We start from the raw sequence: 288,358 nt of genomic DNA, 5'->3' as shown, positions 1-288,358 counted from the left end.
TAAAGAATTTATTTGCAAATAATGGTGGAAAATAAGTATTTGGTCACCTACAGACAAGCAAGAAGATTTATGGCTGTCACAGACCTGTAACTTCTTCAAGAGGCTATTCTGTCCTCCACTCATTACCTGTATTGATGGCACCTGTTTGAACTTGTTAACAGTATAAAAGACACCTGCCTCAAACACAACCTCACAACCTCAAACTGTCACACTCCAAACTCCAGTATGGTGAAGAGCTGTCGAAAAACACCAGTAACAAAATTGTAGACCTGCACCAGGCTGGGAAGACTGAATCTGCAATAGGCAAGCAGCTTGGTGTGAAGAAATCTACTGTGGGAGCAATAATTAGAAAATGGAAGACCTACAAGACCACTGCTAATCTCCCTTGATCAGGGGCTCCATGCAAGATCTCAGCCCATGGGATCAAAATGATCACAAGAACGGTGATCAAAAATCCCCGAACTACACGGGGGGACCTAGTGAATGACCTGCAGAAAGCTGGGACCAACGTTACATAGGCTACCGTCAGTAACACACTACGCTGCCAGGGACTCAGATCTTGCAGTGCCAGACGTGTTCCCCTGCCAGTACATATCCGGGCGCGTCTGAAGATTGCTAGAAAGCATTTGGATGTTCCGGAAGAGTATTGGGAGAATGTCTTATGGTCAGATGAAACCAAAGTAGAACTGTTTGGTACAAACACAACATCATGCTTTGGGGCTGTTTCTCTGCAAAGAGACTAGGTCGACTGGTCCGTGTACATGAAAGAATGAATGAGGCCATGTATTGTGAGATTTTGAGTGCAAACCTCCTTCCATCAGCAAGGGCATTGAAGATGAAACGTGGCTGGGTCTTTCAACATGACAATGATTCCAAACACACTGCCATGGCAACAAAGGAGTGGCTTCGTAAGAAGCATTTCAAGGTCCTGGAATGCCCTAGCCAGTCTCCAGATCTCAACCCCATAGAAAACCTTTGGAGGGAGTTGAAAGTCTGTGTTGACCGCCGACAGCTCCAAAACATTACTGCTCTAGAAGAGGTCTGCATGGAGGAATGGGCAAACATACCAGCAACGGTGTGTGCCAACCTTGTGAAGACTTATAGAAAACATTTGACCTCTGTCATTGCCAACAAAGGATATATAACAAAGTATTGAGATGAACTTTTGTTATTGACCGAATACTTATTTTCCACCATTATTTGCAAATAAATTCTTTAAAAATCAGACAATGTGATTTTCTGATTTTTTTTTCTCATTTTGTCTCTCATAGTTGAGGTCTACCTACGATGTCAATTACAGGCCTCTCTTTTTAAGTGGGAGAACTTGCACAATTGGAGACTGACTAAATACTTTTTCCCCACTGTATCTGCTTCTACAACGGTCATCTGTTGAGCAAAAATATATAAATACTTACTGCCATAGAAAACACATCAGGGGCTCATTGGCAGACAATGTCACACATCAGAAAGTGTGAGGCATATACACACGTGGACAAATTTGTCGGTACCCCTCAGTTACAGTGGTAACACAATGGTCACAGAAATAACTTGAATCTGACAAACGTAATAATAAAAAAAAATTCTATGAAAAGGATTAAATGAAAATCCGACATTGCTTTTGAACCATGCTTCGACAGAATTATTTTAAAAAGTAAAATCATTAAACAGACCTGGAAAAAATTATGCTACCCCTGAAAATAATGTGACCAAAGGGACATGTTAAATCAAGGTGTGTCCACTAATTAGCATCACAGGTGTCTACAATCTTGTAATCGGTCAGTGGGCCTATATATAAGGCTACAGGTAGTCACTGTGCTGTTTGGTGACATGGTGTGTACCACACTCAACATGGACCAGAGGAAGCGAAGAAAAGAGTTGTCTCCGGAGATTAGAAAGAAAATTATAGACAAGCATGTTAAAGTTAAAAGTTATAAGACCATCTCCAAGCAGCTTGATGTTCCTGTAACTACAGTTGCACATATTATTCAGAAATTTAAGATTCATGGGACTGTAGCCAATCTTCCTGGGCGTGGCCGCAATCAAAGAAATCAAAGAGACGGATAATACAAATGGTGACAAAAGTGCCCAGAAAAACTTCTAAAGAGATTAAAAGTGAACTTCAAGATCAAGGAATATCAGTGTCAGATCGCACCATCCGTTGTTGTTTGAGCCAAAGTGGACCTCATGGGAGACGACCAAGGAGGACACCATTGTTGAAAACAAATCATAAAAAAGCCAGACTGGATTTTGCCAAACTACATGTTAACAAGACCAAAAGCTAAAAACACCCAAGAATGGCTAAGAGGACAATTCTGAAGTGGCCTTCTATGAGCCCTGACCTAAATCCTATTAAGCATCTTTGGAAGGAGCTGAAACATGCTGTCTGGAAAAGGCACCCTTCAAACCTGAGACAACTGGAGTGGGCCAAAATACCTGCTGAGAGGTGCAGAAGTCTCATTGACAGTTACAGGAATTGTTTAATTGCAGTGATTGCCTCAAAAGGTTGTGCAACAAAATATTAAGTTATGGGTACAATCATTCATCTGTACCATCATTCATCTGCTCTGTTTCTGTTCAGACCTGTTTCATACGTTTATTTTTTAAAATAATTCTGTTGAAGCGTGGTTGAAAAGCAATGTCTGGCTTTCATTGGTTAATTTTCATAGCATTTTTATTTATTATTACTTTTGTCAGATTCGAGTTATTTCTGTGACCATTGTGGGTTTTTCTTTCATTAACCGAGTGGTACCAACAATTTTGTCCACTTGTGTATATTAACAACGTAACTTACCGATGTCTTTGGTAAAGTGTCGTGTTACTGACAGTATAAAAGCAATGTATTGTTTTATTGTAAACAGTTACAGGCTATTCTAACAGATATTCAGGTGTTCTGTCGGAATTTGCTTGTGTTGTTACGAAAACGACCCCACCCCTTACTCAAAATACATGCTCGCGCGCTGTGGTGCACCACATGCCTCTTTTTCGAGAGAGCTCCTTCAGCCGCGCGCCGCCTTTGCTTGAGACTGTGCGTGGCGCGCGATGTTAACGCGTTCGTTTCAGAGAGAATGAACGTGGACAGAGTCTGGATTGCTCGATTTGAAAGCATTCGTGTATGGGACCTGTTATTTGGGGGCGTCGCGCGCGGTCGTGTTGTTCATGAGATAGAGACGCCTGATATCGAGACGCTGGTACGGAGCCTGGCTATTTAATTCATTCTGTCTGCACAGGGGGAGACAGACGGGGAACGGAAGGAATAATAATGTAAACACTAAAAACGTAAGCGGTCGTGTTGCTTTGGTACGTACGGGTTAGCATTCTCATTTATCGTTTGCGCGCGTTCAACTGAATTTACAGACGCGCTGATCGCCTCATTGCGTTTTTAACAGACCAGCCTATTGTTTTCCTTTAGACCGATCATTTTCTGAGGGAGGATGCCTCATCCGCGTCTTCTGCTGAAGCTCTGCTGTTCCTTTCTGCTCTCTATCTTGTGTGTCACCATTACTCAAGGTAAGCAAGTCTCAGTGTATGTGACTGAGGTGCCCAGTCGAACCACCCTTACAAAAACTAAGTTTAAAGAACCCCAACATCGTGTAAGCTCTAGATCAATTAAAGGCTTTTTATCTAAAACCATACACCCAAAACATCAAAGCAAGCATTTATTTTGAAGCCATGTAAACGTTCATGTACACCTAGCTAGTACAAACAGTGCTAAAAGGGTTATTTAAAGAAAATTAGATGTAAATGAAAGTGTGACGTTTAAAGAACGTCCACACACTGTGAATGTTCTTAATCAATGAAGACTAAAAAGCTTTTTCTATAGAAATTGAAGTAACTAGTTACTTTTATCAAGCCCTTAATACATTTGTAATCTACCAGTTTCCTGAGGCATATGTTATTGTATCTCCATATACCAAAAGTACAAAGCATCTCATACAATATCAAACCTACTTACTTTGACTTTGATATAACAATTTGGCATGAACTTTGGTAAAAAAGAGAAAAAAGCAAGAGGCAGAAAAAGCTAAAAAAAGGGTGCCTCCAGGCTGGAATAGAGCCTAGGCATTCAGTACTTGGTGTAGTTAGTTGATAGAACAGAAAAGCTGTCATCTCTGGCTACCTTTACCCCAGGAGAATCTGTCTCAAATGTACAATGTTAGTAATAATGAGCTGAAAACTCATTTTAAGCTACATTTTAGACTCATTTGCTCACTGGGGGTCGTAGGTTTTTATGTTTTGTTGATTTCTTGTCCTATGACTGATTCCTGTAAAGCTGCTTGTGGCAACGCCAATTAGTGTTCAATTACTTCAGTCCATTGGGACAGCATTGGAATCTTTGCAGAACCTCAGCAGCTTTCAAAACAGAGTTGAAAACCTTCGTTCCTCCATCAGCATGCACTTTTAAAACTGTAAACTTCAGTAAGAACACTGAAGGGTGAGTGGTGTGCTAGCTTGCATTCTTCTCGCTTTCAATGTTTTTGCAGAAATCTACAAGGAGATCTTTCCATACTTCCAAAGTTCAGTCTTACAAGTTGGAGCATCACTATCCAAGTCATCCAAATAACTTTTCAGAAAAGCACCAGCTCTTGCTGTTCTTCTTCTTGGTCTGTTTCCTTTTCTCAGGAAAAGTGTCTTGATCGTATCCTTTCAGGCCCACAGAATTGAATGTTTTTCCCCCCGCTTCAGCTGTTCTGTAATTTAAAAAGAGGCATTAACAACATATTGTCAGCCCAGCAGTGCCGCGCCCCCCCGGGGGCGATTTCGGGCCACGGTCCACAGGCTCCTTGGGACTTTTAAGTTGATGTTTGGTTAATTTCAATGTTCATGGACTTTCTGTTCCTCCCGTTTGTTTTCTCACCAAGGACTTTTATGTTGACAGCGGTCGATGTAAGACGCCATGTTTTCTGTTCAGTTCTGATTTGTTTCACCTGAGTGCTGGAGTACAAAAGGAGCAAACTCAGATACCTCGCCGCCGAGAATAACTCTTGCGATGCCAAGCTGTAAGGTTGGCTTCACGTTCATGAGACTTCTAGGAGAGTCTACGGGTTTCGGTAGTGTATGCCCTATCGGAGCTGTTTCACATTCATGAGTTCGCTGTCTGGGTCACCGGTTGGTCGCCAGTGAGATTTGGCTTCTGATTCCTTTGCACTCTAGTCACCTAAGTTTACTAGCGCCTGACGAGCGCGTTTTTGGGGTGAGGTTTTGTTTTGCTAGTTTCTCTGGTTTATTTAAGTTCTAGCCTTCCTCCCTCTGTTCGATTTGCCCCTTCTCGCTTTGCTCCCGGGCTACGTTCCAGCCTCAGGTAGTTTTCCCAGGTTAAGCCCCATTTCTGTTGTCACCCATTCGTTTTCTGTTTCTGGTTTATTGGATCCTGTACTTTGCTGCCTCGTTTTGTTTTGTTTGTTTGGTCCTGTTATTAAAGACTAGAATCTTGCATTGCTCTGTCCCTGCAAGTGTTCCTTTGTCTCGCCTAGCCAGCATAACACATATTGACAAGTCTGTGAAATACTGGGAGAATATAGCCTGTCAGATGAGACCAAAATTTAACTCCTTGGATGCCATAATACACACGATATTTGGAGGCCAAAATGCACTGCATATCACCCCAAAAGCACCATACCAATAGTAAAGTTTGGAGGTAGGAACATCATGGTAGGTTACTGTTTTTCAGCATACAGCACTTATATGCTTCATATAATTGAAGTAAGGATGAATGGACAAATGAACAGAAACCTCCTGCTTAAAAATCTGCTTCCATCTACCAGGATCATGAAAATGAAACAAGAGTGGACGTTTCAGCAAGACAATGATCCCAAACACACATATATAGAATGTCCCAGTCCCAATCACCTAACCTAATTCTGGATCTAAAGCTCAGAGTTCATAGAAGGAGCCCACTGAACCTTCAGAATTTGAAGAGTGTTTGTGTGGAAGAATGGGCCAAAATCACGCCTGAGCAATGCATGCCACTAGTTTCTTAATACAGGAGGTATCTTAAAGCTGCCATCACCAACCAAGGCTTTTGTACAAAGTATTAAGAAAATTTCAGTAAGTGTGTTCAATACTTTTTCCCTGTGTCATTTCTCATTTTTACACATAACATATGGATCTAGGGTTTGAGTGAATCATGTGTGGATTGAATGGGATGTTATCAGCATCTAGTGAGAATTTTAGGTCAGTGGCATCTTTAGAAATATATTTACATTGGTGACATGTTCAATACTTACTTCACCCACTGTATGTATTTTATCACGTAAAAGCAAAAAAAAAAACACATTTTCCATTGTATCATTAATATTAACTTCTAATTCGTATGTGTAATTATACTGACATCTTGTCACCCTCTGACAACAGTTTCAGATTTCAGACATCAGAACAGTTTGCAAACACAAAAATCATGTTGCAGCTTTAGTACTTGGTAGAACAAGCGACATGGCCGCTTTAAACAGGTTAACTAAGCAGGCTGGTGAGCTAGTTTAGTGTTTGTTTCCAAAAATATGTCTGGGATGGACCTACATTTCTGCCAAAAAAAAAATTCCAGTACTGCCCTGATACACTCATAGTGAGAGTGCTTACAACATACAAAATGAGTTTGCGCTGAATTTGAGAAAAGTGTGTAAACATATGATCTGGATATGAAACACATTATTGCACTGCTTAATATCTTAGTGATTTGTTAGGGCATTTATTTGGAGATTATTTGTGAGTTCTGTACCCCAATGGCCAGTATCGCCATAATGATTAACATATGGTGCAGACCTAGATGAATCACTCCTTGCAGCTCAGCAGCATCTTGCATCTGTTTTTTTTGCACTTTCATCAAGAGCTCTCCATTCATCTCTTCACCAGCCTCTCCATGCAGACCATGCATCTTAAGCTTGAGATCAAGGGATAGACATTTCACCGGTTTAACAAGCACTTTCTCTAGCCAGCCAAGTCATGTGCTACACCTGACATAGTACACATGTCCTGACAGATGTCATACCATTTTCTCTTGACAGCCTTTGACATATACTCAGTTTTGCTAATTGCCCTCAAATGAGCATATACTGTATTATATAACAGATTTCATGTCATCTTCTTTTATGAAACCTTTTACAGCCTTTCATACATGCAAACTTGTCTCCTTTCTGCGAAATTAGCCATTTTAAATGATACACCGACCAGCCCTAATGTTTGAACCAGTAGCTAATATTGAGTAGGTCCCCCTTGTGTCACCACAACAGGCCTGATCATTCGAGGCATGGACTCTTCTAGACTGGTATCTGGCATGGGTTGTTTGTAGCAGATCCTTTAAGTCCAGAAAGTTGTGAGGTGGGGCCTTCATGGATTGCATCAATGAGCCTTATGTGGCGATGACCCTGTTTACCAGTTGACCTTTCTTGAACAACTTTTGATAGGTACTAACCACTGCATACAACAAAAAACACCAGTTTTGGAGATGCTCTAACCCTGTCGTCTAGCCATCACAATTTGACCCTTATCAAAGTGGCATAGAAGGCTGGATATTCCACAGGATGCCACTAGTAGCATTTATTTAGCATAACTGAAAGGGAAAATGACAATCAAGGTGTCTACTCATATGGAAAACATTAACTTCAGTGAATATCATATAGCTATGCTGTGGAGATGACCACAGGAAGAAAGCTCTGGGGTCTAACTAAAGTGTTGTTAGTAAACAATAAAAAACGCTCTAAGATGGAGAGGAGAGAGACTCCAGTAATTTCCGTATCTGTCCTCACTATCTGGAGTAGGGTCTTGTGGTTAGACAGGTGCAATTTCCGACAGTGATGCAGCTATTTAGGATGCTCTCTATTTTCATTCTGTAAATCATAGTAAGGATGGCAGTGGAAAGTTTTTCTCAGTCTCCGTAGGAAGTAGAGATGCTACAGGGCTTTTTAACACTCCTTCAACACTTTTGGAGCTAGTGTTGAAGGACCACGTGAAGTCCTCGGCAAATCAAATCAAATTACTTTTATTGTCACATCACATTTCACAGGTGTAAAGGTGAGTGAAAAACTTCGTCGTCCCTCACAGCAGAACAAAAAAGAATACAAATTTACAAATAGAAATACTGAATATTTACACATGTGAACACCAAGGAACTTTGTGCTTTTAACAATCTCCAACGCAGTGCCATTCAGCCAGGGATTAATACCCTGGTCTCTCCAGAAGTCAACAACCATCTCTTTCATGTTTTTTTTTTTTTTTTACATTTAAGAACAGGTTGTTGATTCTACAGTCTACAGTCTGTTAGTTACTGCACCTTCTTTCTGCTGACTTATTGCACCTGCTGATGGGACCTCCATATTGTTAACCTGATGACATGATTCAAGATGTTGAACTGAGCATGAAGTCAGTAAACTGTAAATTGTTTACCTAACTGAGATTTAAAACAAAATAAAAATGAGTTCATGTTAACACAAAGTTTTCTGTATTTAAATATTTTATAGTATAGAGCAGGATTATGATTTTTATCATTCAGTGCCATGCAACTGCTGCAAAGTCCATGTAAAAATATCCAGCTCTTTCTGGCTGCTGCTGGCTAAGATGCACTGTATGTCCAAATGTTTGTGGACACCTCTTCTAATAAATGCCTTCAGCTACACTATATCGTTGAAAGAATTGTTCATTCATTGTTTCTTCCCAAATCAATGGGAATTTAAATAACTAGATTCTAGATTTGGAGCATTGCTGTGAGGATTTGATTGCATTGATGTTTTGTTATCGGGGTCAAGATGTTGGCTGATCACCACTCTACCTTATTCCGAACTCTCGAACTCATTCAAAAAGCATTGGATGAAGAACCATAATTCCAGAGAACAAAGTTTTATTGCTCCACAGCTGAATGCTGGGAGGCGCTATACTTCTTTTGCCCATGCCTAGCATCAGGCATTAGGAATTAGACCGTAATTAGACTGTTAGACTGTAAATATTGTGCTACCAATCATGGATTCATCTATGTAGCTGGCTGAGGAAATGAAAATTAAGCTAACTAATGCAAGCACTTTTATCTCTCAGATAAAACTGCTGATTACATTGTTTTTAAACTAACTAAAACACCTGGATTAGCAGTTATGCAAGTTAGATGCCATAATGTTATTAACCACAGACAATAGTTTCAAGTTGTTTACCTTTTTATTTTACACACTATATTTAAAGACTAGCTGAAGCTGTAGTTAGCAGTTGTTTACTTGTGTGCAAAACAGTTTGAATGAATGAGGACATGTCAAACTGGTCCTTAGATGTTCTTACAATTAGATAAATACTACCTCAGATGAACAACACATGACAAATTCCACAATGCCATTATTTATTTAATAAACTACTAGGCAAAAAGGGAAGCAGTGTGTGAAACATTAAGCACACCCTTATTGTTTCCACCATGAAGAGGGTAAGTAGCATCCAGGTCAAATGTCTGATTGGTCATCAGTGTGATGACCGTTATAAGAGCAGATGTTTTGGCAGTTTGCTGGTCTGGAGCGTGTGTTAACACTAAGCCAAGGACAAAAGAAATCAGCTATAATCTTTGCGAAGCAATTGCTGCTGCCCATAATTCTGGGAGGGGCTAGGAGGCCATTTCCAAACAATTTAAAGTTAATTATGCTACAGTGAGAAAGATTAAGCACAGGTTGCAAAGTTGCATCTGAACGAACACAGGACTTGGAACAATGTCTTTTGGAAAGGTTAGACCAAAGTGAAAATTTACAACAGTACGGCTGAAAAAGAAAAGTGAAATCAAGATGTTGCAATGGCCCAGTCAAAGTCCAGACCTCAACCCAATTGAAATCCTGTGGCAGGACCTTGAGAGGTGTACATAAACAGATACACACAAACCCCAATTAACTGAAGCTGTAAAGAAGAGTAGACCAAAATTCCTCCAATACAATGTACAAGACTGATAAAGTTTTACAGAAAATTACTGTTAATGCTGCTAAAGGTGGTTGATTCATATTGCTTCAAGCTACTTACTTAGTACTTAGTATTCCGCACATCATGTCCTGATAAAAATGCAGAATATGTTTTTCACATGACCGTATTAATGCATATTTGGCCCAACCCACAATATGGCATTAAAAATAAGATCCCATTCTGAGGTAAATGGTGTGAAATGTAGCACCTCTTTTTGCTTCACTTTACCATACACTCCACTCTTTAACACCTCTTCTTCACCTTTTTTCAACCCTCCTCCTGTTCTCAGGGCACACCACAGGCAGGCCGGAGGCTGTATCTGCTGCTAATGGTGCTGTGGAGGGGGTGTTGTCTGGTGGAGGTCTGCAGTCAGTGCTAAAGGATTCGGTCTCACCAGCCTTCAGTGCCACTGTAATCATCATCGTCACAGTCATCGCATCTGGCAGCGCCTACCTCTGTTTTCTGAAGTATGTGTGCGCTGGGTGCTGCAAGCCTACACAAGTGGCCCCCGTCATTCATTTAAACCCCAACAAAAGTGAGGAGCAAGTATAAGGAGTAAAGGAAAGGGACTGTTTTTAGAGATGATGTACACATGTATACCAGATTATTACCCCCTGTCTTATATGGAGTGCCTCATTGATGGGGTGAAGATGTAAGGTGAGGTTTGAGTTTCAAGTTATTTTGTAATCTAGGATGACATTTCAGGTCCATGTGATATATCTTTCAGTAAATGTTCTTCTATATATACTTTTAATTCTTATCATTTAACTGCATGATTATTCAATGCAAAATTACATGAAATAACATGATTACCTCTTCAAAACAGTGGCTACTGCTGATCACTGTGCATTTCAATGTAGCAGCCACACACGACTGTAATTCACTTAAATGAAATTCTGATTCGGAAATGCAATTACCGTTATCTTTCAAATAATTAAATATTTAGTTTTTTTATTGCAACAGATGGATTTATACATTCATCATCTCTTTTTGCAAATATATGTATAACTAGATAATTGCTTACAGGGAAAGTACAGTTGCGGTTGGATGTTAACATAAACTCAACTGTTTTTGAATTGTTCCTTTTACAGGGCAGAATGAGTGTACAACATATATCTGGGATCAAAGATATACATACAGGGTCAAATGTTTACATGCAGCTAACCTAATGTGTTGTTAAAATGTCGCTTAGCAAGCTAATCAGATACTTTTGGTAGCCATCAACAAGCTTTTGGCAGGATATTTGACCACTCTTTTTCACAAAATTAGTAAAGTGATGATCCTCTCAGCTGTCCTCACAATGCGTTGGGAGGGTCTTGCGGTCAGAGGCTGTGCAGGTCCCAAACCAGGCAGTGATGCAGCTGCTTAGGATGCTCTCTATGGTCCCCCTATAGAAGAGGCTGAGGATGGGTCGAGGGAGACGGGCCTTTCTTAGCTTCCGGAGGAAGTAGAGACGCTGCTGGGCTTTCTTGGCTGTAGAGCTGGTGTTCAGGGACCAGGTGAGGTTCTAGGTGGACACCAAAGAACTTGGTGCTCTTAACAATCTCCACAGAGGAGCCGTTGATGTTGAGCGGAGAGTGGTCTTGTCTTATTTTCCTGAAGTCAACAACCATATCCTTGGTCTTCTCTACATTCCAGTGAAGGTTGTTGACTGTACACCAGTCTGTCAGCTGCTAGCTGATAGTTTGAGGCCATGATGAAATATTATTTATTTATTATTAGGTATTATTAATGCTCCCACTTTGTGCTATGTACAAAACTAATTTTAATTAGCAGGTATCAACACTGCCCTCCACAAGGCCAACAAAATTTAGGTTGAACCTTGGTTGGGTAAACATATAGTGTTACACCAATAAGAGATTTTGGTCCTAATGTTACGTTAACCTACCTCTGTAGAAAGATTTAAAAGCAAGTTGCTCTGGGTAAGAACAAAAGTCATGTGCCATATTTTTTTATTCTGTGCCAGAGATTTTTGTTTTATGTGGCTTTATTAAAATTAATAAAAATATGTTAAAAATGAAATGAAATATGAAAATGCATAAAAAGATATATCTCACAGGCTCAAAATGTAGAACACATTGACTATTGGTATGTCATATATATGGCACAGCAAATATGTCCTTCTAATTATACAGTTAAAAGAGTAATCTTGTTACATGTGCATTTGCACATGTCTTTTGTTATGTTTTCCCTTCATGTATACAACTGTTCAAAAATTTGAAATCACTTTTTATATTAATATTTATTGCTATTTTATATGACAAACACTAGGAAGGTATAAATACAATGAACCACACAGTATATTGACAACAATAAGAAGCCATTTAATAAATCTTTAGTTACATTATATAGGGTTTTTGTACAGCTTCTTACTTATTATTTGTAATAATGTGTTGGGGAGTGTAATATGAAAAAAACAGTACCTGTAATTACCTTGCATTTTATGTGACATGACCTAACAGAAAAAAAAACACCACCGATTTGCATTTTGAAGGTTTGTCTTTTTATCATTATACCACAAATCCCTCCATGACATACCTTAAATATTATATCATGTAGCACATAGTCATAAAGTAATGCTATTGCCTCTTATTGTCAGTCATTACATTAGTAATATTTTTTTTCCTTAAAAATCAGCATAATAAGCACTAAAACTGTGACAACTGTGACACTACAATTCTGAATGCTATGATCTCTGTTGTGCTGTGTGCAGCTGTTCAATAAAACATCACATTAAAGTAACTATACATTATAGGATATATTATGTCTAAAAGGTCACAAATCATAAGGTCGCTTTCCACAGACCTCTGCTAACAGTGGCCATTTTGCTAACAGAATAGAAATCTGCTAGTTGATTTATTATTATTATGTTTTTTTTACAAATATGCCATCAAATAATGAACAGAAAAATGACCAGTATGTTGTGTTGGCTCCCTCTGCTGCAAGAGATTTTTATGTTCCACTGAGATTCCAAAAATAGAGAAAATTACTTTTTATCAGAGTAAGTGTAATCTTTTTTCTTTATCAAGATTGATAGGGTTTTATGGGTCATGTATCTGAAAATTCTAAAGTTAGAAGAAAATGCCATAGTGACATTAAACATTTGGGAAGTTGCTATAGTAACATTAACATGCAGTAAGCAGTTAGATTTGTTATAACAGTTTAGGTTTCTGTTGCTATAAAAACAACAAAACTGAGGACTTGTATGGTAACCATTAAATTAAATTCAATCAGACTTTAGTCATGCTGACAGGAGGGGAATAGTCAAGATTACAGGCAGGCAGAAAAGTGTGACAACTCAACTTTATCCATAAAATTATTCTCTGCTGACTACAAACTCCATTTGCTCATCCTTAATTGAACATTTTACCTAAGTTATAATTTGTGTACATTGTACAAGTTGCTAAGTTGTGTTACTAACATGTCGCATTCTGAAATCAGCATTATGTTAGGAACTTGCTTTCGTTACAACTGCTTTTCTAAACTTGCTTTTGTCATGACAGAAAATAAAAGAGTTTTTCACAAATTCCCTCCGTGCACTATGGTAAACAAAAATGTTTGAAACTTGATCTGTTTAGTTCTGTGTACATTTTTTCTCCTGAATGTAACTGGATCCTCCTAATGTTGAGGTTGTTAATGAGTCAAAATACAAGTAGATACATCCATGCTATAAGCAGGTGAACAGTGAAATGATGTCATACAAAGTAAGTTTATAACCTTTAGCACTAATATCACAACAGGTACTTACAATGCACTTTACAACTGCCAAAGAAACTTTACTAACCTAATTTGACAAAGTGAGCAGGTTTGTTCAAGATATTTTTTTGAGGTCGTCAGTCTTATAATTAAGTTTGAAACACTTTTACATTTACCACAGTAATAGAAGCACTTTTTAAAAACACCATTCATTTTCGCCATGCAGAAATACAACTTGGACCCATAGTTCTAATTATGTGCATGACGCTATCTACAGAATGATAGATAGACAGAATGTTACTGTTTTTAGAACTAAAATGATGCTCATTTTCGGTGCTCAGAAATAAGAAACCTTTTTTTCAAATAAAAACTGAAAAAGTAATTTTTCATTTCATTTCAATTTCAGTTTTATTTCCTACTACTTGTTAAAGCACAAAAACTCTTTACTGTGTCACGCCTGCCCTTGTTTTGCACATGGCTTTGTTTTGTATCTTGTCAGTTCTGGTCCCTCCAGTGCTCCAGTGTTCACACCTGTACCCCGTTCTTTGCCATGACCTCTCATTCCCTACAGGTGTCTCTTTACTTTCTTGTGTAGACCTTCCCCTGTGTTTCACGCTTGCCTTTGTCTGTCCTTGCACATGGTGCACGTTTTCCCTATCCTCGATGTGTGCCTGTCAGTCAGCGGTTTGTCAATTCAGTGTCCAAAGGTTACCTTGCTTAATTCATATTCCAATTTGTATCTAGTCTCCTTGTTATCTTGCTCAGTTTATGTCTGTGTTTCTAGTCAGTGTCTCCTTGTTACCTTGCTCAGTTTGTTTGTGTTTCTAGTCAGTGTCTTTGTTACCTCGCTTTGCTTTCCTTAGATTTTCTTGTCTTAGTCAGGTCCGTTCCTCGTTAGATTTATGTTCTTGGGTTTGTCTGGTTAGTGTGTATAAGTCCCCTTATTCTTGTTTCTTTGTATCCTGTTTTGCCTTGGTTTCACATATCTGCCTGCATGTATGTCCGTTTCTGCTTCCTGCTTAAAAAAGTCGCATTACAACTGTGCAAGGCCTCCTGATTTTGTCATTGCTATTGCAGACGTATCACTCACTGCAATTAAAAAAAATAGTTGCAGTGAACAAAAAAAAAAAGGTACCCAGGGTGAAATGAATTCAATTTAACATGGACTTTGCTAAATTACACACTTTCCAAATGCACTTAGCATGGAATTCTGTTTAGCTCAAACTACCAGACAAAAACAAGCACAATGGCAGGGTAAACTGTGCAGCTAAGATGCACAGATGAAATGGAGCAGCATAGCAAGTTATTACAGCAATTAATAGAGATGAAAGTGGCAACGTTTTTATTATACGTGGCAGTACACATGTGTTTAGTTAGAACTTCAGGCCTGAGGGGTTATGTAAAAGAAGGAGGAGGCAGAGTTCCATTACGATTTGACTGGAATCATCAGAAAGAAATTGAAAGAATTGTCAGACACCACATAAGGGGACCAGTTTTACATTGTTTTGGGCTCTTAACTTTCGTGAATGACTCACCAGCAAGTACAAGCTACCATGCCTGAAAAATGTAATGTGTTGACTGTATTGCCCGGAGGTCTATATATTGATCAGATCAGGAAATAATTTGGAGCTCAAACTTCACCAGGTTGCTGCTACCAGAAGATGGAGTGACAGTAGATGGTAGCTTTCAGACTAAACTGCAGGAGTACCACACCTGGGATGCCATTGTTCCACTTTCTGTCACAGGCTCAGTCAACTTTGGGACATCTTTTAAATTAAAATTTTTTAACCTGCTTGTCCTAGGTATTTAAAATTTTTTTCTGTTGTATTGAAGGTCAAAGATTTTTTTCAAGTGACAGACTTTCCTGCAGTGGTATGTCCAATGAATACTAATATATATTATATATTATTATATATATGAATATTTTCTCATTAACATTTAACCAAAGTATCTGATTTTTTAAAGTGATTTAAACTTTTATTTAAAATAATATAGTGAACAAATTACAAAAAGGGTTTAGGTAGTTTTTAGGTTTAGATGCGTAATGAAATCTGCTTGTTGTGACACAGGACCAATGCTCTAATCCAAAGCTGTAAGGTAGACTACTCCTGTGTTTCTTTTATCAATCGTGGCTGCTTGTATTGTATGTGCTTTTCTTTTTGTAGTCGGGTGTGAAGTCAAATTCTCAATAGGCAGTTGACCGGCATTCTGGGACATGATTAACTCATCATTGAGAAGAGGTGATTTTGGACTGGTCCCAATGACCAGTTTACTTGTAAAGACGTAATACTGGTAAAAAACGTGATCTGACCTTGATCCGACCCAGCTACCAGGTGTACTCTGCAAGTCTGAATGACGTATTACATAGGACAGAGATATTCACTTAGACAGTCTTTACTGTATTTACTTTTTTTTTCGTCCCAGACAGGTCTGACCAAAAAGTATGTTGTCATGTAGTTTATTGTGACGCATTTGTGTGCTTGAATGTTTCTCTGTATGAAACCCATTCAAGTTTACAGGTTCTGACCAGAACAAACTAACTATGGATGAGAAATATAAACATCAGTCTCCCGCAACCTCAGTCTGGGTTTCCTCTGTCAAAATGAATGGTAAAAAATCTGGGTCAGTTGATTTCTGGAAGCAGTTTTGTTCCTTTTATTTTGTGTACTAGGAAGGCTGTAGGGATAACTGGGCACTTCTTAAAAGCTTCATGTTGAACAGGAGAGGGGACACATATTAATCTTTAAAATCAAGTGTGTAACAAAGAAGGGGAAAATTGGGACATTGCTATCAGTATTAGCCATCAATATCCTCAGCTCCTCTATAATTTACAGAAAAGCAGCTACAGTAACCAACTCTGTGTATGTGCACCCACAAATCCTTTTAGGTAGTCAAACAGTATGTATGTTGTTATTACATCATTCATGTTGTAGTATGTTGAGTGTATGTGCCTTTAAACATTCACATTTTCGTTGTATTTTCAACTGTTCCCCAAATAATACATTGCAAAGGTGATGTACTCCATGACTGCGATTAGGGTTCCTTATGCCAATGTTTTTCCAAGTGAAATTATCAGCTCTCCAGTCTTGCTCCTCATGTTGCTGTTGATAAATGTAAATGTCATTTTCATTCTTTTCCCTTTCACTTTTAAAAAGAAGATCTCCATTAAATGCGTTTTACATCAGGGAGGGCAAGAACACTTTCCTCCACTGGGGGGCACTGTTACAATTAACTAACTCCTTCCTTGTGTTCCCTTTTTTGGCTGTAATGTAATCCTTTCTTGTAATCACTCATGTATGCATTAGCATGTACCAGAAATACAAATAGTAGCATTGTGCAACAAATGAACATTTCCCACATCAAGATTCCTTATGAACACATCTTCACAGGATTTGAATTAGCTTGCATTAAGGCATGGTTAACATTAAGCGTTTCCTGGGAATAACATATTTGCCTTTATTTATAGGAAAGTACCTTTTCGGAATCCTAATCAACATTTCTATTTGTAAATAGCAATACAAGCAAAAGAGGACCTTATTTCCAAAACTCACACAATTAAAAAAAGATTCATGTCTTACAGTAAGGCACTGATTCAAAAGTTTGGTCACCCTGCATGGCAAGCACTTACTAATCTCACCATTGGCAAGTATCACAGTTTGTAAATGTTTTTTGTAGTCAGCAGAATCTTTTAATTCTTGGTTTGGGTATTCTTCCTTGCAAAAATGCAAAAGATTTTAGATCTGCATAAACTGCTAGCCTGAAGCCTATCAATAGATTTTTGATGTGGTTTAGGGGGACTGGGGACTGTTATAAACATGTCAAAACGTCCAACTTTTACCTTGAGGTAGTGAAGTGTTTAGGATCATTATCCTGCTGTAGAAGTTATCTTTTCATTTTTAGTTTTTTTTATAGATAGTCAAATGTTTGCTTCCAGGATTTGCTGGTATTTAATAGAATCCATTCCTCTCTCTGCCAATGAAACATTTCCCATTCAATTGATTAACAAGCTCAAAGCATGATCAATCCACCCCTTTCCATAAGAATGTAAAATTCTATTTAAATTTAAATTTATCAGCCCACAGGACATTTTTTTATAGATGTTGTCAGATGTCAAGTCAAGTCAAATTTATTTGTATAGCGCTTTTTACAACTGTTGTCATCACAAAGCAGCTTTACATAATTAGTAAAAACAGAGACAAAAAAAGAAATAACATAAGACATGAAGGATCAAAGACCCACAGTGAGCAAGCCAACGGCGACAGTGGCAAGGAAAAACTCCCTCAGAGCTGGAGGAAGAAACCTTGGGAGGAACCAAGACTCACAAGGGGGGCCCATCATCTTCTGGTCAGAGCTTTATATGTTAATAGAAGAATTTTGTAGTCAATACGGAATTTAACTGGGAGCCAATTAAGTGCTGATAGAACTGGACTGATATGGTCAGATTCCTGCTGGAACAACCTGGCAAAAGTGCATTACAGTAATCTAGCCTTGAGGTAATAAAAGCGTGTAATTGTAAAAGCGTGATTTTGTTTAGAGAAAGCTTTTCTTCTGATGACTCTACTGTAAAGATGAATTTGTGAAGAGTCTTCCATGAATTTTGTATGAGTGTTGCTGCACAGTAGAACAGTGCACCACTCTAGAGTCTGCTAAATCACCCAAAGGTCTTTTGCAATCACATGGGAAAATCAAATGGGCTCCGCAAAGCAGATGTATAGGATTATTTGCCCACAATGCCCACTACAAGCACTTAGGGTGCTAGAAATAACTTGAGTACATCAAAAATGTGAATCTAAGATTTTTGTTACTGTTAATTGTAACTATACTCACAAAACCCCTCTGAGGTTCTAGATCTTAGGAATGTACCAATGTTTCTGTGTTTGTGCAATCACTTTGAATTGCCACTTTTTATGAAAGGTGCTATACAAATAAACTTCCCTTGCATATTAGATTGCTAGATAAGAAAATCAGAGATATTGGAAAAAAAATATTTGAGATCCATGTTACATAGCATCACTTAATTCTTGAATTATTCTGTGAAACTCCTGTTTCATTGCATCCCAAAAGTGTTGACTTTAGATAACTGGATTTACATATCAGTCTTTGTCTGTCCAGATTTGGTGGGTTTGTGCCCACTGCAGCCTCAGTTTTATGTTCTTGACTGACAGAAGTGAAACCAAACATGGGCTGTAGTCCATAATATGTAGCTCATCCATGTTTTTTCTGCTCACCACTATTGTACTGTGGTTATCTAATTTATCATGGCCTTTCTATTAGCTTGAACCAGTCTGGCCATTGTCAGTTCACCTCTCTCAATAACAAGCATTTCTGTATACAGAACTGACCAACTCTGTTTTTAGTCTAGGGTGATTTGGAATTAATAATGTGGCATTTGTGGGTTGGGCTAGTGAAGATGGAAAAGTCACATATAACTGCTGTGTTAGCTAGTACCACATTAGGAGAATCAAACTGTCAACACCAAAGAAAAGAAAAGAAACACTTTCTCACTTTGTCAATTTTAAAGACTTTTAGAGGAATATTAGAAATGCTCTTCTCTGCAGCTGGTGCAGTTTACTGCACTACAACTCCTTGTCATTTTTGCTTTCTACTGTGGAGTGCTGCTGTATACCCCTGGTTGTGCACCATATCTGTGATGAAACCTGTCTTTGTCACTATATGTTTCATGAAGAATGGCAGGTGTAAACAAAGGAGAAAAATACACAGACAAAAGATGAGAAAGCAAAGACAGGCAAAATACTGGTGAAAATGAGTATTTAGATGACTGCTAAAAGTAAGAAACCGACTAAATACTCTAGCACTGCAACATAATTTTTTTTTTTACATTTTGTAGATTTTAATATACAGTTTAAACCATTTGCCACAAAATTAATTCCATGTAATTTCATACAATAAAAAGTAAGAAAAATGTCCTGTTTTGCAATCAAAAAAGTTACTGAAAAAGTTACTTAGTAGTAAGTAGTAATAAAAAGTAATAAAATAGTAAGGACAACATAGGTCTGTGCTTTCAACTTAATACATCTCAGACATCTTATACACATTTGTTAAATTCCTCCATCAGCACAACTGCACAACATTGTTCTGTATAGAACCATTGCCTGTATGAAAAATGAATACTGAAAAAGCCCTTATTTTAGGAGTGTACTTGAAGTATAATTTTACATGAGGTTTTTGTTGACTAAAATGTTGCTGAATCAGGTATTGGAAAGTCACTAAAGGTACTACTCATATTTATACTAATATAAAGTTTTCCAAGCAAGCTCAGAAAAGTAATTAGTAATTAGTAAATATAACTTGTCACATGTAATCTTTGTTACTAAAGGCACAGTAGCATATTTAGAAGCTGTTACAGATACAGAATCAAAACCTAGCATGTTCTGTTTTCAAGCACAATACTCTATGTACAGTGTTGCTTGGAAGTGTGTGATTTCTTTAATTTTCTTTTTTTGTTGTTGTTGCAAAAATGTGACCTAAAACCTTGCCAACTTTCACAAAAGTCCAGAATGTAGATAAGAAAAAATAAATCTAACAAATGAGGACAATATTGCTTTCAACTAATGGGATGACAAACAGGTGTGAGTGGGCACCCTGTTTTATTTAAAGAACAGAAATCTCCATAACACGTTTGTGGAAGTACATCATGGCACAAACAAAGAAGATTTCTGAGGACCTTAAAAAAAGGGTTGCTGATGCTCATCAGGCTGGAGAAGGTTACAAAAAAGTGTTTGAAATCCACCAACACACAGTTAGACAGATTGTATAAAAATGGAGGAAATGCAAGACCATTATTACCCTGTGGTCAAACAACAAATCACACCAAGAATAGGGTGTGTAATAGTCAGCGAGGTCATGAATAAACCTAAGCAACTAAAGGCCTTTCTTAAATTGGCTAATGTTAATGTTCATGAATCATGAATAGGAGTTGAACACTGAATGACAACGATGTGCACGGCAGGGGTTGCAAAGAAAAGGCCAATGCTCTCCAAAAAAAAAACATTGCTACTCGTAGGCAGTTTGCTAAAGATCACATGGAAAAGCAAAAAGGCTATTGGCTTTTGTTTCTGGTGGTAGTCCCATGGTTTGGGTCTGTTGTGCTGCGTCTGGGCCAGGACCACTTGCTACCACTGGCAAAACAATGGATTCTGAACTATACAAGCAAACTAGTTAAGACTAGTTAGGAAAATGTAAGGACATTTGTCTGTGAGCTAATTCTCAAGAGAATGTGGGTCATGCACCACAACCAAAATATGTAAAAATAATAAAATTGTAAAAAAGTATAAAGTTATTATTTTGGAATGTCCAAGATGAGGTTCTGTTAATCCAATAGAAATGTTGCAGATTTGTTCTTAATTAGTTTGAAGCAAGTTCTCCAAATCCTACTCAAATCTACTTTTATACTTTTTGAACTTTATATGTGTTTTAGGTCCAGGTTATGCAGAAATATAGAAAATTCAAAACTTTTAAGCACCACTATAATTTTTTAAATGTATGCTAAGAGTTAGTGCCAAGGTGTTTTATTTTATTTGGCAAGCCAGGTATATCCAATAAAGGTTTAGATAATATTGTTTTGTAGAATGATGGAGACTCTTCATGGTCACAAAAAAGTTTTATATGATACTAAGCTTTCTCAGTGACCCTGTCCCATGCCTGACCCCTGCCAACAGAAAGAAAACAATTATTTAGGTTTTAAATTAATAAATGTGCAAACAAAGTTATTTTGCTGTCAATGGATTTTTAAACTTGCTATTTGAAATGCAATATGCAAAATGTATAATGCCTAGAAATACTGGATGTATGTATTTCATGTTTGCAGACTGCAGGGCCCATGTGGATAAGTAAATGTCATGTTTACATTTTAGAACTTTTTGTATAAATAGCATAAATAGCATAAATTGCTATTTAAATTTAAAATTATTTTATCTTCGTGACCAGAAGACAATGTGTTGTGAAGTTGTAAATGTAGGAACTTAGTGCTACAAAAGGCAAAATAAACTTTGTTCTTACTAAAAGGAAAGTCATTAGACATTCTTCTATCTGAGGCAAGTGGTGCCTGTAAAAAAAAGAGAAGTGATTAAAACAATACTTAACATACTTCAATCTGTTTTGAATGTGACATAGCTAACATTGTTTTAACTTTAAATTCAAACTTCTATGAATCATAATTTTAGCAACATTAAACAAAGCTAATAATTGTAAGTGTTAAGTACTACATTGGCCCTAAACGTCCATCCCATGTAATAATAAGACTAAACAAAAACTATTTACAAAGGATTTTAGACTTCATATTAGCACCCAGGGACTCAAATCTCACTCAGATTTTCACAGTGATTGAACCATTGAACCACTCACCTTCTTACAGGTTTTGTCCTCCGTTATTCCTGTTGCACCCAAGGCAGCAATCCTGTTTTGAATGTCTGTGACCTGAAAATAGATATTATTCACCTTTAAAGTTTATGAGAGGCACTGTAACATAAATGAGAACATTTTAACAAGCGCAATTTAGACAAATTTCAAGCAGAAGTCTTACCCCGCTCTTAGTGCTCTGGACGCTGGCAACTGTCAGGGCTACTTTGCTCTCTAGCTGAAACAGCTCACAGGAATTCAGGTTCTTCTAAATGTTAAAGAGTTTATTGTTAACATTTAACTTTGGGATAAATAAGCATGTCAAATATTCATATAATATAGTCATACATTGTATATATGATTATAAGTAGTGCTTACTACTGATGTAATCACATATTAAACTGATCCTGATACACTTAAGAGTCTTTGACCTTGGAATTAGTAATTACTGCCCAATTGGATACATTATAAACAGTTGTAAGAACAAAACATGCTCTCTAGTGTTCAAGTGTAAGATTTTTTTAAATAAATTTAAATTAACAAGCTTTTCTTTCTGACCTAGCAATAAGTGAGACATTCCAGATCATACATAATGATGCTAAACAAAGATGCTATATACTACTCTATGTAATCACAGAATAAACTGTATTTTTTTTTTTTTGGTTTTTAAGCTACTGAAGTATTTGATTTTTAAATATTTGCTTGTATATACAGTATGAGGAAAGGTCTATTCACTGGAATTACTGGCACCCTATGATACAAATGAAGTAAAAAGTGTTAATAGTAAAAAATATGTATACATACTCAAAAGAGAATGATTTTGATTCACATATACTGTACAACCTAGTAGTCATCATTTTGAAAACAGTCCACAATCACAGTCCATACAAAAAAGCAAATTATCAGCTAGCAAAGATGCAAAAAAACAACAAGACACTGAAGCACAGGTTATAGACAGTTGCTAGTTTAATAGTGAAGTTTCCTCATTGTTTTAACAAATAATACTCAGTCCATTGCCAGACACATAGGGTAGTGAGACGGCTTGCTTACATTCAGAGAAACTAATCAGAGAAACAACTGCACCGTTGGTGTAGAAAAAGCTAAACCAGACTACTTTCTCAGCCTGATCACTAGCTCTACCATTGTATACATAGTTTGCTATTAAATAAAAATATCAACTGTACTGTTACCCAGAGCCATGATCTCTTTACACTCCAGCCCGCCTGTCAATACATAGTAGGCAATGCTTCTGCTACAATAAATGTACAATAACTAGGGCTATATTTCCTGCCCTTATTACCCACTCATTTTAGAACACATTACATTTTTTTATCATGCAGAATTCCTAGGATCTGGACATTAGTTAATGTAATATAATTTACAGTTTTACAGCAAAGTACATCTGTTTGCAGATAACGTGATTCTACAGATGACATGAACTATTCAGTTAATTCTTTTTATTCTGCAATAACAAAACCACATTGCCCATTTAATGCCATACATGTTACTTTGTTTAGGCACAAACTAGTTTTAAATGCCTGTCTTTTTAAGTGCATGCTTTTTTCCAGCATACAAATATTAATTTTAATATTTGAGGTAAATATCACTAACATGGCAGTTACCATCTCAGTAAAACTACTATGATACTTCACACAGTGTTTTATTTATGTATGTTAGTAGCCGTGCAAGTGAACAGTACAAAAAGGAACTACTGCTGGTATGTGCACAGTGACAGCGTGAGCAGTCTGTCAATTGTTTTCGTGAGGGACAAAGTGTGAGTGCGTTTGTGACCTGTTATGGTTTCCGTGTCCAATTCAGCTGCTGTGAAGCAGCCAAAAAATGTTCTTTTTCTCTGCTCATGGCGCCAAGAATATGGCCATGGGGCGGGGAAGTAGTGCGTTTTTTTTCTTTTCCTACTCTCTGCACAGTTTTTTCCCCATCTGAGTGACTTCACTAAATGTTCCTAGTTGTTACAGCTCATTTTGTGGTAATGTAACTGTGCAGACCTTTCTGTTGCTCTTTTTCTAGCTGCAAGGAACTTTGATATCTCTTTCCAACAACGTAACTGAACTCACATTTACTGCCAAATTTTTAACATGAGCTGAACTAATATTTTCAACTTTAACTCAACTCAACAACTGACACTGAAAAACGAAAAAGAAAACTAACTGTTCCAGCTTAAATAATTGCATGTTTCATGTTGTCTGTTCTGTACAACAAATAATCATATTAATACATTGCTTGATTTATCAGGACTGTTAAACAGCAAGCTAATCTACTTATTTGATGAATTTGATATTCATTAAGGTTTAAACTAAAGTGTGTTTTGGCAATTTGCATGCTTTTCATTATTTTGAATGTCCCTCACCCCCAGTCAAACAATGTTAGACTGTAACCACTCAGCGTGGTTGCTAAAATAGAACAATCAGTTTTAAGAGACATATCCTAAGGTTATGAAAACCACCCCTACCATCCCTAGGACCATGTGTCAACATTCTGACTTTCCTACAGGGACTTGAATATTAATACACAAAATATTAAATATGCCAAAACAAAAGAAATAAAGACATTGTGGTATCCTTATAAAACATAATTTGTCCTTAACGGGAAGATAAAAACAAAGAAAATCAAACATTTGGTCTTATTATAAAGGAGTATGCATTCTTTGACTACTTACTACTTTAGCTATGGAATCTGATAAAACTAAAGGAAACCTAATTCAAATATTGAAAGTCTGTCCTACATCCAAGAACCTAATATATACCTTGATTTAAGATCTAGACAAATAGCAAGAGAGACCTCTGGAGATTTTATATGGGGGAAAATATTATTGAAAGCAGAGACAAATCATATTAAGAGTTCAGATTTAACACCAGTCTTTAGCTACCAGACTTTTCAGATTCCATATGGTGTCTCATGAATGAATGTCCCCCATACATTTTTACTTTCATGCACCAAGTGCAAACAATATGATTTTCCATGGAAATGAAATACAGTTCATATATCCGTAAAGCTGGAATGTTCTTTAGTTCTCTAGATGGCTTCTAAGAATGTCTTTAAAGCATAAGGTTTAATGGAGGGTTGTCATATGCTACAAATTCATTGTCATGGGTAAAAAATTAAGTAGTAAAGTCTGTGTCCTGGTTTCTTGAGACATTTTAACAATTGTGAAAAGTAAGTAAGTAAGTATTATTTTGTGTGATGAGCTTTTCTCTATTTACTGAGAAACATGAGCTTTTACACTAACCTTCATTAGGGGTGGAGGGTGGTTGTGTGTGGTTTGTTCTGTGAGATACTGTAATATTTCCCCTTTGGGACCATGCTTCATTTTGAGTTCAAAACAATGCATACACTGGTGTTTTGTTGGCTGTTTTAAAATTTACTTTGACCAATTATTTGTTTCATATTTATTACCTTTTCTTGTTTTGTGATGGAACCAGGCATTTTCACATGGACATATGCAAAGTACAAGTGAGGCATTCAACTCCAAGAACACTGTAGCAACATGATTGCAGTGTTTCTACAGGGAAATTCTACAAACACACTGTGGCTGTGAAATAGAGAAAGCTGTGTGTTGTCAGGTTAATGCCAGAAAAACAACACATTTTATTCAACTGTACCAGTGAAGGTGCACCTTGGTAAGGGATATTTAACCAAATATTAGGTGTTCTGCATGTATAGTTTTTATGTATGAAAAATATTTCAGTACTTAAGGGCCAGCAATTCTCAAATCCATATGTTCATATATTATTTTGATATATATTCCATATATGGCCATACTGGGACACCTGCTTATTCATTGTTTATTCCAAAATCAAGGGTATTCAAATATTTTTCCAGCTTTTGTCAGAGTAACTGTCTAATTTCCAGTGAAGGCTTTCTACTAGATTTTTTGACGTACTGCTGTGAGGATTTGATTGCATTCAGCGACAAGAGCGTTAATGAGGTCAAGATGTTGGATGATGTGATGATCTGTGTCAGCAATGGGTAACTTCAAGTAGCTGAATGCATTTATTAGATGGGGTGTCTACAAACATTTGAACATATAGGGTGTATTTCATGTTACTGACTCCTCTTTTCTCATATTTGTACTGCTGTAGTATTAAATCAGGATTTTTGTGCACACTCAGAAACACCCACACCCAAATATATGTTTAAATTCTTACCAATGGTAAAAGGTATTGTGGGGGAAATTTGCAGGAATTTTAGTATTGTATATATAGACTATTTTCATTTGATTTGTTTTAGTTTTACGCCATGTGAAACTGTCTGGGGAATAGGAACAGAAAAAGGGTGACTTCGTAATCTTCAAACAATAGGGGTCTATCAACTTCACACCAACTTCACCAGGGGGCTCAGAAAACCAGTGTTATCAGCATATAGACATCAAAGGCGATGGAAACCAGCGTGCTTCGGCAAATGGACATCAAAGACCAGCTAATTCAAAGAGTGAATGTCACGTAATGCACGGTCATTGTGTGTTTGTGGGGAATAAAAAGTGTAACTGACACAGTATGGCAAGGTTTTTGTCAGATGCAGTTCTGAAGCCTTCGTTTACTGCAGGGGTAAAGTGTATTTTTCCACATTCCTAAGGCTGACTGATTGAGTTGATTCTTTAAGTGTGAAAAAGCAAAAATGACCACAGTATTTAAAAACATCTCCATGGGTAAATTAGCATTAAAAAATCTTACCTTTTGCACATCACACGAAAAGCTGTGTTTATCTACTGGTGTAGTTTCTCTTCTTGTAATTAAGGAACATTCATGACTGCTTCCTCCTAAAGGCTTTATGTCATCTTTTAACTTATTTGTTTCCTCTTCATCTGAAGAAAGGCCTTTGTCACTGATATTTTCAGTAAGCTCCTCCAGCTTTTTCTTAAGCTCCAATTCCTCTTGGTCTACCGGAGACAACTCTCCATGTACAGGTTCAGCCTAAGAAAAAAAGAGAATGTTCTATTTTATTCAAATGCAAGGCATTACCTTTTCAGCTTAAAACTTAAATGCAAACTTGAAGCAATAGTATAACAATGTAGGGGCACTAGCATTACAGGTTACAGATTCTGCAAAAAAGCATCACAAATAGTCTGCTAAACACTGACAAACCATTAAACCAAGACACAAATCTATGTTGCCAGGCAAGTCTTACCTAAGGGTTCATACTTCTCTAGAGTATGACCTGCTAAGAATCACACAGAGCATTTCTCTGTGATTTTAATAGTTTTATGGCTGTTTAAAAGTTTTCTTTAAATAGACAATTACAAACCTGTGATCAATCACCCAGTTCTATAAACATTAAGCCCCACACTACCCCATATGTAGCTTTGTAATAGTCACTGTATAATTTATGGCAGATTTAGATTCCCTCAACAATGCTTATTTACCTGCTCCGGGAGGGACAATGGTTGATTTGGTACAGTAATTTTCTCTTCTAGACGGCCAAGGAGGGTCTCAATAGCTGACATACGCTTGTTGAGCTCAGTTATCTGAAGCAGAGAAAGAGAAAACAAGACTATTAATATTATTGGGAAGACTAGTAAGGTGTTGCTTACTATCCAGTTACTAATCTTATATGTGAGGGCAGTAGTCCAACCTGATGGCATGAATTTAACTGAACTTCTGTAGGGTCTGTTTACAGATCTGTTTTATACACACACGCACACTCACACATCATGTAATATTGTTTTTTATTCAATTCTTTGAACGGTTCTTGTTTTTGGGTATAATGAGTGTAAACCATACATCTTTATTAGAAAAAAAATGGTGTACAAGTTTAAATTGTTTTTTTCCTGAAATCATCCCAGTCAAAATTTATACAAATGTATTCAGTTCTACAATATACACACAGCACACCTAATATTTATAATAATAAACTCAATAAGTTTAGAAGTATAATAGAATCATTTTTAAGTCAAGGTTAAAGCTAAACCCGCCAATTCATAAGTGAGTTGAATATAGGTTGAAATAACAATGAGGGAGGAGACATTGGAGGAAAAATAGAAACCAGTATACAAATATGTGATATACAAATGTAATGTAATTTTTAAATGTAAAAACATTTAAAAATATTTTAATTATTGATATACCTGTGGTGGAACCTCATCTGGTGAGTATTGCCAATTCAGCGGTATAGAGTGCATGAAGTTTTGAGAACTGTCCATATCATCTTCCTCAGAGTCCTCTACACTGTATGGTAACTCGCGGAATGCAACAGCACTGCCAGCTGAGGAATGGCTCATCTTGGAGAGGGAGCAAGCCCGTACCATCTTATTGTCAGTATAAGTGTAGTCATCTGTGCAATGGTGCAAAAACAATTTGCAATTCACATTCACTTTTCTGAAATAATTTAGATAACAGATCACTTATGATTCAGCATGTTATCTCTGAACGTGCTGTCACTATAATAAACTGTGTAAAATATTACTACTATTAGCACTTTGTACGTTGTATACACAAGGTAGCAAGTGCTGTCATATTAAATGCTTATAAAGAAATTGTATGCAGTGCAGTATCCCACCAAATTGAAAAGGTTTATCAAGACTTCGGCTACTGTGATGGATCCCCTTCTTTCTCTCTTCTATTACAGATCTTCTATGCTCTAGGATCTGCTTGAAGACTGTAGCCCAATCCTCCTCTGGATCAGGCCTCTCATTCTGTGTTAAAATTACAAAATGTATTTAGTCTGTTTTGTTAATGAGTACAAGATTTAGGCTACAGTTGGGTCAAATAAAAAAAAAAACACAAACAATCATGACAAAAAAAAAACTTATTTGTTGCAGTTATAAATAATATATATATATTATATTTGTAAACAATATAATATATTTGTTTTTGTTTGCATTGGAATAACACAAAACCAGAGAAAAAGGTGAACATTATTACTGGCACCTTTTCAAAATTACAAGCAATAATAACTATATTTCATGCTTTGTATTTATGACAAGTAACAAGTGCCTGGCAACCAAGCTAGGTGAAAAGAATGAAGAGGAAAGATTTGTTTGAGGATGTGACAACCAAAGGCTACAAGTCAATCTCTAGAGATCATTAGGTTACTTGCATAACCCCTGTTCTCTCAATCCTCATGCTGAGCCCTTTCCACCGGCACCCAAGTGCTATACTGGTAGATCAGGAGGATCAAACTTCAGACCTTACAGTCGGTAAAGAGGAAGCAGGGCCCCGCCTTTGCGCACCTGTGCTAGGGAAAAAGATCAGTGGCAGTTTATGCCATTGAATTCCACACATTATCATCGGAAGGTGAGTGGATGGCCAGCAACTACCACCATGGCATTAGCGGTGAGCTCAAGGACGAGCTTATTGTGACTCCATACTCTCTCTAGATAAACTAGTAGAGCTAGTGCAAAGGAGGGACAACCTTCTACAGGAGACATGCAGAGTGCAGGGTACCAGACCAGCCTGAAACTCTCATGGCCCATATTTTATTTTGGGCCCCCTTGGGTGTTAAAGCATTCTGACCCTGGTGTCCATGGAGTTGGGGCACAGCGCCTACCGCAGCAGGAACGTGAAACCCGCATGCATGAGGGTAGGTGCCTCTACTGCAGGTCTTCTGGACACTTCTGTTCTGCTTGACCCAAGCTCTTGGGAAAACATCCAATGTCTGTCAGAAGAGGAAAGGCCGCTGATGGATCCATTAGCTCTCCCTCAGGCCCAGAGGTGTGCCTTCAAACTTTCTTGGACTCTGAAGCAGCAGGGAACTTCCTGGACACCAGCTTGGCCTAGAAGCTATCCCTGCTGCTGGTCCCTTTGAGTGACCACATGCCCTTTGCAGCTATAGACGGCAGGTCACTGTCAAAGTCAAAGTCAAATTTATTTGTATAGCACTTTTTACAACTGTTGTTGTCACAAAGCAGCTGTACATAATTAGTAGAAGACAGCAAACAGCAACCTCAGTTATCCCCCACAGAACCTACGATATTGCTATTAACCTCCTCACTGGCACCAGTCCCCCACGGCCAGCCATCTTCCAGCGGTACATAAACAAGGTCCTTAGAGAGCCTTTGGACAGGCATGAGAACGTTTACTTGGACGATATACTCATCTACAGCAGATGCATAGACAAACACGTTGTCCATGTCTGGAAGGTTTTTCAGCTATTCCAGGAGAACCACCTGTTCATTGAGCTGAAGAAGCCCCTGTTCCATGTGGTGATACTCTTTTTCGGCTTTATTGTATCCATAATATGGATCCCACCAAGACTGTGGAAAGCTGGCCCCGTCCCACCTTTATATATGGTCATTATATTATATTCTACAGAAAATTAAGAAAGTTCACTGTTTCATTGCAGGTTATGAGTTGGTTTTCTGGTAAGTATCTGTAAAATTGGTCTTCGTAGAATTGTAAAACATTTTGCAAACCTTTCTGGCATGTGACCCAAAACCATATATACAACACAATTACCAGGTACAAACAGTACCTAGCATTTGCATAGTATGTATGGTGCACTGTTATGATAATAGGACCATAAAGGTTATTGTTGTACATAGCAGTTAATCAGGAGGTAAATATTCTTTTGTCTTTGCAGCATGTAACCAAACACCATACATAAAGCACAATTACTAGGTATCTACACAAGTACATATTGTGTACTACAGTAATAGTAATAGAAATAGTAAAATAAAGTGTGTATATACACTACTTACAAAAAGTTATATATACTTGGCTTATGGGTGAAATTTATGGAAAATGTAAAAAGTTTATGGTACAGTAATATATCAGTACATGCACATGAAAGTAGGGCATTTAAGTAGAAACATTTGTACAATTGTGATTTCCTTATCTCAAACAATTTATTAAAGCAAAAGCTAACAGCAGTGGTGGGTATACCCCAAAAATGTTTCAAAACTTGTCATTTGCCCTTGAGCATCAATTACATCTCGTTGTCTCATGCTGTTCAGAAGTTGACTTTGTGAACAGCATGACTCTTCTTGTAGAGTGGCCCTCAGATATTGAGGTCCTAAGGTACGGAGTTACAAACCTCTACGTGGCAACTCTGCAGATCCCAAAGGTTTTCTATGGGATTCAGGTCTGGAGAAAGTGCAGGCCACTCCATTTGAGGTAACCCAGTCTCCAGCAGCCATTGCCTAATGATGCGATCTCGATGAGCCTGAGCATTGCTGTCCATGAAGATAAAATTAGGCCTGTGTTGTTCATGCAGAGGCACAATGACTGGATTATTGATATTAAGTAGTATGGGCTTGTCACTGTACCATTCACAAAGTGTAGGGATGTTCTGTATTGACTAGACACACCTGCCCACACTGTAACACCATCATCCCAAAAGGCTCGTCTGGTGACAACAGTGGCTAATAAACAGATCGCTCATTGACACCTCCAGCATGTTGGTTGCCATCATTTCTGCTTAGCGTGAATCAACTTTTGTCTGTGAACAGCATTGAGGACCACTGGTCACTCGTCCAGTGTAAATGCTTTCTGGTCCATGCAAGACGATGATGCCTATGCCTGGTGGTGTGGTCAGGTACCCTTTCAGGTCATCTAGCACACAGACCAAACTGTTTCAAATGGTCTGAGGAGACGCTTTAGTGCCTCTCACCTCCCTTAAATGTGCCTGGACTGGTGTGGCATTCATCATCTGGTTCCACAAGGCACTGTTCACAATGAAGCATTCATCAGTACGGGATGTGGTCTCTCTGTATCTCTACTGCAACCTGCTGATGACACGGACACTCTAAACTCAGTGGCCACTCTGAGAACATGCTGTTTGAACTTGCAACTGACTTTTTGTGAGTAGTGTATATGTAGCTATCAGGGTTTAGCAGTATGAACAGAGTCACTAATGCTACACTTTGAATTCTAAATAGTTATTCTGTTTTTACAAATTGTGCTGCACAAACCAGGTGTTTAAGATACTATGTACTTGCATGTATGCACAGGCAATTATTTATTATTTAATGTGTGCACAGCCATTTGACATTGTTGCAGGTTAAAGGCAGGATTTATGTGCAAGCAGTCTGAGCAGGGGCTGGCTCAGTGGAGAAGCACACAAAAGAAAGACAGACATAGGACAGTACAGGAGACAACAGATAATGGATAACAGAACAAGAGATGAGACAGGGCAAACAGAAGATAGGAAAGGACCAAAGGAGGAAGACAAGAACACTATCTGGACAATGGGCTGGACACAGGACAGGATGAGAGAGAAAATGGGAGATAATACAAGAGGCAGGACAGAAGGCCTGACGGGAGACTGACCAGGAAACTGAACACTGACAGGGGAACAGGAATAGGGGACAGAGATGTACACAGACTTTAACCCAAAAATATTCTAATTATAATATCAGAATATTATATTACACTACTAAGCATTCAAATCTGTCAGCAACACACATCAAATAAAACAGCCAGTAAAGTCCTACAGTAACAGTGGAATTTCAATACTGTTAAATTGACTGTTATTAGTCCTGGATAGTGTTTACCTACACCTGTGCATGGAAGCAATTACTTTGTCAACCACTACTCTTCTGTCAAATACCACAGACACAGTATATGCAGATGCACTACCTGCATTAGTATAAACCTCTTAGTAATAATTACCTTTTCAACACCAAACAGTAGCCCAAAAACTGCCCTCTACAGGAGGCCTATAAAAATTCCTATTTCCTACTACCCCCCCCCCCCCCCCCGCACATTGTGTCATAATGTCTATGCAAGATTTTATGTTTTTTGCTTTCAGTCACATTTAAGCACACATAACATACAGCGTGTAACACACATTGAGACAGGCTGCATGTGTAGAGGGCTAAAGTAATACTCATCCTCAGGACTGGCAGAAGTCAGAAAACAGGCAGGCAGGTTCAACACAGAAAAATCCATAATCCAGATAATAAGAGAACAAGGCAGATGGCCATAACCAGAATAAACACACCACAAACACCACAAACACACCAGGAGTTGATAGTGAAACTTCACATCTTAACTAAGAGCACCCAAAACTGGGGTTCTTAAGACGTGTCCTAATTAGTCCAAACATGAACAGCACCTGTGTGCTGAAGATGAGCCACAGATGAAGGGCGGAGTTCAGCCCTAGCACACTGGAGAATTTGACCTATGCATAAGTTTCCCACTGAGGCCAGCAGAACGAGACATAACACAGTGTGGTGTGGCAGTGTAGGACCTAATCTGACCCAGAGCGGCAAAACTGTAAAAAAAAAGTTGGAGTCAGATTTAATACTTTAGATTATCATTATCAGCAGGTGTGGTTAGAGGCACTGAATTAACAGCCAATTAGGTTAATTTCTCTCATTCTCTTTAAGAGCAGAAAGCACAATGCAACATTCATTTTTGTTAATGGAAGATGATTGCAGACTTATAGCAAAAAATACTATTTTATGGATAGTGAAACAAAATACAAATTTCGAATTTTTTACAAATCAGTCATTTAGCTCAGTAATTCCAACTTTGGGTCGGGACACTGCTGCTTCACTATTTAACTTTGGTGGTGCAGACACAAGGCTGCTTGTGAGAACTGCAGGATGCTGCACAACCCCAGACATATTTGTGTAAAATCTATGTAAAAACTTTGTCAGGACTTTTCTCGCTTCAGATACCAGTTCTGTATCTCTCAGCTTGTGAAATGCATATGATGCAAATGCATATAAGCCAAGGACTGAAGCTTTAAGTACTGCAGTGGTGTGAAAGGGAATTACAATTCCTCTGTCAAGGGACCCCATGAGCAATATAAAAAAATCTTATGATGCTGCATTAAGAAAGTTTACTGTCTATGACAGAATCTAATGTAAGGAGCCCTAATAGAATTCAATATATCAGTTAAATGTATCAGTACCTTGAAAGAATGACGATAAAAGTGGATGGAGTAATCGGTCCCAAGTTTAAAATCCTGAGGATCAACTAGGAGCAGTCGTTTCCCTGTCTTCGTCTTAAGGCATACATGTAAAAAATATTTTGTTGGAGAAAAAAAAAAAAAAGAAAAATCAGAACAGCATCATTATAATTCATGTATCAACCCTGTTACACAAACACTATATTTCTTCTTTTCACTTTTTGACATAACTACAAGTTACATTGTGTCAAAATGTCTTGATGAATGGACCAAACATATATTCCAAAACAAAACAAAACTGTGTTTGTGTTTGTGTGTGCATGTGCGTGTACATAAAAAGTCATATCAGATTATTATGGCCACCTCAGCTTTGGCATCAGCCCCACTTGCTATATAGAAGCACTTTGTAGTTCTATAATTAATCATCTCTGCATACTTTGTTAGCCTTTTTTCACCCTGTTCTTCAATGGTCAGCACTTTGGTTTGGTTGATGGGTCATTCTCAGCACTGCAGTGACACATACATGGTGGTGGTGTTACTGTGTGTTGCCGTCATTTAAACTCTGCATATCACTAGCAATGTCCCCAACACTAGAAGAGTGAAGACTAGCACGTCTCCTCTGACACATGTGAAGCCAGCCACCACCTCTTGTCGAACTGCTGTCCAAGATCACACTTGGAATGATGTGGAGAAGTGCCGTCAACCCACCCCTGAGAGAACAAGACTGATGGCAAGCAGTATGACCCAGGATTCAAACCAGTGGTCCTTAGATCATGAGATGTTTTTTGAACACTGTGTTCACCCCTACCTAGTTAGTCCATCTTGTAGATGTAAAGTCAGGGACAGATGTTCATCTGTTGCTAGACAGTTTGTATTGGTCATCCTTAAGCCCTTTATCAGTGGTCACAAGATGCTACGCATAGGACGCTGTTGGCTGGATATTTCTGGTTGGAGGACTATTGGTTAATGGCATCAGGCAAAGACGCTAATATGTTTTAAAACTCTAGCAGCACTGCTGTGTTTGATCCACTCATTCCTGCACAACACACACGCTAGTGTCACTGCAGTTTTGAGAATGACCCACCAACCAATCTGTGGTGGTCCTGTGAGGTCCTGACCATTGACAAACAGGATGGAAAGAGGTTAACAAAGTGTGCAGAGAAACAGATGGACTACAATCTGTAATTATAGAACTACAAAGTGCTCCTGTATGGTAAGCGGATCATTCCTTGGTCATATACACTATATTGCCAAAAGTGTTCACTCACCCATCCAAATCATTGAAAGTGTTCCAATCAATTCCATGGCCACATGTGTAAAAAATGAAGCACCTAGGCATGCTGGGGAAGATGCCTAGGAAGACTGCTCCCATAAACATTTGTGGAAGAATAGGTCACTCTCAAGAGCTCAGTGAATTCCAGCATGGTATCGTGATAGGATGCTACCTGTGCAACAAGTCTAGTCCGGCTTCAGCATACCAAGAGATTTTGGTCAATTTCATGCTCCCAACTTTGCGGGAACAGTTGAGGAAGGGGATGGGCCCTTCCTGTTCCAACATGACTGCATATTAGTGAACAAAGCAAGGTCCATAAAGACATGGATAAGCGAGTTTGCTGTAAAAGAACTTGACTGGCCTGCACAGAGTCCTGACCTCAACCCGATAGAGCACCTTTGGAATGAATTAGAGCGGAGACTGCAAGCCAGGCCTTCTTATCTAACATCAGTGTCAAAAATTCCCAGAAATTGGCCCCACATCATGTTAAACCCTGGATTAAGAATGGGAAGCCACTCAATGCATATGCGTGCGAAGGCCGGGGAGCGAATACTTTTGGCAATGTAGTGTATATGTATATATGTGTATATATATATATATATATATATATATATATATATATATTCACACACACAAGCATTCATTCCCTTGGATGTTGTCCTTATTTGTAGCTTTTTTAATGGAATTAGAAATCATTGTGGTCAATATAATTTGGCTCTTTTTTCAAGATTTTTTGTGATTTTAATCAGGCTTGAATATCTGCATTCCTTGCTGCAAAACTACTCTGTCTCTGTCAGGCTGCACGGGGATCCGCTGTAAACAGTCCTTTTTAAAGTCCAGCTCCACATTCTCTATTGAGAATTTACCTAATTCTATAACCATTTTACCTAAACAAGCCTGTTGCTGAGAAACATCCCCACAGCATGATGTTGCCACCACCATGCTTCACTGAACGTCTTCCAGTTGAACTTGGAGTCTCCCACATGTCTTGGGCAAACTATGGTCAAGATTTAATTCTCTTTGCCACTCTTTCTTGACTGGTGAAGAATCCAACCAACAGTTATCTCAGCTCCTAAAAGTTTTTAACTCTTTCAGAGTAGTCATAGGTGTCTCAGTGGCCTCCCTCACAAGTCTCCTTTGTGCACATTAACACATGTCCCATATAATTTGTAGCCATTAATACTGACTAACCAGTGACTTCCAAGTGCATTTATACTATAATCACTTCATACATATTCACTGCACTCAGGTGATCTCCATTTCACAAATTGTGATACTATTAGTATCACTTATTTTACATAACATATTTTTATGTAGTTGACATTACTTTGAACACATATGTTTTTGCTTGACACAATTATTTTATTATATATTAATTATATATATTATTCTATTAACCATGACCCTTACTTATAAAAGCAATAAAAGGAAAACAGGGAGTGAATACTTTTTATAGACATTATGTAGACAGTGGAGGAAATAAGTATTTGAACCCCCACTGATTTTGAAAGTTTGTACTCTGACAAATAATTAAACAGTCTATGATTTGTATGGCAGCTTCATTTTAACAGTGAGAGATGGAATGTCAAAAATCTAGAAAATAAAATAATATTTAAATAAAAAATAATTTGCATTTCATTGAGGGAACTAAGTATTTGATCCCCTAAAAAACATGACTAATGTTGGCTCCCACAGATCACTGATATGCCCTAATCTCAGTGAAGTCATTACCTGCATGAGAGACACCTGTCCCAAATTGTCACCTGTGTAAAAGGCCACCTGCCAAGAGACTCCATCTCCACCATGGGCAAGACTAAAGAGCTGTCTAAAGATGTCAGGGACAGAATTGTTGACCTGCACAAGGCTGGAATGGACTACAAAGCCATAAGTAAGAAGCTGGATGAGAAGGTGACAACTGTTGGTGCAATTTTTCGGAAGTGGAAGAAGTACAACATTATTGTTAAACGACCTAGGCCTGAAGCTCCATACAAGATATCACCTTGTGGAGTCTCACTGATCATGAGAAAGGTTAAAAATCAGCCAAGAACTCCACGAGAGGAGCTGGTTATTGATCTCAAGGCAGCTGGGACCACAGTCTCCAAAAAAAAAACATTGGTAATACACTGAGACGTAATGGTTTAAAATCCTGCAGTGCACCCAAGGTTCCTCTGCTCAAGAAGACTCATGTCATAGCCCGCCTCAAGTTCGCCAATGAACATATTAATGACTCTGAGAGAGACTGGGAGAAGGTGCTGTGGTCAGATGAGACCAAAATTGAGCTCTTTGGCCTGTGTTTAGAGGAAGAAAAATACACCATCTAAAGCATGAAAAAAACACCATCCAAGCATGGTGGTGGAAGTTTTATGTTTTGAGTTTTAAGTTTATGTTTTTCTTTTAAGGGCACAGGCCAACTTCACCTCATTGACGGGAAGATGAACGGGGCCATGCATTGCAAAATCCTAAGGGGACAACCTCCTTGCCTCTGCCAGGGCACTGAAAATGGGTCATGGATGGGTCTTATAGCATGACAACGACCCAAAACATACAACCAAGGAAACAAAGGAGTGGCTCCATAAGAAGCATGTCAAGGTCATGGAATGGCCTAGCCAGTCTTAGGACCTGAGTCCCATAGAAAATCTATGGAGAGAGCTGAAGCTTTACGTTTCCAAATGAACGCCTAAAAACCATAAGGATTTGGAGATGATCTGCAGAGAGGAGTGGGCCAAAATGAACTCCTGAAGTGTGTGCAAACCTTATAAAAAACTACAAGAAACTTCTGACTGCTGTGCATGCTAACAAGGGTTTTGCCACCAAGTATTAAATGATGTTTTACTAGGGGGTCAAATACTTATTTCCTTCAATGAAATTCAAGTTCATTTTAATTTTTCATTTCATGTAATTTTCTCAGTTTTTCTTTTGATATTCTATGTGTCACTGTTAAAATAAAGCAGGCATAAAAGATGTTTCAAGAGATGTTTCATTTAGTTTTTTGTATTAAAACTTAAAACTAAAACTAAAAAGTCAATGGGGGGTCAAATACTTATTTCCTCCACTGTACACACACACACACACACACACACACACACACATATATATATATATATATATATATATATATATATATAGAGCTAAATAACAAAAAATTCAGGAGGATGTAAATCATTACATCAATTTATAAAACATCAAATCATTAATACTCTCCATGTAATTTCCCTGTACATTTTTTTTATTTCAGGTTGACTATATTTATAACACAAACACTGCTTAGATATAACTTATATGCCTGTCATACACAGTTTATTCATACATAAATAGTTATATAATATATAAATAGTACATAATAGTTATATAATGAAAATTATATGTATGTAATCATTTAGATATATTTGTGTCTGAATAGGTCAACATTAATATAATAACATGTCTGATCACTGGCAACATGTCTGGCATAAACACCTATAGCCACCCATACACACTACACAAATCTATCTATATATACACAAACACAAACTTGTTTTTAATACTATAATGTTGGTCAGCTAGAACTACACCAGACCAGCATAAATCAGTATTTGGTTTTGAACACTGATATGCTGGTCAAACAGAACTACACCTGCACCAAACCATCCTAAGTTAGTTTAGATCAGCATAATTCATCATGAACTAAGTTGTTTTTTAGTAAAGACTGAATAGTCAATGAGGAAAATTGATTTCAATTGTTACTGTATACCTATGTCTGTGACAATCTTTTGTACTGCCACACAAATGCATAGTCATTTTTGTACCAATATCAATACCAATTTTAAAAGTCTCACATTTAAGAAATAAGATAATAGCCCAAGCAGAGACTTCGAAATAATGCATTCCATAAATGTAAATAGATGTAAGTGTAGTACCAGTCTGTAGTGTTCCCTCCCCAAGTTTTCTGAGTGTTCATCCTCTTGACTGCAGAGCGAATTACCTGTATGAAGGAAATAATGCTAAGTCATGTATTACACTGCATATGCACAATGCTTCAGTATTCATATTGCTGTAAAAGCCGAGAGTTGCTTGCAGCTAATTATTTTCCCAATGACTGTTGGTGCTACTCAGAACTCTCAGATGGTTTCCTATTTCTAACAAAGCGCTTTTGCCAGCATCCAGGCTGCTTTGCCAGCATCTAATTTTGTCGTAGGATTTGTCCTCAGTGTTGATAAATTTGGGCTAAATTTGGGTGTGTTCAAGTCCAACCCAAATCTTATACTCTTTATTTAGCCAATAAATTATTTCTGAGGCAGTAATCAATTGGAGCATGTGGGGTGGATATGGCTTTAAGCTGCAGGAAGGTATCTTTGCAAGAGCATTTGCTTTGGTTCATGGTTAATTTTGTCTGAATCTTCATATGTCAGTCTTCCTGTTTTTTAGTTATGTAAACACCTTGAATGTTTTTTTTCTTTTATGCAAGTTAAACAGCAAGTGTTTTAACTATTTAAGCTAAATGGCTAATTATGTGTAATGGATAACAAAAGTCACAGTTTGTTTGGAGCATGGTTTGGACCTCCTGGTTCAGTATGATTTCGGCACAATGAGAAAATTATGGAATTAGAATTTAATAATCAATATGGAATATAACTGGATATCAGTGCAGTGCTGATATAACTAAGCTGATATGATAATTTTTCATGATAGCCTAGCAATGAAGTCACAAAGGCAAGTACAACTTTTTCTGCATCATGTAGGGATAAGTATTTCATAGCAATGTTACAAATATGTAGAAACGCTGCCCTGGTAATATTACCAATGTATTGATCAAATGAAAGATCTGAATCTATTATGCCAACCAGATTTTTAGCTGCTGAACATGACAACAAGATATTAGCTGCTGAACCAGGTATAACAGATGGAGGGAGAACCTCTGTTTTTTCACTGTTTAGAAAGAGGAAGTTACACAACAATCAGCATTTCACATTTTACACAGTCTTCAATTGTCTTTAGTCAAGGTTTATTATCAGGATTGGCTGATAGTGATGTTATGAAAAATAAATTTGGGTAAGTAACATGTAACATGCCCTTCCTTCCTAACTTTCTATAAATAACATCTGTACCTTGTGCATGTGTCTATGACAAAGTTTTTGCAATTGCTGGAAGACGCCTGTGAGACGTGAGCGCCTGTTCACTGTATTGCCTACCTCTGCCTGTCTTGTGTGCAAGCTTTCTTAAACTTTAGCAGGCTGCTTCTCTGAGGATTTGTTCTCCCTGGCTTCCAACCCAACATTCCAACTCTCTTTTCAGGTTCTGCCCTGCTCGTATCTGCCTTCTTGCCTGCCATCCCCTGCCTTCTCTCCACGTGGACGTTTGCTTTCCCCTAGGTTGGGCCTTCGAAAGTTTGTTTCCCCAGTCGAGGCATAAGTTATTCATGCCTGCCTGATCTTCAACTCCGCCAGCTCTAACAACTCTAAACACAAAGACAGCCAGCATTACCTGCTTAAATGACTGTCGCCGAGTTGCTCTAACCCCTATTATAAGGAAGTGCATTGAGAGGCTGGTTAGAGGCCTCATCTGTTTCTCAATACCTGCCACACTGGACACACTTTTCACTCGTGGATGTTGCATAATTTCCTTCTCCTAAACAACGACAAAACAGAGGGGTCTCCTTTTGGGTCTAAAAGACACAATAAATAAATTCTTTTTCTTTGTCATACCTGGTTCAGCCGCTAAAAATCCTCGAATCAGATCTATGATTTGAACACGTATGTAATATTTCTAAAACATTGCACACATTGCTCACATTGCCAAGCTACATTATTCCATGGTGCAGAAAAAATAGTACATGCCTTTATTACTTCCAGTTCATCTTCGTATTGATTATAAAATCCTTGTATTGGCATATAAAGCCCCACACAGATTCGCTCCTGATTACAAGATCTTGTTTCCTATTACGAAGAATCACAATTACTTAGATCACAAGGTGCTGGCTTCTGCAAAGTGGTTTTGTTCCAAAGAGCACTAATTTTTTAAAGTGCAAGTGTATCAAATCCACTTTTCATGTCAAGTGTCATAACAACAGATAACAACATAAATACACTTGTGATTGATGTAATATACTAATACTATTTATTAACATAAAATGATTATGTGCTAAATAAATAAAATAATTATATTTCAAACAATAAACCGTACAATAAATCTGCACTTCAATTTTTTTCTGCCCCAATTTAAATTGTGAGCCAGTAAGAAAGCCCTGAACTGCTTAAGGTTTATCTTGTTATTGTGACTTTAGATCTAATTTCTAAGTAACTCATCTCATTATTTCAAATTATCTTGCCATCTCACCTTAATACAGGAATTCAGGGAGATGCTCATAAATAAGACTGAATCAAGACTGAACGAAGCCTCATATAAATATAGTATAGTATAGGTGCTCAGAGCTGGTGCAACGGTGCATCAGGATTATAAGGTATAGTATGGAATAAAATATGGAATATGATATATATGAATATTTATTATATTTTATACATAATCAATGACAATATAAAAGCAAAAACAATCAGGGCAAGATTATTTTTTAATAAAGTATTTATTGTATTGTATGTGGTTTTATTGTAAAGGTATTTGTTTTAAAGGCTCTGAAAATAAAATATTTATTGGTTGTTGGTATATTCTACATTATTCTATCTATCAGCAAAGATATTTACAAAAATATTTGATTTAAATCTTTTGCAGTGTAGTGTGTTTTTCAAATATGTCCAATTTATTGACAGTTATGTTTAATTACTTTTTTTTTACATAGTATTGTCAGTATTCTGTATTATACTGAGACCAGCTGCACACCCTTCTCCCACTGATACCAGCCCAATGACCATGGTAAAATCTTACCATCATAACTGATATTATATTGTAGTATGCTGTAAGTTATTATTGTGATTATCATATTATTTTGCACACCTGAGCAGTAGAACAGTCTATGTGGTTCTGTGACTTTTATTAATAATTTATAAATTCTTCAGACCAGGAGGATGATGGGTCCCCTGTAAGTCTTGTTTCCTCCCAAGGTTTCTGCCTCCACCTCTGTGGGAGTTTTTCCTTGACACCATCACCTTTGGTTTCACCAGTTGTAAAAAGCGTTATACAAATAAATTAGATTGGATATTATGTGCATTATTTTCTACACAGTGGGTCAGTTTGGGTGTACTTTGTGGTTGGTTTTGATGGAAATTCAACCTCAGTAACTCTGACCTTACATGAATGCGCATAACATCAGTATAGGAAATTCCACTGATAATAGTCTGCTCTGATAAAAATAAATCATTATATGAATATTCTGTCAGCTGGTAATGTAAAATACAAACTATTTTAATCTAAATTAATTGTTTATCAAAATGACAATCCTGTCTGATCATTGTTCTTGATTTAATGATCATATGTCTCTGAGACTGTAAAATGTGCTAGATTGTTACTTAAAGTCTTGTTTGCAGTCACTATACTGTCCTAAGATGCAGTTCAGAAAATGTGGAATTAAAAATTAGTTTATTTACATACATTTAAACATACAGAATGTACATTATTATACAACTTACTGTGAACATCAGGCATGCAATAAGTGTCATCCTCTGGAGATATACAGACAAATAACAGTTAATAAAAAAAACAGTTACCATCATAATATATCCATATGTGTACTGGAGTTTACTTTTCGTATGTGTAATGGTTTTTAAAAATAACTGGAATCCCCTTAAGGCTGACCTCCTCTTTCAGGCCAGTTCTTCAAGCTTGAAAACTGAATAAAGAAGGTACACTTGGTTCCAAGCACACACAGACAGAGAGGCATGTGACTGCGAGAATCACATGGATAACTAGACAGAGCCAAGTTGCTGCTTTTCAGAATCTTTTACCAAATCCCTTGAAGTGAGGAGGATTTGACATACGCTATATTTGCTATATGAAACTTCCTTTAATGAATTGAAAATGGTCAATAGGTTTATGTGCAATAGATACAAATAAATATAACACAAAATAGAACACAAACAAGGCTAAAAGTACATTCAATGAGGAATGGAGAAAAATCCTCTATAATTCCTTTGCTCTGTAGTTTAATTGTTCTAAATTGGCTAGTCACATGAATTCTCTTACACACAATTAAATAGATTTCCTGGTATCAGCAGACATAGCGTGTTTTAGTTAACCTTTCCATATCATGTGAGAAATCTCAGTGTTACATCATATGCAGTACATCTTTACAAACTGTTATTATAACTGTCTTATTTTCAGATTGAGCCCTACCTGAGATGCACTTGAGACGTACCTCTCAAATCAGTTTGGAAACAGGTTTGCTCTTCGTTCAGTCTCTTGTAGAGTGACTTCAACACTTTTGCGCTGCCAAAACGTTTAAAGCGAGAACGCACATTTTCATGGAACCATTCCAATGTACCAATTTTCAAGAGTCTACAAAGGAAGAGTTAACATAAGTTCCTGGTATACATTAAGGATTCTATATGACTGCATACAACACATTTTGGGAATATAGTCATGGCCAAAATTTTGGCACCCCTTTTAAAATGTATTTTTTGTGTTGTAATTTTTGGAACAACACAAACAAAGCTTGATAAAAGCTGATATCCTTCTATAAAGAATGGAGAAGTTGACTTATTCTTTGCATCTGTGTACTGCACTTAACATGGAGAGAAGAAAGCAGAGCATGTATGGACACTCACAACTACCTCTAAGTCCATCTCAAGAGATCTTAACATTCCTGTGTCAAACGTCATTAAGAAGTTTATATTCCATGACATTGCTAGCTGACTTCTCTGGACATGGATGGAAGAGAAAAACTAATGGAGGATTGCATCAAACGATTTTTGGATACGTGTTAGCTACCTAAACCTCTATCAGCTTCCAAACAAATTCAAATCTGTTTCCTAATCTTCCCTCCATGTCCCTCTATGTTTTCCAAAAAAACTGCTAAAATCTGAGATATCAAGAGTGAAGCCTGCTTTCAAATACTGAATGATGGTCTGCACTGTATGTTAACTTAAATTGATTTAATTATCTTTTTTAAAAAGTGTTTACATAAGCAAGTCTCAATTGGCAAATGCACTCAATTGATTAACCAATATGTTTAAAAGGCTAATTAAGATCTGTTTGGAATAAGCATTAGGACAAATATCACACCAGCAATTATGATTAACTAACTTTCTGGAAAAGGATTATAAACAACATAACTTGGTTCAACCTAACAGAATAAAAAACAAATGAGAGGAGAAATATGATTCTGCTGCTCTGTTATGAGTTAAAGGAGTTAAAATGTAACCTTGATGTTTGTGTCAAGCACTGAAACTGCCTGTGAATGTTGATATAGTTTGTTTGCAAAATATTTATTCTATTGTTCGTTTGACTTACAAAACAGTACAACTGCTTCTTTATTTACAAACCATAGTTCTTATTCAGATATTTTGATGGGTTGTTAATAAGATCAATGTAAAACCCCCCTCATAACACATCTGCCTAATTTAATGAAAGGCTTGATTATGTTAAGTGATAAAAATTGCTTGCTACCCAGGTTTTGGCAAAACATTCAACACATTCGCTGAGAGTGTTTGTTCTTTGCCCCACAAAAACTAAAACAAGAGACTAAGGATGAGATTAAGAGAATATGAGATCTGGCTTTTAACTTACCTGGCCTTTTGGCATGGTTCACAGACCCAGCCATGCTCTTTTTTGTTGAATCGGCTGCAGACCTTGCACACAAAGAGTTTGCAGTCCAAGCATTGGTGTTTAGTATTGAGTAGGAACTTGAAAGGCTGCAGGCAATGTATGCAGAGTGAGTCGCTGAGGTTGGACTGGTAGCCCAGCAGCTCTCTTTTTGTGTCTTCTTTCACTATTTTTGACTTCAGGTCTCTGCAGGGAAAGAAGGAATTAAGAGACAAAGGTATATTGGGAACACTATGTGGTACCATTACAGTATATTAGTATATACCCAAAATTCTTGAAGGTTTTAAAGGAAATAATGAAGAAAATAATGATTGGACATTACTCACCTGAAGTAAAATAATTAATCCCTAAAATCCCTAAAATCACAGCTTCAAAAATTTTAATGTTCCACTGACTGGAGAACAGCATCTATATGATGGCCACTCTGGGCTTGGCATGCGCTGCATGTCATGTTTGTGTAACATTTGTTATAGTACTGTATCACCTCACATTCGCTTCTTTCACTTTCTGTGATGGTTCTGCTATAACTCTCATTTTGTCCAGAAATGCATGTGTAAAGCCTGTCCTGGTTATATTACATGATAAAAATGCTTTATTTAGTGATTTTAATGTGCTTGATGTAAAGTAAAAAACATTTTAATTATACTGTAGTAATGCAACAGAAAGATTTATTAAACACTTATTAGGTGTTCAGTATATCTCATGTAAAGTGAAAACTAAAAATGGCAATTATTAAACATTATTACAGTTTTCCTTAGTAATTGTAATACACCTGACCAAATCAATGATTGAACAGAACAATTTTGCAATTTGCTCTTAACTATAATGAACATACTTTTAGATAAAAGAAAGGTAATATAAAAAAATGTAAAAGTTTTATTTTTTATCTATATTTTGTCCAATCAGCTAATAAGCTCTTACAGAAATGACACATAAATAAATCCAACTCCTAAGTCAAGAAAGGCAGAATACAAACTTTATTTTTCTATAAAGTTCTCAAAGGATATAAAGACTAAGGCACTATGCAGTATAATGTGTTAGCCTGAGACAGCCAGCATCTCCCCAAAGCAGTCTGAATGCATCTGATTCTGTCTAATATACTAATATACCTAATATACTGTCCTTATCTCCTTCATCTTGATGCTGTAACCCCTATGCATATTTCTTTATCATAAAATTTACTTGCTCGGACCCGCTTATCTCTAAGGCAAGGGTCTTTTTCGAGAAAACCAGGTACCTTCCAGTTTCGCTTATGTCCAGATCAAATGCATGTCCCTTTTAAAAAAGAGTGCTGACACCTGCAGAACTGAAGATAGCAAATGTGCTGACACTCACAGAACTGAGGATAGCAGTATCCTGCCAAAACTCTCCTTCACCCTATATTACAACCCCTCCTCATGCAGATTTGAGTGCATGTCTCATGCTAAGGCCTATTAGTGTGATATTGACTTTTTTTATATACTTAAATGCATAATAAACCATCATTTGTAATAATCATTGTTTTTTTTTTCATCTAAATATACTATTTTCTTTTGACAATATACTTAAAAGCAAACAAAGGCAGCTAACCAACTAGTGTGCAAGAAGTATGTTTCAGCCAGATATGAACATCAATGCAGTAAGCACTGTCCTAATAGGTAATAACTCAAACAATCACCGAACATAGCTAACTAACAATACAGAATGTGGGCCAGTAGTAGTACATTATTACTCACATGAAATGAATAAATAAAAGTCTTACTAACTTACAAGCAAGTTTATGTTTATTTGTCAGCCATGTCTTTAATTTGTTCATTCAATGCTTATTATTCATGTAAGTTTTATTAAGTTTATCAATATCATTAAAGCATTATACATGCATTGTCTTTTGACACATTTTGATGTATTGTTGCCATTAGTTATGAACAACTTTCATACAAATCTGTAAATGTTTGTTTATTGTAGTATGATAGTATGTCAAACATACACACTTGGACAAAATTATTGGTACCCCTTGGTTAGTGAAAGAAAAACCCACGATGGTCACAGAAATAACTGACAAAAGTAATAATAAATAAAAATGCTATGAAAATTAACCAATGAAAGTCAGACATTGTTTTTCAACCATGCGTCAACAGAATTATTTAAAAAAATAAACCCATGAAACAGGCCTGGACAGAAATGATGGTTAGCTGTTTAGCTGGTTTAGCTGTTTTTTTATATTTTTTCTTTCATCTAATGAAATGAAAGATAAAATATACCTTAGGAGTTAACCCACATAACCCACTTGCAAAACAAACTACATATAGGCTGACAGTGCAGAAATCTAGAGCACTTCATGCTTCAATCTGCTGACAAGGTTTATGGCCATGCTGATTTCCTTTTCCAGCAGGACTTAACACTGCCCACAGTGCCAAAACTATGGTGCTGGACAATGCTGGCCAATCAAGCACAGTAATATTATGGTGCTTGATTGGTCAGCATTGTCAAGAGGAAGTTGTGAAAAACACAATCTAGCAATGAGGATGGGCTTAAGGCCACTATCAAATCAACCTGGGCTTAATCACATCTCAGCAGTGCCACAAGCTGATTGCCTCCATTTCACATTTATGTAGTAATTTGTGGTATAGGAGTCCCAACCAGGTATTGAGTGAATAAATTAACATTCCGGTCTGTTTTATCTCATTGAAATATTCAAATAATTTAATTCAAAAACCAAGGCTTGAAATATGTCACGTGTAATTAATATAAAATATGAGTTTATCTTTTTAAAGTAAATTATGAAAAAACAAACCCTTATCATTAAGTTCTAATTTTATGAGATGCACTAGTATAAGTCTATTTGTTTTTTTCCAAGCTACTGTAGAACTCTAGTTGTGGGAGCATCTGGTGTTGACTGCTAAATGAATTATGACTGAACTTCCTCCTGTACTCCTTTTACAGCAACAGAGAAAGAGCTTTATAACACTGGAATGTCTATCCAAATGGACAGCAAAGTCTGGCTAATCGCTGGCCAAATTCTGTGATCAGTTATGTAAGCACTGTGAGCACATATTTCCCCATCTTAACAGAAATGTTGGCATTTGAAGAAAAAAAAACATCTCCAAAAGTGCTCATCAATTTAAACACACGTAAAAACACATAAAAACACGTAAAATATTTGCTTTTCAAAAAGATGGAGCTTCACAGCAAATTACTTCATGTGTGCATGCTTTTGAGACATGAGAACATCAGCATTTTTCCAGCTGAGACACAGCCTCCAAAATATCCTTTGCCATCAGTGTTCTCATGTGTCTCCTCATGAGTGTTTTTATTGTAATGAAGTATTTGACTGTTAAATTGATGTTTGAGGTTTAAATGAATGCAGTATTTCAGGGAAGAAATCAACAAAACAATATTTGAACTTGTTAAAGCTAAATTATTTTTCCTTAAAATAACAATAATAGAGAGAATAGCCAGTAGTTGGTGTTGCACAACAGATAAGACCACTGTTCACCTGCCAGTGAACTGCCACACCACGTGGGAGACTGGGGTTATAAGAGTCCTTGGGCAAGAATCCTAACACTACATTGGCCCACCTCTGTAATAATGAGTACCCTTGTAAGTCGCTCTGGATAAGAACATCAGCTAAATGCTCTAATTGTAAATGTTCCCAAAATCCACTCAAAAAACAATTTGGTTAATTCAAAATATTTTAATATATTTTATTATTTTAATATAATTTATTTTGTTTATGATCTTAAAGCCTAAGTAAGTCTTTCTCAATTTAAAATCAGGAGTTGAGGATGGTTTTCAGTACTAAATAGTACTAAAATAGAAACTTGTGTGTGGAATTTAGCAAAATGCTTTCCTTTTTAACTGATAAAAGTTCATGTCATGTCAACAACCCTAAAAACAGAGAGATCTTTCCACTACAATAGATGGAGATAATTACACTTATTTAATCCTCAACACCTTGCATAGTTAATTTGGTTCACTAAAAACTAGCGGTACTAGTGGTTAATCAAAAAACTTAATCTTGATTCATGTGAGCTACCTTATAGACCTGCACATACAAATGTAAAATACTGCATGTCACAACGTCCTGTTTAGGGACCTCTACTATATGAAACTCCCTGCATGTGCCATTAGCCACATGAGCCAGAAAACCTCACCAGCCTGCTCAATTCATCTCCTTAATAACATTGATTACTGCATAGATTCTCAAGCCATTACTGCTAACATAAACTAATTGTCATAAGGTCTTCGCATATTCATGTTAAAATGTAAAGGTGCACATATTTGTCATTGTAATGTGTCCACATTTAACCCGTCTGTGGTAGTGAACACACACAAACACAGAGCAGAGAGGGTAAAGGGCGTTGCTCAAGGGCCCAACAGTGGCAGCTTGCCGAGCCCGGGAATCGAACCCACAATCCTGTTATCAACAGCCCGGCACTCCGCTGGGCCACCACTGCCCTCTTTCTCCCATTATAAGACTTATAACAAACATTGGTAAATTCTCATCACACTTCTGTGTGAGAACTTCTGTTAATTTTTCATTACTGTATATCAAATACCAATTTATTTATTTCTTCATGCTTTTGTTGTGTTGTTTATTTTGCTATCTGGTGTCAACCAGAGGAGGTGTCAACCAAAATGTCTTCCCCTCTCTTGTGTTTTTCCTTGCCACTGTCACTGCTAGCACTCCCAAGTTTTATAAATTTGGCTGTGTAGTTATAGCGAACTGTGATTCTTTGTTGGAGAAAAACTGCATTAAAATGAAGTTTCCACTGATCTATTTTTAGCTTTTCTTTGCTTTGGAATGCACTTTGAAAAAAATGAGGCTAAAACTTTGTCATGTGATGTTGCTCAGCATGTTAAGGGGCACAAATCCTATTATCTTCTCAAAAATGAGTGGAATGTAGATACACAGGCTCACTTACATAGAACTTTAAAAGCTAGGGAAGACTACATTTTTAAGACGGAGCAGTGCAGGAAAAAGAGTTTTGGCTAATTTTGTAGCCAATAATCTTTATTTCATTTATTTCCTTTTTGTGAAATAGCCATTTTTGCTGACATGGTTTATGGTAAATAATAATAGACTTGGACACTGTTGGAGGTATGCCATTCATTTAATGCTAGCAAGTAGGACACATTGAAAACCAGCAAAATTAGATTTCAGGTTGTCTGAAATCAAACATACCATTTTTTCATATGTTTTTGAGGCTACAGTTTGTAGTGTTTAAAAATTCAATTTCAGTGTCTGATTTGATTTTTGATCATTCATCCACATAACTCCTAATATAGTGTGCCTATATTTGTTTTAATTTTTCTTGACATATAATATTTTTTTCTGATACACCAGTAATCTGGAAATGGACTTGGTTGGAAATGGAAATGGTTCACATCTGACTTTACTGAGAACATACCTGGCCTCAGAAATGGCCCACTTCCAATTTAATAAAGTCACATGAACAAACCATGTGTGTCATGGACATCTAAACAAGGTGGAATCCAAAATGGCTCCCTCCTCCCCCCTGTTAGTGCACCAAAGAACAGCTTGGACAGTGGAACAAGTACATGAATTAAGATAGATTCCATTCAGATGTTCCATTCACAGGGAAACAAAAGCAATGATTTTGTGCAATAAAGTATTGAAAAAAAAATAGCCATTTTAAGCATTTGTGAACTATTGCTTGTTTGAACACTAGGACGTTTGTTGTCACCTGGTCTCCAGACATGCCTATGGTCTCAGAGTCTCCGGCCCTGGCTCCTGGATTCCTGTTCTCAAGTCAGTCCCCATTACTGTTCCAGGTCATATGCAGGATCTGTTCAATTCCTGTTCCTGCTTTTAAGGGCTCAGTTCCTTAAAAGATCCAGTTCCAGTCCCTGTTACCATAGCTCCACTCCTGGCCATTTCAGTTACTACATAGGACTTCTAGATTTGTGCCCAGAGTTCATGTGATATTTATGGTATCTTAATACTATAATGTTGATTTATTTGTTATGTTTTTTATGAAAATGCTATATGTTTTTGTTTGGATACTGACATTATAGTTATAGTTAAAATATCATAGGCCTATGTGTGTTAGCCTAGTCAGGCTAGTGTGAGTACGAACTAGTGTTTTTTTAGTTTGTACTCAGCCTAGGTCCCATGTATATGAAGATGTATTTGACCTTAGGTTGTTTGTGATTTAATTGCTTTTTTGATGCCAATAAAATGTCAGTGTTACCCTGTGTTGTTAAGCCAGTATCACTTTGATTATGTAAGCCAAGGTGACTTTTAACAATAATACCAGGAAATAAAGCCACAAGCAGCATTTCCCAGGGTCCAAGCACTTATTTGCCCAGAGAGGCCCAATTTGTCAATATGGGAGCATTCCTGAGACAGAAGCCACATTATGTGTAGTTTGTGTACATGCAGCATGTAAAACCTAGGTCCTGGTATTCCTAAGCAGTCAGTGTGAAGTTGGAAGGTGGGGGGAGGTGGCTGCTGATTAGAGCTGCAGGAATGTTGGGGGATGGGTGAAACTAAAGATGATGACCCAGAAGTCAAGGGCAGATAATCATGAACCTACTGGCACCATGCCTAATGCCAGGTGTAGGGTGTAAATCCCCCAGCACTGAGCTGTGGAGCTGTAAACCTGTGTTCTCTCATTTGAGAGAAGATGGTGTAACATCCCAACTATATCCATACAGTGTGTGTATGTGCGTGTGAGTGTACGATGAAAAGGACTAAACAGTTTGTGTGTATGTTTACGTACATGTGTGCATTCCTGCTTAATCCTGATATATGAAATGTGATGAAATATAATTATGCTTGTATGCATGTTTGTGTGTTAGATGTCAACATGGTGAGCTCGAGCACCTTAGCCTTTCTGTGTGTCTGTGCGTGTGTATATTAGACATCAACATGTTATTTAAGCACCTGGGCTTTCATGTGTTTGTGTATGTGTTTACGCTCCTGTGTGTGTAAACTCTTAAATAGAGACTAATTCTGATCCAGGACGGCATATAGTAGCATCATATGGATTTCCGTGACAATAGGACAACCTTTGGTTGTGTAACAGTTTTTTGCTTATTATAGCAGCACCTAGCATTGCAGTTCCACCTAGCAATGCAGTTCCAACAAACTGACAATCATCTATGACCCCCCTAGGTTACATGCTGTTGAAGTTGTAGAACAATCAGTCAAAGCATGTTTGAGTTGTATTCGAATGATTTTTGCAATATAAGCTCCACCCATGTTTCTGGGCGGGGCCTGGATGCTACACACTGTTGAAATTCCGTAGTTTTTTGAATAACTATTAAAGGTAAGGTGCAATTTGCACATTATGTAAATTTGCTCAAAATCTTTGTGGGTGGAGCTATATAGTTTTTGATGCTTTTTTGTAGAACATGAAAGAAAAAGGAAGAAAACCGCTAACAAAAGCACCTTCTGTGCTTGGACCCCTAATAATCATGATCAGCTTTTGTACAGCATATTTCATACATAAATGCAGGTCAAAGTAAAGATAATGTGAACACAGTCACAATTTTCACAAAATCACATTTTTCATGTCCAGCCAAGTGAAGAGCCTGTTGAACCGTGTCAGACCTTTAGAATTGGATGATGATTATTCACTAGTATGAGTTAGGACATGAGTACTTTACATGAGTGACATTATATTCACTAACATTTATTCCCTAAAGCCAAAGTGGGGAGAGGCGGGGCTGCCATCAAAGGTGAGCCAGTAGTCTTTAAAAATCTTAAGGAATTCTCAATTCAAAGTACGCCATGTTCGTACTATTGTAGTGTAGTTTGAGTACAAACTGCTGAGGACAGAAGATTGCTAGCTGAGGTTATATATAAATAGCAAAGCACTTTTGTAAGTCGCTCTGGATAAGAGCGTCTGCTAAATGCCCTAAATGTAAATGTAAAGGTAAGAATGTTGTATGATAATGTCGTACCATATTTCTTATTAGGTAAGAAAATATTACTACAGTGAGATGGGTCCTGGTCAGTGAGATTAAACCTAATTTGAGAGCAATAAACATGGAAGCAGTGTGCTGCTGCTGCTGCTGCAAAAAACAGCTAACAACCTAAGAGGAAATCAACTGAGACTTTTGGACCAATTAAAAAAAAACACATTTCCAAGGTAATGCCAATGGAACAAGTCCTGCGCTGAGCAGTGTGTTCTTAGCAGTGGAGGTTAGTCCTGAGAGTTAAAACAGAGGAGACAGACGCTTCAACATATATCTGAATAGAAAACTAGTATATAGCTTACCTGTCCACAAAATCTTATGTTGATTACTAATGTATTGACATGAACGTGGCGTGATTAAGGTGATTGTATTATGTTCTTCATCTCACAGTGCCTTTTACTGTTTCTTTTATTTAACTGAAAAACCTCTGTGCTGAAATGTGCAATTGATGTGATCAAGGAGATGGTCAAGACTGAACAGTTGTCACTGGAATGTAATATAAGATTTTCTAAAAATAGTACTTAATAATAGTTCAACAATAATTCATTAGAACAAGCCACCAAAAAGTAGTTTGGCTTCCTTTTTGTACCTAAATATGTATTGTCTCAAGAATTGCAGCTTCAAATGACCTGCCTTTGATGAAGTGTCTGGATTTGATCCCTTGCTAAGCTGCCACTGGCAATGTAGGACTTCCATGCAAAAGCTGTCTAATATATATGATCTAAGAATTGGCATGCTGCCACGGCCCCGTTTTGGCTTACCTTGAAAATGTCAGGCCTCTGAAGTATACAGGTTTTATCCCTGTCTGAGCTATCATGCCAAAGTGGGAAATATATGTAACCAATGTGCAGTGGATTACATGAACAGTCAAGTTAGGACACCCAGTAAAAAACCTTAAAAGTCTTTTTTATATATTTGAACATATAGACGTTTGATTTTCACTTGAAAAATATTAAGAGATGGAGATAGTATAATTAAACTCATACAGCTGAAGAAATGTCTTTTAAACACCTCCTTATTGTTTACTTCTTCAAATGTTGTTTGTTGTTGTGTAGCTGTTGATGATTAGAACAGTATTAGAGGCAATTTTGATGGAGCCTGTTTTATTTAACCTCAGACATTTAGTTTGAATTGCTCTTGATTGGTAAAATGAGTGTTATTATCAAGATGAGATCCAAAGAGCTAAGAGTAAGACTAAAGTTTTCCAGAGAACACTGTGCTTTGGACAAATGAATTAAAAGATTAAACATTTAGATACAGTAACAGAGGACATGTTTGGCATAAACCAGACACATAATTTGAGCACAAGACCCCTTATATCAACTATGAAGCATGGAGGTGGAAATGTCATGGTTTCAGGTTGCTCAGGCTGCTGCAGTAGGGCCTGGACAGCTCCCCAGCATAGAACCCAGTAGGAATTTGTTATTGTATAAGAGGGCACTTAAGGTAAATGTGACACCACGCTTTTTGGGTAAAACTGGTTACAGCTCTACATGTGAACAAATTGCCATATGAATTTATTTAAAAGTAAATATTAATTATAGTATTCTTTGCCAGGGTTTCCCAGTGTGATTTAAGGCACTGCTTATGGGTGGCAAAAGCACCATACGCAGGTCATGTGGTACTTTCATAACATAATCATCAGTGTGGCCTGTACAAAGACTTGCCCACCCTAAACGTTGCCAATCCTTTTACAAGGTCTCAGGCCTGAGGCATGTCACTAATTAGGAGTGTCAGCTGAATCAAATTTCCAATAGTTTTTTTTTTCATTCTCTTATAACATTGTATTGTACTAACACTCATCAAACAAGGGTTTCTCTTAAGCAAATGTCTAACATTCAAAAGAAAATCAAGCATTTCCGGCTTGCAGTTTCTACAGTACAGAATGTTATTTATAAAAGGTAGGTGGGGAACCCTTTTCATTTTTCTACTTCTAATGGTAGGAAGGCGTCAATCAGCTTTGTTTGTCACAATGTTGTATTGTTTTTACACAACGTGGTGACACACATATCCGACACGAACGAAACATTACCATTATCATCATTGTGTTTTTCCCTGAGTGAATTTCCCTGAGAATTTCCATTCATGTGAGGTCTGTTCCAAAACTAGTCTATGAAATGTTTAGCTTTGTTTGATCACATATTTACAAATCAAGTCCCACATGACTGTTACATGACATTTACAGTTATGTGCAGTTTGTATTTTGTTTATTTTGGTTACATAAGTATACCTATATTTTATATTAATGTAAGTCTTACCCCAGTCTCTCCTCTTCTTTTTTACGGAGGTTGAAATCCCTCTGGATCACCTGCCATACATGCCTGGCCTCTTCATCTGTGAGTCTGGAGAGGTCCAGTTTTGTCCCATCACTCATAGTGGGCATCATCATAATCTTCTACCAGCTATAAAGAGACCTAAAAAGACATTGACACAACTTTCCATATTGCTAATTTTTCTAGTACAGACCTAGTTACACTATGTGCAGTGCCACAGAGCTGAATGAAGTCATATTGATGTGTGTGCAAGTGACTGTTGTGTCTCATTCAAAAGGGTATTTATTTCTAAAGTCAAACTGAGTTTTTTTTTTGAAAATAAGAATGACAAAAATAATAAGAACTTTTTCATTTATTAAATAGAATTAAATAGAAAACAAAAAAAAGTTGTGCAAACTAGCTACCTATGTATTCTATTTATTTATTTTTAGCTTTACGCATGTGTAAGCAAATTAATACAATTAAAGAAACTTGCTTAACAGTTGGCGGACATTTCTATGGTACACTCTGACTCCACAAACCAGTGAATAGAGGAAACAATGGATTTAAATAAATACCAGCAAATTCTAAAAGCAAAGATCTCTTACACTGTGAAAAAAAACAGAGGAAGACCCCAAGAGACACAAGCAAAGGTTTGCCATTTACTTCACAGCCCCCCAACCTAAACATCACTGAAAATCAGACCACAAAAGAGCAGTGCATAACAGCGGCCCAAGAATCTCAAAGAACTAGAAGGAAGAGAGGGTCAAAATTCCTCAACCAGTAGCTGAAAGACTTAACTATCTACAAAATGCTGTTGAAATACATAAATAGTATAAAGGGTTTTTTAGTTTTTATTTGTAAAACACGTAATTAGCTTGAAAAACAAAACAATTTGTACTGTACAAAAACAGTCTAACAGAATAATGTAATTTCCTCATTACAAACTACAAATAGAATTCTTGCAGTGAAAGGCTGAACATGAACAGAGCGAGTAAGGATTCTTTCAGGGAAATGGTTATATATAGAACCATTTGGATATTTGAACAGTTCTTTGTTCCTGTTCTTTTAACAGTTGTTCTTTTAACAGTTCCTGGTTAAAGCATTGTTCAGATTGGTGAAACCTATTGCAGATGATTCTACATATAAGCTTTTTAAAAAGCACCAAAAAGGGAGTGACTATAGATTTTAATCAAAGAACCCAGCCCTCTAGATGTGGTAAAACTAAACTATATTTCATGTAGGTCTTCCTCAAATAAATGAAAATAAATAAATAAAACAAAAACTGCAATATGTGATGATTTTATTGTGATGCTCTACTGACTTAGTAATTGGGTGAGTGGCATCACTGTCATTGTTATTCCGGGATCAGCATGCTGGCAACTGCAGTATGTAACTTCGGAGAGGTGGATAGGATAACGCTTGCAAGAACTTTGTAACACTATGCACCCCCAGTCATATTTATGTAAAATCTGGTAATCTTACTATACCACGTCAGTCCACATGATTTTTTTACTTTCTGTGGCAGTTCTTTATCTCTGAGCTCATCCAGAAAAATGTGTCCTTTAGGGGTGTCTTAAATTGCATTACTTGAACAAGTAAGTGCATTACACGAACAAGTAATGCCATTTTTTATAGTGTTGCTTAGACTTTGTATATCAAAGCAGGTTTGTGAATGTTTAACTGTGCCTTTGATTCTGCTTTCTCTGCATGACAGAGACAATACAAAGTATAATATAGTCTTCCTAATAAATTGTTGCTGTAAAGAACAGTGTATATTTAAAAATATATTTTAAATAAGTTAACATATGAAAGACAAAGACCACAAAAAGATGTCAATTTGCACAACTTGTTCTTAAAGAATATGTGTGTTACATCTCAAAAGAAAGCACAAAATGTGATATTTACCTTGACTTGGCATGAGCTGTCTGTGAAGTAATCCCATGTGAACGGACAGCCAGACAGCACGAAAGTCAAACAGCACTGCTTCTCACATGTCTAATTAACAGTGGAAGGAGGAGCACACGTATAAACTTTGCAGCCTCAACCAATGTTTTTCTTAAATTATATCTAAACAATCTTAAAAAGTACCAGTAAAACATTACTTCGTCCACTTTATTGGAAAATTGGCAAACTGCATGGTCTGCTTGTCAAAATACTGTAAGAAACTACTGTGCTTTACTGTGAAACGTACTGAAACACACACTGGTGGACTGAGAGCTACTACAACTCATACTATGTGTTTTGCATCTATATTTCGGGTCAGTACATACATTCTTTGGATATTGCACATTAGCTTAGGGGCAGTTTAGTCCCTTAGTTTTTAATTTCAGTGATTTAATTACATATTTAATCTTATTTTACAAAATATATTGAACTAAATAAAACTTTTAAACTTTATTGTTTAACTCAAAACTGTTGCAATTAATATTAGGAACAATACAAAGTGGAGTCTAATATCCCAACATGGATAACAGCTTCTCATCGTTTACTGCCACTTTACATAATGTAAATATATGTATATAACAACATAAAAATAAAGGGATGGAGGCTCTCTGCTGAGTGCAAGACTTTCAGGGGTGGCATGTGGGGAGTTGAGGTAAACTATTTTTTGATACACATAATAACTATAGCTCTTTCAATATGCGGTTGGCTGAATTATGATTGTATTTAGTTCTTAGTTTCTATGAACAGCATTTCTGAGCCTTGTTCCTGTATGCTGTTTTATTTGTGTATGTCATGCCATCGTCTCAGAGCTTAACTTTTACTCAGGACTATTTGTTATTGTTGATACATTTAATTCATAAAAACAGTGAAACATGTTTTCATATATGCAGCAAAAAACCTTTTCAGAGATATGTTGACATGGGTTATGTTTGGTGTTTCAGTAATTAAAGGTCTAGTATTAGAAACTCGCATCGCTTTAGAATGCTCAAAAAATTGCATACTGATGACATCTGCTGGTCAAATATGTGTGGCAGAATGGTAAAATGTGTACCAGTAAAATGTCTCCATGCCACTGGCTGCACAAATCCAAACATGATCTATCCACCCCCATGCTTAACAGTTGGAGAAGTGTTCTTGTGAATTTCTGCATTTCCTGCTCCTCAAACATACCTTAGCAGGAAGAAAGCTCTCTTTTAAAACACTTACATTATTGTCTTGTTTAGATGTTGTTTAAAAAAAAATCTGATGCTGAATTTTGTAGTGAGGATGCAGGAAAAGTCTTTGGATGACATTTCCATTAAGGTCATATTTGTGTATATTTGTGCAGAATGGTGCTCTTTTGCATGCAATGTTTTTCAAAATGTAAACAATGTGATATTCAACAGTGTTCAAACTATTGTTTAGTGTTTTAAGTTTATTTACCTGGTTCTTCTGTACTTGGGGCATCAGCCGTGATGGTATCTCCTTCCTTTCACTTATTAAACCATATAGGGACGGTCTGTACCATTGTTTTTTAATGTTAATGTTAATGTGAATTAAACATTTGGAAAATAAATGTGTACTTCACAAGTCAAGTCATCAAAGTTAACATATTCATATTTTTGGTGACTTTTGTAATCAGCAAATGGAATAAAGTCTTATTTCTTCTACCAAGATGTTAGCAAAAATAAACACAAGCCAACCTTCAAAGACTTTATGGCAGCAACCCCAAAACAGTTAAATGAATCTAGAGAGCATACTCTGTGAAAGACTGTAGGACTAAAGAATGAAAGTTGTTAGAACTCAGAAAGTGATTATGGCCTAACTCTTCTGTTGGTTCTAAAACCTTTAATCAAATCTTTCTCTAAGAAGGTTCCAAAATAGAAGAAATTGGTTTACTTAGAGATGGCTAACAGCTGTGTGCAGCATGTGCAAAACACATTTTTGTTGTCCAGTCCTTTCTCTAAATCTCCCTTCTGCTTATTCAGCTGAGTTTGATTTAAGCCTTTCTTCTTTTACTTGGAATAAAACCTTGCCTTCAAAATCTCCCTTGGTAACCTTTTGAGGACATACTAGAATTTTGTTATTTTAAAGAACATATGCAATGTTAAGGGTTTTAGGATGAAACATGTATAAATTATGATGTGAAGTGTTATTATACTGATATAATCATCATTTGGTCACTTTGGTCATCACTTTTTCCTTATTGTACACAATCTAAAGAAAAATCAAAAGAGAACAAGCTTCAGGGAAGAAGTTATTTAGCAGCCCTTGGAAAATAGTCTTCCCTTGCATCATATCCCCCATTCCCAATGCCAACAGAAGCTACAGTTAATGCACAGAAAAACCCCTTAATGATTCATTCAGTGATTCACCAATGTGAATCAACAATGTATTCCATTGATGGGGTGTTTCTAACTGACAGATGATATTTTTAACATTGCATTTGGTAACCATGACTTCCATGCCATTGCAACTGAGATTTCATCATAACTATTAATGACTGGAACACTATGAAACTAAGAGAAGGAAAAAAACCCCAGCATGAAATATGTGTTGTAGTTGTAATAGTGAAATAGGAATATAAATAGCACTATTAGAAACAGCTTTTGAAAATTACTTGGTCTCTCTCGACTCTTTTTTGTATCCTGGTTATGTAAGGGTGTCACTGCTAATTTGCAAATTAATAGAAAAATAATGTTTCTGGGTATATAACCAGGACTGGCAGAGTAGTCAAGTCAAGTCAAGTCAAATTTATTTGTACAGCGCTTTTTACAACTGTTGTCGTCACAAAGCAGCTTTACATAATTAGTACTTAATAAAGGACAGAGACAGAGAAGAAAGAAGAAATAACATGAAGGACCCCCCGTGAGCAAGCCAAACGGCGACAGTGGCAAGGAAAAACTCCCTCAAAGCTGGAGGAAGAAACCTTGGGAGGAACCAAGACTCACAAGGGGGACCCAAAGTTAATAGTGGTGATAATAATAGTGGCAGACAGCCACGAGTCCATCTAGGTTTCAACACGGCCACCAAACAGGCAGCAGCGGCAGGCGGGAGAGCCGCCGGTCCACCATGGGTGGTGGCGGGTGGGGGGACCCGCTGGCCGGACTGGTAGGTGGCAGCTGGTTTGACGCAGGTAGAGGGGACCTCAGCGGGCAGTCTTCCAGCAGGTCGGGCTGGGTGGCCATTTACTCGGAGAAGGTAAAAAGAGAAAGAGAAAGTTAGTTCTGAGAGGAATTTTATGGAGGTCGGAGAATGTTGAGCATCAGCATCATAGTATGTCTGACGACTCCGGCAGGTCTGATTATAACAGCCTAATTAAAAGGAGAGAGCCAGAAGGTAACACAGACATGGGTGCACCCTGAAAACACCAGCATCTATCTGCTCCACCGTCAACAAACCTGAGTGATCGCGTGTAGGCAGCGAGACGACAGCTCCAGCATCTCAGTGTACTACAATTCCCTGGGTCCGCGAACCCCTGGACCTTCAACCTTTATCTAAGAAACATTAATTACCAAAAGCTAAACTAAGCATATGAGTTTTCAGCTTAGATTTAAAGATTGAGATGGTGTCTGAGTCCCGAACATTATCTGGAAGGTTATTCCAGAGTTGGGGGGCTTTATAAGAAAAGGCTCTTCCCCCTGCTGAGGTTTTCTGAATTTTGGGCATGAGTAAGAGGCCAGCATCCTGAGATCTAAGTAGTCTTGATGGTTCGTAGTATACAATAAGATCCCGCAGGTACTCAGGAGCGAGGCCATGAAGGGCCTTATATGTTAATAGAAGAATTTTGTATTCGATGCGGAATTTAACTGGGAGCCAATGAAGTGCTGATAGAACTGGACTGATATGGTCAAATTTTCTAGTTTTAGTAAGGACCCTGGCTGCAGCATTTTGCACCAGCTGAAGTTTATTGAGGTTCCTGCTGGAACAACCTGACAGTAGTGCATTACAGTAATCTAGCCTTGAGGTAATAAAGGCGTGTACTAGCTTTTCTGCGTCTTGTAGTGATAAGGAGTTTCTTAGTTTGGAGATGTTCCTAAGCTGCATAAAGGCTGTTCTACTAATATTAGCTATATGTTGCTCAAATGATAAATCTGAATCAAATGTGACACCAAGATTTTTAGCTGCTAAACTAGGAATGATGGAAGCATCGGCCAAGTCTAACATTAAGTCGGATAGTTTATTTCTAGTGTCTTTTGGACGTAAAAGGAAAACCTCAGTTTTGTCACTGTTAAGAAGAAGGAAGTTATGTGACATCCAGAGTTTTATATCCTTTACACAGTCCTCCAGTCCAAATTTATCATCAGGTTTGTCTGAAATATAGAGCTGTGTGTCATCTGCATAAAAATGGAAATTAACGCCATGTCTGCTTATAACTGAGCCCAGTGGTAACATGTATAATGTAAATAATAGCGGTCCTAAAATTGAGCCTTGCGGAACTTCATATCTTACTTCTGTGTAATTTGAAGATAAATCTTTTATCTTTACGAATTGATAGCGTCCCGTTAGATAAGACTGGAACCATGATAGGGCTGTCCCTGTGATTCCAACCATTTTCTCTAATCTTTCTAGTAATATAGTATGATCTATTGTATCAAAGGCTGCACTAAGGTCTAGTAGGACTAATAAAGATACATTGCCTTGATCAGAGGCAAGAAGATCATTTGTAATCTTCACTAGGGCTGTCTCTGTGCTGTGATTTGGTCTAAATCCAGATTGGAATTTCTCATACATGTAATTTTTACTCAGGTATAAGCAGCTTTTTCTAATATCTTAGATACGAATGTTAAGTTGGAGGTGGGTCTATAATTAGATAATACGCTAGGATCAAGATTTGGTTTCTTGATTAAAGGTTTTATAACTGCTATTTTAAGGGTTTGGGGTACATGCCCAAGGCAAAGGGATGAATTTACAATTGTTAAAAGAGGTCTGATTATAATTGGGAGTATTTCTTTTTGCAATTTAGAGGGAATTGGGTTGAGTGTACAGGTTGTACAATTAGCTGAGGAAATTTTTTTTTTCTAGTTCAGGCTGTGGAAGTGGGTAGAAGGCTTCCAGCCTTTGTTCTACAACTAAGTTATGTTCTAAAGCTGCTACATCAGGTGATGACCATGTTTGATTTAATAAGCAGGGTTGGATTTGTTGTCTAATATTTTCTATTTTATTATTAAAATATTCCATAAAAACATGACTGGTTAAAGATGTTGGAATTTGGGGTTGAGTATCTGCCTGGCTTTTAGTAAGTTTAGAGATCTCATTAAAAAGAACTCTGGGATTGTTTTTGTTTTTCTCGATCAGCGAGGCCAAATACACTGAGCGAGCTTTAATGAGTGCCTTTCTATATTTATTAAGGCTGTCCTTCTACGCAGAGTGGAACACCTCTAGTTTGGTCGTCCGCCATTTACGCTCTAGTTTCCGCACTGTTTGTTTTAAGGTACGAGTATGATCACTGTACCACGGTGCGAGCCTTTTTTGCCCCAACATTTTATTTTTAAACGGTGCTACTTTGTCTAAGGTTGATCGAAGGGTATTTTCTAGACCGTTTGTTAATTTAACTAGCTCTGTTTGGTCTGACGGAGTGTAAGCTAAGGTGGATAGGGGTGGGAGGTTTTTAGTAAACTGTACAGCGGTCATTGGTGTTATTGTGCGCTTTAGACAGTGTTTGGGGGACGAATTTACATTTTGCCTAAGATGTAGCTCAAAGGAGATTAGATAATGATCTGATATTACTGAGCTCTGAGATAGAATATTTAGCTGATCAATGCTAACACCCAGGGTCAGGACTAAATCTAGGGTATGATTACAGTAATGTGTGGGTCCAGTTATGTTTTGTGTAATGCCAACAGAATCTAAAATTGATACAAACGCCTTTGTTAATGGATCGTCTGCTTTTTCAAAGTGAATATTAAAGTCTCCTACTATTATAACTTTGTCGCTGCACACTGCCAAGTCTGCAGCAAAATTACTAAATTCTTTTAAAAATTCAGAATAGGGCCCTGGAGGCATATAAATATTAATCAATGTGAAAGTATTTTTATTTGTGGCTGGATTTGATATATTAATGTAGAGAATCTCAAAAGAAGTGACGGTGTTACAGTATTTTTGAATAATCTCTAGTGTATTCTGGTAGATTATGCATACTCCATCTCCTCTGCCTGATGATCTAGGACTATGTACATATTTATATCCTGTGGGGGTGGCTTCATTTAGTGCTATATATTGATCAGGTCTAATCCAGGTTTCAGTGAGGCAGAAAACGTCTAGTTTCTGATCACATATAATTTCATTTACGATCACTGCTTTCGAGGTTAGTGATCTAATGTTAAGTAGACCGAGCTTTCGGTCTGAGGTGCTGCTGTTATCGTTTGATTGCGAGGATTTAACACTGATTAAATTATTAACACGAGCTGATTTAGATGTTCTATGTTTAGGTTTAATTCGGGGCACAGACACAGTCTCAATACGGTAAAACTTGGGTGACGCCTCGAAGCAGCAGATTTTCATTTGGGCCCCCCCGTACATCCACCTCAGCACCAGATGCTAACATTCCATAGGGTAAGAGATACTGTGCAATATGTTGAAGTGCCCTGGCCTCTACCGACCACCAAAGAGGCGCATATCTGCATTTGCGCAACAGTGGCAACAGCTAACAGCAGAAATTGATTAACCTAATATAGGTTTGCCAAATATGAATAAACATTTATATAAAAATCGCCTTAACCTGTGTAATAACATTTCGTCTTATTATTAAATGTTATTTTTAAAATAAAAGATGTTATCATGATACCTTGGGGGGGTCCTCTGGTGACATTGGGGCCCTAAGTAGCCACGTAATTCGACAATGCCTTGGGCCAGCTCTGCATGTGTCCCAGATAGTTGGGTTTGCAGTTCTTTTCCCTTTTCTTACTTTTAATAAACCAAACATTACACTTTTCAAAGATGTGGTCTTTTATGAAAACTTAAATACTGTGTTTAAATATGATTACCTAATATTTTTTGTTGTTGATTGTGATAAGAAATCCCCTGGGTGTTCGAATGGCAGAGTCGTTTGCCTCAACCTCTTCAAAAGTCGGCTGATGACTCATCTTATCCAAGAGTGCTTGGGTGAAGTGTAGTGCAGAGGATTGTGGTATCCACACTCACTTTTGTACTTAGTAGCGTCTAAGCTTCTATTTGCTAAAGTGCATGGTAACACCAATGCACGTTTTACCACCGCCACCCTGCTATAGTGGATAAATCAACCACAAAGCAGTCCACAGCGTTGCCTGATGCCGGATGCCGGTGGAATTAGCATTGCAAGCAGTGCGAGAGAGGCTAGCCCTAGCCCTAGGCTTAATGCCAACATTTCAGACAGTGTCAGAGTCAACTCACAGAAAAGCTGCAGGATCAGACAACATCCAGCTGATGGATCTGAAGACAAACATCTTCGTCATCTCCCTGAGCAGCTCCACCGTCCCATGCCTTAAGACCACCACCATCATCCCGGTGCACCAAGTCCACAGTGTCTTGTATCAATTACTACCATCCCGTTGCACTCACTCCCATGATCATAAAGTGCTTTGAAATGCTAGTAATGAGGAACTTCAAGACCCAACCGCTCCATGGACGATGACATCACCACTACCCTTCATCTTCCTCTCTCTCCCACCCGAAGAAGAAGGACACTTACGCCAGAATGCTGTTTATAGACTTAATAGCTCCCCCCCCAGGGAGAGTTCTGAGTCGCCTGCTGGTTACCCATGCTGACTCATGACTGTGCTGCAAACCACAGCTCAAACCACATCATAAAGTTTGACAATGATACAACAGTATCAGCAAAGGGCTGCAGACTGGTGTCAACATGTAAAGTCAACAATCTTTGTTGGCTTACAGACTGGTGTAAACTCAACAACCTTTACTTGAATGTAGACAAGACCAAGGAAATGGTTGTTGAATTCAGGAGAGCATGACACAACCACTCTCCGCTCAACATCGATGGGTCCCCTGTGGAGATTGTTAAGTTCCTTGGTATCCACTTAAAGGAGACCTCACCTGGAACCAAGAAAGGCCCGTCCCGTCTCCCTCCACCCATCCTCACCATCTTCTATAGAGGCACCATAGAGAGCATCCTGAGCAACTGCATCACTGCCCACATCACTGCCACCGTCTCTGACAGCAAGACCCTCCAACAAATAGTGAGGACAGCTAAAAGGATCATTAGAGCCTCTCTCCCATCCATCACACACACTGTTCTCCCTCCTACCATCGGAAAGAAGGTATTACAGAATCTGGTTTAACACGACAAGACTCTGACACAGCTTTTTCCCACAAACAATTCGACTTCTCAACTCCAGTGACTGAATAAATAGACTCCTCCACACACACACACACACACACACACACATTCACCCAAGATGCGAATCCCAGACAATGTGAAAGCATTTTGCACTAAATACTACCTCACTGCATCGTTTGGCACATATTTGTACATAGTTGCACATTGCATTTTTGCACAAATACTTATTTTACATTTATAAATACATGATCCTCCACAATGACATAGAATGCACATTCTTTTGCACTACAATCTCAATCAAAGCTCAATCTGTCTGATTTTTGTATTGTATCCTGCATTGTCTTGTACTGTCTGTATGCACTTGTTCTGTGTTGCACTTGTGTTTCTGTCTGCACTATGTTGTGTTGCACCATGGTCCTGGAGGAACATTGTTTCATTTCAGGGATAATGCTTAACCAAAATACAAACGTGACAAAGCAAACTAGGCGAAACATGAAAGCCACCTGAGGCTGCTTGGTAGCCAGGGAGCCAGGCGAGAAAGGGAAGATAAACAGAGAGATAGGCTAGAACCAAAAACTACTGGCAGTGCCAGTAAAAGAAAACAAACGGAATATCACGCTCGTCAGGCGCAACTAAACTTACTTGACTTGAGCAGGAACTAAGGGATTAGTTGCCAAATCCCCAAGGCAACCAAGTAGCAACCAGAGCAGCGAAATACACCTGAACTTGAATGGACTCTCATAGACGTCCTCGTGAACAACACAACTATAGACCACGGGTCTCCTGAACGAGAAGCCAACCCTCCAGGTGGGCTTAGCAAGTGTAATTCTCGGCGATGGGGAGATCGCGTTTGCTCCCTATATACCCTCAGGTATATTCAAATATATACTATATACTATATACTCTCAGGTGAACCAAATCAAAACACACAAGGAACCAAACAGAAAACATAGCGTTGTGCATGAAGGGTTGTCAACAAAAGTCCTTGACCTTGAAGCCTGTGGTACGTGACTCGCGACAGCTACTGATATTTAGTGTTTGGACACTTCTTGGACACAAAACAGTATTTGACCGTGTCTACCTGCATGTGTTCCTGCCTCCTCTTCCTCCTCCTCCCTGCTCTGCTCTTGAGTAAACAGAGCAGGCTGCTAAAGGCAATGTATGCAGATGTTATCATTTTTCCGAGCTGGATTACTCGCCGAGAGTTGATGACAGGTTGGTGGCACACTGGCTAGATAGGTAAGTCTTACTGTTTGCTATGATATGTGTATTATGCCTGTGGGTTACTCTGACCCTGAGTTAATTAGCCTAAAATATTAGTGGTGCGAGAATCGGATTCAGTGAATGGATCGTCACGTGGATCGGCCTAATTATCCAATACCCGATCCAACTAATTTTGATAGTACCGGGACTTATATCCAATCCTAGTATCAGATAGATGCATCCCTAATAATAAATATGTGGACTGTGGTCTGTGACAGAAAACTAACAAATGTAATTATACTCTACCAATTGCCATGAAAAGTGGTCAGATATCCAACCAGAATTCTGTCAGAAGCTTGTTAATGGCTACCAAAAGTGTATGGTAAAGGTGCAACTTGCTGAGGAATATTTAACCAAATGTTAGGTGTGGTGTATTATGTGTGTTAGGTGTGCTGTATTTGTTTTTGACTCTGTATTGCCCAATACTGTCACAACAAAAATATGATACGCAGTTTAGCATGTGTGATTATGCCACTGCCTGATCAAGTTTTGAGTGTTTGTGGTTCATACAGGCTCAGACAAAAATGTACTCTGAGTATTTAAGAAAAACTTTCCCCACATAATTTTACACCACAATATCACAACAAAAGGGAAACAAGAAATCATATAGCAAAGTCAATGTTCTGTAATACTGTTTAATGTTTAACTATTATATTTTAGATAGAATAAACTTGTCATTGGTAGTAAGTTTCAATGTTCAGCGTACCTACAAATTATTGTTACATAGGGATACAGGGTGAGTATATACAATAGGTGGCCATCTATGGTTTGATTTATTCCATGTTTCCATGTGCGTTTTTTTTACTTAGAAAATTGTTGACATGTTCAGTATTTATTTTACCCGCTGTGTATATACCATACTGTCAGGACTACCACATTAGAGCTTTGGCCCTTTCTTATGCTCCAGATGGTACAAAGCTGGAAAATGTATCTCTGGATTTGAACAAGCTTACTGTGGGAAATGACCAGCTTATTCTTCCGTACCTGATTTGATTTTTAATTCAACTAAAAAATATCTGCCTTTTAAATAACTTTTTTGTTTGTCTAGCATTTTCAATGCAGTAGTGTATATTTAACCTAGCATTCATATTAGTAGTACCTTTAAACATGAAAAAATTAGAACCTAACATCAGGACCTGACCTCACTAAATAAAAATGTGGCTGAATACAATCAAACTCTTACAGCAGTATTCCAACATCTTCTGTAAACTCGTAATTTAGGTAAAACTGTATAATAAATCTTTCAGAAACACAAGAAACCAACATGAATGCAAAAATTACATTATTGTTACTATGGCACATTATTGAGACTGAGGTTGTTGTGGTAGCACCACTCTGACAGGGCTACCACAACAACCTCAGTCTCAACATCAGCAAAACTAAGGAGATGATCGTGGACTGCAGGAAGCTGCAGAGGGGTGGTCACTCTCCCTTATACATCAATGGAGCTGAAGTGGAGAGGGTCAGCAGTGTTGGATTCTCAGTCATACCCAGTAGCACTGTAAAAAACCTAGGAGTTGTTTTTGACCTTTCGTTTGATGCACACATCTGTTACATAGTTAAAACTGCCTACTTTCACCTACATAATATTGTCAAACTGAGCAATGTACTGTCCTTACATGAAGCAGAGAAACTGGTGCATGAATTCATAACTTCAAGAATGGATTACTGTAATGCCCATCTGGCTGGTTCTGCTGATACATGCCCATTTATTGGATCCTATAACACTATATTATTATTACATTGTGTTAGTTTGCAAAATATTCAGTATGGGTTCAGTTCCTACCAGACAAATACACAACATTGTTACAAAGTTGTCAAAGTTGCACTGTTTATGTTTTCACAACATTATCACAATCCCATTAAGTCATCATTAAGTAACACTGCCCCTTGGTCATAAGACATAAGTCTTTTGACAACTTTCCAAAATTCCAATGTTCCAATGTTCCATTATCCATTTTTGACAATAGAACACATCATGTAATTTAGAACATGTGTACTTCATGATTGTGATAACGTTGTGGGTACCAAAACAATAGGTTCTTACAGTGCTGTCACAATGTAACCGTGTTTGCTGGGTAGTCAATATCTGACAGGAGAAAGTTACTACTCTGTTATCTGAAATTTTATTTGCACTAATCACTGAATTAATGAGAGTATATGTTGTAAAGTTCATTACATGCCATTAACGTCACACAGCATTAGTATCACAGATTTGCTACCATATCCATCCGTGCTACCATCTTTTTCCCCCCATGTTCCCTTAGGGCCTCTGTAAATGTTCCGGGACCTAATTCTACACAAAAGTAAGCTTTTCACCCTAAAATGCATCATTAAATGTATTTGGTTACAGTTAGTGCAGCTTTTTTGAAATACATTTGGTTTCAGTGAGTGCAGTGGGGTTTTTTTTTTATGTATTTGGTGTCAGTTTCTGCATTTCTGGTTTTGGTGCATTTCTGGTGATATTTTTGCATTCTCCTTTAATGCTGTTGTGTTCTCAGCTTTTGTTTGCTTTACAAATGTTGTTGTAATATGACTTAGCAGGCCACCAGACAACTGCCTCAGCTTCTTACACTGTAAGGTTATTCAGTTTATAGCATTTAGAATACTTGAAAAGAAAAAAAATGGTTATTATTTTTCAAGTTCTACTGTAATTCTTTAAACAAATGTACTTGTTTTCATTTTCATTTTTCAGTCACCTCTAGATTCAGAGAAAATGTAAAATATTAATACAAATATTGTCATTATTAAATTATTAAACCTGATTTCCTAAAGGCACAACCTGAAATGGCTTATTGCTTTTATACAATGGTGATATAAAATAAATTAAAATAAGCAAGCCTAATTATAAATGTATTGATTCATAAATAAAGTTTTGTGTGAATTGAAGTTTGTTCAATTAGGTTTACAAAGCTTTAGACCTCAGCTTCTAAATTATTTTGCTAGCTTTTCCATTGCTTTACTGAGTATTTCCTCTTCATTCTAAAAGAGAAAATGTGGAGTCTTAAAAGAGATTCCATTGAGACAAAAAAGTCATATCATGTCTTACTTTTGTACCATGCTATTTCTTCTTATTTCCAGATTCATATTCAGTTTTCCAGTGTAAATGTATTAAGATATATAGACATTTGATGTAGGCAAACACAAACCAACAGTATTTTGCAAAGTTTTACAAAACAATATTATAGTATCATCGCATCTTATAAGTGCTGGTGGTAAGTTTATAATGGAAAATTTATTAATATCTGTGAAACTTTCCATGGTTCCAGTCAAAGAGTTTGTTCTTGTAGCTGTTGCCTCTGTCTTGCTCACTGGGGGCTCACTGGGGGCTCAAAGACAGATCTCTGCGAAGGTACTGAAAGTTTGTGCTAACATCCATTATTAAAAGTGCTACATAAATAAACTTGACTTGAACTTGATGATTAACTACCTATCTAAGGAACAGCCATTGTTTTAACATGCAGACAATTAACATATGAACCATTAGCAATGGCTTTCAATTTTAATATGATAAATGTACCATTTGCAGCCTGGTAGGTCTGTTTCTTGTTTAAAAGACTCGTCTTTTCCCCTTCTATTCCGTTTCTGCGTCTTCCCTCACAAAAAAGAGGGAGGTGCTAAAAAAGCATGTGGCAGTGCTCCAGGTTTCTGTGAATGTGTCCTGTTTCAGGCTTGGAGTCTCTGCCACTTCTCCTTTGGAGAACACATAGCTGGGTGTCCTGAGTGTCTTTGTGTGTCTCGCTGTAGTGTCCCACATAGGCTCCTCAGCAACCAGTCTTATCACTAAACTTAGACTCACTTTTACACTTCAGCTCATAATGACCTAGAATTCGAACATTTGTTATTTTGCAGAATTTTAGACCTCTAAAGATTCTGTGGAACACAGCACTTTTTTACTTAAGGTAAGTAAAAATGTACTACTTTTTTAATATGCAATGCAATTTGAAGGCAGAAGCTTGTCAGCAAAGGGCTTGCTGCAGATGTTGGCTGTAAAAAAAAGTTCGAACAGACATATGCATCTGTTAATGCGTGTGAGAGAGGGAGGGGTTGAATTCCTAAATGCAGCCGCAGTAGTTTGGACTTATTGTTCTGAGCGGTATAAAGTATTTTCAAGTGCAAATGAATTGTGCAATATTTTAGTGCATGTTGGTGCAACTAAAATGTGATTTAATAATCCCATTAATCTATATAATCTATATTAATCTATATATATATAAACATGAATTGTCAGGTCTAGTGTACTTGTTTAAATTGTTGAAGGGGAGCAAGAATTTATTTCTTATCTGCATTTTGGTTAGCCTTGTTAAGCCTTGGTGGTTAAATCACACCCTCTAACAGTAAAGAGAAGACAGTGCTAAGTGAGACATTTTTTCCACAGTCTTTGCCAGATGGTCAAAGAAGCCTGGGAGAGTTAGAGCCCTGGCATGTCAAGCAGAACCAGATGTTCATGGTTGAAATTACTCATTACTCCAAGAAAGAGCACAGTATATTGTGCAGTTAAGTTTCCAACTCAATCACTGTATAGGTGTGAGGCCCCAAGTTTATGAGTTTAAGAATAATGCTTACATGACACAATTTCTATACCTTTCACAGGATTTAATAACTTTCACATGCATGAACAAATGCAAATATATTTAATCTTATAATAAGCCTTCTTGTAGCTGGAAAAATTACCCCATTAACCCACCAGAGGGCAGTTGTGAGCCATGGTGCTCATGAGCTCAAATCTTTAAACAATGATTTGATCCAAACTGTGGGTTTTGTGATCTATTACACCCCTAACAGTAGGCATATATACATTTTGCAATTTAAGATATTAAAGAAAAACGAATTTCTTTAAATTTTCAAAAGTCTGTGGACACCTTATTCGATAAGCTTTTGGATGAGCTGACTTTCTACCCATCCCTCTCCAACTCTGTCTGTGTATCCCTGTACAACTCTCTAAGTTTTGACACCCTACATTTTGGCCAAAGGTTTGTGGACACAACTCTATTAGTCAAATGTTTTGGATGAGCTTTTGCCCCAAACATCTTTGGGGCAAAGGTTTCAGCATCCTACGTTTTGGCCAAATGTTGCTGACCTAGCAACACCTTAACAACCAACACCTAAATCAACACACTGCTGAGTTGCAACCATATTGCAACCAATACTTTTTTCTTTTTTTCTTTAACACTTTTTTATATTTTGTCAGTACTGCATATATTTTTATTCAGTACTGCATATCTGGTTAAACAAATGTTTTATATCTTTATTTTTTCAAGATGTATTCTTTTCTTCACTGACAGGGGGTGCTGTTTCACCCTCAATCCCTTTGGTTATGTAGTTATAGATGGAAGGTTACTTACTCATCTTGAAGTTTACTCATACTCATCTTGGACATGAAGGTGATTACAATATTGGGCTTTCAGTGATATACAACATACAACATAGAAACAATTAAAACCTTTACCAGAGGCATTTGGTATCCATTAACAAGCTTCAGGAAGAGTTTCGACTGGCACAGTTCAATTAAATGTGTTGGTTTCCTGGCACAGACCCAACTTAAGCCCAGTCCACATGCTTTTGATAGGGTTGGGGTCTGTTAACTTGTGTTATGAATTCCACAACTTTGGTAATGACATCTTTTGGATGATGGTTTGGCTGATAGTTAGAGGTTACTCTGAAGATTTCTGAAGTGGTCATTCCTTCTTATTATTCAATCCACTTTGTGTAATGTGCCTGTCACACTGGTTGCAAAACAGCTCCAGAGCATGCTACCACCATCTTGCTTAACAGTTGGTACAGTGTTTTTTGGGTTGAATGTCTCAACTTTAGTTCCTCAGACATACTTCTTGTCATTGTGGCAACAAGTCTTTGTCTTATCTGACCATAACATTGCCCCAGAAGGTTTTTTTTCTGTGGCCATTTGGTCAGCTGCAAAGTTTAGTTGAGATTTAAGGTGCCTTGGTGGTTCCTGGTCAGCTGAGGGTAACAGTTTAGGTCTAGACATTGGTTAAGTTGCTATATTGCCCAATAACTTGTACTTACATATAATTGTTTAAACTAATGACCATGGCATCTAGAATTGTTTGAAATTGCTCCATGAAACATTCACAATTTATGTAAATCTATGATTATCATTCTCAGAATTGCACTGAACTGTGCTGGTCTTTCTCATTGTACTGTGTGCTACTCAATCCAATGAGAGCTGTCAAGCAAATATTTTTTGTGTGAGGTGATACCAGCTGTAGACATCATTTAATAGTACCTTAAGAGGTCTTGGTCTTGGCAAGTTAAAGATTTTGAAATTTCATCACCACTGAATTGATATTCTATATTTTTAAATGTTTTGACCCTGGATGTATACTTTTTACCTTAAAAAAGACCCTACAAATGTAACTCTAAGCACCAAATTCCTGTTTTATTTTTTTAAGTTTTTATTTTATTTTATTTGTTTTTATTTCTTTCATGTCATTCTGCCCCAGAAATAACAAAACAGTTTAAAGAAATCATTTAAAGACTAATTTTACCATGACGTTCATGTCCATTGAGCATGCATAAACTTTAAATCAAACCAACGTTTATTTCTCATACATACTCATACACAGTACAACAAGCAGTGAAATGACCTTTCAAATAACCTAAAATAAGATACAATACGATAGATTTTAGATACCCCTAACTTGATTAAAAGTACATGGTGATTCTAAACAATTGCTTCTTCTTATTGTGAATATAGAATTTATTTTCTTATTTTAATGTATTATTATTTTTGTATATGTTTGTGTTTTACATTTTAACTAGTGTTCACATATACAAATGTATAGTTTATAGATCACAATGTCAGAAAGTTCAGGTTTACCAACAATAAGGTAAAATAAATCATAAGTTAGTTTTAAGTTTGTATTGTCAGCAATTTGCCATCCATACTCCCTTGAGAATTATGGAAGTATATATATATATATATATATATATATATATATATATATATATATATATATATATATATATATATATATATGCTGTTTGTATTGTATGGGTTTGTCAGTTCATGTCTTATTTAATAAAATGCTAAATGACATTTTGTCCCTTTTCAGGCGTCTTCTGGTGCCTGTAAACACAATGTCAAATATTCGGTTGCTGCCCCTGTGCATCCTCATGGGTGTGCTGTATTTTAGCCAGCTCCCAAAACTTGATGCCCAGGATGGTAAGTTTACACATTGCATTTTTATTTAACAAGATGGTCTGGTATCTTGTAAAAATACGTTTTTCATTATTAGTGTAAATCTAATTTTTTTAATTCTGTGCAAAGAGAAAAATGCAGCATTTTGGAGTGTGGTGTCTGCACATGTGATGTATAAAAGTGCCACGTAGTGGCATAAAAATTATGTGCATTTCTGACTGAAATATGATTCTGTCTTTAAAAGATTAAAGGGCCTGTAAGAAGTGAGGCTTTCCAGCAAACAGGATCACAGCTGTGATGGAAAAATATATAGAAAATGCTATTTCATGACTGAAAAACTGCAAACATGAGCGAGTGTTTCACCTTATCATTAATTAGTATTACTGGTGGTGTGCTCTAATTCAACTACATCCAGGCCTATGAACCTGCAGTGTTGGTGATAAATACTATTCATTCAAAGATGGCACAAAATAACCCTTATTAACCCTTTACTTGCACTGTTAACATCACTGTTTCCTTCAAAAATCACATTTGTTTTGCATGGGTCATTTATAACTTTTAATATGATTGCTGGTAATTGGTAATCAGTCTCACAATTGTCCCGTGTTGAATACACCTGTCTTTTTAAGTGCATTGATTCAATTTATGTCAATCAAAGTGAATCTTTCAGATTTTTTTTTTTTATTCCTTCCCATTTCCTAGGCTATCTGTATTTTACCACAGAATGTACCCTACACTTAAGAAGCTGAGAACAAGAACATATGTTCATGTTTTATATTAAAAAAAACAAAAAACAATACATACTCAGCTACAGTTCTGATAATGGCTAACCCCACCACAGCTTTTGTCTGTTGAGCTCAGTGTCTTATTCTCTGTGTGAATGATAATTAGCATCTACATAACTGTGAAAGAAATCAAACCTCTACAATTGAATACAGTGATGAACCACCTTGCTTTCATCTTTCCATTAAATAAACAGATATAATGGAGAAAATGAATATGACTAAATATATATTTTAGGACAAATAATACTGACTTAGTTCCTTATGTGTAGTGAATCCATATTCTTGAATTTCTCAGTTAATGTAAAGATGAGGCAATGGATCATGACTGGTACTTTTAGCCAAATTCTGTAACATGAGTCTGCATGGCGTGACTGAATACCAGATGAAGATGATGAAATTAGTCTTTCGGAATGCTTTTGCATTTTTACTTTTTAAGTGTGATTTTGAGTGTAAAAAATTCAGTGTCCCACTTTGTATTATGTGTCAGGAACAAGTATAGATTTATACTGTCATTATTAGGACCAGGCATTTTTAGGATCAGACATTTTTAAACTAAATGCTTTGTTAATTAAAAACTATTAGGAAATACCAACACAGTGATATTAAAATAAATAAATACTATGAACTATTTTTGTTTGGAATTGCAGCCTTTACTTCAATTACTCCAATTAGGTTGCTACCTCCCAGAAGTAGTCTATGACCAAAATAATTCATGTTCAGCTTTTAAGACATTGAGTTATATTACTCAGATGTGTAATTTAAAAGGATGAATTGGACCTCTAAATATTGTGCTTACTTACAGTATAAGTATATACTTGCTGCAGACCATGAATGGAAAGTGTGGACCGGATATCTGGTTTTGTTAAAATAAATGATAAATATATGCTTGTAATGATAAAGCCACAGCTGTTACAGCTCTGTTAGATTCATAAGAATCATGACAAGACAGAACAGTACACTTTATTACCCAGTTAGCTCCAAATGTACTGGAAAAGATTTGTAAAAATAGTCGTGAAACATATGGCCAATCTTGCCCCAAAATACCATCAAATCTAACCTTTAATTTCCATACATTTTATACAAGAACAAAATATGTTTACAACATAATATTGTAACAACATCACAAGTAACATTATTGGAATTAGACTGTTTTTTATACAAATAGTAACTGCAGCATGTTCTCATTTTTATATTACTTAAAAAATCTGTCTACAGACTAAATAAGTACTGTATTAGCCTGGGGAAGAGTACAGAACAAAAATATTTTGATCTTCATAAATCAAGGGATGGCTAAACAATAAGCAATTGCTAGACACCTGGCAATGCCCTTATACACTGTTCGTTTATTACAAATAGAACTGTTGTGTGCCAGCCTGAAAGTACAGTAAAGTTTTGGACAAGATAGGAATTTGAGATCACCAAAACTGCAATTAAACTGCACCTACATGGCAACAAAGCATTTGGAAGGTATGCCAACAGAAAGACCTTTCTTTTATTTAACCACAAATGTAAGTGTCTGAAGTTTGCTAGGTGCAACTGGACCAACTGACTGCAGTTGGTAACAACCTTTTAAGGGGTGTTTGCTGAAAAAAGAAGTATAGTTATACAGTAAATCTAATTGTAGTAAGAATGTATGGAGTACTATATATTGGTGAATGTGTGATCTTTTTCATGAGTTATGGTCTTGTAGCAGGGCAGTAGGCCAAAATATTCAAATGTGTCACACAAAATGGCAACAGAATTACACTATTGAAATTACCATCCCCATTCCCAGACCCAACCTCATTTGAAATCATGTGGAATGAGAGAAAGAAGCACTATGTGAACCTGGTGAATTACTGAATCAATTAATTATGTATACAAGATTCATTAGAAGAGTTGCTGGTTTGGACATTAGGTTTTGCACTCTCCTCTTGCTGTCTACACAGAACTGCTTCACAGATTAACTAGATTACACAATTGAATAGACTAGCTTTCCCCTTGATGTGATGAGATATTCAACTATCCAGTGTAACTTGAAAATACACTAGTTAATTTATAATATTTTGTACTTAAAGCACTTAGACAGAAACCAAGTGAACCAAGCAAAATAAATAAATATATAAATAAAAAGGAGTTACCCTCAGGAAATTACCACTCTAATCTTTAGGTGCAGAGCTTCTTGTTTTGTCTTGTAAATTCCAGCTCCTGATTGTGGCTCTAAAAACACTACTCAAAAAAGAGGACTAATTATATTTGGCCAAAAACAAAAGAGAATATTTCAATGTCTTCATTGATTCAGTCCACATGCAGTATGATGTGTTTGTTTTTTGTAATGCTTTGTGAAGATCCATGACTATGTCTTGACACATGCAGTCATGTGCGTGCACTTGTTTCCTTCTCTTTCATTTTTTAACCTTCACATTTTGCATTTGCTTTGTTTGTTTCTTTCTCTCATTCTCTCCTTCAAAGCCCAAGATTCAGCTGACCTTGTACTCTTAATTGATGGATCAGAGAACGTTGGAGCTGCCAACTTCCCTCTCATCCGTGATTTGGCTCTCCGAGTGATCGAAGGGCTTGATGTGGGCAGGGACATGATCCGGGTAGCCCTGGTGGTCTATGGTGCTGACCCAGAGATACAGTTCTATCTCAATAGCTATGACAACAAAGTGGACATCCGGAATATTGTGCAAGGGCTTAAATTCCTTGGTGGAGCTGATTCTAATCTGGGGGCAGCTTTGGAGCAGGTGACCGAGAGTCTTTTGGGCCCTGAGGCAGGGGGCAGGGCAGAGGAAGGGGTGCCCCAGGCCTTGGTGGTTATCAGTGCTGGGCAATCCACTGATGATATCAGTGAGGGAGAAAGGGCACTAAAGCAGGCCAGTGTGTACACCTTTGGTGTTGCCGTGGGCGAGTCAGCTAGTGCCCAGCTACAGGCTATTGCAACTGAGAAAAGCTTTGTTCTGTCTGCCCCTGATGTCAGAACAGTGGCAAGCATGGGTGATCAGCTACTTCCATATATTAATGGGGTGGCCCAGCGCAGCATTGTGATACAGACTGAGTTCACAGAAGGTATGTAATTATGCTAAGAGGGATTCTAAAATGAAATTTCAACTAAAAATCAGTTCATTTTTCTATTGCTTTGGGTACTTTTATTGCTTTTGTTTACAAAAAACAAATATAAGTAAAATATGCAAGCAGTATAAAATATAAATGTATAAAAATATATTTGACAATTAGCTGAAAAATATGTAAGCTGATCACAACAGACATTAGCTATTATTGCTTTATTACAGCAGTTAAATTAGTAACAATAAACAATCTAAGCACACATAAAAAATATATGCGATGTAGGTCTCTAAAGCTCTCTAAAAAAAATTCACATTTTATGTTATTGTTACAGCAAAACTTATATTATGCTAAGAGTAAAATGCTCTGTACAGAAGGAATACATGCTGTCTATCTGTATAGATCTATGTTATGTTCAAAACTGACATATTTGTCCATCAGCCATAACATTAGAACCACCTGCTTAATACTGAGTAGGTCCCCCTTGTGCCACCATAACAGATCTGACCATTTGAGGGACTGACTCTACAAGACCTCTGAAGGTATCTGGCACCAAGACATTATCAACAGATACTTTCAACAACAGATACTTTTGTAGTTCTGTAAATTGTAAAGTGGGGCCTCTACTGATTGCATCAGAAGGCTGTAGGCATCCATTGCCTATGTTGCCAGATCGTTTGTTCTTCCTTGAAGCACTGTTGGTAGGTACTGACAACTAAATACCAGGAAACACCTCATGACCTGCCTGATGTTTTGGAGATGCTCTGACCCAGTTGTCTAGCCATTACAATTGTGCCCTTGTCAGAGTGGCTCAGATCCTTTTTCTTACCCATTTGGGCTTTTAACACGTCATCTTCAAAAAGTGACTGTTTACTTGCTGCCAAATATATCCCACCCCTTGACAGATGCCACATTAGATGATGACAATCCATGTTTTTAACTTCATCTGTCGATAATGCTAATGTTATGGCTGATTTCTGGTTATGTATTCTAACTATTATTAGAATTCTAAAATCTGATTTTACCTGATTTTACCTTTGAAGCAGTGAATACTCCATATTTACATTTACAACATTTAGCTGATGCTTTTATCCAGAGCGACTTACAAGGGTACTCATATTACAGAGTTGGGCCAACGTAGTGGTATTGGTGTAGCGCAGCATAGTCACCCAGACCGGGAATTGAACCCCAGTCTCCTACATGGTGTGGTAGCTCACTGGGCAGTAGTGGTGTTATCTGTTGCGCCATATACCACACGTAGTGCCTAAAATCACTGTAATGCGCAAGCAAGTTTAAGCAACAAGTTGTTTTTTAAATCTAAAGGGGGCAGAGTTCAATAAGCAATTTGATATACCATATTATTATTAAAAAGAACAAACTATTTGGTAACACTTTATTTTGAGTGGTCCGGGTAAATAAACACTCAACACTCTTTGCGTAACATAACATGAAAATGATGTAGCAGTAGTCAAGCACCTGAATTTATTTAGCAAATTATGAAGAGACCTTTATTAAGCTAAATCAATTTTATTTATTTTATTTTCTATATTTTTGTTTTTTACTTTCCATATTTGTAAAGAAATCACTAAACATAAAACAGGTGTAATGTATATGCCTTCTCAACATCCTCAGTTAGCTATTATAGACATGCTGACAACATTCTATAACTGGATTGTAACTAGTTTTGATTTTGGGTAGGGGCAAAATCAGGGCCAGATGAGAATTATGTTTTGAGTTGAAGTGAAGGATTTGGGCCAGGGTTAGAAAGAAATTAAATGAATCTGCTTAGGTTACCAAGTTCATGCATCATATCAATGCACCTACTCTATACGCTACTCTACTACATCTATATATCCACAGTTTAACTTCAAGATATTTACTGCAGGTGCTTAATTACTGCTACTGATACGTTGTTATGATATTAATATGCTGTTTAGAGTTTAGTTATTTACCTACATAGGACCACTAAAACAAAGTGTTCCTGACTCAGACTCAATGATTCAGAATCATTGCATGTATTTGTAGCGTAAAGGGTTTGTTGGCTTTGTAGTTGCTGTGGGAGGGCTATTTGCTGGCATAATTGGTGTTCACGTTTATGTGTGGTCACTGCAAAGCAACAAATAGGTATTCTGTATTAGATATGGTGTTATCCTAGGATAAAACATATTTGTTCTGATATGAGTGATCTCTTTCAGAATGGCAATGCCTCCATTTACAAGGCATGAAGCATGAATGATTTGATGACATGACAATTCTCTAAATTAAATGCTATGGTCTGCCAAATTTTAATACAATGTGGAAGATTTTCTACACAGCTCTCCCTCACCATTATCAAAACACTAATAAGGTATTTCATATGAAGCAGAGGTGTTCCACCCATGCACTACATTTTCAGAGAATTGTAGACTGGTACACTAAAGCTTTTTCTGGTGGCCAAACAACTTACTAGGACAATTATTTTGGCAAAAAGGTACTTCATGCATGGCATTACAGTGATTTTACAAAGGAAAAGGGTGTTGCTAGTATGTGTATTGAGCACAACAGCTTCAGATTTGGCTGTAATGTGATCACAGTTCAATGACAAACTTTTTGTTGTTAGATTTGCTGGGATAAAACAATATAGAAGTATTTTTTATCTTTATAATATTTCTAAAAGTATATAGTATAGATAGTACAGAGAACAATAGTACAGAGCTTCTAAATACTAGTCTAGTTCAACCTGATATACATCTAATCAATAACACGCATTCTATTATTCTAAAGTTCCTCACTAAACATGACCAACTTTTCTGTTGAGTATTATGTAAAGCAAAGTGTCTGTTGGGTTACAAAAGAACACTCAATTAGCAGTTTAGAGAATAGCCTATTAGGAAAAATGTATTAGACTTGAGTGAGTGATCCAAATAATCTTAACTTAAATATGGAGTGTTTAAAGTGGATTAGCCATGTTTTTGAATAATTTACATTTGGTTTTTAAAATAACATGACACATTATATTAATTGCAATAAAAATGTATGGTATTAATTTCTTTTCCAACTCTGTTCATACCCCAAAATAAAGTTTTTTTTTCACCATATTTGAAATACAAAAATCTAATCTCAATCTATCAATCTAATACCAGCCCACATAGAACTCCAGGAATGGACTGAACAAAATTGCTGACATCTTTTCAAAACCATAGGAATAATTTAATTTAGTTTGTATTTGTGGTAAGTAACAGCTGCTGGCAGTACAGAAATCACAGATTCAACCAATTTACCAAGAGAAAAGTTAACTCAGTCTTTGTGTCTGTGCACCACACTGAGCACAGAGAAAATATAGAATAGTGCAGAACTGTCAGAGGATACAAGAACCAAAATTGTGGAAAAGTATGGACAAAAATACAGTTTTTGTTTTACTTGTGTCCATCTCCAGAGATTCTGTGTCTACTGTGTGCAGTGTCATTATGTTTACAGCCCATGGCTGAAAACTGATGTAAGATTGCAACAAAGGATTGTTCAAATAGTTGCTAAAGAACCTCAATGAACTTTCAAACCAATTCAAGCTAGCCTGTACAAACAACTGGCTCTATTCATCGCCATCAGAATGAAATGGGACGCTATGATAGGAGACAAAGGAGGACCCCTCTCTCAGATTTAAAGGGTGCCTTCTTCCAGCTGCTGTTTTGAGATCTCTCCATAGGTGTTTTATAGTATTTAGATGTAGTATTTGCAAAAACACCTTGTTGTGCCTAATATATATACTTTCCCTTTTAAGCACAGCCCTAAATAATTTAAATAATAAAAGTATTTAAATACATTTTATTTGATAGCAAAGAGTCAATAACAATTACCAAAACACTAAAAACCAAGCAACAGAGCCATTAAAATAGACTCATGGTAGAGTGTGATTCAGACTTATTATGTCTCAATGTAAATCTGCTTAAAGGAAGCACAATAAGCTTAACTGGAGCAGTTATATACAATGTTATATACAGTTTTAAGTATCATACATTTTGTAATATAAATATTTTAGGCCATACATCAAATTGTACATTGTTTTAAAATGAACAAATAATACTGATAGTAGTGTATTAAATTGTACTTTTTCTTTGATGCCACAGTTTTTAAGAGTACTGTACCTTAAAGCTCAACCTACAATAATATGAATTTGTTATACATTGGAGCAGAAGTCATTGAAGCTTAACTTTGGTAGTGTGCTTAATGGGTATGTGAGCTCAATAGGTATGTTTACCCTATTGACAATGTAATTGTTTACCCTATTGACAATGTAATTGCAACAATGTTACTTCTCCAAGAGCATTGTTGCAATTACAAATGCTTTGGTGTACACATGTTTAATGTGTACACCAAAGCATTTGTAATTGCAACAATGTTCTTGGAGAAGTGATACATTTCCCGTGCAAGTGCCAATGTGTGCCATGACTGCATGCATTTCTGTATTGAATTTTTGTATTTGTTCTCCCTATAGTTTAAGTTCCAACAGCAAAGAAAGCTAAAACCTTTACTATTACTCTTATATTTTGTTGCTGTCACACAAAAAACTTGAATGTCTGTTTTTGCTGTTTTCCACTTTGACAGTTGTTCTTTACACTCTATCACTTCTTGAAGAATGGACATAGGAATGCTCCAAAATGACTTGGAATAAAGTTTTTCTACATGTCCATTGACCCCTGTAAAGGTGCCATTTGGGAGAAAATATTTTTACAATTGTATTTGTTAGTCTGAGGAATTGACTATACCCTGGGGTAATTCATTATTAAATGTTCATCTCACTCAGATGAATGCTTTGATTGAGATGTACAGAGCAAAAAAAAAAAAACCTAATATAGAACAATAATAACATCTAGCATAAGTGCAAGTTCTGTTTCAAGGTTTCTGCTGTTGCATACCTGACTTATGCTGGAGCAATTTTGTAATACTTGTTACTCTGGAATAAAGTTTTTTTTATTATTTTTACATTTTTTACACCTCCTGCAAAGTTGGAGAAAATATTTTTGTGTGACAGTGACAATATCTTAAAATTAAAATACAAGCAATGGGGCACTTACAATGTATGTACGCATCAAGACATAACCATTTTGATTTGTGTAAAAGGACTGCGATTTAAACTTAAGATGACTTGAGCACTGTCATTAGAAATCAAATACTCTACATATACATATAATTTTAAATATTTGTGATAAGTAATATATTAAGCAATAAAGAATTGATTTTATTAGTTCAGTTAAGTTGAAAATGTTAAATGTAATAGTTATAAGTAATACATTTCTAGCAGTGATAAAAGAAGTTACTACTATGTAATAGCAAACCTAGCATATTTTTTATTAAGTGGGTTTTGGGGTATTTTAATGGAAACCCATCTGTCACCATAATTGCAGCATAAAGAAAATAAATAATTAATAGGGCAAATGTCTCATCATTAAAAACTTCAGAACTATCAGAATTTTAAATGAATTCACAAAATAATAAATAATTTTACAATGTTTACTTTAACTCATAAGTATGATTTCTTTAAAATGTGAATTTCCTCATTGACTAAACACCTGAACAGGTTTACATTCAATTTCATATGTTCATAATAAATAAAGGTAACATTTTGAACAGTGCCTATGTTAAACATTAGAAAACATTTAGTGACAAAGGCATGTTCATGCTCATCAAAATGTGTTAAACTATGATAAATTAAAGAAACAGATCTGTTTGCAAACAAGTATTTAATTAATTGCAAAACAAACAACTGCTAAGGAAAATTTAGGATTTTTAACCTAAACAAAAGTCTAAAACACATACCAAAACTTGACTTATACTTGGACATAAAGGGAGACTTGTTAGTCTGAAGTACTGACTACACCCTGGGGTAATTTATTATTAAATGTTAGATATTTCAATTAAAAAGTTAAACATTCATCTAATCTCACTTAGATGAATGTTTTGATTGTTGAGATGTACAAGAGAAAAAAATATATAGAACAATCATAACAACTAGCATAAGTATAAGCATAAGTTCAGTTTCACAGTTTATGCTGTAGCATACCTGACTTATGCTGAATACTTGTTACTTGTTTTTTACTTGTTACTTGTTTTTTTTTCATTCCAGCCTTGGCTGTTTCAAAGAGGGACATAATATTTCTCATTGACAGCAGCATGGGTGCGACCTTCATCAATGCAGTGCGTGAATTCGTCAAAAAATTCATTGACACGATGCCAATTGGACCTGATGAAGTGCAAATTGGAGTGGCTATGTTTTCAAACACACAAAGACTGGAGATTGATCTAAATTCATTTAACTCAAAGGAATCTCTAATCTCAGCCCTTGCCCGAATTAAACCTAAACCATCACCTGATGTCAACATTGGTGCTGCCTTGGACTTTGTTAGGATGAACATGCTCACACCTGAAAAAGGCAGTCGCATTCAAGAAGGAGTGCCCCAGCTTGTGTTGTTGATCTCCAGCAAAAAGTCTAAAGACAATGTCCAACAACCAGCGGAGGCCCTGCAGAGAATGGGTGTACTAACCTTGGCTGTTGGCTCCAGGGCAGCTGATGAAGCTGAACTCCAGCAGATTGCTTTTGATAAAAGCCTGGTCTTCATGCTGAAAGACTTTCGTATGTTACAGCGCAACCCCAAGCAGATTGTATCTCCACTGTCCACACTAGCAGGTGTTGTTGTGACAGAGGGACCAACTGAGTCAGGTAATGTTACACAATGATTACAAAATATAATTTCTGAATTTAGTTTAAAATGATTTAAAGGAAATAAAATTAAATTAACTAAATACTATATGTCCAATATGTTCTGATTAATATAAATATTTATTTATGGGGGAAAAAATCAGTAATTTTAATCTAATTTTTCTCACACAGAAATTGAAATAACTACTATTCAGACCCAGCGAGTAGTCAGGGACATTGTCTTCTTGGTCGATGGATCTAACTATGTTGGAAATGCTAACCTGCCTGCGGTACGAGACTTCATCTCCAGTATAGTCAACCAGCTAGATGTGCGTCCTGAACGAGTGCGCATCGGTCTAATGCAGTTTGCTGAGGGACAGAGAACCGAATTCTATCTGAATTCTCACAGCAACAAACAAGATGTTCTTGCTTATATAGCTCAGTTACAACTGATGGGTGGAAACATGGTGCGCACTGGAGCAGCACTTGACTATGCTCTCAAAAACCACTTCCAGGCTTCAGCTGGTTCTAGAAGAAATCAGGGGGTCCAACAAGTACTTGTACTTATTACTGGAGGTCCATCTCAAGATGAAGTCAAAATAGTTGCAGACAACCTTGCACTGAATGGAGTCCTGACCTTTGCTGTTGGAGCTGGCCAGGTAGCAGAGAGTGAACTGAAAACAGTGGCTTTTGTTCCAGATCTGGCATACTATGAACAGAACTTTGCAGCCTTACCAAGCCTTGTTGAACAAATTATGACACCCCTCATAACTGTTGTAGGCGAGCATGGTGAGTCATCTGAGTATATCTTAATAACATTTATAATATACAATATATACACACTAAATTTACCATAATTTACTAATATGCCCCCCCTTCTTCAACAGTTGCTCCTACTGGCACTTCAGACACTGATGGGAGGAGGGATGTTGCCTTTTTAATAGATGGGTCTGATGATGTTAGAAGAGACTTTGGATACATCCGCGACTTCATAATCAAGGTCATCGAGCCCCTTGATGTTAGTTTTGATAAAGTGCGGGTTGCTGTTGTCCAACACAGTGACAGACCAACTCCTAATTTCTACCTAAACACCTACAAAACCAAAGATGAAGTCTTGATGGCCATCAGAGGGCTTAATCCAGTTGGTGGCAGGAGTCTGAATACCGGGACTGCTTTAAAATACATGAAAGACACTATATTATCATCTGCCTATGGCAGTAGAGCACCCCAAAATGTCCCTCAGTTTTTAATTGTTCTAACAGGGGGAAAATCAAGGGATAGTGTTAAGGAACCTGCTCATGCCTTAAAGACTGAAGGAGTGGTGCCTTTTGGTGTTGGAGTGAAAAATGCAGATCCAAAGCAGATTGAGGCCATTTCTCACAATCCGTCATTTGCCTTCAACATAAAGGAATTCAGTCAGCTCAACACAGTCCAGCAAAAGCTCAACAGCTATGTGCGTCTACCAAAGAATGATCTGGAGACCATTCTCAAGGAAGGTAAGTAAACAATTTACAATGTTCTCATGGTCACCATTGTATGATTGTTCTTTGTCCGATTGTTCTGTGGCTGGACTATTGTGTTTTTGAAAGTCTTTATTATAATTAATTTTGCCTTAGTTCATGGCAGTAAAGTAGCAAAAGATGTGTGGTCTATGGTTTGGATGCTTGTGATTTTGTTAAAAAAAGTTTGAACAAAAACTTGCTATGTAAGAGGGTAAAGAGTTTATATGGTTCAGTACAGTGATGACTCAAATATTTTTTTAGCTCAATACCTACACAAAGAAAGAGGATATTCCTAATGTAGTTAAACATAAGGGTGGAAGAAGGGCGTAGATTGAAGCTGCCTTGCAGTTCATGAGGCACCAGCTTTTTACTTCCTAATCTGGGAGCAGACGACTTGAAGGAGTCCCTCAGATACTGATTTAATTAAATAGTAGGCAATCTAGTGGTGGAGTAACAGGCCCTGCCATGGCTCTGAACAATCTTGAAGTAGTTTCAGTAAGTATTTGTGTGAGAAATGCAGATCCAAATGAGTTGAAAACAATTGCATTCCAACCAAGCTTTACACACCAGGTCAGTTATTTTGATGACCTTTATGAAGTTAAGCCACAGCTGCTTTTATCCTTAAAGACTGTTTCCAGAGACCTGAAATATATCAAAGCCTGACATAATTGGTAAAAGCTCCACTTTTACATGCAACATTTTCAGGCCTTGTTTATCTTGATTCAATTAGATTGTGTTTTACTGTGAAAGAGGGATTAATAACATTACCTAATGTTTAATTTGACACATTTAGTCCTTTTAGAATGCCAGTTTTTGATCAGTTTTGATTTTGTCTTTTCTTCACTTGACATTTTTTCTTTTGAAAAGATGTTCTATCCAAGAGAGTGTTTTTCCTTGGCAGTTCTCTGGCTCTCTTATGAATTTTAGCACAAAGGACTTTTCAATATGTTTTTATTGCTATTTTTATTGCTTGCTTTTATTGTTTACTTTTAAACTTTCATACAGACACCCTTTGATTTGTATTTTGCCCTGTGTTAAACCCATTGCAGTTCAGTTTATAAACTGAATCAAATATTTCTTCCAATTATCCATTTGTTTGTCTGTCTTGAAACCTTGGCTGATGCAGGAAACAACCATCGAGATATTGTCTTTCTCTTTGATGGTTCGGATCACTCCAGAAATGGACTGCCCGCCATCCGTGAGTTTATTCGAAGAATGGCTATGGATCTAGACATTGACAGGGAAAATGTTCGAATTGCTGTAGTCCAATACAGCGAAGATGCTTTAGTGCATTTTGATTTTAATACTCACAAGAACCAGAGGGATATAATATATGCCATAAGAAACCTCAGACCCAAGGGTGGAAGAGTTCTAAATACTGGTGCAGCACTGCAGTATGTAAGGTCAAACATTTTCACGGCTGCTTCTGGAAGCAGACATGAGAGCGGAGTTCCTCAACTTTTGATTGTAATGACAGGAGGAGAGTCCAGTGATGATGTGGCAGCTTCTGCTGAAGATCTCAAAACTTTAGGAGTTCTATCCATTGCCATTGGGTTGAAGAACGCTGTTCAAAAGGAGCTTGAGAGCATAGCATATTCACCTAGATTTCTTTTCAATCTACCAGTCTTTGGTGAACTCTTATCTGTACAGCCAGAAATCTTCTCTTTTTTGAAATCCAAAATGGCAGTTGAACCCCCCACTATTATTGGTAAGAAATGTTCGGGGTGTTTTTTGCTTCAAAAAATTGTGCTTTGATATACCCAGACCTTTTCTGATGATCGGTTTAGTGATGTGAAGAAGAAACAATGGATCAACTTAATTTCTTTAAACAACTGCCTGGGTTCATTTAATGGATTCAACCTCACAATCTTGATGACAATATCTGCTTTGCTTCTAAATCCTTTTATATTTGGTTGTTTTCTTATCTTTTACTTCTTTTAGATGGGAACGTCCATGTTTTCCCATATTGTTCCTTTTATTAAAATAAGTACTTCGCTTCAGCATTAACTCTTCCTTGAGTCAATGATTTCCTAATCATTGTTGATATTCCATCAGCAGAAATTCCTTATCTTCAAACCTTTGCTTGCCTCAGTGACGTGTCATTTCGATCTCCCTCATAGATTTCAGTCGGAAAGAAATCTATGTACTTTAAATATAATTTATTCATGCTGACAGCATCTGTATAAAAAAATCTTTCAGTCTAACAGTATAGAACTAACAGCATGTATTATTTAAATTCAGTTGTAAAAGAGTGTATTTATAGATTGGAAAATATTTTTTCTGCTCAATAAAAAGTTAATCTATAGGTTAATTGATTATAACAATTTTTAAATAGATTACTTTTAAAATAGGATTTACATTTTGATAATGATTTTATTTGTATTCCAGTTGAATTAGATGCAGAATGGAGAGATGTTGTGTTTCTACTCGATGGGTCTGATGACACTAGGGATGGATTTCCAATCATGTGTCAGTTTGTTCAAAGAATGGTGGATAAATTTAATATTGGAGAGAACAAAGATCGAGTGTCTGTTGTCCAGTACAGCAGACAAGCACAAGTTCATTTCTTCCTAAATTCATACTTCTCAAAGCAAGATGTTCTCAATTCACTTGAAAACCTGCAGCACCATGGAGGAAGCCCTCTTAACACCGGTGCAGGACTTAATTATGTTAAAAAACATATCTTTGTTGCATCTTCTGGAAGTAGACACTTTGAGGGGGTTCCTCAGATTCTTATTCTGGTAACTGGTGGACGGTCCCATGATGATGTTCGAGGTCCAGGAGCAGCACTAAAACAGGAAAACATTGTGGCATTTAGTGTTGGCACTCAAACTGCAGACATTATTCAGCTTCAGATGATATCACATGCTCCTAGTCACACGTTTACTGTGTCCCAGTTTGATAGCCTTGAAAATATTGAGCAGGAACTTGTGTCCTATGTGAAAAGAGTGCCTCCTCAGCCAAGGAGACTGCAACCATCTTTGTTAGGTAAGGATGCATTTAAATACTAAACTATATGTTTTTATCATCACTGTATATATTTCAATGTCTGGACACACCTGGTTTAGTTCTTTAAAAAACATTTCAATCTGAGTCCTTGTTCAAAGGTTTTTTCAAGGGCAAATATTATAAATGTCTGTGTGTGTGTGTGTGTGTGTGTGTGTGTGTGTGTATAAATGTCACTCAGATCTTTGGGAGGAAATATTGCCAAAGTATAGTATATTTGTATAAATATACTGCTTACAACAGATGTTTTTTCTGCTTACAACAGATGAAGGGAAGAAAGACATTGTATTTTTAATTGATGGTTCAGACAACACAAAAGAAAATTTCTCAAGTGTGCAAAAATTTGTCCAGTTGTTGGCAGAGAGGCTGGACATGGGACACAACAGAGATCAGATGTCTGTGATCCAGTACAGTGACAATGCAACTGTTGATTTCTTTTTAAATACTCATTCTTCAAGAGAAAATGTTATTGCTGCTGTAAAACGCCTGAAGCACAAGGGTGGACAATTCCGTAATATTGGAGCAGCCTTAAAATATGCCAATGACAACGTCTTTACTGTCCTCTCAGGAAGTAGACATTTAGAGCAAGTACCACAGATTTTGATTCTGCTGAGCACTGGACAATCTAGGGATGATGTTAGAGGCCCAGTCAAAGCCCTGAAAGAAAAAGGAGTCATTCTATTAAGTATTGGTACAAAAAATGCTGATACTCTTGAACTACAAACAGTATCGCACCAACCAAATTATTTTTTCTTTGCTGACTCGGATGACTTTTTCACAATTTCAGAAAATGTTTTGTCTTTAATCAAAGGGTTGTCAATAGAAAAAGTGCCAACCATGATTCCTCCTGTTTCTGGTAAGAGATTTCTGATTTGTTATATCTGATATATTATATTACTATAGTGTTTACTGTGGTATCAGACAGTGGAATTTGTTAGGTTGTACTTTAAAAAGTGAATTTGCTTTTGTTATCTTGAAATCTATTGTTTACTACGTTTTGTTCCAGAATCTGTCAAAAGGGATGTAGCATTCCTTGTGGATGGATCTGATGATTCTAGAAATGGCTTTGAGGCAATCCGTGGCTTTGTTCAAAATGTCATTGAAAATCTCAATGTGGAGGAAAATGGTGACAGGGTCGCCTTGGTCCAGTACAGTCAGGATGCCACAGCCAACTTTTATTTCAATTCATATTACACCAAGAATAATGTCATGAATTCATTACGCTCTGTGAAGCACAAAGGAGGATATCCACTGAACAGTGGTGCTGCCCTTCAGTTTATTAGAGATTATATATTCACTCCATTATATGGAGGCAGACATCATGAGGGCGTATCTCAGATTTTGTACATGTTTTGTGGTGGCCGATCAAATGATGATATCAGAGATGTTTCACAGAAATTAAGGAAAAGAGAAATAAAAGTCTTTACCATTGGAACAAGAAACGCTGATACTTTGGAGTTACAGATAATATCCTCCACACCAGCACATGCCTTCTCTATTCCTGACTTTAACTATCTTGAGAGAATTTACCAAAACATTGCCAAAGTTGTGAGTGGAGATGAAGCAATTCCAGAACAGTTTGTAACATCTGATGGTAAGAATGATCAAACAATTCAAACTTAGTTTAATAAAGTTAGCTAAGTTAAATAATTTAATCTTCCTTTGACGCTCATGAAACTATGTACTATATTTATTCTAGTTCAAACTCCAACTGCAAAAAGAGATATTGTGTTCCTTATTGATGGATCTGATGATGTCCGAAACCAGTTCACAGCAATACGAGAATTTGTGGCCAGTTTGGTGAATTCATTTGATATTGGTCAGAATAAGGATCAAATTGCTGTTGTGCAGTTTAGCAACACTGCAGTGACAAGCTTCAACCTCAACACTTATGCTTCAAGTGATCAAGTAATAAATGCTGTGCAAAATCTGAGACCACAGGGAGGAAGACCACAATATATTGGCTTAGCTCTTCAATTTGTTAGAGACAATGTATTAATACTTAAAAAAGGAAGTCGAGCAAGTGAAGGTGCAAAGCAGATTCTTGTGCTAGTGGCAAGCGGGAGATCAAGAGACTCTCCTCGAGGGCCTGCTAGCAAATTGAAGAATGCTGGAGTAAGGATTTATGTCATTGGATCAAGACTAACAGATCAAATTGAAATGGAGGCCATATCTTCACAGACAGACTATGCATATGCAGTCCCTGACTTTTATTATCTGCAAAATATTCAACAGAGCTTACTGGCAAAACTAGCAGAGAAACATACAGCAGAAATTCAAGTTGATGGTAAGGATGCTTTCCTATTTAAGTTTCAAAAACTGGACTGCTTAAGCTCTTAACATTAGTAGTGCCGTGCTGATCTGATCTGCCTAAACTTATATACAGACAGAGCTCCGATCATCTGACCACTCTGACTACCCACTAGAAGCGCTGTGTTGATTCGACCAGTTAGACTTTACAATACTGTTTTGTAGGTAATAAGTAACTATGTATTTAAGGTCCAAACCATTGTGTTCACCCATAACCAAAGTTATCTTCATGTGTTATTATTAACTCCTGATGAAGAACACATGAACATCAACATCAATTTATAAGGTGCTGCTTATTTTGTTCTAGGCTTCCTTCAAGGATACTCTTTTTTATACAATAGAATTAACTTTAAAAATGAACAAGGTAGCACAGTTAGTGTCATTATAATAGCAGGACACCACACATATACAAAACAATTTAACTAAAAGTAAATATCTTATATGCAATAAAAAATAGAACTGTAGTGACACAATTTGACTGGAAGAATCTCTTAAGGTGCTTTGAGGGACCTTACAGAACAGGTTTTCAGGAAATAACTGTTCCTTGAAGGTTCCTCAAAGCACCTTAGACAATTCCTCCACATGTTTAAACTATAGAACCTCCAAAAGTTTTTAAGGACCTTTTACTTTAAACTCTCACTGGAGCAGACAAAGCATTAACCTCTTTAAACCTCCTTACCAGTGTGCCATTTTCCTTAATTAGTTTCCATTTGAATGGTTTAGCTGCTACTATTGCATCCCACAAGTAGCCCAACATAATCTCTCAAATATTTTGAGCCAATTAAAAAAAAAAAAGAAAACCTTGGAAATTAACTGAAAATGGACAATGGTCAAAGGACTTATACATGCATTTATGACAATTTAATGTTAGAAAAAGTCAGAATACAAAACATTCATGTCAACAGCATTTTTAAATACACCATTTAGATATATATTTCTATTTAGATATAAATCAAAACAAACAGACTAAAGTACTTTTAAACATCACTTCGCCTCCTTTAAGTAGTCTCGCTTGAAGTGCCACCCTTTACTGAAAACAATTGTGCCAGTTAATTCATAACATCAGCACCAACTTTATTGAGTAGTGTTAGACAGTTTTGTGCCGTTACCATCATGCATTGTGGTAAAATGCATATGTTTACTTGTTTATTTATTTCCAGAGGAGCAAAACAAACATGAAAGGAGGTTTTGGAGATGTGAGGGTGAACATTTTTTTTTATAACCACTGTGGTCAGATAACCAGTGCTCAGCGTTTCTAGTAATAAGTCAAAGCAGTCAAATGACCGGTGCTTGGCACTTCTATTGTAAATATTTTGTAAGGACTTATTCATTTTAATGTTTTTCTTCTGATTTGCAGCTACTCTAAGTGTAAAAAAAGGACTGAAACGAGATATTGCTTTTCTTGTGGATGGCTCAGATAATACTAGACGAGGATTTCAAGCATTACGTGATTTTCTGCACAATATTATAGCAAGTCTGGATGTTGGAGTTGATGATGATAGGATCTCAGTAATTCAGTACAGTAACATAGCTGTTGCTAATTTTTATCTAAATTCATTCTCGAGAAAAGAAGATGTGCTAAATGCAGTAAAGGGGCTTACCCACAAAGGTGGAAGGCCACTCAATACAGGCTCTGCATTAAGGTATGTAAAGAACAATGTATTTGCAACCTCTTCTGGGAGCAGACAAACTGAAGGAGTCCCTCAAATATTAATTCTGCTTACAAGTGTAAAGTCAAAAGACAGTGTGGTGGAACCAGCCAATGCACTAAAAAATGTTGGTGTGTCCATAATTGGAATAGGAGCACAAAACTCAGACAGTGAAGAACTGAAAAAAATATCCTCTGACAAAAAGTCATTCTCTGTGGAAGATTTCACGTATTTGCCAACTATCCAACAGCAAATAGAAGAACAAATGAAACCTGTTTCTTTAAAGGAGGGACAAAAAGAAGCAGAAATTCGTAAGTCACCTGTATGCTAGAATGCAATAATAATAATAATAATAATAATAAAGTACATTAGCTTACGTATGCCTTTTCTATTCATTAGGCAAAATAAATGAACACAAAGACATAGTGTTTCTTTTGGATGGTTCAGATGGCACTAGGAACTCTTTCCCAGCCATGCGTGACTTTGTTCAAAGAATGGTGGAGAGATTGAATGTGTCAGAGGGGAGAGACCGTGTGTCTGTAGCTCAGTTCAGCAGAGATCCAGAGGCCCACTTCTATCTTAACACATATGTCACCAAGGAGAGCGTTCTCAGTACTATCAGAGATCTACGGCACAAAGGAGGGAGACCCCTCAACACGGGAGCAGCTCTCCAGTATGTGAGGGACAATGTCTTCACCGCGTCTTCTGGAAGCAGGCGTCTAGAGGGTGTGCCTCAGTTACTGATTTTGTTGAGTGGTGGAAGGTCGTTTGATAACGTAGACACACCAGCCTCTTCCCTGAAAGAGCTTGGAGTCTTGACCTATGCTGTAGGATCAAGAGGCTCTGATAGTAGAGAACTACAGAGGATCTCATATGATCCTAGTTCCACACTCTCTGTGACCGACTTCTCTTACCTCCCCAATGTACAAGAGCAACTTCTCTCCAGCATTAGCACCGTACTCTCCCAGGCTACGACTGTTCCTCCAACTGTTATAGGTAAGACAAATAGAAAGCATCGACCAATTTAAAGCAGTCACTTATGGGCTAGATTTTCCTCAGAGTTGTCCCAAATTCTTCCTGTTGTACTTAGCAGTAAAGATATGAACATGTATGTTGCAAGAGCAAGTTTCAGAAATTCAGCAACAGTCAGGTTTGTTTGACCAATGCAGCTTGTTTACAATGCGTTTGCCTTTTTCAACCTCAACCTCTATAGTTGAGCCAACTGCACAAAGGAGAGATGTTGTTTTCCTGCTGGATGGGTCAGATGGCACTCGCAGTGGGTTCCCTGCAATGAAGGATTTTGTCCTAAGAGTTGTGGGCAAGATGAATGTAGCTGAGGACAAAGACCGTGTTTCTCTAGTCCAGTTCAGCAGAGATCCTGAGACTCATTTCTACCTGAACACGTACACAACAAAGGATGAGGTTCTTGACACAGTTAGACCTCTGAGGCACAAAGGAGGAAGACCACTGAACACGGGAGCGGCTCTCCAGTACGTCAGAGACAATGTCTTCACTGCCTCCTCTGGCAGCAGACGACTGGAGGGCGTGCCACAGATACTGATCCTGCTGAGTGGAGGAAGGTCGTTTGACAGCGTTGATGTCCCGGCCTCTGCTCTGAAGGATCTGGGAGTCTTGATCTTCACAGTAGGCTCAAGGGGCTCTGACAGCAGAGAACTGCAGAGGATTTCAGAGGACCCTAGTTATGCTCTGTCTGTTCCAGACTTCACTGAGCTCCCAAATGTCCAAGAGCAGCTTCTGACCTCTCTTAAGGCTGTTGCTGTTCCTGTCCCTCCAGCATCTCCAACTCCCACGGGTATGCCTGTGTAAAAGAATGATATTAACACACAACTAACATCACTATATATATAATGGGTCCTCTCTTTCTTTGGTTTAATGTTCAGACATTCTCATGCAGTAATGCATCAGTGCTATTCAGATGCTTTATGCAGTTCATACCGCATCAATTCAAACATACCTTAAAATCGGCAATGAAATCCTCTGTGTAGCGTTTAGCCTTCAGTCGGATGCATTTTAACAAATGCCATTGTTGTTTTTCTAGTTGATTTTGACGTCTCCAGAAAGGATGTTGTGTTCCTGCTGGATGGCTCAGATGGCACTAGGAATGGATTCCCAGCTATGCTTGACTTTGTACAAAAAGTAGTTGAAAAATTCACCATTGAGGACAGCAGAGACCGTGTTTCAGTGGTGCAGTACAGTAGGGAGCCTGAGGTCCATTTCTACCTGAATAGCTACTCAGCAAAGGCAGACATCCTCGACAGTGTCAGAACTCTAAGGCACAGAGGCGGGAGACCCCTCAACACCGGGTCAGCTCTCCAGTATGTGAGAGACAATGTCTTCACTGCCTCTGCTGGCAGTAGACGTCAACAAGGTGTCCCTCAGATTCTCATCCTGCTCAGTGGATCAAGGTCAAATGATAACATCGATATTCCTGCCTCTGCTCTGAAAGAAAGTGGGGTCTTGATCCTTGGTGTTGGCACCAGGAATTCGAGCAGAGAAATTCAGAGAATTGTCAGTGATCCTTCCTTTGCTCACTCTACTTCTGAGCTCTCTGACCTTGCCAGTGTCCAGCAGCAGTTTATCACCTCTCTCGGAAGTACGGTTTTATATGTAATGCCAGCGACACCTACAGTCATAGGTAAGACAGATTCTCACAAATATTTTCAAATTGCTCACTTAACCATGGTAGGGAAGCACGGAATAATGTGCACATGCTGTATTTCTTTGAAAGTCTGTCAAGTGATCTTACATATGATTGTACAGAGAAAAAGGTCATACAAGAGTAAGCGTAAGGCTTGTGTGAGGGTTTCAGACTACATCGCTCCGCCTCCAGCATTGGAAACCTTTTATTAGAATTTTTAGCTGCGCATAGCCTAGGCTTGGTATCTGTGATTGTCTCTCAGAGACTTGCCAAAACGTAAGACTACATTCGTGCTTTCATACGAGCCTTAGCCATCATGCATGCTCCCCTATCCGTGATTAGCGCATTGTCCTATAGCAAAAAATATGAACAAAAATGTATTCCACAAGACTGGTTGGGCATGGTGGAGGAGAGTAGACGCTGATCTTCTCTAGTTTATGAACTCAAAGCCAAAAATGTCTACTTTTGAAAACAGGCAGCGAAGACTGATATGACTGTTTTCTATTTTACTGCCTATAGCTGACCGAAGAATGGGCAGGAGGGATGTAGTATTCCTTTTGGATGGTTCGGATGGCACTAGGAACTCTTTTCCTGCCATGCGTGACTTTGTTCAAAGAATGGTGGAGAGATTGAATGTGTCAGAGGGGAGAGACCGTGTGTCTGTAGTTCAGTTCAGCAGAGATCCAGAGGCCCACTTCTATCTTAACACATACGTAACCAAGGAGAGCGTTCTCAGTACTATCAGAGATCTACGGCACAAAGGAGGGAGACCCCTCAACACGGGAGCAGCTCTCCAGTATGTGAGGGACAATGTCTTCACCGCGTCTTCTGGAAGCAGGCGTCTAGAGGGTGTGCCTCAGTTACTGATTTTGTTGAGTGCTGGAAGGTCGTTTGATAACGTGGACACACCAGCCTCTTCCCTGAAAGAGCTTGGAGTCTTGACCTATGCTGTAGGATCAAGAGGCTCTGATAGTAGAGAACTACAGAGGATCTCATATGATCCTAGTTCCACACTCTCTGTGACCGACTTCTCTTACCTCCCCAATGTACAAGAGCAACTTCTATCCAGCATTAGCACCGTACTCTCCCAGGCTACGACTGTTCCTCCAACTGTTATAGGTAAGACAAATAGAAAGCATCGACCAATTTCAAGCAGTCACTTATGGGCTAAATTTTCCTCAGAGTTGTCCCAAATTCTTCCTGTTGTACTTAGCAGTAAAGATATGAACATGTATGTTGCAAGAGCAAGTTTCAGAAATTCATCAACAGTCAGGTTTGTTTGACCAATGCAGCTTGTTTACAATGCGTTTGCCTTTTTCAACCTCAACCTCTATAGTTGAGCCAACTGCACAAAGGAGAGATGTTGTTTTCCTGCTGGATGGGTCAGATGGCACTCGCAGTGGGTTCCCTGCAATGAAGGATTTTGTCCTAAGAGTTGTGGGCAAGATGAATGTAGCTGAGGACAAAGACCGTGTTTCTCTAGTCCAGTTCAGCAGAGATCCTGAGACTCATTTCTACCTGAACACGTACACAACAAAGGATGAGGTTCTTGACACAGTTAGACCTCTGAGGCACAAAGGAGGAAGACCACTGAACACGGGAGCGGCTCTCCAGTACGTCAGAGACAATGTCTTCACTGCCTCCTCTGGCAGCAGACGACTGGAGGGCGTGCCACAGATACTGATCCTGCTGAGTGGAGGAAGGTCGTTTGACAGCGTTGATGTCCCAGCCTCTGCTCTGAAGGATCTGGGAGTCTTGATCTTCACAGTAGGCTCAAGGGGCTCTGACAGCAGAGAACTGCAGAGGATTTCAGAGGACCCTAGTTATGCTCTGTCTGTGCCAGACTTCACTGAGCTCCCAAATGTCCAAGAGCAGCTTCTGACCTCTCTTAAGGCTGTTGCTGTTCCTGTCCCTCCAGCATCACCAACTCCCACGGGTATGCCTGTGTGAAAGAATGATATTAACACACAACTAACATTACTATATATATAATGGGTCGTCTCTTTCTTTGGATTAATGTTTAGACATTCTCATGCAGTAATGCATCAGTGCTATTCAGATGCTTTATGCAGTTCATACCGCATCAATTCAAACATACCTTAAAATCGGCAATGAAATCCTCTGTGTAGCGTTTAGCCTTCAGTCGGATGCATTTTAACAAATGCCATTGTTGTTTTTCTAGTTGATTTTGACGTCTCCAGAAAGGATGTTGTGTTCCTGCTGGATGGCTCAGATGGCACTAGGAATGGATTCCCAGCTATGCTTGACTTTGTACAAAAAGTAGTTGAAAAATTCACCATTGAGGACAGCAGAGACCGTGTTTCAGTGGTGCAGTACAGTAGGGAGCCTGAGGTCCATTTCTACCTGAATAGCTACTCAGCAAAGGCAGACATCCTCGACAGTGTCAGAACTCTAAGGCACAGAGGCGGGAGACCCCTCAACACCGGGTCAGCTCTCCAGTATGTGAGAGACAATGTCTTCACTGCCTCTGCTGGCAGTAGACATCAACAAGGTGTCCCTCAGATTCTCATCCTGCTCAGTGGATCAAGGTCAAATGATAACATCGATATTCCTGCCTCTGCTCTGAAAGAAAGTGGGGTCTTGATCCTTGGTGTTGGCACCAGGAATTCGAGCAGAGAAATTCAGAGAATTGTCAGTGATCCTTCCTTTGCTCACTCTACTTCTGAGCTCTCTGACCTTGCCAGTGTCCAGCAGCAGTTTATCACCTCTCTCGGAAGTACGGTTTTATATGTAATGCCAGCGACACCTACAGTCATAGGTAAGACAGATTCTCACAAATATTTTCAAATTGCTCACTTAACCATGGTAGGGAAGCACGGAATAATGTGCACATGCTGTATTTCTTTGAAAGTCTGTCAAGTGATCTTACATATGATTGTACAGAGAAAAAGGTCATACAAGAGTAAGCGTAAGGCTTGTGTGAGGGTTTCAGACTACATCGCTCCGCCTCCAGCATTGGAAACCTTTTATTAGAATTTTTAGCTGCGCATAGCCTAGGCTTGGTATCTGTGATTGTCTCTCAGAGACTTGCCAAAACGTAAGACTACATTCGTGCTTTCATACGAGCCTTAGCCATCATGCATGCTCCCCTATCCGTGATTAGCGCATTGTCCTATAGCAAAAAATATGAACAAAAATGTATTCCACAAGACTGGTTGGGCATGGTGGAGGAGGGTAGACGCTGATCTTCTCTAGTTTATGAACTCAAAGCCAAAAGTGTCTACTTTTGAAAACAGGCAGCGAAGACTGATATGACTGTTTTCTATTTTACTGCCTATAGCTGACCGAAGAATGGGCAGGAGGGATGTAGTATTCCTTTTGGATGGTTCGGATGGCACTAGGAACTCTTTTCCTGCCATGCGTGACTTTGTTCAAAGAATGGTGGAGAGATTGAATGTGTCAGAGGGGAGAGACCGTGTGTCTGTAGTTCAGTTCAGCAGAGATCCAGAGGCCCACTTCTATCTTAACACATACGTAACCAAGGAGAGCGTTCTCAGTACTATCAGAGATCTACGGCACAAAGGAGGGAGACCCCTCAACACGGGAGCAGCTCTCCAGTATGTGAGGGACAATGTCTTCACCGCGTCTTCTGGAAGCAGGCGTCTAGAGGGTGTGCCTCAGTTACTGATTTTGTTGAGTGCTGGAAGGTCGTTTGATAACGTGGACACACCAGCCTCTTCCCTGAAAGAGCTTGGAGTCTTGACCTATGCTGTAGGATCAAGAGGCTCTGATAGTAGAGAACTACAGAGGATCTCATATGATCCTAGTTCCACACTCTCTGTGACCGACTTCTCTTACCTCCCCAATGTACAAGAGCAACTTCTCTCCAGCATTAGCACCGTACTCTCCCAGGCTACGACTGTTCCTCCAACTGTTATAGGTAAGACAAATAGAAAGCATCGACCAATTTCAAGCAGTCACTTATGGGCTAAATTTTCCTCAGAGTTGTCCCAAATTCTTCCTGTTGTACTTAGCAGTAAAGATATGAACATGTATGTTGCAAGAGCAAGTTTCAGAAATTCATCAACAGTCAGGTTTGTTTGACCAATGCAGCTTGTTTACAATGCGTTTGCCTTTTTCAACCTCAACCTCTATAGTTGAGCCAACTGCACAAAGGAGAGATGTTGTTTTCCTGCTGGATGGGTCAGATGGCACTCGCAGTGGGTTCCCTGCAATGAAGGATTTTGTCCTAAGAGTTGTGGGCAAGATGAATGTAGCTGAGGACAAAGACCGTGTTTCTCTAGTCCAGTTCAGCAGAGATCCTGAGACTCATTTCTACCTGAACACGTACACAACAAAGGATGAGGTTCTTGACACAGTTAGACCTCTGAGGCACAAAGGAGGAAGACCACTGAACACGGGAGCGGCTCTCCAGTACGTCAGAGACAATGTCTTCACTGCCTCCTCTGGCAGCAGACGACTGGAGGGCGTGCCACAGATACTGATCCTGCTGAGTGGAGGAAGGTCGTTTGACAGCGTTGATGTCCCAGCCTCTGCTCTGAAGGATCTGGGAGTCTTGATCTTCACAGTAGGCTCAAGGGGCTCTGACAGCAGAGAACTGCAGAGGATTTCAGAGGACCCTAGTTATGCTCTGTCTGTGCCAGACTTCACTGAGCTCCCAAATGTCCAAGAGCAGCTTCTGACCTCTCTTAAGGCTGTTGCTGTTCCTGTCCCTCCAGCATCACCAACTCCCACGGGTATGCCTGTGTGAAAGAATGATATTAACACACAACTAACATTACTATATATATAATGGGTCCTCTCTTTCTTTGGATTAATGTTTAGACATTCTCATGCAGTAATGCATCAGTGCTATTCAGATGCTTTATGCAGTTCATACCGCATCAATTCAAACATACCTTAAAATCGGCAATGAAATCCTCTGTGTAGCGTTTAGCCTTCAGTCGGATGCATTTTAACAAATGCCATTGTTGTTTTTCTAGTTGATTTTGACGTCTCCAGAAAGGATGTTGTGTTCCTGCTGGATGGCTCAGATGGCACTAGGAATGGATTCCCAGCTATGCTTGACTTTGTACAAAAAGTAGTTGAAAAATTCACCATTGAGGACAGCAGAGACCGTGTTTCAGTGGTGCAGTACAGTAGGGAGCCTGAGGTCCATTTCTACCTGAATAGCTACTCAGCAAAGGCAGACATCCTCGACAGTGTCAGAACTCTAAGGCACAGAGGCGGGAGACCCCTCAACACCGGGTCAGCTCTCCAGTATGTGAGAGACAATGTCTTCACTGCCTCTGCTGGCAGTAGACGTCAACAAGGTGTCCCTCAGATTCTCATCCTGCTCAGTGGATCAAGGTCAAATGATAACATCGATATTCCTGCCTCTGCTCTGAAAGAAAGTGGGGTCTTGATCCTTGGTGTTGGCACCAGGAATTCGAGCAGAGAAATTCAGAGAATTGTCAGTGATCCTTCCTTTGCTCACTCTACTTCTGAGCTCTCTGACCTTGCCAGTGTCCAGCAGCAGTTTATCACCTCTCTCGGAAGTACGGTTTTATATGTAATGCCAGCGACACCTACAGTCATAGGTAAGACAGATTCTCACAAATATTTTCAAATTGCTCACTTAACCATGGTAGGGAAGCACGGAATAATGTGCACATGCTGTATTTCTTTGAAAGTCTGTCAAGTGATCTTACATATGATTGTACAGAGAAAAAGGTCATACAAGAGTAAGCGTAAGGCTTGTGTGAGGGTTTCAGACTACATCGCTCCGCCTCCAGCATTGGAAACCTTTTATTAGAATTTTTAGCTGCGCATAGCCTAGGCTTGGTATCTGTGATTGTCTCTCAGAGACTTGCCAAAACGTAAGACTACATTCGTGCTTTCATACGAGCCTTAGCCATCATGCATGCTCCCCTATCCGTGATTAGCGCATTGTCCTATAGCAAAAAATATGAACAAAAATGTATTCCACAAGACTGGTTGGGCATGGTGGAGGAGGGTAGACGCTGATCTTCTCTAGTTTATGAACTCAAAGCCAAAAGTGTCTACTTTTGAAAACAGGCAGCGAAGACTGATATGACTGTTTTCTATTTTACTGCCTATAGCTGACCGAAGAATGGGCAGGAGGGATGTAGTATTCCTTTTGGATGGTTCGGATGGCACTAGGAACTCTTTTCCTGCCATGCGTGACTTTGTTCAAAGAATGGTGGAGAGATTGAATGTGTCAGAGGGGAGAGACCGTGTGTCTGTAGTTCAGTTCAGCAGAGATCCAGAGGCCCACTTCTATCTTAACACATACGTAACCAAGGAGAGCGTTCTCAGTACTATCAGAGATCTACGGCACAAAGGAGGGAGACCCCTCAACACGGGAGCAGCTCTCCAGTATGTGAGGGACAATGTCTTCACCGCGTCTTCTGGAAGCAGGCGTCTAGAGGGTGTGCCTCAGTTACTGATTTTGTTGAGTGCTGGAAGGTCGTTTGATAACGTGGACACACCAGCCTCTTCCCTGAAAGAGCTTGGAGTCTTGACCTATGCTGTAGGATCAAGAGGCTCTGATAGTAGAGAACTACAGAGGATCTCATATGATCCTAGTTCCACACTCTCTGTGACCGACTTCTCTTACCTCCCCAATGTACAAGAGCAACTTCTCTCCAGCATTAGCACCGTACTCTCCCAGGCTACGACTGTTCCTCCAACTGTTATAGGTAAGACAAATAGAAAGCATCGACCAATTTCAAGCAGTCACTTATGGGCTAAATTTTCCTCAGAGTTGTCCCAAATTCTTCCTGTTGTACTTAGCAGTAAAGATATGAACATGTATGTTGCAAGAGCAAGTTTCAGAAATTCATCAACAGTCAGGTTTGTTTGACCAATGCAGCTTGTTTACAATGCGTTTGCCTTTTTCAACCTCAACCTCTATAGTTGAGCCAACTGCACAAAGGAGAGATGTTGTTTTCCTGCTGGATGGGTCAGATGGCACTCGCAGTGGGTTCCCTGCAATGAAGGATTTTGTCCTAAGAGTTGTGGGCAAGATGAATGTAGCTGAGGACAAAGACCGTGTTTCTCTAGTCCAGTTCAGCAGAGATCCTGAGACTCATTTCTACCTGAACACGTACACAACAAAGGATGAGGTTCTTGACACAGTTAGACCTCTGAGGCACAAAGGAGGAAGACCACTGAACACGGGAGCGGCTCTCCAGTACGTCAGAGACAATGTCTTCACTGCCTCCTCTGGCAGCAGACGACTGGAGGGCGTGCCACAGATACTGATCCTGCTGAGTGGAGGAAGGTCGTTTGACAGCGTTGATGTCCCAGCCTCTGCTCTGAAGGATCTGGGAGTCTTGATCTTCACAGTAGGCTCAAGGGGCTCTGACAGCAGAGAACTGCAGAGGATTTCAGAGGACCCTAGTTATGCTCTGTCTGTGCCAGACTTCACTGAGCTCCCAAATGTCCAAGAGCAGCTTCTGACCTCTCTTAAGGCTGTTGCTGTTCCTGTCCCTCCAGCATCACCAACTCCCACGGGTATGCCTGTGTGAAAGAATGATATTAACACACAACTAACATTACTATATATATAATGGGTCCTCTCTTTCTTTGGATTAATGTTTAGACATTCTCATGCAGTAATGCATCAGTGCTATTCAGATGCTTTATGCAGTTCATACCGCATCAATTCAAACATACCTTAAAATCGGCAATGAAATCCTCTGTGTAGCGTTTAGCCTTCAGTCGGATGCATTTTAACAAATGCCATTGTTGTTTTTCTAGTTGATTTTGACGTCTCCAGAAAGGATGTTGTGTTCCTGCTGGATGGCTCAGATGGCACTAGGAATGGATTCCCAGCTATGCTTGACTTTGTACAAAAAGTAGTTGAAAAATTCACCATTGAGGACAGCAGAGACCGTGTTTCAGTGGTGCAGTACAGTAGGGAGCCTGAGGTCCATTTCTACCTGAATAGCTACTCAGCAAAGGCAGACATCCTCGACAGTGTCAGAACTCTAAGGCACAGAGGCGGGAGACCCCTCAACACCGGGTCAGCTCTCCAGTATGTGAGAGACAATGTCTTCACTGCCTCTGCTGGCAGTAGACGTCAACAAGGTGTCCCTCAGATTCTCATCCTGCTCAGTGGATCAAGGTCAAATGATAACATCGATATTCCTGCCTCTGCTCTGAAAGAAAGTGGGGTCTTGATCCTTGGTGTTGGCACCAGGAATTCGAGCAGAGAAATTCAGAGAATTGTCAGTGATCCTTCCTTTGCTCACTCTACTTCTGAGCTCTCTGACCTTGCCAGTGTCCAGCAGCAGTTTATCACCTCTCTCGGAAGTACGGTTTTATATGTAATGCCAGCGACACCTACAGTCATAGGTAAGACAGATTCTCACAAATATTTTCAAATTGCTCACTTAACCATGGTAGGGAAGCACGGAATAATGTGCACATGCTGTATTTCTTTGAAAGTCTGTCAAGTGATCTTACATATGATTGTACAGAGAAAAAGGTCATACAAGAGTAAGCGTAAGGCTTGTGTGAGGGTTTCAGACTACATCGCTCCGCCTCCAGCATTGGAAACCTTTTATTAGAATTTTTAGCTGCGCATAGCCTAGGCTTGGTATCTGTGATTGTCTCTCAGAGACTTGCCAAAACGTAAGACTACATTCGTGCTTTCATACGAGCCTTAGCCATCATGCATGCTCCCCTATCCGTGATTAGCGCATTGTCCTATAGCAAAAAATATGAACAAAAATGTATTCCACAAGACTGGTTGGGCATGGTGGAGGAGGGTAGACGCTGATCTTCTCTAGTTTATGAACTCAAAGCCAAAAGTGTCTACTTTTGAAAACAGGCAGCGAAGACTGATATGACTGTTTTCTATTTTACTGCCTATAGCTGACCGAAGAATGGGCAGGAGGGATGTAGTATTCCTTTTGGATGGTTCGGATGGCACTAGGAACTCTTTTCCTGCCATGCGTGACTTTGTTCAAAGAATGGTGGAGAGATTGAATGTGTCAGAGGGGAGAGACCGTGTGTCTGTAGTTCAGTTCAGCAGAGATCCAGAGGCCCACTTCTATCTTAACACATACGTAACCAAGGAGAGCATTCTCAGTACTATCAGAGATCTACGGCACAAAGGAGGGAGACCCCTCAACACGGGAGCAGCTCTCCAGTATGTGAGGGACAATGTCTTCACCGCGTCTTCTGGAAGCAGGCGTCTAGAGGGTGTGCCTCAGTTACTGATTTTGTTGAGTGCTGGAAGGTCGTTTGATAACGTGGACACACCAGCCTCTTCCCTGAAAGAGCTTGGAGTCTTGACCTATGCTGTAGGATCAAGAGGCTCTGATAGTAGAGAACTACAGAGGATCTCATATGATCCTAGTTCCACACTCTCTGTGACCGACTTCTCTTACCTCCCCAATGTACAAGAGCAACTTCTCTCCAGCATTAGCACCGTACTCTCCCAGGCTACGACTGTTCCTCCAACTGTTATAGGTAAGACAAATAGAAAGCATCGACCAATTTCAAGCAGTCACTTATGGGCTAAATTTTCCTCAGAGTTGTCCCAAATTCTTCCTGTTGTACTTAGCAGTAAAGATATGAACATGTATGTTGCAAGAGCAAGTTTCAGAAATTCATCAACAGTCAGGTTTGTTTGACCAATGCAGCTTGTTTACAATGCGTTTGCCTTTTTCAACCTCAACCTCTATAGTTGAGCCAACTGCACAAAGGAGAGATGTTGTTTTCCTGCTGGATGGGTCAGATGGCACTCGCAGTGGGTTCCCTGCAATGAAGGATTTTGTCCTAAGAGTTGTGGGCAAGATGAATGTAGCTGAGGACAAAGACCGTGTTTCTCTAGTCCAGTTCAGCAGAGATCCTGAGACTCATTTCTACCTGAACACGTACACAACAAAGGATGAGGTTCTTGACACAGTTAGACCTCTGAGGCACAAAGGAGGAAGACCACTGAACACGGGAGCGGCTCTCCAGTACGTCAGAGACAATGTCTTCACTGCCTCCTCTGGCAGCAGACGACTGGAGGGCGTACCACAGATACTGATCCTGCTGAGTGGAGGAAGGTCGTTTGACAGCGTTGATGTCCCAGCCTCTGCTCTGAAGGATCTGGGAGTCTTGATCTTCACAGTAGGCTCAAGGGGCTCTGACAGCAGAGAACTGCAGAGGATTTCAGAGGACCCTAGTTATGCTCTGTCTGTGCCAGACTTCACTGAGCTCCCAAATGTCCAAGAGCAGCTTCTGACCTCTCTTAAGGCTGTTGCTGTTCCTGTCCCTCCAGCATCACCAACTCCCACGGGTATGCCTGTGTGAAAGAATGATATTAACACACAACTAACATTACTATATATATAATGGGTCCTCTCTTTCTTTGGATTAATGTTTAGACATTCTCATGCAGTAATGCATCAGTGCTATTCAGATGCTTTATGCAGTTCATACCGCATCAATTCAAACATACCTTAAAATCGGCAATGAAATCCTCTGTGTAGCGTTTAGCCTTCAGTCGGATGCATTTTAACAAATGCCATTGTTGTTTTTCTAGTTGATTTTGACGTCTCCAGAAAGGATGTTGTGTTCCTGCTGGATGGCTCAGATGGCACTAGGAATGGATTCCCAGCTATGCTTGACTTTGTACAAAAAGTAGTTGAAAAATTCACCATTGAGGACAGCAGAGACCGTGTTTCAGTGGTGCAGTACAGTAGGGAGCCTGAGGTCCATTTCTACCTGAATAGCTACTCAGCAAAGGCAGACATCCTCGACAGTGTCAGAACTCTAAGGCACAGAGGCGGGAGACCCCTCAACACCGGGTCAGCTCTCCAGTATGTGAGAGACAATGTCTTCACTGCCTCTGCTGGCAGTAGACGTCAACAAGGTGTCCCTCAGATTCTCATCCTGCTCAGTGGATCAAGGTCAAATGATAACATCGATATTCCTGCCTCTGCTCTGAAAGAAAGTGGGGTCTTGATCCTTGGTGTTGGCACCAGGAATTCGAGCAGAGAAATTCAGAGAATTGTCAGTGATCCTTCCTTTGCTCACTCTACTTCTGAGCTCTCTGACCTTGCCAGTGTCCAGCAGCAGTTTATCACCTCTCTCGGAAGTACGGTTTTATATGTAATGCCAGCGACACCTACAGTCATAGGTAAGACAGATTCTCACAAATATTTTCAAATTGCTCACTTAACCATGGTAGGGAAGCACGGAATAATGTGCACATGCTGTATTTCTTTGAAAGTCTGTCAAGTGATCTTACATATGATTGTACAGAGAAAAAGGTCATACAAGAGTAAGCGTAAGGCTTGTGTGAGGGTTTCAGACTACATCGCTCCGCCTCCAGCATTGGAAACCTTTTATTAGAATTTTTAGCTGCGCATAGCCTAGGCTTGGTATCTGTGATTGTCTCCCAGAGACTTGCCAAAACGTAAGACTACATTCGTGCTTTCATACGAGCCTTAGCCATCATGCATGCTCCCCTATCCGTGATTAGCGCATTGTCCTATAGCAAAAAATATGAACAAAAATGTATTCCACAAGACTGGTTGGGCATGGTGGAGGAGAGTAGACGCTGATCTTCTCTAGTTTATGAACTCAAAGCCAAAAATGTCTACTTTTGAAAACAGGCAGCGAAGACTGATATGACTGTTTTCTATTTTACTGCCTATAGCTGACCGAAGAATGGGCAGGAGGGATGTAGTATTCCTTTTGGATGGTTCGGATGGCACTAGGAACTCTTTTCCTGCCATGCGTGACTTTGTTCAAAGAATGGTGGAGAGATTGAATGTGTCAGAGGGGAGAGACCGTGTGTCTGTAGTTCAGTTCAGCAGAGATCCAGAGGCCCACTTCTATCTTAACACATACGTAACCAAGGAGAGCATTCTCAGTACTATCAGAGATCTACGGCACAAAGGAGGGAGACCCCTCAACACGGGAGCAGCTCTCCAGTATGTGAGGGACAATGTCTTCACCGCGTCTTCTGGAAGCAGGCGTCTAGAGGGTGTGCCTCAGTTACTGATTTTGTTGAGTGCTGGAAGGTCGTTTGATAACGTGGACACACCAGCCTCTTCCCTGAAAGAGCTTGGAGTCTTGACCTATGCTGTAGGATCAAGAGGCTCTGATAGTAGAGAACTACAGAGGATCTCATATGATCCTAGTTCCACACTCTCTGTGACCGACTTCTCTTACCTCCCCAATGTACAAGAGCAACTTCTATCCAGCATTAGCACCGTACTCTCCCAGGCTACGACTGTTCCTCCAACTGTTATAGGTAAGACAAATAGAAAGCATCGACCAATTTAAAGCAGTCACTTATGGGCTAGATTTTCCTCAGAGTTGTCCCAAATTCTTCCTGTTGTACTTAGCAGTAAAGATATGAACATGTATGTTGCAAGAGCAAGTTTCAGAAATTCAGCAACAGTCAGGTTTGTTTGACCAATGCAGCTTGTTTACAATGCGTTTGCCTTTTTCAACCTCAACCTCTATAGTTGAGCCAACTGCACAAAGGAGAGATGTTGTTTTCCTGCTGGATGGGTCAGATGGCACTCGCAGTGGGTTCCCTGCAATGAAGGATTTTGTCCTAAGAGTTGTGGGCAAGATGAATGTAGCTGAGGACAAAGACCGTGTTTCTCTAGTCCAGTTCAGCAGAGATCCTGAGACTCATTTCTACCTGAACACGTACACAACAAAGGATGAGGTTCTTGACACAGTTAGACCTCTGAGGCACAAAGGAGGAAGACCACTGAACACGGGAGCGGCTCTCCAGTACGTCAGAGACAATGTCTTCACTGCCTCCTCTGGCAGCAGACGACTGGAGGGCGTGCCACAGATACTGATCCTGCTGAGTGGAGGAAGGTCGTTTGACAGCGTTGATGTCCCAGCCTCTGCTCTGAAGGATCTGGGAGTCTTGATCTTCACAGTAGGCTCAAGGGGCTCTGACAGCAGAGAACTGCAGAGGATTTCAGAGGACCCTAGTTATGCTCTGTCTGTGCCAGACTTCACTGAGCTCCCAAATGTCCAAGAGCAGCTTCTGACCTCTCTTAAGGCTGTTGCTGTTCCTGTCCCTCCAGCATCACCAACTCCCACGGGTATGCCTGTGTGAAAGAATGATATTAACACACAACTAACATTACTATATATATAATGGGTCCTCTCTTTCTTTGGATTAATGTTTAGACATTCTCATGCAGTAATGCATCAGTGCTATTCAGATGCTTTATGCAGTTCATACCGCATCAATTCAAACATACCTTAAAATCGGCAATGAAATCCTCTGTGTAGCGTTTAGCCTTCAGTCGGATGCATTTTAACAAATGCCATTGTTGTTTTTCTAGTTGATTTTGACGTCTCCAGAAAGGATGTTGTGTTCCTGCTGGATGGCTCAGATGGCACTAGGAATGGATTCCCAGCTATGCTTGACTTTGTACAAAAAGTAGTTGAAAAATTCACCATTGAGGACAGCAGAGACCGTGTTTCAGTGGTGCAGTACAGTAGGGAGCCTGAGGTCCATTTCTACCTGAATAGCTACTCAGCAAAGGCAGACATCCTCGACGGTGTCAGAACTCTAAGGCACAGAGGCGGGAGACCCCTCAACACCGGGTCAGCTCTCCAGTATGTGAGAGACAATGTCTTCACTGCCTCTGCTGGCAGTAGACGTCAACAAGGTGTCCCTCAGATTCTCATCCTGCTCAGTGGATCAAGGTCAAATGATAACATCGATATTCCTGCCTCTGCTCTGAAAGAAAGTGGGGTCTTGATCCTTGGTGTTGGCACCAGGAATTCGAGCAGAGAAATTCAGAGAATTGTCAGTGATCCTTCCTTTGCTCACTCTACTTCTGAGCTCTCTGACCTTGCCAGTGTCCAGCAGCAGTTTATCACCTCTCTCGGAAGTACGGTTTTATATGTAATGCCAGCGACACCTACAGTCATAGGTAAGACAGATTCTCACAAATATTTTCAAATTGCTCACTTAACCATGGTAGGGAAGCACGGAATAATGTGCACATGCTGTATTTCTTTGAAAGTCTGTCAAGTGATCTTACATATGATTGTACAGAGAAAAAGGTCATACAAGAGTAAGCGTAAGGCTTGTGTGAGGGTTTCAGACTACATCGCTCCGCCTCCAGCATTGGAAACCTTTTATTAGAATTTTTAGCTGCGCATAGCCTAGGCTTGGTATCTGTGATTGTCTCTCAGAGACTTGCCAAAACGTAAGACTACATTCGTGCTTTCATACGAGCCTTAGCCATCATGCATGCTCCCCTATCCGTGATTAGCGCATTGTCCTATAGCAAAAAATATGAACAAAAATGTATTCCACAAGACTGGTTGGGCATGGTGGAGGAGAGTAGACGCTGATCTTCTCTAGTTTATGAACTCAAAGCCAAAAATGTCTACTTTTGAAAACAGGCAGCGAAGACTGATATGACTGTTTTCTATTTTACTGCCTATAGCTGACCGAAGAATGGGCAGGAGGGATGTAGTATTCCTTTTGGATGGTTCGGATGGCACTAGGAACTCTTTTCCTGCCATGCGTGACTTTGTTCAAAGAATGGTGGAGAGATTGAATGTGTCAGAGGGGAGAGACCGTGTGTCTGTAGTTCAGTTCAGCAGAGATCCAGAGGCCCACTTCTATCTTAACACATACGTAACCAAGGAGAGCGTTCTCAGTACTATCAGAGATCTACGGCACAAAGGAGGGAGACCCCTCAACACGGGAGCAGCTCTCCAGTATGTGAGGGACAATGTCTTCACCGCGTCTTCTGGAAGCAGGCGTCTAGAGGGTGTGCCTCAGTTACTGATTTTGTTGAGTGCTGGAAGGTCGTTTGATAACGTGGACACACCAGCCTCTTCCCTGAAAGAGCTTGGAGTCTTGACCTATGCTGTAGGATCAAGAGGCTCTGATAGTAGAGAACTACAGAGGATCTCATATGATCCTAGTTCCACACTCTCTGTGACCGACTTCTCTTACCTCCCCAATGTACAAGAGCAACTTCTATCCAGCATTAGCACCGTACTCTCCCAGGCTACGACTGTTCCTCCAACTGTTATAGGTAAGACAAATAGAAAGCATCGACCAATTTAAAGCAGTCACTTATGGGCTAGATTTTCCTCAGAGTTGTCCCAAATTCTTCCTGTTGTACTTAGCAGTAAAGATATGAACATGTATGTTGCAAGAGCAAGTTTCAGAAATTCAGCAACAGTCAGGTTTGTTTGACCAATGCAGCTTGTTTACAATGCGTTTGCCTTTTTCAACCTCAACCTCTATAGTTGAGCCAACTGCACAAAGGAGAGATGTTGTTTTCCTGCTGGATGGGTCAGATGGCACTCGCAGTGGGTTCCCTGCAATGAAGGATTTTGTCCTAAGAGTTGTGGGCAAGATGAATGTAGCTGAGGACAAAGACCGTGTTTCTCTAGTCCAGTTCAGCAGAGATCCTGAGACTCATTTCTACCTGAACACGTACACAACAAAGGATGAGGTTCTTGACACAGTTAGACCTCTGAGGCACAAAGGAGGAAGACCACTGAACACGGGAGCGGCTCTCCAGTACGTCAGAGACAATGTCTTCACTGCCTCCTCTGGCAGCAGACGACTGGAGGGCGTGCCACAGATACTGATCCTGCTGAGTGGAGGAAGGTCGTTTGACAGCGTTGATGTCCCAGCCTCTGCTCTGAAGGATCTGGGAGTCTTGATCTTCACAGTAGGCTCAAGGGGCTCTGACAGCAGAGAACTGCAGAGGATTTCAGAGGACCCTAGTTATGCTCTGTCTGTGCCAGACTTCACTGAGCTCCCAAATGTCCAAGAGCAGCTTCTGACCTCTCTTAAGGCTGTTGCTGTTCCTGTCCCTCCAGCATCACCAACTCCCACGGGTATGCCTGTGTGAAAGAATGATATTAACACACAACTAACATTACTATATATATAATGGGTCGTCTCTTTCTTTGGATTAATGTTTAGACATTCTCATGCAGTAATGCATCAGTGCTATTCAGATGCTTTATGCAGTTCATACCGCATCAATTCAAACATACCTTAAAATCGGCAATGAAATCCTCTGTGTAGCGTTTAGCCTTCAGTCGGATGCATTTTAACAAATGCCATTGTTGTTTTTCTAGTTGATTTTGACGTCTCCAGAAAGGATGTTGTGTTCCTGCTGGATGGCTCAGATGGCACTAGGAATGGATTCCCAGCTATGCTTGACTTTGTACAAAAAGTAGTTGAAAAATTCACCATTGAGGACAGCAGAGACCGTGTTTCAGTGGTGCAGTACAGTAGGGAGCCTGAGGTCCATTTCTACCTGAATAGCTACTCAGCAAAGGCAGACATCCTCGACAGTGTCAGAACTCTAAGGCACAGAGGCGGGAGACCCCTCAACACCGGGTCAGCTCTCCAGTATGTGAGAGACAATGTCTTCACTGCCTCTGCTGGCAGTAGACGTCAACAAGGTGTCCCTCAGATTCTCATCCTGCTCAGTGGATCAAGGTCAAATGATAACATCGATATTCCTGCCTCTGCTCTGAAAGAAAGTGGGGTCTTGATCCTTGGTGTTGGCACCAGGAATTCGAGCAGAGAAATTCAGAGAATTGTCAGTGATCCTTCCTTTGCTCACTCTACTTCTGAGCTCTCTGACCTTGCCAGTGTCCAGCAGCAGTTTATCACCTCTCTCGGAAGTACGGTTTTATATGTAATGCCAGCGACACCTACAGTCATAGGTAAGACAGATTCTCACAAATATTTTCAAATTGCTCACTTAACCATGGTAGGGAAGCACGGAATAATGTGCACATGCTGTATTTCTTTGAAAGTCTGTCAAGTGATCTTACATATGATTGTACAGAGAAAAAGGTCATACAAGAGTAAGCGTAAGGCTTGTGTGAGGGTTTCAGACTACATCGCTCCGCCTCCAGCATTGGAAACCTTTTATTAGAATTTTTAGCTGCGCATAGCCTAGGCTTGGTATCTGTGATTGTCTCTCAGAGACTTGCCAAAATGTAAGACTACATTCGTGCTTTCATACGAGCCTTAGCCATCATGCATGCTCCCCTATCCGTGATTAGCGCATTGTCCTATAGCAAAAAATATGAACAAAAATGTATTCCACAAGACTGGTTGGGCATGGTGGAGGAGAGTAGACGCTGATCTTCTCTAGTTTATGAACTCAAAGCCAAAAGTGTCTACTTTTGAAAACAGGCAGCGAAGACTGATATGACTGTTTTCTATTTTACTGCCTATAGCTGACCGAAGAATGGGCAGGAGGGATGTAGTATTCCTTTTGGATGGTTCGGATGGCACTAGGAACTCTTTTCCTGCCATGCGTGACTTTGTTCAAAGAATGGTGGAGAGATTGAATGTGTCAGAGGGGAGAGACCGTGTGTCTGTAGTTCAGTTCAGCAGAGATCCAGAGGCCCACTTCTATCTTAACACATACGTAACCAAGGAGAGCGTTCTCAGTACTATCAGAGATCTACGGCACAAAGGAGGGAGACCCCTCAACACGGGAGCAGCTCTTCAGTATGTGAGGGACAATGTCTTCACCGCGTCTTCTGGAAGCAGGCGTCTAGAGGGTGTGCCTCAGTTACTGATTTTGTTGAGTGCTGGAAGGTCGTTTGATAACGTGGACACACCAGCCTCTTCCCTGAAAGAGCTTGGAGTCTTGACCTATGCTGTAGGATCAAGAGGCTCTGATAGTAGAGAACTACAGAGGATCTCATATGATCCTAGTTCCACACTCTCTGTGACCGACTTCTCTTACCTCCCCAATGTACAAGAGCAACTTCTCTCCAGCATTAGCACCGTACTCTCCCAGGCTACGACTGTTCCTCCAACTGTTATAGGTAAGACAAATAGAAAGCATCGACCAATTTCAAGCAGTCACTTATGGGCTAAATTTTCCTCAGAGTTGTCCCAAATTCTTCCTGTTGTACTTAGCAGTAAAGATATGAACATGTATGTTGCAAGAGCAAGTTTCAGAAATTCATCAACAGTCAGGTTTGTTTGACCAATGCAGCTTGTTTACAATGCGTTTGCCTTTTTCAACCTCAACCTCTATAGTTGAGCCAACTGCACAAAGGAGAGATGTTGTTTTCCTGCTGGATGGGTCAGATGGCACTCGCAGTGGGTTCCCTGCAATGAAGGATTTTGTCCTAAGAGTTGTGGGCAAGATGAATGTAGCTGAGGACAAAGACCGTGTTTCTCTAGTCCAGTTCAGCAGAGATCCTGAGACTCATTTCTACCTGAACACGTACACAACAAAGGATGAGGTTCTTGACACAGTTAGACCTCTGAGGCACAAAGGAGGAAGACCACTGAACACGGGAGCGGCTCTCCAGTACGTCAGAGACAATGTCTTCACTGCCTCCTCTGGCAGCAGACGACTGGAGGGCGTACCACAGATACTGATCCTGCTGAGTGGAGGAAGGTCGTTTGACAGCGTTGATGTCCCAGCCTCTGCTCTGAAGGATCTGGGAGTCTTGATCTTCACAGTAGGCTCAAGGGGCTCTGACAGCAGAGAACTGCAGAGGATTTCAGAGGACCCTAGTTATGCTCTGTCTGTGCCAGACTTCACTGAGCTCCCAAATGTCCAAGAGCAGCTTCTGACCTCTCTTAAGGCTGTTGCTGTTCCTGTCCCTCCAGCATCACCAACTCCCACGGGTATGCCTGTGTGAAAGAATGATATTAACACACAACTAACATTACTATATATATAATGGGTCCTCTCTTTCTTTGGATTAATGTTTAGACATTCTCATGCAGTAATGCATCAGTGCTATTCAGATGCTTTATGCAGTTCATACCGCATCAATTCAAACATACCTTAAAATCGGCAATGAAATCCTCTGTGTAGCGTTTAGCCTTCAGTCGGATGCATTTTAACAAATGCCATTGTTGTTTTTCTAGTTGATTTTGACGTCTCCAGAAAGGATGTTGTGTTCCTGCTGGATGGCTCAGATGGCACTAGGAATGGATTCCCAGCTATGCTTGACTTTGTACAAAAAGTAGTTGAAAAATTCACCATTGAGGACAGCAGAGACCGTGTTTCAGTGGTGCAGTACAGTAGGGAGCCTGAGGTCCATTTCTACCTGAATAGCTACTCAGCAAAGGCAGACATCCTCGACAGTGTCAGAACTCTAAGGCACAGAGGCGGGAGACCCCTCAACACCGGGTCAGCTCTCCAGTATGTGAGAGACAATGTCTTCACTGCCTCTGCTGGCAGTAGACGTCAACAAGGTGTCCCTCAGATTCTCATCCTGCTCAGTGGATCAAGGTCAAATGATAACATCGATATTCCTGCCTCTGCTCTGAAAGAAAGTGGGGTCTTGATCCTTGGTGTTGGCACCAGGAATTCGAGCAGAGAAATTCAGAGAATTGTCAGTGATCCTTCCTTTGCTCACTCTACTTCTGAGCTCTCTGACCTTGCCAGTGTCCAGCAGCAGTTTATCACCTCTCTCGGAAGTACGGTTTTATATGTAATGCCAGCGACACCTACAGTCATAGGTAAGACAGATTCTCACAAATATTTTCAAATTGCTCACTTAACCATGGTAGGGAAGCACGGAATAATGTGCACATGCTGTATTTCTTTGAAAGTCTGTCAAGTGATCTTACATATGATTGTACAGAGAAAAAGGTCATACAAGAGTAAGCGTAAGGCTTGTGTGAGGGTTTCAGACTACATCGCTCCGCCTCCAGCATTGGAAACCTTTTATTCGAGTTTTTAGCTGCACATAGCCTAGGCTTGGTATCTGTGATTGTCTCTCAGAGACTTGCCAAAACGTAAGACTACATTCGTGCTTTCATACGAGCCTTAGCCATCATGCATGCTCCCCTATCCTTGATTAGCCCGTTGTCCTATAGCAAAAAATTTGAACAAAAATGTATTCCACAAGACTGGTTGGGCATGGTGGAGGAGAGTAGACGCTGATCTTCTCTAGTTTATGAACTCAAAGCCAAAAGTGTCTACTTTTGAAAACAGGCAGCGAAGACTGATATGACTGTTTTCTATTTTACTGCCTATAGCTGACCGAAGAATGGGCAGGAGGGATGTAGTATTCCTTTTGGATGGTTCGGATGGCACTAGGAACTCTTTTCCTGCCATGCGTGACTTTGTTCAAAGAATGGTGGAGAGATTGAATGTGTCAGAGGGGAGAGACCGTGTGTCTGTAGTTCAGTTCAGCAGAGATCCAGAGGCCCACTTCTATCTTAACACATACGTAACCAAGGAGAGCGTTCTCAGTACTATCAGAGATCTACGGCACAAAGGAGGGAGACCCCTCAACACGGGAGCAGCTCTCCAGTATGTGAGGGACAATGTCTTCACCGCGTCTTCTGGAAGCAGGCGTCTAGAGGGTGTGCCTCAGTTACTGATTTTGTTGAGTGCTGGAAGGTCGTTTGATAACGTGGACACACCAGCCTCTTCCCTGAAAGAGCTTGGAGTCTTGACCTATGCTGTAGGATCAAGAGGCTCTGATAGTAGAGAACTACAGAGGATCTCATATGATCCTAGTTCCACACTCTCTGTGACCGACTTCTCTTACCTCCCCAATGTACAAGAGCAACTTCTCTCCAGCATTAGCACCGTACTCTCCCAGGCTACGACTGTTCCTCCAACTGTTATAGGTAAGACAAATAGAAAGCATCGACCAATTTCAAGCAGTCACTTATGGGCTAAATTTTCCTCAGAGTTGTCCCAAATTCTTCCTGTTGTACTTAGCAGTAAAGATATGAACATGTATGTTGCAAGAGCAAGTTTCAGAAATTCATCAACAGTCAGGTTTGTTTGACCAATGCAGCTTGTTTACAATGCGTTTGCCTTTTTCAACCTCAACCTCTATAGTTGAGCCAACTGCACAAAGGAGAGATGTTGTTTTCCTGCTGGATGGGTCAGATGGCACTCGCAGTGGGTTCCCTGCAATGAAGGATTTTGTCCTAAGAGTTGTGGACAAGATGAATGTAGCTGAGGACAAAGACCGTGTTTCTCTAGTCCAGTTCAGCAGAGATCCTGAGACTCATTTCTACCTGAACACGTACACAACAAAGGATGAGGTTCTTGACACAGTTAGACCTCTGAGGCACAAAGGAGGAAGACCACTGAACACGGGAGCGGCTCTCCAGTACGTCAGAGACAATGTCTTCACTGCCTCCTCTGGCAGCAGACGACTGGAGGGCGTGCCACAGATACTGATCCTGCTGAGTGGAGGAAGGTCGTTTGACAGCGTTGATGTCCCAGCCTCTGCTCTGAAGGATCTGGGAGTCTTGATCTTCACAGTAGGCTCAAGGGGCTCTGACAGCAGAGAACTGCAGAGGATTTCAGAGGACCCTAGTTATGCTCTGTCTGTGCCAGACTTCACTGAGCTCCCAAATGTCCAAGAGCAGCTTCTGACCTCTCTTAAGGCTGTTGCTGTTCCTGTCCCTCCAGCATCACCAACTCCCACGGGTATGCCTGTGTGAAAGAATGATATTAACACACAACTAACATTACTATATATATAATGGGTCGTCTCTTTCTTTGGATTAATGTTTAGACATTCTCATGCAGTAATGCATCAGTGCTATTCAGATGCTTTATGCAGTTCATACCGCATCAATTCAAACATACCTTAAAATCGGCAATGAAATCCTCTGTGTAGCGTTTAGCCTTCAGTCGGATGCATTTTAACAAATGCCATTGTTGTTTTTCTAGTTGATTTTGACGTCTCCAGAAAGGATGTTGTGTTCCTGCTGGATGGCTCAGATGGCACTAGGAATGGATTCCCAGCTATGCTTGACTTTGTACAAAAAGTAGTTGAAAAATTCACCATTGAGGACAGCAGAGACCGTGTTTCAGTGGTGCAGTACAGTAGGGAGCCTGAGGTCCATTTCTACCTGAATAGCTACTCAGCAAAGGCAGACATCCTCGACAGTGTCAGAACTCTAAGGCACAGAGGCGGGAGACCCCTCAACACCGGGTCAGCTCTCCAGTATGTGAGAGACAATGTCTTCACTGCCTCTGCTGGCAGTAGACGTCAACAAGGTGTCCCTCAGATTCTCATCCTGCTCAGTGGATCAAGGTCAAATGATAACATCGATATTCCTGCCTCTGCTCTGAAAGAAAGTGGGGTCTTGATCCTTGGTGTTGGCACCAGGAATTCGAGCAGAGAAATTCAGAGAATTGTCAGTGATCCTTCCTTTGCTCACTCTACTTCTGAGCTGTCTGACCTTGCCAGTGTCCAGCAGCAGTTTATCACCTCTCTCGGAAGTACGGTTTTATATGTAATGCCAGCGACACCTACAGTCATAGGTAAGACAGATTCTCACAAATATTTTCAAATTGCTCACTTAACCATGGTAGGGAAGCACGGAATAATGTGCACATGCTGTATTTCTTTGAAAGTCTGTCAAGTGATCTTACATATGATTGTACAGAGAAAAAGGTCATACAAGAGTAAGCGTAAGGCTTGTGTGAGGGTTTCAGACTACATCGCTCCGCCTCCAGCATTGGAAACCTTTTATTCGAGTTTTTAGCTGCACATAGCCTAGGCTTGGTATCTGTGATTGTCTCTCAGAGACTTGCCAAAACGTAAGACTACATTCGTGCTTTCATACGAGCCTTAGCCATCATGCATGCTCCCCTATCCTTGATTAGCCCGTTGTCCTATAGCAAAAAATTTGAACAAAAATGTATTCCACAAGACTGGTTGGGCATGGTGGAGGAGAGTAGACGCTGATCTTCTCTAGTTTATGAACTCAAAGCCAAAAGTGTCTACTTTTGAAAACAGGCAGCGAAGACTGATATGACTGTTTTCTATTTTACTGCCTATAGCTGACCGAAGAATGGGCAGGAGGGATGTAGTATTCCTTTTGGATGGTTCGGATGGCACTAGGAACTCTTTTCCTGCCATGCGTGACTTTGTTCAAAGAATGGTGGAGAGATTGAATGTGTCAGAGGGGAGAGACCGTGTGTCTGTAGTTCAGTTCAGCAGAGATCCAGAGGCCCACTTCTATCTTAACACATACGTAACCAAGGAGAGCGTTCTCAGTACTATCAGAGATCTACGGCACAAAGGAGGGAGACCCCTCAACACGGGAGCAGCTCTCCAGTATGTGAGGGACAATGTCTTCACCGCGTCTTCTGGAAGCAGGCGTCTAGAGGGTGTGCCTCAGTTACTGATTTTGTTGAGTGCTGGAAGGTCGTTTGATAACGTGGACACACCAGCCTCTTCCCTGAAAGAGCTTGGAGTCTTGACCTATGCTGTAGGATCAAGAGGCTCTGATAGTAGAGAACTACAGAGGATCTCATATGATCCTAGTTCCACACTCTCTGTGACCGACTTCTCTTACCTCCCCAATGTACAAGAGCAACTTCTCTCCAGCATTAGCACCGTACTCTCCCAGGCTACGACTGTTCCTCCAACTGTTATAGGTAAGACAAATAGAAAGCATCGACCAATTTCAAGCAGTCACTTATGGGCTAAATTTTCCTCAGAGTTGTCCCAAATTCTTCCTGTTGTACTTAGCAGTAAAGATATGAACATGTATGTTGCAAGAGCAAGTTTCAGAAATTCATCAACAGTCAGGTTTGTTTGACCAATGCAGCTTGTTTACAATGCGTTTGCCTTTTTCAACCTCAACCTCTATAGTTGAGCCAACTGCACAAAGGAGAGATGTTGTTTTCCTGCTGGATGGGTCAGATGGCACTCGCAGTGGGTTCCCTGCAATGAAGGATTTTGTCCTAAGAGTTGTGGGCAAGATGAATGTAGCTGAGGACAAAGACCGTGTTTCTCTAGTCCAGTTCAGCAGAGATCCTGAGACTCATTTCTACCTGAACACGTACACAACAAAGGATGAGGTTCTTGACACAGTTAGACCTCTGAGGCACAAAGGAGGAAGACCACTGAACACGGGAGCGGCTCTCCAGTACGTCAGAGACAATGTCTTCACTGCCTCCTCTGGCAGCAGACGACTGGAGGGCGTGCCACAGATACTGATCCTGCTGAGTGGAGGAAGGTCGTTTGACAGCGTTGATGTCCCAGCCTCTGCTCTGAAGGATCTGGGAGTCTTGATCTTCACAGTAGGCTCAAGGGGCTCTGACAGCAGAGAACTGCAGAGGATTTCAGAGGACCCTAGTTATGCTCTGTCTGTGCCAGACTTCACTGAGCTCCCAAATGTCCAAGAGCAGCTTCTGACCTCTCTTAAGGCTGTTGCTGTTCCTGTCCCTCCAGCATCACCAACTCCCACGGGTATGCCTGTGTGAAAGAATGATATTAACACACAACTAACATTACTATATATATAATGGGTCCTCTCTTTCTTTGGATTAATGTTTAGACATTCTCATGCAGTAATGCATCAGTGCTATTCAGATGCTTTATGCAGTTCATACCGCATCAATTCAAACATACCTTAAAATCGGCAATGAAATCCTCTGTGTAGCGTTTAGCCTTCAGTCGGATGCATTTTAACAAATGCCATTGTTGTTTTTCTAGTTGATTTTGACGTCTCCAGAAAGGATGTTGTGTTCCTGCTGGATGGCTCAGATGGCACTAGGAATGGATTCCCAGCTATGCTTGACTTTGTACAAAAAGTAGTTGAAAAATTCACCATTGAGGACAGCAGAGACCGTGTTTCAGTGGTGCAGTACAGTAGGGAGCCTGAGGTCCATTTCTACCTGAATAGCTACTCAGCAAAGGCAGACATCCTCGACAGTGTCAGAACTCTAAGGCACAGAGGCGGGAGACCCCTCAACACCGGGTCAGCTCTCCAGTATGTGAGAGACAATGTCTTCACTGCCTCTGCTGGCAGTAGACGTCAACAAGGTGTCCCTCAGATTCTCATCCTGCTCAGTGGATCAAGGTCAAATGATAACATCGATATTCCTGCCTCTGCTCTGAAAGAAAGTGGGGTCTTGATCCTTGGTGTTGGCACCAGGAATTCGAGCAGAGAAATTCAGAGAATTGTCAGTGATCCTTCCTTTGCTCACTCTACTTCTGAGCTCTCTGACCTTGCCAGTGTCCAGCAGCAGTTTATCACCTCTCTCGGAAGTACGGTTTTATATGTAATGCCAGCGACACCTACAGTCATAGGTAAGACAGATTCTCACAAATATTTTCAAATTGCTCACTTAACCATGGTAGGGAAGCACGGAATAATGTGCACATGCTGTATTTCTTTGAAAGTCTGTCAAGTGATCTTACATATGATTGTACAGAGAAAAAGGTCATACAAGAGTAAGCGTAAGGCTTGTGTGAGGGTTTCAGACTACATCGCTCCGCCTCCAGCATTGGAAACCTTTTATTCGAGTTTTTAGCTGCACATAGCCTAGGCTTGGTATCTGTGATTGTCTCTCAGAGACTTGCCAAAACGTAAGACTACATTCGTGCTTTCATACGAGCCTTAGCCATCATGCATGCTCCCCTATCCTTGATTAGCCCGTTGTCCTATAGCAAAAAATTTGAACAAAAATGTATTCCACAAGACTGGTTGGGCATGGTGGAGGAGAGTACACGCTGATCTTCTCTAGTTTATGAACTCAAAGCCAAAAGTGTCTACTTTTGAAAACAGGCAGCGAAGACTGATATGACTGTTTTCTATTTTACTGCCTATAGCTGACCGAAGAATGGGCAGGAGGGATGTAGTATTCCTTTTGGATGGTTCGGATGGCACTAGGAACTCTTTTCCTGCCATGCGTGACTTTGTTCAAAGAATGGTGGAGAGATTGAATGTGTCAGAGGGGAGAGACCGTGTGTCTGTAGTTCAGTTCAGCAGAGATCCAGAGGCCCACTTCTATCTTAACACATACGTAACCAAGGAGAGCGTTCTCAGTACTATCAGAGATCTACGGCACAAAGGAGGGAGACCCCTCAACACGGGAGCAGCTCTCCAGTATGTGAGGGACAATGTCTTCACCGCGTCTTCTGGAAGCAGGCGTCTAGAGGGTGTGCCTCAGTTACTGATTTTGTTGAGTGCTGGAAGGTCGTTTGATAACGTGGACACACCAGCCTCTTCCCTGAAAGAGCTTGGAGTCTTGACCTATGCTGTAGGATCAAGAGGCTCTGATAGTAGAGAACTACAGAGGATCTCATATGATCCTAGTTCCACACTCTCTGTGACCGACTTCTCTTACCTCCCCAATGTACAAGAGCAACTTCTCTCCAGCATTAGCACCGTACTCTCCCAGGCTACGACTGTTCCTCCAACTGTTATAGGTAAGACAAATAGAAAGCATCGACCAATTTCAAGCAGTCACTTATGGGCTAAATTTTCCTCAGAGTTGTCCCAAATTCTTCCTGTTGTACTTAGCAGTAAAGATATGAACATGTATGTTGCAAGAGCAAGTTTCAGAAATTCATCAACAGTCAGGTTTGTTTGACCAATGCAGCTTGTTTACAATGCGTTTGCCTTTTTCAACCTCAACCTCTATAGTTGAGCCAACTGCACAAAGGAGAGATGTTGTTTTCCTGCTGGATGGGTCAGATGGCACTCGCAGTGGGTTCCCTGCAATGAAGGATTTTGTCCTAAGAGTTGTGGGCAAGATGAATGTAGCTGAGGACAAAGACCGTGTTTCTCTAGTCCAGTTCAGCAGAGATCCTGAGACTCATTTCTACCTGAACACGTACACAACAAAGGATGAGGTTCTTGACACAGTTAGACCTCTGAGGCACAAAGGAGGAAGACCACTGAACACGGGAGCGGCTCTCCAGTACGTCAGAGACAATGTCTTCACTGCCTCCTCTGGCAGCAGACGACTGGAGGGCGTGCCACAGATACTGATCCTGCTGAGTGGAGGAAGGTCGTTTGACAGCGTTGATGTCCCAGCCTCTGCTCTGAAGGATCTGGGAGTCTTGATCTTCACAGTAGGCTCAAGGGGCTCTGACAGCAGAGAACTGCAGAGGATTTCAGAGGACCCTAGTTATGCTCTGTCTGTGCCAGACTTCACTGAGCTCCCAAATGTCCAAGAGCAGCTTCTGACCTCTCTTAAGGCTGTTGCTGTTCCTGTCCCTCCAGCATCACCAACTCCCACGGGTATGCCTGTGTGAAAGAATGATATTAACACACAACTAACATTACTATATATATAATGGGTCCTCTCTTTCTTTGGATTAATGTTTAGACATTCTCATGCAGTAATGCATCAGTGCTATTCAGATGCTTTATGCAGTTCATACCGCATCAATTCAAACATACCTTAAAATCGGCAATGAAATCCTCTGTGTAGCGTTTAGCCTTCAGTCGGATGCATTTTAACAAATGCCATTGTTGTTTTTCTAGTTGATTTTGACGTCTCCAGAAAGGATGTTGTGTTCCTGCTGGATGGCTCAGATGGCACTAGGAATGGATTCCCAGCTATGCTTGACTTTGTACAAAAAGTAGTTGAAAAATTCACCATTGAGGACAGCAGAGACCGTGTTTCAGTGGTGCAGTACAGTAGGGAGCCTGAGGTCCATTTCTACCTGAATAGCTACTCAGCAAAGGCAGACATCCTCGACAGTGTCAGAACTCTAAGGCACAGAGGCGGGAGACCCCTCAACACCGGGTCAGCTCTCCAGTATGTGAGAGACAATGTCTTCACTGCCTCTGCTGGCAGTAGACGTCAACAAGGTGTCCCTCAGATTCTCATCCTGCTCAGTGGATCAAGGTCAAATGATAACATCGATATTCCTGCCTCTGCTCTGAAAGAAAGTGGGGTCTTGATCCTTGGTGTTGGCACCAGGAATTCGAGCAGAGAAATTCAGAGAATTGTCAGTGATCCTTCCTTTGCTCACTCTACTTCTGAGCTCTCTGACCTTGCCAGTGTCCAGCAGCAGTTTATCACCTCTCTCGGAAGTACGGTTTTATATGTAATGCCAGCGACACCTACAGTCATAGGTAAGACAGATTCTCACAAATATTTTCAAATTGCTCACTTAACCATGGTAGGGAAGCACGGAATAATGTGCACATGCTGTATTTCTTTGAAAGTCTGTCAAGTGATCTTACATATGATTGTACAGAGAAAAAGGTCATACAAGAGTAAGCGTAAGGCTTGTGTGAGGGTTTCAGACTACATCGCTCCGCCTCCAGCATTGGAAACCTTTTATTCGAGTTTTTAGCTGCACATAGCCTAGGCTTGGTATCTGTGATTGTCTCTCAGAGACTTGCCAAAACGTAAGACTACATTCGTGCTTTCATACGAGCCTTAGCCATCATGCATGCTCCCCTATCCTTGATTAGCCCGTTGTCCTATAGCAAAAAATTTGAACAAAAATGTATTCCACAAGACTGGTTGGGCATGGTGGAGGAGAGTAGACGCTGATCTTCTCTAGTTTATGAACTCAAAGCCAAAAGTGTCTACTTTTGAAAACAGGCAGCGAAGACTGATATGACTGTTTTCTATTTTACTGCCTATAGCTGACCGAAGAATGGGCAGGAGGGATGTAGTATTCCTTTTGGATGGTTCGGATGGCACTAGGAACTCTTTCCCAGCCATGCGTGACTTTGTTCAAAGAATGGTGGAGAGATTGAATGTGTCAGAGGGGAGAGACCGTGTGTCTGTAGTTCAGTTCAGCAGAGATCCAGAGGCCCACTTCTATCTTAACACATACGTAACCAAGGAGAGCGTTCTCAGTACTATCAGAGATCTACGGCACAAAGGAGGGAGACCCCTCAACACGGGAGCAGCTCTCCAGTATGTGAGGGACAATGTCTTCACCGCGTCTTCTGGAAGCAGGCGTCTAGAGGGTGTGCCTCAGTTACTGATTTTGTTGAGTGCTGGAAGGTCGTTTGATAACGTGGACACACCAGCCTCTTCCCTGAAAGAGCTTGGAGTCTTGACCTATGCTGTAGGATCAAGAGGCTCTGATAGTAGAGAACTACAGAGGATCTCATATGATCCTAGTTCCACACTCTCTGTGACCGACTTCTCTTACCTCCCCAATGTACAAGAGCAACTTCTCTCCAGCATTAGCACCGTACTCTCCCAGGCTACGACTGTTCCTCCAACTGTTATAGGTAAGACAAATAGAAAGCATCGACCAATTTCAAGCAGTCACTTATGGGCTAAATTTTCCTCAGAGTTGTCCCAAATTCTTCCTGTTGTACTTAGCAGTAAAGATATGAACATGTATGTTGCAAGAGCAAGTTTCAGAAATTCATCAACAGTCAGGTTTGTTTGACCAATGCAGCTTGTTTACAATGCGTTTGCCTTTTTCAACCTCAACCTCTATAGTTGAGCCAACTGCACAAAGGAGAGATGTTGTTTTCCTGCTGGATGGGTCAGATGGCACTCGCAGTGGGTTCCCTGCAATGAAGGATTTTGTCCTAAGAGTTGTGGACAAGATGAATGTAGCTGAGGACAAAGACCGTGTTTCTCTAGTCCAGTTCAGCAGAGATCCTGAGACTCATTTCTACCTGAACACGTACACAACAAAGGATGAGGTTCTTGACACAGTTAGACCTCTGAGGCACAAAGGAGGAAGACCACTGAACACGGGAGCGGCTCTCCAGTACGTCAGAGACAATGTCTTCACTGCCTCCTCTGGCAGCAGACGACTGGAGGGCGTGCCACAGATACTGATCCTGCTGAGTGGAGGAAGGTCGTTTGACAGCGTTGATGTCCCAGCCTCTGCTCTGAAGGATCTGGGAGTCTTGATCTTCACAGTAGGCTCAAGGGGCTCTGACAGCAGAGAACTGCAGAGGGTTTCAGAGGGCCCTAGTTATGCTCTGTCTGTGCCAGACTTCACTGAGCTCCCAAATGTCCAAGAGCAGCTTCTGACCTCTCTTAAGGCTGTTGCTGTTCCTGTCCCTCCAGCATCACCAACTCCCACGGGTATGCCTGTGTGAAAGAATGATATTAACACACAACTAACATCACTATATATATAATGGGTCCTCTCTTTCTTTGGTTTAATGTTTAGACATTCTCATGCAGTAATGCATCAGTGCTATTCAGATGCTTTATGCAGTTCATACCGCATCAATTCAAGCATACCTTAAAATCGGCAATGAAATCCTCTGTGTAGCGTTTAGCCTTCAGTCGGATGCATTTTAACAAATGCCATTGTTGTTTTTCTAGTTGATTTTGACGTCTCCAGAAAGGATGTTGTGTTCCTGCTGGATGGCTCAGATGGCACTAGGAATGGATTCCCAGCTATGCTTGACTTTGTACAAAAAGTAGTTGAAAAATTCACCATAGAGGACAGCAGAGACCGTGTTTCAGTGGTGCAGTACAGTAGGGAGCCTGAGGTCCATTTCTACCTGAATAGCTACTCAGCAAAGGCAGACGTCCTCGACGGTGTCAGAACTCTAAGACACAGAGGCGGGAGACCCCTCAACACCGGGTCAGCTCTCCAGTATGTGAGAGACAATGTCTTCACTGCCTCTGCTGGCAGTAGACGTCAACAAGGTGTCCCTCAGATTCTCATCCTGCTCAGTGGATCAAGGTCAAATGATAACATCGATATTCCTGCCTCTGCTCTGAAAGAAAGTGGGGTCTTGATCCTTGGTGTTGGCACCAGGAATTCGAGCAGAGAAATTCAGAGAATTGTCAGTGATCCTTCCTTTGCTCACTCTACTTCTGAGCTGTCTGACCTTGCCAGTGTCCAGCAGCAGTTTATCACCTCTCTCGGAAGTACGGTTTTATATGTAATGCCAGCGACACCTACAGTCATAGGTAAGACAGATTCTCACAAATATTTTCAAATTGCTCACTTAACCATGGTAGGGAAGCACGGAATAATGTGCACATGCTGTATTTCTTTGAAAGTCTGTCAGGTGATCTTACATATGATTGTACAGAGAAAAAGGTCATACCAGATTAAGCGTAAGGCTTGTGTGAGGGTTTCATACTACATCGCTCCGCCTCCAGCATTGGAAACCTTTTATTCAAATTTTTAGCTGCGCCTAGCCTAGGCTTGGTATCTGTGATTGTCTCTCAGAGACTTGCCAAAACGTAAGACTACATTCGTGCTTTCATACGAGCCTTAGCCATCATGCATGCTCCCCTATCCGTGATTAGCCCGTTGTCCTATAGCAAAAAATTTGAACAAAAATGTATTCCACAAGACTGGTTGGGCATGGTGGAGGAGAGTAGACGCTGATCTTCTCTAGTTTATGAACTCAAAGCCAAAAGTGTCTACTTCTGAAAACAGGCAGCGAAGACTGATATGACTGTTTTCTATTTTACTGCCTATAGCTGACCGAAGAATGGGCAGGAGGGATGTAGTATTCCTTTTGGATGGTTCGGATGGCACTAGGAACTCTTTCCCAGCCATGCGTGACTTTGTTCAAAGAATGGTGGAGAGATTGAATGTGTCAGAGGGGAGAGACCGTGTGTCTGTAGTTCAGTTCAGCAGAGATCCAGAGGCCCACTTCTATCTTAACACATACGTAACCAAGGAGAGCGTTCTCAGTACTATCAGAGATCTACGGCACAAAGGAGGGAGACCCCTCAACACGGGAGCAGCTCTCCAGTATGTGAGGGACAATGTCTTCACCGCGTCTTCTGGAAGCAGGCGTCTAGAGGGTGTGCCTCAGTTACTGATTTTATTGAGTGCTGGAAGGTCGTTTGATAACGTGGACACACCAGCCTCTTCCCTGAAAGAGCTTGGAGTCTTGACCTATGCTGTAGGATCAAGAGGCTCTGATAGTAGAGAACTACAGAGGATCTCATATGATCCTAGTTCCACACTCTCTGTGACCGACTTCTCTTACCTCCCCAATGTACAAGAGCAACTTCTCTCCAGCATTAGCACCGTACTCTCCCAGGCTACGACTGTTCCTCCAACTGTTATAGGTAAGACAAATAGAAAGCATCGACCAATATCAGGCAGTCACTTATGGGCTAAATTTTCCTCAGAGTTGTCCCGAATTCTTCCTGTTGTACTTAGCAGTAAAGATATGAACATGTATGTTGCAAGAGCAAGTTTCAGAAATTCAGCAACAGTCAGGTTTGTTTGACCAATGCAGCTTGTTTACAATGCGTTTGCCTTTTTCAACCTCAACCTCTATAGTTGAGCCAACTGCACAAAGGAGAGATGTTGTTTTCCTGCTGGATGGGTCAGATGGCACTCGTAGTGGGTTCCCTGCAATGAAGGATTTTGTCCTAAGAGTTGTGGGCAAGATGAATGTAGCTGAGGACAAAGACCGTGTTTCTCTAGTCCAGTTCAGCAGAGATCCTGAGACTCATTTCTACCTGAACACATACACAACAAAGGATGAGGTTCTTGACACAGTTAGACCTCTGAGGCACAAAGGAGGAAGTCCACTGAACACGGGAGCGGCTCTCCAGTACGTCAGAGACAATGTCTTCACTGCCTCCTCTGGCAGCAGACGACTGGAGGGCGTGCCACAGATACTGATCCTGCTGAGTGGAGGAAGGTCGTTTGACAGTGTTGATGTCCCAGCCTCTGCTCTGAAGGATCTGGGAGTCTTGATCTTCACAGTAGGCTCAAGGGGCTCTGACAGCAGAGAACTGCAGAGGGTTTCAGAGGGCCCTAGTTATGCTCTGTCTGTGCCAGACTTCACTGAGCTCCCAAATGTCCAAGAGCAGCTTTTGACCTCTCTTAAGGCTGTTGCTGTTCCTGTCCCTCCAGCATCACCAACTCCCACGGGTATGCCTCTGTGAAAGAATGATATTAACACACAACTAACATCACTATATATATAATGGGTCCTCTCTTTCTTTGGTTTAATGTTTAGACATTCTCATGCAATAATGCATCAGTGCTATTCAGATGCTTTATGCAGTTCATACCGCATCAATTCAAGCATACCTTAAAATCGGCAATGAAATCCTCTGTGTAGCGTTTAGCCTTCAGTCGGATGCATTTTAACAAATGCCATTGTTGTTTTTCTAGTTGATTTTGACGTCTCCAGAAAGGATGTTGTGTTCCTGCTGGATGGCTCAGATGGCACTAGGAATGGATTCCCAGCTATGCTTGACTTTGTACAAAAAGTAGTTGAAAAATTCACCATAGAGGACAGCAGAGACCGTGTTTCAGTGGTGCAGTACAGTAGGGAGCCTGAGGTCCATTTCTACCTGAATAGCTACTCAGCAAAGGCAGACGTCCTCGACGGTGTCAGAACTCTAAGACACAGAGGCGGGAGACCCCTCAACACTGGGTCAGCTCTCCAGTATGTGAGAGACAATGTCTTCACTGCCTCTGCTGGCAGTAGACGTCAACAAGGTGTCCCTCAGATTCTCATCCTGCTCAGTGGATCAAGGTCAAATGATAACATCGATATTCCTGCCTCTGCTCTGAAAGAAAGTGGGGTCTTGATCCTTGGTGTTGGCACCAGGAATTCGAGCAGAGAAATTCAGAGAATTGTCAGTGATCCTTCCTTTGCTCACTCTACTTCTGAGCTGTCTGACCTTGCCAGTGTCCAGCAGCAGTTTATCACCTCTCTCGGAAGTACGGTTTTATATGTAATGCCAGCGACACCTACAGTCATAGGTAAGACAGATTCTCACAAATATTTTCAAATTGCTCACTTAACCATGGTAGGGAAGCACGGAATAATGTGCACATGCTGTATTTCTTTGAAAGTCTGTCAAGTGATCTTACATATGATTGTACAGAGAAAAAGGTCATACAAGAGTAAGCGTAAGGCTTGTGTGAGGGTTTCATAATACATCGCTCCGCCTCCAGCATTGGAAACCTTTTATTCAAATTTTTAGCTGCGCCTACCCTAGGCTTGGTATCTGTGATTGTCTCTCAGAGACTTGCCAAAACGTAAGACTACATTCGTGCTTTCATACGAGCCTTAGCCATCATGCATGCTCCCCTATCCGTGATTAGCCCGTTGTCCTATAGCAAAAAATTTGAACAAAAATGTATTCCACAAGACTGGTTGGGCATGGTGGAGGAGAGTAGACGCTGATCTTCTCTAGTTTATGAACTCAAAGCCAAAAGTGTCTACTTCTGAAAACAGGCAGCGAAGACTGATATGACTGTTTTCTATTTTACTGCCTATAGCTGACCGAAGAATGGGCAGGAGGGATGTAGTATTCCTTTTGGATGGTTCGGATGGCACTAGGAACTCTTTCCCAGCCATGCGTGACTTTGTTCAAAGAATGGTGGAGAGATTGAATGTGTCAGAGGGGAGAGACCGTGTGTCTGTAGTTCAGTTCAGCAGAGATCCAGAGGCCCACTTCTATCTTAACACATACGTAACCAAGGAGAGCGTTCTCAGTACTATCAGAGATCTACGGCACAAAGGAGGGAGACCCCTCAACACGGGAGCAGCTCTCCAGTATGTGAGGGACAATGTCTTCACCGCGTCTTCTGGAAGCAGGCGTCTAGAGGGTGTGCCTCAGTTACTGATTTTGTTGAGTGCTGGAAGGTCGTTTGATAACGTGGACACACCAGCCTCTTCCCTGAAAGAGCTTGGAGTCTTGACCTATGCTGTAGGATCAAGAGGCTCTGATAGTAGAGAACTACAGAGGATCTCATATGATCCTAGTTCCACACTCTCTGTGACCGACTTCTCTTACCTCCCCAATGTACAAGAGCAACTTCTCTCCAGCATTAGCACCGTACTCTCCCAGGCTACGACTGTTCCTCCAACTGTTATAGGTAAGACAAATAGAAAGCATCGACCAATATCAGGCAGTCACTTATGGGCTAAATTTTCCTCAGAGTTGTCCCAAATTCTTCCTGTTGTACTTAGCAGTAAAGATATGAACATGTATGTTGCAAGAGCAAGTTTCAGAAATTCAGCAACAGTCAGGTTTGTTTGACCAATGCAGCTTGTTTACAATGCGTTTGCCTTTTTCAACCTCAACCTCTATAGTTGAGCCAACTGCACAAAGGAGAGATGTTGTTTTCCTGCTGGATGGGTCAGATGGCACTCGCAGTGGGTTCCCTGCAATGAAGGATTTTGTCCTAAGAGTTGTGGGCAAGATGAATGTAGCTGAGGACAAAGACCGTGTTTCTCTAGTCCAGTTCAGCAGAGATCCTGAGACTCATTTCTACCTGAACACGTACACAACAAAGGATGAGGTTCTTGACACAGTTAGACCTCTGAGGCACAAAGGAGGAAGTCCACTGAACACGGGAGCGGCTCTCCAGTACGTCAGAGACAATGTCTTCACTGCCTCCTCTGGCAGCAGACGACTGGAGGGCGTGCCACAGATACTGATCCTGCTGAGTGGAGGAAGGTCGTTTGACAGTGTTGATGTCCCAGCCTCTGCTCTGAAGGATCTGGGAGTCTTGATCTTCACAGTAGGCTCAAGGGGCTCTGACAGCAGAGAACTGCAGAGGGTTTCAGAGGGCCCTAGTTATGCTCTGTCTGTGCCAGACTTCACTGAGCTCCCAAATGTCCAAGAGCAGCTTTTGACCTCTCTTAAGGCTGTTGCTGTTCCTGTCCCTCCAGCATCACCAACTCCCACGGGTATGCCTCTGTGAAAGAATGATATTAACACACAACTAACATCACTATATATATAATGGGTCCTCTCTTTCTTTGGTTTAATGTTTAGACATTCTCATGCAGTAATGCATCAGTGCTATTCAGATGCTTTATGCAGTTCATACCGCATCAATTCAAGCATACCTTAAAATCGGCAATGAAATCCTCTGTGTAGCGTTTAGCCTTCAGTCGGATGCATTTTAACAAATGCCATTGTTGTTTTTCTAGTTGATTTTGACGTCTCCAGAAAGGATGTTGTGTTCCTGCTGGATGGCTCAGATGGCACTAGGAATGGATTCCCAGCTATGCTTGACTTTGTACAAAAAGTAGTTGAAAAATTCACCATAGAGGACAGCAGAGACCGTGTTTCAGTGGTGCAGTACAGTAGGGAGCCTGAGGTCCATTTCTACCTGAATAGCTACTCAGCAAAGGCAGACGTCCTCGACGGTGTCAGAACTCTAAGACACAGAGGCGGGAGACCCCTCAACACTGGGTCAGCTCTCCAGTATGTGAGAGACAATGTCTTCACTGCCTCTGCTGGCAGTAGACGTCAACAAGGTGTCCCTCAGATTCTCATCCTGCTCAGTGGATCAAGGTCAAATGATAACATCGATATTCCTGCCTCTGCTCTGAAAGAAAGTGGGGTCTTGATCCTTGGTGTTGGCACCAGGAATTCGAGCAGAGAAATTCAGAGAATTGTCAGTGATCCTTCCTTTGCTCACTCTACTTCTGAGCTGTCTGACCTTGCCAGTGTCCAGCAGCAGTTTATCACCTCTCTCGGAAGTACGGTTTTATATGTAATGCCAGCGACACCTACAGTCATAGGTAAGACAGATTCTCACAAATATTTTCAAATTGCTCACTTAACCATGGTAGGGAAGCACGGAATAATGTGCACATGCTGTATTTCTTTGAAAGTCTGTCAAGTGATCTTACATATGATTGTACAGAGAAAAAGGTCATACAAGAGTAAGCGTAAGGCTTGTGTGAGGGTTTCATAATACATCGCTCCGCCTCCAGCATTGGAAACCTTTTATTCAAATTTTTAGCTGCGCCTACCCTAGGCTTGGTATCTGTGATTGTCTCTCAGAGACTTGCCAAAACGTAAGACTACATTCGTGCTTTCATACGAGCCTTAGCCATCATGCATGCTCCCCTATCCGTGATTAGCCCGTTGTCCTATAGCAAAAAATTTGAACAAAAATGTATTCCACAAGACTGGTTGGGCATGGTGGAGGAGAGTAGACGCTGATCTTCTCTAGTTTATGAACTCAAAGCCAAAAGTGTCTACTTCTGAAAACAGGCAGCGAAGACTGATATGACTGTTTTCTATTTTACTGCCTATAGCTGACCGAAGAATGGGCAGGAGGGATGTAGTATTCCTTTTGGATGGTTCGGATGGCACTAGGAACTCTTTCCCAGCCATGCGTGACTTTGTTCAAAGAATGGTGGAGAGATTGAATGTGTCAGAGGGGAGAGACCGTGTGTCTGTAGTTCAGTTCAGCAGAGATCCAGAGGCCCACTTCTATCTTAACACATACGTAACCAAGGAGAGCGTTCTCAGTACTATCAGAGATCTACGGCACAAAGGAGGGAGACCCCTCAACACGGGAGCAGCTCTCCAGTATGTGAGGGACAATGTCTTCACCGCGTCTTCTGGAAGCAGGCGTCTAGAGGGTGTGCCTCAGTTACTGATTTTGTTGAGTGCTGGAAGGTCGTTTGATAACGTGGACACACCAGCCTCTTCCCTGAAAGAGCTTGGAGTCTTGACCTATGCTGTAGGATCAAGAGGCTCTGATAGTAGAGAACTACAGAGGATCTCATATGATCCTAGTTCCACACTCTCTGTGACCGACTTCTCTTACCTCCCCAATGTACAAGAGCAACTTCTCTCCAGCATTAGCACCGTACTCTCCCAGGCTACGACTGTTCCTCCAACTGTTATAGGTAAGACAAATAGAAAGCATCGACCAATATCAGGCAGTCACTTATGGGCTAAATTTTCCTCAGAGTTGTCCCAAATTCTTCCTGTTGTACTTAGCAGTAAAGATATGAACATGTATGTTGCAAGAGCAAGTTTCAGAAATTCAGCAACAGTCAGGTTTGTTTGACCAATGCAGCTTGTTTACAATGCGTTTGCCTTTTTCAACCTCAACCTCTATAGTTGAGCCAACTGCACAAAGGAGAGATGTTGTTTTCCTGCTGGATGGGTCAGATGGCACTCGCAGTGGGTTCCCTGCAATGAAGGATTTTGTCCTAAGAGTTGTGGGCAAGATGAATGTAGCTGAGGACAAAGACCGTGTTTCTCTAGTCCAGTTCAGCAGAGATCCTGAGACTCATTTCTACCTGAACACGTACACAACAAAGGATGAGGTTCTTGACACAGTTAGACCTCTGAGGCACAAAGGAGGAAGACCACTGAACACGGGAGCGGCTCTCCAGTACGTCAGAGACAATGTCTTCACTGCCTCCTCTGGCAGCAGACGACTGGAGGGCGTGCCACAGATACTGATCCTGCTGAGTGGAGGAAGGTCGTTTGACAGCGTTGATGTCCCAGCCTCTGCTCTGAAGGATCTGGGAGTCTTGATCTTCACAGTAGGCTCAAGGGGCTCTGACAGCAGAGAACTGCAGAGGATTTCAGAGGACCCTAGTTATGCTCTGTCTGTGCCAGACTTCACTGAGCTCCCAAATGTCCAAGAGCAGCTTCTGACCTCTCTTAAGGCTGTTGCTGTTCCTGTCCCTCCAGCATCACCAACTCCCACGGGTATGCCTGTGTGAAAGAATGATATTAACACACAACTAACATTACTATATATATAATGGGTCCTCTCTTTCTTTGGATTAATGTTTAGACATTCTCATGCAGTAATGCATCAGTGCTATTCAGATGCTTTATGCAGTTCATACCGCATCAATTCAAACATACCTTAAAATCGGCAATGAAATCCTCTGTGTAGCGTTTAGCCTTCAGTCGGATGCATTTTAACAAATGCCATTGTTGTTTTTCTAGTTGATTTTGACGTCTCCAGAAAGGATGTTGTGTTCCTGCTGGATGGCTCAGATGGCACTAGGAATGGATTCCCAGCTATGCTTGACTTTGTACAAAAAGTAGTTGAAAAATTCACCATTGAGGACAGCAGAGACCGTGTTTCAGTGGTGCAGTACAGTAGGGAGCCTGAGGTCCATTTCTACCTGAATAGCTACTCAGCAAAGGCAGACATCCTCGACAGTGTCAGAACTCTAAGGCACAGAGGCGGGAGACCCCTCAACACCGGGTCAGCTCTCCAGTATGTGAGAGACAATGTCTTCACTGCCTCTGCTGGCAGTAGACGTCAACAAGGTGTCCCTCAGATTCTCATCCTGCTCAGTGGATCAAGGTCAAATGATAACATCGATATTCCTGCCTCTGCTCTGAAAGAAAGTGGGGTCTTGATCCTTGGTGTTGGCACCAGGAATTCGAGCAGAGAAATTCAGAGAATTGTCAGTGATCCTTCCTTTGCTCACTCTACTTCTGAGCTCTCTGACCTTGCCAGTGTCCAGCAGCAGTTTATCACCTCTCTCGGAAGTACGGTTTTATATGTAATGCCAGCGACACCTACAGTCATAGGTAAGACAGATTCTCACAAATATTTTCAAATTGCTCACTTAACCATGGTAGGGAAGCACGGAATAATGTGCACATGCTGTATTTCTTTGAAAGTCTGTCAAGTGATCTTACATATGATTGTACAGAGAAAAAGGTCATACAAGAGTAAGCGTAAGGCTTGTGTGAGGGTTTCAGACTACATCGCTCCGCCTCCAGCATTGGAAACCTTTTATTCGAGTTTTTAGCTGCACATAGCCTAGGCTTGGTATCTGTGATTGTCTCTCAGAGACTTGCCAAAACGTAAGACTACATTCGTGCTTTCATACGAGCCTTAGCCATCATGCATGCTCCCCTATCCTTGATTAGCCCGTTGTCCTATAGCAAAAAATTTGAACAAAAATGTATTCCACAAGACTGGTTGGGCATGGTGGAGGAGAGTAGACGCTGATCTTCTCTAGTTTATGAACTCAAAGCCAAAAGTGTCTACTTTTGAAAACAGGCAGCGAAGACTGATATGACTGTTTTCTATTTTACTGCCTATAGCTGACCGAAGAATGGGCAGGAGGGATGTAGTATTCCTTTTGGATGGTTCGGATGGCACTAGGAACTCTTTCCCAGCCATGCGTGACTTTGTTCAAAGAATGGTGGAGAGATTGAATGTGTCAGAGGGGAGAGACCGTGTGTCTGTAGTTCAGTTCAGCAGAGATCCAGAGGCCCACTTCTATCTTAACACATACGTAACCAAGGAGAGCGTTCTCAGTACTATCAGAGATCTACGGCACAAAGGAGGGAGACCCCTCAACACGGGAGCAGCTCTCCAGTATGTGAGGGACAATGTCTTCACCGCGTCTTCTGGAAGCAGGCGTCTAGAGGGTGTGCCTCAGTTACTGATTTTGTTGAGTGCTGGAAGGTCGTTTGATAACGTGGACACACCAGCCTCTTCCCTGAAAGAGCTTGGAGTCTTGACCTATGCTGTAGGATCAAGAGGCTCTGATAGTAGAGAACTACAGAGGATCTCATATGATCCTAGTTCCACACTCTCTGTGACCGACTTCTCTTACCTCCCCAATGTACAAGAGCAACTTCTCTCCAGCATTAGCACCGTACTCTCCCAGGCTACGACTGTTCCTCCAACTGTTATAGGTAAGACAAATAGAAAGCATCGACCAATTTCAAGCAGTCACTTATGGGCTAAATTTTCCTCAGAGTTGTCCCAAATTCTTCCTGTTGTACTTAGCAGTAAAGATATGAACATGTATGTTGCAAGAGCAAGTTTCAGAAATTCATCAACAGTCAGGTTTGTTTGACCAATGCAGCTTGTTTACAATGCGTTTGCCTTTTTCAACCTCAACCTCTATAGTTGAGCCAACTGCACAAAGGAGAGATGTTGTTTTCCTGCTGGATGGGTCAGATGGCACTCGCAGTGGGTTCCCTGCAATGAAGGATTTTGTCCTAAGAGTTGTGGACAAGATGAATGTAGCTGAGGACAAAGACCGTGTTTCTCTAGTCCAGTTCAGCAGAGATCCTGAGACTCATTTCTACCTGAACACGTACACAACAAAGGATGAGGTTCTTGACACAGTTAGACCTCTGAGGCACAAAGGAGGAAGACCACTGAACACGGGAGCGGCTCTCCAGTACGTCAGAGACAATGTCTTCACTGCCTCCTCTGGCAGCAGACGACTGGAGGGCGTGCCACAGATACTGATCCTGCTGAGTGGAGGAAGGTCGTTTGACAGCGTTGATGTCCCAGCCTCTGCTCTGAAGGATCTGGGAGTCTTGATCTTCACAGTAGGCTCAAGGGGCTCTGACAGCAGAGAACTGCAGAGGGTTTCAGAGGGCCCTAGTTATGCTCTGTCTGTGCCAGACTTCACTGAGCTCCCAAATGTCCAAGAGCAGCTTCTGACCTCTCTTAAGGCTGTTGCTGTTCCTGTCCCTCCAGCATCACCAACTCCCACGGGTATGCCTGTGTGAAAGAATGATATTAACACACAACTAACATCACTATATATATAATGGGTCCTCTCTTTCTTTGGTTTAATGTTTAGACATTCTCATGCAGTAATGCATCAGTGCTATTCAGATGCTTTATGCAGTTCATACCGCATCAATTCAAGCATACCTTAAAATCGGCAATGAAATCCTCTGTGTAGCGTTTAGCCTTCAGTCGGATGCATTTTAACAAATGCCATTGTTGTTTTTCTAGTTGATTTTGACGTCTCCAGAAAGGATGTTGTGTTCCTGCTGGATGGCTCAGATGGCACTAGGAATGGATTCCCAGCTATGCTTGACTTTGTACAAAAAGTAGTTGAAAAATTCACCATAGAGGACAGCAGAGACCGTGTTTCAGTGGTGCAGTACAGTAGGGAGCCTGAGGTCCATTTCTACCTGAATAGCTACTCAGCAAAGGCAGACGTCCTCGACGGTGTCAGAACTCTAAGACACAGAGGCGGGAGACCCCTCAACACCGGGTCAGCTCTCCAGTATGTGAGAGACAATGTCTTCACTGCCTCTGCTGGCAGTAGACGTCAACAAGGTGTCCCTCAGATTCTCATCCTGCTCAGTGGATCAAGGTCAAATGATAACATCGATATTCCTGCCTCTGCTCTGAAAGAAAGTGGGGTCTTGATCCTTGGTGTTGGCACCAGGAATTCGAGCAGAGAAATTCAGAGAATTGTCAGTGATCCTTCCTTTGCTCACTCTACTTCTGAGCTGTCTGACCTTGCCAGTGTCCAGCAGCAGTTTATCACCTCTCTCGGAAGTACGGTTTTATATGTAATGCCAGCGACACCTACAGTCATAGGTAAGACAGATTCTCACAAATATTTTCAAATTGCTCACTTAACCATGGTAGGGAAGCACGGAATAATGTGCACATGCTGTATTTCTTTGAAAGTCTGTCAGGTGATCTTACATATGATTGTACAGAGAAAAAGGTCATACCAGATTAAGCGTAAGGCTTGTGTGAGGGTTTCATACTACATCGCTCCGCCTCCAGCATTGGAAACCTTTTATTCAAATTTTTAGCTGCGCCTAGCCTAGGCTTGGTATCTGTGATTGTCTCTCAGAGACTTGCCAAAACGTAAGACTACATTCGTGCTTTCATACGAGCCTTAGCCATCATGCATGCTCCCCTATCCGTGATTAGCCCGTTGTCCTATAGCAAAAAATTTGAACAAAAATGTATTCCACAAGACTGGTTGGGCATGGTGGAGGAGAGTAGACGCTGATCTTCTCTAGTTTATGAACTCAAAGCCAAAAGTGTCTACTTCTGAAAACAGGCAGCGAAGACTGATATGACTGTTTTCTATTTTACTGCCTATAGCTGACCGAAGAATGGGCAGGAGGGATGTAGTATTCCTTTTGGATGGTTCGGATGGCACTAGGAACTCTTTCCCAGCCATGCGTGACTTTGTTCAAAGAATGGTGGAGAGATTGAATGTGTCAGAGGGGAGAGACCGTGTGTCTGTAGTTCAGTTCAGCAGAGATCCAGAGGCCCACTTCTATCTTAACACATACGTAACCAAGGAGAGCGTTCTCAGTACTATCAGAGATCTACGGCACAAAGGAGGGAGACCCCTCAACACGGGAGCAGCTCTCCAGTATGTGAGGGACAATGTCTTCACCGCGTCTTCTGGAAGCAGGCGTCTAGAGGGTGTGCCTCAGTTACTGATTTTATTGAGTGCTGGAAGGTCGTTTGATAACGTGGACACACCAGCCTCTTCCCTGAAAGAGCTTGGAGTCTTGACCTATGCTGTAGGATCAAGAGGCTCTGATAGTAGAGAACTACAGAGGATCTCATATGATCCTAGTTCCACACTCTCTGTGACCGACTTCTCTTACCTCCCCAATGTACAAGAGCAACTTCTCTCCAGCATTAGCACCGTACTCTCCCAGGCTACGACTGTTCCTCCAACTGTTATAGGTAAGACAAATAGAAAGCATCGACCAATATCAGGCAGTCACTTATGGGCTAAATTTTCCTCAGAGTTGTCCCGAATTCTTCCTGTTGTACTTAGCAGTAAAGATATGAACATGTATGTTGCAAGAGCAAGTTTCAGAAATTCAGCAACAGTCAGGTTTGTTTGACCAATGCAGCTTGTTTACAATGCGTTTGCCTTTTTCAACCTCAACCTCTATAGTTGAGCCAACTGCACAAAGGAGAGATGTTGTTTTCCTGCTGGATGGGTCAGATGGCACTCGTAGTGGGTTCCCTGCAATGAAGGATTTTGTCCTAAGAGTTGTGGGCAAGATGAATGTAGCTGAGGACAAAGACCGTGTTTCTCTAGTCCAGTTCAGCAGAGATCCTGAGACTCATTTCTACCTGAACACATACACAACAAAGGATGAGGTTCTTGACACAGTTAGACCTCTGAGGCACAAAGGAGGAAGTCCACTGAACACGGGAGCGGCTCTCCAGTACGTCAGAGACAATGTCTTCACTGCCTCCTCTGGCAGCAGACGACTGGAGGGCGTGCCACAGATACTGATCCTGCTGAGTGGAGGAAGGTCGTTTGACAGTGTTGATGTCCCAGCCTCTGCTCTGAAGGATCTGGGAGTCTTGATCTTCACAGTAGGCTCAAGGGGCTCTGACAGCAGAGAACTGCAGAGGGTTTCAGAGGGCCCTAGTTATGCTCTGTCTGTGCCAGACTTCACTGAGCTCCCAAATGTCCAAGAGCAGCTTTTGACCTCTCTTAAGGCTGTTGCTGTTCCTGTCCCTCCAGCATCACCAACTCCCACGGGTATGCCTCTGTGAAAGAATGATATTAACACACAACTAACATCACTATATATATAATGGGTCCTCTCTTTCTTTGGTTTAATGTTTAGACATTCTCATGCAATAATGCATCAGTGCTATTCAGATGCTTTATGCAGTTCATACCGCATCAATTCAAGCATACCTTAAAATCGGCAATGAAATCCTCTGTGTAGCGTTTAGCCTTCAGTCGGATGCATTTTAACAAATGCCATTGTTGTTTTTCTAGTTGATTTTGACGTCTCCAGAAAGGATGTTGTGTTCCTGCTGGATGGCTCAGATGGCACTAGGAATGGATTCCCAGCTATGCTTGACTTTGTACAAAAAGTAGTTGAAAAATTCACCATAGAGGACAGCAGAGACCGTGTTTCAGTGGTGCAGTACAGTAGGGAGCCTGAGGTCCATTTCTACCTGAATAGCTACTCAGCAAAGGCAGACGTCCTCGACGGTGTCAGAACTCTAAGACACAGAGGCGGGAGACCCCTCAACACTGGGTCAGCTCTCCAGTATGTGAGAGACAATGTCTTCACTGCCTCTGCTGGCAGTAGACGTCAACAAGGTGTCCCTCAGATTCTCATCCTGCTCAGTGGATCAAGGTCAAATGATAACATCGATATTCCTGCCTCTGCTCTGAAAGAAAGTGGGGTCTTGATCCTTGGTGTTGGCACCAGGAATTCGAGCAGAGAAATTCAGAGAATTGTCAGTGATCCTTCCTTTGCTCACTCTACTTCTGAGCTGTCTGACCTTGCCAGTGTCCAGCAGCAGTTTATCACCTCTCTCGGAAGTACGGTTTTATATGTAATGCCAGCGACACCTACAGTCATAGGTAAGACAGATTCTCACAAATATTTTCAAATTGCTCACTTAACCATGGTAGGGAAGCACGGAATAATGTGCACATGCTGTATTTCTTTGAAAGTCTGTCAAGTGATCTTACATATGATTGTACAGAGAAAAAGGTCATACAAGAGTAAGCGTAAGGCTTGTGTGAGGGTTTCATAATACATCGCTCCGCCTCCAGCATTGGAAACCTTTTATTCAAATTTTTAGCTGCGCCTACCCTAGGCTTGGTATCTGTGATTGTCTCTCAGAGACTTGCCAAAACGTAAGACTACATTCGTGCTTTCATACGAGCCTTAGCCATCATGCATGCTCCCCTATCCGTGATTAGCCCGTTGTCCTATAGCAAAAAATTTGAACAAAAATGTATTCCACAAGACTGGTTGGGCATGGTGGAGGAGAGTAGACGCTGATCTTCTCTAGTTTATGAACTCAAAGCCAAAAGTGTCTACTTCTGAAAACAGGCAGCGAAGACTGATATGACTGTTTTCTATTTTACTGCCTATAGCTGACCGAAGAATGGGCAGGAGGGATGTAGTATTCCTTTTGGATGGTTCGGATGGCACTAGGAACTCTTTCCCAGCCATGCGTGACTTTGTTCAAAGAATGGTGGAGAGATTGAATGTGTCAGAGGGGAGAGACCGTGTGTCTGTAGTTCAGTTCAGCAGAGATCCAGAGGCCCACTTCTATCTTAACACATACGTAACCAAGGAGAGCGTTCTCAGTACTATCAGAGATCTACGGCACAAAGGAGGGAGACCCCTCAACACGGGAGCAGCTCTCCAGTATGTGAGGGACAATGTCTTCACCGCGTCTTCTGGAAGCAGGCGTCTAGAGGGTGTGCCTCAGTTACTGATTTTGTTGAGTGCTGGAAGGTCGTTTGATAACGTGGACACACCAGCCTCTTCCCTGAAAGAGCTTGGAGTCTTGACCTATGCTGTAGGATCAAGAGGCTCTGATAGTAGAGAACTACAGAGGATCTCATATGATCCTAGTTCCACACTCTCTGTGACCGACTTCTCTTACCTCCCCAATGTACAAGAGCAACTTCTCTCCAGCATTAGCACCGTACTCTCCCAGGCTACGACTGTTCCTCCAACTGTTATAGGTAAGACAAATAGAAAGCATCGACCAATATCAGGCAGTCACTTATGGGCTAAATTTTCCTCAGAGTTGTCCCAAATTCTTCCTGTTGTACTTAGCAGTAAAGATATGAACATGTATGTTGCAAGAGCAAGTTTCAGAAATTCAGCAACAGTCAGGTTTGTTTGACCAATGCAGCTTGTTTACAATGCGTTTGCCTTTTTCAACCTCAACCTCTATAGTTGAGCCAACTGCACAAAGGAGAGATGTTGTTTTCCTGCTGGATGGGTCAGATGGCACTCGCAGTGGGTTCCCTGCAATGAAGGATTTTGTCCTAAGAGTTGTGGGCAAGATGAATGTAGCTGAGGACAAAGACCGTGTTTCTCTAGTCCAGTTCAGCAGAGATCCTGAGACTCATTTCTACCTGAACACGTACACAACAAAGGATGAGGTTCTTGACACAGTTAGACCTCTGAGGCACAAAGGAGGAAGTCCACTGAACACGGGAGCGGCTCTCCAGTACGTCAGAGACAATGTCTTCACTGCCTCCTCTGGCAGCAGACGACTGGAGGGCGTGCCACAGATACTGATCCTGCTGAGTGGAGGAAGGTCGTTTGACAGTGTTGATGTCCCAGCCTCTGCTCTGAAGGATCTGGGAGTCTTGATCTTCACAGTAGGCTCAAGGGGCTCTGACAGCAGAGAACTGCAGAGGGTTTCAGAGGGCCCTAGTTATGCTCTGTCTGTGCCAGACTTCACTGAGCTCCCAAATGTCCAAGAGCAGCTTTTGACCTCTCTTAAGGCTGTTGCTGTTCCTGTCCCTCCAGCATCACCAACTCCCACGGGTATGCCTCTGTGAAAGAATGATATTAACACACAACTAACATCACTATATATATAATGGGTCCTCTCTTTCTTTGGTTTAATGTTTAGACATTCTCATGCAGTAATGCATCAGTGCTATTCAGATGCTTTATGCAGTTCATACCGCATCAATTCAAGCATACCTTAAAATCGGCAATGAAATCCTCTGTGTAGCGTTTAGCCTTCAGTCGGATGCATTTTAACAAATGCCATTGTTGTTTTTCTAGTTGATTTTGACGTCTCCAGAAAGGATGTTGTGTTCCTGCTGGATGGCTCAGATGGCACTAGGAATGGATTCCCAGCTATGCTTGACTTTGTACAAAAAGTAGTTGAAAAATTCACCATAGAGGACAGCAGAGACCGTGTTTCAGTGGTGCAGTACAGTAGGGAGCCTGAGGTCCATTTCTACCTGAATAGCTACTCAGCAAAGGCAGACGTCCTCGACGGTGTCAGAACTCTAAGACACAGAGGCGGGAGACCCCTCAACACTGGGTCAGCTCTCCAGTATGTGAGAGACAATGTCTTCACTGCCTCTGCTGGCAGTAGACGTCAACAAGGTGTCCCTCAGATTCTCATCCTGCTCAGTGGATCAAGGTCAAATGATAACATCGATATTCCTGCCTCTGCTCTGAAAGAAAGTGGGGTCTTGATCCTTGGTGTTGGCACCAGGAATTCGAGCAGAGAAATTCAGAGAATTGTCAGTGATCCTTCCTTTGCTCACTCTACTTCTGAGCTGTCTGACCTTGCCAGTGTCCAGCAGCAGTTTATCACCTCTCTCGGAAGTACGGTTTTATATGTAATGCCAGCGACACCTACAGTCATAGGTAAGACAGATTCTCACAAATATTTTCAAATTGCTCACTTAACCATGGTAGGGAAGCACGGAATAATGTGCACATGCTGTATTTCTTTGAAAGTCTGTCAAGTGATCTTACATATGATTGTACAGAGAAAAAGGTCATACAAGAGTAAGCGTAAGGCTTGTGTGAGGGTTTCATAATACATCGCTCCGCCTCCAGCATTGGAAACCTTTTATTCAAATTTTTAGCTGCGCCTACCCTAGGCTTGGTATCTGTGATTGTCTCTCAGAGACTTGCCAAAACGTAAGACTACATTCGTGCTTTCATACGAGCCTTAGCCATCATGCATGCTCCCCTATCCGTGATTAGCCCGTTGTCCTATAGCAAAAAATTTGAACAAAAATGTATTCCACAAGACTGGTTGGGCATGGTGGAGGAGAGTAGACGCTGATCTTCTCTAGTTTATGAACTCAAAGCCAAAAGTGTCTACTTCTGAAAACAGGCAGCGAAGACTGATATGACTGTTTTCTATTTTACTGCCTATAGCTGACCGAAGAATGGGCAGGAGGGATGTAGTATTCCTTTTGGATGGTTCGGATGGCACTAGGAACTCTTTCCCAGCCATGCGTGACTTTGTTCAAAGAATGGTGGAGAGATTGAATGTGTCAGAGGGGAGAGACCGTGTGTCTGTAGTTCAGTTCAGCAGAGATCCAGAGGCCCACTTCTATCTTAACACATACGTAACCAAGGAGAGCGTTCTCAGTACTATCAGAGATCTACGGCACAAAGGAGGGAGACCCCTCAACACGGGAGCAGCTCTCCAGTATGTGAGGGACAATGTCTTCACCGCGTCTTCTGGAAGCAGGCGTCTAGAGGGTGTGCCTCAGTTACTGATTTTGTTGAGTGCTGGAAGGTCGTTTGATAACGTGGACACACCAGCCTCTTCCCTGAAAGAGCTTGGAGTCTTGACCTATGCTGTAGGATCAAGAGGCTCTGATAGTAGAGAACTACAGAGGATCTCATATGATCCTAGTTCCACACTCTCTGTGACCGACTTCTCTTACCTCCCCAATGTACAAGAGCAACTTCTCTCCAGCATTAGCACCGTACTCTCCCAGGCTACGACTGTTCCTCCAACTGTTATAGGTAAGACAAATAGAAAGCATCGACCAATATCAGGCAGTCACTTATGGGCTAAATTTTCCTCAGAGTTGTCCCAAATTCTTCCTGTTGTACTTAGCAGTAAAGATATGAACATGTATGTTGCAAGAGCAAGTTTCAGAAATTCAGCAACAGTCAGGTTTGTTTGACCAATGCAGCTTGTTTACAATGCGTTTGCCTTTTTCAACCTCAACCTCTATAGTTGAGCCAACTGCACAAAGGAGAGATGTTGTTTTCCTGCTGGATGGGTCAGATGGCACTCGCAGTGGGTTCCCTGCAATGAAGGATTTTGTCCTAAGAGTTGTGGGCAAGATGAATGTAGCTGAGGACAAAGACCGTGTTTCTCTAGTCCAGTTCAGCAGAGATCCTGAGACTCATTTCTACCTGAACACGTACACAACAAAGGATGAGGTTCTTGACACAGTTAGACCTCTGAGGCACAAAGGAGGAAGACCACTGAACACGGGAGCGGCTCTCCAGTACGTCAGAGACAATGTCTTCACTGCCTCCTCTGGCAGCAGACGACTGGAGGGCGTGCCACAGATACTGATCCTGCTGAGTGGAGGAAGGTCGTTTGACAGTGTTGATGTCCCAGCCTCTGCTCTGAAGGATCTGGGAGTCTTGATCTTCACAGTAGGCTCAAGGGGCTCTGACAGCAGAGAACTGCAGAGGGTTTCAGAGGGCCCTAGTTATGCTCTGTCTGTGCCAGACTTCACTGAGCTCCCAAATGTCCAAGAGCAGCTTCTGACCTCTCTTAAGGCTGTTGCTGTTCCTGTCCCTCCAGCATCACCAACTCCCACGGGTATGCCTCTGTGAAAGAATGATATTAACACACAACTAACATCACTATATATATAATGGGTCCTCTCTTTCTTTGGTTTAATGTTTAGACATTCTCATGCAGTAATGCATCAGTGCTATTCAGATGCTTTATGCAGTTCATACCGCATCAATTCAAGCATACCTTAAAATCGGCAATGAAATCCTCTGTGTAGCGTTTAGCCTTCAGTCGGATGCATTTTAACAAATGCCATTGTTGTTTTTCTAGTTGATTTTGACGTCTCCAGAAAGGATGTTGTGTTCCTGCTGGATGGCTCGGATGGCACTAGGAATGGATTCCCAGCTATGCTTGACTTTGTACAAAAAGTAGTTGAAAAATTCACCATTGAGGACAGCAGAGACCGTGTTTCAGTGGTGCAGTACAGTAGGGAGCCTGAGGTCCATTTCTACCTGAATAGCTACTCAGCAAAGGCAGACGTCCTCGACGGTGTCAGAACTCTAAGGCACAGAGGCGGGAGACCCCTCAACACCGGGTCAGCTCTCCAGTATGTGAGAGACAATGTCTTCACTGCCTCTGCTGGCAGTAGACGTCAACAAGGTGTCCCTCAGATTCTCATCCTGCTCAGTGGATCAAGGTCAAATGATAACATCGATATTCCTGCCTCTGCTCTGAAAGAAAGTGGGGTCTTGATCCTTGGTGTTGGCACCAGGAATTCGAGCAGAGAAATTCAGAGAATTGTCAGTGATCCTTCCTTTGCTCACTCTACTTCTGAGCTGTCTGACCTTGCCAGTGTCCAGCAGCAGTTTATCACCTCTCTCGGAAGTACGGTTTTATATGTAATGCCAGCGACACCTACAGTCATAGGTAAGACAGATTCTCACAAATATTTTCAAATTGCTCACTTAACCATGGTAGGGAAGCACGGAATAATGTGCACATGCTGTATTTCTTTGAAAGTCTGTCAGGTGATCTTACATATGATTGTACAGAGAAAAAGGTCATACAAGATTAAGCGTAAGGCTTGTGTGAGGGTTTCATACTACATCGCTCCGCCTCCAGCATTGGAAACCTTTTATTCAAATTTTTAGCTGCGCCTAGCCTAGGCTTGGTATCTGTGATTGTCTCTCAGAGACTTGCCAAAACGTAAGACTACATTCGTGCTTTCATACGAGCCTTAGCCATCATGCATGCTCCCCTATCCGTGATTAGCCCGTTGTCCTATAGCAAAAAATTTGAACAAAAATGTATTCCACAAGACTGGTTGGGCATGGTGGAGGAGAGTAGACGCTGATCTTCTTTAGTTTATGAACTCAAAGCCAAAAGTGTCTACTTCTGAAAACAGGCAGCGAAGACTGATATGACTGTTTTCTATTTTACTGCCTATAGCTGACCGAAGATTGGGCAGGAGGGATGTAGTATTCCTTTTGGATGGTTCGGATGGCACTAGGAACTCTTTCCCAGCCATGCGTGACTTTGTTCAAAGAATGGTGGAGAGATTGAATGTGTCAGAGGGGAGAGACCGTGTGTCTGTAGTTCAGTTCAGCAGAGATCCAGAGGCCCACTTCTATCTTAACACATACGTAACCAAGGAGAGCATTCTCAGTACTATCAGAGATCTACGGCACAAAGGAGGGAGACCCCTCAACACGGGAGCAGCTCTCCAGTATGTGAGGGACAATGTCTTCACCGCGTCTTCTGGAAGCAGGCGTCTAGAGGGTGTGCCTCAGTTACTGATTTTGTTGAGTGCTGGAAGGTCGTTTGATAACGTGGACACACCAGCCTCTTCCCTGAAAGAGCTTGGAGTCTTGACCTATGCTGTAGGATCAAGAGGCTCTGATAGTAGAGAACTACAGAGGATCTCATATGATCCTAGTTCCACACTCTCTGTGACCGACTTCTCTTACCTCCCCAATGTACAAGAGCAACTTCTCTCCAGCATTAGCACCGTACTCTCCCAGGCTACGACTGTTCCTCCAACTGTTATAGGTAAGACAAATAGAAAGCATCGACCAATTTCAGGCAGTCACTTATGGGCTAAATTTTCCTCAGAGTTGTCCCAAATTCTTCCTGTTGTACTTAGCAGTAAAGATATGAACATGTATGTTGCAAGAGCAAGTTTCAGAAATTCAGCAACAGTCAGGTTTGTTTGACCAATGCAGCTTGTTTACAATGCGTTTGCCTTTTTCAACCTCAACCTCTATAGTTGAGCCAACTGCACAAAGAAGAGATGTTGTTTTCCTGCTGGATGGGTCAGATGGCACTCGTAGTGGGTTCCCTGCAATGAAGGATTTTGTCCTAAGAGTTGTGGGCAAGATGAATGTAGCTGAGGACAAAGACCGTGTTTCTCTAGTCCAGTTCAGCAGAGATCCTGAGACACATTTCTACCTGAACACGTACACAACAAAGGATGAGGTTCTTGACACAGTTAGACCTCTGAGGCACAAAGGAGGAAGTCCACTGAACACGGGAGCGGCTCTCCAGTACGTCAGAGACAATGTCTTCACTGCCTCCTCTGGCAGCAGACGACTGGAGGGCGTGCCACAGATACTGATCCTGCTGAGTGGAGGAAGGTCGTTTGACAGTGTTGATGTCCCAGCCTCTGCTCTGAAGGATCTTGGAGTCTTGATCTTCACAGTAGGCTCAAGGGGCTCTGACAGCAGAGAACTGCAGAGGATTTCAGAGGACCCTAGTTATGCTCTGTCTGTGCCAGACTTCACTGAGCTCCCAAATGTCCAAGAGCAGCTTCTGACCTCTCTTAAGGCTGTTGCTGTTCCTGTCCCTCCAGCATCACCAACTCCCACGGGTATGCCTGTGTGAAAGAATGATATTAACACACAACTAACATCACTATATATATATAATGGGTCCTCTCTTTCTTTGGTTTAATGTTTAGACATTCTCATGCAGTAATGCATCAGTGCTATTCAGATGCTTTATGCAGTTCATACCGCATCAATTCAAACATACCTTAAAATCGGCAATGAAATTCTCTGTGTAGCGGTTAGCCTTCAGTCGGATGCATTTTAACAAATGCCATTGTTGTTTTTCTAGTTGATTTTGACGTCTCCAGAAAGGATGTTGTGTTCCTGCTGGATGGCTCAGATGGCACTAGGAATGGATTCCCAGCTATGCTTGACTTTGTACAAAAAGTAGTTGAAAAATTCACCATAGAGGACAGCAGAGACCGTGTTTCAGTGGTGCAGTACAGTAGGGAGCCTGAGGTCCATTTCTACCTGAATAGCTACTCAGCAAAGGCAGACGTCCTCGACGGTGTCAGAACTCTAAGACACAGAGGCGGGAGACCCCTCAACACTGGTTCAGCTCTCCAGTATGTGAGAGACAATGTCTTCACTGCCTCTGCTGGCAGTAGACGTCAACAAGGTGTCCCTCAGATTCTCATCCTGCTCAGTGGATCAAGGTCAAATGATAACATCGATATTCCTGCCTCTGCTCTGAAAGAAAGTGGGGTCTTGATCCTTGGTGTTGGCACCAGGAATTCGAGCAGAGAAATTCAGAGAATTGTCAGTGATCCTTCCTTTGCTCACTCTACTTCTGAGCTGTCTGACCTTGCCAGTGTCCAGCAGCAGTTTATCACCTCTCTCGGAAGTACGGTTTTATATGTAATGCCAGCGACACCTACAGTCATAGGTAAGACAGATTCTCACAAATATTTTCAAATTGCTCACTTAACCATGGTAGGGAAGCACGGAATAATGTGCACATGCTGTATTTCTTTGAAAGTCTGTCAGGTGATCTTACATATGATTGTACAGAGAAAAAGGTCATACAAGATTAAGCATAAGGCTTGTGTGAGGGTTTCATACTACATCGCTCCGCCTCCAGCATTGGAAACCTTTTATTCAAATTTTTAGCTGCGCCTAGCCTAGGCTTAGTATCTGTGATTGTCTCTCAGAGACTTGCCAAAACGTAAGACTACATTCGTGCTTTCATACGAGCCTTAGCCATCATGCATGCTCCCCTATCCGTGATTAGCCCGTTGTCCTATAGCAAAAAATTTGAACAAAAATGTATTCCACAAGACTGGTTGGGCATGGTGGAGGAGAGTAGACGCTGATCTTCTCTAGTTTATGAACTCAAAGCCAAAAGTGTCTACTTCTGAAAACAGGCAGCGAAGACTGATATGACTGTTTTCTATTTTACTGCCTATAGCTGACCGAAGAATGCGCAGGAGGGATGTAGTATTCCTTTTGGATGGTTCGGATGGCACTAGGAACTCTTTCCCAGCCATGCGTGACTTTGTTCAAAGAATGGTGGAGAGATTGAATGTGTCAGAGGGGAGAGACCGTGTGTCTGTAGTTCAGTTCAGCAGAGATCCAGAGGCCCACTTCTATCTTAACACATACGTAACCAAGGAGAGCATTCTCAGTACTATCAGAGATCTACGGCACAAAGGAGGGAGACCCCTCAACACGGGAGCAGCTCTCCAGTATGTGAGGGACAATGTCTTCACCGCGTCTTCTGGAAGCAGGCGTCTAGAGGGTGTGCCTCAGTTACTGATTTTGTTGAGTGCTGGAAGGTCGTTTGATAACGTGGACACACCAGCCTCTTCCCTGAAAGAGCTTGGAGTCTTGACCTATGCTGTAGGATCAAGAGGCTCTGATAGTAGAGAACTACAGAGGATCTCATATGATCCTAGTTCCACACTCTCTGTGACCGACTTCTCTTACCTCCCCAATGTACAAGAGCAACTTCTCTCCAGCATTAGCACCGTACTCTCCCAGGCTACGACTGTTCCTCCAACTGTTATAGGTAAGACAAATAGAAAGCATCGACCAATTTCAGGCAGTCACTTATGGGCTAAATTTTCCTCAGAGTTGTCCCAAATTCTTCCTGTTGTACTTAGCAGTAAAGATATGAACATGTATGTTGCAAGAGCAAGTTTCAGAAATTCAGCAACAGTCAGGTTTGTTTGACCAATGCAGCTTGTTTACAATGCGTTTGCCTTTTTCAACCTCAACCTCTATAGTTGAGCCAACTGCACAAAGGAGAGATGTTGTTTTCCTGCTGGATGGGTCAGATGGCACTCGTAGTGGGTTCCCTGCAATGAAGGATTTTGTCCTAAGAGTTGTGGGCAAGATGAATGTAGCTGAGGACAAAGACCGTGTTTCTCTAGTCCAGTTCAGCAGAGATCCTGAGACACATTTCTACCTGAACACGTACACAACAAAGGATGAGGTTCTTGACACAGTTAGACCTCTGAGGCACAAAGGAGGAAGTCCACTGAACACGGGAGCGGCTCTCCAGTACGTCAGAGACAATGTCTTCACTGCCTCCTCTGGCAGCAGACGACTGGAGGGCGTGCCACAGATACTGATCCTGCTGAGTGGAGGAAGGTCGTTTGACAGTGTTGATGTCCCAGCCTCTGCTCTGAAGGATCTTGGAGTCTTGATCTTCACAGTAGGCTCAAGGGGCTCTGACAGCAGAGAACTGCAGAGGATTTCAGAGGACCCTAGTTATGCTCTGTCTGTGCCAGACTTCACTGAGCTCCCAAATGTCCAAGAGCAGCTTCTGACCTCTCTTAAGGCTGTTGCTGTTCCTGTCCTTCCAGCATCACCAACTCCCACGGGTATGCCTGTGTGAAAGAATGATATTAACACACAACTAACATCACTATATATATATAATGGGTCCTCTCTTTCTTTGGTTTAATGTTTAGACATTCTCATGCAGTAATGCATCAGTGCTATTCAGATGCTTTATGCAGTTCATACCGCATCAATTCAAACATACCTTAAAATCGGCAATGAAATTCTCTGTGTAGCGATTAGCCTTCAGTCGGATGCATTTTAACAAATGCCATTGTTGTTTTTCTAGTTGATTTTGACGTCTCCAGAAAGGATGTTGTGTTCCTGCTGGATGGCTCAGATGGCACTAGGAATGGATTCCCAGCTATGCTTGACTTTGTACAAAAAGTAGTTGAAAAATTCACCATAGAGGACAGCAGAGACCGTGTTTCAGTGGTGCAGTACAGTAGGGAGCCTGAGGTCCATTTTTACCTGAATAGCTACTCAGCAAAGGCAGACGTCCTCGACGGTGTCAGAACTCTAAGGCACAGAGGCGGGAGACCCCTCAACACCGGGTCAGCTCTCCAGTATGTGAGAGACAATGTCTTCACTGCCTCTGCTGGCAGTAGACGTCAACAAGGTGTCCCTCAGATTCTCATCCTGCTCAGTGGATCAAGGTCAAATGATAACATCGATATTCCTGCCTCTGCTCTGAAAGAAAGTGGGGTCTTGATCCTTGGTGTTGGCACCAGGAATTCGAGCAGAGAAATTCAGAGAATTGTCAGTGATCCTTCCTTTGCTCACTCTACTTCTGAGCTGTCTGACCTTGCCAGTGTCCAGCAGCAGTTTATCACCTCTCTCGGAAGTACGGTTTTATATGTAATGCCAGCGACACCTACAGTCATAGGTAAGACAGATTCTCACAAATATTTTCAAATTGCTCACTTAACCATGGTAGGGAAGCACGGAATAATGTGCACATGCTGTATTTCTTTGAAAGTCTGTCAGGTGATCTTACATATGATTGTACAGAGAAAAAGGTCATACAAGATTAAGCATAAGGCTTGTGTGAGGGTTTCATACTACATCGCTCCGCCTCCAGCATTGGAAACCTTTTATTCAAATTTTTAGCTGCGCCTAGCCTAGGCTTAGTATCTGTGATTGTCTCTCAGAGACTTGCCAAAACGTAAGACTACATTCGTGCTTTCATACGAGCCTTAGCCATCATGCATGCTCCCCTATCCGTGATTAGCCCGTTGTCCTATAGCAAAAAATTTGAACAAAAATGTATTCCACAAGACTGGTTGGGCATGGTGGAGGAGAGTAGACGCTGATCTTCTCTAGTTTATGAACTCAAAGCCAAAAGTGTCTACTTCTGAAAACAGGCAGCGAAGACTGATATGACTGTTTTCTATTTTACTGCCTATAGCTGACCGAAGAATGGGCAGGAGGGATCTAGTATTCCTTTTGGATGGTTCGGATGGCACTAGGAACTCTTTCCCAGCCATGCGTGACTTTGTTCAAAGAATGGTGGAGAGATTGAATGTGTCAGAGGGGAGAGACCGTGTGTCTGTAGTTCAGTTCAGCAGAGATCCAGAGGCCCACTTCTATCTTAACACATACGTAACCAAGGAGAGCATTCTCAGTACTATCAGAGATCTACGGCACAAAGGAGGGAGACCCCTCAACACGGGAGCAGCTCTCCAGTATGTGAGGGACAATGTCTTCACCGCGTCTTCTGGAAGCAGGCGTCTAGAGGGTGTGCCTCAGTTACTGATTTTGTTGAGTGCTGGAAGGTCGTTTGATAACGTGGACACACCAGCCTCTTCCCTGAAAGAGCTTGGAGTCTTGACCTATGCTGTAGGATCAAGAGGCTCTGATAGTAGAGAACTACAGAGGATCTCATATGATCCTAGTTCCACACTCTCTGTGACCGACTTCTCTTACCTCCCCAATGTACAAGAGCAACTTCTCTCCAGCATTAGCACCGTACTCTCCCAGGCTACGACTGTTCCTCCAACTGTTATAGGTAAGACAAATAGAAAGCATCGACCAATTTCAGGCAGTCACTTATGGGCTAAATTTTCCTCAGAGTTGTCCCAAATTCTTCCTGTTGTACTTAGCAGTAAAGATATGAACATGTATGTTGCAAGAGCAAGTTTCAGAAATTCAGCAACAGTCAGGTTTGTTTGACCAATGCAGCTTGTTTACAATGCGTTTGCCTTTTTCAACCTCAACCTCTATAGTTGAGCCAACTGCACAAAGGAGAGATGTTGTTTTCCTGCTGGATGGGTCAGATGGCACTCGTAGTGGGTTCCCTGCAATGAAGGATTTTGTCCTAAGAGTTGTGGGCAAGATGAATGTAGCTGAGGACAAAGACCGTGTTTCTCTAGTCCAGTTCAGCAGAGATCCTGAGACACATTTCTACCTGAACACGTACACAACAAAGGATGAGGTTCTTGACACAGTTAGACCTCTGAGGCACAAAGGAGGAAGTCCACTGAACACGGGAGCGGCTCTCCAGTACGTCAGAGACAATGTCTTCACTGCCTCCTCTGGCAGCAGACGACTGGAGGGCGTGCCACAGATACTGATCCTGCTGAGTGGAGGAAGGTCGTTTGACAGTGTTGATGTCCCAGCCTCTGCTCTGAAGGATCTTGGAGTCTTGATCTTCACAGTAGGCTCAAGGGGCTCTGACAGCAGAGAACTGCAGAGGATTTCAGAGGACCCTAGTTATGCTCTGTCTGTGCCAGACTTCACTGAGCTCCCAAATGTCCAAGAGCAGCTTCTGACCTCTCTTAAGGCTGTTGCTGTTCCTGTCCTTCCAGCATCACCAACTCCCACGGGTATGCCTGTGTGAAAGAATGATATTAACACACAACTAACATCACTATATATATATAATGGGTCCTCTCTTTCTTTGGTTTAATGTTTAGACATTCTCATGCAGTAATGCATCAGTGCTATTCAGATGCTTTATGCAGTTCATACCGCATCAATTCAAACATACCTTAAAATCGGCAATGAAATTCTCTGTGTAGCGATTAGCCTTCAGTCGGATGCATTTTAACAAATGCCATTGTTGTTTTTCTAGTTGATTTTGACGTCTCCAGAAAGGATGTTGTGTTCCTGCTGGATGGCTCAGATGGCACTAGGAATGGATTCCCAGCTATGCTTGACTTTGTACAAAAAGTAGTTGAAAAATTCACCATAGAGGACAGCAGAGACCGTGTTTCAGTGGTGCAGTACAGTAGGGAGCCTGAGGTCCATTTTTACCTGAATAGCTACTCAGCAAAGGCAGACGTCCTCGACGGTGTCAGAACTCTAAGGCACAGAGGCGGGAGACCCCTCAACACCGGGTCAGCTCTCCAGTATGTGAGAGACAATGTCTTCACTGCCTCTGCTGGCAGTAGACGTCAACAAGGTGTCCCTCAGATTCTCATCCTGCTCAGTGGATCAAGGTCAAATGATAACATCGATATTCCTGCCTCTGCTCTGAAAGAAAGTGGGGTCTTGATCCTTGGTGTTGGCACCAGGAATTCGAGCAGAGAAATTCAGAGAATTGTCAGTGATCCTTCCTTTGCTCACTCTACTTCTGAGCTGTCTGACCTTGCCAGTGTCCAGCAGCAGTTTATCACCTCTCTCGGAAGTACGGTTTTATATGTAATGCCAGCGACACCTACAGTCATAGGTAAGACAGATTCTCACAAATATTTTCAAATTGCTCACTTAACCATGGTAGGGAAGCACGGAATAATGTGCACATGCTGTATTTCTTTGAAAGTCTGTCAGGTGATCTTACATATGATTGTACAGAGAAAAAGGTCATACAAGATTAAGCATAAGGCTTGTGTGAGGGTTTCATACTACATCGCTCCGCCTCCAGCATTGGAAACCTTTTATTCAAATTTTTAGCTGCGCCTAGCCTAGGCTTAGTATCTGTGATTGTCTCTCAGAGACTTGCCAAAACGTAAGACTACATTCGTGCTTTCATACGAGCCTTAGCCATCATGCATGCTCCCCTATCCGTGATTAGCCCGTTGTCCTATAGCAAAAAATTTGAACAAAAATGTATTCCACAAGACTGGTTGGGCATGGTGGAGGAGAGTAGACGCTGATCTTCTCTAGTTTATGAACTCAAAGCCAAAAGTGTCTACTTCTGAAAACAGGCAGCGAAGACTGATATGACTGTTTTCTATTTTACTGCCTATAGCTGACCGAAGAATGCGCAGGAGGGATGTAGTATTCCTTTTGGATGGTTCGGATGGCACTAGGAACTCTTTCCCAGCCATGCGTGACTTTGTTCAAAGAATGGTGGAGAGATTGAATGTGTCAGAGGGGAGAGACCGTGTGTCTGTAGTTCAGTTCAGCAGAGATCCAGAGGCCCACTTCTATCTTAACACATACGTAACCAAGGAGAGCATTCTCAGTACTATCAGAGATCTACGGCACAAAGGAGGGAGACCCCTCAACACGGGAGCAGCTCTCCAGTATGTGAGGGACAATGTCTTCACCGCGTCTTCTGGAAGCAGGCGTCTAGAGGGTGTGCCTCAGTTACTGATTTTGTTGAGTGCTGGAAGGTCGTTTGATAACGTGGACACACCAGCCTCTTCCCTGAAAGAGCTTGGAGTCTTGACCTATGCTGTAGGATCAAGAGGCTCTGATAGTAGAGAACTACAGAGGATCTCATATGATCCTAGTTCCACACTCTCTGTGACCGACTTCTCTTACCTCCCCAATGTACAAGAGCAACTTCTCTCCAGCATTAGCACCGTACTCTCCCAGGCTACGACTGTTCCTCCAACTGTTATAGGTAAGACAAATAGAAAGCATCGACCAATTTCAGGCAGTCACTTATGGGCTAAATTTTCCTCAGAGTTGTCCCAAATTCTTCCTGTTGTACTTAGCAGTAAAGATATGAACATGTATGTTGCAAGAGCAAGTTTCAGAAATTCAGCAACAGTCAGGTTTGTTTGACCAATGCAGCTTGTTTACAATGCGTTTGCCTTTTTCAACCTCAACCTCTATAGTTGAGCCAACTGCACAAAGGAGAGATGTTGTTTTCCTGCTGGATGGGTCAGATGGCACTCGTAGTGGGTTCCCTGCAATGAAGGATTTTGTCCTAAGAGTTGTGGGCAAGATGAATGTAGCTGAGGACAAAGACCGTGTTTCTCTAGTCCAGTTCAGCAGAGATCCTGAGACACATTTCTACCTGAACACGTACACAACAAAGGATGAGGTTCTTGACACAGTTAGACCTCTGAGGCACAAAGGAGGAAGTCCACTGAACACGGGAGCGGCTCTCCAGTACGTCAGAGACAATGTCTTCACTGCCTCCTCTGGCAGCAGACGACTGGAGGGCGTGCCACAGATACTGATCCTGCTGAGTGGAGGAAGGTCGTTTGACAGCGTTGATGTCCCAGCCTCTGCTCTGAAGGATCTTGGAGTCTTGATCTTCACAGTAGGCTCAAGGGGCTCTGACAGCAGAGAACTGCAGAGGATTTCAGAGGACCCTAGTTATGCTCTGTCTGTGCCAGACTTCACTGAGCTCCCAAATGTCCAAGAGCAGCTTCTGACCTCTCTTAAGGCTGTTGCTGTTCCTGTCCCTCCAGCATCACCAACTCCCACGGGTATGCCTGTGTGAAAGAATGATATTAACACACAACTAACATCACTATATATATATATAATGGGTCCTCTCTTTCTTTGGTTTAATGTTTAGACATTCTCATGCAGTAATGCATCAGTGCTATTCAGATGCTTTATGCAGTTCATACCGCATCAATTCAAACATACCTTAAAATCGGCAATGAAATTCTCTGTGTAGCGGTTAGCCTTCAGTCGGATGCATTTTAACAAATGCCATTGTTGTTTTTCTAGTTGATTTTGACGTCTCCAGAAAGGATGTTGTGTTCCTGCTGGATGGCTCAGATGGCACTAGGAATGGATTCCCAGCTATGCTTGACTTTGTACAAAAAGTAGTTGAAAAATTCACCATAGAGGACAGCAGAGACCGTGTTTCAGTGGTGCAGTACAGTAGGGAGCCTGAGGTCCATTTCTACCTGAATAGCTACTCAGCAAAGGCAGACGTCCTCGACGGTGTCAGAACTCTAAGGCACAGAGGCGGGAGACCCCTCAACACCGGGTCAGCTCTCCAGTATGTGAGAGACAATGTCTTCACTGCCTCTGCTGGCAGTAGACGTCAACAAGGTGTCCCTCAGATTCTCATCCTGCTCAGTGGATCAAGGTCAAATGATAACATCGATATTCCTGCCTCTGCTCTGAAAGAAAGTGGGGTCTTGATCTTTGGTGTTGGCACCAGGAATTCGAGCAGAGAAATTCAGAGAATTGTCAGTGATCCTTCCTTTGCTCACTCTACTTCTGAGCTGTCTGACCTTGCCAGTGTCCAGCAGCAGTTTATCACCTCTCTCGGAAGTACGGTTTTATATGTAATGCCAGCGACACCTACAGTCATAGGTAAGACAGATTCTCACAAATATTTTCAAATTTCTCACTTAACCATGGTAGGGAAGCACGGAATAAAGTGCACATGCTGTATTTTTTTTTTGAAAGTCTGTCAAGATTAAGCGTAAGGCTTGTGTGAGGGTTTCATACTACATCGCTCCGCCTCCAGCATTGGAAACCATTTATTCGAATTTTTAGCTGCGCCTAGCCTAGGCTTGGTATCTGTGATTGTCCCTCAGAGACTTGCTAAAACGTAAGACTACATTCGTGCTTTCATACGAGCCTTAGCCATCATGCATGCTCCCCTATCCGTGATTATCCCGTTGTCCTATAGCAAAAAATTTGAACAAAAATGTATTCCACAAGACTGGTTGGGCATGGTGGAGGAGAGTAGACGCTGATCTTCTTTAGTTCATGAACTCAAAGCCAAAAGTGTCTACTTTTGAAAACAGGCAGCGAAGACTGATATGACTGTTTTCTATTTTACTGCCTATAGCTGACCGAAGAATGGGCAGGAGGGATGTAGTATTCCTTTTGGATGGTTCGGATGGCACTAGGAACTCTTTCCCAGCCATGCGTGACTTTGTTCAAAAAATGGTGGAGAGATTGAATGTGTCAGAGGGGAGAGACCGTGTGTCTGTAGTTCAGTTCAGCAGAGATCCAGAGGCCCACTTCTATCTTAACACATACGTAACCAAGGAGAGCGTTCTCAGTACTATCAGAGATCTACGGCACAAAGGAGGGAGACCCCTCAACACGGGAGCAGCTCTCCAGTATGTGAGGGACAATGTCTTCACCGCGTCTTCTGGAAGCAGGCGTCTAGAGGGTGTGCCTCAGTTACTGATTTTGTTGAGTGCTGGAAGGTCGTTTGATAACGTGGACACACCAGCCTCTTCCCTGAAAGAGCTTGGAGTCTTGACCTATGCTGTAGGATCAAGAGGCTCTGATAGTAGAGAACTACAGAGGATCTCATATGATCCTAGTTCCACACTCTCTGTGACCGACTTCTCTTACCTCCCCAATGTACAAGAGCAACTTCTCTCCAGCATTAGCACCGTACTCTCCCAGGCTACGACTGTTCCTCCAACTGTTATAGGTAAGACAAATAGAAAGCATCGACCAATTTCAGGCAGTCACTTATGGGCTAAATTTTCCTCAGAGTTTTCCCAAATTCTTCCTGTTGTACTTAGCAGTAAAGATATGAACATGTATGTTGCAAGAGCAAGTTTCAGAAATTCAGCAACAGTCAGGTTTGTTTGACCAATGCAGCTTGTTTACAATGCGTTTGCCTTTTTCAACCTCAACCTCTATAGTTGAGCCAACTGCACAAAGGAGAGATGTTGTTTTCCTGCTGGATGGGTCAGATGGCACTCGCAGTGGGTTCCCTGCAATGAAGGATTTTGTCCTAAGAGTTGTGGGCAAGATGAATGTAGCTGAGGACAAAGACCGTGTTTCTCTAGTCCAGTTCAGCAGAGATCCTGAGACTCATTTCTACCTGAACACGTACACAACAAAGGATGAGGTTCTTGACACAGTTAGACCTCTGAGGCACAAAGGAGGAAGACCACTGAACACGGGAGCGGCTCTCCAGTACGTCAGAGACAATGTCTTCACTGCCCCCTCTGGCAGCAGACGACTGGAGGGCGTGCCACAGATACTGATCCTGCTGAGTGGAGGAAGGTCGTTTGACAGTGTTGATGTCCCAGCCTCTGCTCTGAAGGATCTTGGAGTCTTGATCTTCACAGTAGGCTCAAGGGGCTCTGACAGCAGAGAACTGCAGAGGATTTCAGAGGACCCTAGTTATGCTCTGTCTGTGCCAGACTTCACTGAGCTCCCAAATGTCCAAGAGCAGCTTCTGACCTCTCTTAAGGCTGTTGCTGTTCCTGTCCCTCCAGCATCACCAACTCCCACGGGTATGCCTGTGTGAAAGAATGATATTAACACACAACTAACATCACTATATATATATATAATGGGTCCTCTTTTCCTTTGGTTTAATGTTTAGACATTCTCATGCAGTAATGCATCAGTGCTATTCAGATGCTTTATGCAGTTCATACCGCATCAATTCAAACATACCTTAAAATCGGCAATGAAATTCTCTGTGTAGCGGTTAGCCTTCAGTCGGATGCATTTTAACAAATGCCATTGTTGTTTTTCTAGTTGATTTTGACGTCTCCAGAAAGGATGTTGTGTTCCTGCTGGATGGCTCAGATGGCACTAGGAATGGATTCCCAGCTATGCTTGACTTTGTACAAAAAGTAGTTGAAAAATTCACCATAGAGGACAGCAGAGACCGTGTTTCAGTGGTGCAGTACAGTAGGGAGCCTGAGGTCCATTTCTACCTGAATAGCTACTCAGCAAAGGCAGACGTCCTCGACGGTGTCAGAACTCTAAGACACAGAGGCGGGAGACCCCTCAACACTGGGTCAGCTCTCCAGTATGTGAGAGACAATGTCTTCACTGCCTCTGCTGGCAGTAGACGTCAACAAGGTGTCCCTCAGATTCTCATCCTGCTCAGTGGATCAAGGTCAAATGATAACATCGATATTCCTGCCTCTGCTCTGAAAGAAAGTGGGGTCTTGATCCTTGGTGTTGGCACCAGGAATTCGAGCAGAGAAATTCAGAGAATTGTCAGTGATCCTTCCTTTGCTCACTCTACTTCTGAGCTGTCTGACCTTGCCAGTGTCCAGCAGCAGTTTATCACCTCTCTCGGAAGTACGGTTTTATATGTAATGCCAGCGACACCTACAGTCATAGGTAAGACAGATTCTCACAAATATTTTCAAATTGCTCACTTAACCATGGTAGGGAAGCACGGAATAATGTGCACATGCTGTATTTCTTTGAAAGTCTGTCAGGTGATCTTACATATGATTGTACAGAGAAAAAGGTCATACAAGATTAAGCGTAAGGCTTGTGTGAGGGTTTCATACTACATCGCTCCGCCTCCAGCATTGGAAACCTTTTATTCAAATTTTTAGCTGCGCCTAGCCTAGGCTTGGTATCTGTGATTGTCTCTCAGAGACTTGCCAAAACGTAAGACTACATTCGTGCTTTCATACAAGCCTTAGCCATCATGCATGCTCCCCTATCCGTGATTAGCCCGTTGTCCTATAGCAAAAAATTTAAACAAAAATGTATTCCACAAGACTGGTTGGGCATGGTGGAGGAGAGTAGACGCTGATCTTCTCTAGTTTATGAACTCAAAGCCAAAAGTGTCTACTTCTGAAAACAGGCAGCGAAGACTGATATGACTGTTTTCTATTTTACTGCCTATAGCTCACCGAAGAATGGGCAGGAGGGATGTAGTATTCCTTTTGGATGGTTCGGATGGCACTAGGAACTCTTTCCCAGCCATGCGTGACTTTGTTCAAAGAATGGTGGAGAGATTGAATGTGTCAGAGGGGAGAGACCGTGTGTCTGTAGTTCAGTTCAGCAGAGATCCAGAGGCCCACTTCTATCTTAACACATACGTAACCAAGGAGAGCGTTCTCAGTACTATCAGAGATCTACGGCACAAAGGAGGGAGACCCCTCAACACGGGAGCAGCTCTCCAGTATGTGAGGGACAATGTCTTCACCGCGTCTTCTGGAAGCAGGCGTCTAGAGGGTGTGCCTCAGTTACTGATTTTGTTGAGTGCTGGAAGGTCGTTTGATAACGTGGACACACCAGCCTCTTCCCTGAAAGAGCTTGGAGTCTTGACCTATGCTGTAGGATCAAGAGGCTCTGATAGTAGAGAACTACAGAGGATCTCATATGATCCTAGTTCCACACTCTCTGTGACCGACTTCTCTTACCTCCCCAATGTACAAGAGCAACTTCTCTCCAGCATTAGCACCGTACTCTCCCAGGCTACGACTGTTCCTCCAACTGTTATAGGTAAGACAAATAGAAAGCATCGACCAATTTCAGGCAGTCACTTATGGGCTAAATTTTCCTCAGAGTTGTCCCAAATTCTTCCTGTTGTACTTAGCAGTAAAGATATGAACATGTATGTTGCAAGAGCAAGTTTCAGAAATTCAGCAACAGTCAGGTTTGTTTGACCAATGCAGCTTGTTTACAATGCGTTTGCCTTTTTCAACCTCAACCTCTGTAGTTGAGCCAACTGCACAAAGGAGAGATGTTGTTTTCCTGCTGGATGGGTCAGATGGCACTCGCAGTGGGTTCCCTGCAATGAAGGATTTTGTCCTAAGAGTTGTGGGCAAGATGAATGTAGCTGAGGACAAAGACCGTGTTTCTCTAGTCCAGTTCAGCAGAGATCCTGAGACTCATTTCTACCTGAACACGTACACAACAATGGATGAGGTTCTTGACACAGTTAGACCTCTGAGGCACAAAGGAGGAAGACCACTGAACACGGGAGCGGCTCTCCAGTACGTCAGAGACAATGTCTTCACTGCCTCCTCTGGCAGCAGACGACTGGAGGGCGTGCCACAGATACTGATCCTGCTGAGTGGAGGAAGGTCGTTTGACAGTGTTGATGTCCCAGCCTCTGCTCTGAAGGATCTGGGAGTCTTGATCTTCACAGTAGGCTCAAGGGGCTCTGACAGCAGAGAACTGCAGAGGGTTTCAGAGGGCCCTAGTTATGCTCTGTCTGTGCCAGACTTCACTGAGCTCCCAAATGTCCAAGAACAGCTTCTGACCTCTCTTAAGGCTGTTGCTGTTCCTGTCCCTCCAGCATCACCAACTCCCACGGGTATGCCTGTGTGAAAGAATGATATTAACACACAACTAACATCACTATATATATAATGGGTCCTCTCTTTCTTTGGTTTAATGTTTAGACATTCTCATGCAGTAATGCATCAGTGCTATTCAGATGCTTTATGCAGTTCATACCGCATCAATTCAAACATACCTTAAAATCGGCAATGAAATTCTCTGTGTAGCGGTTAGCCTTCAGTCGGATGCATTTTAACAAATGCCATTGTTGTTTTTCTAGTTGATTTTGACGTCTCCAGAAAGGATGTTGTGTTCCTGCTGGATGGCTCAGATGGCACTAGGAATGGATTCCCAGCTATGCTTGACTTTGTACAAAAAGTAGTTGAAAAATTCACCATAGAGGACAGCAGAGACCGTGTTTCAGTGGTGCAGTACAGTAGGGAGCCTGAGGTCCATTTCTACCTGAATAGCTACTCAGCAAAGGCAGACGTCCTCGACGGTGTCAGAACTCTAAGACACAGAGGCGGGAGACCCCTCAACACTGGGTCAGCTCTCCAGTATGTGAGAGACAATGTCTTCACTGCCTCTGCTGGCAGTAGACGTCAACAAGGTGTCCCTCAGATTCTCATCCTGCTCAGTGGATCAAGGTCAAATGATAACATCGATATTCCTGCCTCTGCTCTGAAAGAAAGTGGGGTCTTGATCCTTGGTGTTGGCACCAGGAATTCGAGCAGAGAAATTCAGAGAATTGTCAGTGATCCTTCCTTTGCTCACTCTACTTCTGAGCTGTCTGACCTTGCCAGTGTCCAGCAGCAGTTTATCACCTCTCTCGGAAGTACGGTTTTATATGTAATGCCAGCGACACCTACAGTCATAGGTAAGACAGATTCTCACAAATATTTTCAAATTGCTCACTTAACCATGGTAGGGAAGCATGGAATAATGTGCACATGCTGTATTTCTTTGAAAGTCTGTCAGGTGATCTTACATATGATTGTACAGAGAAAAAGGTCATACAAGATTAAGCGTAAGGCTTGTGTGAGGGTTTCATACTACATCGCTCCGCCTCCAGCATTGGAAACCATTTATTCGAATTTTTAGCTGCGTCTAGCCTAGGCTTGGTATCTGTGATTGTCCCTCAGAGACTTGCTAAAACGTGAGACTACATTCGTGCTTTCATACGAGCCTTAGTCATCATGCATGCTCCCCTATCCGTGATTAGCCCGTTGTCCTATAGCAAAAAATTTGAACAAAAATGTATTCCACAAGACTGGTTGGGCATGGTGGAGGAGAGTAGACGCTGATCTTCTTTAGTTCATGAACTCAAAGCCAAAAGTGTCTACTTTTGAAAACAGGCAGCGAAGACTGATATGACTGTTTTCTATTTTACTGCCTATAGCTGACCGAAGAATGGGCAGGAGGGATGTAGTATTCCTTTTGGATGGTTCGGATGGCACTAGGAACTCTTTCCCAGCCATGCGTGACTTTGTTCAAAAAATGGTGGAGAGATTGAATGTGTCAGAGGGGAGAGACCGTGTGTCTGTAGTTCAGTTCAGCAGAGATCCAGAGGCCCACTTCTATCTTAACACATACGTAACCAAGGAGAGTGTTCTCAGTACTATCAGAGATCTACGGCACAAAGGAGGGAGACCCCTCAACACGGGAGCAGCTCTCCAGTATGTGAGGGACAATGTCTTCACCGCGTCTTCTGGAAGCAGGCGTCTAGAGGGTGTGCCTCAGTTACTGATTTTGTTGAGTGCTGGAAGGTCGTTTGATAACGTGGACACACCAGCCTCTTCCCTGAAAGAGCTTGGAGTCTTTACCTATGCTGTAGGATCAAGAGGCTCTGATAGTAGAGAACTACAGAGGATCTCATATGATCCTAGTTCCACACTCTCTGTGACCGACTTCTCTTACCTCCCCAATGTACAAGAGCAACTTCTCTCCAGCATTAGCACCGTACTCTCCCAGGCTACGACTGTTCCTCCAACTGTTATAGGTAAGACAAATAGAAAGCATCGACCAATTTCAGGCAGTCACTTATGGGCTAAATTTTCCTCAGAGTTGTCCCAAATTCTTCCTGTTGTACTTAGCAGTAAAGATATGAACATGTATGTTGCAAGAGCAAGTTTCAGAAATTCAGCAACAGTCAGGTTTGTTTGACCAATGCAGCTTGTTTACAATGCGTTTGCCTTTTTCAACCTCAACCTCTATAGTTGAGCCAACTGCACAAAGGAGAGATGTTGTTTTCCTGCTGGATGGGTCAGATGGCACTCGCAGTGGGTTCCCTGCAATGAAGGATTTTGTCCTAAGAGTTGTGGGCAAGATGAATGTAGCTGAGGACAAAGACCGTGTTTCTCTAGTCCAGTTCAGCAGAGATCCTGAGACTCATTTCTACCTGAACACGTACACAACAATGGATGAGGTTCTTGACACAGTTAGACCTCTGAGGCACAAAGGAGGAAGACCACTGAACACAGGAGCGGCTCTCCAGTACGTCAGAGACAATGTCTTCACTGCCTCCTCTGGCAGCAGACGACTGGAGGGCGTGCCACAGATACTGATCCTGCTGAGTGGAGGAAGGTCGTTTGACAGTGTTGATGTCCCAGCCTCTGCTCTGAAGGATCTGGGAGTCTTGATCTTCACAGTAGGCTCAAGGGGCTCTGACAGCAGAGAACTGCAGAGGGTTTCAGAGGGCCCTAGTTATGCTCTGTCTGTGCCAGACTTCACTGAGCTCCCAAATGTCCAAGAACAGCTTCTGACCTCTCTTAAGGCTGTTGCTGTTCCTGTCCCTCCAGCATCACCAACTCCCACGGGTATGCCTGTGTGAAAGAATGATATTAACACACAACTAACATCACTATATATATAATGGGTCCTCTCTTTCTTTGGTTTAATGTTTAGACATTCTCATGCAGTAATGCATCAGTGCTATTCAGATGCTTTATGCAGTTCATACCGCATCAATTCAAACATACCTTAAAATCGGCAATGAAATTCTCTGTGTAGCGGTTAGCCTTCAGTCGGATGCATTTTAACAAATGCCATTGTTGTTTTTCTAGTTGATTTTGACGTCTCCAGAAAGGATGTTGTGTTCCTGCTGGATGGCTCAGATGGCACTAGGAATGGATTCCCAGCTATGCTTGACTTTGTACAAAAAGTAGTTGAAAAATTCACCATAGAGGACAGCAGAGACCGTGTTTCAGTGGTGCAGTACAGTAGGGAGCCTGAGGTCCATTTCTACCTGAATAGCTACTCAGCAAAGGCAGACGTCCTCGACGGTGTCAGAACTCTAAGGCACAGAGGCGGGAGACCCCTCAACACTGGGTCAGCTCTCCAGTATGTGAGAGACAATGTCTTCACTGCCTCTGCTGGCAGTAGACGTCAACAAGGTGTCCCTCAGATTCTCATCCTGCTCAGTGGATCAAGGTCAAATGATAACATCGATATTCCTGCCTCTGCTCTGAAAGAAAGTGGGGTCTTGATCCTTGGTGTTGGCACCAGGAATTCGAGCAGAGAAATTCAGAGAATTGTCAGTGATCCTTCCTTTGCTCACTCTACTTCTGAGCTGTCTGACCTTGCCAGTGTCCAGCAGCAGTTTATCACCTCTCTCGGAAGTACGGTTTTATATGTAATGCCAGCGACACCTACAGTCATAGGTAAGACAGATTCTCACAAATATTTTCAAATTGCTCACTTAACCATGGTAGGGAAGCACGGAATAATGTGCACATGCTGTATTTCTTTGAAAGTCTGTCAGGTGATCTTACATATGATTGTACAGAGAAAAAGGTCATACAAGATTAAGCGTAAGGCTTGTGTGAGGGTTTCATACTACATCGCTCCGCCTCCAGCATTGGAAACCATTTATTCGAATTTTTAGCTGCGTCTAGCCTAGGCTTGGTATCTGTGATTGTCCCTCAGAGACTTGCTAAAACGTAAGACTACATTCGTGCTTTCATACGAGCCTTAGTCATCATGCATGCTCCCCTATCCGTGATTAGCCCGTTGTCCTATAGCAAAAAATTTGAACAAAAATGTATTCCACAAGACTGGTTGGGCATGGTGGAGGAGAGTAGACGCTGATCTTCTTTAGTTCATGAACTCAAAGCCAAAAGTGTCTACTTTTGAAAACAGGCAGCGAAGACTGATATGACTGTTTTCTATTTTACTGCCTATAGCTGACCGAAGAATGGGCAGGAGGGATGTAGTATTCCTTTTGGATGGTTCGGATGGCACTAGGAACTCTTTCCCAGCCATGCGTGACTTTGTTCAAAAAATGGTGGAGAGATTGAATGTGTCAGAGGGGAGAGACCGTGTGTCTGTAGTTCAGTTCAGCAGAGATCCAGAGGCCCACTTCTATCTTAACACATACGTAACCAAGGAGAGTGTTCTCAGTACTATCAGAGATCTACGGCACAAAGGAGGGAGACCCCTCAACACGGGAGCAGCTCTCCAGTATGTGAGGGACAATGTCTTCACCGCGTCTTCTGGAAGCAGGCGTCTAGAGGGTGTGCCTCAGTTACTGATTTTGTTGAGTGCTGGAAGGTCGTTTGATAACGTGGACACACCAGCCTCTTCCCTGAAAGAGCTTGGAGTCTTTACCTATGCTGTAGGATCAAGAGGCTCTGATAGTAGAGAACTACAGAGGATCTCATATGATCCTAGTTCCACACTCTCTGTGACCGACTTCTCTTACCTCCCCAATGTACAAGAGCAACTTCTCTCCAGCATTAGCACCGTACTCTCCCAGGCTACGACTGTTCCTCCAACTGTTATAGGTAAGACAAATAGAAAGCATCGACCAATTTCAGGCAGTCACTTATGGGCTAAATTTTCCTCAGAGTTGTCCCAAATTCTTCCTGTTGTACTTAGCAGTAAAGATATGAACATGTATGTTGCAAGAGCAAGTTTCAGAAATTCAGCAACAGTCAGGTTTGTTTGACCAATGCAGCTTGTTTACAATGCGTTTGCCTTTTTCAACCTCAACCTCTATAGTTGAGCCAACTGCACAAAGGAGAGATGTTGTTTTCCTGCTGGATGGGTCAGATGGCACTCGCAGTGGGTTCCCTGCAATGAAGGATTTTGTCCTAAGAGTTGTGGGCAAGATGAATGTAGCTGAGGACAAAGACCGTGTTTCTCTAGTCCAGTTCAGCAGAGATCCTGAGACTCATTTCTACCTGAACACGTACACAACAATGGATGAGGTTCTTGACACAGTTAGACCTCTGAGGCACAAAGGAGGAAGACCACTGAACACGGGAGCGGCTCTCCAGTACGTCAGAGACAATGTCTTCACTGCCTCCTCTGGCAGCAGACGACTGGAGGGCGTGCCACAGATACTGATCCTGCTGAGTGGAGGAAGGTCGTTTGACAGTGTTGATGTCCCAGCCTCTGCTCTGAAGGATCTGGGAGTCTTGATCTTCACAGTAGGCTCAAGGGGCTCTGACAGCAGAGAACTGCAGAGGGTTTCAGAGGGCCCTAGTTATGCTCTGTCTGTGCCAGACTTCACTGAGCTCCCAAATGTCCAAGAACAGCTTCTGACCTCTCTTAAGGCTGTTGCTGTTCCTGTCCCTCCAGCATCACCAACTCCCACGGGTATGCCTGTGTGAAAGAATGATATTAACACACAACTAACATCACTATATATATAATGGGTCCTCTCTTTCTTTGGTTTAATGTTTAGACATTCTCATGCAGTAATGCATCAGTGCTATTCAGATGCTTTATGCAGTTCATACCGCATCAATTCAAACATACCTTAAAATCGGCAATGAAATTCTCTGTGTAGCGGTTAGCCTTCAGTCGGATGCATTTTAACAAATGCCATTGTTGTTTTTCTAGTTGATTTTGACGTCTCCAGAAAGGATGTTGTGTTCCTGCTGGATGGCTCAGATGGCACTAGGAATGGATTCCCAGCTATGCTTGACTTTGTACAAAAAGTAGTTGAAAAATTCACCATAGAGGACAGCAGAGACCGTGTTTCAGTGGTGCAGTACAGTAGGGAGCCTGAGGTCCATTTCTACCTGAATAGCTACTCAGCAAAGGCAGACGTCCTCGACGGTGTCAGAACTCTAAGGCACAGAGGCGGGAGACCCCTCAACACTGGGTCAGCTCTCCAGTATGTGAGAGACAATGTCTTCACTGCCTCTGCTGGCAGTAGACGTCAACAAGGTGTCCCTCAGATTCTCATCCTGCTCAGTGGATCAAGGTCAAATGATAACATCGATATTCCTGCCTCTGCTCTGAAAGAAAGTGGGGTCTTGATCCTTGGTGTTGGCACCAGGAATTCGAGCAGAGAAATTCAGAGAATTGTCAGTGATCCTTCCTTTGCTCACTCTACTTCTGAGCTGTCTGACCTTGCCAGTGTCCAGCAGCAGTTTATCACCTCTCTCGGAAGTACGGTTTTATATGTAATGCCAGCGACACCTACAGTCATAGGTAAGACAGATTCTCACAAATATTTTCAAATTGCTCACTTAACCATGGTAGGGAAGCACGGAATAATGTGCACATGCTGTATTTCTTTGAAAGTCTGTCAGGTGATCTTACATATGATTGTACAGAGAAAAAGGTCATACAAGATTAAGCGTAAGGCTTGTGTGAGGGTTTCATACTACATCGCTCCGCCTCCAGCATTGGAAACCATTTATTCGAATTTTTAGCTGCGTCTAGCCTAGGCTTGGTATCTGTGATTGTCCCTCAGAGACTTGCTAAAACGTAAGACTACATTCGTGCTTTCATACGAGCCTTAGTCATCATGCATGCTCCCCTATCCGTGATTAGCCCGTTGTCCTATAGCAAAAAATTTGAACAAAAATGTATTCCACAAGACTGGTTGGGCATGGTGGAGGAGAGTAGACGCTGATCTTCTTTAGTTCATGAACTCAAAGCCAAAAGTGTCTACTTTTGAAAACAGGCAGCGAAGACTGATATGACTGTTTTCTATTTTACTGCCTATAGCTGACCGAAGAATGGGCAGGAGGGATGTAGTATTCCTTTTGGATGGTTCGGATGGCACTAGGAACTCTTTCCCAGCCATGCGTGACTTTGTTCAAAAAATGGTGGAGAGATTGAATGTGTCAGAGGGGAGAGACCGTGTGTCTGTAGTTCAGTTCAGCAGAGATCCAGAGGCCCACTTCTATCTTAACACATACGTAACCAAGGAGAGCGTTCTCAGTACTATCAGAGATCTACGGCACAAAGGAGGGAGACCCCTCAACACGGGAGCAGCTCTCCAGTATGTGAGGGACAATGTCTTCACCGCGTCTTCTGGAAGCAGGCGTCTAGAGGGTGTGCCTCAGTTACTGATTTTGTTGAGTGCTGGAAGGTCGTTTGATAACGTGGACACACCAGCCTCTTCCCTGAAAGAGCTTGGAGTCTTTACCTATGCTGTAGGATCAAGAGGCTCTGATAGTAGAGAACTACAGAGGATCTCATATGATCCTAGTTCCACACTCTCTGTGACCGACTTCTCTTACCTCCCCAATGTACAAGAGCAACTTCTCTCCAGCATTAGCACCGTACTCTCCCAGGCTACGACTGTTCCTCCAACTGTTATAGGTAAGACAAATAGAAAGCATCGACCAATTTCAGGCAGTCACTTATGGGCTAAATTTTCCTCAGAGTTGTCCCAAATTCTTCCTGTTGTACTTAGCAGTAAAGATATGAACATGTATGTTGCAAGAGCAAGTTTCAGAAATTCAGCAACAGTCAGGTTTGTTTGACCAATGCAGCTTGTTTACAATGCGTTTGCCTTTTTCAACCTCAACCTCTATAGTTGAGCCAACTGCACAAAGGAGAGATGTTGTTTTCCTGCTGGATGGGTCAGATGGCACTCGCAGTGGGTTCCCTGCAATGAAGGATTTTGTCCTAAGAGTTGTGGGCAAGATGAATGTAGCTGAGGACAAAGACCGTGTTTCTCTAGTCCAGTTCAGCAGAGATCCTGAGACTCATTTCTACCTGAACACGTACACAACAATGGATGAGGTTCTTGACACAGTTAGACCTCTGAGGCACAAAGGAGGAAGACCACTGAACACGGGAGCGGCTCTCCAGTACGTCAGAGACAATGTCTTCACTGCCTCCTCTGGCAGCAGACGACTGGAGGGCGTGCCACAGATACTGATCCTGCTGAGTGGAGGAAGGTCGTTTGACAGTGTTGATGTCCCAGCCTCTGCTCTGAAGGATCTGGGAGTCTTGATCTTCACAGTAGGCTCAAGGGGCTCTGACAGCAGAGAACTGCAGAGGGTTTCAGAGGGCCCTAGTTATGCTCTGTCTGTGCCAGACTTCACTGAGCTCCCAAATGTCCAAGAACAGCTTCTGACCTCTCTTAAGGCTGTTGCTGTTCCTGTCCCTCCAGCATCACCAACTCCCACGGGTATGCCTGTGTGAAAGAATGATATTAACACACAACTAACATCACTATATATATAATGGGTCCTCTCTTTCTTTGGTTTAATGTTTAGACATTCTCATGCAGTAATGCATCAGTGCTATTCAGATGCTTTATGCAGTTCATACCGCATCAATTCAAACATACCTTAAAATCGGCAATGAAATTCTCTGTGTAGCGGTTAGCCTTCAGTCGGATGCATTTTAACAAATGCCATTGTTGTTTTTCTAGTTGATTTTGACGTCTCCAGAAAGGATGTTGTGTTCCTGCTGGATGGCTCAGATGGCACTAGGAATGGATTCCCAGCTATGCTTGACTTTGTACAAAAAGTAGTTGAAAAATTCACCATAGAGGACAGCAGAGACCGTGTTTCAGTGGTGCAGTACAGTAGGGAGCCTGAGGTCCATTTCTACCTGAATAGCTACTCAGCAAAGGCAGACGTCCTCGACGGTGTCAGAACTCTAAGGCACAGAGGCGGGAGACCCCTCAACACTGGGTCAGCTCTCCAGTATGTGAGAGACAATGTCTTCACTGCCTCTGCTGGCAGTAGACGTCAACAAGGTGTCCCTCAGATTCTCATCCTGCTCAGTGGATCAAGGTCAAATGATAACATCGATATTCCTGCCTCTGCTCTGAAAGAAAGTGGGGTCTTGATCCTTGGTGTTGGCACCAGGAATTCGAGCAGAGAAATTCAGAGAATTGTCAGTGATCCTTCCTTTGCTCACTCTACTTCTGAGCTGTCTGACCTTGCCAGTGTCCAGCAGCAGTTTATCACCTCTCTCGGAAGTACGGTTTTATATGTAATGCCAGCGACACCTACAGTCATAGGTAAGACAGATTCTCACAAATATTTTCAAATTGCTCACTTAACCATGGTAGGGAAGCACGGAATAATGTGCACATGCTGTATTTCTTTGAAAGTCTGTCAGGTGATCTTACATATGATTGTACAGAGAAAAAGGTCATACAAGATTAAGCGTAAGGCTTGTGTGAGGGTTTCATACTACATCGCTCCGCCTCCAGCATTGGAAACCATTTATTCGAATTTTTAGCTGCGTCTAGCCTAGGCTTGGTATCTGTGATTGTCCCTCAGAGACTTGCTAAAACGTGAGACTACATTCGTGCTTTCATACGAGCCTTAGTCATCATGCATGCTCCCCTATCCGTGATTAGCCCGTTGTCCTATAGCAAAAAATTTGAACAAAAATGTATTCCACAAGACTGGTTGGGCATGGTGGAGGAGAGTAGACGCTGATCTTCTTTAGTTCATGAACTCAAAGCCAAAAGTGTCTACTTTTGAAAACAGGCAGCGAAGACTGATATGACTGTTTTCTATTTTACTGCCTATAGCTGACCGAAGAATGGGCAGGAGGGATGTAGTATTCCTTTTGGATGGTTCGGATGGCACTAGGAACTCTTTCCCAGCCATGCGTGACTTTGTTCAAAGAATGGTGGAGAGATTGAATGTGTCAGAGGGGAGAGACCGTGTGTCTGTAGTTCAGTTCAGCAGAGATCCAGAGGCCCACTTCTATCTTAACACATACGTAACCAAGGAGAGCGTTCTCAGTACTATCAGAGATCTACGGCACAAAGGAGGGAGACCCCTCAACACGGGAGCAGCTCTCCAGTATGTGAGGGACAATGTCTTCACCGCGTCTTCTGGAAGCAGGCCTCTAGAGGGTGTGCCTCAGTTACTGATTTTGTTGAGTGGTGGAAGGTCGTTTGATAACGTGGACACACCAGCCTCTTCCCTGAAAGAGCTTGGAGTCTTGACCTATGCTGTAGGATCAAGAGGCTCTGATAGTAGAGAACTACAGAGGATCTCATATGATCCTAGTTCCACACTCTCTGTGACCGACTTCTCTTACCTCCCCAATGTACAAGAGCAACTTCTCTCCAGCATTAGCACCGTACTCTCCCAGGCTACGACTGTTCCTCCAACTGTTATAGGTAAGACAAATAGAAAGCATCGACCAATTTCAGGCAGTCACTTATGGGCTAAATTTTCCTCAGAGTTGTCCCAAATTCTTCCTGTTGTACTTAGCAGTAAAGATATGAACATGTATGTTGCAAGAGCAAGTTTCAGAAATTCAGCAACAGTCAGGTTTGTTTGACCAATGCAACTTGTTTACAATGCGTTTGCCTTTTTCAACCTCAACCTCTATAGTTGAGCCAACTGCACAAAGGAGAGATGTTGTTTTCCTGCTGGATGGGTCAGATGGCACTCGCAGTGGGTTCCCTGCAATGAAGGATTTTGTCCTAAGAGTTGTGGGCAAGATGAATGTAGCTGAGGACAAAGACCGTGTTTCTCTAGTCCAGTTCAGCAGAGATCCTGAGACTCATTTCTACCTGAACACGTACACAACAAAGGATGAGGTTCTTGACACAGTTAGACCTCTGAGGCACAAAGGAGGAAGACCACTGAACACGGGAGCGGCTCTCCAGTACGTCAGAGACAATGTCTTCATTGCCCCCTCTGGCAGCAGACGACTGGAGGGCGTGCCACAGATACTGATCCTGCTGAGTGGAGGAAGGTCGTTTGACAGTGTTGATGTCCCAGCCTCTGCTCTGAAGGATCTTGGAGTCTTGATCTTCACAGTAGGCTCAAGGGGCTCTGACAGCAGAGAACTGCAGAGGATTTCAGAGGACCCTAGTTATGCTCTGTCTGTGCCAGACTTCACTGAGCTCCCAAATGTCCAAGAGCAGCTTCTGACCTCTCTTAAGGCTGTTGCTGTTCCTGTCCCTCCAGCATCACCAACTCCCACGGGTATGCCTGTGTGAAAGAATGATATTAACACACAACTAACATCACTATATATATATATAATGGGTCCTCTCTTTCTTTGGTTTAATGTTTAGACATTCTCATGCAGTAATGCATCAGTGCTATTCAGATGCTTTATGCAGTTCATACCGCATCAATTCAAACATACCTTAAAATCGGCAATGAAATTCTCTGTGTAGCGGTTAGCCTTCAGTCGGATGCATTTTAACAAATGCCATTGTTGTTTTTCTAGTTGATTTTGACGTCTCCAGAAAGGATGTTGTGTTCCTGCTGGATGGCTCAGATGGCACTAGGAATGGATTCCCAGCTATGCTTGACTTTGTACAAAAAGTAGTTGAAAAATTCACCATAGAGGACAGCAGAGACCGTGTTTCAGTGGTGCAGTACAGTAGGGAGCCTGAGGTCCATTTCTACCTGAATAGCTACTCAGCAAAGGCAGACGTCCTCGACGGTGTCAGAACTCTAAGGCACAGAGGCGGGAGACCCCTCAACACCGGGTCAGCTCTCCAGTATGTGAGAGACAATGTCTTCACTGCCTCTGCTGGCAGTAGACGTCAACAAGGTGTCCCTCAGATTCTCATCCTGCTCAGTGGATCAAGGTCAAATGATAACATCGATATTCCTGCCTCTGCTCTGAAAGAAAGTGGGGTCTTGATCCTTGGTGTTGGCACCAGGAATTCGAGCAGAGAAATTCAGAGAATTGTCAGTGATCCTTCCTTTGCTCACTCTACTTCTGAGCTGTCTGACCTTGCCAGTGTCCAGCAGCAGTTTATCACCTCTCTCGGAAGTACGGTTTTATATGTAATGCCAGCGACACCTACAGTCATAGGTAAGACAGATTCTCACAAATATTTTCAAATTGCTCACTTAATCATGGTAGGGAAGCACGGAATAATGTGCACATGCTGTATTTCTTTGAAAGTCTGTCAGGTGATCTTACATATGATTGTACAGAGAAAAAGGTCATACAAGATTAAGCGTAAGGCTTGTGTGAGGGTTTCATACTACATCGCTCCGCCTCCAGCATTGGAAACCTTTTATTCAATTTTTTAGCTGCGCCTAGCCTAGGCTTGGTATCTGTGATTGTCTCTCAGAGACTTGCCAAAACGTAAGACTACATTCGTGCTTTCATACAAGCCTTAGCCATCATGCATGCTCCCCTATCCGTGATTAGCCCGTTGTCCTATAGCAAAAAATTTAAACAAAAATGTATTCCACAAGACTGGTTGGGCATGGTGGAGGAGAGTAAACGCTGATCTTCTTTGATTTATGAACTCAAAGCCAAAAGTGTCTACTTTTGAAAACAGGCAGCGAAGACTGATATGACTGTTTTCTATTTTACTGCCTATAGCTGACCGAAGAATGGGCAGGAGGGATGTAGTATTCCTTTTGGATGGTTCGGATGGCACTAGGAACTCTTTCCCAGCCATGCGTGACTTTGTTCAAAGAATGGTGGAGAGATTGAATGTGTCAGAGGGGAGAGACCGTGTGTCTGTAGTTCAGTTCAGCAGAGATCCAGAGGCCCACTTCTATCTTAACACATACGTAACCAAGGAGAGCGTTCTCAGTACTATCAGAGATCTACGGCACAAAGGAGGGAGACCCCTCAACACGGGAGCAGCTCTCCAGTATGTGAGGGACAATGTCTTCACCGCGTCTTCTGGAAGCAGGCGTCTAGAGGGTGTGCCTCAGTTACTGATTTTGTTGAGTGCTGGAAGGTCGTTTGATAACGTGGACACACCAGCCTCTTCCCTGAAAGAGCTTGGAGTCTTGACCTATGCTGTAGGATCAAGAGGCTCTGATAGTAGAGAACTACAGAGGATCTCATATGATCCTAGTTCCACACTCTCTGTGACCGACTTCTCTTACCTCCCCAATGTACAAGAGCAACTTCTCTCCAGCATTAGCACCGTACTCTCCCAGGCTACGACTGTTCCTCCAACTGTTATAGGTAAGACAAATAGAAAGCATCGACCAATTTCAGGCAGTCACTTATGGGCTAAATTTTCCTCAGAGTTGTCCCAAATTCTTCCTGTTGTACTTAGCAGTAAAGATATGAACATGTATGTTGCAAGAGCAAGTTTCAGAAATTCAGCAACAGTCAGGTTTGTTTGACCAATGCAGCTTGTTTACAATGCGTTTGCCTTTTTCAACCTCAACCTCTATAGTTGAGCCAACTGCACAAAGGAGAGATGTTGTTTTCCTGCTGGATGGGTCAGATGGCACTCGCAGTGGGTTCCCTGCAATGAAGGATTTTGTCCTAAGAGTTGTGGGCAAGATGAATGTAGCTGAGGACAAAGACCGTGTTTCTCTAGTCCAGTTCAGCAGAGATCCTGAGACTCATTTCTACCTGAACACGTACACAACAAAGGATGAGGTTCTTGACACAGTTAGACCTCTGAGGCACAAAGGAGGAAGACCACTGAACACGGGAGCGGCTCTCCAGTACGTCAGAGACAATGTCTTCACTGCCTCCTCTGGCAGCAGACGACTGGAGGGCGTGCCACAGATACTGATCCTGCTGAGTGGAGGAAGGTCGTTTGACAGTGTTGATGTCCCAGCCTCTGCTCTGAAGGATCTGGGAGTCTTGATCTTCACAGTAGGCTCAAGGGGCTCTGACAGCAGAGAACTGCAGAGGGTTTCAGAGGGCCCTAGTTATGCTCTGTCTGTGCCAGACTTCACTGAGCTCCCAAATGTCCAAGAGCAGCTTCTGACCTCTCTTAAGGCTGTTGCTGTTCCTGTCCCTCCAGCATCACCAACTCCCACGGGTATGCCTGTGTGAAAGAATGATATTAACACACAACCAACATCACTATATATATAATGGGTCCTCTATTTTTTTGGCTTAATGTTTGGACGTTATTATGCAGTAATACATCAGTGGTATTAAGAAGCTTCATGCTGTTAATTTTTTTAATGAATTACATCAAATATGTGTAGTTTTTAAATTCTGATTGTAGAGTCTTGTAGATAACCTCTACATATGGATTTATGTGCTCTACTCCATTTAGATTCTTCAAACAGACTTATGTAGTCTGGACCAAAACGACTGCTGTAGAAGCCATCCTTTTTTCTTCCCCAGATGTTTTAACGACTGTGTAATGTTTACCTCCAGAATGTGCTGGCATTTAAATTGATTGAAACATTTCCTTCTTATCTACCAATGAATTGTTACTTGCAAGTTTGATCCTCCCCAAGTTTATTAGTCAAGTCAAGTCAAGTCTGATTTATTTGTATAGCGCTTTTTACAACTGTTGTCATCACAAAGCAGCTTTACATAATTAGTAATTAATAAAAGACAGAGGCAAAGAATAAATAACGTAAGACATGATGGATCAAAGACCCCCAGTGAGCAAGCCAATGGCAACAGTGGCAAGGAAAAACTCCCTCAGAGCTGGAGGAAGAAACCTTGAGAGGAACCAAGACTCACAAGGGGGACCCATCCTCCTCTGGTCAGAACTATTTAAACATTAATGATAAAATTACCAAACCAGATACAGCAGATAGTTAATAATGGTGATATTAATAGTGGCAGATAGTTACGAGTCCATTTAGGTTTTAACATGGTCATTAAACAGGTAGCAGTGGTAGGCAGGTGAGCCGCTGGTCTGCTATAGGTGGTGGTGGGCAGGGGGCCTGATGGTTTGACCGGTAGGTGGCAGCAGGTTTGACGCAGGTAGAGGGAACCTCAGCGGGCAATCTTCCAGCAGGTCGGGCTGGGTGGCCATTTACTCAGAGAAGGTATAAAAAAAAGTTAGTTCTGAGAGAGATTTTATGGAGGGCAGAGAATGTTAGGCAGTATCAGAATGTGACGAGTCCGGCAGGTCTGACTACAACAGCCTAATTAAAAGGAGAGAGCCAGAGGGTAACACAGACACGGGAGCACCATGAAAATTCTAGCATCTATCTGCTCCACCGTCAACAAACCTGAGTGATTGCGTGTAAGCAGCGAGATGATAGCTCCAGCATCTCAGTGTACTACAATTCCCTGGGTCCGCGAACCCCTGGACCTGCAACCTTTATCTAAGAAACATTAATTACCAAAAACTAAACTACTGTACATTTCAGAAAAACAGTGTACCAGTCTTTTACATGTCTTTTGCTTTTAAAGATGGGTTTGTAAGGTTAGTCTTGGTACTGTGAACGCTAAAGGAAATCGAATAACCATTTTAACTTTTTCCAAAGTTATTCCAAAGTTCACTATTTTAATGGTCTCACTTATAGAATAGAATATTTGAGACAGGTTAGTAACACCTTATTTAATTGTTTTGTACTTTGTACATCTGGTTTGATGCTAACTGAATTTGATGGGCTTGTAGTATTGCTTTCTCAATGACAGTATATGTAAATCAAATCTAATAACATCCAGGTAATTTCCAAGCCCTGCAAGAGTTAATTACTAGAATTTGAGGAATTATTTACTAGTTTAATCATTCTAATTTCATCGGTGAAAAATATGCAAATTGTCATGAGTGGCTAGGTCAGACAGTGAGGGTGAACACTCACAGGGGATGGACCAAAGCGAGAACGCTTTGTTAAGCAACGAAACAGGGGTAAACAAGAAAAACATACAGGGAATAATGAATAACCAAAACAAACATGTGACAAATTAACTTGGGCAAAACAAAGGTGCACACCTTAGGCTGGCGAGACACAAGGGCAGAATGATAACACTAACCAAAACCTACAGGCAGTGCCTGGGTAAATTAGAGAAAGCAAAAGGCCGCGATAGTCAGGCGCTTCTGAACGTACTTGGCTCGAGAGCTGAGGGAACAGCTGCCGAACCCAAAAGACAGAACCCACTTACCCGCTCGCTACCATGAGTACCTTAAATACGTACAGCTTGTTACCTGAGCTCAAGACCGTGACTATGCTTCATGAGTGAAGCTAAGTGAGTTAAGCTCACTCTCGTGAATCAGCCCCCAATGGTTCTTACGGTTCAGTCTGTTCCTTGGGTTCACAGGATTCAATAAGCTCATAGAGTTCGCTTCTATTCCTTGAGGCTGTCGATGAGCCCAACAGATTCCATGAGGCCACTTCTATTCAGTAAATCCATCGATGAGTCTGACTGATTCCACGAGTCCAACCGATCCACTTCTATTAACTGAGTCCGTCGATGAGTCTAAAAGGTTCAATTCTCGGCAACCGACAGCTAGCGCTAGCCCTCCTTAAATATACCAGCCACAGGTACATTCTCACTATTACTAAAATTAGATTCAAATTCAAGTTGACCAGAATTACCATACCATTATTAACACTTTGGTGGACTAGCATGACCAGCTTGTGGTGCAGTGGTGGCTCAGCGGTTAGAGCTCCGGGCTGTCGATAACAGGGTTGTGGGTTCGATTCCCGGGCTCGGCAAGCTGCCACTGTTGGGCCCTTGAGCAAGGCCCTTTACCCTCTTTGCTCCCTGGGCGCTGGAGTTGGCTGCCCACCGCTCTGGGTGTGTGTGTGTACTCACTGCCCCTAACACATGTGTGTGTGTGAGTGTGTGTTCACTACCAGATGGGTTAAATGCGGAGGACACATTTCGCTGTACACTGTACAGTGACAAATACGTGCACCTTTAATAACCAGTTGGTACATCAAACTTGATTAAAAACGTATGCTACGCTAGAATTTGCTGATATGTATTGAATCCATTCTTCCCTCTGCCATTTGAATGGCCTCCGTGCTGCCAACACTTGCCTGTCCTCCTGGCAATTTGGATTTGGACTTACAACCCGACATGCCTTCTCTCTTTTCTGCTGCCGCCCTGCTCGGATCTGTCTCCTCGCTTGACATCTGTTGCTTTCTCCCCACATTGGCTTCTGCTCACTTCGTGGTTTGTCTTCATGCAAGGTATATTTTTCCAAGTCAAGTTGCCACAGCTGCCTGCATCGGGCTGTCCGATCACTGCACGTCGTCGACTTGCGCAACTCGTTAGCATTCCACCGTGACCCTCACCTGCATCTCTGGCTAACCCCCATTCATGCATCAGGATTCTCTCCTGCATCCTGGCTTCTACTCTGTCAGATTGAATTCAGGTGTAAACACTTATCCTGCCTTGCTGGTGTTCAATGCGCCACCTCCCATTGTCCCTTCAGTTCTATTTTACTCGATTCTTTGACTCCACTAAGCTCACCTTAACTCCACTTTACTCACCGAAAGTCAACTGTTCACAGCTCAGTTCTCCCCAACTCAGCTCAGCTCAGCTTTACAATCCCAAAGTAGCTTTCTACAATCCAGTGCCAACCAAAAGAGGATGGGTTCTTCTCAAGGTTTCGAGGGGTCCAGACCCGGATTCCTATTATTCATTAGCCACACAGTGTGATTTTGAATCCAACCACCATCTTATCTATTGACTTCCTATACCTCAACTGCAAATCCTTTTTAATTTGAGCTATCCATCACATTGCTTTCCAACTCTATTCCAAATGTATATCATCATAATATACCTCTCCATCTCTAAGTTGTACTCCTGGACCACACAGACTCAAACTTGCATGTCAGTCTCCCATCTTAGTATCTACCGATCTAATTGTTTTCAGTCTGCCCTATGTATCATGGATGTTAGGATTACAGTCCAACTATGACATGTAGAAGTTTAGACACACTCTACATACTGTCTACTTAATCTAAGGCCTTGAAACAGTTTTTGGAGACTTTCTTTCTAAGCAGAAGCCACCCCAAGTTTTCTTTCTTGTCTCCACCCAAATCATATGCTTATGACATGATCTAAACTAGCAAATCTTGTTTAAAATATTGGAAAGAATGATTCGTCTTCAACTTTATGCCATTTGGCTGTCATTTTATTTAACACTCACTTAACTATTCACATTTTTAACCAGAAGAGCCTAAACTTTTGCATGCCACAGTATCTCAAAAAGACCACTTCTGAAGCAAATGCTTTTGCCACAGTGTCTTCTCTCTCCTGATTATGAGCATGTAGACTGACTTTGGATAAAGATGTGTGAATGATATTTTAAATGTTAACACAGGTTAACATTTAACTTCCTGTTTAAGGGATTTCCCTAAAACTTTTATTTTTATTATCTTTGGTCCCAAAAATAATGCAGGACTGCTGCTGTTTCTCCATGTTGGTTTATCTATTTTTCTGTCTAAACACCCTGTAAAAAACAGCATCAGCTTTTAAGATTTTATCTGTGATATGACATGTTAATGAAGGATGTCAGGTCATGTAGGATGTCAGGATGTCATTTCTCAGCATGTATAATGTGTTTTCATGTTTGAGATTCCTGTGTGTTGGTGTGGTTTGCTCTTTCCATCACCACTAAGGTTGCTTAGTTATTACTATTAGGATTTTAGAATCATAGTTATAGTTAAAAACATGATTACTAAGTTTGTTAGAGATGCTTTTGGAGATGCTACAAAGGGGATGACAAACTAATTGACCACCAATCAAACATGAGTTCATGCCAACCTTGGTTCATTGGTGGTTCAAGTTCATCTACGAAATGCCCAAATAAAATAATGTCACTTTTTGCCATGTGATATTTGCATTTTGTGTGCAAAGTGTGGTTTTAATGTACTCTTGCTAGTTATCACCCGCTTTCATAGTCTCATGTATAATGATTGCATCTAATATAATATTATATCTGCACCTGTAACAGGTGTATCCCAATTTCTACTTCAGTTTTTTGTCATATTGAGTCCCCATCCAGTAGCTAGGACTCCCCCTATCACATATTTTACCAGAGCTGGGAGAGCTAGCATGTGCCACCAAGTCACATGAACCAACCCAGCACCAAACCAACCCATCTTTTCAGTTAACACAAGTAATGCAACATCACTGAGCAGTCACACTAGGAGGAGAGCTAAATTAAATTAAATATATAATTTAAATTCATTCTTTTTTCATGCAGCACAATCCCAGGGTCCCAAGAAAGATGTTGTCTTCGTGATTGATGGTTCCGAAGGTGTTGGAAGAGAATTCCCCATCATCCAGGAGTTTGTTCGCAGAGTGGTGGAGAACTTAAATGTTGGCGAAAACAAGATCCGTGTTGGTATAGTACAGTATGCCGACACTGCACGTCCAGATATATACCTCAACTCCCACAAGACCAAAGAGGGTGTTCTGAATGCCATCAAAGAAATCAGACAACAAGGAGGTAGACAACGCAACCTTGGAGGGGCTCTAAATTTTGTAATTCGTGAAGTACTGGATTCAGGTCGGGGTGGCAGGAAGCAGGAGGGTGTCCCACAGTTCCTGGTAGTAATCTCAGGAGGAAGAGCAACAGACAGTGTTAAAACACAAGCAGATACTCTGAAAAAGTCAGGAATTGTGCCTTTCAGTATTGGAACGAGGGATGTTGACCCCCAAGAGCTGCAAGTCATCTCATATGTTCCCAACTTTGCCTACACTGTGGATGATTTTCCTGGCCTTTACACTGTAGGGGACAACCTTATCACCACCCTAACTGAGTTATCTAATGAAGAACTGGCCAGATTACAACCTGTTTATCCCAGTGTACCAGGTAATTATGTAATTATAGTTCACCAGATTTTCCTCTTACATACATTTATTTTTTATCTTTCTATGTAGTCTTAATATATTTATTCAACAAACATTAATATAAATGTTTACTCAGATGTATTTTCTGTGTTTTTATTTTGTTTAATATAGTTTCCTTTAATGGGTGTTTGTTTATTCTTTATGTCAAATCACAGTAACACCTGCAATATCAACTGGAGAAAAGAAAGATGTAGTCTTCCTCATTGACGGAACAACTGCGATGCGCAGTGAATTCCCAGCTATCCGAGATATGATTCAAAGGGTTGTGGAAAAGTTAGATGTTGGCTTAGACAAGGTGAGAGTTTCAGTGGTACAGTACAGTGAAGACCCCAAGTTAGAGTTTCTTCTAAATGAGCACTCCACCAAGGATGAAGTTCGCCAGGCAGTGCGAAGAATCAGAAGTAAAGGTGGAAGAGTACTGAATACTGGCCAAGCACTGAACTGGGTCTCGAAAAACATCTACCAGAGATCAGCTGGTAGTCGTATTGAAGAGCGTGTGCCCCAGTTTCTCATCTTAGTGACTGGAGGAAAGTCGAACGATGATGTTTCTGACCCTGCCAATCAACTGAAGTTAAATTTTGTGGCTCCTTTGGCAGTTGGATCAAGTAATGCTGATTCAGAGGAGCTGAAACTGATTTCTTTGAGTCCAGAACAGACACACATAATCAGAGACTTCCAGCAGCTACCAACAGTAGAGCAGCAGCTTCTGGCTACAGTTAATACCATGAACACTGAAGAAATCATCAGACGTGTGCAAGCTGTGGATATAGGTACACCAGTGGCTTTAATTACCTCTGTTTTTTTTTATTAATATATGTATGTGTTTATGTATATTTAATATTATTTTTTTATTTAAGTCATTATTTCAATGTATTGGCCAAAGTTGGAAAAAGCTACAAAATAACTCCATAATGATGCCAGTTAGTTCGCATTTAACTGTATTTTTACTCTTTTCAGGCCTCAATCTAGGGAAAAAAGACATTATCTTTCTTATTGATGGATCTGAAAATGTTGGACCAAGTGGAATTGCACACATCCGTGACTTCATCATGAAAATTGTCCAACAGCTCAATGTGCAGCCTGATCAAGTGCGTGTGGCTGTGGTACAGTATGCAGAGAAACCTAAAACTGAGTTTTCACTCCTCACCCATGACAACAAACAGGCAGTCCTTTCAGCTGTCAAGAGACTGCGTCAGATGGGTGGACGAGGTGGAAATCTGGCTGATGCTATTGAGTATGTGATCAGGAATGAGTTGAAGGAATCTGCAGGGGCACGGAGTACAGAGGCCTCTCAGCATTTGGTGGTGCTTACAGGTGGAAGGTCCACCTCTGATGTCTCTGTCTATGGTCCACTCCTTAAACGCTCTCAGGTGAACTGTATAGGAATTGGTGCTGGGGCAGCAGATCAAAGACAACTGAGACAGATTGCAACTACACCAGAGGATGTTATACAAGTACCCACCTTCCCAGCACTTCCAACCATTCAGGAAAAGTTTATTGCCAGACTCAATGGAACAATTACAGTGGAACCTCCGATCACTGTGGAGACCAGTAAGTGAAACTATGTTGTCCAACACTTGATCACAAACTATTAAAAAACTATGTTTTTTAACCAATGTTAAAATAATAAATAATAATATGTTAATAAGCAAACATATACATTTAATGCTTGTGCATTTTTTTCAAACAAATCAACAAAAGTGCTTACTGATCCAAATTGTGCACTAAATGAGCTAAAACGTTCACTGGGAAAATACCCCGGTACAGTCAACAATAAAAAAGAAGCCTAATGCATGTTTTATAAACTACTAAGAAAATGCTAGCACACAGGAAGTGGTGTTTCTGCACAATGAGTATGTTCGGTGTGGACATGCATGGACTGTAATTGCTTAATTCAATTCAACTGGAAAAACTGAATTGAACTGTAACTCCTTTGGTGAAAGATTTAAACAAAAAAGGACACAGCCAAAGTTTTTAATGGATAACTGGCTAGATGCTTAGTCTTAAAGACTTAGGATCATGCATGCAACACATTTAATATTCATTATTAATTTGAGTGTTTTCTTACACCTCTTTTTATAGCTACCGGTCCAAAAGCTAAGGTTGCTGACATTGTCTTTTTGGTTGATGGCTCAATAAACCTTGGCAAAGACAATTTCAAAGAAGTTATGGACTTCATCATTAACCTTATCGACCTCTTCTTCACCGAAAGAGACAATCTTCGAATTGGCCTGGCACACTATGCCTCAGATGTGACTGATGTGTTCTATCTTAATACGCATAACAACAAGGACGACATCATTAATGCCATTAGCCGAGCAGAGTACAAAGGTGGTCGGAGGATTAACACTGGTAATGCCATTAGGCACATTCAGCAAACACACTTTGTGAAGGAGAAAGGTAGTCGGAAGGATGAAGGCGTCCCTCAGATCCTAATGATAGTCACTGGTGGACGTTCTCAAGATGATGGTAAATCAGCAGCACTTGCCCTTAAATCTACTGGTGTGCGCATTTATGCAATTGGTGTTGGCGATATTGAGGATGAACTAAATGATTTGGGCAGCGAGGCAACAACAGTAGCCCGGGCCAGCACCTTCCAAGAGCTCTCAGAATTGAATGAGCAAATTTTGGAAACACTTGACGATGAAATCATGGGAATAAAATTGTGTACTGGAGTGCAGGAGAGCACAAAGGGTGAGGCAATTAAAGGATTCATTCACTTCAATTTATTCTTCATTCTAATACTTTTCTTGAATTAATAACTTCTTACTGCTAAAACAGCTACTTAGAAAAAATGTTTTCAACAGCTTGCAACTTGGATGTCCTTGTGGGCTTTGACGTGTCATCCCAGAACATTTTTGTGGCTCAGAGGTCTTTGGAGTCCAAAATGGCTGCCATTCTGCAGAGAATTACCCAGATGCAGGCTGTCAGCTGTTCTTCTGGTCAGGCTCCATCAGTACAAGTAGGTGTATTGGCAATGGATTCAGCCTCTGAGCCTGTTCAGTTGGACTTCACTGATAGCCATTCCCAGCTCATGGAGTCCTTCAGGTCTTTGCGCAACCGTGGACCCTTTGTCCTGAATGGAAAAACCATTAATGAATATACTGCAAGATTCAGAAACCAACCTTCAGATAGAGTCAAGGTACACTTTCCCCCAAACATACTTTTTACTTAAACTACAGTTATGTCACAAAAATTGACATTATATGCTAAATTACATTTTGTATTGTTTTGTTGCAAGTCTATTTATTTAAAAATATTTACATGTATTTTAATAATTTTTTGCTCCTTTAACACACAAAGGTTGTAATCCACCTCACAGATGGATTGGATGCCCAGTATAACATCATGAAAGAGAGAGTTGAGCAGATGCGGACTGCAGGTAAGGAAGGACCTACCATTGAGATATGCTAGAAAATGTTACTATTATGTAAGTGATAGGTCCTGTGCAAATCAACCATTTCTATATATGAGAAAGCATAAAACTAGTAGAAATAAAATTGCATACATTTTTCTTCTAGGAGTCGATGCCTTCATCTTAGTTGCTCTGGAGAGGGTACCCCGGTTTGAGGATGCAGTACTACTGGAATTTGGAAGGGGTTTTAGGTATACACGACCTCTGCGTGTCAACCTAATGGACTTGGACTATGAACTGCTGGAGGAATTGGTATGTTTAAATTGTATGTATTGGCAAAACTATTATGTTCTGACAAGTCAAAAACTCCTCAATCCTTCTAAGTGGTACAAGCCGTCCAAGCGCTGGCCCTTACGAGAATGATGAGAATAGATAACTGATTTGGGAAAGAGTTAACATACCATGCTTTAGTTCAACTTCTTTGGCAGTTTTCCAACATGCCAGGCTTTGTCTAAATGGGTAGGATTTCCAGACTATTTTTTTTCCCTTCTCTTCCCATTAGAAGCTGTTTCTGGCCAAAATTGTGTGTCCAAACATTAACAATAAATGTATTTGTATTACACTTTATGTAATACTGAATTAACTGATGTTGCAAAGTAGCTTTACATAAAAACAAGGAAAAAGGCAAAAGCCCTGTGAACACATTATAACTTGTTCACTATCACAATTATGGTAGCAAACAAGTGTATTAGCTAATGTAACAGAACTGGAAGTTAGCATTCTCTTCTAAGTGTGTTCAGCTGTCAGGTGAACAGTTTGCAATGGTATGGTCACTGACTTCACTATACCAGCTTGTGACATTTTAGGGACATAGCTGATGGGTGGGAATTGGCTAAAACTCTTGAGAAAAGGGTTAAAATAATTTTAAAAAGTCTTCAATTAAACACATTTTTAGATTACAATCCTTCGTTATTTTTTTTTGGTATATCTTAATTTTTCCTGTTATTGTAGGACAACATTGCTGAACGGGAATGCTGCTCTGTGCCTTGCAAGTGCACTGGCCAGAGAGGAGACCGAGGAGCAGTTGGTCTTCCCGGACCAAAGGTCAAAACATTGCTTGCAGTAACACGAGTAACTAAAAAAAAAAAATCATTAGCATTTAACTTAAAGATGAAATGTTAATATTTATTTTTGTATTCTTTCAAAAAGGGATTGCCAGGTGGTCAGGGCTACAGAGGACATCCTGGTGATGAAGGTGGACCGGTGAGTGTTAACATTACAAACATAAAATCTGTGCCGCTCAGAATAATTAATTAGGTATACATTCATAATAACAGTTAATCTATGCAAGTCTGTGTATGTCCAACTTATTTTTCCCCCCTCATATATTACAGGGAGAAAGGGGTCCTCCAGGTGTGAATGGAACTCAAGGTTTCCAAGGGTGCCCAGGACCAAGGGGTGTAAAGGTATGATCATTAAAATAACATTTCAGAGGGACGGCATCTGACCCATTTATTTAACAGCCATAAGTCTCAGCATAAGCAACAAATTCACAATTAAAAAACTTTTTTTCTGTATTTTAGGGTGCACGTGGATACAATGGTGAAAAGGTAAAAACTGTTGTAAAATATTTTTAAATATTAGATAGAATCACATACATACATACAATAAAGACTATGTGCCTTTTCATTCACCTAGGGAGAAATTGGAGAAATTGGTTTAGATGGTATTAATGGAGAGGAGGTAAGTTGTTTTGTTAAAAAAAAAAAAAAAAAAAGCTTTGAAGTAGCAGATTTCCTAATTGCCAGTTGAGTCTTTCTCTAATCAAAACTGGATTTCTCAGGGCACAAGTGGAGTTGCTGGACCACCAGGAGACAGAGGCAACCCTGGGCAAAGGGTAATTTATTTCAGGAGAAGGGAATTCTAACTAATAAATCAATATTTATTTACTACCTGTTCTCACACACACACTTCTCTCATATATGTATGTAGGGTCCTAAAGGTGCCAAAGGCTCATCAGGAGATGTGGGCCAGACTGGTATACGTGGGGATCCAGTAAGTATTTGCGGTATTGCATGGTTTTGCATTAGACTGTTATAATTACCATCTGCTTCAGTTGTTGAAGTTCTTAAAACAAAATAATAAAACAGCAATACAGGGACTAATGAATAACCAAACACAAACGTGAGAACAGAACGTGGGCAACACAAAACGCACACCTGAGGCTGGTGGAAATCTAGGGAGCTAAGCTTGAACAGGGAAAAGGAACAGGGAGGTATAACAAGAACTAAAACTACTGGCCATGCCAGCTGAATACATGGGCTAATACAAACAGCCCTCGTCAGGCGCAACAGAACTTACTCGACGTAAATACGGAGCCGCCGAACCCAAGAAGCGACCCAGAGCAATAGTATTCTCCTAAGAGGTGATAGCCGAGTAGGACCATCACGGACGTCCTCGTGAAGAACTAACTAGACGCTTGACTACGTGAACCAAATGCAGCCGCCAACTCACCAGGTTGGCTCAGAACGGTAAATTCTCTGCAATGCGTAGGTTCGCTTTCGCTCCCTAAATACCGCCGCCTCAGGTAATACAAATCAATGAAACCATAAACACAAATCAAACACACGGGAGGACAACTAATACATGAACTGAAACGAGAAGCTAGGTTGTCAAACAAAGAGTCCGTTAACAGTGATGTGAACCTTGACCTGGAAGTCCATGAACATAGGCATGAATGAAGTGTCAACTTAAAAGTCCTTGAAGCCTGCGGACCGCGGGTCGGGACCGCCCCCAATATTTAAAACATAGATATATATATTCAAAAAGACCAAGGTTTTCATGTCTTCAGCAAAGGTTCAGGTGGCCTAAATTTTTACATAACTGTTTCATTCTTTTAAACTTTTGAAAAAAGTGTCAAGCTCAACTTCTCATGGTTTAGTTAATCATAGGATAAATACATGTTTAGTGTTGATTAATGCTATTAAAGATGTTTGGAACTTAGGAATTACTATTACAGTTTTTTTTTCTTTTACTTATGTTTTAATATAACATATGATACATGAAGTGCTTTAGATGTAATGTGAAAACATGAAAAACTATGAAATTTACTGTTTTGAAGAAAAAAAAGGGATGATCCAATTTTTGTTGTCCATTTGCTGTCATAATATGAAAGACTTAATCGTAATATGTTGTCTGTGTTAAACAGGGCACAACAGGGAAGGACAACAAACAGAGGGGACCAAAGGGAGATCCAGGCGATGCTGGGCCACCAGTATAATCTCTTATTACCTACTCATATTGCTTAGTTTTTTTATATATGCAATGCATGAATGACACCCTAGACAAATACAGCATATACTGTTGACTGTCACCCTAGACAAATACCCTAGACCCTATACTACCCTACACCATAATATTGCATGACTGACATCCTAGACAAATACAGCATATACTGTTAACAGGACGTATGAAAATTAAGGTTTTTGCCTTAAACTGATGAGAAAACATTAAGACTGGCCCTTGTCAAAGTTGTTCAGGTCTTAACAAGTGACCATTTCTCTTGCATCCAACATTCTGACTGCAAGAACCAACTACTGAGTTATTGTATAACATACGTCCCAGACCTTGACATGCAGAATTATTACTGGAAATAATAACAACATTATTGGTCTTAATGTTTTGGCTCATCAGGGTATTTTACAATGGAATTTGACATGCTTATTATCTTTTGCAATGAGACATGGTAACTTTCAAAATATACAAGCATGGTATATGGTATGGACAAACAACCCCGTGAAGCATTTCAGAGAGTGACTTTATACAGTTATTTTAATTTACATATCTTTAACACAACTAGTTCTAAATAAGAATATTGGTTGGAACCTTTTGCAAGTGTAAGTATCTGCTAACAGATATTTTGTTTTTCACAGGGAGAGCCTGGTGAAGATGGAAGGAGAGGAGGTGCAGGAGAACCAGGGAGACGGGTATCTTGTTATCAGCAATAAATTATGCTAATTTAATACTATTTTTTTTTTTTCAAATAATCATGAAGCTCAATCTTATCTCTGAAAATAATAAAATCCTCACAGCAGTGCCTTAAAATCTAGTACAAAACCTTAAACAGTTATTCAAATAAAAGCAGGATTATTATCCCTTAATTTAGAAAGAAGCAATGAATTAGCAGGTATCCCAAAACCTTTGTCCATAGTGTACGTGAAGAGAATGAATGAGTTTATGGTGGTTTCATGTGTCTATGTATACAAAAGTGTAAATGTGAGGTTCAGAGGGACCTGCCTCAAAACTTCTTTGTTCTATTTAAATACTGTATAAATACTGTATACTGTGTAATTACACCAATCACCCATAATATTAAAGCCACATGCCTAATATTGTATAATAAGTAATTATACAATATTATACAATATTATACCTAATAAGTTCCCCTTGAGCTGCCAAAGCAGCTTTGACCTGCCGGTTCACAAGACATAGCTAGCATTAACTTTTTATACAAGTTCTAACCCAGTTGGCTAGCCATCAGAATTTGGCCCTTGCCAAATTGGCTCAGATCCTTATCCTTTCCCATTTTCCTGCTTCTAAAACATGCTCACTAGTCTGTATATGTTGCATGGATGGGTTAAAGGCAGAGGGCAAATTCTGTCTGTCCAGCATAAATTTGGAATGATTGTTTCCTTTTTGTTACAGGGTGCTGATGGTAGGAGAGGTCCACCTGGACAAGCTGTGAGTAGTCTGTCCTCTGTGAACCTGTGAATTTTATCACTGTGCAATGTATTGTGAACACTCATTCTGATATTATATATATTTCAATCTTCTAGGGACCTCCTGGAAGGCCTGGTGAAGATGGTCTTCCAGGAGAGCCTGGAATTGGAGGGTCTCGGGTGAGTTTTCTTAAAAGAGAAAATAAGTCTTGCAGTATTACATTTTCAAAAACAGGCCTTTTATGGCAGATATCCTATATTTTATATTATTTTTTTTATGCTGATGAAATGTAGAACTCCACCTAAAATCCTACGCTTATCCTGGATAATCTGTCATTTATTTGATCCCCAGTGATGCCACAACACAGCATAACATCTGCATGGTGTCTTTCTTTAGGGCCCCAGTGGACCAATTGGAGCACCAGGAATCAGGGGAGAAGATGGTAACCCCGGACCTAGAGTAAGACCCTTTATAACAAATCTGCAATGTGTACATTTTTTGCATAGAAATGTTAGGAGCTATAGCTTCCCTGTCAGAAGCTATATGTCTCTTGTCTATTTATTAGCTATGTCTTTTTTCATACATCCTTGGCTATATTTACAATTACATAATTAAATTTTTTGTCTTATATTTTATTCTTTTTAGAGTGCTTGCAACAAATCAACATTAAAACGTCCTTTAGCATATTCTAAACACTCCATGGTTTAGGATTTTACAATCTGTAGAATGTTTTCATTCACTAGTTATGTCTTTTAATTGGCATTTAAAATAAATCATTTAAACGTTTCATTGTGTTAACACTGTTCCTTGTCTGAGTTATTAAAACATGTGAAGGGGTATTTTCTTCTTGTCTGTTTTGTTTAACACAGATTCTTTTTTGTGATACTCACTAACAAGCCTACTGCATTAACAAGAAATATATACTATTTAGTGATATTAATAATTTTGTTTGTTGTTTAGGGTGCTGGAGGAGCCCAAGGACCAAGTGGAGAGAAGGGCAGACGAGGAGCTGTTGGTCGCAAGGCATGTTTCATAGCTAAAAATAATTTTAGTTTTACTTTTGTTATTTGTATAGCACTTTTTACGACTGTTGTTGTCACAAAGCTGCTTTACACAGTCAGTAATTAGTAAAAAACAAAAAATCAACAACATAAAAAGACATGAAAAATCTAAGGCCCCCAGTGAGCAAGCCAATGGCAACAGTGGCAAGGAAAAACTCCTTTAGAACAGGAGGAAGAAACCTTGGGAGGAGCCAAGACTCACAAGGGGGACCGATCCTTCTCTGGTCAGAACTATTTATAAATTATTGGCAAAAGTCACCAAAACACCTATGTTGTTGTACTGCTCAGGTGTGCAACATATTCATAATCGTAATTCAATTCAATAATTGAATTCATAATTCAATAATCATGGTGTAATATAACAATATAGTCATAGCAGTGCTGGTAAGAGTAATAAGAGTAATGACAGTTAATAGTGGTAATGTTAATAGTGGCAGATAACCACTGGTCAGGTAAAGGGGACCCCCAGCTGTCAGTCTTCCAGCAGGTCAGGCTGCCATGGACGACCATTTACTCGGATATGATACAGAGTTCTGAATGGATTTATAGAGAGCAGAGAATTTTGAGCAACATCAGTGTGGCTGACAACTATGACAGGTCTAACTATAACAGCCTAATTAAAAGGAAAGAGCCAGAAGGTAACACAGACACGGGAGCACCCTGAAACACCAGTGTCCATCTGCTCCACCGTCCACAAACCTGACAGATCATGTGCAAGCAGCAAGACGACAGCTCCAGCATCTCAGTATACAATACCCTGTGTCCATGAACCCCTGGACCTACAACTCTTATCTAAGGGGAAACATTAATGACCAAAAGCTAAACTAAATAGATAAGTTTTTTTAGCCTACATTTGAAGATTGAGACAGTGAATGAGTCCTGAACATTATCTGGATGGTTATTCCAGGATTCCAGAATTTCCCCCTGCAGAGGTTTTCTGAGTTTTGAGAACAAGTAAGAAACCAGCACCCGGAGATCTAAGTAATCTTGATGGTTCATATTATTTAATAAGATCATGCAAGTACTCAGGAGCGAGGCCATGTAGGGCTTTGTGTGTTAACAGAAGAATTTTATAATCAATACTAAATACTACGGAATTTAACTGGGAGTTTTAGTAAGGACCCTGGTTGCAACATTTTTATATGTATTGAGGTTCCTGCTGGAACACCCTGACAATAGTGTGTTACAATAGCCTTGGGGTCTAGTCTTAAGGTAATAAAGGTGTGTTCTAGCTTTTCTGAATCCTGTAGAGATAAGAAGTTTCTTAGTTTGACAATGTTTCTAAGATGTAGAAAGGCTGTGCTACTAATATTAGCCATATGTTGCTCAAATGATAGATCTCAATCGAATATGATGCCAAGATTTTTAGCTGCTTGACCAGGAATAATGGAAAAATCAACCAAGTCTAACATTAAGTCTTATAGTTTATTTCTAGTGTCTTTTAGAGCTAAAATGAGAACCTAGGTTTTGTTACTGTTAAGAAGAAGGAAGTCATGTGACATCCAGAGTTTTCCTTTACACAGTTCTCAATTTTCTTTAATCTAGGTCTATCGTCAGGTTTGGCTGATATATAGAGCTGTGTGTCATCTGCATAACAATGGAAATTAACGTCATCTCTCCTTATAACTGAGGCCAGTGGTAACATGTACAATGTAAATAATAGCGGTCCTAAAATGGAGCTTTACAGAACTCCATATCTTACTTTTGTGTAATTTGAAGATAACTCCTTTACCTTTACAAACTGATAGCATTCAGTTAGATATGTTAGATATTTGAACTACGATAGAGCTGTTCCTGTTCCTGTGTTCCAACCATGTTCTCTAACGTTTCAATGAGAATAGTGTGATCAATTGTATCAAAGGCTGCGGATTGAGTAGGGCTAATAATGATACGGAGGAGATCGTTTGTAATCTTTAGTAGGGCTGTCTGAATCCAGATCAGAATGTCCCATACATGTCATTCTAACTAAGGTATAATCAGAGTTGTTGGGCCACAGCTTTTTCAAAGCTTTTTTTTTATCAAGATTTGATTTCTTGATTAAAGGTTGTATGACGGCTAATTTAAGGGTTTTGGGTACAAGTCCTAAGCTAAGGGATGAATTTACTATTGTTAAAGGAGGTCTGATTATAATTGGGAGTATTTCTTTTAGTATTTTTGAGGGAATTGTGTCAAGTGTACAGGTTGTACAGTTTGCTGAAGAAATATTTTTTCTAGTTCTGGCTGTGGAAGTGTGTAAAAGGCTTCCAGCCTTTGTTCTACATCTAAGTTATGTTCTAAATGAGCTACACCAGGTGACGGCCATGTTTGATTTTATAAGGAGAGTTGGATTTGTTGTCTAATATTTTCTATTTTATTATTAAAATAGTCCATAAAAAATTTATTTTAAAATTAGCTTGTTATTCTCAAATACGCTGAGCGAGGTTTAATGAGTGCCTTTCAATACTTACTAAGGCTGTTTGTTTTAAGGTACGTTAGTTTAATTACTGTACCACAGTGCGAGCTTTTTTTGGCTTGTTATTTTACATTTAAGTAATGCCACTTTGTCTAAGGTTAATCAAGGGATATTTTCTAGACCGTTTGTTAATCTATCTAGCTCCATTTGGTATAACGGAGTGAAAGATAAGCTTATAAGGTTTGGGAGGTTTTCAGTAAACTGTACAGCGGTCATTGGGGTTATTACACACTTTAGATGTTGCGAATTAATATTTCGCCTAAGATGTAGCTCATAGGAGATTAGATAATGGTCTAAATCTAGCGTATGATTACAGTAATGTGTAGGTCCTGTTACGTTTTGAATGATGCCGACAGAATCTAATATAAATGCAAACGCATTTGTTAATGGATCATCTGCTTTTTCTAAATGAATATTAAAGTCTTTTACTATTATAATTTTGTTGCTGCGCACTGCTAAGTCTGCAGCAAAATCACGAAATGTATTTAAACATTTGGAGTAGGGCCCTGAAGGCCTATACAAATTAATTGGTGTGAATGCATTCTTATTTGTGACAGGATTGGATATATTAATGTAGAGAATCTCAAAGGAAGTGAAGGTGTCACAATTTTTTGAATAATATTTAGTGTATTCTGGTCAATTATGCAAACCCCACCTCCTCTGCCTGATAATCTGCATGTACATAATTATAACCTGCGGGGTGGGGTGGGGTAAATATTGATCAGGTCTAGTCCAGGTTTCAGTTATGCAGAAAACATCTAATTTCAGATCATTTATAATTTCATTTACAATGACTGCTTTCGAGGTTAATGATCTAATATTAAGTAGACCAAACTTTAGGTCTGAGGTGGTACTGTTACCATTTGAATATGAGAATTTAGCACTAATTAAATTATTATAACAAGCTGATTTTGTTTTTATATGTTTGGGTTTAATTTGGGACGCAGACACAGTCTTAATACGGTAAAACCTGGGTGACGCCTTAAAGCAGCTTGCAGGTGGTTGGTTTAGCTTGTCTGTCTGCGGCCTTTTAAGTTTTTGCCTTTTTCCCAGTTTCTTAAATGTAAATAAATATTTTATATTTATATACTTTAAAGCGTTTCACATCACAGCATTTAGCAGACCACAGTATGCAGTCCACAGCAATTTACAAAAGAGCTTAATCATTCACTCAGAGTATTACAAGCAGTGGTGGCTCAGTGGTAAGAGCTCCGGGCTATTGATGACAGGGTTGTGAGTTCGATACCCGGGCTTGGCAAGCTTCACCCTCTCTGTTCCCTGGGCGCTAGAGTTAGCCACCCACCACTCTGGGTGTGTGTGGGCTCAAGTGTTGAGATGACAGAAAACTGAATGAACTGCAGAAATGATAAAAAGAAATGTTCATGACTGAGTCAGGTTTGCAACATGTGCTAAAATAGGTACGTTGTCAACAACTACACCAAGGCTATGTGCTTCGGTAGATGGAGTGTTCAAGGAGTTCTCAAAGGAAATTGTGAGATCACTATGAAGACCTGTAGTTCCTGGAACAGAGAGATGATTGAGCTTTAGGTGATAGGCTACTACAAATGATGAGGTTTTGGTTAGACATGCTTAGAGTCAATACCTGTGTGTCAGAACAAGGAAAAGAAAGGATGAGTTAAGTATCATCATCATAATAATGGTAGGAAAGATCTCATAGTAAGTGGCCTGTAAAGTGAGAAGAGGACCCAGCACTGAGCCTGTGAAGAGTTTGAATTAAACAAATGTAGAAAACTATAATAGGAACACCCCTTAGGTAGGAACCTGTGATGCCAAGTTCATAAAGAATGGACAGATATGTCTTGTTGATTGACTGTGTCAAAGATGGCAGAGAGGTAAAAAAAGATCAGGGCCAAAAACAATTAACAATAAATTGGTAGGAGTGAAGATAAGCATCAAGCTGTGACTTCTTCCACAGCTATATGCTGTGTATTAAGCTGAAGAGCATGTGTTGATTTCTGTTGTCTGGAAAAGAGAGGATGGAAGAGGCAAATAGATGAGGAAAGAAAAAAGTATCAGTAGTAGTGTTCAGGGAGAGAGAAGAAAAATAGTCATGGAGTAAAAGAGTGGAGGCAATAGAAGGGGCAAGGCTAGGACAAGATAGACTGCACTGGGTGGTGGAGCATGTTGCAGTGTGGGAGGTAGACTGAGCAGTGAGAGAGAGAGAAGGAGAAAGACAGAAGGTGATGATCTGAGCAGTGAAGTGGGGTTACTATGAGATCCCTCGCTGGGGCTGCAAGTGGTGTTGGCTGAATGCAGCAGAAAAATGATTGGACGCAAACAAACAAGTCCACCTATAAATGTCTCAAAAGAAACAAAATTAAAGTTTTTTAAGGTAAAGGATAAAGGTGCACGTATTCGTCACTGTACAGTGTGGACTGTACAGCGAAATGTGTCCTCCGCATTTAACCCATCTGGTAGTGAAAACACACTCACACACACACGTGTTAGGGGCAGTGAGTACACACACACACCCAGAGCGGTGGGCAGCCAACTCCAGCGCCCGGGGAGCAGAGAGGGTAAAGGGCCTTGCTCAAGGGCCCAACAGTGGCAGCTTGCCGAGCCCGGGAATCGAACCCACAACCCTGTTATCGATATCCTGGCGCTCTAACCGCTGAGCCACCACTGCCCAAGTTTTGGAGTGGCCAAGGCAAAGTCTATCTTATTAAGATGCTTTGGCAAGTTCATGCTCAAAAGCGAAATTAAAACAGTTCTACAAAAAAGAGTCAGCGTTCCATAGCAATTTAAAAAACATTTCAAGTTACTGCAAACATTCGATTTGATTTGAAACAAATTTTTCACATGGGTGAGAGATTTAGAAAAAATCTTCCAATACATGTAATGATCATTTAAAATCTTTACTCATGTTGTCTTTATCTTACATTATCATTAGTGTAAGAAATGTGCAAAAATAAAAGAAATTGGAAAGGGGCAAATACTTTTTCACATTGTATTTCTTGTTATTTTTGACATCATCATAATCATGTTTTTTTTTTAATCTCTCTAGGGTGAACCTGGTGACCCTGGACCAAAAGGCATTGTGGGCCCACAGGGACCTAGAGGAGAACCTGTAAGTTGAAAGACATGCTTATTGTGCCTGGCCCTAACTTTTACAGTCATGTAAAGATGGGAAATTTGATATTTTGGTTATTAGATTATATACTCATAAAGTTGCTACTATATGTAATTATGTAAATATAGTGTTCTTTTTCTGAGCATAGCATGTGTACTACCATGGACACCTACATGGACAAATACAAGTCAAGAAATATGTAAACAAATTATATAGAGCCTGTAAACAACAACAACCAGTGTATGTGTATGTAAATAAGTATTATGTTAGATTTAGGCACTCAAATACATGCAATCTAATATATTACAGCATATAATTCAATATTAAATACAATATAATATATTACAGCAATTATAATTCCAGTATAGGCTTTCGTACTTGGAATTTAATTGAACATGTTTTGGGACAAAAATAAGCTTTCCAAATGTGCAAGATAGTTGTATTACAGCACTGCTCATACTTATCACATTGTTAGGCTGCACTCTAGCACACTGAACCAGAACCAAAATCTTTCTTCACAGGGAGAAGATGGTCGAGATGGATTCGGAATACCTGGTCCTAAAGGAAGAAAGGTAAGTTTTGTCTTTGGGTAGATATCATTAAAGTCATTTAAATCTAAGCTATAAGCAAAGTTTCCTTATCATTAAAAAATAGATCAGCATAAAAAATCTATTCATACAAAACATCTTAATTTACATATTGGATAAATTACATTATTTATGTCTGATACTGTAAAAATGACTGTCAATGCAGGGTGATGAAGGTTTCCCTGGATATCCTGGTCCAAAGGTAAGATCTTATCAGCAACATTGCATTTCTTAACAAAACAAACAGATTTGGAAGAATAGAGATTCTAATCTGTTTTTTCACTGTTCAACTGTGTTTATTTAGGGAGCAGCTGGTGAGCCTGGAACGAAGGGAGAACCTGGACCTAAAGGAAATAGTGGACAAAGAGTGAGCTTTCTGCTTTTATCCTATTGTATATACAGATGTGGAAGTTAATTTATGTTCATAATTTAGTTTAAGGTAAACTGCCATATATTTTACATTCATTACACTTGACAGATTTCAAGCTTTTTTTGTTTTACTTTTGGTATGGCTTAATCTCAGATTATTAGAATATGTTTAGGTTTAGGAATAGGTTTAAACAAAACAGTATGTGTACAATATGGAAAATGTCCAACTATGTCCAAGTATGTTCATTTACATACTGAATACTTTGTTGGGGCTTCTTTATACTTTTGAATAGTAATTTACTCTTCTGTAAATGTCTAATAATTTGAGATGCTGGATTTTTATGAGCTTTAAGCCATACTAACCTACAGTAAATCAAAAAAGGCTTGAAATATGTCATTTTATGTGTAACAAATATAAAATATATGAAAGTTTACCTTTTTTAGTCACGTTATGAACAAAAATGCACAAAGATGCACCTTTAATGCCTTTGTGACTGAAAGTATGATAAAATGTGAAATGTGGTTTATAGGGTGTTGCTGGTGGAATCGGTGAGCCTGGACAAAAGGGAGAAGTTGGCTACCCTGGACCTTATGTAAGCACTACATTTTGTTTGTTTAATTATTAGTAAAAGCAGCCTTTTCAGAAATATTAATATGAAAGACTCCAATCAAGATGTTTATACAGTCTTTTGCTCTTTAAGGAATAATCAAGCCAAAGGTGGCATAGCACTACCATTATAACAAGCACAAAAAATATCATGAGTATGGAAACCTACAGCAAATGCAGGACACCTGGGATCTCTGTCAACCTTAAATGAGACTGTCTAGATGAATGCAAGATCAGAAAATGTATTAAATAATTCACAGCTAGAAAGTTGAGGACCCTACTTTCTTTCTTTCTGTGATCTCCCCGGTTTCCACCCTTATTGATTAAAGACTTTTTGATGATACAAACACAAACTGCAATAACTGCCTGTAATTAAGTAAGGTGATGTCACTCTTTGAGTATTAATTTTCTGACATCACAAACCTGCTAGCATCAATAGCAGTTATTATTATTATTTTATCATTGTCCATTATGTTTATAAAATATTTATTATTATTATTATTATTATTATTATTATTATTATTATTAATTATTGTCTCAAATGTATTCCATAGCAGACAAATGGAAATAGTAAACACAGTTATTTCTATCACATTTTTCAGCTGTTTGCCACTAGGTAATGAAGTCTGTTTGACTAGCTATATCAGTGTAAAGAAGGAATTCTTAGTGTGAAAAAACACATTGACCTGTGTAATGCTAAAGCAATAGCTAGCTGGCAATTTATGTGTAACTGAACACACATTGATACTTCATTGATCTGTATAATGATCTGGCATGTACCTAAATAAATATTTATTCACTGATTGACACAAGCTAAAACTTAGTAGAGTCTGAAGACTGTTTTATTCTGAATATATTTACTTGTCCAGTCCTCTTTTAGCCATTATATTTGGTAAATTGAGATTTATTTACCTGTTTAAAATACTGTAAAACACTGTACATTGATTTTACAGACATAAAAGGTAAAGGTGCACATATTTATCACTGTACAGTGAAATGTGTCCTCCGCATTTAACCCATCTGTGGTAGTGAACACACACACTAGTGAACTAGGGGCAGTGAGTACACACACGCAGAGCGATGGGCAGCCAACTTCAGCGCCCGGGGAGCAGAGAGGGTAAAGGGCCTTGCTCAAGGGCCCAACAGTGGCAGCTTGCCAAGCCCGGGAATCAAACCCACAACCTTGTTATCAATAGCCCGACACTCTAACCGCTGAGCCACCACTGCCCCATGTAGAGTTTTTTAAAAATTTGATAGGATATAGATTTTTGTAAACTACCCCAAAGCTTTGTGGGGTAAGCTATATTCAGTTTTCTCTCAAACTGAGACAATATGTTGTTTGTTTCACTCAGGGCCAGAAAGGACCAAGAGGACCAGGCGTGGTGGTAAGGGCATGTCCTTGCCACACCGTGGGCACTGTCATTTTTTTTTTTTTAACGTAGTTTTTTTTTAACTAAGAAAAAAAGTATGTTTTGTTAACCATTCATTTTCTTATTTTTCTTTAGGCCTCAACTCAGTGTGACCTTGTTAAGAAAATCAGGGATAACTGTCGTATGTATTGGGTTACAGTTTAAATCATTTGTATACTGTTTTTTAATATAAATGTATTATTTTACTGTTTAATTTCATTTTAATACTAAAATGACTCAAAAAAGCAAATCACTCAAAAAAGTGATTTTATAAGTGACATATGTAATTAATATATTGCATCAACATAATATTGGCCCTATGTTTGCTTACTTTTATTATTATTAAAAGTGGAAATTAAATTGTAAAAGAAAATGCAACCAATTTAAGAAGTCTTTTCACCATCACTATTTTCTGTTGTAGCTTGCTGTTATGGTAAGTGATCAGTTCTCTTATTACATCACATCAACTGATATAGCTAATGTGAAGATGCTTGAAACATGTTGCAATATCATCTTTGCTTTTTTGTATTCTGCAGGAACTCAGGAATGCCCTCTCTATCCCACTGAGCTGGCCTTTGCCCTGGATGCATCGAGTGGTGTTTCACGAGGTGTTTTTAACAATATGAAAGACACAGTGCTTCGCCTGTTGCAACACATCACCATCACAGAAAGTAATTGTCCAAGAGGAGCTCGAGTGGCCCTGACACTCTACAACAGCGAGGTGACCACTGAGATTCGTTTTGCAGATGCTTTGAAAAAACGAGTTCTGGTAGAACGTGTGGATAGCCTGCAGGCCCAGCAGACAAATAAGCAACGCAGCCTTGAGACAGCCATTAATTTCTTGGCCCAAAATACTTTCAAGAGGGTGCGCAGTGGCTTCCTGGTGCGCAAGGTAGCTGTTTTCTTTGTGAATGGCCCTGTCAGGATTACACCGGAGTTCAGCAGTGCTGTGCTTCGGCTTTATGATGCCGGAATTTCTTCTCTGTTCCTCATGTCCCGTGAAGATCGTCAACTTGTAAGAGCCCTGCAGGTAAGGAGCAACAGACATTGATGCATGTAACCATTTCAACATAAAGCAAGTAATTTATTACAACATATCAGCAGCATTTGTACTAATACTGCTATACCAATGCAACCTAAATATTGGCCTAATATTATATTCGATCCTAATGTTGATCTCATAATACAAATTATCTAAGGAGCCATTTAAGATTCATGATATACTGAAATAGGTTAACATGAGTGCTGCACTTCTCGAGTTCTAATTTATGAAGATTATCACTGATCAATAATCAGTAGATTCCATCATTCTGTTCATTATAACATATTTATCTGTTCCAGCTCAATAACACTGCAATGGCTCAGGTTATAGTTTTGCCCTCTCCTGGAAGCGCTGAATACAACTCAGTCATTACAAAGATAATGAACTGCCACATCTGCCTAGGTAGGATTATATGTCTGTTTAACTTGAACAGCTTTTATCAATTGTATGTCACCATGAATTAACCAAAAGATTATGTCACACTCTAACTGAGAGAATTGGGACCTTTGTTTTCAACTGTTGTCTCAAATGACCAAAATGAGTACTATTTAACTTTTGTGCTTTTTTTCTTTCAATGTATATACAGACTTCTGTGCTCCTGCTCAGATATGTGACTATGAGCCGCCTTCAAGCACTAGGGGCAGAAGAGCCTCCACCACTGACTTGGACATTGACTTGGCTTTTATCATTGACAGCTCTGAAAGCACTTGGCCTAATGTCTTCACAGAGATGAAACAGTATGTCACTCATGTGGTGGATCAGCTGGAAATATCAACAGACCCAGCAACAACCATGCATCATGCTCGAGTTGCATTGGTCCAGCATGCGCCATATGAATACCTACATAATAATAGCGGCAGTCCTATCAGCATTGGATTTGGCTTGACTGACCACAAGTCATCACAGGACATCCAAAGCTTCCTCCTGGACAAAGTGTACCAATTGGAAGGTGGCCGTGCTCTTGCAGCTGCCCTAGAGAGCACTGTGGAAAATGTATTTGAGAAGGCACCATATCCTCGCCAGTTGAAGGTGCTGATGCTGCTGGTGACTGGACCAGTGGAAGAGGATGAAGATAGGCTGGTGAAAGCTGCCACTGAGGTTAAATGCAAAGGTTACTTTATTGTGGTGATAAGAATTGGCAATAAGATTCATGCTGAAGATGCCCGTGTCCTGGCCCAAGTGGCTAGTGAACCTTCAGATGTGTTCTACAAGAATGCAGATGGACCATTAGGATTCTATGACAATCATCTTCAGATATTTGCCCAGCTACTGCCAAAGTACCTTAGCTGTAAGTGGTGTACAATAAATACATTTAAATATGGCAATATGTAAATAGTGCATAATATGTCATTGTTGACCTTGTGAATAAAAAATACATAAGTTGCTTTAAGAAAACATTTGAATTTGCTGATTAGACTATTCTAATATTCTAATACACAATACACAATTATTTTACCTTCTAGCCTGTTACGACATTCAAACAAAGCCATACAGACAGAAGAGAAGAGCCTGAAAACCCTCATAGATTATGATGGAATTATTAAAGTAGACTATTTCTGCCAGAATTGCTTCTGCTCTCTAGTTTTCTTTCTAGTGAAACCATTGTGAGACAATGCCAAAGAGAATGCAAATGTTTGATAAAAGCTGTGAAGGAGGGATTTACCTTTTGATTGGTCAGGGTAAAGATAATGCAATCTATGTCAAAATGAGTACATATAGACATTGTAATAATATTCATATTACCTACTTTGTATAACTTTACGCATGTTTGTGTACCTCCAAGAATAACATTAACATAAGCAAGGCTTCCTTGGGCTTTAGTTAAACATGTTTAATATGGATTAATCAGTACTTATATCAGAATTCATTTAATGAAATTTTTCCACACCTCATTTTGCAGTGGAGAACGCCTTCTACATGTCCCCTAACATCTCAAGGAACTGCCAGTGGTATCAGAGTGACCAACCAGCCAAAGTGCCCTTCAGATCATTGCACATGCAAGAGTAAGTTTTCTGATGGTATACATTATGGGTGATCCCCATTCTATACATGTGTATTATAGAATACTTATTTTAGTCTAATCAAGGAAAGCTATGTATATAGTGTCCATTCTGGCCCAGAAATAATTTTTAAACACTTTGATTAACCCCTGTTCTAACTGACTGTTCTGTTTTTTTAGGAAGACCCATAAACACAATGGACAGCAAGAGGTTCATGAACAAAAACATAAAGGCAAGTTGATTTCTTTTTGATTAACATTGCTTATGATTACAGTGGACAAAGGACAGAAATCTTGTGCAAACCTTTGAAAATATGACTTCAGTTGAGGTAAACTAAATAAATGAATTACTTGAAGAGAAGTATATTTATTACAGAATCACTTAAATGTACCCATGTTCAGTTAAGACCTGTGGGGCTGCACACATGTCAAATAAGTTTATAGTAAAAGAAAACATTTCTCATTGTAAAAAGTCAAAAGTTTTTTACATCTATAATTGTAATTTAGTTGAAGGCACATCATATATTCCTTGATTTATCTCCCAATTCACATTACTGTAATGGTACAGGGAAAAGAATGTGCAGTAAAAAGCAACTTTGAACTGTAGCAAAGTGAATACAACTTTTAACTATGGAAATTTTTGATGTGTGTAGATTCTTGAAAAATGTACAATAGTAAATCACATGTACATCACAGCCTATGATCATTCATGTTTTGCACTATTTATTCAACCGTATGTATCTGTCTTTATTATTTACCTCCTTGGCTAACAATGAATGCAGGCATTCAGATTCTCACACACAGCTTGTACAATGGAATGCTCTAAAGCTGCTTCACATAAGTGTAAAAGTTACCATGTCTAATACCAAGTGTTGCCTATAGGGCCCCAGTACTGGGCAGTAGAGCAGTGGAATTGCATTCTCCCAAGTCTTGCAGCAGAATGCAAACAAAAGCTCACTGTAATATAAGCATATTATGTCAAGTCTTCCCAGAACAGTTTGTTACAGGTGTTACTGCAGCAAGTGGGGATAAACTCCTGGTTTTGTTCATATAAAATAGGTCTTAACAAACTTTTGAACATATCTAAATCTAAAGCTTTTCTCTGACTATTTGGAAAAATGGTATTAAAAAAACCCACCCTTTTTCACAAAGATTCTGACATTCAACAATATGTCTTAACATTTATTTAATTAATAAGGACATTGGGATCAATCATTATATCAGAACATATATATGAACAATTCTGCTGTTTAAAAAACACGTCATACATAGACCTTTTGTTAGGATGTTTATCAAGAACACATTAAGGAACTTTAGAGAGAACATTAAGAACACATTAAGGAACACATTAATAAAACGTGTGAAATGTGTGCTCTGACGGGGACTGCATGAGCTGTGGCTTAAATTAAAAATATCGTTTGCATGTTTGTGTGCGTTTGTGTGTCCAGAACTAAATGCAGAAGACCTGCACCTGGTTAACGTCACCACCACAGGCTTTACATTGAACTGGGCCAGTGATAATCCAGAGGCCACCCATGAGATCACAGTGACCCGCCTACAGGATCATAGCCTGGTGTTGCGAAAGAATGTGACAGATCAACATTTTACTGTACATCAGTTGGAAGCTGCTCAAACCTATCATGTAGTTGTCACTGACCGCAGCCTTACCAGGATTACCAGGATCTTCAAAGGCATTATAACTACAAGTAAGCTCAAAATACAATCCGATTATATAAATGGAGTAGTTGTAGGAGGAATTGTGTAACCGGTAAAATGTACAAATCTAAACCACTATTACATTTTATTTCTAGCTGCCTTAAAGGCGACCCTTGTTATTTATTGTTATAGAAAAATAAAATGATAATGATTAATCACTTGTCACATGTCATGACCTTTTATGACCAGAACAAGATATATAGCTTTTTGATAGATAAATGAAGCAAACTAATTAAGATTTAGCCATGTTTATATTATTAACATAATATTATAATATAATAACATAACATATTAATTATGAATGTATTCATATGTAATATAATATAATATAAGTAATATATTATAAATGCACTAGTATTCATAATATACTAATATTAATATAATATTATTAATTTACAATGTTACATATTTATGTGATTGTGTAAATACAGTGTTTTTCAAATGTTGCACAAAATACTGTAATTACTGTAATTATACTGTAAGATATCTATTTGAACAGAAGCAGAAGAGCTCAAAGATGTTCCTAGTGCTGAAGCGACAGGGATAGTGGCAACTGCACCACTGAGTAAACCGGAAATTGGTAAGTAGCTGGATCTTCTTCTTAAAAAGTTGGTTTATGGACTTTTTTGCACACCTGGTTGCTTTGTTTAAGCAATAACAGTATACTACAATATAAAATATACATTTGTATTATAGAGTATGATACCAGCACAAAAATATGTAAGTGCAGGGCACAATATTTGTAGTGATTCTGTTATTTATAAATATAACTACACTGCACACCATTTCTTGAGTTATGTCACTTTCTATTCAATTAAAAACACCATGCCCTTTTTGTTATGAATGCCTTAAAGGACATTATAGTAAATCTTGTATCATCATAAATATAATATTTTTGTTCATTCTGTTAATGTCTGCATTTTTGCTGAAACCTTAATAAAAGTAGTGAGCTGTTACAATTGAACTCATGAGACTTAAGTAAACATGTTTATGACTCTTCCACCATAGGCTATGAAAGTGTGACCCACTGAAAATTAACAGCTGTGTTCTCCCCTCCATGTTAGAGACATTAGGCATGCCAGAGCAGTGATGTCATTCTGTGCATGGCCAACCACTCAGTACCTTTCACTTCAACTCACATGCACTAGAGTGCATTTTACATTCAACATAAGTGACAGGGACATGCTAACATATCTAATATCACTTGGCAACCACTAACCTTACATCTAAAATGAAGGTGTTCTACACTGATTCTAATTTTTTGCACAATCTATATGCACAGACATTAACATTTGGATCAGTGATCATAGAGTTCAGTCAAACAATGTAAATGTGAATGTTATTCATTTATTGCTCTTCAATGAATAACTCTTGTAATAAGAACTACTATGTGACACCCCATTGTTTGAATTGTTTAAAGCTAAATTACAGCTAATGCTTGTATAGTAATAGCAAGGTGCTATTATTTATCAAACTTAAATGCTCTTTATTTAAGTAAAGCAGCAGATATCACTAACCCACTCATCTTTTTATAATTCATCACCTTCTTTTCTGCATGTTCTGGCTAATCAATTTGCAGACCTTTGCTCACTTGACTATGACAATGGACTACCATGCAAAGACTATGATGCTATGTGGTACTTTGACAAAAAGAACGGATTCTGTACCCAGTTCTGGTATGGAGGTTGTGGAGGCAATGAAAATAGGTTCAAGACTGAGGCACAGTGCCTTAAACGCTGCATGAAAAGAGGTAGGTGGGTTTTTGCCCCACTGGCCCAACTGTGGGAGAGCAGGATTGTTTGACACAGTGGGTTTGTTGGCACAGTGCAAATTTAATGTGTATCTTCTTGAACTACACTATATGTTTGTGACATCTGATGGCATTTCCATTTATCTGTGTCAGAAAACATACTGTCTTATTCAACTGTTTGGCTGATGTTTACTTATTTAAAAAAAAAAAGTTTTGTTTTTTTCTGACACCCAAAGTGCTGGAGCCACAGCCACTACAGAATGCAGACAAGATCAATTCAGAGGTCCATTCTGCTCCGGGTAAGTCTGCCAGGGAACACAATTAGGGTTAATTAATGGTTAATGGTTACTTAGGGTCCATTTTTAAAGAGCTGCTACTGGACCTCTATTTATAAAATTGTCTTAGGTAGAACATTTGATTTAGCTTATTTGTGGGATATAATCACAATTACCTTTACAAGGATGCAATGATAAAAAGGATAAAGGTGCACGTATTCGTCACTGTACAGTGTGGACTGTACAGCGAAATGTGTCCTCCGCATTTAACCCATCTGGTAGTGAACACACTCACACACACACACGTGTTAGGGGCAGTGAGTACACACACACACCCAGAGCGGTGGGCAGCCAACTCCAGCGCCCGGGGAGCAGAGAGGGTAAAGGGCCTTGCTCAAGGGCCCAACAGTGGCAGCTTGCCGAGCCCGGGAATCGAACCCACAACCCTGTTATCGATATCCCGGCGCTCTAACCGCTGAGCCACCACTGCCCCTAATGAGATTAGTCACCACCATTAGAACTAAGAAGGACATGAAGACAATGAATGGATATTTACAGGATACATTGGTTCAAACTGTAAAATAACACTGATATAAAACTCTCCCATGAATGATTAAATCAGGTGTGTACTGATGGTCAATTAGTATGCAATCTATGCAGTCTATGTAAACTACAGAAAATTGTCCCATACAGATCTGTTATTGTCTGATAGTGGTATAATGCATGTTTCAGTGCGTTTTGCCAGATCTTAGGAGAGTGAAGAATCTATATGAAGGGTGGGCGATGTCATCCACAATGCTGGTTTCCACGCAGACACAGCATTTTTTAAATGTGGTGTCAAGTGGTGAGTTGAGAGACTGTGAGGACCTTCTCAGCTGTCCTCAGAATCTGTTGGGTCCTGTTAGGCAGTTCCCATACCAGACAGTAACAGCTGGTCAGAACACTCTCTATTGTCCCCCTGTAGACAGTAGAGAGGATGTCGGGAGGGAGGTTTGTCTCATCTCTTTAGTGTTAAAAGCAGATGTCTCCACATCCTTTCCATTTGCTGATTTACAGATGGAGATTAACACTGTGGTATTAGCAACACTGAGGATTTGAGCTATGCTTTTTCAGTAAAGTTATGGGTCAGTAGTGTGAATTGCAGAGGACTGAAAACATAGCTCTAAGTAGATCCAGTGTTCAGTATGATGGTGTTGGAATTCATTTTGCAGAGAGTGTAGTTGCAGAGAGAAGTAAGCTCAGCAAGCTTAGGTCCAATAAGTTGTAGAATAATTGAATTAGTAAACTAAATGCTGATCTAAGATCTGCAAACAGAATTCTCACAATATGCAACTTAAAATAGATCTAGTATTGAAGAAAAGCTGCTTTTTGTGTGTTTTTTGACCAACCCCATATAACACTTAATGATGATAAGAGTGAGTCCTACGGTTCTGTAGTCACTGACACAGGATTTCTTTTGCAAGGATAAGGATACTCATCTTAAAGCACTCAAGACAGTTGCCTGGCTCAAGCAAATACTGAAGATGTTTGTCATGACATCCAAAAGTTGGTCCAATCATTCCCTGGTATAGCAGCAGGTGTAGAAGCTTTCCTTTGGTCAACTCTGGAAAGAGTTGTCCTGATGTCTGTGGTTGAGGAGGGGTTGTGCTTTAGAGCATCATTGCTCTTTGCTTCTCTGATAGCCTGGGACAGCATGGAATTGGCATAACAGAAATGTAGTCTGAGCAGCCAAGGAGGGGTAGTGTGCAGCTGTATATGCGCTGCCAAGGTTAGAGTAAACAACTAATGTGTTTACTTGCAAAATCAATGTAATGGTAAAATCACTGTCAGCAGTAATAACACCAGTGTTTCAGGTGCACAGCCTAGGAATAACTGTCTTTAAACAATATAGTATTTGTTTTATTTTTACTATAGGTAACATAGACCCATTATTCACAGGACCCAAAGTGACTGCTATTTTCAACTGTAATGCCAGTTTAGCAGATGTTTTGTAAATGTCATCACACATGACTACTTTTGGTTCCCAGCAGTCACTTTTTAGCAATGTAATTTCTAGGGCAGTCCTTTTGTAAGTGTTGGATACCTGAATTTCCCAAGCAAAACAGTAAGCTCTTTGTGCTGTGTATCGTGTCACTCAAATCCCTTTGAATTAAAACTAGAGGAAAATGAATTAAATTAATGTAAAGGTCTGATATATTTGGCTGTTTATTTTTTTATTGTATCCTTGGTTCATTTCAATGTACTTTGAATTAATTCTTCAAATGTATGTCTTCTTAAACCATAAATGCTAAGTCTGTATGTCTCAAAGACTTTTTTTGTGCATTTGTTATGATATTTATTTATTCTAAATGTTTCTGTTTTCAGGGGTAGACATATGTAAGCTGCCCAAAGAGGAAGGCACATGTGCCAAGTTTGTTTTGAAATGGTTCTATGATTCCATCAGTAATAGCTGCACCCGCTTTTGGTATGGTGGCTGTGGTGGCAACCTGAATCGCTTCGAAACACAGGACGAGTGTGAGAAGGAATGTGGAAAAGGAGGTGAGACATAGAACAAACATAATTCCTGTAACTGCTCATTTGAAGAATAGGCATATCTTTATATGCTTTTTATGCTCAAAGCACACTTTTGATTTCTTTTTATATATTTGTACATTGTAGCTTTCTCCTATATCAGTATTGCTAATTGGAAAGCTATATATTGATTGTAAAGATCTGCAGAAATCCTTTTGTGCAGCATTGTACTATTATAGCAACTGAAAGATATTCTAAGTTTGATTTGTACTTTTTGTGTCACAGGTTTGTTTGTTTTTAAGTATACATTCTCATTCTCATTTTTCAACAGCACATGTTAAACAAGTGCCCATTGTTGCTGCAGTGAGAACATAGAAATACACTGATGAAGATTTGACATTCACCTCTGCTAAGACACAGAGGAAAAAAGCACCAAAGCCAAGATGCCTGCACTGGATTCTGCCAAAGGAAAACCTTTGAAGTAATACTTTTCCACAGAAGGAGAAAAAGACCAAATATGTTGCTGCATGCTATTTTCAAAATGGTGCTACATAATGTGTTTTTGAGTTTAAACAGTAAAACATCCAGGACAAAAGAGAATGTTTTTATGTTGTTTTTTTCTTGTTGTTTTTTTATCTCCACAGAAGCTTGCCCTTTTTTATATAGAAAAAAACACCATGTATGAATGTGATGACAGCATATCAATAAATCTGTTTTGTTATAGAGCAGGATGTTCAGCCTAGGTGTTCAATCTGTATAGTAAATTTAACTTACAAATGCACTCTAGAGCCTTTATTATACTTCCACAGCTTGTTTGTAAGACTCTTGTTTGGATTCTCTGGTCACATTCCGGGTACCGCTCTCATACTCATAAAAGGTCAAGATGTTTTTCATTTAAAAGAATCCACACTGATGTTTACACATCAAACTGAATCTGGCAAAGTTAAAAACTCTAAATTACAATGACTGTCATTTCTTTTGCCAATAAAGATAATTCATCCTTTTAAAGAAAATTCTCTGGAACCACTGGCCCAAAACACAGATGTGCTAGTAAAATAAAAGTAAGGAAAACATTTTATTTGCATAGTTCACTGCAGATTCAACAAAAATGTATTCTTAATTGACATTTATTTTTTTAACTGTAATCCTAACTCCAATTTTAATAATGCTTATTCATAATGTTGAGAATAAGCAACAGGTGGTAATTTGATGTCCAAACAATACAATACATACACACACACACATATGTTGTTTGTTTTCAACTTTGTTTTCAATAGAAATGGAAAGACATGAATAAATAAAGTCTTTATATTAAACTTTGGCTTAACGTGTCTTTCAGTTTCCGACCATTAAATGCAACAACTTTTTGGAATAACCCGTTCATCCGTACTCCTCCCTCTTCTTTTTGAATGACTTCAAGGTCCAAAAAATTTATGCCATTTCACCTCAGAATAGGAGTTTTGTCGTTATGATTTTGCTGCTTTTCCAGGTCTAAGAGCTGTGGAACAAATGTGTTCTATGATTTGTGTTTAGCGGGGCTATTGGGGATAAAAGCTGTGACTCATTCCAAGTGGAATGTCCTTTTATGGCTGGAGATCACTAACCCCAGAAAAGGGAGAAGCAGATGGGGTTTTACAAGCAGGCAAAAGCAATAAAGAAAAACTACCTCATTTGGCATTGGTTTGTGGTTTACATTTTATACTGCTCATCCTCAATTCTAACATAAGTATTTCTTGTTGAAATTTTGCAGACTTTGGAAGCCTGAATAAATATGAACCAAATTTGGTCAGGCTGCGGTTGTAGTGAGGATGGAGGATAGGCTGAGAAGGAGGGAAGATTCCTCTTTAGTTGAGCCAAGCCCACCACCTACATTTCCTCTACTCCACAAAACTGAAAGAAAAAAAAAACCTAGAAAAAAAACACACGAGTAGGAGTACGAAGAGGGATTTAAGCACAAATTTGCTGGCCTCTAGTGAGACAGCTGCCATGGTAACAGAGGTAGATACACATCAACACACTTTTTGCATGAACTTTGAGGGGCCTCATTATTGTAAACATAGAAAACAGGAAATGAATTACTGACTACTGACTCTTTGCAATGGGGATAGAGGTCACATTTACATTATGTTTATTAAATTATTATTTCTTTCTATTGTTTTTTTGGCACAGATCAACTTCATAGGCAAGTCTTATGAAATAAAACAGGGAAGTAACTCATACAAAACAAATAATCTCTTTTAAAATCATATTGCCTTTAGCTCTTGGAGAAGTCCTTAGCACAGGTTCACTTACTTATTGCAGCTACATGATATGTTTGGTGGGGGTGATGGCAGTTAAAGGAGGATCCACAGGTTATTCCATTTAAGTGTTAATTTTTTCCATCTAGAAATGTGCTCAATAAAACTTAAACAGTACAACTGTTTGTGTTATTAGGTTATTTAGACCGTCTAGACCGTCTGACCTAAATTACACTGCATTTTGTTTATGATTAGTGCAGAAATCCAGGTAGTTCCAAAAGGTTCACTTGCTTTTCAATGCAAATGTAGAACTGGATCAGGGCCTGTGGTAGGTTGTATTTCTTCAAGTGGGAAAACAGAATGTCTGACATGAATTGGATTTTAGTGTCAGCATTTATGCATAATTAGTTGCTTAAATACTTCAATAGGTAATTACTTTATTAGAAATAAGTAAATGTAAATTGCAGTTCTCAAAACTGTTAAAGGGAAAATGGAGCAGTTATGTCAGAGATTATTAAATATTCTAGCTCAATATTCTGTTATTCCAGTTCCCAAACTTTTTTTCTAGGCCAGTAATTAATTTCCTTTTATAAAAACACAGTTATATCCATTAACAACAACTGGGCCAAAAAGCATACCAAGCCGGCCCTATACAGTCTCAAAGTCACAATTTCCTCTCAGAAAAGTGAATTTGTCACAGGCCGACATCAACCATATTTACACAACCCAGACATAACTTCCTTAGGTACACACAAGCACTGACCTACTTTCTACCTTAATTACCTAACTTACTGTTGGGCCTGTGTTGGCACATAGACTTAAGTATTATTCAAGACAAAGTTCTACTTTTGTTCTACATTTAATGTCTTTATACTAAGGTGTATGTCTATATACATATATACCTTGAGTCTTAGTTTCTCTCAAGGTTTCTTCCTTTTGCTCTGACAGTTTTTGCTACTGTCGCCAATGGCTTGGACCCGGATCCATGTACAGCTGCTTTGTGACAATGTCTGTTGCTAAAAGCGCAATAGAAAAATACTTGAACTTAAAGACATACATACAATATTCCCACTATACAGTATTCTTTCTTTCTAAAAAAAATAAACTTTATTCACCAGTATTGTGCTATAGATTAGCTGAAATCTCAATATACATCCTAAAAATCCTAAAAAGGATTGATATATGCTTTCTATCACAATATGACTGGAGTTGATGCTGCTGAAATCAACATCTCAAACATTGTGATATAAAAAAATGGAGGGAAGCTCTGGATCACTGATGTTTATGAGGAAATCACTAGGTTAAGAAAGAAAAACAAGACAATGCTTTTTTGGATAGCAAAACAAAGAAGCTAAATGTACTGTCAGCACAATGGCTGCAGCGGAGACAGTTTGTGCAGTTTATGAGTCTGTTTTTGCACACACTGACAATGGTTTGATTTCTCACCAGACAATGTGACAATGAAATCTAAACCTATTGGCCTCCTTCATGGACCTCACTCAGATACTACTGATCTTCAAAATGACAATCAGTCCCTAAAGTTTGCTAGGCTCAAATGCATTTGGTAAAGCATTTTTGCCAAAGCCTAACAGATTGTCAGACTCAGGAACAGATGCAGCAAGATCTGATCAAAAGTTAACTTTAGATCTCTTAAGTAAAGCTTGTCATGCAAAACATTAAATTATTGTTGATCAGTCATGTACAGTGGCCAAAACACACCTATCAAAATGACAACACATTCACATATTTTCATTTATTTGGTTGCAGCTGCTTAGTGCCAATTCTGTGTATATGTTGTGTAGCCCCAGGTTACATCCCAAATCTCACACTTCAGTACTTCACAGACTACTTGCACTTCTAATGGCGGTGCACACCATTTATGTACTACTGAGGGTTCCAGGTCCTTTTTAGTGTTCTTTAGAAACAAGACTGCCATTGTGTTGTGACAAGATTTACAGTGTTTTAGAAAGGTGCATTGGTTTTTAAATGTGCAGTGTGTTTTGCAGTCTGTTGGGCTTCCTGTCACTTTAGTCATGAGCAGTCATTCTTATGCAGTCATTCTCATGCAGTCATTCTCATGATAGTAATTAGCAGCAACACACGCTTAATGTTCACTGCATAGATGATGTTCTGTTAAAACTTGTGTTAAATGGACCAGCACTATGAGGGGCTAATGCAAACATGCTGTTCTGTGTTTAGCCAGGTACATAGGTTTTAGAAGAAAGTTTCTTTTCAGGTACATCAGGAACAGTTCAAAGGTCTCCAAGTTGGACCCATCGCTGACACAGATGTGCAAATGCAGACCCGCATCTTGTCCAGTCCCTGCAGAGATGTATGGCCAATATAATCTGGAGCAGATAAACATTGGTTGGTTGGTGATGTTTCAAGTGTAACTCATAAATTAAATAACTGATGTGTAATTATTAATGTGATGACAACATTTGATGACTTTGATTGTCAAACCTGTGTGTGTGTGAGAGAGAGAGAGAGAGAGAGAGAGAAAGAGAAACATTCATGCTCATCCCTGTGTGCATGCATATGTGTGTGTATAAATATGATTATGCTCTTGCATACATGTGTATGCTAGATTTCAACATGGTGAGTTTGAGCTCCTGGGCATTTATGTATTAGCACTCCTATGTGTGTACACTGTGTGTCTTTTTGATATTAACATACCATTATAACTATCAAAGAGGCCCAATGCATCAGTATGGGACAATTCATACCTACCTATGCTAGTAGAAAGTCCATACAGAATTTGTATGTGGGTGCTTGCTTGTGTGTGTAGGTCATCATAAATCTCTGGAAATGTGGAGCATGGAGCATGTGTGTGCAATTGTGTGGCAATACACTGGAATTCCAGTGTACCGTGGTACTGTAACCACATTCGTTACCAATAAAGAATATATATATATATATATATATATATATATATATATATATATATATATATATATATATATATATATATATATATATATATATATATATAAGCAGACGTCTAAAAAAAGATGAGTACACATCCTCTTTCTGCATCTTAACTGTTTAACTTGACTCTAAGCATCTGAACGGTGACTCACTGCATTGACATTTTGGCTTTGCACAGAAGCCATAAAATCAAAAGTACGGTTAATTTGTGTTCATGCTGATTCAGGAAAAAAAGAAACACTTTTTCCCAGTATCTACAGCTGATCCCCTACTACTACTAGATAGTAGATGGGAACCCTAGTTCTTCAGAGAAGTCCTAATTATTTATGGAAACTAGAATGATACATTATACATTTTGTGTCTTTTAATTATGTTTACACATGTAAACATGGACCATTACACTAAGCTAAACAAAACGAAGATGACCTTTGGTCTGCAAAACATAGAGAATGTAAAATGAATGGTAATATATGTTTTAAGATTCAAATTAAACATGTTTTATTAAAGTAAAAAATCTAGAATGGACAAAATATGTTATGTGCACTGCAGTGGGCTTAATTAGTTTTCCTATGGCCTGGATTAAATCTGCCTCTAATAGTAACAGTTCATCACTGCTGGATAGGTGTTATAAAATGACTACATTGTGAAAGGAGAAGCAAGTCTGAAGCCCCTCCTCTCAAATTCTATTTCTACCTTGCTTACATGCCTACGACAAAGTTCTCATTTTGCTGATTGTGGCCAAAGTGTATAATTTTGAGTTATTAATCATGGCAGTTTTATGGGGGTTTTGATTTGCATATCAGCATATGAGCATCTCATCTTGAACACCACAGTGCCTTAAACTGATGTTTCTTAATATTCTGCATAATAATAACCACAATCTAAAAACCTTTATCTTTTTACAACTGTCAATCAATTTATTTCATGTTTAGACCTTTAGACAATTGCTTAGAGGAGCCCATGTGTTAGCATGCTCTAAAGAGTCAGACCGGAATTCCGGATCAAGGTGTGAGACCTTGGCAACTGACCATATTGATTTTGATTTTTTTTTTTATGCTGTGAAAGACTAACTGTGCACTAGGATTGCTGAAAACTCAAGAGGTGTTCAGGTAAGTGCATCAATTGGACCGAGCTAAGCAGCATCTCGGTTTGTGTACTAGACCTGCTGACACCGTAAATTACAGTATGTTATACAAAATGTCACTGCCGCCAGTAGTTTATATCCAAGTTAATTAGAGACAATCAGTTAATGCAAACAATGGATATGGTTCTATGTCTCACAATGAAATGTTATAGGACTATTAATATTGTCCTAGTATGCGCTGCAGTTTAATAGTATGTTTTTCATCTGTACTCCTCTGTACATTGACTCATGCTTATGCTTTAAGTTTGACTATGTGCAAACTAGCTGGTGTTATAAATGTCTAATTACTTTTGGATTTCTGAAACTGCAGAGAAGGGCCCTAAGTCAGCAGTATGCTTACAGTGTTTGCATTTTATGGTTGGCGACAGTCAAATGCATTTGTAGCTGGTTGAAACGGAAACACGCAAGGTAAGATAAGATATATAATATTTACTAATAAAAGTATGTATGCAGTTTGCACTCTCAAAAAGGTTAACTAAATCTAATTATTGCAACTCTGACCTGTCTCAACTCATATCCCAATGGAATTTGCTGAAGTTTGGTTTATCTATAAATATGTCAGGACTGATTATGAAGAATGTTGTGTTAGTATATGTTAGGGTGGCCATTTACACTGTTTAAGGTAGTGGTCTTATTACACAATAGTTTGAGTGCTTTTTTCAGTTTACTTTAAGTAAGGGATGGCTCTAAACATGCTCATCTAGGGCACCATTTGTTACTTTAGTGTCATCCTTTGAGTAAGTACAGACTACAGAGCATAGCCTACATTGCTGTGCATTGAGCTGTGTGCAAAATCTGTTTAAGCCTGCACAGCTGGAAGAGTCAGATGGAGGTAATTACACATATGTAAGTTCAAACGGCTGCAGGAAAACAATTTCTTTTTTTAAAATATCGTCATGCAAGAGGATCATGCACACAGTTTGACAGAGTAAAAAAAAAACTCAAAATCATTATCAAAGCATTTTTCTGAAACAGGATGTTACATATTGTTTAAATTAGTAAAGGGAAAAAAACATCTGCAATGCTTAACTTTAAAGACTTCGAAGTTTGAACTTTACAGAACACCAGTCACCCAGCTTTTCCAGGAGATCTACCTTTGACTAACACGCAACTATAAACTTGTGCCTTTCCTAACATAACCAAATACAGACCAGCTCTTTGTAACCCCTTTAACAGTTCCAGCCTCTGCCTGTGAGTCATCTTTCCACATGGAAACATTTTCTCCTAAGATGTGGTAGGGGTTTTTGTTTACAGAAATTGAATAAAGCGTTTACTCTTCAGGAGTTAGGAAAAAATTTGTCATTAAGTTCTCAAAGAGCCCTTATGCTTGTATGTTTTTTGCGGGCACCATCAGCACCTTCACTAAGATGAGGAGAAGTATAAAAACACGTATAAATGTTATTTTCAAGTGGTATAAATTACTTTGACTGTACTGCAGAACAGGGTTGTTAAAGTTTTAAATGTTCAAATTCATCAAAGTAATAGATTACTTGTTAATATAATCTTGTCTCTGAATGCCTATAAATACATCTTCATGTCTGATGTTCCAGTATTGCCATATAAGCAACATGACTGCTACGGAGTCATTAAAAAACTGAAAAAGTGGTTTACTGTGTTGGTACACTTGACAGTTTAGCATTATTTCCTTTTAGCATTACATTTAGTAATGCTTCTTGTTGCTACCACTGCTAAAAAGATACACATCTGCTTTTTAGTCAGGAACTGGCTTGTTCTCAGAACAATTTGAAACTGGACTATAGTTTTGTTCAAATCTGGTTTAAATTAGTGCAGCCGAAGACAATGCGTGGCTAGGCTGCAGACTTCATTAAAGAAATTGAAAAACACAGGGCAGATTCACTTCTAATTTACCCTTAATGCACTGAACAACAAAAACTGCTGGTGCTTCCTTGCTCTCTGTTTATTATTTTTGTTTGTTCATAGTCCATTCCCATTTATGTTATTAGTTTGTGTTTATCAAAACATCTGCACTGGTGCCCTAATTTTTACAAGACTGGGTGATAACATTAGTAGCACCTGTCTAATATTGAGTAGACCCCCCTTGTGTTACCAAAACAGGTCTGACCTTTCAAGGCACAGACTGCAGAAGACCTCTGACCTCTGTTTTTACTTCACCTGTCAGGGGTGCTCATGTTATGGTCAATCGCTGTATATCTAACTGGTTGCTATCTTCAGGAGAGATTCCCCTACATGCCTCCAGCAGTCACTGTTACTAGCTACATTGAAGCAGCAATACAACGTTGAGTGAACTGTCCAGGGCATGAAGAAGACGTGATATAACTGGGGTGCGCCAGTGGAGCTAAGCATACACATTTTCCACCAGTGGAGGCAAGATTTAGAAAAAAGCTCCCAAATCTCCACTTTTGCTCCACCTTTGGGTCAGAATAAGTTTCAATTTAAAAAATTAAATCTAAATAAGATTAAATTTATTTGGAGTGACTTACAAAAGTGTTTAGTCATTCACTCAGAATATCCAAAGCTAGTATCGATACAGTACTCAAGTAAATATGTAAAATTTTATAGTAAGTATTTATTTATTAAAAACAAGATTGTGATTTAACAGGCCTATGTGTACACAACCATGACATATTCTAATTTACATTCAATTTGAATTCATTTATATAGTGCTTTTAACAGACTTCATAAAGCAGCTTTACAGAGATCCGAGCACCCAGTAAGTAAGCCGATAGTAACAGTGGTTTAAAAAAAAATAAAAAAAGTAAAACCTGTCTTAGCAGAAACCTTAAGAAAAACAAAGAAAAGGGAAACCTGCTGGTTTGGTTATGCAAGGGTCAATGGCACATGCAGATAGCTCCAGGCTGGTGGCAGTTAGCAGGGGCACCCAGTCAACATGTTTGATTGTGCATGCAATGACTAGTACAGTACACAGTGCATCTCAATGTTGGAGATTCTATTGTAAGTCACTTAAAAGTGTTGGGCCCTAAAGGTTATGCCAGAGTTTTCGGGAGCATCTGGCCTTCTACCACAGAGATGGGCTTTCTGGGGTCTGAGCCGCCTGGGGTCAGTGCAAACGTGGTATGCCACGACTGACTGGCCCTACCCAGTCACAACACTCAGGCAGGTGAATTAGAAGGTGGGCAGGTAAGTGATTTACTCTATTTAAATAATTAATTCTGTCATTTCTTGTATTGTGTGGGAAATAGTCAATTCCAGTATCACTTACATATTACTATTTTGACTATTTCCCACACAATACAAGAAATCTGTTGTTTTGAAGTTTGCAGATGACACTACAGTCATCGGACTCATCCGGGATGATGAAGAGTCTGTATATCGGCAGGAGGTTGAACGGATAGTACTGGTACAGTCAGAACAACCTGGAGCTAAACACGCTCAAGACTGTATAGATTTGACTGGACTTTAGGAAACACCGCCCAGCTCTACTGCCCCTCACTATCCTCAACAACCCTGTGTCAGCTGCAGAGACCTTCAGGTCCCTGTTTACCACCATTTTTCATGACCTAAAGTGGGAGCCTAACATACTATTGTTCTCTGTATATTGTGTACTGTCAGTAAATTATATGTAGAGTAACTGTATATTGTTAACACTAGAGAGACATTATTTTGAACAGATATTTAGAACAAATTCCTTGTGTGTGAACATACATGGCCAATAAATCAGATTCTGATTCATTAACAACCTTCCAGATTTAACCATCTCCCGCCCATCTCAAACCCGATAGATCCTGAGCATCTAACAGATGATCTGCTGACTGTGCTTCGCTCTAACCATGACAATGTTCGCCCAATAAGATCAAACAAATTAGGGAGAAAAGGCTAGCAAGTTGGAATAACGACCATACATGTACAATGAAACAGATAACATACAAATTAGAATCTCTACAGCTTGAATGACATCACAGTCATGCGGAATACAAATAATATTCATATAATATTCATCGCATCACTAATAGACATTAACAAAAACAACCCAAGATTAATTTTAATACTGTAACCAAACTCACCAGCAATCAAACTAGAGCCCAACAGAGTGCTTTACCTTCTTGTTTGAGAGTCTCATACTTCGGTCTCATGGACATTATAGTGAGACCAAACAGCTCTTTAAGGGTGACAGGAGCATTGACAATGCCCTGCTTCTTCTTGTAACTAAGTCTAGAGACAGAGCCAGAGAGCACTTTTACCCACCATCAACAAGCCTATTGCACATCCTAAATTCTGGATAGCACCACGAGAGTTCCAGCTGAGCCCCCAGCTGCTTCAGTAGCTCAGCCTGGTCAGCACAGAGGAGGAATGAAACGTTGAGTGAATTAGCAACTATTATAGAATACTTGTACATCTTAAACATCTTGTACATCATCAAATAGAAGCTGAGAAACAGAATCAGAATCTGAATACAAAATGTACGTTAATGCCAGGTGTAAACAGGCTCTTAAAGGCATGTCCACGGGACTAAACAAAATACTTTTTTCTTTAAACACACCAAGCTGAACTGTTTCATTTGAGAAATTAATCTGTGGTCACACTTTTTTTTATTTGAGCTCCAGATATTAAACATAATAGCAAAAAAGTATTCTTGCAAAAGTTTACTGTTGACCATGAAATACAATTTAACATTTAATTAATATGGTTGGCAAAAGAAAATCAACCAAATTGCATAGAGCGAAACAGAACTCTAAAAACACTGTCTGTTTTTAACCAAACTTAAGACTCTTAATTCAGCCTCATCATAATGATTTCTAACTTGGCCACCAAACCAGGATGTGGTGTATTCTCTAATAAACAAACCTATCTGAGTTTTGAATCTGACATTTTCCAGACATACTCTCGGAGAATATGCGGTATGCAGTAAGCTATAGGTTAAGCGTCCATACGGTGGACAGATATTAATGAATATAATGGTGAAGTTTACAACTGTGAGTTCTACCTAGACTATCAGCATAATACTGTGGGAATTAAAGTGGGTGTATGAGTATCACTATGGTAATTACAGTTTTGTTGGCACTCCCTTGCCCCTCATCCTCCTCTATTTGTCCCTCTTACTGTAGCACATCGGAAATGGCACATTATGACTTCTGTTAAACCCAAATTCAAATTCAGTCAACATCCAACATTCTAAGAATTTGTATCTTATCACAGTGAAAATGAGTCTCAACTAGGCTTAATTTGCCTTTACACAAACATTCAGCAGCCCTTGGGGCGGAGGGATTGGGGGTAGTGTGAGTCACACTCAACACATGGGCACCAGATGCTTTACTACATTTGCCCATGACCTCTTCAGAAATGTCTTTGATCTATACTGTCTATGCTATGTCTTTGATCAATATAAGGCTAGATTTGCATTTTATTAAAACAATAAAAACACTCAATGATACAACTATTCAGACAGTAAGTCCTAAATGGATTCCTTAAATCCTGACGTTCAAAGTCACTTTGAACTACAACTACTGTGAAAAAAAAGCCTTATCCAATCTTAGTAAAAGAAGAGTGTTAACAAGTACAGAGCCAAGTTTTTCACTAGTTAAATGTATATTATATTAATACATACGTTTTTGCTCCGTTTCCCAGACACAGATTATGACTAAATAAAAAATAAACGCTATTACCAGGACAATTTAGATCAAAATTGGGTTTATACAAGCACTGTGAAGCCCAAGAACAAGTTAAAGTATCTAAAAGCGTTTATAAGCAACTCTCCTACTGTTCTTTGCTTTAATTAAATCTGCATTTACTTGTCTAGCAACAATAAATGCCTTTGCGATCATAAAACCAAACGTGCCTTTGATTTACATGCCAAAACCAGATGCTTTTCGTATGCTTACTGTGGGAACGATTATAGACAGCCAACTGACTCTCCATACTTCTTCTTGCCTAAGACAGACTGGGCAAGAAGAAGTTTGCTGTTCTGAAAAGAGTAGAACATATCAAGACCTAGTGCAGCTGGGTTGTGCTCATGTCTTCAATCCAAGATTCTTAAATTTTTGGCTAAAGAGGTTTGGCACACATGATTAGTCAGTGGAACTTTATTTACGGGCTGAAAAATAACCAATTGACCCATCCTTGTTTCTCCCCAACAAATGTAATAATAGCTAGGCTGGATAATCTTTACAAAACATTTACAGAAATCGGATCAAAATATTGCAACCACAGTTTTTTCCAATATCGTGTAGGCCTGATTAGGAGCAGTGATCAGCAATCCTGAGTGCTTCAGTTAATCACCCATTAATTTAACTGTACCTTCCTTGTTGAATCTAAATCTAACTTGGGGTCTTAAATCAGAGTAAAGTTGGCAGTGCAAAGGTTGTCTAGTCAAGTAAATCATGCCACAAAAATAGAGAGTCTGTATTCAGGTCACCCTTACCGTTAGTAATTGTTTCACTGGTGCATTACTGGGAAATAACCAGTTACTGCAGAAAAAAATTACCATTTCTGACATAACATGGAAAAAGTGGACTTTTACTCAGGCGCAAGATTTAATATTGTTGTCTGTAAGATTTAATTAGGATTGCTGTCTGTTGTACAGTGGATGCTCACATAGATTAGATCCCCCTGCCCACAGCAGGATAACAGCTTTTCAAAATAACCAAAATTGAACACATGCATGTATTACCAGATTACAGTACGGTTCAGAATGACCACGTGAACCATCCACTGTTTGGTTTTTGTTAGTTCCCTTCTTTCATATGGCCAATGAACAGCCTCTTGTGCAAACCTATTATCCTAATTCACCAGGGTGACTTAATAAATTATGCAAAACAAGAACTACTAATTACTGACTTTTCCTTTTCTTTTGTTTTCATATGTTTATGCTGGTGTCCAAACTGCACAGGCTATGCAAATGCTGTAAATGAACAAAAGCTTCTAAAATCTTGGGCCAAGAACAGGATGAATGTACTTTCGTCTTCCATACAACTAAATAGTTGAGAGTATGAGGAGATGGGGAGGGGGGTTATCAGTTCTCAAGGAAAGCCACGTAGTCAGTGAGTCTGGCCAGCTGCTGTTCGTTTGGAACCAAAGAGACTGGGGGTGGATCTAGAGAGAGAGAGAGAGAGAGAGAGAGAGAGAGAGAGAGAGAGAGAGAGAGAGAGAGAGAGAGAGAGGGTGGGGGGGGGAGGATTGGTGCAAGGAGGGAGTAGGGGAGGAGAGAGAGAGAGAGATAATTAAAACCATGGTGAAACAGTCTGTCTAAAATAAAGCACAGTGCAAAAAGTGAGAGAATAAAGGGAAAAAAAGTAGGGCCAGGGCCAGTAAAGGGAGGGGAGAGCATTGGTGGCCAGGGCTGGGGGGGCAGTACCTCATGTGTTTCCACGTGAATGTTATGAAAACCATGGAGAAAACACAGCTTGGTTTTTCTTCCATGGGAGGGGAGTGTGTGACTGGAACATTATAGAGAAATGACTCAGACATAAGGGGGGGTGAAGGGGTTGGAAAGTCCCTTTCTTTCTTCCCAAACAAAATGAAACAGTGCCCCCACCTGGTTTCTGTGGCATTATCATCCGAGTGTTGGGATCTGCCTGCCACCCATGACTGACCACGCCTGCAAAAAATAAATAAATAAAATAATAATAATAAGTCCCAACTTGTAAGGAATAATACTATTTGTAAAAAGGGTGTCTCAAAGGGTTTTTGGCACATCCCTACTGTAGGTGGAGCCCAAGAAAACGACATACCAATTCTCTGTAATGCTGCTTTAAGTGAGTAGGCAATAAACCGATCTTCAAAAAACAAAGTTAAAGGGGAAACAATATTTTCTTAACCTCCATAAACTGAAGCTGAAAGTCCACAAGTCAGAAACATCTCGAATGCTCAATTGTTATGGGGCACTCATCACTTTCTAATAAACCATCCACACTGTAGAAACCCCAAGCTAAAACACCCTGACATGTTCTTATTTCCTTCTCCTCTCTTGTGGGTAATGATTACTGATTTTTTTATTTATGAAAGAAACATTAAGAATTGATGAAAATATTGTTCTATGTTTGATTATCACCTGTGCCTATGTTAATAATTCAAAAAGAAAAAAATACATTTTTCATTTGGTCAAGGGTGCACATTCTTTGCATTGGACTGTATAAAATAAATAAATCTAATTACCTATACAACATATCACATATACACAGCATTTTGTTGTAGCAGTTGGGTCTCCAGGCTACAGCTATTACATTGGGCATAATACGTATAAGAATTTAGGGAATAAAATATCAAAAACAGACATAATTAAGCATAGCAAATGAGAGGAAAAGCAGTGGGAAATGTGCAATTGTGGTATGGCTACCAGGACTGGAAAGAGACAGCTAGAAAGAAACAAAAAGAAATTTGTCTTTTCACTGGAAAAACACTTTTGCCTTAATTGGAGGAAAAGTGGAAACAGAGTTCATCTTAAGAATTTCCTCCACCACACATAGTATAAGCATCAAAAAGTGAGTGGCTAGATGAAAGTGCAAGAAGTGAAATGCTGATACTGTGCATTTAAAAGTATACATTATGATTTACATAGCTGGTATATACTGCAATCTTTATATACCTTGAGATATAATACAATCCATTGCTAAAATTGTCTGTATAAGTTTGTGTAATGTATGAATAATATAAAAAGGACAATAAGGAAAATACTTGGCTAGGCTGCATTCTCTTTTGTCATTCTCTTCATCAACATTTTGCTGATGTAACAGGTTTGAAATGATCTTTTTAAAGATACAGGCAACTAAATTGCCTCATTAATTAAGGTATTTAAAAAGAAAATAGATAAATAATAATAATAATAATCTCTTCATCTCTTCTAGAAAGAACCAAATCAGTTCATTGCATCTGCAGCCTGTGCTGCAGATTTTTCATACTCCTTAGTAAATGTGGTCCATAATGATTTTTTTGCATAACAATCTTGTGATATTAACACTATATGATAAGGCCAATGTGATCATTTTCAAATGACATTACATTTATATACAGTATCTTACCCTTTACAGCTTCTTCAAGTGAATATCCCACAAAAGAGGCAAAGTCTTCAGCACTGATTGAAGTATAGGCTTGAGCTACAAGTCCATAAGCCCTCCTGCGGGTAGACTCTAGAGAGAAAACAGAACAGCAACAAAACAAAAGATATTAAAAGATGACGGCTTCTTTAGTGTTCTAACAAGCAGTAAAAAAACATTTAAAGAGTAATGTGGGCATTCACTTCAAATATTCAGTTCAAATACATTGGCGCAGTCTGAATATAAAAAGCAGAAGGTATTTCCAATGTGCTAAACACACAAATATGCCTCTTCCCATTCTATTGATATGTCCTAAAAAGAACAATTATGTTGTTTTGCCACATAATCGCATCAAACATTTTGCTTAAAAATCATATGTTGGGTTGTTTTTTTAGTGGAACAGGTCTTTTTTCCTTTTTTTTTTTATATTAAAAGCCGTAAGAAGGTACTTTTACCTTTGTGTAACACAAGATCATCAACTAAAGGTTATATTTCATCAAGGATTGTGACAAAATTGAAGGAAGTGACAAAAGTGTGTTTAGTTTGCTTTTTTGTTGGGTCTAGAGATGATTTATTTTAGCATGATTCACATCCAACAGCTGTTCCCAACCAGCATTTAAAAACATGGCAACACTGCCTGTTTACTAATACCTACAAACAGTGAAAAATTCTTTCAGTGCTTGTGCACATACATTTGGGTATTTGGAGTGACTAAGAACCCTCAGCCCATGCGCACAATCATTTTTCCTGTAAGCATTTGGTTGAAGCTAGTAGCTGTAGCTGAAGCTTTGTTGAGGGCTGCACTGACTAGCCACAGTGCCATTAGGATAGCTACAAAACCTAAAAGCTTTTCAAACCTGGGCAGGTCTCTGACTGGGCCACTGTATTTAGAGAAATGTTTCTTGAGGGTGAATAATGAAATCAGTCCTCTACAAGACAATTATATGTCATAATTTTGTATTATATGTTAAGATTCTATGCTTATTTATATCTATATAAATTTTAGATCAGGTTAATGAAACTGAAAACCCCTACATAGGATCAAATTAGAAAAGCCATTCAAATCAGTTAATATCCAGATATTAGTAGATATCAGATAATGTTCACAATGTCCTTCACTTTACCTTCTACTACTGTCAAAGTCACTAATTTTTATATGGATGATACATACTTGATTAGAGGGCTGTTGGGTCACAACAGCAGTGTACTTCGAACAGAATGTCCAAGGGTAATTTATAAACATGTTGCCTAGAGATTATTTTAGCAACAATTCACACAGACAAACAGGACTCTAAAAGCCTGGTTGCAAGCAGCGAGAGTTGCTGAGCAAGGCAGTGGAGAAAGGAGGGGGTAGGGTCCATAAAGCCGTTTTTTTCCATCCGTCCTAGGGTGACATACTATTCCAAGGTCTCCAGCATATCCCGCACGCCAACATTTTAAAAATAGCCTGCTTCTCATCTTGTAAGAGACAAGCTAAAAAAAAAGATGACCATGCTTCAGAAGAAAAGTAAATGAATCAAACAGGACTTTTTGTAACAGATTTGAATTCAATTCTGGATTATGTGTGCAATGTACAGAACAATAAAATTACAACAAAAGCATAAGATAGAATTAATATTTTGAAAGTTAATTTATAGCTATCAGTACAGCACTGAAGTACATGAATAACAGCAGGACTATACATTTCAGACTGGCATGTGTTCCATTTATTTTTGACAAAAATACAGAGAAAACAACCAGACTATACTAATCACACTGAGTGACAAACAATAAACTAAAAATACAAAAGTATAAAAAAATGGCACCAATATAAATTCTTCTCAACTTTATTACTTTTACTATACTTATAAATTTTTTATCACTATGTGTGGGGTTTTAACGATGTCATATTTCTCAGTGTTAATATTGCGTAGCAGCAACACACATTACAAACCCCACAAACATTATTTTATTAATTACATTTTCTAGATCGCTTACTACCACTAACTCAACAACCGTACATGTGCAGTTTACTCTTCTTCTTCCTCCTCTGCATCTTCAAATTCTTCATCATCATCAGCTCCAAAGTCCATCTTAGACAACAGTGTCTCAACATGTTCTGTCGACAGGGTAAAATGGTCCATTCTCTCAAAACCAGGCTCAGGTCTCTCCTCGGCTAACGAACTCTTAGCAGCGTCCTTTGTCTGTGCAATGAGGCCCTTGGAGGACTGCAAGAACTCTGCAGCACTGCTTTGTTCAAGGGCACGCACTGCAGTATCCGTAAGCTCTGTGCCAGCCTGAAGGCGGTCTCCATAACGTCTGGCCAGCCGCCTTAAGGCTGCTACTTTCTCGTCCTGCTCTTTGCTAATACGCTCCAAGAGGGTACTCTTCCGTTCCTCAAGTGCTGTGTAGAGTGTGTCAAAGCGCTCACCTAATCTCAGTTTTGCACGTTGAGCATTATCCTGAACAGCTTTACAAGCCTCCTCCATCTGATTTAACAGAGCTTGCAGCCGCCCATTGCCCGTCACCAAAGCATCAATGGCATTACTTAGCTCACCCTTTTGGGCCTGGTAAACGCTAGCAAGAGGTGACACTTCACAGTCCTTGTGCTGACCAAATACTTTACACATTGAACAAGTAGGAACCTGGTGGGTTACACAGTAAATATTGATCTTCTCATCCTCATGTTCCTGACACAATGGTTCAGTGGAAGTCTTTGGCTTTAAAGGAGGCTCAGAGGCTCCTCCACCACCTTCCTGCTGCTGTTTGTATATGTCGATAATGTTCTCCACCAGAAGGTTTCTCTGAAGCCCATGAACGCCATGACGATCAAGAACCACCTCAAACCGGCATGTTGGACACCTGAAAACACCACCAGAAAAACGGTAGGGGTTTCGAGAATCATAAAGGTCACTCGCACATCCACGGCACAGGTTATGTTGACAGGGAAGGATCACCACTGGCTTGGTAAACATATCAAGACAGATTGGACAACTAAGTTGTTTTTCCAGACTCTCCATGGAGTTAGGGGACCCCATTAGGGAGCCAGTCCTTTGGATTTCCATTTTCGCTGTTTGATAACCTATGATCTCTTCTGCAGCCTATGATGATTGTTGTAGGTTTGGCACTATCATGCATGCACGTCCTTTCAGCTGTTAATTCTGGTGGGTTCACAGTGGTCCAGGGCTATATACGATCCTCTTGCAGCTGGTGACACTTTAAACCCCCCCCCCCCAACCAATCAGAGCTCACATTCTTCCCAGTTTGTTTTTAAGTCTGTTTTCAGAGAAGCAACACCCCCAACCTTCTACCAGCTTCTATGCGTCACGTCATGCTCCTCACCCTTCCTAGTGACAGAATCTCAATGAGAAAATATCTAAGCTGTGATAAACAAGGCACATGTGACAAGGACACGGGTCTATTTTAACACTATTTAACTTTCAAAATACTTTTATTTACTGTCTCCTCTTTACCCCCAAATCTCAACAGCATGGTTCACCAACTGCTTTAAATGAACCAACACAACACTGATAACATGTTTCTTTTATTTATATTATACATATTATTATGGGTATGGGTCAAACTGACCAAATTATCAACTTAAATGTAGCTTTACTTATGCTTGAACTAGTAACTTGAGTAACTTGTTTCTATACCTCAGCACTTGATGTTTATAGTTTATAGTTACATGGAGGAAGGACTAAATTTAACTTTCCTTGATCTGTGTGAGTCAGGTGCAAGCACATGGGGATCAAATTGCTGTTCCTGAAATGGTATCAAGAAGTTAATGTATTTAAAAAAAAAAAAATTGGGCAATCATTGTATTCCAAATATGTAACTTGTTCAATTTGAATTCTACCCCTAATTTTCCACAAAAAGTTCAACAGGCCTTTAACTAAAACTCTGGAGCCCTCTGCTGTTGCGATTCAACAGATTTAACATAAGGCAGTGTAAAATTAAGATTTAGCAAGAACTTTATGTCTATTGCTGTCTGCCCAAACGAATAAGTCAGTATTCAAATATAGCTTATCTTTTTTTTTTTTTTTTACTACTTTAATAAAGCTGACCATACTGAAAACAAAGTCCCTTACATAAAACAATATATAAATTATATATTTATATAGTTATTTTATAATATTAAAGCACACACAAAAATACAGAGATCTTGCCAAATATATATACACACACATACACATCTGTTCCACAGTGGAATCTGTTGCATATTGTTCATCTGAGGTTGTATTTAACTAACGTTAACACCTAATTTTACATAAAACCATAGAATTCAAAGAGGGCACTTTGTTACATACATGCATGTCATAGGACATCAGTATGTATATTGATAATGGAGCGGCATTACCTCTGGGAATGGTTTGGGAACGCAAACACCTACATAAGCCGTTATGTGTTATCTTGTGAGTATGTTTAACATCAGGCTAGTGTGTTCATTGCAAGGAGACATGAGTTTAAGCGAGACATGACAGTGTGCTCCAGATGGATGGTCACATGATCATGATCACATGATCGTGACAGGCAACGTCAATCAATGTGAACAGAAAACCTGCATGGCCAGTACTTTTTTTCTGTCCTGGCACCAAAGTGGTGGAACGAACTTCCCCTAGGTGTCCGAACAGCAGTCTTCAAATGCAGACTGAAGATCCACCTCTTCCGAGAATACTTGAGCGAATAGCAGAGTGGTCACCTTACTGACTTGTGTTCAGTAATCTCTAAGCTTAGAGGTATCTTATTAGAATTATTAGAATGAATTATTAGTCTATTCAAACTAGCTGAGGTTTTTCTTGGGCAAATAGCAAAGCACTTTTGTAAGTCGCTCTGGATAAGAGCGTCTGCTAAATGCCTTAAATGTAAATGTTAAATGCACTTATTAACCTTGTAAGCGCTTTTACTAGCTTTACTAGCTTTTTACTTTTATTTGGCCTCCAGCATTCAGAAATCAACAAACTCAGCTCGCTGGTGTCGGTCAATCATTTTAAACTTTAAAAATCATCTCCACCCTGCCTGTAACTGTTTCACATTATTTTAACTATTTTACATTTAATTTATTTATCTGTTTAATCATTCCAGTTACCTTTATTACTTTTATTAGTATAACCTATTATTTATATATTTAAGAAAAACTAATAACAACAATAATAATAATACTAATCATTATCTTTATCTTTTTTATTATGAACCATCACAGTTACTTCAGTCACAGAGTGCTAGCTTCTTACTCTTTCCTAAAATTTAGAAAGCTTCAGCAAGGGGAAAAGCCTTTTCACTCAACTCTGAAATAACTTTCTAGATATTGTTCGGAGCTCAGAGACAGTCTCAATCTTCAAGTCTAAAATGCAGTTAAGTTCGAGCCTGACCTGATAAAAGACTGACCGCTGGGCTCCCCGGCACCTGTGACTGACCAGCTGCCCACCAGGCTCCCCTGCCACCCTACAACCCTGTTGTCAGACCAGTTGACAACACTTCTGCCACTAGTATTCTACATGACGACTATGTTTAAGTTTACATGGACTATTTGCCCCGATCATTATTATTATCATCATCACCATTAAACATCATTACTCAACTAGGATCATGTTAGTCACATGTAATGTAATATAAACAGTGTTTAATAAAAATAAACACTGAATGATTGACTGGCCATTCCTGTAAGCTGCCATTGCTTAACAAGCTACATTGTGAACTGAGGGCACAGCTACCTGAAAACACTTTGCTATAGTCTTATAGCCCTTTCCTGTGGGGATTATCTATACATTTCATAATATTAAAAGAATGTTCACTTGGAACAGTAGTCAACCATGCCAGAAGTATCCAGCCTATCAAAAGTCTTGCAAGAGTGCCACAACAACTCACAATAAGTATGTCTTCATTACAACATTACAAACTGCAGGTCTCACTGAGGCAAGATCACAAGAAAGAGACTAGTAACATACTTGTCAGGAAAAACGACTGTATTTTTGGAATAACATTCTGTAAACAGGTGAGTTGAAAGTGAATCATTTCGGAAGGGGTTATTACATATGGCTTAAAGTCATTACAGCATTCCTCAATAAGAATATTATAGAAACGGTCAAACAGTGTTGAGGTAGTGTGATGGTGGTGGCCTGGGGATGCTTGGTCACTTTAGGGTCTGGGTGACCAATCATAATTGACTAAATTGACAGGAATTTAGCTCACTAGCTGGAAATTCTGCAAGAGCATGTCCAGTCATTAGTCAAATGCTTCTTACAGGAGCTCCACTTCACCAAATTCATGGACATGCATTGCCAAGAATAGCAAAACTGGGCTAGTTATTTTATATACAGTGTGTGCAGAATTATTAGGCAAGTTGTATTTGAGAGGATTCTTTTTATTATTGAACAACAACTATGTTCTCAATCAACCCAAAAGACTCAAATATCAAAGCTTAATATTTTTGGAAGTTGGAGTGTTTTTTTTGTTTTTTTTTTTCAGATCTTAGGAGGATATCTGTTTGTGCAGGTAACCATTACTGTGCAGAATTATTAGGCAACTTAATAAAAAACAAATATATACCCATCTCACTTGTTTATTTTCACCAGGTAAACCAATATAACAAAAAATTTTGAAATAAACATTTCTGACATTCAAAAACAAAACCAAAAACAAATCAGTGACCAATATAGCCACCTTTCTTTACAATGACACTCAAAAGCCTTCCATCCATAGATTCTGTTAGTTGCTTGATCTATTTACGGTCAACATTGCGTGCAGCACACACCACAGCCTCCCAGACACTGTTCAGAGAGGGGTACTGTTTTCCCTCCCTGTAGATCTCACATTTTATGAGGGACCACAGGTTCTCTATGGGTTTCAGATCAGGTGAACAAGGGGACCATGTCATAATTTTTTCTTCTTTTAGACCCTTACTGGCCAGCCACGCTGTGGAGTATTTGAATGCATCTGATGGAGTATTGTCCTGCATGAAAATCATGTTTTTCTTGAACGATACCGACTTCTTTCTGTACCACTGCTTGAAGAAGGTGTCTTCCAGAAACTGGCAGTAGGTCTGGGAGTTGAGCTTCACTCCATCCTCAACCTGAAAAGGTCCCACAAGTTCATCTTTGATGATACCAGCCCATACCAGTACCCCACCTCCACCTTGCTGGCATCTGAGTCGGAGTGGAGCTCTCTGCCCTTTACTGATCCAGCCTCGGGCCCATCCACCTGGCCCATCAAGAGTCACTCGCATTTCATCAGTCCATAAAACTTTAGAAAAATCAGTCTTAAGATATTTCTTGGCCCAGTCTTGATATTTTATCTTATGTTTCTTGTTCAAAGGTGGTCATTTTTCAGCCTTCCCAGCCTTCAGCCAGCCTTACCTTGGCCATGTCCCTGAGAATCGCACACCTTGTGCTTTTTGATACTCCAGTTATGTTGCAGCTCTGAAATATGGCAAAACTGGTGGCAAATGCATCTTGGCAGCTTCACGCTTAATTTTCCTCAATTCATGGTCAGTTATTTTGCGCCTTTTTTTCCCCAACACGTTTCTTGCGACCCTGTTGGCTATTTGCCATGAAACGCTTGATTGTTCGGTGATCACGCTTCAAAAGTTTGGCAATTTCAAGACTGCTGCATCCCTCTGCAAGACATCTCACAATTTTTGACTTTTCAGAGTCCGTCAAATCTCTCTTTTGATCCATTTTGGGAAGGAAGTTGCCTAATAATTAAGCACACCTTATATAGGGTGTTGACATCATTAGACCACACCCCTTCTCATTACAAAGATGCACATCACCTGATTGGTAGTTGGCTTTCAAGCCTATAGAGCTTGGAGTAGGACAACATGTATAAAAAGGATGATGTGATCAAAATACTCATTTGCCTAATATGTCTGCACACAGTATATAGTATAGATAGATAGATAGATAGATACACATTGAGGAAAATAAGTATTTGAACACCCTGCGACTTTGCAAGTTCTCCCACTTAGAAATCATGGAGGGGTCTGAAGGTGCATGTACACTGTGAGAGACATAATCTTAAAAAAATAATTTTTTAAAATAATTTATTTGTGTGTTACTGCTGCAAATAAGTATTTAAACACCTGCCAATCAGCAAAAATTCTGGCCCTCAAAGACCTGTTAGTCCGCCTCTAAAAAGTGTTCCTCCACTCCACTTATTATTCTAAATTAGAAGCACCTGTTTGAGGTCGTTAGCTGCATACAGACACCTGTCCACCCCACACAATCAGTAAGACTCCAACGTGGCTAAGACCAAAGAGCTGTCCAAAGAAACCAGAGACAAAATTGTAGACCTCCACAAGGCTGGAAAGGGCTACGGGGCAATTGGCAAGCAGCTTGGTGAAAAAAGATCAACCGTTGGAGCAATTATTAGAAAATGGAAGAAGCTAAACATGACTGTCAATCTCCCTCAGACTGGGGCTCCATGCAAGATCTCACCTCATGGCGTATCAATGATCCTAAGAAAAGTGAGGAATCAGCCCAGAACTACACGGGAGGAGCTGGTCAATGACCTGAAGAGAGCTGGCACCACTGTCTCCAAGGTTACTGTGGGTAATACACTAAGACGTCATAGTTTAGAGTCATGCATGGCACAGAAGGTTCCCCTGCTTAAATCAGCACACGTCCAGGCCCGTCTTAAGTTTGCCCATGACCATTTGGATGATCCAGAGGATACATGGGAGAAAGTTCTGTGGTCAGATGAGACCAAAATATAACTTTTTGGTCTTAATTCCACTCGCCGTGTTTGGAGGACGAAGAATGATGAGTACCATCCCAAAAAAACCATCCCTACTATGAAGCATGGGGGTGGAAGCATCATGCTTTGGGGGTGTTTTTCTGCACATGGGACAGGACAACTGCACTGTATTAATGAGAGGATGACCGGGGCCATGTATTGCGAGATTTTGGGGAACAACCTCCTTCCCTCAGTTAGAGCACTGAAGATGGGTCGTGGCTGGGTCTTTCAACATGACAATGACCCAAAGCACATAGCCAGGATAACCATGGAGTGGCTCCATAAGAAGCATACCAAGGTTCTGGAGTGGCCTAGCCAGTCTCCAGACCTAAACCCTATAGAAAATCTTTGGAGGGAGCTCAAATGTTTGCACAGCTCCGGGTTTCTCAGCGACAGCCCAGAAACCTGGCTAATCTGGAGAATATCTGTGTGGTTGAATGGGCCAAAATCCCTGCTGCAGTGTGTGCAAATCTGGTGAAAAACTATATATATATATATACACACAGTATATGCATTAATTTCAAAATGTTCAAAGTGTCAAAATGTGATAAGGTCCTCATCCAAGTCAAGCATATTGACAAATATAATGTGCCTAAAATAATAACACAAAATGCTGGTCATTTATTTCTTTATTAAGAACAACTACAAAACCTGCTAGTGGAAAAAGTATGCCATCCCTAGAGTTTATAATCTCGAATAAGCTAATAGGAGTCAGTTGTTAGCATATCTGGAGTCTTCCTAATAAAATTAGTTTGGAGGTGTGGACTAGAGCTACTTTGACTGACTAAAAACCACTCAAACATTTAAGTTTGTTCCGCACAATAAGGATACGCACATGTGAGCCATGCCTCACCAAAAAGAGCTTCAGATGGAGGAGCTACAATAAAAACTGTTGATTTATATAAAGGTGGGTTTAAAGGTTACAAAATTATTTCAAAAACTTAGAAACTAGAAATTCACCAGTCTACAGTGAGGCAAACAATCTACAAATTGAGACAATTTGGAACTGTGGCTGTTCTGCCAAGAAGTGTCGTCCAGTCAAAATGTCTCCATAAGCACAACAGAGACTTATCAATGCGGTAAAGAAACAACCCCAAGTGACAGTCAAAGATCTGAAGGAGTCATTGGTACAGGCTAACATCTGTGTTCATGAGTCTACAGTCCGTAAAACCTTGAACAAGCAGCGTGTCTATGGCAGGACACCACAAAAGAAGCAGCTGCTTACTAAAAAAAATAAATAAAACATTATAGCTGCACGCCTGAAGTTTACGAAAGAGCACACTGACATTCCACTATGTAAAAGTTGGGTGATGCTCTGGAGTTTTGGGTCATTGAACTGTTGCAAGGCCACAAAATGGCTTATGAAAAACAAAACCCGCCTTTTAAAATGGCCCAAAGTCCAAAGATGCATAGTAACAAAGTAGAACTACTTCACTACTGTACTTAAGTACTAAAATGCTGTATCTGTACTCTACTAGAGTATTTTTTTTTTCTCCTACTTCCACTTTTACTTTACTACATATTTTAATATTGACTTTAATACTCAACTTTTACTCCGTTACATTTTTATGTTCTGCATCGTTACTCGTTACTATTATAAAAATGGTCAACATGAAGCGTGTGTGTGTGTGTGTGTGTGTGTATGTATGTATGTATGTAAAAGTATATATGCAAAAGTAATAATAAATAAAAAATCTATGAAAATGAACAAATGAAAATCTGAAATTGATTTTGAACCATGCTTCAACAGAATTATTTTAAAAAATAAATCCAACGAACAGGCCAGGACAAAAGTGATGGTACCCCTGAAAATAATGTGACAAAAGAGACATGTTAAATCAAGGTGTGTCAACTAATTAGCATCACAGGTGTCTACAATCTTGAAATCAGTCAATGGGCCTATATATAGTGCTACAGGTATTCACTGTGCTGTTTGGTGACACTGTGTGTACCATACTCCACATGGACCAGAGGAAGTGAAGGAAAGAGTTGTCTGAGGAGATTAGAAAGAAAATTATTATTGGTTATAAGACCATCTTCAGGCAGCTTGATGTTCCTGTGACTACAGTTGCACATATTATTCAGAAATTTAAAATCCATGGCACTGTAGCCAACCTCCCTGGACGTGGCCGCAGGAGGAAAATTGATGGCAAATCAAAGAGAAGGAAAATATGAATGGTAACAAAAGAGCCCAGAAAAAACTTCCAAGGAGATTAAAGGTGAACTTCAAGATTAAGGAACAGTGTCAGATCGCAACATCCGTTGTTGTTTAAGACAAATTGGTCTTGATGGGAGATGACCAAGGACACCATTGTTAAAAACAAATCATAAAAAAGCCAGACTGGAAATTGCCAAACTACATGTTGACAAGCCCCAAAGCTTCTGGGAGAATGTCCTATGGACAGATAAGGCATATTTTTAACTTTTTGCCAAGGCACATCTGCTCTATGTTCACAGACAGAAAAATGAAGCATATCAAGAAAAGAACACTGTCTCTACTGTGAAACATGGAGGAGGCTCTGTTATGCTCTGGGGCTGCTTTGCTGCATCTGGCACAGGGTGTCTTGAATCTGTGCAGGGTACAATGAAATCTCAGGACTATCAAGAGATTCTAGAGAGAAATGTGCTGCCCAGTGTCAGAAAGCTTGGTCTCAGTTGCAGGTCATGGGTCTTGCAACAGGATAATGACCCAAAACACACAGCAAAAAACACCCAAGAATGGCTATTCTAAAGTGGCCTTCTATGAGCCCTGACCTAAATCCTATTGAGCATCTTTTTAAAAGGAGCTGAAACATGCCATCTGGAAAAGGCAACCTTCAAAACTGAGACAACTGGAGCGGTGTGCTCATGAGGAGTGGGACAAAATACCTGCTGAGAGGTGTAGAAGTCTCATTGTCAGTTACAGGAATCATTTGATTGCAGAGTGAAGCTAAGGGTACCATCATTTCTGTCCAGGTCTGTTTTTATATTATTATATATATTTTTTTATAATTCTGTTGAAGCATGGTTGAAAAGCAATGTCTTACTTTCACTGGTTAATTGTCATAGCATTTTATTTATTATTACTTTTGTCAGATTCAAGTTATTTCTGTGACCATTGTGGGTTTTTCTTTCATTAACCAAGGGGTAACAACAATTTTGTCCACGTGTGTGTGTGTGTGTGTGTGTGTGTGTGTGTGTGTGTGTGTGTGTATTCTTAAGAAGTACTGCACTTTTGCTCTTACAGCATGATGAAAGTACCTCTTAGAGATTCCATAACAGGGAGAATTGTTTCAGACCACTGACAGGCAGCAATTGCACTGTATATGCCGGGGAAGTCTCGCTGCCAAATTCTTTGTCCTACTGCCCAAACAGCTGCCAGTTCTGGGTTTGCCTGTGGGGACATGCTTGATTAGATTTTCAGGACGTTATGTAGAAGTTTAGATAATATTTATATTGGCATTCTTTCAACCCAAAATAAAAAAAGTTTTTTACAGATTTTACAGACAATGTGAAAGTTAAGCATTCAAAATTAATGTAACTAACAGTTAATAAGAAGTTAAAATGTGCAATCAATGTTTAAGCTAGTTAGGTGCCTCATATCTATGATATGTTCTTGTCTTTTGCATGGTAAACAAAAAAATCCCTTCTTACTGAAATAAAAAAAAAAAAAAGATGAACCATCATGATTATTGCTTTACTTATACACACACACACATATATATATATATATATATATATATATATATATATTATATCTTATAACTTATTTGTAATATTTGTAACAATACAAAGCAGATTGTATTGCATGTACATACCAATATGAGAAAAACAGATAATGTATGTAGCTACACTTAGAATAGAGAAATACCGTTTTCATTGCTTGTGGAATCCGCTTCCACAGATATCTGGCATTGTTCCTGCAAAAACATAATGTAGCAATATATTTGTTTTGTATAAATGATTAACGGATTACGTATTAACATGATGCGAGAATGAATAAATACTTGCATATCATTGTGGAGAAGATAAAGAGCCAGTAATTGAGAATACACTTGTGGAGTTGCAATTCCACCTGGAGCCTGCAACAACACCATAGGCAAAAGAGAAAGGAAGGACATTAAAGTAAACAGCAAAGTCACATTTGATCTAGCTATTCCTTTCTATAAAAAAACGATACCACCGCTCCTGTATCGGCATTCTCTCGTGCTTTATGTCAAAACTTGAGCAGAGCACCTCTGCCGTTCTGCATGACCACAGTATTTACGTGCTTGCTGGCTAGCTTGAAAAGTAGATTCACATCAACACCTGCGCAATTCCCGAATATAGATAAAAGGAACCGTTATGTTATGGCTAGCTTAACTTGTTATTATTGCGACATGTCGATAAGCAACAGTAAGAATACCTAGCTAGCTAGCCAACTACTGAATACACACAGCCGCCGTTCCCTTCTTGCTAATGTAAACACGTTCATCTGTGTAATTATTAAAACAGTTAGCCCAGTAGCTAGCTAGCTAGCACACCTAGCTAGTAAAAAGGCAATTAGGAACGTGTACCTCATGTAGCTAGCAAGCTACAATCAAATTGTTTCCTGGTTAAAATCTCTAATTCTACTGATCGCTAAAAATAAGTTAGTAGAAATAGCATTAAGAGTAAGAAACACTACTTCTTCAGAAGCATTACTTAACGTTAGCTACATCACGGTCAATCCTAAACAATCCTAGCTAGCAACGTTCTTTCAAAAGAAACACTGCTGTAGGAACTAGCATACACATAGTATGCTTATTATTTAGCTAGCTACCTCCAACTCCTGTGTTTCGCACTGCTCCAAAAGCTTCTCGTAATTTTCACTCATCATGACCGCCACTGGCATTTTTGGACAGGTTGTGCGCCAGAATCCTAGTAGCTTGTGTTAGCCGATATGGGAAAAACAAACGACACCGTGACGGTTTCTTCTTTGTTTTGCCATCTCAAAGACAACTGACAATACTGACACCTACTGGACTGACTGGCTCTTAGGTGAACGATTTTCTTATTGTCAGCACCACAAAACAAAGCAAATGAAAAGTATGTTTAGGAAAGCATATTTAGACGTTCTTAATAATACTAAAGATGTTCCTTTGGAATACTGGGTGTTGTGGGCCAATGCCTACATTAAAGATTGTTCACATGTATATGCAATACCAATGCAAATATATAACATTTATAAAATATAGAAATGCAGACTAAATCCACCTGGATCAGCATTATGGGGAAATGTAACACTTGTACACATTTAGTAATAAACTGCAAACTTTTTAGTGCAAACGCCTAAATATTCATCTCTAAAAGATTACAATACATACGTGTCAGATAATATGTACATAAATATATACTTATTTTGTGCACAAACTTAGAAATTTGTCTATTGCTCCCAGATGGGGCATGGTTATGCAAACCAAGCTAAATAGCTAAATGTCACATGTTGTACCTGCACTGTGTTCTAATAAGGATAATCTTAGATGCCATTAGACATAGGAATGTGGACATTTTGCCAGCTCTTGTAATTGCGGACTAAAGCTAGTGGCTTTGCCAGCATGACTTGTGGTAGCTTGGTGTGTAACTGTTCAGTGAATTGTCATTTTATCATTTGTGTGTTAACGCAACACTATGTAGACTTTTTACCTTAAAACAACAGCTTCTACTCTGAGCTCTAACTGCACACTGCACTATGTAACTTTGGAAATGTGGGCAGGAGAACTGCGCAATGCTGCAGTTATATTTGTGTACAATCCTGTATTATTACTCTATCAATCCTTTCACACTGCTGGTTCTGTGTTTTCTGACAGCTGGGTGAAAATAATATAAACTGCGAAACAACAAGCTATCTGAGAAAAGTGCTTGGAACTGCTCCTTATTTTGGCTATACAAGGCACAAAGTTGAATACAGGTCAGAAGACTTTTTTCCAACCATTTCTTCTTTTTCACCTTTTCAGAGACTTTAAGATGCTTAAAGATTCTTAGATGTGCAAGGACAAAGATGCGCAAAGTTGTTGTGTTTAAGAAGGACATAGCTGAACAACAACGTAATAAGACTTGTGTATGCTAATAAGTCAGGTCGCAGACAGAGTGGAACCATTCAGGGTCATCTGAGAGAAACAACATGTTACTTCCTTTTCGTCACAGAGCTAAAAAAACAACGTTATTTGGGCACTTCTGGTGTTGTCTTATCGAATAATACCACACAATATTTTGTGTTAAATCATAAGTATTAAGTTTTGATATGTTTTACAGACCAATCATACATAACTTAATTTTAATATAACAAAAAAAAAACAATAACTGGTCATCCATGACTACACCAGGTTTTCATGCTTCTGTTAGATGGCGTGAGTTATTGAAGGAGATGGCAAGATCATGGCAGTAGTTCCAGGGATGTACAGAAGTTCTGTATTGTCGAGGTTGAGTATAAGGTCATGAGCTGCCATCCAAGGATACAGATATTGTTTAGCATTAAAATTTTACCTGGAAGCTTGTTCTTTCATTTATACAGATTTTTATAGAGCAATATATACCATGTGTAGGTGGCTGTAAAGAACCACCTACCTTGAGTTGGACCATGGGTGTCCAGTATCTTACACACAACCGCATTCCCACTTTCTGCCATTAACTTTCCTCCACTTTAAGCAACTCTGCCGCTCCAGCTGAATATGGAATAGGACAGTGTGCTGTGTTCATATACTTCAAAATGTCTTACGATGCCATGCATCATCCAGGGACTTTTTGTGTACTGTTTAATAAATACTGCTTATTCAGACACACTACCCATTCTCGCATACTGCTTTTACATGCTGTGTAATATGGAAGTCCGCAATTTTGGACGCAGCTATGGACCCACTTTGTTTTTGGTTTCTTACAGTACGCAATGCTGCCCTTCTTATGGCTTTCTGTGTATTGCTGCAAATATAAGAACAAGCTTTTTTTAATGCTCATCTGTTCTCAGGAAAAGGAAAAAAGGAAAAAAGAAAAAACACACAAAACCAGATACATCATGCCTGAGCTTGTAACAGGGATGGAGACATAAGTGGACGCCTGCCCTGCACATTTTAGGAGTGGTTTCCCAGACTAAGCCTAGTCCTGGACAGAGTTCCATTGGTAAAAATGTAAATGGGTTATCAAAAGCTCTCCTCCAGAGATTATAAACAAATTATCTGTAACAGAACTGTAGACATACAACATCATGTTTTTTCCTAATTTCTTAATTAAAGAAAAACCCACAGTGGTCACAGAAATAACTTGAATCTGACAAAAGTAATAATAAATAAAAATTCTATAAAAAATAACAATTGAAAATCCGACATTGGTTTTGAACCATGCTTCAACCGAATTATTTTAAAAAGTAAACTCAATACAGGCCTGGACAAAAATGAAGATACCCATGAAAATAATGTGACCAAAGGGACATGTTAAATCAAGGTGTGCCAACTAATTAGCATCACAGGTGTCTACAATCTTGTAATCAGTCAGTGGGCCTATATATAGGGCTACAGGTAGTCACGTTTAACCAGTCATGTTTTTTAACTAGTCATGTTTTCCTGGACTATTTTAATAATAAAGAAAATATTAGACAACAAATTCAACCCTGCTTATTAAATCAAACATGGCCGTCACCTGGTGGAGCTGCTTTAGAACATAACTTAGTTGTAGAACAAATGCTGGAAGCCTTCTACCCACTTCCATAGCCTGAACTAGAAAAAATATTTTTCTCAGCAAATTGTACAACCTGTACACTTGACCCTCTAAATTGCTAAAAGAAATACTCCCAATTATAATCAGACCTCTTTTAACAATTGTAAATTCATCCCTTAGCCTAGGGAATGTACCCCAAACCCTTAAATTAGCAGTCATAAGCCTACAAAAGCCAACATTTGTATCCAAGATATTAGAAAAAGCTGTGGCCCAACAACTCTGCTTATACCTGAGTAAAAATGACGTATCTGGAGATCTGGATTCAGACCCAATCAGAAAGACTAGAGAACATGGTTGAAATCACAAGAACAGCCCTATCGTGGTTCAAATCATATCTAACGGGATGCTATCAGTTTGTAAAGATAAAAGATTTATCTTCTAAGGGTGCTCTTACTCATTTCCAAAATTCAGAAAACCTCAACAGGGGGAAGAGCCTTTTCTTATAAAGCCCCCCAACTCTGGAATAACCTTCCAGATAATGTTCGGGACTCTGACACAGTCTCAATCTTTAAATCTAAGCTGAAAACTCATCTGTTTAGTTTAGCTTTTGGTAATTAATGTTTCCCCTTAGATAAATGTTGCAGGTCCAGGGGTTCGCGGACCCAGGGAATTGTAGTACACTGAGATGCTGGAGCTGTCGTCTCGCTGCTTACACGCGATAACTCAGGTTTGTGGATGGTGGAGCAGATGGACGCTAGAGTTTCAGGGTGCTCCTGTGTCTGTGTTACCTACTGGCTCTCTCCTTTTAATTAGGCTGTTATAGTCAGACCTGCCGGAGTTGTCAGACACATTCTGATACTGCTCAACATTCTCTGCTCTCCATAAAATCCTCTCAGTACTAACTCTCTCTTTTTTTACCTTCTCTGAGTAAAATGGCCACCCAGCCCGACCTGCTGGAAGATTGCCCGCTAAGGTCCACTCTACCTGCGTCAGACCAGCTGCCACCTACCAAACCGACCATCAGACCCCCCACCCACCACCACCCATAACAGACCAGCAGCTCACCCTCCTACCACCGCTACCTGTTTAATGACCATGTTAAAACCTAAAAGGACTCTAACTATCTGCCACTTTTCATATCACCACTATTTACTATCTGTTGTATCTGGTTTGGTCATTTTTATCAATAATGTTTAAATAGTTCTGACCAGAGGAGGATGGGTCCCCCTTGTGAGTTCCCAAGGTTTCTTCCTCCAGCTCTGAGGGAGTTTGGCTTGCTCACTGGGGGTCTTTGATTGGTCTTTGAAAGCTGCTTTGTGACGACAACAGTTGTAATAAGCATTATACAAATAAATCTGACTTGACTTGACTTGACACTGTGCTGTTTCGTGACATGGAATGTACCACACTTAACATGGACTAGAGGAAGCGAAAGAAAAAAGAAACAAAGAGACGGATATTACGAATGGTAAAAAAAGAGCCCAAAAAAACTTCTAAAGAGATTAAAGGTGAACTTCAACCTCAAGGAACATCAGTGTCAGATCACACCATCTGTTGTTGTTTGAGCCAAAGTGGACTTCATGGGAGAAGACCAAGGAGGAGACCATTGATGAAAACAAATCAAGAGATTCTATCAAGGGATTCTATAGAGAAATGTGCTGCCCAGTGTCAGAAAGCTTGGTCTTGCGTATTGCAACAGGATAATGACCCAAAACACGCAGCTTAAAACACCCAAAAATGGCTAAGAGGAAGACATTGGACTATTCTGAAGTGGCCTTCTGTGAGTCCTGACCTAATTCCTATTGAGCATCTTTGGAAGGAGCTGAAACATGCTGTCTGGAAAAGGCACCCTTCAAACCTGGGACAACTGGAGCAGTTTGCTCATGAGGAGTGGGCCAAAATACCTGCTGATCTTTTTCCAATGTATAATTTCAGGATATTTGAAAGCTGAACTCTGATGATGTGCGCACAGCCCAGCACATCAACAGGGTTCAGCTTCCAAATATCCTGAAATTATACGTGAGGAAGTCTGATTAAGGAAGTCCTATCAAGTCCTGTCTCACAGCTGCCCAGTGCAGGCGGTACAGAATTGGCTATATATAGCCAATATATATATATGTATATATGTATGTATATATATATATATATATATATATATATATATATATATATATATATATATATATATAATACAGCTTTGCAGTGGCACTTGCAGCAAGGGAATTTACAGCTGTGATAATCGTTGCTCCCTCCAAGCTCCAACAACAAAATATAAGTGAGGCACTAAACAAATCAGCAAATCAGTGAGCAGCAGACAGCCCACCCTTAAGCTTTTCTCATCTTGGTGGGTGATTTCAACCAATGCAGATCCAAGGAGCGTGTTTCCAAAGACATTCCAATACACAGAACTTTCCAAGACAGGGAAACAATACACTGGACCAGGTCTACACCACCCTGCGAGGAGCTTACAAGTCCCTCCCCCTTACCCACATTGACGCCTCTGACCACATCACTGTTATGCTAATACCAGAAGGGTCTTCAGAGGCACTTCAGGACTGTTTTACACCACAGATTGAAATGTGTTTAAAGTACCTGCTACTAACAACAACAACACATATCTCAGATACTGTCTGTTCAGACATAACCAAGTATATTGGTGATGTAACCATCACTGTCTGACTGCTAACAAAATGGCTAACAAAAGAGGAAAATCCAGAAAACACTGCCTTCACAGAAGGAGATCAGGTAGACCTAAACACAGCTAGAAAGAACCTGTCCTGGGGCATCGGAAAAAGCTGAGATGCAGTATTCTAGGAGGATACAGAAAAGAAACACCACCTCTATGAAACAAGCTAAACAATTCTTTGCTTGGTTTGAAGCATACAGCAGCACACCTGCACAGAAATCCTCTCCCTCTCCCGGCGACCAGGTGCTGACACTGTCCTCGGCCAGTGTGAGGCGATCATTCAGCAAGATCAGCGCCCAGAAAGTCCCTGTTCCTGAAAATGTTTTTAAAAGTTTTACTTTTACCATCTTTTACATAGAATTCTTATTTCAATTCCAATAAAAAAGAAAATAGATACAATTTAAAAATCAGGTTAAGTCAAACTGATTTGTGTTTATTTACATTTGTGTTCAGGCTAATCGGCTGTGGTAGGAAGCAGTTTGACCAATGACTGCCTGTAAATGCAGGTACAGGCAAACCAATAGTGGCAGTGAGAAGGGGCTTAAACAAGCTTAAACAAGGGCTTTAAATCTAGAAAGATTGCACACGTGTGGCAACTGTAGAAACAAATGCTGGCATGAAATCAGTGCAAAATCCCTGAAATTAAAATTTAGAATCCCACATTTTTTCAAGATGATATGTCCAGACAAATAGGCGTGTGGCTACCCATTATTATAATATATGTATTATATAAAAAATATATTAATAAAGGGGCAGCTGGAAACTGCAATGTTATTTCCTGGTCACAATGGTCCTTCTCAGAAAACTCTTGAAATCTAATGAAAACCAAAATTATTTCCCCAGCAGGATTTCTGTGGTCAAATATATAATATTGCTAATATTATTATGCTTAAACGTAAAATACAAAATTTCAGTTAAATTAGCAAGCTAATCAACATTACTTACAAGAACACTAAGGGTAATAGTAAAAAGTCACTTTACTGAGTCCTACCTGACATTTTCCCATTCCTGCTATAATCGTCATTTTGATAACAAATTCAAAACAAAACATTTTTTTTGTGTCACTACTAAAAGAATGTATGGTTTTAAAACAAATATTCTTGTAAAACTTTGTTTCATATTTGTTACAAATCAGAATATTTGAAAATGCTGGAAAATGCTGACCAGCCTACCAGCATGAAAAAACTATTATGCTGGTTTTGCTGGTGATCAGTCATGCAAGTCTATGCTTTTTCCAGCAGGGAAATTAGGAAAATGTTCAAAATGTTTATAATTATAAATCAACATTTGGAGTAGTACACTCAGCATTGTGGTGTGAAGTGTGGACCTCACTTAAATTTTTATTCTGTTCATGGCCCTGCAGAAAGACGTAACATGCTTGCCAATGCTCAGTCCATGCTGCATCTAAAAGATCGTTATGTCTGAGTTGAAGGAATGGAAAAAAAGGTTTTGGTGAAGTCTAAGCTGGTAATGTTACAGTTTTGCTTTATTTGCTATAAGGAGATAGCAATTGCCCGCATGTAGAAAAGAAAAAATAGTTAGAGATTAGCTGGAGTGTGATGTGTGTGAAGAGAAAAGTAAAAAATATAGGTGAAGATAAGTGGTGATATGAAGGAAATGTTACTGCCATGTTAATTGAAGTTTCACCTTAAATTCAGTGCTAACATAAATAAAATAAGTTCCATCTTAAAATAAATTCTGTAATTTCTTCAGAGGGCGACAGAGAAAAACACAACCATGGTCGAGCCAGACAGGAATGAGTTCAAAATGTTTTGTCCAGGCTGATCCTGGGTTTACCACTCATTTAGCGCTTTTCAGTGTCTGCATACGTGTTCCGGCCGGGTACAACGGGACAAACTCGTCTATGCCTCGAAAGACCGTCTATTTTGACTGTATGCATCACGAACGGTGTCTTTCCACACCAGCGATTTGTACTGCAATTCCAGCACGTTGGTAGTGAAAACTGGGAAAGTAGAGGATTTTTTTGCATTTAACTGGTTTCTAACGAGCTGTAATCAAAATTATGAATTGTGCCGACAGGAGATTTTTAAACTTTTTATTTTTGTGCCCAAAACCAACATATTAAGCCTTGAAAAACAGTGGCATATTACATTACAATCTTTGACTTGAGATTGAACCAACATGTCTGCATATTATTATTTGTGTGTGTGTTGGTTACACCTTTTGGTAACTAAAAGGGTTTTAATAATTTAATACAATGTAATAAATTTAAGTTAAGTTATGGTCTTGGGTTAATTTTAAAGTTTATGGTCTAACGTGATGCCGTGACTTCTGCTGCCATCCACCAGTTTGTGTGCCCAGCATTGTCCCCCTCTTAACTAGCAAATAGGCCTACTGAAGTCTCAGTTGTTATTAATATTCTTATGTTAAATATTTACACATAATTAACACAGTATGTTAAGTATCTTAAATATTAATAGACTACAGTTTAATGTAAATAATTATAAGTAACAGTGTGTTCCAACATGTTCCAAATAATTCAATACATAGTACGTAATTGGGGCAGTGGTGGCTCAGCGGTTAGAGCTCCGGGCTATTGAAGACAGCATTGTGGGTTCAATACCCGGGCTCAGTAAGCTGCCACTGAGCAAGGCCCTTCACACTCTCTGCTCCCCGGGCGCCGCAGCAATGGCTGCCCACCGCTCTGGGCACATGTGTTCACTGTCCACTGTGTGTGTGTGTTTCACTGGTGTGCATGTGTGTGTTCACTGCCCGGATGGGATAAATGCGGAAGCCAAATTCAAGTCAGGAATCTGCCAATCTGACACAGCATTTAGCGATCATTTTATGTCAGTAACAGCTTTTTTAACACACAGTGCCGTGATCTGATGTTTTTGCACAGTGTGGACAAGAATGTTACAGAATGTTACATGTCACTTTGGGTCCAAGCACTGTCAATTAAAAAACTGAATGTTGGTTGTGCCCTTTGCGGAGCGATTGCACTCAGGTTTGGATGGATCACTTCGACCAGCAAAGTAGATGGCTATTATGACTATGGCTTCATTTACAAATCCCTCATCCAATTTTGCTTCCAAAGTACAATACCGGTACAGTATCTTAACATTTCCTGTCAGCAGAGATTAACTTTGAGACACATAAATAATATATTATACATGGTTTATTGAATACACATGAAAAACATTATGTGATTTAAAATAGAAAATGGCAATTTATATCAATAAAAACATTGAATCGTGAAACATGAATCGCATCTTAATTGTTAAATGTACACCAATAATATTATACTCTTTCACACACAAAAAAATGCACAGAAAATGCAGTCTATAGTGACAAGTCTCTTCCAACCGATTTCATTCTTCTCATCATTTGCCACTAGATCACTGTGTCTAACTGCATAAAGTTTCTGTAAAATGTACTGTAGTAGTGCTGTTTCACTAAGAGCACTTCAGACAGGCACAGAAGTACAGACTACACTATTTTGCACTGTAGTGCATGAAATCATGCTTCATCAATTGTGCATCATCATTCTCAGCACTGTAGTGACATGGTGGTGGTGTGTTACTGCGTGTTGCGCTGGTATGAGTGGATCAGACACAGTAGGGAGTTTTTAAACACCTCAGCATCACTGCTGGACTGAGAATAGTCCACCAACCAGAAATATCCAGCCAACAGCGTCCTGTGGGCTGCAGCCTTTGATCACTGATAAAGGACTAGAGAATGGCCAACACAAATTGTAAAGCAAAAGATCTGTCTTTGACTTTTGACTACAGTCTGTAAATTTATAGGACTGCAAAGTCCACCTGTATGGTGCATGGTATGAAAATCTAATAAATTGAGAGTAGATACATAACACACATTTGAATATGAAATGTATTGAAGGTACACAATGTAGACAAAATTATTTGGACACCTGTTCATTCATTGTTTCTTCCTAAATCAAGGGTGTTAAAAAGAGTTTATGTCTCTACTGTCCAGGGCAAGCTTTCTAATACATTTTGGAGCATTGTCATGAGGATTTGATTGGCATTTAGCAACAAGAGCATTAGGGAGGTCAGGATGTTGAATGATCACCACCCTACCTCACCTTCAACTCCCCAACTCATCCTTACATTATTAAATAGAGCACAATCATCCCAGAGAACACAGTTCCACTGCTTCATAGCTCAGTGCTGGGTGGCACTACCCAGTGCCTGGCTACGCCAGCCCTTGGTTTATACCTAGGGTGAAGGGGCACTTAATTCAGCTGACCATTTAAAATGAAATAAAAATAAAACTGCGACACTAAAAAAAATACCAGGCTGCAACCACAATTATCAGATCTAGGGACTAAGGTACTGCAATCTAAAGATCATAAGTGAAGACAGATCATCTTTGCTAAAATCTTTCACTACAAATATAAAATGTTTGTGACCACTGCACACTACCAACACCAATATTAAAATTGAGACCCAAGACCTGTGACAACTTCCCAACTCCACTTAAGCAACTTTACATCATAAATAAACTAGGATAAAATAGATGGAGTAAATCCAACATCCAATAACATTTGTGTGAAAGCAGTATCAGAAAACAGTAGCCACATCAGCACTGTCACCCAAGCCAAAGTTGTCTTCACTCTCTAGTGAACTTCATTTTTCTCAAACACACAAAGCACTCCTCTCATTCAATTTTACATCATGATAGTGATCTGGTTCTGGTTCTTAAGCATCAATTGTTTGTTTTAAAAATAAAAATGTTAAGACAACTGTTTAATCATCAGGAAGTAGTAAATAAAGAAGCTGGTACATTTCATTGTTAGCTAACATAATAGATAGTTTGTAGGCACATTAATTGTGTTCTTGTAATGCCCACTATACACCACAAATGGCATGCTAAAATGACCACTTACTGCATCAGACGTCACATATTTGCAGATTCGGTACCGATTCAGAGGTGACTTGTTCATTAAATAGCCCATGCTGTACACATTCAAATATGATGTTGACTACTGATGACCTCAACATATCACCTTTGCTTTCAGCACAACCCTAATACTCCAGAGCCCATTGCAGTTGCTGCATGGAGCCATCACAAATAGGGAAATTCCGTCCATTTCATTAAATTAATTATGAATGTTTTTGTTCTCAACAATGGTAAATAAAACAACAATTTGTTACATATTAAATGTCAGAAATGTCAATTTACGGTCTGACCTCTGTGACTACTTACTAGAAGCGTCAAGCTGTGGTCTGACTGCTGTGACTACCTACTTGAAGCATACATTTTTACACAGGGTAGACAGCTGCTCCCATTCAAATATGATGTTGACTACTGATGAACTGAGTCTATCCCAACCTTTGATTTCAGCACACCTCTAATACACCGAGCTAATTGCAGTTGCTGCACAGAGCTAGCACATATGGGGCGACTCTGTCCATTTGACTGCATTCATTCTGAATGCTTAAACACATGCTCATTGCAAAGATACAGTAACATAACTATACTTCTCTCATGTTTTGATGTTTTCATTTCTGGGTGACAGAGGAGAGAAGAAGGATCATTTAATATGTTAATATGTTAACATGTGGTCTAAACAATAAATGTATAATATATATATATATATATATATATATATATATATATATATATATATATAGTGTAATATACAAATGCAATATTGGCATTCATCTATCTACCTATCTATCTATATATAAATAACATCAGTCACTTGTTTCCCTTGGAAAAAAAATCAAACAAATTCATCCAAGTCTAAGGTATTTGTTATTGATTTCACACTAGCCAAAATCACCAAATTCATCTTTCTTCCATGTAACAAGGTGCTATGAAGTATGGGGGAATAGGGAGTTGCAACACAGGTGTTTGTCCCTCTGTTGATAAAAATGGACCACTGATGGAAATTCACGAGTAGCTGCAAAGCATCTCCTATCTTGGAGACTGTCAATAATGCATAATGCTTGGCCAAGGGCTGTGCAGAGACCCAGTGCCCAATGAAATATTCCCCAAATGTTAGTGAAATCAAACCCAGAATGATATCTGATCTTACTGTTATTGCTGGTACAACTCTGTATAAATTACTACTAAGTAAATTTAATGTGAGATCACTTTAATATGAGAACTTGATCAACACACCAAAAAACGTGTGCTTTGCAGTACTGTGTGTTTGTGCAAAGCAGTGGCACCAAGAAGTTGTTACTGACATATTATGATCGCTAAATGCTCTGTAAAAACATTCACATTAAAATGTGAAGAATGCTGTGTTCATTCTGAGTAAATATTTAAGGTAAGAATATTGTATTAACAACTGAGACTTCAATAGGCCTATTTGGTATTGTTATGGAAAATTATATTATAACCACATTATAATTTTATGTTGATTCATAATAGACTCATTTAAAATCCACTCATTCATTGTAATCATGCTTAGCCTGGTGATAGTGTGTGCTAACTATAATCATGTGTTGGCCTTGCAACTGCCTGTACAGCATATGTTAAATCGCTCTTCTCTTTCCATGAAACACTATTGTTTTTCCTAGCATAGATTACAGCTGCATTGGGAGTGCACCTGACGTACTTACAGCCTATCTTAACCTGCTAGTAACCTCTCGACCCGGACAATGTGTCCTCTCACGCCCGAGCACTCTGATCTATGGGTCACAGCGACCTGAACAATGTATCTCTTCAGACGTCGGTGTGGCACGCACACCCTCTCCCCCTCCCTTTTCTCAACTTCCTAATCTATACTATAAATATGTATGTTAAATGCTTTTACCTCAGTCTGTATCGTGGTCACGAGCTGCGTGCAGACTCAATAAAACTTTGCTACTCAATGCATATTCTTGTCTGCCTTATCGATTCTTGACAGAATTCCACGACAGTATTTAAGAGGGGGGGGGGGTACTGGGCACACAAACCGGTGGAAGGCAGCAGAAGTCACAGCATGACGATAGAACATAAACATAGAAATGTACCCAAGACCATACCAGAAATTGCAATATTTGAAGGAGGAAAAAGCAGACTCTTTAAATAAAAATGAATGTGTCTTTAACAGTTTTCCTGAGATCAGATTTTTATTACAGCATTCATTTCTATTTTAATTTTCAAGCTAGGTTATGAGTGTGTGGGTTGCGCCCATGAAAAAATTGCCAAATCTTCTCTGTCATTGTACTAATTGGCACCTGACTGGCCACATCTGTGAGTATGGGCTACAGTGGGCCCTGCTTTCACCGTCAGGCACGTTCGCGCTGGGGTCTGCAACATGTGCACTAGAACCTGAACATGGAGGAACATTATGTTCAGCAATTCTGCCTACAGCAGTTGGATCGTAGGGTCAAAGTGTGGAGAAGACGCAGAAAACGCTATGCTGCACTGATAGAGTAACATCTTTTGGTAGAGGCAGTGTGATGGTGTGGGGTGGCCCTCACTGGAAATACGAGGCTTGTCATCATTGGAGGCAATCTCAATGCAGAGAGATATCAAGGTGAAATGCTGCAACCAGTGGAAATCCTATATCTCCACAGTCTGGGACCAAATTCTATCTTCCAAGATGACAATGCTCGCCCCACCAGAGCAGGGTTTATCAGACACTACCTCCAAAATCAGTGTAAAAGGGTCTTAACAGACCCACGAATCCATCACGTCATGCACTTTAACGCCACATACACAAGATTTCCAGGCTATGATGTTCCCTGTCAGGATACATTCGACAGTGCAGGAGTAGAGACGCTGACAGGCCTTCTTTATCAGGGAATTGATGTGGCAAGACCATGACAGACACTGCCAGATTTAAACTCCAAAGTACTTGAACTTGCCCACTCTTTCCACTGCAACTCTGTGGATCCAGAGGGGGTAGTATCTTTTCTCCTGCTTCTTGCTGCAGTCCACTATCAGCTCCTTAGTCTTGCTGATGTTGGGAAGGAGATTGTTATCCTGGCATCAGTTCTCCAGGTGTTTAATTTCCTCCAGGCAAACCTTCTTATTGTTGTCAGAGATCAGGTCATGTACAGTGAGAACAGCAGGGGGCTCAGGACACATCCTTGGGGGCTCCATTGCTGAGGGTAAGGATGGGTCAAACATGTTTGAGACTATGAATTTGTGAATTTGGAGGGGATAGTAGTTTTAAATACAAGGTTGTAGTCAAATGGCATTCTCACATAATAGATGTCTGAAGACATCATCAGTATAGCAGTTCTGGTGGAATGCACACTGTAGTGAGGCAGGCTGGCTGGGGTTTCTTTGGAACAGGGAAGTTAACAGACTGTTTGAAGCATGTTAAAATGATTCCCAACATTAAAGATGCAAATCCTGGAGCAAGTTAGAAAATTCAAGAGCTACTCTGCTGAAATTGTCAATCCAGTTTCCTTCTGTAGTGCTGTTTTGCCCCTTTCATCACCTCTCTTGCACCGTAGCATGAAGCTATGTTTACATTATTTACAAATTACACCACTATTGCGGGTGCCTATATGTTTAATTCTAAATATCAGTAATGTTCATTAGTATTTCTGTATTTTGCAGTTGGTTAAGAGGTAAAGCCCCTCCTTTGAGTGGTCTAGTAATCATCATAAGGAAAAGCTATACTTGCAAAGGATTTTGAGATCTTTTTTTCTGTTCAAAAAGCACCCATCTACAATATTAAAGCAATGCATCTGGGTGGGACTCAAAATTATGTTTTAAAGCTTGTTGTCCAATGAGCGTTATCATTTCAGTTAGACAGTGAAGGACTTTAATAAGACTGCCCACCCAATAAGAAGTTCAAAAACAGTACTGGTACTTTCTGTGGCTGAAAAAATTCTTTTTTAACTTCTGATTGGGTTGGGAAGACACACGTTTTGATGGGCTGAGCCCACCCCTGCCCTTAGCTACCACTGGCTTTGACATTTAGGGTTTCTGGGCGCACCCTTAGACCATACGTAAGTTGGCCCATGCAGTTTTGTTATGTCTACATACTATAAATCCTATACTATAAATATGTTGCTGTTTAAGTTTTGCAAAATTTGGTTACAAAAACATAACATACTTGATTCTGTGCTCAAATGTCTCCATAATAAATATAATCTTCTTACTGAAACCTTTTAGGCAGCCTAAAGCATACCAGTGCTATTTTAAGCCATCTGATCATATGACAATGTGGCTACTCTATTTTTAGTTGCATTTCTGCAGAATGATTTTCACAGTGTTCAAATAATTTGGACATATCCACATTAACAGACGTTTTGGTGTTAATTGCAAAGGAAGTTTAAGGTACAGCCATAAAATGTCTTTAGATATAAGATTATATTATCCTGTTGAATCAGAATTTGTGCAGACTCTAAAAGGGGCACAGGCTAAGGAGGACTTCAGAAGTGTAGAGAACCTTCTCAGAGGTTTGACTAAAAAAACACCAGATGTTATTATTGAGCTGTCCAATGATGACTGGATGAAAGACCCCAATGTTCAGCTTCCACCAGCTGTGTTGACAGGTGAGTTATAAAAGCCACTGACCTACATATTGATGCTGTCTCTCCGAAACAGAAACTTTACAGGAGAAGAAAGGTTGTTGATTAGATTTTAATCCCAAATAATTTGGGACAATTCCTACTAGTCCATTTGTTATTAAATGACAGCAGCTGTAAAGGCAAATGTGCTCATGTTAGCACCAGATTCTTGACATGAAAAGACTGAAAGGAAACTATAGCACTGTACTACTGTACTTACAGTAATGAAAACAATAACAGCACTGTGTGTGTGTGTGTGTGTGTGTGTGTGAGAGAGAGAGAGAGAGAGAGAGAGAGAGAATAAGATAAAATAAAAGAGTGTGGTGCTATTACAGTGATAGAACACTGCTTTAACAAATAAAATGCCTTTAGAGTTATACTCAGCTGGACATTTGTACAGAATGACAGTCTGTACAAAGGAGGTGAAAACTGGACATCTAACTGAGACACACATAGGTGTCACACAGACACAGATGTTAAAGCTTGTAGATTTAACAAACTAAATACATCTGCTGGACATACAAGCCTAGTTAGCTGTCCTTTTACAAAAAAGCATGAATTACTGGTCTACGCTGCTTTAGGCTATTTTATTATTATAAGCTCTGTTGCTGGTTGACCAACATAACAGTAATCAAAACACAAACATTTTTACTGCAATACTGACTTTTTAAAGGGTTTGAATTTTTATTTGATACTGTTAACAAACTAGCCTTTCTGGTAGTCATTTTGTAGTTTTGTAGTTTACCTCACTTTTAAACCTCCTTGTCAATTCTGAACAAGTGGAGTGGAGATCTGTTTACTACAGTAAAGGAATAAATCACAGCAATGATTCTGACAAATTTACATACTAATTTAAAAAATACTAATACAGTATTTCAAATTAATTTGAATGTTGATCTCTGTTTAAGCCATACCCTGCTGTAAAAACAAACAACAATAAAAAGGCTGGTTCTAGGGCTGGTTGACCATAATAATAGCCATTTCAAATATATATATATATATATATATATATATATATATATATATACAAAATGCATTACATGGTATTATTTCCCAGGTGAGCTGTGGTCATAAGCATAAAGCATAATAGACATATTATCTAATCCAATAAGCGAACACTGCTGCATTTACAAAAAAATATTATATAGCTTTGTGTTCTCCACCTCATTAATCAGTTTCAAGCAAGCTGAAAAGATTGTGGTCAGTTTAGCTTTTAGCTTAACACCCTCTCGCTAGTTTTTATGTGGTTAGCTTTGAATTGAGCACATATTTTGATTTGGTTCTGTTAACTAACACAATCTGGGGGTGATGTGAGTGCTGTTACAAGTCTTGACAACTATTATTACCACTTAAAGCTGTTTTGTGACAGTGTTACTTGTAGAAAGCAATAAACAAATCAATAAAAAAAAAATTGAATTTAATTTAATTTAACTTAATTTTAGTCATGCTTTACTAGAGCTTTAGTTGTAGAATGGCCTTTGCTAGTGGGTGGGTTTGTGTAGATTTGGTTTAGATTTAGATTTGGTTTAGATTTGGTTATGCTGGAGAAGGAGACAACAGTGTTTGAGGTTCACAGTTTGTACAAAACCCTTAGTAAATACATGTATCTAAGACTCCAAGTAAATACATTTTAGGGGACCTTTAACCTTTCTTTGTGGATGCAGTTCACAAAACCATATTATGTCCTGATGCGTAAAACCCAGAGGGTCTACTTTGTTTTTCTGTAAATGTTTATTGTTCTTCTGTTGGATGAGGGGTTGTAATGTCAAGTATCTGCAGGGATCACACTGCAGATTTCTGGGCAGCTGTTTGGCCAATCTGATTGAAGGACAATGCAGAGCCACTGTTATTTTTTCTCATGAGGAGTGCTATTTCTAGAGCAATGCACTGGTGATATCAGCACTAGCGCACTCCACTTAGCCTTACATCTGACATGTTTACAGTTCTGACCTCTTCGTTTTGATTGTGTCTCGGGTATCATGTGCTGTGGGGTAAACAATGATTAAGTCTGTCTGCCACTAGAATGCCATGGCAGTCACATGTCATCTGTACTAAAAATAGTTGATGTAGGGCAATAGAGACTATATAAATAGTCATAAAGTCAGCAGGTAAGGATTCAAACAGACAGTGAGAAGTGACCTCTTTAGCAGTGATGTTCTCACATGATGGAGAAACGTTAATTGTGAGTTATGTAGCTACTTGTACATGCCCCATCAACAAAAGGTGGACATCTTTAGACAAAGACTGCACTAGAAGCAGCAAGTGCAAGGAAGGCTCAAAGAAGCCAGGGTTGGACTTTCATTGTCCTCCTGTCCTTGTTGAGCTGCTGGGCCGCCACTGGAGGGACCTGAAAGATGGCTTCTCTGACCCTGAAGAGCTAAATAAGATTCTAGTGTTCCAAAGTGATGAGCTGCAATGGACTGCACAGAAACGTGGTGAGTGTAAAGTCAACCTAAAATTTAAACAGAACTTTATTACCTTGTCACAATCCATTGAGTCTAAATTCAAAGTTTTCTAGTAATCTTAAAAAAATATAGATGCCCACAAGAATAATATTATATTTCCCTACTGCACTGTATTATGTTGTATGATCACTTTTAGCATTTTGTGAATGCTACATATTTATACACAATCTTATCCTATTATCTCTGTAAATATTTGGTCTATTTAATGGATTTCTTCTTATTTTTTTTAATATATTATATCATTTCTTATATCTTATATCTTATATCTATCACCATCCTCACCTATCATTGAGCGAAATTACCAATCGTTACCTCCGATCGCAGCAGCTTGCATAGGCGCCAAAAAAAACTGCCTCATAAAATAAGGGCTCTCTTCTAACCTCCACCTTCAGTATTTTGTCACATGAACTCAAAATCCCATTCCTGGGGTAGTATTATTTAACACTTATTATTATTTAACACATAATTTAACAGTTTTACTACTGTGTTGCCACACACCTATTTTAAGAGTATATTACTACTATATAAGAGTGCTTTGATGTTAATTTGATGATAGCAAATATAATCTGTAATAGGATTTTTTTTTATTCAGTAAAAGTAATATGTTAGGTGAATTAACCTTTTCACATTTTAGACTTCTGGAATATATTGCAATATAATACTCATAAAATACATTTATTATATTATATCATATACATATTTCAGTATTCTTAAGCTTATTGTCTGAGACAATCCGCATTTCGCAATTTGGCACAATTCTAGAGGGCCAAAATTACATTAATTCATGTAATATAAGCTTCTCAGGTCAGTGAAGCCCATGTTTGCTAGTTTTACTGTACAGTAATACCACTCAGTATTACTGTTGTTATAAAACCTAGACTTATAAGTGTGCATGTTACATTTGATAATAGACTGTAATAAAGATATTTTTGCAGTTTTTCAACTTCATGACATTATTTGAACATTAAAGACATTAAGTTGTTGGGCGGCCAACCACAGACACTAATTTCATCATGCATGCATTTCACTAGCTGCTTCTTTTCCTAACTCAGATGTCATATTTGTAATTGTCCCACCCAATATTGATACTTGGTGTTGAATACTTGGCACAGACAGATTGTTGCATACGGTGATGGAAGAGGCAGAATGGAAGATTTGATTGCACATTGCTGATAAACGGCTTAATCCTGAAATCCTGAAAATCCTTTAAGATCCTGAAAGATCTTAAAATGGTCTTGAATATTAAAAACTGGATGATCTCTTAAGTGGACTCCCTGTTGACGCCTCACTTATTCTACTTGCCGACTTCAACCTTCCATCAGAGAAACTCCAGTCATCATGCCTTCTTCCATTGCTATCATCCTTTGATTATACAGATCCTTCCCCCCTGCCTCTACCCCCCCTCTTTAGACATGGTCCTCCCCCTCCCTCTACTCTGTCCTGCTTCTCTCCTCTTTCCACAGATGACCTCTTACATCTTCTCACCTCTAATAATTCTACCACCTGTCCGCTAGACCCTGTTCCATCCACACTATTCCAAACAATTGCTCCACAATTTATGCATGCTATGGCCAAATTACATGTTTTACTGGTCACACCCATCAATCAGAGATTCAGTTCAATCTTCTCTTGCATTTGTCACAAGACCTTGCATGACCAAATAGTATGTTTTTGGAAGGGGAAAAAACATCTTTATTTTCCAATATAAATATGCAGAGTATTCCATTATAAATAGGCAGAGTAATAAATGTTTGTAGCTTAGAGGTATCTGTGTTCTCCAATACATCAGCTGCTAAAAATAAACTCAGTAAAGCTATGAGTGACTGATGGGCAACAATGGATTACTATTAATAGAATAACAAAAGTGCTCGGCGCTAAAGGAAAATATGACTAGAGCTATATAAGCTGAAGTCTCTGAAAACATTAGCCATTTAGCCGAGATGTTGAGAACACTGCGATTCGAAAGTCTTTGCTCCACTGTACAGCTAGATGGGTGGCAGGCCTTACTGGAAGATAACAGCTGGCGACCTGGGCAGGAAGAAGAAGGAAAGGCTGATATTCGCTCCCTGAGGCTCTACAGAGTAATTATTACTGGAGATTCTAGAGGGCTTCGTACACTTCTAAAAAGGAACTACATAGATGTTGATGTTTTTTACAACGTGAACTGTGAAGAGTTGCAGTGGCAAGCAAATCCAGCAACGACATTTGGACCTTCCGGTAAAAAAAACAACAACAACATGGCGTTAAATTTTATTCTGGTATTAATTCGCACAAAGGTAGTAAACTACTAAAGAGCAAGACATTTATAAATAAAAGTATTCTGTAACAGATGCTGAACTTTTTGATTAATGATGTTGAATCCTTAAATAATAAAAATGGTAATAGAAAACAATGTTGTTTTATGTAGTACAAAAAAGATCAATAATAATAATAATAATAGTTTTGTTTTTCTTATTATTATTACTATTAGTAGTAGTAGTAGTATTATGAGTTTTTATCTGTTTTATTTTTGTTGACGAAAGAAAAAATATATAATTTGCTGTTACATGTATTTGTCTTTTCTGACAATGAAAACAAAAAATTCCATTTATTGTATTTGGATTATGAAAAGAAAATCTGGTAACCTTTTGTTTTTCATTTTTTATTTTCCATTTTTATAATCAAAAAAGCAATTACCAAAAAGAACACAACATTTTTATGATATTATCTCTATATGCTGTGTTGAACTGAAACTGATTTTTTATTCAAACATTTTTGTCCACTTCCCTAAAATACTTTATTTTAATTGCATTGCTAAATTTGTGATATGCCTTTTACAATACAAAAAATAAACACTAATAAAAATGTATATTTAAAATCGTTGGATTGTGACTGGTCAGAACAATAAACACAAAATATTTAGTTATGCTCAACATCATCATTTGTATATGCATTGTGATATCGTCAACACAGATAATGTGGTAACAATACAAATGACACATTGTGCAAAACTGAGCAGATGCATTTGATTATTATTTTTTTTATTATTTCTCAACTATAACAAAACTATATATAAACACCCTCACACTGTCTGATTTTACTTTTTCGCAGGCCTTTGGTCTTTGGAATACAAGCAAGAACTCACAAGCCCACTCTGCATAGCTGCAGCTCAAGGTTTTACTGAGTGCCTACAATACTTGCTTGAGCATGGAGCTCATCCCAATCTCAGTGCAGGAGGCAAGGCAGCCCTTCACGAGGCCTGTGCAAATGGCAATACTGAGTGTGCAGAGCTATTGTTAGAGCATGGAGCCAATCCCAACCAGCTGACAGAGGATGGCCTGACACCGTTGCATCTCTGCAGAACACCCCAGTCATTTCGGTATGAATGGTATTTATTTTTAGAAAACCTAAAGTGATTAATTCCAAAAAGTTCTGATTTTAGAAATTAGTGCTTTTTTCTTTCATTATACTGAAGTTTTATTATACTGAAATTCACCTGTAATGTGTACATTGGCAGTTGATTAGGTTCACCTACGTTGTACCTATACCCTTTTGACCATTTAAATTTAACCATTGCACCGACCATATAAATACACTATATATTCTGGGAATACAATTACACATGGTAGCTCTTGCTGGAAGATCGGTTGCTGAATAATTCATCATACTCTCTTAACTATGTCTGTCACTGAAAAAAGAAAGTTCACTACAAGCAGGATATTATTTGAATAGCAAATCATTTCCAATGCAGCAGTACATGGTGCATGTGCAATGCCGTAGTGGCTGGTAGAACATTGAGTGCATCATACACAGTATCAGCACAGAATTGCGGATGACTAAAACAAATTGTGCATGGAAATAGTATATTTTATATATACAAATACAATCATAGTAAAGAATGGTAAGAATAATGAAAGCAATGATGCTTGTTGTAATAAGAGTAATAATAATAATAATAATAATAATAATAATAATAATAAAATAATAATAGTAGTAGCAAATAGTAGCAAAGTGTTTTTTGATTTAAAGTAGATCCTAGAGTAGAGTTAGTTTCAACTATGCCCTTGAAACATTATGACCATATACAGTGAGCCGAAGTATTAAAATGCTGGGTTACTCAATACGTTAAATTGAGGGCGTCTTGAAGTCAGATTGTAATTAGTTTAACAAGTGTGTAAGAGCAGGGCAGGAGGACTTCCAGTACTGTGTAGAAACACTGATTTGGACCATTATTTTACTAATGTGAAGATACAATGCCTTAGAATTTTCTCACAAGCAACTCTCTTGTTCAAAACAGCTGTGCTAAGGCCGTGGTGCGCCATGGTGCCAAGGTAGACCTTCCTAGTGAGGAGGAGGAGGAGACTCCTTTATATGTGGCAGCAAAGCATGGTCTACCACACCACGCCCAGCTCTATCTGCGATATGGAGCACACATCGATCATACCAGCTGCTCAGGTGAAACACCACTGGGGGTAGCATGTAGTGAAACTCAAGACAAGATGGCAGAAGGTCAGGATGAGAAACACCTTCAACTCTGTCGTCTCCTCTTGAATTACGGAGCGAATGTCAATCTAGCTGACAATGAACGGCGCACTCCTCTGCATAAGGCAGCCCGCAACGTCCAAGCTAGCTTGGTGCAGCTTCTTTTGGATCATGGGGCAGATATCAATGCCATTGACTACAATGGTTGTTCACCACTTTCTAGTGTACTCCAAAGCTCTGTAATACGTCAGGAGTGGCAGCCACACATTGTTGTTCAGACACTGTTAAATCATGGATCCATTAAAGTATGGCCACAGGCATTACTTAAGGTTAGTAACCTGAAACTTTCACTTATTTGTTTATTTCACACTTTTTTCTGTAGCTTTTGAAAATAAAGGTGCCAAATGTTCTTTGGAGTGATATTGTTATTATTTATAAAAAAAAAAAAATACTCTATACTAATACTAAATACTTTAAGTTCTTAGTTTAAGGTGAATGTTGCCTTTAGTTTTACATGTAATATTTGTTTTTATGGAAATTGCCAACGTCTTATTAATTTAAACACATCTTCATTTCTATTGTTTTTTCCTCATTGCTGAACAGAGTCTTGTTCTTTGTATTGTTCTTGTTTTTTCAGGTATTAACAGCTTGTGCAGCATCCCCGAAAACTGTAGAGATTCTATTTAACTCCTACAATCTCGTTCCTGTAACATCCAAATGGGCTGAAGCCATACCTGAGGATATTTTTCAAGTAGGTGTATATCCTAAAGTAGTTACATCTATTCATATGTTTGCTGCCTGGCATCAAAGCTTAAAGGTTTTGACATTCATTGTTATTTAGTAAATAATTTTCTTTAGCTGTTTTGTCGCTTCAAAATTGGTGGCTTCAGTATCAAAAAATAAATCTTAAAATGGATATTAAGTGAGTAAGTGTACCTAACAAAATACTACTGTTGTTTTTTTTTTCAGCTTTACAGACCATTTTATGAATCTCTCTTTGCACTGGAATATAAGCCACGCGGTTTACAGCACCTGTGTAGATCTGCACTAAGAAAACACTTTGGGAGACACTGCTACTTACTTGTCCCTCGGCTACCTATCCCAAGGTTACTAAAAAATTATCTTCTTTTGGAACCTGATGGCTGTATTAACTAGAACAATGCAGATCATTGCTGGCAGATTAAAGGACAGATAAAAAGGCAAACTGATACTGTAGTCATGCTGTAACAGATTTGTATAGCTCTTTTTATGTATGTGATACATAATTACTCCATTTCTTTGTATAGTCTATTGCAATACTTTTTGGTGTCATAATTTGTCATTTGTAGGCTATACTGTACATAGACTGGTGTTACTTTTTTGTGTTGTGTTTGGATATTGCATGTATCATGACAGTTATAGTTTAACTTTCTTGTTAAATTCACATGCTGTTTACTGTTGATTTACTGATGAAAATGCCAACAAATAAAATAAGTTGTATAGATGAACTCTGACATTGTTTTCCAACACAGTGTACCATTTTTGAGATTTGGTCATCTAAACGGTCCAACAGTACTGTAAAACATTTTACAGCATTAAAGGAAAAATAAGATGTGCTATCCTTCACTCCCCACATGCATCAGTAAGCCTTGGACCCTGTTGCAAGTGCACTGGTTGTCCTTACTTTTGGTAAGTACTAACCCCTGCATATTAGGAACCACAAGGCTGTAGTTTGTTAGCCTTTTTTCACCCTATTCTTCAGAGGTCAGGACCCCACAGGGCCACCACAGACCAGGTGTTGGGTCTCTGGTTAAGCAGCAACACACATTTATTGAGGTCTTGTGAAGCTCCCCCAAAGTTCCATAATGAAGTAGCAGTATTTCCATCCAGAATGTTGCTTCAAAGTAACATTTTGCGGAATTTGTACTTTACAGCTTTAAAATAAAATAATATTGAAAATACGTCTTTGTTGTTGCTACACTGATGCTACTCTGTAATTTTGGTGAAGCTGGCAGGAAAACGATCAAATGTGGCCAAATACTGCACACGTCTTGTAGCTCAATCAGAAATCAAATTATGCTGGCTAAAGCCACACTGATTATTTATCATAACATCGTAATAACCGTAATAACCGTAATAACCCCTACCCCCAGTACGGCAACCCTGGCCGTATCTAAAAACATTTGATTATTTCGTGGTTGTGACATCTCCATCTATTTCATGAGGTGCGCTGCTTTCGCCTTCTCGAGATTATGGCTTCTATTTTTCGCACCGCCAGATGTCACTGTGTTTAAAACGCCCAAAGATGATCCCGCTACATGGACGCCGCGTTTGATTTAGCCAGGCACGTCAACTGCGCCGCCATTTTGACACGGTCAGTGTTATATTGACTGCACTTCAGCAGCGCGGCAATTGAAGAAACGTACTGTGCAAAATTGTAAACAGCACTTCGGAGGTGGTAGGACAACAGGAAAAGCGCAGTGAATGACATTCATGCTTGTGCAATGGATGGAGCCATGAGTATTTTGGGACTATATAGCTAGATTTCATGTGGTATATAAAAGTTTGTAGTTTCTAAAGCATTATTACAACATATTCTATGTAACTTGTTATAAAAAGAAAATAATCCTGTTGGAAGTTTTTAAACATGAAACATTTTTGCATAGGGGCAGTTGTAAAAGAAATGTTACATTCGTTTATAATCCTTTAAAGGTGCTGAGTGCTAAACTGATAATCCAGGATCCAGGCATATTGCTATACTCGCCAATCCTAGTGCGGGAGGCGGGACTTGTCGCCCAACCCCCTAATCCCCCCAACCGCCCACCGCCCAACGTCCCAGTACACCTGCGCTTTTGAGGAAAAAAAAACAACTAAAACACGCGTTTCTTTTAACTTCGAGGCTCGTTTTGAAGACTGAGAAGAGCGTAGCAGCCATGTAACGTCGACATATCCCTTTCGTTCGAGATGGAGAAGAACTCCGCCGAAAATGACTTCGCCGACTCAGGAGCAGAAACCGCAGAGTATGGCTTTACTTTTTAGATATGAAGTCCATTCAACGTGATTTAGATTATGTTCAGAGATTTATTTGTAAAGTGAGACGGCTACATTTGAACATGTTCTAGGGCATTAGAAAACGTTTCTGTGTTCTGTTTTTCGTCTCATCTCAGTTATCCATCTGTTGCTTCGTATTAAGACTTAAGGCACCTGGCAGAGCGTTACACTGCTGCCTAATGCGTTTATCAAAATTAGCCTAGAAATAGACTATACTTAATAATACAATTAAATCTATTTTTTCTATATATTATTTTTGTAGAATAACCGAATAGTGGTACAAACAAACTTACATTGCGTAATCATTATTGAATGTATTCACTGAGTCTTTAGTCAGGTATAGCCTAATTGCTACATTATTACTTTGGTTTCAGGAATAAACGCTAAACAAAGTTGCAACTTCGTTGGCTTTTAAGTATGTTCCATGGTGGCTTTATTGTTTTAGTTTAAAGTGTATCCGTGTATAAATGCCAGCCACACTGGGATTAAGTATGGCGTTTTGGATTAACACTGATTGTAGCCTCATGGCTTTGCAGATAAAGCTGTGCTCCCAGTGCAGACTGGTTATCCTCAGTGTTCTTCTTTATCTGAAGTTATGTTGTGCCAGTGTATTTTGTTTAATGTATTTGTTGTACTATTAAGGTGCACTTTGTAGACTGATCATTGCAGGTGTTTCAAGAATATAGTCAGTGGTTGTCCTAGAAAGAGTTTCTTTCCATTGATGGGCAGCATAGATGGAAGCTTGAAAAAGGGCTGCAGTACGGAATTGTACACCTACAATGCACACTTATTAATGTTCTCATATCTGTGCTTTGTCCTGGTAAGTCACTGGTAAGATAGGACAGCTGGGTTTGTTGCATAGTTCTGTTGCACATGCAGGTCATGCACATGTAGGTCATCACCACTTGCTATAGATGGTATGCAGGTCACAGAACTTGGTTTGAGTGATGAGCTCAGCGGGTCCATTTGTCCTGCTTGGTGGTTTTCCCAAACCAGGCTGTGATGTTCCCCATGCGGATGCTTTCAATAGTGCTGGAGCAGAAGTTCCTCAGCACCTTGGAGAACAGTCTGAAGTCCTGTAGGCATCTAAGGCAGTAGAAATGCTGATCTGCCTTCTTTTGCGTTGATGTGGAGAGACCATGACAGGTCCTGCGAGATGTGAAGTTTGAGGTACTTGAAACTATCCACTCTGTCCACTGGCATTCCATTAGTCCAGACAAGGTAGTAGCTCCTCTCCTGCTTCTTGCTATCAGCTACTTTGCCTCCAGGCAGGCCCTCCCATAGATGTCAGAGTTTATACTAACTACCACAGTGTAATTAGCAAACATGACAATGGTGGTAGAGCTGGAAGTGGCAAGACAGTCATAAATGTACAGTGAGTAAAGATCCAGCATGCGTGTGATGTGTTTGCCTACCTGCACTGCTTGTGGTCTGTACATTAGGAAGTTGGAGATCCACTGATGCAGGATTTGATTGAGTTCCAGATCCTCTAGCTGGTGTTTGGAGGGGAAAATAGTGTTAAATTCTAAGCTGTAGTTAAAAAACTGAATTTTAACATAGTTAACTCTCCTAGTGTCCATGTGAAACAATGTTGTGTGGAGCAGATGAGTGATTGCATTATCTGTAGACTGGTTAATAGCAAGACTGTCCTGTTACAGTTCCTCCAACATCTTAAAAGAAAAAAAAAGTTACCAGAAAACAAATATCTACAGAAGACTATACTAACTGCAGAAACCTTTGTTTGTGTCCACTACTAGAAAAACATTGAACAGCACTCTGCTACACAACTAAAACCTGGGGGGAGCCAGGGGTTTAGGCAGACTGATCCTCACTGTGTGGCTAGAGCATGAGTCTGTGTAGCAATGCGAGAGAGAGCCAGGGGTTAGCCAGGCTGCTCCTCTGTAAATAGGCAGATCTAGGTCCACATAGTGCTATAATAGGAAGCCAGGTTGTGTAACTGCGCTGTACCTCTTGGTAGTAAAGTTCCACTGGCAGCTGGAATATCATTACCAAAGTAATAGCTCCTGTAGTCCAGATTTATAACTTAAACAACATTTTGTTTGCCAAAATTGTGATTGATGACTGTCAGTCTTCTACGTTTATTGAAAAATTAAGACCAGACCTAGAAAAGTAGTGCTCTGCCTCCCATTTGTGTTGCTGACCCCTGTATTAGGACAACTTGGCATGCTAGCACCTGATTGTGTGTAGTTCTTTTACTAGATAAATCTTTTCAGACAAAAAGTAGTCTTTCCCCAGTTGGAGGTCCTTCCTTTAAGACAGAATGACTAAAGCACCAAATCACTCCAAAGTGGTTTTTTTTTTTTTCTCCCTCTCCAGATCAGACTACAGCCCCATGTCATCTTCAAACAGTAAGTAAAAGCGATGCTCTACATAACACAGTGACACAGTGTTCTACATCATACAGAACACAGTGGTATGTTCAGTGTTTTATAATGAATTCAATTTAAGACATTATTATAATTGCAATCTTTGGGAAAACTTTGTTTTCTAATGCTGAATGTTTATGTGTCAGCTATTGTCATCATGAATGCCATTCAACTTGCAAGTATTGCTATTTTTGGAACATTATATGCACAATCAGCAGCACACTTTCTTGACTTGAACTTAAAAAAAAAAAAATCAGAATCATACATTTATTTGATTTTCCTGCTGTTCTTTCTTTTTGATGATGTGCCCTTTTCCATTTATGAGCTCAGAAACCACAGTATTAAATCTTTACAGCGATTTAATCTAGCTTGAAAGATTGGTTGATTAGATTGTGGGGGATTATGTCCAATATTAGTCCTTTAATCTGGGCAAAAGTAAAAGGTCTCCGAAAACAGACAGATAGAAATACACACACACACACGCACACAGCAAAGTATGTTGACAGAGGCCACTTTACAAGGACTAAAATATGTTTGCGATAGTGAAAGCAAAGACATCTGCCCTCTGTATACCTGCAAAAACACACATGCAAGGATACATTTAATTTTTTTCTTTTTCGATTACCATACTACTACTACTGCTACTATACGATAAAATATTGTTGTTGTTGTGAATCTTTTAAACAACAATAATTATTTGCAATATAGTTCAACCATATGTATATTAATAAACTGCACTGTAAGAAACAGAACATGAATTAACATGTTTTTGTTATGATCAAAAGATCTGTCCACATGAGTATGTTTTTGCAAAAACATTTCTCTTCACATAGGGTTCTAGGTCACACTGGTCACATCTCAGACCATTATAGAAAAAGATGACTGTAAACATTTTGACATAAAAACATTATTAACTTTATTATAAGAAAGTGCCTTTAAAGGGGAATTAAAGGAAGGGGAATTTAATCAAGATTAAATTTACATGGGGTCTTGAGATTTCCTTTCACAGGAGTTCCTCTTTGATTTTATTTTCATTCGAATTGGATGTCTTTTCTGCATCCTCCTCTGAGAAAATTGCAAGCTGAATTGCATATAGTTTCTGTGGTTATCTGAAACGTGTACTTACATCTGAGACACCACACTGTTCTCATGAGTACACATTCCAACTTTTTATGTACTAAATACTCATTTGTCCTGTTTTAATATTATTGTTGTCCAGATATGAGAATGTTTCTTAATGAAACATTTAACATTTATAACTGTTGTTCCCTGAGTAAACTAATCCAATCCAAATGGGCAGTGAGGGTCGAATTAGGGTAAATCTTACATTATATCAATTATGCTTATACCCATGTAGCTCTAATATGCTGTGACCAATGCCAGATAATGTTTGATGCAACTGCAATATTAGGGGGCACTGTAATATTCAGATAACTGTTCTTAGCCAGTGGTTGAGATTAGGTTGAGATTTGCCATGCTACCTTGTGCCCCATAATCGATTTCTTGACAATTAACATAACAGTATAGCTCTGATATAGAAAACATAGCATTTACCTTGCAAACCCATAGAAACCAGCTGTACAACATAAAAACCACTGAACAATATTGTGTAATTAGGGATGTCCTATTCAATCCAGTGGATTTTTTAGAGCTATTGATGACAGGGTTGTGGGTTTGATACACAGGCTTGGCAAGCTGCCTCTCTTCTCCCCGTGTGCTGAAGTTGGCTGCCCACCACTCCGTACATTAATCATGCCATCATTGTTCAAACTGCTTCCTAGAGAAAGAGCAGGAGACTGTTTAAGAGCAGCACATAGGGATTAACTGTAGACTAAGAAGTGTAAATCACAAAACATAAATCCGCTTTAATTTAAAACCTTAGTTGTAACCACAAATGTTGTTTTGACCAAATTAAGTAAATATTCTAAAATGTCAAAATGTACTGAATTTTAAAGCAATAATCAAATCAACATCATACACACACTATTATAGTCTAGAGTAAAATAGTTTGCTTACTTATTTGCTTACCGCTGTCTCTATATATACATGATATTTAATGTAAAGTTTAATATTTTGTTTATAAGTGATGGGTATGTGTATATATACCTGTGCTGTACCCTTTTTCTGAGCGTGTACCTGTTTCTGTTGCTGCTGCTGTTATTTTTGTCCTTATGACACATGCATCAGATTCAATCATGATGGTGAAAAGATGCCCATGATTCAGTCTTAAGGCAATACAGTAAGAATCCCTTTCTCAGTGGTCAAAAGTGTCAGTAACATTTGTAAAGGGTACTCGTAAGAGCATAGCGTTCCCTCGCCCCACAATGCCCTTAACATTAAACAACAAACAAACTGGGACAAGTCCCTTGAGTGAAATGAGGAGAAAGGGGGAAAAAGAAGAAGTGGATAAAAGAGAGAATTAGAAAAAGGTGTAGCCACACACACATACAACAACAAGGGTGTGTGTGTACTGAGAAATCTGTGTTTCATCTTACAGTTATAATACAAAGTAAGAAGAATTTTAAAGAAAAATAAAACTCTATATATATAGATATAACTAAAATCTACATATTATGATAAATAATAATAAAGTGAAAAATAAACTAACCTCAAAACAAAAAGGCAGTCGCATTGCTTACTTTTACTTTTGGTCCCTTTAAGCGAACGTGCAGTGAACAAAGTTGAATATACAGAGACAGACAGTCCATTATGAATGATATGAATGATGTGCTAGGTGCCAAGTGACGAGAGAACAGAAGGGGACCACAGGTAAATGAGGTTTAGAAATGTGGTCATCATTGGGGATGCAAGCACATTTAAATAAATGAGTTGGGGCTGGATCGACTTCTCAGGTCCCAGACTTTAACTGATACACCAATCTACTATAGTTTGGCTTGTCTGTAAGCTGGGACTTGCTTGTCGTAGCAGCTGAGACCTTTTGGAATTGCAAGAATTTTCTCCCCACTAGTTGGGAATGGTCTGCTTAGTTGTTTTTTGTGTTGTTGTTGTCTTTTGTATTCTTATAAAGCGTTTTTTGTGTTTTTATTAGTTGCTTAATTATCTGAAACTGTGAATCCTTAATATTATATTTTTTTTAGATTGAGTGGATGTATGGCTGCTGAGAAACAGTTATTCAGCATTTACAGTGCTTGCTGGTGAGAGACATGTATTAAAATCTATAGGCTACCTTAGAATAGAGTCTTGAATAAAACTCTTGTTTTTGCAGAAGGTTCTTCAGTTACAGAATTTTGTAATCTTTCTTTCTTTCTTTCTTTTTTTCAGATGGGTAAATTAGCATATGACAGCCAAATTTAATTACAAACGTTCTGTCTTTACAAATCTTATAAAATGTGTTACTAATGCAACTTATAAACACTTACTACAACTACTGTGTATGCAGTGCACAGCACAGCTTGACAACACAACACAAGTGAACACTGAAAAGGGTTAATTTACCCCAGGACATCATCCCCCAATCGTGGATAGACTTTGTCAATGGAATATATATTTTCATCAGTATATATTTTAATTCCTGTGCTAATAAATGCCCTGACATGACTCTTAATATGAAGTGTCCTTGTCAACAGGAGCCGCCAAAACAGCTTCATGGCAAGTCTCTGGAACTTTACTAAAGATGGAACACTAGTCTTTCAAAAGATATTGCCTCAATTGGTGTTTTGATGATTGTGTGGGTTTTTAGACACGTTGGCCCAAAATATGTCATAGGTGTTGAACTGGGTTGAGATCTAGTTACAGTGAAGGCCATAGCAAAGCCTTTTCATATTAAAGTCCCTGTGGATTTTGAAAGAGATGCCCTATGGATCCTTAGAAGAGACCAGTTCACTCAGAACAAATGTTACATTGTTACATTTATTGTAACCTGTGGTTTGTGCCCCACTAAGAAATTGCACAGTGAAGGAAAGTGGGCCCAATCTATGTCAGTAAAATGGAACCACTAGTCCCCCTCGCTGTATGGGGTAAGCCATTCAAAACTGTACTGTTCCTGTGGTGTACACCATACTTGTTGAGAGTATGGTGAAGGACATATTGTCGGACCGGATTACTTTTTCCACATCACTGTAGACCTATGTTGAGCTGTGTAACACCATGAGCACAGATACATTCATCTTTATAATAAGGTGTTTATGCACTACAAGCGTTATATATCTTTCTCTATAAATCCTATTTATTGATGTCTTTCCTAAAAAGTTCTATTAAATCACTAGCCAGGTTGGCAGTCTTAGACGGATGCATTTGTGTCCCAATTATGACTTCTCATTTAAAACCACTCAAGTATTTTCCTTTTGCCATTTTGATCCAGAATTAAGGGGAAGTGGGTCTGCTAAGCAATTTCATACATGTCACAGAGCATGGTAGGATGTTAATTTCTTAATTGCATAAGACAGTGTACCTGTACGGAGGATCTGCATTTATGTTGTACTCTCATTTTTTATGCATAAGGGAGTATTTTCTATGTATTGTCCAGTAAGAAACATGGAGCCAAGAAGATATGTATAAATACAAATAATTATTAATTTGCTTTATTCCCCAATCAAGGTGATTTATCCATGGGGGACCTACAGGACCCTTTTCTTGTGTCCATTCATATCATCGCAGATCCAGGACAAGCCAGAATTATTCAGCTTGCTGCTGACCAAGTCCTGTCTTTGCTCCACCCGGAGCTCACTCTCTTTAGAGTGTCAGAACGTGCAGCTGGGCCACCCAGGAGGTCCAGACTTTGGCAGAGGAACACTATAAATGCCCCCTCCCCCCAGCCAGCCCTGGCTGTCATATTGTTCTTGCAGGAGGAGTACGGAGGTGATGATGGTCAGGAGTTCTTTCATGGTCACCTGAGACGACCACCATGGTGCTACCACCACACAGAGAGAGTGAACGGACGTGGTCTCCTGCCTTTTTCGTCTGCCAGCCAGGACTTCTTCACTCTAGCCGCAGGTACCCCACTCTGGGCCCTCCGCCAGGTCCACTATGGCAAGGAAATAGTCCGCTTCACCATATACTGTCGAAATGAAACCTACAGCAAACAGTTGCAGCTGTACCGGTTGCTGCTGCACTGCAGGCTGGCTCAGAGGAAAGATGATTTCTGCTTCTGTGTGGTGTACTCCAATCGTGACATGGAGATTCAGCTGTCATTTAAACAGATGCCACGGGGACAAAAACCCATCCCTACAGAATGTGCCATAATGGAGATACGTGTGAGAGATGTGGCCGGGCTTATAACTCTGCTGCCCCATTCTTGTACACCAATTAGTGACATGCGCTGGCAGACAGAGGATTATGATGGAAATAGAATACTGCTGCAGGTGAGTATATGAGCACATATAAGTATAATGAACAATGTCTATCAATGTGCATGAAAGATTTGTAGCATCTATAGATGTGTAGAAGATGTATAGTTTCTTAAAGCTAGACTAAAATAAGATATGCCTGTTGTATTGGAAAAAGGACTGTAATTAGAAAGATGTTATGGTTCAAGATGTGGCTGCGAACATTAACTAGGAACAGAAGGCTGTACATGCAAAACACTAACAAAAACACACCTGCAAATTCAGAAATGCTACAGTATACAAGCAACAGCAAATCTAGAAACATCAGTAGGGCTAAAACAACTAATTGACAATGTTAATTATGTTGATTAAATGTTTGAAAACCCTGTTATTGATATGATAATTGCTTGTTGTTTCACTGAAAAGATAAACAGTGTAAAAGAAATACACAGATAATAGATGGCATCCACAGCAGAAGCATTGTAGCATGTTTTGATTTAATGTTGTTACATTTTTAAATGTATGTGTGCGTGTGTATTTTGCACACTGGCTATCTGCCTGGAATCTAAGAAGTGATAATTCACAAGTCACAATTGATCTTGTTCTTATAATTTTTATTATGGTGCTATTCTGAAAGCCAAAGTCCTATCAAAGGCTCAACCAAAAATGTTTGGTGATGTAATGTTTTTTTTTTTGTATGTAATGTTTTCGACATTGATTTTTTTTTTTTGTATGTAATGTTTTCGACATTGATCAGACAGTAAAAGATGTGCCCGAGAGAGTAAAAAAAGTTCTTATGGAGGGTTTGGGTAAAATCCTAATTTGTTTAATGTATTTATTTACAGAAATAGGACAGGCTCCTCATAAACTTGACCTGGAAGCAATATATGCCTGAATGTAAGGGAGCAAGACTTAAAAATGGAAATACTCATGACTGTCATGAATGTCCACAAACACAGGTCATTTCTAACTGTTCTGGAGTAAACCACAGCAAATCACAGAGATGCTGTTCTCATTGTCAAAACAAGAGTCTTATTATTCAGCACTCCATGCTGCCAAATGGCACTGTGGGGAAATGCGCACACACATACTCATGGTCAGTGTTTTGTTACACTCCCTTTGGCAACTATGACAGATTATAAATGTTTTTTTTTTGTAACCAGCTAAGAGCTCTTTAGTTCTTTTATGGGAGATGTTTACCCATTCTTTCTTGCTACAGATTTCTAGTTCAGTGAGATTCCTTGGCTGCCTTGCATGCACTGCTCTTTCACAGATTGTCGATGTTTAGGTTGGAGGACTGTGAGGGCCATAGCAGAACCTTTAGCTTGCATCTCTTGAGGTACTGGGGATTTGTGGTTGTGTGAATCATTATCATCTTCAGCTTTTTACAGATAGTGTGATGTTTGCTTCCAGAATTTGTTGGTATTTAATTGAATCCATGCTTCACTGTGCTAAACAGTTGGCAGGGTGTTATTTTCATAAAATTCTGCATCCTTTTTTCTGCAAAAAAACTTTGCTCATTACAAAACTTCATTACAGTCCAATGGCTTGTTTAGATGTTACTTTAGATATTACATTTTGTAACTGTAACTTCTGACATTAAATTTTGATGAGGGTGCAGGAAATTCTTTCTATTCATCTTTTCATATTTGTGCAGCTGCTTGCAATTAACCAATCAAACAATACACAACTAACATGGTCAACTAAAGTGTTTTCTCCAAAATCTAAATCTTCTGTTCACTAATATTCTTCCACTGAAACCAAGCCTTTTTTGCCTTTGTTTGGTGGAGATATGCTTGGAACCACTCTCCAGTTGGAAGGTCAAATAACACCCGAGCTTCAGCTTCCTTACAGAAAGCATGTTTTCTCCCAAGATATTCTGCGCTCCACGGAACAGAATCCTAAATTTGAATTATTAAAGACCTTTCAATGTTCATGTGTCTTATTGTGTAAGCACAATCACAAGCCTTGAATTCGTACAAGATTAGTGCTGTTTCAAATGCTCTTGAAGGAGAGAATCAGAAGAAAATTAGAGGAGAATCGGGTTCAGTTTAGCAGAATCCTCTTGATTTAAGTTTGCAAGCGATAGCTTTCAAAATGTGTCACATTTAGGCCAAGATCTATTGTAATTCACACTGTCAGTCACAACATTTAATAACTTATTTACATTGTATTGTACAGTGTCTCCATTCTTATGTCTTGATTTTTAGAATCACCAAAAGTGTTTGCAGTCAGTTTCAGTTACTTGTAGTCAGAATGAGATTTGGCTCCAAATTTTGTTTTGTTAGCTAATGTGTGTTTTATTGTCATTAGAGGACAGTAGGTAAAGTTTAAATTCAGCAAATTGTATTCACAGACTAACTAACTGTTAAATGTTTTGTACTACAGGCATATTGTGTTGAAACTGAAGAAAAGTGCAACAGTACACTTGAGTTTCTTAACCTCAGCCCTCAGTATACATGTTAATTGCTATAGAAATATTGTTTTTATAAGAATCCTGTAGAAATCTTTGTGGCATTACTGTAGATATTTTTGTAAGGAATTTGATAAATAGAGTAAGTAGTAAAGTACCATGATCTGGTTAGTGAACAAAAGATAAGTTTACTATTTTTTCACAGATGGAAAAAGAAAGTAAAATATAAATTCAAATAGTATATAATGTTAGAATCACTGCTTCACCAGGACAGGATTGTGGGCAAGCAAAGGAAAATATGACAGGCAGAGCAGCGAAAGAGAAAGAAACAAGAAAAATGACAAGCAAAAACTGAGCGGGAGGAAAAAGGTAGAAGCCACAGAGATGAAAGTTGTTAAAGAAACCAACAGGAAAAACAAATTCTCTCCATATGCAGAAGTACCTGTCATTTATTTATACTTGTCTAAAGGGTGTCTGCAAACTATTGAGAGTGTTTAGGATGGGTTAGTATCACTAATAGTAGCACTATATTAAATTTATATGAAATAAAAAAGACGTCAGTAAAAGTCAGTAGCCCTGCTAAACAGCAGTGAAGCACAATCCTGGTACAAAATAGAGGGGGTGCGACTTCACTGTCTGCTCAGGACACTGCTTACTCCACTTCATCTTTATACAGAAATTAGTTGTTTTTTGCAATATTCAGACCCTCCATCCTATTTACTGACAATTACAACTCCCTGAACCACTTTCCCAACTAGCTGTGCAGCAACATTAATATGAATAACAGTAGCAGGCAGCAGTAGCAGGCAACTTGCTAATTGGTATGGGTATTAATTAAAAACTCAGCAAATAAAAGTTACTCTGACATATTTATAGATTGATATATCCTCTGCCCTTTGCTTATGTTAGCTGGTTCTCCGGCCTACAGCATTAGATACTTGGAAAATTGTGAAAGTGGAAAAAAGAGGAGGAAGCGGTCACAATCCACTATTAAGGTATTTACCTTAAATGTCACTTCTTCTTTCTACTGGCCCAGCTCCATTTCTCTCACACCCAGCTTCATGCAAATACATGGTAGAGGGCAGGAGCTGTAGTAAAAAAATGCATTCTAAATTGAAGTTTATAGTAATAAAAAAAGGTCAAATTGGCATTGAGTATATTTACACACAAAATTGTTGGTACCCCTCGGTTAATGAAAGAAAAACCCACAATGGTCACAGAAATAACTTGAATCTGACAAAAGTAATAATAAATAAAAATGCTATGCAAATTAACCATTGGATGATGGTACCCTTAACTTTATATTTTGTTGCACAACTTTTTGAGGAAATCACTGCAATCAAATGATTCCTGTAACTGTCAATGAGACTTCTGCACTTCTCAGCAGGAATTTTGGCCCACTCCTCATAAGCAAACTGGTGCCTTTTCCAGACGGCATGTTTCAGCTCCTTCCAAAGATGCTCAATAGGATTTAGGTCAGGGCTCATAGAAGGCCATCTTCAGAATAGTCGGAGAGTTGTATTATGTGGTTTAAGTGATTTTTCTATGGAGGACAATCAGTTTTGAGAGAAAATGAGAGAGAACGAGGTGGAAAGAACGCAGGAACAGTTCCAAGAACTCAGTGCAGTGAGGTGTGGAGTACGAAACAGTGGGCCTTTGTCACATGCTGACTCTTTCTCACACATAGTTATCCCAAACCACATTGCCTCATTATGTCCTTCTGAGAGAAGTATAAAAGTTCTGTCCATTTTTTTTTTCTTGATGAAACATCAAACCATACCTTCAGGGGAAAGGAATGTCATTGTTTGCCCACCTTGGACAACACACTAAATGTCTAATGCTCAATGTTGCTAGATGCTAATTTGCATATTTATGATATGACCATCATATTTACTTGCTGCCTAGTGTCAACTAAACATAAAGGAGGAGCAAACAACAGATTAGTGATTTAGTCATTGGCAACACTGCACATGTTCAGCTTATTCACGTCTGTGTGAGCTGACATGTGGACTGATGGTGTTGCTGATGTGAAGTAGCTACAATTTGTACAAAAAGAATTGGTCAATATTTGCTTTTTTCAAAATAACTCTCTAGAGGGGTCTAAAGTTGGCAACACCTGAGCATGTTGCAAAATTCACAACTATGGTGGGACCCACCCCCCCCACCACCTGTTTTCAGAGTCTGACCTCACCAATCAGTGAGCTCCCACAGCTGAAAAGCTTAAAAGCACATGGGGAATGAGCTCATTTGGCCATGTACATGTACTACATCAGACCCGTAGTAATTTAAAAACACCTGCAACATTTTTTTAAATAGTGCGATATAACAAAATTAATTTAATGAGGATACATTTACAAAGTAAAGTGGTACATTTACTAACAGTGTTTACATTAATTAAATAAATTAATAATTACAAATGAAAATAAAATTAAATATTTTATTTAGCTTTTTTTTTCAGCTAGATCTCTCTTGGCACAGTAGGGCTGTACAATATATGATTTAGCATTGCCATCACAATGGGTTACATCACAGGGCGTGCAATGTAAGATTCTGTCAAACACATAATGCTGTAACCTTTTTGCTGCTTGATACAGGAAAATCCACACTATTCTCTTTATTCATGGCATAACTGCCAGAGGCAGACTATATCTGCCCAACTTAATTTATTTTTAGTTACTTTGGGAAAATCTGCTCACAGATGTGGAGTCATCAATACTAAAGCCACTGGCTAGTACTTGACAGAATTATTGAAGTCTGAAATCTTACCCTTTAGACTACCAGGATACATCAGTTCCTACTCATTGTTGTCAGCTATTTTTATTTCCACACGGCTCAGCCAGAAACTTACAGGCTAAAATATGTAAGTTTTTTCAGTGATCTGAAAGAGTTTTGGTGATCTACTGAGCGTTATTGATGTATGTATATTTTCTGTGTATGACCTTTTCCCATGTTTTTGGACTTTGCTTTTTGCCTTTTCACTTTGAATTATTTGCCTGTGATTTTGGGTGCGGGACTGTGCTCCCTTGCTTGTATTTTGGACTAAGTTTCTGCCTTTACCCTTTTGGACTGTTTGCTCTGTGTGATGTTTGTGCCTTTTTGTGCTTTAGTCTTTTGGGACTGCCCTTGGCTTGTGTGTCTACTACAAACTTGGATTGTGCTTATTCCAGTAAAGCCTCCTTTGTATTTAACATCTGCAAGCTGCAATCTCGCCCTGTTTGGCACCTTACAGTTTGCTTAAAGAAGGTTTAATTAGGTCATGTACATACCAATGCAAATTATACATTTTCAGTTTCCAGTGAAGTAGTTCAACAAACAGCTAATATTGGCTAGGTGTGCAGCCTCCAACTGTTTGTGACAATCAACTGAGAAGTATAATGATGTTTAACTGCAAAAGGTGATTAACTGTTTAGCTATTTTTATTAAGAAGTTACAACATTGAATAATATAAATTAAATAAACTATTGAATGAAATTAAGTTATTACAAGGATTGCTTCTGGTTACTGTTAGCCATGTTAGCATGCTGTGTTGTTTCTTCAATCCTGTTCTGTTTCCCCTCTCCCAGGTTGCGGGCTCCTGGAAGCCGCCCAGACACACTATTGCGCACCACTCTTGTGTTCTTCCTAACTATTTTCCTGTTCACTCCCCTCCTACCTCGGAGCCCTTTCATTGCCCATCATCTTATGGCAGAGGCCCTGCTTCCTATCGGAACCGCCGCTGTCGCAGCTCATCCCGCTCACACATTCAAAAGAATGACTCTCCACATATACAGGCTTCACAAAGATCCTTACCACTGCTGTGTAAGCAGGATGATCTGGAGTGTGTCCCAGAAGAAAAAAATGCAGGAAGGATGGGGGCCCGTTCATTCTCCACATTCTCCCTACCAACTGAAGGGTTTGGTTATGCATGCACCTCACCTCCAGCACCCCGCCCCCGCAGCTTATCTTTACTCGCTGCTCCTACGTTTCGCATAAACATTGATGCATTGGTGGGGGCTGAAGAGACAGATGTGGACACCGGACAGGCAGTGAGCAGCAATTGTATAGATTTGTCTGTGGTGTCTGCTTATTGGCACCCACAGATGAGCATGCATTCCAAAACTCTTTTCCCAAAGGCTCACTCCACCATCCCACAGGACAGAGATCATGACTTTACGGTGCAGTATGAAAACACATACCCATCTTTAGACCGACATGCCACACCTTCCCAAACCAGCAGAATGTCTTCTATGAGCATGCCTAGTGCTGTGCACAAGGTATTACCAAAGAGTGCATGCTCATTACATGGCCAGGTCCCTACAGCATGGGATGTTGAACAGCATCAGAGTGATGGCATGGACATAATTGACATTTCCAGAGATTACACTGAGGAAGATGGCCAGGAGTTCTACATCTAATGTTCAGTCGCAGTCACTGATCATGGAGGGGGTCGAACCGTGGTGAAGTATAATATCTAGAGATTCAGCATTGGCTATAAACCTGTTAATATATATTAATCTATTAGTTCTGTTAGATCTATTAGTTTTAATTTGTGAATTCTAAATTCCACTCTGAAATCTCTTGATATAAGACCTTTCTTAAAGATTTAAATTCAAAGATTTTTCACCTGGAGGAAGATAAGGGTCAAAGTATGGTGACGAGACAACAAGGTCAGAGCATCTCCAAAACGGCAGGTCTTGTGGGGTGTTCTTGGTATGCTGTAGTCAGTACCTACCAAAAGTTCTTCAAGAAAGAAACCAGCAAACCTGTGAACCAGTGACAGGGTCATGGGCAGCTAAGGCTCACTAATGCAAAAGCTCCACCTCACAACTTGCTGGACTTAAAGGGTCCGCTTCTAACGTCTGGCCTTCATGCCTTGAATGCTGAGATCTGGGATCTATTCAGTTCAGGCAGGTGGTGTTAATGTTATATCTGATTGTTGTAAATGTTTAACTTTGAGGTTTTTCCCCCATACTATTAGCCACAAAGTATTTATTTAGCTAAAATGAAGCCAAAATGGAAAAGCCATGTGGGAAAAAAACAAACCTTAGTACAGCCCATGAATCAATAGATAGTAGAACTACCTTTAGTGGTAATAAGTTAAAGAAATTTTTTTTTTGTATGGCTTTATCAGTCTCTCACATTGTTTTAGAGGACTTTTGGCCCGTGTCATTATTTGTATTTAACAAAGACTAGACCAAATTGCAGAAGCAGTGCATTTCAAGTATACTCTAATACATCAACAGAAATTAAGAGGGTAAGTTGCAGCAAGGTGCTAATAAAATGTGCTTGATTAACTGATCATCAGCAAAACTAACCACCTTAATTAAATAAGGTTTTGGCAGTTTGCTGGTCTGGAGCATTCAGGTGTGTTTTAACACAATGATAAGAAGGAATGACATCTGCAGTAATCTCAGAGAAGTTTAAATTTAAAATTTAAAGTTTGTTGCAGGAAATAGCCTTTTAGAATGAATTGTATTTCACTTTTTGACACAGTCCAAACAGCTGATTTCATAAATTTTACTGGCTGTTCTGAAACTGGTTTAATTCCTCTGGCTTAATAACTTTTGAAGTTATACACTAGAAAATGAAGCTCCATCCTCCACTCTGAATTCTGTCAATGTTGGTTGATGTCGCCTTTGCTCATAAGCAGAACTAATAAAGTCAGAGTGCCACTGACATAAAGCACCAAAAGCTACTTTTCACCAATAGAGTGGTAGTGGTGTCCATAAAGTGCATCACATCTAAAATACATTATGTTTTTGTATCTTAGATTTATATCTGACAGAATCTGAAAATACCAACCATAAGCTATCTAGCTATTTACCATAGGGGTAAAGCCTGAATGTATGCCTGAAGTGGTTGCTGTTTAGTCTCACCCTATTACTCTTGTCAAGATTTCTGCCAAAGTATTCCAGCATGTGGAACTTCTGTTATCTCAAGGCTAAGGTAAGTGATCTGGCAGGATTTGTGGTACTTCTATGACTGTACACTCAAAAACTAACTTAACTTTGTAAATCTGTAACCTTTGTAAAACTGTGTCAACCTGAAATCCAAGTTAGTTTCATTGATTTATTGTATATTTAAAACAGGAAATCCTTGTTTTTCTGAAATCATGCTGACTGTTACTTGTCTTTTGAAAAATCTTTTGATTACATCATTGTGCAACAGTGGATTGAAAAAGTATATTAGTCAATAATATGTATAATAATTTTGTTTATTATGAACTTCAAAATGTGTTGTGTGTTGTATGTTTGTTTGTTTGTTTGTTTGTTGGAGTATATGTACTTAAACATATAATGAAAGAATTCATATTTTAAATGGATACAGCAGTTTTATATTGTGCTAGGTAGTTACTTGCTCTTTTTATAGAGCAGACATGTTTTGACTTGATTAGCAGTGAATAAGTAATTATTATCAAAATGTAAAGAAACATGACATTATTTTCAAGAATCTTTACTTGTTTAACTTGTTGCCACAAGTAAAACTCGGCATATTAAAGTGTTTTGGCAGTGTTTTATTGGTAACATTTGTATTGTAATCAATATACAAGTAGTATATTTACAAAGGACTTTGAACCTCAAAAAAATCTACATGTATGTATGTAAGATTTTTTTTATACATTCAGGCAGTGGTGTCATTTGAGCAATATATTTTCTAAAATACTCTGCATTCATTCACTTCCCCCATGTATTCAATATATCAGGGTTTTAAAATTGTCAGTATTTGTTTGTGTATGATTGCATACTTAAAGGGCAGTGGTGGCTCAGTGGTTAGAGCTCTGGGCTATTGATAACAGGGTTGTGGGTTTGATACCTGAGCTTGGCAAGCTGCCACTGTTGGGCCCTTGAGCAAGGCCATTCACCCTCTCTGCTCCCTGGGCGCCTCAGCATTGGCTGCCCACCACTCCTCATAACTGTTAACTTATAACATGACATAATATTAACATTGACTTTTGTTTTGTGCAATGCATAATAAAGTAAAAAGTAATTGGCCATTCTAACAAAGTAACCCCCACTGTGGTTTCTATTTCGCTAGTTTAAAAATGACTTTAATTTGACAGTTATGATTTAGTAATACTAAAATAGTATGTCAGTAAATGTGTCCAATTTAAGGTCTAAATTAAAAGACAAACAGGCTTTTATATATAAATATATCCACATTTATCATCTGTGAACTAAATATGGAACGTGTAAAGCATTATTTTCACTGTGTCATCGTTGTGTACATCTATCACTTTACCTATATTTAAAATAAGAAAATTAGAAGCTACTTTTTAAAGAAATGGCCTCTGAATTACATATAAAATATTTGCAACATTTCTGCAGCCCCCAATCTAAAGTGGAAACTAGTTACACATATAAATATCAAAAATCTAAAAATATAATTTAATGAACTAAATTCCATTTAGACCATTCCCTGAGGGTCCCCTGTGCTGCTGACCACCTTATTAGACACACAGACCCATGCCCTCACATACTGTGGTCGGTTGGTGAGGTAGTTCAATATAAGGTTTGACAGGTGACTGTCTACTCCACTATATTCCAGCTTGTCCTTCAGAAGCACTGGCAATATGGTGTTAAAAGCACTGGAAAAATCAAAAAAGGTGATTCTCACAGGCTTCTCCAAGTGAGAAAGAGCTTTGTGTCATCCACCCCAACACCAGGCTGGTAAGCAAACTGAAGAGGGTCCATGGATGGACTCACCAGAGGGCGTAGGTGGTTAAGGACCAGCCTTTCCAGTACTGCAAGCCACCAGCCCGTAGTAGTTGAGGTCCTTTGGGTGCTGTGTTTTCAACACAGGTACCACACAAGATGTTTTCCACAGCTGTGGCACTCTTCCCAATTTCGGGCTCATGTTGAACATATGCTCAACTACCCATTAAATCACCTACTTCTGTTCCCCCACCACCGAGGACGATATGTCTGGTGTAGGACAGCTGTGTGTGTATGTAAATGCATCCAAGATGCTATTGTTTACACTTTATTGATACCGTCTACAGGCTGTAGCAGCTACATTTTTTTATTATTCCACATGGTATTGTATTTTGACCACTGTATTGGTTTAAAATGTTTTGAGGTTTAAATGTTTACTGCTGTGTTTTTTTTTTATGAAGTGTGATGCAGCCTTTTCTAGTTTATTCAGTAAAGTTGTAAGCACTATATCTCCATTTGAGGTTTCTCTGTCATGTCAAGGTCCAAAATGTAGGAAGGCAGGTAAAAAATGTATGCCTTGATTGGTACTTACTTTCTAACATTGAGTAAATGTAAGAATGTGCATTGTTATTGTTACAACTTCAGATTAAGGGCTGCAAAATGGTTTATAAAGCTCTTTTTAGCATTTTTATATATTTATATGTACAGAACAGTTTTCTCCTGTTGCAAAATGTCTATGTAGTTTACAGGTAATTTGTAAAATATGATTTGAAAGTCTACTGTTTCTTGATGTTTAAGAAATAATTACATTTTACTTCTTACATTTTAATTCTTATTGCATTAGTAGCTAGGATTGGTCTTTTTGTAAATGCAAGACAGTACATTCACAAAAGTAAATGTGACATACACATGAATAACATCCTGATTTGTTCATCATGAATTTTGAAGTTGTAGCATATATTTAGATTACAATAATTGCACATAGCAAAAGTCTAAAAGAGTTTAAAAGGAATCTTAAGACAGGATACTGCCAAAACTAGTCTGAGCAGTTTCTTAGTTATGAAGAGTTACAATTCAGAGATGATCTTTAATAAGCCCGAGATTACTATTCATTTAAATGCTTCACAGATAGATGGATCTTCAGTCGTAGCAGCCGTAGTCTTTACTAACCTTTGTTGGATTTTTTTCTAAAAAAAATAAAATAAATAAAACTAAAGGGGAAGAAATATTGAGATATTGAGAAATTTACTAAATCTGTCTCAATAAGTGCTTGGAAAAGTGTCTCCAAAAATATGTGGACATTGACAAGGTTACAGGAATTTTAGCAGTCTACCACATCACATTAAAATCTATATTAAGTTTAAGTTTCTGCTTTATTTTGAGGTGTTGGTATTTCAAGTAGCTGGTTAATTCCAACAGTTTGCTAGACCAAGAGGATGCTAGCACCCTTTACACTCTGTCAATGTCAACAATTAGAAGAACTTGGACACCAAGTGGGCATGGGCATGACTATATAAATACTAAGGGACACTTTATCTATATAAAGTGTCCCTTAGTGTTTATATAGTCATGCCCATGCCCAAAAATGCTACTTCAGTAGCATTTTTCCAGATCATTCAAACAAATACTGTAAGTATTAAAACTTGCTTTAGTGTGGAAAATTATACATTTGGTCTTTTTTGAAATGGTGAGATGATAAATACATTTCTGAAGCACATCTTGTTTTTTTTTTGTATGTAAGTGTAATACCACTGCCATATGTTTTGTATAAATGTTTTTTGTGCTGATTTTCTTTGCTTTCATGTTTTTAAATATTTAATATATTGTGGTTCTGTGTTTTTGTGGAGCGCCCTGTGTTTGAGAAAGGTGCTAGATAAAATGAATTATCATTAATAATAGTAGTATTAATATTATTCTCAAATCTAATATTTCTATTATATAATATTGTCCTCCCAGTTCTCCCTCCATCCCCATCAACCCTGTCGACTACACTTTCCAGGATTCCACTCATTACTCTGTTACAGTCACAATTCTTACTGTGACTTTCTACTAGATTTCAAGCAGTACTGTGATGATTTGATTGCATTCAGTGACAAGTGTTAGTGAGATCAAGATGCCTCACTCACACCTTTAACTTTATTTCTTAATTTAAATTTAAAAAGCAAAGCTTGCTCACAGCAAAAAGTGTATGTCAGATTTATGATGTTTTTTCTACAGCTATACTCTTATAATGATGCATCCTGTTGTCCCTGTAAATGGAATAACATTGGTGGCTGTCAGAATATTTGCAAAAACTGCATAAGTTAATTTTCTTCTTAAGGATCAATATTTTTTGTATCCTTATCTAAAATATTTGTCAACGCTATTTATTTACGGCCAATGTAAGTGTCAGGAAATACAACTAATGGGCAACATCGGGAATAATATATTACATACCCAGCATACCTACCGAAGTGACATACAATGACCATGTAATAAATTTTTTTAATAAACTTCATTTTGTTAGACTTGTGTGTATTCCTTTATCTATTGTAGTGTATATACACTGGCTCTGCAGGTGTTTATAGATCTGAAGGAATGGTATGGAGTTGAGAGATAATATGGTGAGGCCCATGGGTTAGACTTGAGAAGGGAGAGTGTGATCCATTCCCAGGCCTAACTTGGTAAAGCCATACATGAACTGAACAATATAGTATGTGACAGTTGATTTACACCCATCATGGAGTTAGACAGTGACACCCTATATATGGAAATAGTGCAACAACACATGACCTGTAGAAGAGTATAAAATGTGAGGTGTCCTTGTGAAGAAGTCCTTCCAAGAACACCATGACACTATTATTATACATAAAAGTCTATTTTAATTACCAGTTTGACACTTTATGTAGGATTTAGTTGTATCTGCACTGTATTGTCATGCTGCCCGAATGTGCATCCTAACCCAAACATCTAAGTTAGATGTCTGAAAAAATAAACAGCATGAAGACTAATCTAGATCAAGTACTGAAAAAGGTTGGACCACATTTTACAGTACCACAGCATTGGTCAGAGCATTTCACTATAAAAAGCAATCCTGCCACAAGTATAGTTAGATAGACTTAAGGAGGTACCAGCTAACACAGGGAATTGGTCAATGCCAAATTGCATTCAACAATTCATTTTGTATTTTGTTCAATTCAATCTCTTATTAGATCAGTAAATCCTAATGTTGTTAGCATGCATAGTTGCATTTGTCTATAGACTCTTAAAAATAACTACTAAAAATATTATATATTATATATAACCAGTCTGTGCCTTTGTGCAGGCTGACTGTTTGGGCCCTGAAACTAGATTCCATGTCACATAAATTGACCAGGAACTTTTATTCTGGTTGTCTGTAGTCCTACAATGCACTGTAAACCCGAATAAGTTCAGTTAACTCAAATTTTTTGAGGAAACTGATTACCACAAACTATTTAAGTAGACAAACTCTATTATTTTAAGTGCAAAGAATATAACATTTTTATGTGCACTGAAATTTATAAACCTTATCATCTTGTACTCAATATTATTACATTTTTAGAACTATTTAAATTCAGTCTAACTTTACTTAAAATAACTGTATATGTTGTACTTAATATTTAAATGTTTTCTTAACTATACTAAACTACTTTTAATGAACTCAAAAAATGTATACTGTAATAGTTTGGAATACTCAAAAAGTTGTATTAAGTTTAAATTAAAAATATTGTGTCAGACACACTTTTCATTTACTCAAACATTTCAACTAGAAAATACTCATACTTGACTAATACTTTACTTAAAACATTTGAGGAAACTAATTACCACAAAGTAATTGAGTTAACTTAACTCAAAATACCTTCACAAAAAATAAATATAAAACAAGGAAACGTTAATCTGCTAAAATTAACATTTTATTTTAGCAAATCAGTAACCAGGATGCAAGTCATAAACCACTCATTTCAACAAATATATAAAACCCATTCTGAGGTACAATAAAACTTTGCTAAAGTCAAAACACATTACACCATTTAAACCAAAAAAAAAAAAAAAAAAAAAAAAAATGTATGGCTTTGCATAGGCTTGTCACAATAATCACATTGACTAATGGTACAATGGGTTTAATGAATAAAGCAAATGAGGAGCAAGTATGTCAGCTTTTTTGGTTTCATTTTATTTGCTTAACTTGTGCATAATGAGTATTTACTTATATTCCACTCACAAATTCTTAATATTAATAATTATTAAAAGTACATTGCTCTTTAAAAGGGTTTAATTGCATTATCATGCCATTATATTATCATTATATCTGTCACATACATTTGCCTTAAAATAACTTATTATTTTACTATTGCAATAATCTTTGGGCCAGTATATAGTACAATACATTACAGCAATCGTGACAGGCCTAGCCATGTATTAATAGGGCTGCTCTGCATACAATAAACTGAAAAAATATTCCATAAAATACAATAAAATAAAATATAGTATTAAACAAAATATGTTAAGCATGTTTAGTTAAGCCCTTAATGCTTAGTAATGTGTACCTGTGCAGTAACAATTCTGTGTACAATGGCCTGTACCATGGCAACAATAATAAAAAAAAAAACTGGCATATTTTCTGAACATATTTGTGACTCTCCAACAGAACAATTTTTGGAACTTGGAATTTAAAGAGGTGGTAATGCAATCTAGAAAAAAAAAAAAAAAAAAAAAAAAAAAAAAAAAAAAAAAAAAACTTACCACAACAGCAGGTTTATCTAACAGAGCATAGAAAGGTGATGCTTCAACAGGAATTTACAACAGGCAGAACCTACAAAAGTCCCATCAAAAGGGAGTGTATCATTCGCCAATTACACCCTCCCTAGCAGATCATTTTTTAGATTTAGCAGCCTGGGTGTTAGTGGTTTAAAGTCATCCAAGCCCATAATGACTTTCTGAATTTCTAAAATTTCTGTTATATTTCTCTCTGCTCTAAATTTGCTTTACAAAATTAGCACTTAATTAACTCATATTATACTTACCTATGCAGTTATGTTTTAGGGGCTGGACACGTTCATCTTTAGTGTACCCTCCTGTTCATGCACACACAAATACAAATCTCTTTGACAATGCAACAAATGTATCAATGTGTACACAGTAGTCAATGCCAGAGAATAATGATTTTGTTTGTAATGACAAAAAAAAATCAAAAGCACCAATGAATTGCATTTACATCTACGTTATCTGCTCTTATCATTAAATCCTTAAGCATGCAAAATAACAAAACATTTCAGAAGCTAACTACATCGACATTAGGCAATTTTAAATGAACACACAGCAAAAACAATTAAAGTTTAGACTCTGCTTTCATGGCCTTTCCACTATCAATCTCTAGCTAAACCTCTCTATTTCACTGCATTTTCTGTTGTCAGTGCAGGAATATCAAACTCACTCAAACTAAATGTGAATATGGGAAATACAAGTTTAAACACACTGTAAAGTACCAAGAAAATAACTATAGTTTAACCAAGTTTAGACATTAACAACTATTATGGGTATTTAGATGTAAAATAACGTTACCTAATTAGCCTAACTTAACTTTCTTCTTTAACGTTGGCTAGCTAGCTAGTTAACTAACCTAGGTTAGGTACTAGCTTAGCTTAGCTTAGCAAGTTAGCTGTTCCCCATTACGACAAGCCAAGTTACAGGCAAAGTAAACGGACAAACTACCAGTTTTATTTACCTCAAAAACGAACTACAATTAAACTATTTTTAAATATACTCACCAAATTACACTTCCAAGCATGAGAGCAGCAGCCACAGTAAGGAGAATGAAGACCGCTGGGACTTGTGTTGCACTATGAGAGTTCAGCAGGTCAGCAGCGCTCGCTCTCTCTCCCTCCAGGTGCTGTTAACGAGGCGCGCGAGATGGAGTTCAAAAAACGTGCGCGCACTTCAAAATAGCTCCCCTTAATAAAAAAAAACATCACTTGCCGCAAATTATGCCAGTGTTTAGAACAAAAACATGTACTTATCCAGAGAAAGAGAGTAAATTAACTGTTTCTTTTTTAAAAACTGCTAATAAACTTATTTTCCCTCACCAACCGCACTGTCCGCCATGTTTGTTCAGAAATCCCAGTATGCTAATTAGACGGCTATAACCAATGGGCATGCAGGAGCGCATTGCGTCAGACGCTCCGTAAATATTAAATGAAAAACAATGAGTTTAGTGATTGTCTTTACTTGAACACATTGAGCTTGTTGAGATTAAAACTTGAATATCGTTCTATGAACTTGAATGTTTTAAGCTGTTTGAACTGTTTTGCAGTTTTGCTTACAAATAGAATAATTTTAATGAGTTCACCACACTGTCAGGGAATACAGTGTGGTATTAAGGTCTAAATAAATACAAATAAATACAAAAAATACAAGAATCAGCAAAGATCTGAGATGACAATGGTCATAAGTGGTAAGTGGAGATAAAATACCAACATGCTATGTGTTAAGAAAAGGAGAACAACAGTGTTAATTAATGCACAAGTGGCTGTGGAATCTGTACAGACACATGCCTCATCTCATAAAAGGTTATAAATGCCCCTAACTAACCCATGAATTACTACTCATTCTCTCCAGAGAATAACTGCACATCCAAATCCTCCAATAGTAGCCAATGCACATCACTGCCAACATTTAACTATACAAGTTGGTATTTTTTGGGAAATGGCCATATTTATCTATTCAAGAGTCTTCTTAATTATTTTAAATATTACCTAGAAAATAAAATTACTGCAGAAAAAAAGTACATTCAACTTTCCAGTGAATCTTATTACAGGACGTGTGCTTTGCTTTGACTGTATTCTGTATTCGCTCTCCATCAATTCTGTATTACCTATTTTTTCCACTAGTAATATCTATTCTGACTCAAAATATGCATACACCAGAGTATGCAGAGGAGTACACATATTCTCACATCAAAAATATCTATGTTTAGGTAGGTTGTCTCTCTTCCTTTTTTGGCCCCAGATCTAATGTGTTTTGTTCCAATAATTCTTCAAAATGTCACAGTAAAGATAATTTGTGTAACTAAAATGACCAATTTACTAATGAATCTTTACTTTAATAATTCTTAATATTAGAAAATTCTGGCTCATGTTTTGGTGCTGCATGCAAGCGGACGCTCCTGTAGATTAAATGACAGGATGCTTTGTAAATTGTAGTGGTTAAATTGCTACAATTTGAGTATCTTGTGTTCTATAATACTGTGATTACACTGCAGTTGCCATACTTTCCTGTGCTATTAACTCTGTGTGCAGGAGAGTTAGCTTGCATTTGATAATATTTGTATTTTAACTACTAACACAGACACGATTTTCCCAAAGACAATTGTTAGCCTATAGTTTGTTTAATTACATGACTTATTTGAGCCATAAATTGACTTAGCTGTTCTTAGATGTTTTATGTTTGCCGATTTTGCAAATATATCAATATTTTTTATTTTCTAGTTTTAACCAAAATGAAAGCCTAGCAAAACTAGACTGCTCCGAACAATGATGTCATTCATCTGATCAAGAACCCTTTCTGTCCTCTTTTAACTGCATGCTTGGGGCAGCCGCCTCCAGTTTTTAAGTCACTGTAACTATCGTACACTGATGTAATCGAGCGCAAGCTGCAGCCACACGAAATGTGCGATTTATTATTCGTGAGGTGTGTAGGTTACGTGTCATTTGTGCCTCTAAAAGTGCAGTCAGAGCGCAGTCTGAATGGTCTTATTTACAATTTATATAACAAGTGCTTTTAAGGTAGGACACAGTGGGGTAAGATGAACCTTTTTTGATTCATGTGGTCCTCAGTAAAAGGCAGAAATATAATGAAAGTATCAAACATATTTTCAGGATGTTTCCTATCAACATAACTGATCAGAATGCATCTAAGAGAAAAGATTTTTTAAAATATGGCTTCTTAAAAAAAGTGTTCCTGTGTCTCAAGTTGCCCCAGGTTATGGGGTAAGTTGATCCGAATCAGTGAGTAATTTGCACCATCTGGGGCGAATCTCACTGAATCTGAATCATGTAACCATGTATAAAAAGATTAGGAAAAGATAATTTTCTCTTTAAAGCTCATTTAATAGTCAATTTCTCTCCGCAAATAATGAAAATATGACTTGATAGCTAACTCAAACATCACAAAACCAATTGAATGAAATTTAAATTTCAGTATATTTAATTGTTTGCATTTTTGTAACAATATACAAGTTAAAAAATATTTTTAAGTAACATTTTAAAAAACATGTTGAATAAAAGTAAAACATAAAAAAGGAAAAAACAAAACTAAAAAACTACATTGACATTAAAAATATTTAGTCAAAAAACGTTTTGATCTAAAACTATATCATCTTCTTCCTAAATTACCATTGGCATGACATTTGGGAACATGCAAACAAATCAAGTCAAGTCAAGTCAAGTCAGATTTATTTGTATAGCGCTTTTTACAACTGTTGTCATCACAAAGCAGCTTTACATAATTAGTAATTAATAAAAGACAGAGACAAAGAAGAAAGAAGAAATAACATAAGACATGATGGATTAAAGACCCCCAGTGAGCAAGCCAATGGTGACAGTGGCAAGGAAAAACTCCCTTAGAGCTGGAGGAAGAAACCTTGGGAGGAACCAAGACTCACAAGGGGGACCCATCCTCCTCTGGACAGAACTATTTAAACATTAATGATAAAAATTACCAAACCAGATACAACAGATAGTTAATAATGGTGATATTAATAGTGGCAGATAGTTACGAGTCCAAGTGGCAGATAGTTACGATTCCTTTTTGTTTTAGGTTTTAACATGGTCATTTAACAGGTAGCAGTGGTAGGGGGTGAGCTGCTGGTCTGCTATGGGTGGTGGTGGGTGGGGGGCCTGCTGGTTGGACCGGTAGGTGGCAGCTGGTTTGACGCAGGTAGAGGGGACCTCAGCGGGCAATCTTCCAGCTGGTCGGGCTGGGTGGCCATTTACTCAGAGAAGGTAAAAAGAGAGGGTTAGTTCTGAGAGGAATTTTATGGAGAGCAGAGAATGTTGGGCAGTATCAGATTGTGTCTGACGACTCTGGCAGGTCTGATTATAACAGCTTAATTAAAAGGAGAGAACCAGAAGGTAACAGACACGGGAGCACCCTGAAAACGCATGCATCTATCTGCTCCATCGTCAACAAACCTGAGTGATCGCGTGTAAGCAGCGAGACGACAGCTCCAGCATCTCAGTGTACTA

General features: G+C 39.8%; 7 protein-coding genes and 2 long non-coding RNA genes across 10 annotated transcripts; 4 read left to right on the top strand and 5 right to left on the bottom strand.

Annotated features, from left to right (window-relative positions):
• Window positions 1-21,183: 21,183 nt before the first annotated feature.
• Window positions 21,184-55,046, bottom strand: mlphb (melanophilin b). Its single transcript, XM_072686456.1, has 14 exons — window positions 54,919-55,046; window positions 44,699-44,920; window positions 43,329-43,468; window positions 42,604-42,636; window positions 38,944-39,008; window positions 33,778-33,870; window positions 28,477-28,612; window positions 28,046-28,251; window positions 27,344-27,445; window positions 26,655-26,894; window positions 22,148-22,228; window positions 21,970-22,041; window positions 21,625-21,670; window positions 21,184-21,274 (listed from the first exon to the last, which is right to left on the bottom strand). Exons 1-14 carry the CDS (start codon window positions 55,044-55,046, stop codon window positions 21,228-21,230), a joined length of 1,611 nt encoding a protein of 536 aa, XP_072542557.1. The 3' UTR covers window positions 21,184-21,227.
• A 15,030-nt stretch (window positions 55,047-70,076) lies between these two features.
• col6a3 (collagen, type VI, alpha 3) lies at window positions 70,077-208,985 on the top strand. The gene is made up of 45 exons (XM_072686452.1): window positions 70,077-70,278; window positions 73,453-73,562; window positions 76,775-77,371; window positions 83,469-84,062; window positions 84,234-84,830; window positions 84,929-85,537; window positions 180,077-180,688; window positions 180,882-181,496; window positions 181,684-182,277; window positions 182,809-183,420; window positions 183,534-183,868; window positions 184,030-184,108; window positions 184,248-184,393; window positions 185,093-185,185; window positions 185,291-185,344; window positions 185,476-185,547; window positions 185,665-185,691; window positions 185,780-185,824; window positions 185,925-185,978; window positions 186,074-186,136; window positions 187,290-187,355; window positions 188,014-188,067; window positions 188,786-188,821; window positions 188,917-188,979; window positions 189,197-189,259; window positions 189,761-189,823; window positions 195,339-195,401; window positions 195,926-195,976; window positions 196,158-196,193; window positions 196,296-196,358; window positions 196,891-196,953; window positions 198,320-198,352; window positions 198,473-198,518; window positions 198,798-198,809; window positions 198,913-199,406; window positions 199,718-199,820; window positions 200,005-200,706; window positions 201,319-201,421; window positions 201,598-201,650; window positions 202,866-203,123; window positions 203,633-203,713; window positions 204,713-204,883; window positions 205,120-205,182; window positions 207,523-207,696; window positions 208,001-208,985. Exons 2-45 carry the CDS (start codon window positions 73,478-73,480, stop codon window positions 208,042-208,044), a joined length of 8,841 nt encoding a protein of 2,946 aa, XP_072542553.1. The 5' UTR covers window positions 70,077-70,278; window positions 73,453-73,477; the 3' UTR covers window positions 208,045-208,985.
• Window positions 173,574-174,993, top strand: LOC140561115 (collagen alpha-3(VI) chain-like). The gene is made up of 2 exons (XM_072686059.1): window positions 173,574-174,162; window positions 174,380-174,993. Exons 1-2 carry the CDS (start codon window positions 173,574-173,576, stop codon window positions 174,991-174,993), a joined length of 1,203 nt encoding a protein of 400 aa, XP_072542160.1.
• Window positions 183,438-186,799, bottom strand: LOC140561321 (uncharacterized). The gene is made up of 2 exons (XR_011980054.1): window positions 186,443-186,799; window positions 183,438-183,802 (listed from the first exon to the last, which is right to left on the bottom strand). It is a non-coding gene; the product is annotated as an uncharacterized lncRNA (long non-coding RNA).
• Window positions 208,986-216,511: 7,526 nt separating the features above from the next.
• On the bottom strand, window positions 216,512-236,589 carry cops8 (COP9 signalosome subunit 8). Its single transcript, XM_072686451.1, has 7 exons — window positions 236,440-236,589; window positions 235,650-235,720; window positions 235,510-235,558; window positions 234,900-235,032; window positions 222,933-223,040; window positions 221,450-221,512; window positions 216,512-221,007 (listed from the first exon to the last, which is right to left on the bottom strand). Exons 1-7 carry the CDS (start codon window positions 236,509-236,511, stop codon window positions 220,928-220,930), a joined length of 576 nt encoding a protein of 191 aa, XP_072542552.1. The 5' UTR covers window positions 236,512-236,589; the 3' UTR covers window positions 216,512-220,927.
• trim63b (tripartite motif containing 63b) lies at window positions 224,630-226,144 on the bottom strand. The gene has a single exon (XM_072685240.1). The coding sequence runs from the start codon at window positions 225,989-225,991 to the stop codon at window positions 224,957-224,959; it is 1,035 nt and encodes a 344-aa protein (XP_072541341.1). The 5' UTR covers window positions 225,992-226,144; the 3' UTR covers window positions 224,630-224,956.
• A 17,007-nt stretch (window positions 236,590-253,596) lies between the features above and the next one.
• Window positions 253,597-259,525, top strand: asb18 (ankyrin repeat and SOCS box containing 18). Its single transcript, XM_072685239.1, has 5 exons — window positions 253,597-253,879; window positions 257,000-257,267; window positions 258,186-258,699; window positions 259,008-259,121; window positions 259,340-259,525. Exons 1-5 carry the CDS (start codon window positions 253,597-253,599, stop codon window positions 259,523-259,525), a joined length of 1,365 nt encoding a protein of 454 aa, XP_072541340.1.
• A 1,788-nt stretch (window positions 259,526-261,313) lies between these two features.
• LOC140561316 (protein FAM124A) lies at window positions 261,314-277,631 on the top strand. Its single transcript, XM_072686450.1, has 4 exons — window positions 261,314-261,369; window positions 263,738-263,769; window positions 268,345-269,108; window positions 275,049-277,631. The coding sequence occupies exons 1-4, from the start codon at window positions 261,314-261,316 to the stop codon at window positions 275,877-275,879; spliced, it is 1,683 nt and encodes a 560-aa protein (XP_072542551.1). The 3' UTR covers window positions 275,880-277,631.
• Window positions 264,212-285,216, bottom strand: LOC140561317 (uncharacterized). 2 transcript variants are annotated; one of them, XR_011980053.1, is made up of 4 exons: window positions 284,885-285,216; window positions 284,141-284,191; window positions 272,489-272,573; window positions 264,212-265,564 (listed from the first exon to the last, which is right to left on the bottom strand). It is a non-coding gene; the product is annotated as an uncharacterized lncRNA (long non-coding RNA). The 2 variants fall into 2 exon arrangements; XR_011980052.1 differs by lacking the exons at window positions 264,212-265,564; window positions 272,489-272,573 and having other exon boundaries at window positions 283,818-284,191; window positions 284,885-285,006; window positions 285,200-285,216.
• Window positions 285,217-288,358: the final 3,142 nt, after the last annotated feature.

This window comes from Salminus brasiliensis, chromosome 8 (genome assembly GCF_030463535.1).
Source record: "Salminus brasiliensis chromosome 8, fSalBra1.hap2, whole genome shotgun sequence".
Lineage (NCBI taxonomy): Eukaryota > Metazoa > Chordata > Actinopteri > Characiformes > Bryconidae > Salminus > Salminus brasiliensis.
Note: the sequence above shows the minus strand (reverse complement) of the source record. Positions and strands in the feature narration are given on the sequence as shown.

Excerpts from the sequence above, each read along its gene's own strand:
- col6a3 (XM_072686452.1), top strand. The coding sequence starts at position 73,478 with ATGTCAAATATTCGGTTGCTGCCCCTGTGCATCCTCATGGGTGTGCTG. Across the intron at positions 182,278-182,808 it reads TCCGATCACTGTGGAGACCA|CTACCGGTCCAAAAGCTAAG; the intron begins GTAAGTGAAACT and ends CTCTTTTTATAG. Across the intron at positions 188,822-188,916 it reads GAGGTCCACCTGGACAAGCT|GGACCTCCTGGAAGGCCTGG; the intron begins GTGAGTAGTCTG and ends TCAATCTTCTAG.
- mlphb (XM_072686456.1), bottom strand. The coding sequence starts at position 55,046 with ATGATGCCCACTATGAGTGATGGGACAAAACTGGACCTCTCCAGACTC. Across the intron at positions 44,921-54,918 it reads AAAGAAGAGGAGAGACTGGG|AGACCTGAAGTCAAAAATAG; the intron begins GTAAGACTTACA and ends CTTTCCCTGCAG. Across the intron at positions 27,446-28,045 it reads CAGATGAGGTTCCACCACAG|ATAACTGAGCTCAACAAGCG; the intron begins GTATATCAATAA and ends TCTCTGCTTCAG.
- asb18 (XM_072685239.1), top strand. The coding sequence starts at position 253,597 with ATGTTCTCACATGATGGAGAAACGTTAATTGTGAGTTATGTAGCTACT. Across the intron at positions 257,268-258,185 it reads AGAACACCCCAGTCATTTCG|CTGTGCTAAGGCCGTGGTGC; the intron begins GTATGAATGGTA and ends TGTTCAAAACAG. Across the intron at positions 258,700-259,007 it reads GGCCACAGGCATTACTTAAG|GTATTAACAGCTTGTGCAGC; the intron begins GTTAGTAACCTG and ends TTGTTTTTTCAG.
- trim63b (XM_072685240.1), bottom strand. The coding sequence starts at position 225,991 with ATGGAAATCCAAAGGACTGGCTCCCTAATGGGGTCCCCTAACTCCATG.
- LOC140561316 (XM_072686450.1), top strand. The coding sequence starts at position 261,314 with ATGGAGAAGAACTCCGCCGAAAATGACTTCGCCGACTCAGGAGCAGAA. Across the intron at positions 261,370-263,737 it reads TCAGGAGCAGAAACCGCAGA|ATCAGACTACAGCCCCATGT; the intron begins GTATGGCTTTAC and ends CTCCCTCTCCAG. Across the intron at positions 263,770-268,344 it reads CCCCATGTCATCTTCAAACA|GTGATTTATCCATGGGGGAC; the intron begins GTAAGTAAAAGC and ends TCCCCAATCAAG.
- LOC140561115 (XM_072686059.1), top strand. The coding sequence starts at position 173,574 with ATGGGCAGGAGGGATGTAGTATTCCTTTTGGATGGTTCGGATGGCACT. Across the intron at positions 174,163-174,379 it reads TGTTCCTCCAACTGTTATAG|TTGAGCCAACTGCACAAAGG; the intron begins GTAAGACAAATA and ends CAACCTCTATAG.
- cops8 (XM_072686451.1), bottom strand. The coding sequence starts at position 236,511 with ATGCCAGTGGCGGTCATGATGAGTGAAAATTACGAGAAGCTTTTGGAG. Across the intron at positions 223,041-234,899 it reads TGTTATGGAATCTCTAAGAG|AGTCTACCCGCAGGAGGGCT; the intron begins GTACTTTCATCA and ends TTTTCTCTCTAG. Across the intron at positions 221,008-221,449 it reads GATAATGCCACAGAAACCAG|ATCCACCCCCAGTCTCTTTG; the intron begins GTGGGGGCACTG and ends CTCTCTCTCTAG.